At 39.9% G+C, this 226,747-nt stretch overlaps 4 protein-coding genes across 7 annotated transcripts; 1 reads left to right on the forward strand and 3 right to left on the reverse strand.

Moving 5' to 3' along the window:
* Positions 1-1,664: 1,664 nt before the first annotated feature.
* On the reverse strand, positions 1,665-8,779 carry LOC123509428. The gene is made up of 6 exons (XM_045263719.1): positions 8,718-8,779; positions 4,592-4,751; positions 4,209-4,476; positions 3,831-4,055; positions 2,192-2,360; positions 1,665-1,944 (listed from the first exon to the last, which is right to left on the reverse strand). The coding sequence occupies exons 1-6, from the start codon at positions 8,777-8,779 to the stop codon at positions 1,680-1,682; spliced, it is 1,149 nt and encodes a 382-aa protein (XP_045119654.1). The 3' UTR covers positions 1,665-1,679.
* A 4,846-nt stretch (positions 8,780-13,625) lies between these two features.
* LOC123509550 lies at positions 13,626-116,965 on the reverse strand. 2 transcript variants are annotated; one of them, XM_045263919.1, is made up of 39 exons: positions 116,709-116,965; positions 113,856-114,830; positions 113,248-113,289; positions 112,355-112,515; positions 110,964-111,037; positions 89,987-90,122; positions 89,575-89,741; positions 89,157-89,338; positions 88,735-88,826; positions 88,410-88,567; positions 87,751-87,922; positions 87,367-87,476; positions 87,024-87,174; positions 86,794-86,880; positions 86,313-86,445; positions 83,557-83,726; positions 82,966-83,427; positions 81,774-82,743; positions 81,384-81,616; positions 80,899-80,991; positions 80,539-80,658; positions 80,134-80,328; positions 79,460-79,636; positions 77,819-77,929; positions 77,490-77,549; positions 77,071-77,171; positions 48,509-48,698; positions 48,178-48,381; positions 35,573-46,020; positions 35,031-35,180; positions 25,810-25,962; positions 25,179-25,269; positions 24,546-24,669; positions 23,922-24,040; positions 23,421-23,579; positions 23,195-23,313; positions 22,710-22,821; positions 14,471-14,594; positions 13,626-14,015 (listed from the first exon to the last, which is right to left on the reverse strand). In XM_045263919.1, the coding sequence occupies exons 1-39, from the start codon at positions 116,758-116,760 to the stop codon at positions 13,651-13,653; spliced, it is 17,742 nt and encodes a 5,913-aa protein (XP_045119854.1). In that variant the 5' UTR covers positions 116,761-116,965; the 3' UTR covers positions 13,626-13,650. The 2 variants fall into 2 exon arrangements, with proteins under 2 accessions (XP_045119854.1, XP_045119855.1); XM_045263920.1 differs by lacking the exon at positions 113,856-114,830.
* A 37,245-nt stretch (positions 116,966-154,210) lies between these two features.
* LOC123509576 (zinc finger protein 652-A-like) lies at positions 154,211-225,772 on the reverse strand. Of its 3 annotated transcripts, none has more exons than XM_045263945.1 (15): positions 224,249-225,772; positions 211,377-211,532; positions 191,784-191,973; positions 190,394-190,806; positions 188,940-189,122; positions 180,350-181,237; positions 179,861-180,049; positions 178,940-179,059; positions 175,533-175,654; positions 174,458-174,569; positions 171,604-171,791; positions 161,713-161,824; positions 161,410-161,593; positions 161,077-161,207; positions 154,211-156,022 (listed from the first exon to the last, which is right to left on the reverse strand). In XM_045263945.1, exons 2-15 carry the CDS (start codon positions 211,530-211,532, stop codon positions 155,867-155,869), a joined length of 3,144 nt encoding a protein of 1,047 aa, XP_045119880.1. In that variant the 5' UTR covers positions 224,249-225,772; the 3' UTR covers positions 154,211-155,866. The 3 variants fall into 3 exon arrangements, with proteins under 3 accessions (XP_045119880.1, XP_045119882.1, XP_045119881.1); XM_045263947.1 differs by having other exon boundaries at positions 161,077-161,204; positions 224,249-225,769; XM_045263946.1 differs by lacking the exon at positions 224,249-225,772 and adding an exon at positions 224,072-224,219.
* LOC123509430 (tigger transposable element-derived protein 1-like) lies at positions 214,478-215,731 on the forward strand. Its single transcript, XM_045263720.1, has one exon. It carries the CDS (start codon positions 214,478-214,480, stop codon positions 215,729-215,731), a length of 1,254 nt encoding a protein of 417 aa, XP_045119655.1.
* Positions 225,773-226,747: the final 975 nt, after the last annotated feature.

A 226,747-nucleotide genomic window follows, 5' to 3' on the forward strand; every position in this document is an offset into this window, starting at 1 on the left:
AGCGTTACTAAGAAGACCAGGAAGTCTCTTACTCTTTAAGTGAAGCTGGATATTATTCAAAGACACAAGAGAGGCAAGAAAAACTAATAGCATTGCTCGTTACCATGGCTTGACTCCATCTACTACTGTCTCTACTATTTTCGAGTCAGCAGACTCTATTAAGAAGGCTGGTGAGACCGTATCTTCCTTGGAAGCTAAAAGAACTACCCAAACTCGTGACTCTGCAATGGATAAAATGGAAAGCCTTGTGGAAATGTGGTTCATAAGTTTTGTATGCGGTACAATAATGCGCCTTTTGTTTACATTCCACAGGTTGCCGGCTAGCGTTTTTCCCGTTCCAGGGTCCCTCCCTTTATAAATTTAAGGTCATCAACATTATAAAAGTTACTTACATACATACATACATTAGTGTATATTATAATGGTCTTAAATTGAACTGCCTAAATGTTTAACTATATAATATTTACTTTCATTAAACCTTTCACTCTCACTTTGTTTACTCTCAGTGGAAGTTCAGTCAGGGGTCAAACTTGTTATAATTGGTTCGCTTTACGAAAATTCATGCAACAAACGTTTTTTTATGAACTTAACTCATTCGTTAAGTCCTGATATACAAAGGAGGAAAAAAGAGCGAGCTCCTAAATTATAGACCAGTGTCACTAACTAGTATTGTGGGAGAGATGTGTGAAATTATTATTAAAGAAAAATAGTCAGAATATCTGGAGGAAAATGAAATAATAAATAACTCCCAATATAGATTCAGAAAAGGAAGATCATACATAACAAATTTAATAAGCTTTTAAACAAGAGTAATAGATGAAATATAAGGGAGAGATGGATGGGTTGACACAGTGTACTTAGATATTAAAAGGTTTTTGACAGAGTACCACATAGAAGACTTCTATAGGAAATTGAACACATTGGAGGAATACAAGGAAATATCTTAAACTGAATGACAGACTACTTAACAGATAGAGAATTGAGAACTAAGATAAGAAACACATCATCAAGCTGGAGCACAGTTACCAATAGCATACCACAGGGTTCAGTGCTGACACCAATTATATTCCAAGTATATGCATATTAACGATATACAAGAGGATTTGAGTAGCTACAAAAATTTACTTGCAGACAATGCAAAACTTTTGAGAGTAATAAGGAACAATGAGGACTGTACGGAATTGCATCAAGATATTGACAAGATATGGGAATGGAGCCAGTTGGATAAAAGTAGATATGGAGACAGGTCACTATGAGCCTCACTCAAACCCTGTAATATACAACTAGGTAAATACATAGAGCACTAATCCTACTCTTCCTACAAATGACTGATAATCATATTGTTTTAAAATCTTGATACTGACTGTGTTCACTGACAGAAGGAAAGATTTTAATGGTAGTATTGAAAGCTCTTCCCCTGTGTCTTTTTACTCTTACCATGAATAATAAAGGACCAAAGAGGGTCTTTATGGGAAATTATATATACTGGTAACAAATGTCTTTTTGTATACTTTGAATAGGGTTTTGAAAACACTCAGTATTCTGTAAATAAATGTAAAGTTTATAAGAGAGGGAGTGAAAGAATAACTCATCCAAAACATCCAAGAAATACTAGGTTGACAAACTATGGTAACCCAGCTGGCATTTATTCTTATCATAAACTAGAGTTATTTAAAAAATCAGAGGCACAAAGATAAAAAATTTACACCTTTGAACAATGAAATCTTACCTCTGACAGTGTAGCCAAATTTGCTATCAAATCCTAGCAGTTTTCTGGCCATGATCTCGCTCCTCTTAGCATCCGGCCCAGCCATAGTGACTTTGTGCTTTGTGACAAGGTGGAAGGTAATATCATTTTCTTGTAGGGCCTGGTGCACTACCTCCCCTGCATCACACGGCCGACATGACAGTTGGACAATGGTGCGGGACACTCCAGGACGCCACCTGTGTGGGACACCACTCCCCTGAACTGTGATCTCATTTGCCTCATTCATGTATCCATGAACCGTGTTTATAAAGTGCCACTGTTGCTGCTGTAGAATTGATTTGAAATTTTGGAAAATTTCAGACATTAGCTAACTGAGGTTATACACTAGTTTTGAAGATTACTAAATGTTCTTAAAAGATTAAAAGGGACCAGTTCCTAGTCGGAACTTGCAGATATTACTGATTCACTGATTTCACAACTCACTTGAGACTTTTGGCAGCTGAAATAATAGCAGCTGCTCCTCCCTGGTCATCCTTGGGTCCCTGAAGATCCAGAGTGTTGAGATGACCCACCATGTCTTCCTCCTTCATAAAGGGTGTTGGTTGGCCCATGCTGCCTTCCTTCACCATCAGGAGGGCATAGCGCACATCCTCTGCACGTCACAATTATTCATCATCATAATCATAGCCCTCACCATTCCAGGGTTTTGAAGGAAATGGGGGAAAACGGATGGATGGGAATTATTTGTATGAGATTCATACGATATAACAGATCACAAAAGGAAGTTGAATAAGGTCATAGGCATAAAGGAAAGGGATACAAAACATGACTACATACAAAAGTATTGAAATACAAAACCTAAATACAGTAAAAGTCCTGAAATCCAGAAGTCATGGGGTTCAGGCATTCCGGATTCTAGGATTTTCCAGATTGTAAGATAGTAAGGCTGAAAGTAAGATTAAAATCTTGAGGGTACTATGTAAACCCCACTAAACTAACCCCAACTTGCTGTATCTCTTTGTGGTACTGTCATAACATCTTACAGGGATTGCTACTACCACCAGTCCACTGTGTACTTCCTCACCACACCACACGAAGATTTATGTAGGCTTTTTTTTTTTTCTTGAAGATTTGCCAGACTATGGGGGGAGTGGCATGGGCCTTTCCAGCCATTATTTGATGATTACTCTTTTCCTACTTGTCAACTTGTATTTGTGTAGGTGATTTCACTATTTTACGTAGGCTATTCCACCATCCACATATACTGAGAAGTTTGAGTGATTGTACTGTACTGTACCCAACATAATATTGTATGTATACAGTCCACAATGCTTATGTCACACTTTACAAAATAATTCTAAATATAATGCAAAACACATTTCATAACATAAAACATTTACTGATGTATGATAAAGGGAAACAAAAAGAAAGGAAGGCCTCTAACATCATACGCCAGCCAATCATGTCACCGGCGTCGAGCGTACACCAGCTGGACCACCCACGCAGATAACAGGACTCCACAACACACACACACACACACACACACCTACAGAAACATAAACACCACTTATATAATACCTCCAAATATTATTCTCTTACGAGTTTGTGTTAAACTCAATGTCGGTGATGACATGATCAGTTTGGCTATTATTATTATATATTTATTACTATTATTTCTTACTTTTTACATATTTAACTCAGCCTTTCAAATTTTCCGGATTATAAGGTTCCGGATTTAAGGATTTTTACTGTACACTAGTCCATGTAAGAAATTTTGAGTAATTTAAGGTCAATCTGGACTATAGTAGGTATAGAGACAAGTTTTTATCATATATTACACAGAATATCCCTACAGTCATGTTTGGGAACTAAAAAATGTTATAAAGTAACACTCCTATCAGAACCATTATTAAAACAAGCAGGAGTGTGAAGTGAGTAAATACTTCAGGAAGACCAATACAGTAAAGTAGAACATAATGTAAGATATAAATTCCATCGCCCTTATGAAATTTCTAAGTGAGATGTTTTCCATTTTGGCTTTATTCCTATTGCCTATTGCTCCTCTAGTCAATAAAAATTACAAGACAAATAAAAATAAATCAGCACAGAGGGCATTACTTACCACTGCCTGCCTTTCTTGTATAGACCTTAAGGAGCTGAAGGAACTGCCGTAGGTTCTTGCCCTTGTTGCAATTGGCCAATTCAATGATGAAGGCAATGTCTGCTGAGCCTTGTGTTTCTCCCTGGAATGTCTTGGACCACTGGCTGGGAACAGGCTTTCCCTCAGGCACTTCACATGATCCACTCAATACTGGGACTGTAGGGCCTGGACTGCTCTTCTCCTTGCCTTAATGGAAAGATAAGCGCCAACACTTTTATAGGCTACACAGTTCAGAGTCTTTAGAAATGTGACAATGAGTTTATAAAGTCACACTGACAGAAAAAGCTGAATGAATTAACTTGTATAAAAAAGCTGAAAAGAAATAATGTATGAACTCACCTCTCTTACACTTGTTTGGATATGGAAGTGAAAGTCCCTGTGTAAGACACTGTGTGACATAAGCTGTCACTGCACCACACACATCATGGCCTGGCTTCCCTCCTGTGCTTGTGTCCTTGTCAGTAATGCAGTGTGTGAAGTATGGCAGAGGGCTCACAGAGTAGAAGCATCTGTTGAAGGGACTATTGCCTTTCAGGAAGAGAGCTGAGCACTCATCCACACTCTTCACATCTGCTGACTTAACCTCCACCTGCAGTGCTTGGTTGGCCTGTGCAATAAAGATCACACCAAAAATGGATAGCACTTTGGAAACAAATATAAGAAAAAATAAAAAAAAATTCAAAGGCAGAGAAATGCAGAAGTAGATGTGGATCTTTCCTTACCTGGTAGCACGGCTCAGCCCCAACAGCCCACCTGGTAGCCAACTGTGCTGGGCAGCTTACTGCTTGGCCATCTGGACCCTGGCTGTCATCGGAAGGCTCATGATTGTAATTCCCAAGTAGACCTGCCAGTCTGCCAAGATTGGGAGCAACATTACAAATACTGATAATGTAAAAGTTAAGTTGTTGGAAGGATGTACTGTTTATTCTATTCATTATGTTTTCCCTCTCCAATTCATTACCTTTTTTCTTATTTTATCTGCTACTAAACCACCTGGAGAGAGAGAGAGAGAGAGAGAGAGAATTTCTGAAATTCCCAAAATTCCTTCAGATTTCTGTATCAAAATATATCTATCTCAGTGTCACTTCTGGAAAAATACTCTACTGTGTCAGGTTCCTACATTTCACTTACATACAACTCTAGCAAAACATGTTTGTTTTTAGTTAAGCCCTTAGAATTTTCAACATTTATGCTTCTGTTTCAGTATTGAGTTCTGTGCTCCAATAAAGTGTGGGAAATGGAAGAGAGAGGAAGTGACTATATTTATTTAATTAGTATCAATCTCTGAGACAAAATGAAAAGTACATGTAGCTAAGCTCTCTCCAAGGTGAAGGCTTAACAGTCACTTAAAACTCATTGTTCTACAAACTACTCACCCCTTTCACTGATAATTTTAGAATGTTCTACTTGTATCAATTTAAGAAAAAAGTATTAGGATGTCCCTGTACCATAGTTATCTAAGCTTCTAGAATCCCTCCAGATGGGAACCGCCTTGTCGTGGTGGGGGGGCTTGCGTGCCCGTGACCTGGCGAGCTAGGCTAGAGGGGCTTAGGCCCTGCTCTGCCCTTTCGAGGGGAGAGGGCTACCCATGCTAGTAAGGTCGCCAGTGAGGGGCCAGACTAAATGGTTCCTACGTAGGCTGCCAGTGGACCAGCGGAGCCACCCGCTGGAGGGATCGCCCAATAGGGGCCGTCCTGTGCTGGATGGTTGGGTGTCCAGGCTGGGATGCTTTGGGAGGGGGGTCTCAGCTCTGTCGTGGACAAACATTCGTATCATGTGGGGCCTTTTTAAAACGACTGGTCCGCATGGGGACGAGGTACCCGTCCACGGCAGCCAGCGCTCCCTCCCATTGTAGTCCCAGTAGGTGGTTTCCTTGCCCTGGAGCCAATTTTTGTGTAACTTTATATATGGTGAAACACAAAAACTGTCAGGTTCTCGTGAGGTGGCTGACCTGGCCCGCGAGACGTCATCTTCAGGTCTGAGTGGGAAGGAGGATTCCCTCCACAAGAGCCTCCCGCAGCAGTCTCCTGTTCTGGGAGTTCTTCTGAGGGACGTATTTCTGCTGCATATGACTCCTTGTGATGGTAAATGTTAACCCATCATTTTCTTATCACGCCTTGCACTCACTTCTCAAGGTGTATGGCACGGTTCTTCGCATTCGACTTGTTTACGATAAGGACTTTCCGTCTAATCGCTGCTATGTAACGTTTCTGTCATGCGATGAAGCCCGTTTGGCAGTAGAACATGTAGCATCACTGCCCCTTGCTGGCTCTGGCTTTAAGACAGAACTTCTCCACTCTCGCAATATTTCGGACAGTGACACGGACTACATCCCAAATCTTTTTGACAACCATTCAGAGAATTCAGTTCCTGAAGTCCGCCAGATCCCGCCTCCACGTTGGTTTGTGGCCTACTACAGAAATGGGCGGAATTTCATCCATGCCTCCCGGTACTTGTCCAAAGAGATCGGCACGATTCCTGAGGGAAACCTCAAGAAATACGGGAAGGGGGTGCTCGTGCGAGCAAAAGACTTCACGCAGGCAAGGATGTTGCAACATCTCCCCTGCCCTAATGACAGCATGTTTGAGACTATTAAGGCACATCCCACCTTTAATTACAGTAAAGGTTGTGTGTACAGTCAGGATCTCTATGAATTTCCTGAGGAGGAAATACTGGCTATGTGTCCTAACTCAGTCCAGAAGGTCACTAAGATGAGGAACTCCTCCAACATGGTCCTTCTCACCTTTTTTGGTTCCACCCTCCCTGACCGTGTTAATATCGGACCTATTAATCTTAGGGTGGGCATTTTGTTTCTCGTCCTCTTCAGTGCTTCTCATGCTATGGGTACGGTCACGGCAAAAGTACGTGTAAGGAAGCTTCTCGTTGTGGTAATTGCTCTGCACTAGACTCACATACTGAGGAGCATTGCAATGCTGCAGCTTATTGTTTCCATTGCCGTGATGCTCACCAGGTACGTTCCAGGCAATGCCCTAGGTATCGCCTGGAGCAGGACATTCTACAGCTTGCTAACACTCAGTTCATCAGCCTCGGTAGCGCCCGCCGTGAACTCCTGTACCGCCAGAAGGCGGTACTGGTGCGACATCCTATGCTTCATTGGCTGCACGCACTTCAGTTGAGTCTGCCGGTCCAAAGACAACCCTTCTGCTACCTCTCGCTCTGTTGGGGCGGGTGGTCCTGTTCACTTGGCCAATAGGTTTGCCCTTTTGACTGATGACTCAGTTGAGTCACCTGCAAGAAGCGACGAGAATAATACGGACTTGACCAAACTAACCCATGTAGTGGATGTCCATTTGCCTCCTGCATCGCCTAAGCCTTTGAAGAGCATGACCAAACGGCACCGCGGCTCTGCGGAGTCGTTAGATTTAGCTCAGCCTAAGCAGTCTAAGGTTTCTCCCTGTGCACATAATCGTGAGTCCTCCAGGGACCGCTCTGCTAGGGTAGCTCCAGTAGTTTCTGTTCAGCCTCCTGTGACACCCTCTGTCTCAGATCGGGCTTCTTGTGATGAGGACGGTCTTTGCATGGAGACGTCCGATGATATTGTCACAGCCGTCCCTCGTGGACCCACTGTATCAGTCCAGTCCTGACCTCGTCCTCCGATGACCGGTAGGAGTGATGATGGTTCGCATCACTCACCGGTAGGCCGAAAGGCTGCGGTCCAACGACCCGGTACATCTCAACTCCCGGTGTCTTCTCGTCGGTTGATTATTTCTAGTCAGGTGAGTCACGGGCAGCCCATTCAAAAGGCTCGCCCGTCCACTGCACCTAAATAGTCATCTTCAAGCTTCTACAGTGGAACTGTAGAGGCCTTCGCGCCTCGTGGGGAACTCCGAGCTTTATTGTCGGAGTTCTCTCCAGCCTGTGTAGCTCTACAAGAGACTATGCTAGGTGATAGTACTTATTCTAGTCCTCCTGGCTATCGTGCCTTTTTTAGCACTCCTTTCCCTGACCAGGGCCACCACGGTGGCACAGCTATTCTAGTCCGTCAAGACATACCTGTTGTCCCTTGCAACTCAACTCTCCCTTCAGGTGGTTGCTGTTAAGGTTTTATGGGACGATCCTACACTATTTGCAGTTTATATCTCCTCCTCGGCTTCCTGTCTCCAGGGGTGAGCTTGACGGCCTGGTGCGTCAGCTGACTCCGCCTTTCTCTTGTTGGGAGATTTTAACGGCCGTCACCCATTGTGGGATGAAGGTGCTAGTAATCCTCGTGGGGTTTTAATCGGTTCTTTTATTGAGGATGAGGGATTGGAGATTTTAAATTCTGGGGATGTTACACATTTCCACAGTCCTACTGGGACTTTTACAGCTATCGATCTTTCTCTGTGTACATCTAATTCTTTCCTTGATTTTAATTGGCCACTTTCCGATTTTATTGGAATCTGTGAACTCGGAGCCACAGTCCCGGCCCCTAGGCTGGGTTTTAGACAAGGCAGATTGGCCTCGATTCACAGATCTTAGCTCTTTTATCCGTCCGTTGGCTGACTTTTCTACTTGTGCTGAGGCTGTTGATTATTTTACCGATTTTCAGACAATCCCTAGGACGTCAGGTCGCTTTACTAAGCTTCCTGTTCCTTGGTGGAACGCAACATGCACTGAAGCGGTGAAAGAGAAACGGGCAGCTTTCTCGTCTCCGGCGACATCGTGGGGACCCGCAGTGTTTGGACGCTTTTCGGCGCTGCTGAGCTCGAGCCCGCCGCGTTTTGAAAGAGGCACAAAGAGCCTCTTGGAAAGCTTATGTCTTCCATTAACGCCCGCACTCCTATTACGGATGTCTTTAACCCTTCACTATGGTCGCCTATGTGTCTGAAGTAGTGTTCTGCCTCTCACTCATATTTTTTTTCTGAGCTCTTCAGCAGATCCCTATAGTGTGTTGGTCCAACACACGCCATGCTGTCCTAATCCAGTGCTCCCACCATCCTTGTCTCACCAATCACTGAAAGTGGTCCTGCTTGTGCTTCCCTGGCATGATGTTATCTTTCTTCTTTTTTTTTTTTTTTTTTTTTCTTTTTTATTTTTTTTTTTATCTTCTTGAAGATGTTACAGATCTCCTTTGTAATATTCTGCCACACCCCTCCCCTCTACCAACTTTTCTATCTTTTTTTTTTTTCTTTTTTTTCTTTTTTTTTCTTTCTTTCTTTTTTCCTTTTTCTTTTTTTTTTTTTTGCTCTGAGAAGTCTTGTGCTTGGTGTCATACTTTTTTCTTTTTTTTTTTTTTTTTTTAGAGAGAAGTTTTTTTTTGAGAGGAGTGTCTCTTGCAGGCTTGTGCTTCTATATTTTGACGAAGTATTCAGTTTCCAGTCCTCCATTCATATCAGTCTTTTTAACATGGCGCAAAGTCTATCATGCTAAGTATTCTGCTCCTTCCCACCAGTTTTGTTGTCTTCTGGGACGGTGGCAGACCCAGGATGTCGCATCTTGCAGCACTTTGGCAGTGTTTCCCGGAGGCATCCTGCAGCCGAGAGTCACCGCCAGAGAATGGAATCTCTTAACTTTTTCTTCCACAGGAAGTCTTATAATGTCCCTTCTCTGCCTCCGAGTTGCGGACTGTTTTGTCCCAGTGTCATGACTCTTCCGATCTTTCCATTTGTACATCTAATTCTTTCCTTGATTTTAATTGGCGGGTCCTACTGGATTTACACGGTAGTGACCACTTTCCTATTTTACTGGAATCTGTGAACTCTGAGCCACAGTCCTGGCCCCCACGCTGGGTTTTAGACAAGGCAGATTGGCCTCGATTCACAGACCTTAGCTCTTTTATCCGTCCGTTGGCTGACTTTTCTACTTGTGCTGAGGCTGTTGATTATTTTGCTGATTTTATACGTTCAGTAGCACTTCAGACAATCCCTAGGACGTCCAGCCGCTTTACTAAGCATCCTGTTCCTTGGTGGAACGCAGCATGCACTGAAGCAGTGGCCAGCTTTTCTCGTCTCCGGCGACATCGTGGGGACCCGCAGTGTCTGGACGCTTTCGCGCTGCCGAGCTCAGCCCGCGTTTTGAAAGAGGCACAAAGAGCCTCTTGGAAAGCTTATGTCTCTTCCATTCGCCCGCACTCCTCTTACGGATGTCTTTAACCCTTCACTGGTGACGCCTATGTCTCATGAAGCCCCAGTAGCTCAGTGACGCCTCGTGACGTCTTATTTTTTTCTGAGCTTTCTTCAGTTCAGTTATCCCATATGTGTGATACCAACCACACACCATGCTGTCCTTGAAATCTAGTGCTCCTACCATCCTTGTCTCCACCAATCACTGAAGATAAGCTACATGCGTCCTGCCTTGTGTCTAAAATTCAATGGCATAGACTGTTCATCTCTCTCTCTCTCTCTCTCTCTCTCTCTCTCTCTCTCTCTCTTTCTCTCTCTTTTCTCTCTCTCTTTTTCCTTTTTTTCCTTATCTTCTCTTTGAAAGATAAGTTACATGCGTCCCACCTTGTAATATTCATGAAAACACACACACACACACACACTCACAAATACTCTCCAACAAATTTTCTAATCTCTCTCTCTCTCTCTCTCTTCTTCTTTCTTCTTCTTTTTTTTTTTTGAAAGATAAGCTAGATGTCGTCCCGCTTGTGTCTAAAATATTAGCAAATGTCACTCTCTCTCTCTCTCTCTCTCTCTCTCTCTCTCTCTCTCTCTCTCTCTCTCTTGAAGAGAGAAGTGTCCACTTTCCTCTTCGAAGGCAATATAGTGACTAAAAATGCAGCTTAATACACGACAAGTATGACAAGCTTGCACGAGTTTGCGCTCGGGGCACCACCACCCGTATATCATACAGGTGGGCTTTTTTAACATCCGGCGCGAAGGGGTTAACAAAGTCTGCCAAATTGCTGGGAAGTATTCTGCTCCTTCCCCACCAGTTTTGTTGTCTTCTGGGCGAGCGGTGGCAGACCCTAGGACTGTCGCCGACCTCTTCGCAGAGCACTTTGGCAGTGTTTCCCGGAGGCATCCTGCAGCCCCGGGCGCACGTCACCGCCAGAGAATGGAATCTCTTGGCATAACATTTTTCTTCCACAGGAGGAGTCTTATAATGTCCCTTCTCTGCCTCCGAGTTGCGGACTGTTTTGTCCCAGTGTCATGACTCTTCTCCTGGCCCAGATGATATTCCTTATGCCTTCTTGCGCCACATGTCTGACAGTGCTTTTAACTTTTTATTAAATCTTTATAATATGATTTGGCATACCGGTGACTTTCCATCTTCTTGGGCTGTGGCAGTGGTTCTCCCATTTCCGAAGCCTGGGAAAGATAATCTTCAGGCTACGAACTATCGTCCTATATCGTTGACGTCCTGCATTTGTAAAGTAATAGAAAAGATGGTAAATGTAAGACTCATGTGGTACTTGGAGAGAGGGAAGTACCTGTCATTGGTACAGTATGGCTTCCGAAAGATGAGGTCTACTACTGATGCTCTTTTATCCCTAGAGTCTTCCATTTGTAAGGCCTTCGCTAATCACCACCATCAAGTAACAGTGTTTTTGACCTGGAGAAGGCCTACGACACGGCTTGGTGTCATGGCATTTTACAGTCTTTGTTTAATTTTGGCCTTCGTGGCCACCTTTCTCTTTTTATTCAGCAGTTTTTATCCAGACGTTTTTTCACGGGTTCGAGTGGGAGTGTTCTCTGAGGCTACTGCTCTAAATGATGGTGTCCCACAGGGAAGTATTCTTAGTGTTACACTATTCGCAGTCGCCATTAATGGTGTTATTGATACTCTCCCAGATGGCATTCACAGCTCCTTATATGTTGATGATTTATGTATTTCATTTGCTGCTGCTAGGATGTCACTGATTGAGCGCAAGCTCCAACTGGCGATCAATAGGGTGTCCAGTTGGGCCAACATGAACGGTTTTCGATTCTCCACCTCCAAGACCGTAGCCATGCATTTTTGTCGCAACCGTGGTGTCCATCCAGACCCGGATTTATACCTCGCCAATAGACGCCTCTCATGCGTGGAGGCGACTCGATATCTTGGCCTTTTATTTGACAACCGTCTCACCTGGGTTCCCCATTTCCGTTCTCTTAAGGCGTCTTGTCGGCAGGCATTATCCCTTCTTCGGGTTTTAAGTCACACCTCTTGGGGTGCGGACAGGGACACGTTGCTGCTGCTTCACCGTACACTCATACTTCCCAAGCTGGAATACGGCTGTGAGATCTACTCATCCGCAACGGATGCATGACTACGCACGTCTGACTCCGTGCATCATGCTGGGATCCGCTTGGCTACAGGTGCATTTCGGACATCTCCAATACCTAGCCTTCTAGTGGATGCTGGTTTCTGGCCGCTCGACCTCCGGCGCCAGTCTTCGATGTTCCGGTGTTGGTTTCGCACCCACCGTCTTCCCGATTCTGTCCCTTGTCTGTCATTGTTGCGGGACTCACATTCGCAGGCAAATGTCACTAAACCTTTTGGCCTTAGAGTTGCAAATCTCACGGCGGAGTTATCTATCGACCCCACTCCTGTGTACTTTTTCCGGCTCCCACGAGTCGGTTATTGGCAGCTTCCTGTTATCTCATTATGCCCTGCCATGGGTGGCAAGAAGGATTTTCTGCCAGCTCTGTCCCACACACGGTTTTTAGAACACTTTTTTATGCATTCTGATGATATCCCTGTTTTTACTGATGGCTCCAAATCCGACGCACGCGTTGGATTTAGTGTGGGTTTCCCCTCTTTTATCGGTCTGGCAGCCTTCCTTCAGTGACATCGTCTTTACTGCGGAGCTGTCTGCCATAGTCCTAGCTTTACAAATAATTTTTACTCTACCGGTTTCGCCTTTTACAATTTTTAGTGACTGTCGCAGTGCTCTTACTTCTCTCTCTTGTACTATATCTTTTAATCCTTTGGTTTTATCAGCCCTGGAGTTGCTATACCTTCTTACACAACGAGGATATCGTGTTGGGTTCTGTTGGGTCCCTGGTCACGTTGGTGTTCCAGGGAATGAACACGCAGATCGCCTCGCTAAAGAGGCAGCAAGTCGCGCTCCATCTCCTGCCTCTGTTCCGTTTCGAGATGTCTTTCCTCTAATTCGTGAGGCAGTTGCAGCAATTTGGCAGAGGAGATGGCTAACGGGGATCGCAACCTCGAAAATGGGAGAGATCACTACTTCCTCTATCCCTCACTGGACATACACCCATGTTCGGGATCGACGTTTACAGACTTTATTGGCGTGACTGCGTATAGGTTACACGTACCTTACACAAAGGTAGCTGTTGACCAGGGACCCTCAACCTTACTGTGGTGACTGCCTGGTGCCGCTTACCGTGCAGCACCTATTGGTAGAGTGCCCTAGTTTGATAGAGTTACGACACCGCTACCTCTACCGCTGTCGCGGTAGAGATAGCGGTGTCTATTATATCTCAAAGGTCGTTAGACCAGAGTGCCTGGCCCAAGGCCATGACGTTTTTAGATTTTTGGGAGAAGCTGGCCTTCTCCCAAAGCTATGAATTTAATTCTTATTTTATTGTGTATTTTAATATTTTATTTAGTTTTTTTGTCCTTTTTTAGTTTTTAAACTACTGTATTGTTTTTAATCGTTTTTAGAAATTTTAAATTTTTGAAGCGGCGCCATATGACCTTGGCTGTTGCGGGCGCCTTGTTTTGATAAGAGTAAAATACTGTAGTTGTCAGTAGTCTTGTTTATGGACAATTTTTTCATAATTAGGTTAAAATCTGTTAATCATTTAATTACAAGTGGATTTATTTAGTGAGGCTTCTATTATGATACATTCAATGGGTGTTTATTATTTTGTTATTATTGAACAATCTTTTAAGCTTTACTGAGGAAAGCAACATGACATGTTTCATAAATTTTAGGTACAATTTGTGAATCATCCATCTCCCAGTGACAGAATATTGCTTTAAAGATAATTCCTTCATATACACAACAGTGACGGATGCCAGCCAAGGTTACCTCGTGTTGTGACTGTGATGTGTCAACCGAACCATTCACACCCAAGACAAAAGTTCCAGAGGGTGTGTGGACTTCAACAGAGGCAAGGCCCACTACCCCTGCCTCTGCCTGGTACACACCAACCACTGAGAAGTCCCCACCAACAAAGTCTTGGGTCAGAAGGTAAGAGCATGGACCCAGAAATTGGTAGTGGTGCAGGTCAAAGGTTGTGATGTGCTGGCCTGAGGAAAAAGAAATATTCAAGAGTCCTTAGCTTGTTATAATCTTTGTCCAGTAACTGATAAGCAAAGACTTGTGTGTCTCACAATATTATTTGACTGACCTGACTCCTGCTTAAATAAAAAAAGCAAGTTTATTGAGTTTGCTATTAAGGAATAATACTTTCAATAATATTTGATATTTCCCATACATTCAAAGAGGCACCAGTGATATGAGCACAGGAACCTAGAACAATAGGAGAGTTGATGAATAATAACTCATAAGAAGTAAATATTAGATACAAAATAATGCTGCTATGCAAATTTTTTTTATCAATTCTCATTTGTATTTTGTTGTTAAAGCATTTTCTTTTCAAGTATATTGACATTTCAATATTTAACTGTAAATCTAATTACAAATTGACAAAGCTTCAGATTTCAGTATAAATGTTTTCTTAAAAGCAAGTGACTCAGCGCACCTATGATTGAAGCAGTTGCAGTGAATGGAGGGAGCAGAGAACCAGGCAGCCACCGTGTTGCCCAAGAGCTGGATGTCATGTCCACACCTTCTTGTAGTATTCTCTGAGCTTCACTCACACCACTCTGAGGTGAAATTACATTTTCATAGCTAAAATGTATTTTTTCACTTACATGTTCCTTCTACTATAGGCAGTGACTAAAAAATCAACCCCTCTGTGCACAAGTTGATGCACTGTTTTCCTAGTCCTCCCTGCAGTAGCCATCTTCACACCCCACCTCTCTATGACAATGAGAAAAAAAAAAAAACTCAGAAGACAAGCATTGTGTGGGGAGGAAGGATAGGAGTGTGTGTAGAAGGAACAGGTAATTGAAAAAAATACATTTTAGTTATAAAAATGTAATTTATTTCACATAAGACCTGTTCCTTCTACTATAGGTAGATTCCCACATGTAGGTGGTGGAACAGTGCCAAGTAGGGGGTTGACCATGGGTGAAAATGTCCACAAGTATTTGTAACTCTTACCAGGCATGTGTGGAAGTCACGCAGGGAAGAACACTGGGTAGTGCTGTCGTAGCATCTCCCATTAGATCCATGCCATGATCTTCAAACTGGTTGGAGTGTAGGAGGATGTGGCAGAAAGCAGCAGACATTAAGGGATGACGTTGCCAGCCGCCACAACAGGTCCCAGGAAGAAGATCCTGTCCTGGACCCTGTGGACTGCCTTAAGGTAGTGAGTGGCGAAAACAGACTGCATTCGCCGGCAGGCTACTGCCATTACATCAGCCACTGCCTTGTTAGTGGACCAACAGTAGCAACGTTGCCACACTCCACACGTCGTGTGCTTTTACCCAGAGTGTAAGTCCCAGATGATCAGGGAAATCCTCATGAGCAGCCCTTATCAACTACCAGAGGAAGTAAGAGATGGCCATCTTGGAGAGAGGGCAAGTGGGGTCCCAGACCAAGAGGAAAAGGTGCCTAGGCTTAGATGGGGACCATGTCCTGTGAAGGTAGCACCGCAGAGCACGAACAGGACAGAGGAGCCATTCGTCGTCATTGGAGCAGAGAGCCTCTGAAAGACTTGTCAGAACAAACTCCCGGGGAAATGGATTAGATGGAATCTCCGTCTTGGCCACAAAATCAGGAAGATAAGACAGCACCACGTCATGACCCTCAACTGCAACCTGAGCAAGAGAGCCTGAATTTCCCCAACTCTCTTGGCTGTTGCCAGAGCCAGGAAAAAGAGAGTCTTAGGTCAAGAACTGGAGAGAGGACTAGTCTAACGGCTCAAAGGGAGCGCCACCAAGGTGCCATAAGACGACATCCACATTCCAAGGGATCACTGTGGGCATTGGCTTGCGTACCCTCTGCCCACAAGCGGGAATGAACTCCCGTAAGACAGGTTGAGAAGAAAGGTCAAAACCTTTCAGATGGAAGATACTGTTAAACCATAGCCTTGTATCCTTTCACTGCCAATAGTGAAAGGTGACAGTCCTGGTGCAAGTGGAGAAGGAAGTCAGCAAATTTTTGACTGGAAGGTGTCGAAGCAGTGTGTTCCTCCTGGTGACTTCACCAATGGTAACGGTTCCACTTATATTGGTAGTTCACAACGGTTGAACGCCACTGAGATCCTGCCAGGAACTTCACAACTCTTTGGGAATAGCCTTGATAATGGAGGAGTCACTGGATACTTTCCACGCAGTCAGCCATAGCACTTGGAGACCGGCATGGAAGTGAGGCTGCTGCTGCAGAAGGTCCGTCCATGTCGGGAAGAGATGGGGAGCATCGATGGTCGCCTGTAGCAGATCTGGGAACCATTCCTTGCATGGCCAGAATGGTGCAATGAGGATGATGGATGTACCCTGTGACAACTGAGCTTGGACAGAAGTTGCCTGATTGCTGGAAATGGTGGAAAGGTGTATAGATCCATGTGGTCCCAAGGGAAGAGAAAAGCATCTGTGGTGATGGCTATGGGGTCTGGGAATGGCGAGACAAATGCAAGGAGCCTAAAGTTCTGGCTGGTGGCAAAGAGATCCATGAGAGGCATCCCCCAAAGTCGCCACAAGAGAGTCCACTCTGTGGAAATGACCTGCGACTTCCAGCTGAGGGAATCTGCCACCACGTTACGAGATCCATGGATGAATTATTGAGGCCTGAGAACAATAGCTTTGTCCTCTGCCAAACACAACATCTGCTGCTCCTTACTGTTGAGTGTCGACGAATGAGTGCCCCCATGGTGAGAGAGAGATACGCCATAGCTCTGATATTGTCTGCAAACACTCCCACGGTCTTGCCCTGGAGGATGCGTTGGAAGTGTAGTAGAGTGAGCTGAACTGCTTGAAGTTCCAGAACATTGATGTGAAGAGCTGCTTCATCTTTGGACCACATTCCGCCTGCGATGTAATGAAGGAGAGAGCAGCCCCAACCATGTGTGGAGGCATTGGTGTACAGTAGAAAATCTGGCACCAGGTCCTGGAGGTCCCTGCCGGCAAGAAGATTGCATTCCATCGTCCACCACTGTAAGGCCACAAGATTGTTGGGAGTCCAGCTGATCCGGATTGAGTTGTCTTGCGTTGAGCTGGACCACTGAGAGTGAAGGCGAAACTGTTGTCTCTGCATACGCAACTGAGCCCCTGGAACCAGGTAAATGAGGGGAGCCATGTGACCCAGTAGCATTAACCACTCTTTTGGCAGTAGGGAGTCATGAATCCATGAAAGCTTGTAGATGAGAGAGAAGATTGTCCACCCAGGACTGTGTCGGGAAAGCCTTCAAAAGAGGAGTCCGAATGTTGACACCCAAGTATACAATCTCCTGAGCTGGCCGTAAGCAAGATTTGTCATAATTGATGCGGATCCCTAGGCGTGCACAAAGCTGAAGCAGGACTTGGGTCGAGTTGAGAGCCTGTTGGTAAGATGACACCAGGAGAACCCAGTCATCCAGATACTGTAGAATACGGATTCCCGACCTGTGTAACTACGCAGAAACAGGTTCCATAATCTTGGTGAATATCTGGGGAGCTGTAGACAGGCCGAAGCACAGTACTCAGAACCATAGTGTATTTCCGCCCCAACAGAAACTAAGGAACCTTCTGTTCCGGGGATGGACAGGAACTTGTAGGTAAGCGTCCTTCAGGTCGACGGACACCATCCAGTTTTGTCAGTGGACAGCAGCCAGTACCGTGCGGACGGTTTCCATCTTGAACTTCGTTGTGGTAATATGTTGATTGAGGAAGGAGAAGTTGATGATCAGATGAAATCCTCTCGTCATCTTGGGAACCACGAACAGCTGACTGTAGAACCCGGGTGTAGGAGGAGCTTCTTCCATTGCGCCCTTGTTGAGGAGAGCTATTACTTCTTCCGTCAGAGCCCTGCCTCACTTGGAATCTGTCGAGTAGGAGCCCAAGTGTTGAAGCACCCAAGACACCAGAGAAAAGGAGTGGAAAGGGATCTTGTACCCTCGCAAAGAACCTGTATAACCCACTCTTCTGCCCTTATGTCCTCCCAGGCGGGCAGATGTCGGGCAAGTCAACCTCCAATTGAAGAAGTTGGAGAAGGGGAATCATTTCCAAAATGTCTGGATCTTCGACTATCTCAAAGAGGGACATCCAGAATCATGAGAAGTGCGAGGGTGGAAGCACGGTTTGGAGAACCATTGCTGGGTTGGACCAGGACGAGGGCAAGAGTCAGCAGAGGTGGAAGAGCATGGCTGTTTCTCCACAAGTGGTGTTCCCGGTCTTGGCTTCACTTTGATGAGAACCTTAGCTGCCGCCTCAATGAGCGAAACCAAAGCCGCCTGCTGTGCTTGACCAATGGCCTTCTCCACACTAGCCAAGTCGAACAGCAGATCCGAGTCCACATCTGAGTGATGTAGCTGGGCCTTAGAAGCCAAACTGAACTAGTGCGGAAGATGTGAGAGATAGGACTCCCTCCTCGTCGCCGTTGTGTTGGGCCAGAGCAAAGGCCGTGATCCTGGCTTGGTCCACCATAGCACATCAAATGCTGTGTGTAAGTTGGCTTAGCATGGGCCCATGAAGACGGGCCCTCACCTGACAACATGAGGGAAAAAGAAGGTGCCCATTAACCATAACAGGAAGTTCTGTGTGTCCCTAGTAGTGAGAAGAGCCTCCTCGAGGCACATCATCTCCTCTTGAGAAAGCGAGAACCGCAGGTCACCACGCATAGTCAGGTGCTGAACCAAATCAGGGTTCACCTTTGCAGGAAGGCTTTTACCTTCATCAAAGCTAATCCTGTAACTTCTGTAGTACTGTCTGGCAGGATACTTGGCAAAGGAAGACTTAGAGGACTCGTTTACACATGTCAATGCCTTTGAGGCTTGAGACATCATGAAATCTATGGGATATGCACACCTTAAGCAAGGAATGGCAGCAGGAACCTCACTCCTCTGCATGCCCAGGAGAAGGGGGGCGGAGTCCTGTATCACTGGACCACGGGCTTCTGGAAACTTCTCACAGACGATGTCTATCATGGCTGTGAAGGTAGGGGGAAACTCCAGAAGATGGTCTTACCTGAGGAATCGTCCTTCTTTTCCTTACCGACTGATTCCCAATACCCACCCAGCAACATACAAAGGAATACAAAGGAAAGACCAAGCAACAACAGACCCTGGGGTCCTTACTAGGCTGCTTGGTCCGCTGTTTTCATGCTGTCTGCTCTTCTGAACTTGCTAACTGCATGCCTTCCCCCCTCCTGTGGCCTCGCTGCACAAGACTCTCTACTTCTTCTCATCCCTATTCTGTCCATCTTCCTAATGCAAGAGTTAACCAGTATCTTCACTCCTTCATTCCCTACACTGGTAAACTCTGGAACTCTCTACCTGTGTCTGTATTTCCACCTGCCTATGACTTAAACTCTTTCAAAAGAGGAGTGTCAAGACACCTCTTACGTTAACTGGACCCTCCTTTAGATTTTTTGTTTTTTCTTTCTCCTACTTTCCTCTTAACAGGGCCTGGCAACCAGCGGGATTTTTTTTTTCCAACACTTTGTTTTCCTTGGCCAGTGCCCTTGTAATGTAAAAAAAAAAAAAAAAAAAATATGTATGTATATATATATATATATATATATATATATATATATATATATATATATATATATATATATATATATATATATATATATATATATATATATATGTATATATATATATATATATATATATATATATATATATATATATATATATATATATATATATATATATATATATATATATATGTATGTATATATATATATATATATATATATATATATATATATATATATATATATATATATATATATATATATGTATGTATGTATATATATATATATATATATATATATATATATATATATATATATATATATATATATATATATATATATATATATATATATGTATATATATATATATATATATATATATATATATATATATATATATATATATATATATATATATATATATATATATATATATATATATATATATATATATATATATATATATATATATATATATATATATATATATATATATATATATATATATATATATATATATATTGTTACGTACATGCCACAGCTGTGGTTAACTGCTACAGCACACTAGAGTGTTATTCTGTTAAAATTGCCAATTTTTTACGGTCAGTACAATGGGGAATATAAAACACTCCACAGAGTCCCCACTACTATAACTCACAGCCGCCGTATCCTTCAGGTTCTTTCAAGGTCGCCAACAGTGTATAATTTCCCCCACTGTAAGGGAATCTCCTTAGCAACTCCTTCTCCTCCTGTACCCAACCAAGTAGAATTTATAAATGGTAGATGCTATGTGTAACAGGGCGAGGCCTTAATACCCCCTAGAGAAACCGCCCACAAGGACAATTCCACCCACTTCTCTATGAAGTATTAATGCCTCTCTGCACGCCTTGTCCACAGACTGTGATACTCACAAACTGGGACAAAACGCGCAGGGTATATATTACTATACTATCTTACTACGACAAGTGCTTCCTAACACCTGTCAGACTGACACCCCTAGCCTACTACTACTAGGATATATGAGGTGTACAGCACATCCGGTGATGTACACACAAGCCCAGACACCACCTACGGGTGACAACAGCTATACACGGAGTCCAGATACTCGTCACAGACAAGTCTGTCGGACGACAACTACGCACCACTGGCCAGCATGAAGCCTCTCAGCATTCAATAGTGTGCGTGGCTACTACCACTACAATACAGTATACTACTGAAACTATACAAACGATGGTGGGGGCACACAGCCGCCCACCAAACCCCACTGGTGACTACAACCACCAACAGCAAAATCAGGACGAAACAATAACGTCCCCTCCGCCGCCACACCCGAGTGGACGAACGCACAACAGGAAATGTAGCCCCCAACCGGCTACACTTTCCTCAGGACAACAAGCCCGTTGTCCTACACAGCCACGGTCTACCGAGTAACAAGCTAGCTACTCAAGGGAGGGTACAACTCCCAGACCGACGACTAATGAGTACTTCTAAAGCACAGTCCAGCCACACGTGTCTCTTACTGTGCCGAGATCGTACGTGTTAACTCCGCTGAAGACTGGCCGGTACTATAAACAGTATACTACTGAAACTACACAACAGATGGTGGGGGCACACAGCCGCCCATCAAACCACACTGGTGACCACGGCTACCAACAAAACAAACAGGACGAGACAAAGCGTGTCTCTCCGTGTCGCCACACCCGAGTGGACGAACGCACGAGAAGTGTAGCCAAACTTGCCACGCTTCTCTAAGAACAACAAGCCTGTTGTTCTACAGCCACGGTCTACCGAGTAACAAGCCAACTACTCAAAGGGAGGGCATAACTCCCGGACCAATGACTAATGAGCAACAAGAGAAGTCCAGCAACACGAATCTCCCTACCCTGTGCCAGACCAACGAGAGTGCGTGTCTATCTCCGCTGAAGGCTACCTTGAGACTGATGCGAGGCTCGCAGGCACACAAAATGGTGGAGAGAGGGAGGCGGGTTATCTGCTCAACAGAACAGCCCAAGGGGCCCGCGCTGAGTGGCCATAGGCTACGCATATAATATAATTAAATGAAGCGGAAATAATGCGGTGCCCCTCACAATATATATTATGACTTGGATAGTGGAATTAGTAGTGATATAGTAAATTTGCAGATGACACAAAGATAGCTGGATTAATTAGGTCAGATTTGGATGCCATTGCTTTGCAGGCAGATTTAGAGAGGATGAGCAAATGGACAGACAAATGGCAAATGCAGTTCAACATTAATAAGTGCAGGGTACTTAGCATAGGTAGAGATAATCCACATGAGGTTCAAAGTGTGACAAAGATTTAGGAGTCATAGTCCCAATCTTGGTCAAAGGAGGCAATGCAAAGAGGCTAAAAATAAGGCAAATAGGGAACTAGGATTATTTTTAGGAGTGTTAAAAGCATGTCCCAAAATAATACTAAAATTATACTTGGCGCTGGTCAGACCACATCTTAAATATGTAGTGCAATTCTGGTCCCCACATTACAGGAAAGATATAGGCAGGGCCTTTTCTAGCTTTATGGTGGCCCTAGGCAAGATGCTGTTTGGGGGGGCCCTAGATTTCAATTTTTCATCGGAGCCCCTGGGTGACTTAGGAAATTTAAATTTTCCAAGCTACCCAGGGAGCCCCCTGGTGGCTTGGGGGCCCTAGGCAATCGCCTTGTCCGCCTATAGCTAGAAACGGCCCTGGATATAGGTCTATTGGATTCAGTGCAAAAGAGGATGTCTGAAAAGATACAGGGAATAAGGGATATTCCCTATGAAGCAAGACTGAATAAGCTTAATTTGCATTCCTTAGAGAGAAGTAAGTTAAGAGAACATATACTAGAAGTATTTAAGTGGTATAGGGGGTTATAGCAAAGGGGACATAATGAAAGTTCTGAGGATCAGTAGCAGGGACAGAACCACAAATAATGGGTTTAAGCTTGAGAAATTCAGGTTTAGGAGGGAAATATGAAGAAACTGGTTTTCAGAGTGGTTGATGAGTGGAATGGACTCAGTGGTGATGTTGTTAGTACAGTCAATAGAAAACTTTAAAAAACATTAGATAAATTTATGGATGGAGATGATAGATGGAATTAGGTAGCTTTTCTCATACAGGGACTACCTCATATAGGCCTGACAGTTTCTTGCAGATTCCCTCTTTTCTTATGTTCATAGTAAATTGTTCTCAGAACCTCACCTGGCCTGTCAGGGAATGCCAGTGTGGGGTGTGCAGGAAGGAAGGCCACATCATAGGCAGGTGCTGGTTGTAAATAACACGGCCTCTCGTCTCCGGCTCAAAGACATATGATCTTGAGAGGTCAAGTAATAGAATAGAGAAGCATAATTATTATTTGAATCAACTGCAATGTAAGAACTTCTGCTTAGGTAATGTGATGAGGCAGTCATCAAAATTAACAATACATTGGGAAAAGTAATCTGAGAACCATACTGGTGAAATTTTAAATAATATATATTAACTATAAACTGGAACAGAACAGAAACTGATATTCCATGGTACCTGCCAAAAACAAATAATGTATTTTGAACTCATTTTGATGTATTCTTATATTATATAATATGCAAATAAAGTTTTTCAGAAAACAAGCAACCATCTATTCCTTTTAGTATGTACACTGAGCCATACATCACCAGAATAATCCTGCTCATTAACTATGAACTCACTCCATGAAGATGTCGCTGTCAAGACTCAACACTTTCTTCATGATCTCTATAAGTGATTTTGCAGTTACTGAGTCCAGAGCAAGATCATTTTCTTTCCATCTCTGCCATGCAAGCAATACCTGGAGAGAAACAAACATGACATAAAGATAGAGGTTATGTAACACCAAACTATGAGACTGACTATGATGAGATATAGTATTAGCAGTTGTTATGAATGCATGAATACCTTGTCAGACAGGTTTACAGAGAGTTCAGTCATGTAGCTGTAGAGGATGCCATCTCTGGAGTATGCTTGCATGTCATCAATTCTATCTTCAATGAAATTCATTCCCCTGTCCACCAGTGAAGTTATGTGAGGCACCATGACTGACACTCCATTCTCCACCTGAAGCAAAGTACTATTTCTGTCACCTATACACACAATTACTATTAGAGAAAAAAATAGATAAATAAAAAAGAAACTCAGTATATGTGTAAGAAAAAAAAAACTGCTGAATTATCTTGACAGCATAGAAAAATTATAATTAATCCTCAGGTTAAAAAATAAATTAATGGATAAAATGAAAAAAATAAATAAATAACCTACCCTCACACACAATTTTGTATTTTCATCACTTGATCAGGGTTTGAGTTTTCTTAAACCCTGTAAACATCATTACACACATGCCATATATACAAACAATCTATATAATAGTTTTAATCATCAGCTGGTGAAATTAAGACTTACTAGGTTACGAAGCACAGGTAATGAATGCACCAGCAAGTCTTCAACATTCTGGTACAACTGAGATATGAGACTCAAGTGAAGAGTGTCTGGCAAAGATTCCCTAAACTGGTACAGATCATCTAGAGCAGGAAAAGAGCGGGTAATGTAAGTAAACATGATAAATAATAATAATGGAGGAGGAGGTGAAGAGAAATACAGGTGTAGGAAGGTGAGTTTATTCCAAACTAGTTTCTTTAGCGAAACTAGTCAGGAATAAACTCACCTCTCTACACCTGTGTTTCTCTTCACCTCTTACTCCATCTTGTCTGAATGTCTGAACAATAATAATAATAATATATGAGAGAGAGAGTATAAAGCTGTATTGTGAATAAAGTGAAGAACATTAAGGCTAGAGATCTTAATGCTATTGTTCATGTCTAAAAAGCAAACTTATATATACTGGTCTGTCAAATACAACATCATACCACAAAAATAACCTCTGAGACACAACTATTGGCAGAATAATTGTTAAACAAGAAAATATCTAAACTGCCCAGTAAATATTAAAAGCCAAACGTCTGTGGTATGCTGAACATACAGATATTTGTACAGCTTAGAGAGACGTGAGTTTGTTGGCATGCTCACCCTGGATGATAGTGAGGGCTTGTTGTGTCTGGAATGTGATGTAGTGGTAAGCCTGAGTTAACATAGGAATAGTTGTCTCCAGCTGCAGGAACTCTCTAAGGATGGCCCAGCTACTATCAATGACCTGCATAACACAAAAAATCATCATTCCCACAACGGACATCTATCGTTCAACTTAGTACAAAGCCTAATAAAGCAAACAGATTTTCCAGTTATTTTGACAATAATCAAACAATGATAAATCATTCTGAGCAGTATATGAATCAATTTCACAGTATCTGCACTCTGCACAATGTTCTCAGAAAAATGTCTTCTACCTTTTTTGCAATTCTGATAATATAATACATTTCCATGCAGTATAAGGACAAGACTTGAGCACTGACTCTGCAGCCAGAATGGAAGAATATCATCAGCATAATAGCTGTCTAGTATAAACATTACTTACAGGGGATGGGACAAATAAATTTTAGATATTTAAAAGGAATTTCAACTTGATACAGAGAAAGATGATATACTAGTCTGTACTCCAACCTTTAACAACCACCTTAGGATATCATAAGTTTACAAGATGCTAAAGATCTATATTATCTGTACAGTGTTGAGAGTAACACATTTCCAATGCTGCTTTCTCACCTGCCCAAGGGAGTGGTGCAGCTGGTCTGCCACACGCTGCACTGGCTGCCAGCACTCAGACACAAATGCATTGCTCAACTCGTGACTGTATCTGAAGAGAACCATGCAATGATACTTCTATCAGCATCAGCAACATATCAGTCTCCCACATTCCTCTGCTCAATATTATCTCAGAGGAATCTAGGTGCCTTCTCACATCTGTCCATTCATATTAAACAAATTAATCTGAAGAGGAATTATTCCCTGGAGTCAACAAAGGTATTTTTCCCATCAAGCAGCAAGGCTGAGACACACTTGTTGTTTCCAAGCAGAAGATATGACAAAGTTATCAAGTATACAAGTGATGTAATATAGTTCAATAAGACATCAAGAAAATATGAAAAAAATATAATAAAATAAATACCTTACAAATTCGAACATTTCAATGAAGAAATATCTAACTCACTGATAATGAAAACCACCCAGAAAAGACTGGAACTGACATCTCACCTTTCTGAAAAGCTTGCTCTTTAGTTACATTAAACTCTGTCCCAGTAAAGAAAATGAATGCAAAACTCTGAAAGTAAAAGGAAAAGAAAACCCAGCTATACTGAAGAAAAGAAACCAATGACAGAAGAGAACCCATACTCACCTATTTGTTACCCAGCTGAGTGTATGCAGGAGGGGCTGGAAAGTGTTGCTGAGGGCTGAAACCCAACCCTGGATGGCAATCATGGTTCGGTTGATGTAGAAAGCAACCCAGTACATAGTGTCATGGAGATAAGACTCCATTTCAGCTTCCATCCTGGGAAAGTATCATTCTTTCATAAAATTCTCTCTCTCTCTCTCTCTCTCTATTATATATATATATATATATATATATATATATATATATATATATATATATATATATATATATATATATATATTGTTGCAAAGGTGTATTGCAGCAGCCTCCCAGATATGTACGTGTGCCTGTGTGAGTGTGGAGCAGCATCATAAGAGAGTACATATGGGTAGTACATATGTGCAGACTTTAGCTAAAGGGTGAGTGAGGTGTTGGTTGCTCGTGTTTATGAAACTGTCACACCTTAATGGAAGGGACGCTGAGCTAGGCCTCCATGATGGAGGAGATGTGACCCCGGAGGTCACGGGGAGATAAGTGTGTGTGTGTGTGTGTGTGTAATTTTTTTCACTGTTTGATCTGCTGCAGTCTCTGACGAGACAGCCAGACGTTACCCTACGGAACGACGTCATAGCTCATTGTTTCCGATCTTCGGATAGGCCTGAGACCAGGCACACACCACACACCAGGACAACAAGGTCACAACTCCTCGATTTACATCCCGTACCAACTCACTGCTAGGTGAACAGGGGCTACACGTGAAAGGAGACACACCCAAATATCTCCACCCGGCCGGGGAATCGTACCCCGGTCATCTGGCTTGTGAAGCCAGCGCTCTAACCATTGAGCTACCGGGCCGTGTGTGTGTGTGTGTATGGGTGAGGGCACTGGCCAGCCCTAGGGTAATTGTCATACGGTACCGTGTAAATAAAGGCATGCATGTGTGAATTGCTTGTAGCCAGCATTATTAGGGATATATTGGTAATTAGCGGTTAAGGTAGATAGCGTTACCTAATAAGCTGAAATAGACTCGTAAGGACATTGCCTGGCAGGTGCGACGGCACATGAGGCGTGGTTTGTGGGGGCACTGTGTGAACCGATGAGGACAGAGGACTAAGGAGTGTAGCAAGAGACCTCGAAGGAACAAGTCGTACTTTGGGGAGCAGTCAGAGAGTGAACGAGAGACAGTGAAGTGCCTGACGAACTAACAAAGCGTTACCCGTACTTTGTTGCCGCCCCCTTCCCTGTCCTGTGTGCCGCCGCCACCTGTTCCCGGTGACTCGTGTACAGTTGCTGTAATATAGAGAAATAAGAAAGAAGTGTTTCCTTCTCCCCACTCTGTGTGACTGAGCTGAGTAAGAGTGGGTGCTATAGCGGCAGACAGCCAGGCCTGAGAGAGCGATCTGCCCACCGCTCCACCCAGGTAAAGTCCTTCTCCCCGACACACATGCCCCAAATCCTGAGAAGATTGTGAGGTGTCCCCTCCCTGAAGAGGCTGAAAGAGGGATGCAGCACTTGGTGTCAGGAGTGGGATCCTAAGGGCGTCTTGTGTGTTGTGGCGGAAGGCAAAGTACTACCTGACGTTGGTACAATGGCTGACGGCGAGCAGATCGTGAAGAAGGAAGTTGTGGGTGAGGAGCTGCCCTCAATGGCTGAATTCATGTGTATGTTGGTGGCGATCCAGCAGGAATTGACTACCGTCAGGCACGAAGTGACTACTGTCGGGCAGGGATTGATTATCGTCAAGGACGAGGAGAAACGTTACAACAGCTGGCACAAGATTTGGAGCATCTGATGAGGGATCAGTTCATTGATGCGCTGGAGGGACGCGCAATCGCAGATTTACGTGAAGCAGGCACATGTTGCAAATCTGCAAGAGGCCCTTGCCTGGGCACTGGAGTTCGAGTCCTTCGTTAAGACTAGCGCCGGGAGGTCCAAGACAGACTCCAAAAGAAACCAACGCTACCGACGGAGCCGGGCGAAGGACAGGCCCGGGAGAAGAAGAGCAAGGTCGTTCAGAGAGGCATGTTGGAACTGTAAGGAGACAGGACATAGGAAGCAAGATTGTTGCCGGTCCCCAGCCCCCGCTCGGTCTCATTCCACCGAGCAGGTGGGGCAGTACGTGTACCAGCCCTGCTGCTGGGGTTGTGTGGGCCACCTCTCTCGGTCCTGCCCCAAGAAGACGCAGGCGGGCAGGAGAACACGGGCGGGAAACACCGCCTGGCTGGGGAGCAGGGCCGCACACCAGCCGTCATCACCCAGGCCCCACTCCCACTAACTGGCCGCAGCTCTGTCGCCACTGCAGCTGCTGCTGCCCTCACCTCCCAGGTTGAAGGCGTGATCGATGGATGACCATGTTGCCTTACCGTGGATACTGAAGCGGACAGGAAGGGCGTCATTGCAGCAAGGAACCTCCCCTTGCTCCACAGAAGATATGTGGAGTGACGGGGCACTGCAGCGCAATGCGGGGACCAGTGGAGGCGCAGATAGAGGTGGGAGGCGAGGAGATGCAGCTACCTGTGTACGTGGCTGACCTGGAGGAACCCTGCCTCCTGGGTATTGACTACCTGATGAAGGGCTGGGCTTGTATCGACTTCGGGAAAGGAACGCTGATGGTACATGATACGGAAGTGCCTTTACTCCCCGAGGACGCCTGTCCTCAGTTAGCAAGCGCCCGGTCTGCTGGCCTGGCCTCAGGGAGCAGGACAAGGGGCGAGCAACAACGGCGCCGGGAGGCGAGCGGGCGCGGTGGACAAGTGGAGCCAGCAGGTGAGGTGCAGCAGCTGCCAGCCAGGCGGGCAGCGGGGTGCATGGCAACACCGGCCGCCACCAGCGGGCGGAGAGCGAGGAGCGCGATACAGCCTGCTGAAAGGGACGGTGACGGAAGACGTGTGCCGGAGCACCTACGGGAGATGCTGCAGAAGAGTACGGAGCGTCTGAGCACTGAGCAAGCAGTACAGTTGCGGAGGATGCTGTGCGTGTATGCTGATGTCTTCTCGAAGGGAGACACGGACCTGGGCTGCACGAATCTGGTTCAACATCGCATCGATACCAGTGGCAGCCACCCAATCAAGCACGCACCACGAAGAATACCTCCCGCTCGACGTCAGGAGATGGAGAAAGCGGTGAGAGACTTACAGGCGCAAGGTGTGATCGAGAAATCGAACAGCCCGTGGTCTTCTGCAGTAGTTTTGGTGAAGAAGAAAGATGGGTCGACGCGTCTCTGTGTAGACTACAGAGCCCTGAACGACGTCACGGTGAAGGATTCCTATCCACTACCCAGGATTGACGACACGCTGGATGCACTGACAGGTGCCCGCTGGTTCTCCACTCTGGATCTGAAGTCTGGCTATCATCAGGTGGAGGTGGCGGACGAGGATAAAGAGAAGACAGCATTCTCCTTTGGGCAGGGACTATGGCAGTTCCGCGTCATGCCCTTCGGATTATGCAATGCACCAGCGACCTTTGAAAGGCTGATGGAGCGGGTACTGGAGGGCCTGCAGTGGAAGACTGCCCTCGTCTACCTGGACGATGTGGTTGTTTTCGGACGCACCTTCGAGGAGGAGCTGCAGAGGCTGGAGGACGTCCTTCTGCGGTTGAGGAGAGCTAATCTGAAGCTTAGCCCGAAGAAGTGTCTGTTGTTCCAGCAGGAGGTGCCCTTCCTCGGGCATGTCGTCAGCGAGGACGGGTGCGCACCGATCCACTGAAGGTGCGAGCTGTGGCAGAGTGGCCTGTCCCGACCAATGTGGGCGAAGTGAGGAGCTTCGTGGGCCTGTGCACGTACTATCGTAGGTTCGTGAAGGACTTCGCCAGCATAGCGGCGCCCCTGCACCACCTGACAAGAAAAGGGGCCCGATTTTGCTGGGATGCTGGGTGTCAGACAGCCTTTGAGCGGCTGAAGGAGGCGCTGGTGAACGCTCCTGTGCTGCCATACCCGGACCCCGCTTGCCCGTACGTCGTGGATTGTGACGCTAGTGCTGAGGGCGTGGGAGCGGTGCTGTCGCAGCTGAAGGACGGACGCGAGCATGTGGTGGCGTACTACAGTAACAAGTTCAGTCACGCGGAGAGAAATTACTGTGTCACGCGGAAGGAACTTCTGGCGGTGGTGAAGAGTCTAGAAAACTTTCACCCGTACCTGTATGGGGCAAAGTTTACTGTGAGGACGGACCACACAGCCCTGCGGTGGTTGAAGACGATGAAGAATCCTGAGCGGCAGTTGGCGAGGTGGATCGGCAGGCTGGAGCAGTACGATTACTGCATCGAGCACCGCCCTGGGAGAGTCCACAACAACGTTGACAGCCTCAGCAGACGTCCATGTGAGCCTGAGTGTCACCATTGCAGCAGGAAGGAGCCAGAAGAAGTCTGCAGGCTGACATGAGTCCATGGTGCGGAGGGTGACGGAGACACGCTTCTGCAGGAGGCGCAGAGGAAGGACCCGGATCTCCACCCAGTACTAAAGTGGCTGGAGGAAGGTCAAGGTCGCCCTGGCGAGCAAGAAGTGGCAGCCCTGAGCCCAGCTACGAGATTCTACTGGAGGCAGTGGGACACGCTGAAATTGAGTAGAGGAGTACTAGTGAAGAAGTGGCTGACACTTGACGTGATATGAAAGCTAGCCTGATGCGAGAGATGCATGAGGGCGTCGCCAGTGGGCATCTAGGAGTGAAGAAGACACTCAGTCGTCTACGACAGTGGTTCTACTGGCTGGGGATGCGCAAGGATGTACAAGAATGGTGCCGAGTGTGCGACACCTGTAACGACAAGAAGGGACCAGCATGGAAGGGTAGAGCGCCGCTACAGCTGTATCAGGTGGGAACCCCGATGAAGCGAGTAGCAGCAGCTGGCAATCGTTACATCTGTATTGTCATGGACTACTTCACGAAATGGCCCGAGGCGTACGCACTGCCGAACCATGAAGCAGTGACTGTAGCAGAGGTACTGGTGGAGCAGTTCTTCACCAGGTTTGGTGTACCTGGCGAGCTGCATTCTGATCAAGGCCGCGAGTTTGAGTCAGAGGTATTCAGCGAGTGTTGCCAGCTAATGGGCCTGCGGAAGACGAGGACGACACCAATGAGGCCGCAGTCTGACGGGATGGTAGACCGCTTCAACAGGACACTGGCTCAGGAACTGGCCAAATACTGTACAGAGGGACAGACAGAGTGGGACCGGAAGCTTCCCACTCTGCTCATGGCATATAGGTCTGCCGCGCACAAGGCCACCACCTACACGCCGGCCCGGCTTATGATGGGCCAGGAGCTTCGCCTGCCGGTGGACTTGACAACAGGACGCCCTCCAGATGAAGAACTGCCTACTGTGGCCACGGACTATGCCATAGCACTGCAGGAGCGGCTAGTGGAGGCTCATCATCACGTGCGAGGACGATTTAAGCTGACGGGCGAGGCCATGAGGCACCGCTATGACCGGGAAGTCGCGCGGCTGAGTTTGCAGTTGGCGACAAGGTGTGGCTTTACAACCCCGCCGGCGGAAAGGTCTCTCACCGAAGCTGCAGAGCCCCTGGGAGGGCCATACACTGTCATCGAGAAGGTGTCGGAGGTAACCTTCCGTATTCGTCGAGGACAACGCGGGAAGCCCAAGATAATTCATGCTGACCGACTGTGGAGATACCACGGGCCGGGGAAGTTCACCTGGGGCCAAGCCCCGTGTGACAGCAACAGTGAGGAGGAGGAAGCTGCCCTTGACATAGTAGCAGAGGATGTAACGGGTCCTGAAGCCAGCCTCGTGGGCAACGAGGACGGTGGAGCGGGGATGAGTGGGGATGAAGAAGCTGAGTCAGGAGTGGGTGACTCACCGCCAGCCGCCATCCACCCCGCCAGCGCCGAACACCATGGAGATTGCAGGACTATATTCTAGATGAGGAAACAGATTTGAGTAGCTAGGATGTAAAATGTGGAGGACAAGACTAGGGAAATAGTCGAGACGACTATTTATGTGGGAGGGGGCAGTGTTGCGAAGGTGTATTGCAGCAGCCTCCCAGATATGTACGTGTGCCTGTGTGAGTGTGGAGCAGTGTCATAAGAGAGTACATATGGGTAGTACATATGAGTACATAAGTGCAGACTTTAGCTAAAGGATGAGCGAAGTGTTGGTTGCTCATGTATATGAAACTGTCACACCTTAACCTGTACAGCATCAAAGACGTATGAGATACGTCGGCTACTCTGAGCGAACCGGGCGTCAGAGAAGTATGAGATACGTCGGCGAGCTTCCTCGTGTTTTCGGAGGTATTGCGTCCTCAAAACCTACCATTATACTGCCATCATGCACTGTAGACTTTGCTCATGCTGCCTCCTCGTCCCTGTTAACATGAATGCTTCCTGTATTTATTTATTACATATCTGAACTTTAGCAGTTTCTGCTGCCTTCAGCTCAGTGTAGCGGGAAACTGACGCCTCAACTCCGCTAATATGAACGCAGCGTAATTTCCATTACTTACTCTCACCATTTCAGATGTTTTTGGTAACTGTTATATTGTGGTAGTGAAAACTTTGTATGACATAAATAAGAATTTTCCAATCGCTTTGTTTTAAGGAAAAAACAAGTACATATTACTCAGAAAATATTTGCACCGCGAAAGGCAACACTCCCTCGCAATATCTCGTGTCTATTTTTAGCCACAAACACTCCCAAACAGCAAAACATAACATGTTGTTCATGTTGTTTTTCTTTCAACTCAGGAACGATATCATGCATGTGTCCAACTCGGGGATCGACTGGTAAGAAACGAGGAAGCGAATAAACTAGTCACATAAGGCTTTGCTAAGTCCTTAGTGCAAAACATCTCGCACCAATTAATACCACTTCCAGTCAGTTCTGGGAGGAATGACTGTCATTTTCATTTGTTTCACATCATTTAAAACTGGTTTAGCAAAAAAAAAAATCCATGATGTGGCCAGCACTGGCGAAATCACAAAGTCTCAGATCTGCTGACGCTGTACTGGTTAATGGAAGGGACACTGAGCTAGGCCTCCATGACGGAGGAGATATGACCTCAGAGGTCATGGGGAGATAAGTGTGTGTATTTACCTAATTGTATTTACCTAATTGTAACATACGGGAAAGGAGCTATGCTCGTACTGTCCCGTCTCCATATCTACTAATGTCCAGCTTTTTCTTAAAATCATGAATATTCCTTGCGTTGACCACTTCCACGTCTAAACTATTCCATGCTTCCACCCTTCTATGATTTCACATCTCTCCTATAAGTGGCCATTTTTAGTTTTTTCCCATGCCCTCTCGACACTCTTTCATTCCACATACACAGATCTTCCCTATCCATTTTTTCCATGCCAATCATCACTCTGTATATTGCTATCAGGTCTCCCCTTTCTCTTCTGTTTTCCAGGGTCGGAAGTTGCATTCTGTTCAGTCTGTCTTCATAAGTCAAATCTCTTAAGTCAGGCACCATTTTTGTTGCAGCCCTCTGTACTTTCTCTAGTTTCCTTATGTGTTTCTTTAAGTTCGGAGCCCACTGTATTGTTGCATATTCAAGGCTTGGTCTTATCATTGCAGTAATTATTTTCTTCATCATTTCTTCATCTAAATATACGAACGCCACTCTTATGTTCCTCAATAAGTTCAATACTTCTCCAATTATTTTGTTTATATGTCTCTCTGGCGATAGGTCATTGGTAATTGTCACCCCAAGGTCTGTGTGTGTGTATGGGTGAGGGCACTGGCCAGCCCTGGGATAATTGTCATACGGTACCATGTAAATAAAGGCATGCATGTGTGAATTGCTTGTAGCCAGCATTATTAGGGATATATTGGTAATTAGCGGTTAAGGTAAATAGCGTTACCTAATAAGCTGAAATAGACTCATAAGGACATTGCCTGGCAGGTGTGACGGCACAGGAGGCGTGATTTGTGGGGGCACTGTGTGGCACCGATGAGGACAGAGGACTAAGGAATGTAGCAAGAGGCCTCGAAGGAACAAGTCGTACTCTGGGGAGCAGTCAGAGAGTGAACGAGAGACAGAGAGACAGTGAAGTGCCTGACGAACTAACAAAGCGTTACCCGTACTTTGTTGCCGCCCCCTGCCCCGTCCTGTGTGCCGCCGCCACCTGTTCCCGGTGACTCGTGTACAGTTGCTGTAATATAGAGAAGTAAGAAAGAAGTGTTTCCTTCTCCCCACTCTGTGTGACTGAGCTGAGTGAGAGTGGGTGCTATAGCAGCAGACAGCCAGGCCTGAGAGAGCGATCTGCCCGCCGCTCCACCCTAGCCACGCCGTGCCACCCAGGTAAAGTCCTTCTCCCCAACACACATGCCCCGAATCCCGAGAAGATTGTGAGGCATCCCCTCCCTGAAGAAGAGGCTGAAGGAGGGTCGCAGCAATATATATATATATATATATATATATATATATATATATATATATATATATATATATATATATATATATATATATACACACACACACACACACACACACACCTAGCCCGCCGTTATCACGCACTTATGAAAATCTGCAAAATTCAGTTTTAGCGCATCTGGAAAGTCGTCATCGTGCACCCGTTATAGTAGCAGTAGAAGTAGTAGTACTACCCATATCCCAACTACACACCAATGAATGTTTAGATGGGGGAGGAGGAGGAGGAGGGGGAGAAAGATGATGATCATGAGGAGGAGCCAGCAGCCAATCATCGCTGTGTATTCACATCACGTGATTTGAATAAGGGAGCTGATTGTTTCTGGTCACTCTGCTCACCACCACCACCACCACCACCACCCCTCAGTCTCCCACATGGTATTCTGTTTTTTACGAAAATTTTTGAGTTGAGGCACCAATTTATTTATTTCTTATTTATTCTTCACTTTCATTATCGCATTTTCCGCTATCATGCGGTTTTTTAGGCACCAATTTCAAGTGATAATGGAGGGTTAGGTGTGTGTGTGTATATATATATATATATATATATATATATATATATATATATATATATATATATATATATATATATATATATATATATAAGGATATGGTTACAACACAAAAAGTCTCCTTATTGTATCTATTCATGTATCATCCATCCAGTTTTTTACCACCCACAAATAACATTCTTTCAGTCCTTTCTGACATCTTTATCACATTCTTCTTCTGCTCAGTATTACCTCATCAGTATCCAAAGCTCCTTCTTATATTTATCTGTTCATATTATAATTTTATTTCTCTGTCTAATCTTATCTGTTATGGGAAGCACAATATAATCCAACACATCAATGCAAAAGCTCACCTGGCCCACCAGACTCTCATGCGGTGGTGAAAAGAGGCAAGATGATAGGACACAACTTGCCACCTCCACTCCAGATGAGCAGTCCAGTGGTGCAGCAGCAGGGAAAGATGATGGCCACTTTGGTACAGGCTGCTTTGTGTCCACTTTAGGCTGAGGAAAATATGTTTCTTCATTCCCAATCTTTTAAATGCAGCAAAGTACATATAAATCTTCATTCCTAATACAAATCTTTAAGGGCCTCTATAATTCCACTTTAGGACAAAAGTATCTGCTATCCTTCCTCATGTGTCTGTTGGCTGCCTTTCTACTTGAGATTCAGTTAAAATTTTTAACTCATCTCTTCCCTACTTCTTCCTATCCTACCTTCTTTTAGGTTACAACAGTATTAGAAAATAAAAAGATGATCCTTAACATAATTTTTATTTCATGTTTGACCTTTATAGATTTAAGGTATGCTAGATATGGACCTAACATATTACTCAGAGAGCTACAACATTATTCCCAAGGCTTATTTTAATGTAGAAAAAGAAATTTTAACTTACATGTTGCTGATATATGTGAAGCCTTCTTGAATTCCTGGAATCACCACCTCTCTCCAGAAAGATGAAGTTTGACCAGAGACTTGTGAAACGACTCTCTCGGCTTCAGTGAGGAAATCAAGGAAGCTGTTCACCTCACTCTTCCACACAGTTTGCAGGACCTGTTTGTTGACGAAAACTTGAGAGAGTGTTGGAGCTTCCGAGATGATCCACTGACTGACATCCAACACAGTGGAAGTGACATCATTTTTCCAGCTGTGTAGGACCTTGTGCACTGGTGATATCAACCTGGTGACAAAAGCTTCATCCTTATAGTCCAGGGAAGGATCAAATTCGAGGAAGGCCTGCAAGACATGTGGTGATGTGAGTCTGAGGCCGAGTGCTGCATCTTGGTGCCATTCACTAAACCTGAGATGGTCCAGTACTGCCCCAGCCTCCACTGGACTGTGCAGGCCAAGCCTCACTCTACCCTCTTCATACACTTCCTCTTCATTACCAACACTCAGGTGCATGACTAGCTCTGGCATGTGTCTCTTGATAACAGAGTTCAACTTCCAAGTGTCTCCCTGCTCCAGAGAGCTTCCCTCCAAGCTGAGGGAGGCCTCTTCTTGCCTGCTATCAAGTACCCCTCTCCATGTGTGGCCCCATTTTTTCTCTGGAGCCACCACAGCCACTGTAAAGGCACGTTCACTGCCTTGTGATTCCAGGGAGGCTGAGAGGTTGACCCGGTGCCAAGTCTGTGAGGTGAGGCTGTAATAACTAAGTTTGCAGAGAGTCTCAATAAATGGGTCCTGTCTGAGCTGGGCATCCATAAGCATGGTGAAGTTGGAGGCTGGTTGGGAGAACCTGAGGTTCATAGTCTGCCTCCTGTCATAACTTAATGGTTCAACTTCCATTGTTGCCACCATCTTCATCTCAGGAGAGTTTCCATCCACAAGTTGTGCCGAGCCAAAAAGTGATGAGTTGTGGGTGCGAGTAATGTTTGCTTCTAAAGTGATGTCCTTCATGTCTGGATGACTCAACACTGCACTCAAATATTGTCTACCCTTATTGAAAATTGAATAATCATCATATTTCATCTTTAAGTTTAGAGGCTGTCTCAATGAGTTATTCTTGCCCCATGTAAGCTTCGATGAAAAATCTATCGCTCTGATGGCTGATATTACAGAAGTATTGAAATAAACACTATGAACTGGCAGCATTAAGGCCATTCCTCCAGTGTAGGTGCTGGTAAACATCCCAGGGTGTTTCTGGAGACACATGTTGTATCCCACATGTTTCTCATTGACTTTAATGGTCAAACTTTCATTCAACAGTTTTGAAGTCATGTGATGTGTTCCTTGCAGATAGAAACTTGTTTGTGCTGCCAATCCAAACACAGAAATGTGGTGGCCAGCCTCCAGTTGTCTGTGCTGGACATGGAAGCCGTAAGGAAGCCCTGAGCCTCCTAGTAAGGGGGAAAGACTTGTCTCCACCTGACAGTCCTGCACTATAGGACCCAGCTCAAGATGGAACACCAAATGTCCAGGGGCTATCCTTGGTGTTGTCAAGGAAAAGATTTTAGCCTCACCCCAAGACCAGTGGCCTTTCAAAAGGTCCTTAGAATCACTTTTGGCAATGAAATAAAATTCTTCATATTTATCATACCTTAACTGTGTTGAAAAGAACTGTATGCCGAGTATGTCTTTTGGTACAAAATTAATGTATAGTTTTGTTCTGAAATTTTCTTTCCTACTGATGAATCCCCAATTAGCCTTGATGCTCCATTCATTAAGTCTGACTAAGAATTCATAATTATAAAAATGATTCATGGATAGATCAATCATGGAGACAGAGATTCCCACCGTCCCAACACGCATCTCTGCAGCATAGCAGCCCTTGCCACTCACCAGAGAGTCATTATTAACTAGCTTTAGAGAGATGATTTCATATTTCTCAAATGGCAAGTACAGACTAATCTGTATATTAGAATTCCATATATCATCTGTTAATCTGTTGGTCAGTATACTGCCCACCTTGCCACCAGGGTATTCTACAAGTGCACGGAAAATGTGGTCTTGGTAGTTGAACTGAGGAGTCATGAGCTGGAACTTCTCAAACCCAGACATGGGTGTTAAGATGGCTACCCACATGCTCCACTTCATGACAGGATCTGGATAACAGTGAATGTCCACCCTGCTCTGTTGGTCATCCTTGCCTCTTAGGTGTATCTTGAGCAGCTGTGTATTTTCATCTGATGGGAGCTGCATCTTGACACTAAGGTCCTGCAACATATCCCATGAAGTACCAATGTCAGCTTCTAAACTATATTCTTTTGAGAGATCATAGCGAGTACTTCCATGGAACTTAAGACTGAAATATTTCATTTCCAAACCAAGATGTCCATATTTTTTACTTATTTCTGAAGTGAGCACAAATCTGCATTCTGAGGAGGTGAATTTTATTTCCTGTGTTTTCCTCCAGTTTTTGTTATTTTCAATATGTATGTAAGTATCTGGAATAAAGAAGTTTGAAATTTCTACTGACAAATATCTTCTTTCATTATTATTTTCTAGATGTAATATAAACATTGTTGTCAGCCTGGGGTCAACACTTTCTATCTTAAATTTGATCTTCAGAGATTTTTTCCTCAGAGTGACATGAGCAGACACCTGGTGAAGCTGGCGAGTTCCATGTCTAATGGTAAGGTTGGCAATAAAGACATTGGGATCATCTTCACTCACTGAAGCTTCAATAAGGAGACTCTTGCCTTCTGTGAATCCTACCAGCTCACCTTCTACTTTAATATTAAAGATGCTTACATCGCTATTCATTTTTCCTTTTATAGTACAGTTCCCATATGGAAGCCATGAAGAATCACACTTCAGTTCTAAAGTATAGTTTGTGACATTTATAACCAAACTACAGGTATGTTCTTCATCTGCAATTCCAACCTGAATGTTTGTTTTGATGTTTCTCAACCACTGGACATTTACTGCCACCCAGTAATTGTCAATCCAGTTTGATTGGACTTTTCCCTCAAATTGCAGTTCATGGAGTTTTTTCACATAATGTAGAGTTCCAGAAGCTGCAATGAAGTGATGGCCATATGATGCTGTTGAATTAAAGGAAAAGGACAATTTTCTTCTAACCTCAAGACTCCCATTGATGGCCACTCCTTCCCAGGGCAGGTAAGGGGAATGCAACTCCAACTGGGCAGCAAATTTTTCTAGACTGAGCTGAGGCCACTTGATAGAAAGGGTGTGCCTGGTGGCCAAGTCTGGGAAGGAGACAGATAAATTGAAGGACTCCTCCTTTAGGATTAACTCAGCAGCACAAGACCACTCAGGGATGCTTATGGTCAATTGATGATGGGGATAAACTTCATCTCCATTTGTTGTTTCATATGTAACTTTATGAGTTTCTTCATGAATGAAAGCAAGTTCAAAAGCCCCTTCTTTTATGAAAAAGTTGAACAACGGGATTTTGCATGTTAACTTAACAGGATGTTCAAAGTAACTGCCTTCCAACTTTACCTCCATAGACAGATGCTTCTTGTTAATGTTACATGTTAGACTACTATTCAAATCAGTTAGTTCCTTGCCATGAGGCTTCCACTCTGTAGACGATGAAGCTTCAAGTGAAGTACCATCGTACGTCACAACAAAGTTCAAGTTGAAGGATTCCACCCATGTGTGTGCAAACTCAGACTGAACATTGATGTTTGCTTTTCTGTCATCAGGAGAGATGAGGTAGCTGAGAGAGACCTTCAAGGGAGCAAATATCTCACTCAAAGAAATGGAAGCTTCAGTATCAAGTTCTTGCCACATTTTCTTAGCTTCTAATGTCCATGTGAACTTGTTTAGTATAGGAAGAAGAACTTTTATCTTTCCTTGCTTTTTGGAAAACATTAGCTCAAGTGTGTGTTCAACATTGTTTGTTATGAAATTAATCGTGTAATCATGATTTTTTGGTTTCATACTGAATTCCATTTCAGCAGATTTAAAGCTACTGAAAGGAGTTCTAATCTGTGCAGCAACTTTGTATTTCCTTGAACTGAGATCACACTCAAACAAAACATATCCAATTTCAGTAGAGTCCTCTTTATATTCAGAAATTATTTTCAATTGCAGTGGTGAATAAACTGTTTTCATCACCATAGTGAAGTGGTTCCAGTGTGCAGTGACTGTGTACATGAGAGCTTCACTTTCCGTTCTCAGCGACATTTTGAGAGAGGCTTCAGATAACAGGCTCCATGGAGTCTGAACCTTTATGTCAAGATCCCAAAGCTCTGCCTCCACTTGAACCCTAATAGTGTTGGTCCATGTAATTTCTGCCTCTGCTGCAAGCCGGCCACCTTGTAAGGATCCAGATGCAATGAGGATGAAGGTCCTGTAGCCCTCCAGTGGAGTGTTGACAGATATTTCCAGAGAAAATGGATAAAGTTTATATTCACAAGTCATTTTCCACTTGTCTTTGTTCATAGTTACTGTAGCTTCAATATGGCTAGAGTTGAATTTTAATGAGACATTACACATTTCCAGGTCTGAATAAGAGCTTGTCAGACCAACAAAAGAGTCCACATTTCCATTTACTAATTTGAAAATGCCATTGAGTGTGATCCTCTGAGACCATTCCACAAAGGTGGTGCACATCACCTCAATGTTAGATCTGGCTAGTGAAAACTTGGCATCATATCCAAAGGTAAGCATAGGAAGTGATCTGAATGGGGTGAATAGTTCAAATTTCATCTTGGACTGATCTCTGGTTTGCATTCCTTGCACAAGAAGGTGAATTTTTTCTCCCCACTCAAAAGTCAGGGATGCCAGATCCATCATGGAAGTCATCCTTCCACGCAAATATTCTCTGATGTTGTATTCTGCATTGAAAATAATAGGTGAGTATGGGCTCTCAGATGAATAAAGGTACAACTGAAGACTTGAACTCTTCTTACTGACATAACCTTTAACACTGGCATTGTATTGCTTTTCTCCAACAGAGAGGGAGGCTGTGGCTTCTTGACCATCTCTGTGTAAGTATCTAGATTTGAGCATCATTGGCAGAGTCTCTGAGCTCTCAAGAGTAAGGTGAAGCTCATAACCATCATTGTGAGGTGTAAGGGAGCCACTCATATTAAGGTAGGTTTCCTTATTCCAGAAGAATTCAATTTCCACTTGATATAATGTAAGTTTAGCATTCAAATAGCTGTGCATATCATATTTCATGTCAAAGTTAATCATTCTAGGATTCACGGTGAGATATACAGTAAGCATTTCAGTTCCACCATATGTTATTGATGAATTTCCAGTGTACTGGTTGCCTATGTTTTCATAAATTAACTCCAACTTTCCATCTGTCCCAAGAACATTTCCTAATCCCATGAATTCTAGTCTGGTTACTTTATTATTGAGCTTAAGCTTTGACTCAGCACTCAAAGTGTAGTTATTAACAGAAAATTCAGAAGTAAGAAAGATGTGACCTGCCTGGTTAGTGTTGTATTTTGCAGTGAAGAAACTCTTGTGGAAAGATTGAAATGGCAGGTTCAGTTGAAGTTCTGTTAGCTTAGAATTTCCATATGGATTTACTTTGATCTTCAGTTCTCCTACATGATCACCATAAGTCACACTGGACTCCACAAGCCATGGCAACTCTTTGAAGGTCCACAATAGGGATCCTCTCATCGGTCGGAATAAAGGAGAGGTTAGGGAAGCTTTGAGTGAGCTCCAGCTTCTCCTGGGCTCTAGCTCCACACTAAAAATCAAGTTAGTTTGTTCAACTGAAGCAGTTAGACTTGTAGTGTAAACCTCCTTGAATTTATAATTGAAATCCAAGTTGAAGGTTGACAAGCCTCTAATGGGTATATTGCCTGTCATTGTAAAAGTCCCCACTTTCCGTTTTAGTTTAGGTACCAGCTTGAAATGAAAGTTATCAAAACCACACTTATACCAGGATGATAGAGTCCATGTGTTGACTTCATACTCAACATGCAGGTGATGAGTCAGAGTGAAGGATGATTCAAAAAGCACATCCAGCTCCAGTCTACTCCATGGTGATGGTACTCCCTGTGGCTGACTGTTCAATTGAGCAACAAGGGACAACATTGTTTGTTCACTTGTGTTGACTTTGGTTTCAAAAAAATATGACTGATCTTTTCTGCCAATATTCCAAGATCCATTTATGACTTTATATTTATTGATGTTTGTCTGAACTTTGAAAACTCCTGAGAGAGGCATTATATATTTTTTGAACTTCAAGACAGCATTTGCCTCTATTTCTTTATATTGTCCTTCAAGATTGAGTAAGTTTTTCCTAGGATAAAAATCATAACCAAAACTATACATTGTCTTGTTCACAGCCCAGTGAGGGTTATTCAGGTCAAGAATCAGCTTTGCAAAGTTGAAATTTCTTCCTCCTGTTATCTGGCATGAATAGTTTACATGTGCCTGGCTGTATTCAAACTGAATTAGTCCATTTGTTGATGTTGTGTATGGAATGTTACAAAGAAGGACATATTTTCCCAACCCAAAGTGTGATAGATCAAAACTGACATTGAAAGTTAAGTAATTTCTAAAGACTAGCCAGACTGCTTTCAAACTTATATCTCCCTCAGAAGAACTGAAGTGCATGGTAGCATGACTGGATACATCATATGCTGCACTTAAAGAAAAGTTGCCAAAACCTTCATGAGGAGTGAATACAATCATTGTTGTATTTTGCATGTTCCAGTTATTATTATGATCATGTGTGAAAGTAAATCCATAAAAATCTCCACTGGTGATTCCATTGATGTCAAATGTATATAAATTTCCAGGGGAATTTGAGTGAGGGAATCCCAGGGACACATGAAGAGTCTCAAGATGCTTGAAAGTTGTTTTAATTCTGAAGGAAGTTGAGAAACCTTCTATTTTGGCAAGGAATGAAGCCTCCATTTCCAGCTCCACCTCATCCTGAATGCTCTGTACAGAGAAGTGGTGATTATTTCCTTCAGTCTTGTGAGTAAGCTTGACATAGTAGTGCCTGAAGGAATGAAGGCTTGAAGTCATGTTGAAAGAGACAGATCTTTTGTCTGAGGATTCCTGGAGGACAATGCTGCCTTCAGCATTACCAATGGTGCTCATTATCTTGAAAGTTCCTTCCTTATTGTCTTCTAATTTATAAACAGTCTGAAGATCAGCTTGAGAAAATTTTGGTGATGAAGTAGAAAGTCCCAGATTTAGTTCTCCTCTTTTTTCTTCCATTTTTCCATTTGCTGTTAGTGTTGCAGTGAATGGAAGATAAGAAATTGAATGGCTATACGTAGCATTTAAGTCAAATTTACCATTTTGGAAGTCATGATAAGTTTTAAGGGACAGTAATGCCCTTTCATTGACTTCTATACTTATATCACTTTGATTAAACATTGCTGAATGTTGGTACAAGAAATGTGTCCAATTAGAAACAGGATTATAAGCATGGATCATAACTGAAGAGTCATTTCTTCCAGTCACTGATGACAGCTGCAATCCAAGAGAAAGCAGTGTATATACTTGTGCTTCACCTTTGAGATCAATATTAAAAAGTCTGGTAGATTCAGCCATTAATTCATACCTATATATATCACCATATTTTTCCAAACGACAGTGACTGGATGCATTAAAAGAATTCTTATCAATTTCATAACTGAAATGAAAGTCAAATAATTCATTTACATGGTTGTAAAGGACTTTGCTGGAGACAAGGACAAACTTGAATTCAGGATCCACTTTTCCTTCAATAGTGACATTATGGTTTTGCAGCAGCATCTCAATATTTACTCCATAGAATTGTTCCATTGATATTTTGAGGGACATGGTAGAATTTTCAAAGTCTTTGAAAGGCAACTTCAATGTTGAATAATATACAGAGTCATCCAAACTTGCTTTGGTATCAGATACAAGCCAATTCTTGTGTTCATTTAAGTCGATAGCCAGATAAGATTCTAGTTTGCGAGATGACACAGAGTATGTGAGGTTGAGGTTCGCCTTGAACGGTATGAAGACTTTGTTGTCCACTTCAAAGTTTACACGTGCTGGGGCGCGGGGACGTGGTGGGATGTAGGTCACATTGCCATTGAACTCAACCTCGTTAACTATGACTTTTGCATTAACTCCCACTCTTCTTCTACGCTGAATACCAATGACTCCTTTGATGTTCTGAATCATACTGAAGTCAGAGTTTAGATCAATCCTAATTAATTGCCCTCGTCGTCTAAAGATCCAGCTTATATCCCCTGTGATCAATTTGAATGATGGTGCATCTTCACTGACAACCTGACTGTCAATCTTAAACACATTGGCATCAACATGAGCCATAATTTGGTATTTCTTTCTGTTTCCTGGGATAATATGTGCCTTGAACTCTTTACTCTGGTGATTGTAGGTCATAAAAGCACCCCACTGAGGAGCTTGAAGGCCAGTAAGAGCGGTTACATTGCCATAAAACAAATTCTCATTTACAAGGATGTACAAAATAATTTCCTTTTTACCTAATATCTGTTGATGATGCATCAAAATATACTCATTCTTGTAACTGAGGCTAAAGTTATCATACAGCTCTAGCAATGCCTCTAAGTTTGTTCTGTATTGCCAGTCACCAATATATAATGTTCCTGAAAGGTTGCCATTAATAATACCTTTCTTCTGGCTGACATATGTATCCAACTCAGCCCAGTATTTTTCAAATCCTTCAAAATTAGTGTTTAGTTTTACACTTCCCAAGAAGGCATAGTCCTTGATCCTTGACATGTCTGCTACTATATGCAGCTGTCCATGCTTTACTAAGTCTATATTCCCAAATCTTACACTGAAAGTGAATAAGCCATCAAGTTTTGGATAGATCTCAGTAAATTTACTTCCAAAAGTGAAGATGTCAATGCCATCCTTTGTCACATTGAGGCGGAGGTTTGGCAGGGAAGAGGGTCCAGGGTCACGGGTGAGTGATGCCTTCCATTCCTCCAGTGGGCCTTGGATCACACAGCTGAGCAGCTCTCCAGCATTGTGCAGGGAGGTCACATACACCAGATAATCACCAGTCTCCACTTCAAACTCTCCACTCAGATTTGAATTGAAGAGCAGATTTGTTTCAAAATCAAAATCATTACTTGGAATGTTCACCATGAAAACAAAGTGAAACTGTTCAAAATCCTGTGTCAATTCACTTCTACTGAGCATTAGTTTTTGTTCTCCCTTTAGATAGAATTCACCATCAACAAATATCTCTGCAGTTACAATATTTTCATTGCCAAATTTGTGCCTCCAGTGCACATCAATGGCACTGAAATATGAGGAGGAAATATTTAGGGAAATATTAGATTGGTACCAGTTGAAAGGTTCAGGAGTTTTCAGACTTAGTTCAGCCAGTGATGAGTCACCATAAGCTACAATAAACTCTGTCTCTCGCAATGTACTAACTGTTACCGAAGAAAATTCTGATTTTATTTCCTTAGTCCATGGCGATTTAATTGAAAATTTCCACTTCATAGGAGAAAGAGAAGGCATGACATTCAGTGATATCTTGCTTTCTATAACATCCTCCCTATTTGGAAAGACAATGCTTAGCTCACTCTGCCAGTCAGTGAAGTGGTGTGCCTGCAGCTGGTGCTCCACCCTCAGCAGGCTTGTGCTGTGAGATGCAATCAACTGAGTGTGATAGTCACTGATGCCTTTGATGAAAGAAAAACTGAAGTCTATGGGATTTTCAAGCTTACTTATGACAGAAATATGTCCTGTGGCACTCTGGGGAACAAAGTTCTCATCCCATGTACTTATGATCTTACAAGTAACCCTTACCACATTGGCAGAGAATTCCAGCTCATTTCTGAGTTCACCCTTTGTGAGCCTGTGGCCAAGATCCATTGCCACTTGAAGGTATTCATGATCTAGTCGAAAATTAGCATTCAGATCAGAACTGTTCACAAAAATAACACCCAAGTCTGCACTGACTGTGTTCACTGGATGCCATGCTGAATGGAAATCAAGGGTCATGTTGAGTCCGTGGTTCCCGTGAAGGTGTGACACATTCATGAATAATGGAGAAGTCCAGGGAGTCTGAAGATCAAGTGTTCCTCCATAAATCTTAGTATTGTCTTCAAGAGCATTCTTGCCAGACACTGTAAGAGATGCTTGGTTTTCCATTCCTCCTATAAGTTTCAAATCAAAGTGCGTTTCTGAACTGCTATAGTTTGCAAGAAAATGAAAAGGTGATGACAACAATGGAGAGGTGAATTCTATATCCAGTGATTTCTTGGCATGAGTGTTGCCTAAGACAGTGACAACCTGCAGGTCCCATGGGTCATGTTCTTGTGTGAGCTTGACAGCAGCACCTGTAAGATATTTCTCATGGACATACTTGTGGTACAGGTGAATGTGAGAGTCACAGTTGCCATGTCCAGCTTCATACTGCAGCTTCACATCAAAGAGCTTTACAGAGTCTCCCAGCTGAGCTTCCCCACGAACCTGTCATGTAGGAGGGCATTGCTCTTAGTACCGTATTTTATTTTGAAAATTTTTCTTTAAACAATTAGCAATTTAAATATGCACATACACACACACATACACACACTAATGAGGGATACAGAAGATTAAAGGAAATATATCTTAATTTTGGTGATAAAAAAAAATCCAAACAAGTTCGTCAGAGAGAGAGAAGAGAGAGAATTGGCCAAAACTATTATCAAACAGATCCAGGACAGCACACAGGAGTTAGACCAGGAAGTGGAGGAAGTGATTAGGTTGGGGAGATTTAGTGAAGGGAGTAAGAGACCAATGAAAGTGAGAATGAGAAAGCAGGTAGCGGTGGAGGAAATTATGACAAGGAAAGGGAAGCTGGTTGATGATACTGAATTTAAGAATACAGGCAAACCCGCAACGAGTATTTACACAATGAATTTTCGCCACAACAAATGCTTTGTTTTATTACCCTGAAATCACATAATGAACACCAAGTTTGAAAACACAGCCGAATCACCACCATCACCATCCATTGCTGCGTCCAAATTTGACGTGTTCAAATTTTTTATTTTATTATATATATATATATATATATATATATATATATATATATATATATATATATATATATATATATATATATTTGGATTTAAAAAAGGCTTTTGACAAGGTACCTCACATGAGACTGCTATGGAAATTAGAGATTTATGGAGGACTGAAGGGAAAAGTGTTAAAGTGGATGGAAAACCACTTGAGATGGAGGGAGATGAGAACGGTAATAAGGGATGCAAAGTTGGACTGGTTGGTGATTGAGAGTGGAGTCCCACAAGGTTCAGTGCTGGCACCAATACTTTTCCTTGTCTATATTAATGATATGCCAGAGGGAGTAAACAGTTATATTAATTTGTTTGCGGATGATGCTAAGTTGTGTAGGTGTGTGAAGAGTGAAGAAGATTGTGAAATTTTACAGGCAGATCTGGATAGGATTTGGGAGTGGAGCAAGAGGTGGGAGATGGAATTTAATCTGAGCAAAAGTCATGTGATGGAGATGGGGAAGAGTGGAAGACGGCCAAGAGGGTCATATAAGATGGGTGAAGGAGTAGTGTTGAAAAAGGTGGAAAAGGAAAAGGATTTGGGAGTGATAATACAAGACCATGGGCAGTTTGAGGCTCATATTGACAAGATGTTTGGAGAAACATATAATTTGATTAGAAATATTGGATTAGCCTTTCATTATATGGATAAAGATATGATGAAGAAATTAATTAGTACGGTAATTAGACCAAGATTGGAATATGCTGGGGTGGTTTGGTCCCCTTATAAAAAGAAGCATATAAGGAAGTTGGAGAGATTGCAGAGAATGGCAACAAAAATGGTTCTGGAATTGGCAGAAATGACCTATGAGGAGAGATTAAAAGAAATGAATTTGCTTACCTTGGAACAAAGAAGAGAAAGAGGAGATTTAATACAGGTTTATAAACTGTTGAACGGTCTGGATGAAGTGGATAATGAGCAAATGATGTTGAGAGAGGAAAATTTAAATAGAACTACGAGATCGCATAGTAAAAAGATAGCCAAAGGAATATGCTTGAAGGATGTAAAGAAATATAGTTTTCCACAAGGATGTGTGGAGGTGTGGAATAGTTTGAGTGAGGAGGTGGTGTCAGCGAGGAGTGTGCATAGTTTTAAAGGAAAGTTGGATGTGTGTAGATATGGAGACGGGGCCACACGAGTATGATACCCAGGCCCTGTAAAATTACAACTAGGTGAATACACACACACACACACACACACACAAGGAAGACAAGAGGGCATGGTATAAAGCTAAAAAAGGACAAAAACAGAGGGGATTTCAAAAGGAACAGCTTCCCACACAGAGTGGTGGATACAATGAATAGACTGGACAGAGAGGTGGTGTGTGCTGAGATGATTCGCATCTTAAGAGTAAACTGGATAATATGAGATACAGAGACGGGACCCTAAAAGCATAGCTCCCTTACATATGTATGGTTTGCAATTCACAAAAAAGGTAAATAAATCCAATCTAGTGAAAAATAACAAAACTAAGCAACTAATACATAAATGCAAGATATAAAATAGTATTACAAAACTAAAAGTACACTTTTCACAACAAAGATCTGCAGATACAAAAATAAGATCTACCTTAATCTCCTCAACTTCAAACTGAATAAAGCTGAGTTGTGATGAATCACTGTGAGTCTCTACAACAAGTGCTGCAGAGTGTAGTCCAGCAAGAGGTGTAGTGAGATTGACAATGAGGCTGACTGAATCATTGGAGAACCAGCCATCATACTGCTTCAACTTGAAGTTTCCCTCATATTTGTGTCCATTGGAGATGGTGGAAACCTGTATCATATGATAAGAAAAAAGAGTTCATTATGAAGGTTCAGCTGAGTGTTACTGAAGGAGAGAAAATAGTTAATAGTCACACTGAGTCCATATTAATCACATTCACAACTGCAGCTCAACTGACATTGAGTTCTCTGGTGATTCCGTCATATGCATGTGTGAGTGTGAAGTCTGTGGTGAAGGACCTGGTGGAGGGGAGGATGATGGTGACTCGTGCTGAGCCTTCCACGTGATGTTGGTGTGGACGACTGAGAGAACCAGACAACTTCACCTCGCTCTTCAGTAGTCTGAGGCTGCCACTAAAACTTTCATTCCTGTAGATCAAAATGTTTTACTTGAAGTATACAGGAGTTACCAACTTTATAGCCATCATACAGTAATGAGGCATCTCAAAAACTTCCAAACAGTAAAGACTAATTGGATTCTTCAGTGGTGTTTCAGCAATTTTACACTAACAGTGTGTGTGTGTGTGTGTGTGTGTAATTCACTGTAATTCACTGTTTGATCTGCTGCAGTCTCTGACGAGACAGCCAGACGTTACCCTACGGAACGAGCTCAGAGCTCATTGTTTCCGATCTTCGGATAGGCCTGAGACCAGGCACACACCACACACCGGGACAACAAGGTCACAACTCCTCGATTTACATCCCGTACCTACTCACTGCTAGGTGAACAGGGGCTACATGTGAAAGGAGACACACCCAAATATCTACACCCGGCCGGGGAATCAAACCCCGGTCATCTGGCTTGTGAAGCCAGCGCTCTAACCACTGAGCTACCGGACCGTGTGTGTGTGTGTAATTCACTGTTTGATCTGCTGCAGTCTCTGACGAGACAGCCAGACGTTACCCTACGGAACGAGCTCAGAGCTCATTATTTCCGATCTTGGGATAGGTCTGAGACCAGGCACACACCACACACCGGGACAACAAGGTCACAACTCCTCGATTTACATCCCGTACCTACTCACTGCTAGGTGAACAGGGCTACACGTGAAAGGAGACACACCCAAATATCTCCACCCGGCCGGGGAATCGAACCCGGTCATCTGGCTTGTGAAGCCAGCGCTCTAACCACTGAGCTACCGGGCCATGTGTGTGTGTGTGTGTGTGTGTGTGTGTGTGTGTGTGTGTGTGTGTGTGTGTATTTACCTAATTGTATTTACCTAATTGTAACATACGGAAAAGAGCTATGCTCGTGTTGTCCCGTCTCCATATCTATTAATGTCCAGCTTTTCTTAAAATCATGAATATTCCTTGCGTTGACCACTTCCACGTCTAAACTATTCCATGCTTCCACCCTTCTATGAGGAAGCTATATTTTTCACATCTCTCCTATAAGTGGCCATTTTAGTTTTTCCCATGCCCTCTCGACATTCTTCCATTCCACATACACAGATCTTCCCTATCCATTTTTTCCATGCCAATCATCACTCTGTATATTGCTATCAGGTCTCCCTTTCTCTTCTGTTTTCCAGGGTTGGAAGTTGCATTCTTTTCAGTCTGTCTTCATAAGTCAAATCTCTTAAGTCAGGCACCATTTTCGTTGCAGCCCTCTGTACTTTCTCTAGTTTCCTTATGTGTTTCTTTAAGTTCGAGCCCACTGTATTGTTGCATATTCAAGCCTCGGTCTTATCATTGCAGTAATTATTTTCTTCATCATTTCTTCATCTAGATATACGAACGCCACTCTTATGTTCCTCAATAAGTTCAATACTTCTCCAATTATTTTGTTTATATGTCTCTCTGGCGATAGGTCATTGGTAATTGTCACCCCAAGGTCTTTTCTTCATGACTGGTTTTATGTCTTCATTTCCTATCTTGTACATACTCCTGATTCTTCTTTCACTCTTGCCAAACTCTATTTTCTTGCATTTTGTCGTGTTGAACTCCATTTGCCATGTACAGCTCCATTTCCATATTCTGTCCAAGTCTTCCTGGAGTAGTTCGCAATCTTTGTCACATCTCACTTTTCGTAACAATTTTGCATCGTCTGCAAATAGGCTCACATAACTGGACACCCCATCCACCATGTCATTTATGTAGACTGCGAACATTACTGGTGCCAACACTGATCCCTGTGGAACTCCACTCTCCACCAATCCCCATTCTGATGGTCTGTCCTTAATTATTGTTCTCATTTCTCTTCCTACCAAAAAGTCTTCCATCCATTTTTAGTGTGTGTGTGTGTGTGTGTGTGTATTTACCTAGTTGTAGTTTACGGGAGGGAAGCAAGTTCATATTGACCCGTCTTTATACTTTGTTTCGTCCAGCTTAGCTTTGAAACTGTAAACACTGACTGCATTTACTATGTCTATATCTAATCCATTCCAGGTGTCCACAGCTCTATGAGGGAAACTGTACTTCTTAATGTCTCTTATACAATGCACCTTCTTCAATTTCTTCCCAGGTCCCCTTGTAGTCCTTGTTTCCAGGTTTAAAAAGTCACCATCCACTTTATCCAGGTTATTAACCATTCTATAAATACCTATCAAGTCTCCCCTTTCTCTCCTACTTCCAAGTGTTGGAATTTCCAGTTTTCTCAACCACTCCTCGTAAGCCAAATCCTTCAGTTCCGGTACTAACTTGGTGGCTGCCCTTTGCACCCTCTCCAATTTTCTAATATTCTTCTTAGTGTGAGGGGACCACACAATCGCCGCATACTCCAGTCTTGGTCTTATCATAGATTTAATTAACTTTTTCATCATATCAGCATCCAAATATGAGAAGGCCATTTTAATTCTCCTTAACAGATTTGTTACTTCTCCCATGATTTTATTTATATGGCTATCTCTGTAATTGTCACCCCTAAATCCACTTCCTCTTTAGACCTTTCCAAACTAAAATTTTCCATTTTGTAATTGCCATGTACTCTCCATTTACTTTTTCCAAATTTCATGACTACACTTATTCAGATTGAATTCAATTTTAGAGATGTACCGATGCATCGGTATCGGTATTGGAATCGGCGGTATCGGCCCATTTTTTGTGTATCGGTATCGGTATCGGCTTATTTTATGCCGATACTTACGATACCTAAAAGAAATTTACTACTTAGTGATATATTCGATATAAGATATTGATGATACCAAATTAATATAATACGGCGTATTAAGTTTCCGTGGTGATTACCGTATGTCATAGAATACTGTTTTCTGTGGTAATAAGCCACAACCTCTAAATTGGACGTGTATGAAACGCGTATAGGCTGAACTCCGGCACCCTGTCACACTGTCGGTCATGTCATGAGTCACCACGCATTCTCACTGTCTCTCAGTCAGATGCTGCTCCTCCACCCACACAAAGTTCACACAGGTGAAAAGCTTATGTTTATGAACTATAATGTCAAACTTCAGATATTGAGAATCCAACAAAATGATTTGGTATGTGTATATATATATATATATATATATATATATATATATATATATATATATATATATATATATATATATATATATATATATATATATATATATATATATATATATATATATATATTCAAACATTTTACATTAGTGTAAATAACAGCATATTCTTATTTTATTTACAATTAACAGTGCTAGTGCTAGCCTTTTCCAAGATATCATACTGGAATAGGTGGAAGCTCGAATTATATATGTGTATTAATTTCAATGCAAGTTTAATTTTTGAGTTACTTGTGTTAACCTAAGGATGTAAAAATTCCATAACTACGAAAGTAACGATTATGTTTTGTAATCATGTGCATTATGTATAATTTGTTGCATATTAATTATTTAAGATCATAGCAATACACTAGAAATTTAGAATAAACTAAACTTTTTTCTATTTAATTGAAAAGATTAGGTGAAAGTTGATTTTTCTGAATTGGTCTACTAATGTCAAAGGATGTCAGATTTAATTAAAGAGAAACATACACAACAAAATGAGTTACTTTTGCTAATATTTTGTGTCTGTTTTACAATTTTAATAATTTTAAAAATATTTTTGATCGCCAAAATATCATGAATAAAATTAATAATGAAAATGCACAAGACCAAATGGTCGCTAAAGGAGTAAGAAGTAAGAATTTAAAATAATTGACAAGAATCAGAAGACTGAGAAGATATTCACTCCAATTACTGAGTAATATACCTTTGCAAATGGCTTCAAAAAGCTTCTAGAATTGCTCCTATTTCACAAACATTCTCAGAAGGACTTACAGCATCCCCTAAAACAAAGCCTCCCATCTGATAACGCTCGCCGTCCACCAACTCATCCTGGTGTCCAGTGCAGTAATCACTATAAGAAGTAGTATCAGTATCGGTATCGGTGGTATCGGTGTTGGTAGTAGTATCGGTATCAACCCAATTAGGTGGTATCGGTATCGGTATCAGAATCGGCCAAAATTTTGGTATTGGTACATCTCTATTCCATTTGCCAAGTTCTGCTCCATCTACCAATTTTATCACGGTCCTCTTGCAGTTTTATACAGTCATTTATATTTTTCACTCTCCTCATTATCTCGGCATCATTCGCAGACAAATTGATATGACTCTCAATTCCTTCAGGCAAGTCATTCACATACAAGCCAAACATGACTGGTCCCAACACCGATCCTTGAGGTACTCCACTAGTGACCTTTAGCCAGGAAGAACTACTATTTCTTATCACTGCTCTCATTTCCCTTTCACTAAGGTAATCCTTCATCCATTCCAATAATTGTCCTCCAAATTCCCCATTGTTCTTAATTAATCTTCCATAGTAGCCTTTTGTGTGGTACCTTGTCAAAAGCTTTTTTTAAATCTAGGTAGACACTGTCTATCCAACCATCCCTTTCCTGTACAGCATCTATTACTTTTGAATAAAACAACAACAAATTTGAGGAGCATGACCTTCCTCTTCTGAAACCAAACTGACAGTTTGTCAACACATTGCTGCTTTCTAGGTGTTCCATTCAGGCGTCTTTAATAATTTTCTCACATAGCTTCCCCACAACACTCGTCAGCAATACTGGTTTATAATTTAAAGGGTCTTCCCTACTACCACTTTTATACAATATAGGTACAATGTTTGCTCTTTTCCAGTCCTTCGGTACTTTCCCTTGCAACAACGATGTCTTCACCAGGCTATGAATCTTTTCTGCCAACTTTCCCTACATTCTTTCAGTGTCCAATTTGAAATTCCATCTGGACCAGGTGCCTTATTTACATCTAGATTTTCCATCAGTCTCATAACATCCTCCTGATTTACCTCTACTCCAATTAGTTTATATCAATCCAATTCATTATCTGTTAAGTCAAAGTCTCCTTCAGTAAAGACTGTTTGAAACCTTTCATTCATCACCTCAGCCATTTCTTGTACTTCTTCATATAGTTTTCCATCAACCCTCAGGCCAGTTATACCCTCTTGTTTCTTCATTTTTCCATTTATATGTCTATATAACAGTTTTGGGTTACTTTTACATTTGTCCATTATATCCTTCTCATAGTTTTGTGTGTGTGTGTGTGTGTATTTACCTAGCTGTATTGTACAGGGTTCGAGCAGGACTCTTAGTGTCCTGTCTCCATGTCTCCATTTATCCAATTTTCCCTTAAAGTTATGCACATTATGTGCTGTAACAACTTCATTATTCAATGCATTCCACTTCTCCACAGTTCTGTGTGGAAAACTATATTTTCCAATATCCTTCACACACTGCCTCATCCTTCATGTATCTTATCTCCCATCTCATATTACCTCTTTCCTCTCTAAATCCAGAAAAATCCTTGAACGTATTATCATCACTCAGTCTCTTCAGGCCAACTGGTGTTTTGACAAACTTTTGGTTTTCAAAACAAGGCATTTATTTTGGTCCCATACGTCTGGCAGCGCCACCTAGTTTCGCCTCTCCTTGCTCATTCCGTTCTATACAGTATCCAAATCTTGTTTATTTTGGAGACAAGAGAACCCCATGGCCCCCTCTTCCCCCTGTACATACATCTAGTTCAGGCTGCAACGCCTGCTGAAGTGTTTCCCCTGGGGGCTGTTTTTGTAAGTCTTGTTGGTACGGCTTCTTGACAGTGTGTGTGTATTTACCTAGTTGTATTGTACAGGGTTTGAGCGAGGCTCATAGTGTCCTGTCTCCATATCTTCACTTATTTAATTTTTCCTTAAAGTTATGCACATTATGTGCTGTAACAACTTCATTATCCAATGCATTCCATTTTTACACTGTTCTGTGTGGAAAACTGTATTTTCCAATATCCTTCACACTGCCTCATCCTGATCTTTTCATGTCCTCTTGTCCTTCCATCTTCTGCCAACAGCACCAGGTCTTCTTTGTCTATCTTTTCAATGCCCTTGACTATCTTGTACATTGTTATTAGTCCCCATGTTCTCTCCTATCTTGTAAGGTTGGCAGTCCCATTTCCTTCAGTCGTTCTTCATATATTAGGTCCTTTAATTCCGGCACCATCTTTGTAGCAATCTTCTGTATCCTTTCCAATTTTCTTATATCCTTTTTAGACCTCAGAGACCATACCACTGCTGCATATTCCAGCCTTGGACGTATCATGCTTGTGATGATTTTTTCATCATATCTTTGTCCATGTATTGAAATGCCACTCTTATATTAGTCAACATTTTATATGATAGTCCAAATATCTTGCTTATGTGTTTTTTGGGGCTCAGATTTTCCTGTATGATCACTCCCAGAACTTTTTCCTATTTAGTCTTCATTATTTGTTCCTCTCCTATCAAATAGTTCCATACTGGTCTTCTCTTACTCTTTCCTAGTTCCATTATGTGACATTTCTTGGCATTAAACTCCAATTTCCACTTCCTGGTCCACTCATAGATCTTGTTTATATCTTCCTGCAACAGCAGACAGTCCTGTCTCATTTTGATAACTCTTAATAGCTTTGCATCATCAGCAAATAAATTTATATAACTGTTTACCCCAATGTGAATGTCATTTACATAAATCTGAAACATAATTGGGGCTAATATTGAGCCTTGTGGTACTCCACTAGTTACTTTACCCCAAGATGAGTACAGTAAGTCCTTGTTTTACACTAGAAATGCGTTCCTCAAAAAGCTATTGTAAACCGAAATTAGTGTAAACCGAACCCGTTTTAACATGTATTAGATAGGAATACATTCCAGCTCAGTATGAAAGTCAATCGAAAAAAAGTAAACAAACATCCATCTCAACCTTCAAGGTTTCAATAATAGACAGGGCCTTTTCTGAAATGAGGCTCAACGAGAGTGGGGCATGCTGGCGTGTTTGGCTGTCTATCCAAATTTTATGTAAACCCTCCATCCGATCCATAATGGGTTCCCGATGTTTTGTCAGCAATTTTACCTGCAAGCTTGAAGCATTAGCTGCTGCCTCCTTAACACTTGAAGCATTCCTCAAAACAGTAGCAACTGTTGACTGTGGTAAATTCAGGGAATGGCTTATGGCTGACAAGCCTTCCCCAAGTTCTTTTCTCTTGACTATATCAAGCTTCATTTCCAACGTTAAACTTTTCCTGGCTCGTTTAACCTTACTCACTTCTTCAACAAGGTCCAAATTACGTTTCGGTGACATTTTGTACAAGAATTGGTCTTAAATGTAGAGAATAATGTAAGTAAATCACTGAGCACAGTCTCACTGTTATTCGTCGTGGTGGTGCGAAAGTGACTGGTTTGTTGTTGGTCTGACTTGGTCCCAGTGCAGCGCCACAATCACAGGCGGTGGAAATTTAAAATATCCTAAGTGCAATTTTTTTATCATAAATTGAAAAAATGGTAGTAATTGTCAATTATCGTATCTGCGAATTTATCGTATACTAAACTAGTATAAAACGAGGACTTACTGTATGTATCTCTGATCACAGTTCTCATTTCCCTGTCCTTCAAATAATCTCGTGTCCATTGTAGCAAAGTTCCTCGCAGGCCTCCTTTGTTCTCTAGTTTCCAAAGTAGTCTTCCATGAGGGACTTTATCAAAAGCCTTTTTAATATCCAGCTATAATGTGTCCACCCATCCATCTCTGTTTTAAGTCCTGCAATAACTCTCAAGTAGAAGCTTAATAAGTTTGATACACATGATTGCTCTGTCCTGAACCCAAATTGTCTGTTCAATATGACTTGCTCCTCTTCTGGAAATTTAACCCATTTTTCTTTGATAATTATCTCACACAACTTCCCCAAGACACTTGTAAGTGATACTGGTCTGTAGTTTAGTGGTTCAGTTGCCTTTACTAATCTAAATATTGGTATTATGTTGGCCCTCTTCCATTTTAGTGGAACTTTCCCTTCATTTACTGAATTTGTAATTATTTCCCAAATTGGATGCAGTAGTTGCTCTTTACATTCTTTTAACACCCAGCCTGATACACCATCTGGCCCCATTGCTTTACTGACATCCAACTTATTCAATAATCTTCCAATATCCTCTTTGTGCACTGCGATCTCCTGTAATCCTTGGCAATGCCATGTCCTATTAGGTTCTGTGAAATCTTTTGCAGTGAACACCGTTTTGAATCTCTCATTCATTATTTCACACATTTCCTTCTCTGTTTGGTATATCTTCCCTTCTTGAATGATTTTTTTCAATTGTTTCCTTGTTCTTTGTTTTGCCGTTTATAAACTTGTAGAAAACTTTGGGTTCGTCATTGCTTTTGTTCACCACATCTTTCTCAAAGTTGCTTTTTTCCTCTCTCCTTACTCTAATACATTCATTTCTCGCATCTTTGTACTGCCGTCTGTTATAGTCATTTCTCTGTTTTATGAGTTTTTCCCACACTTTATCTTTTGCCTTTTTAAAAGCTTGTATGCATCTAGCATTGTACCAAGCATGTATTATTTTCTTCACTCTATAAACAGGTACAATTTTACGTCAGCAAATCACACCTCTGCTAGACGTCGCTTTGCCCATGAGATACACTTTGTTGCTACACACCACCAGTTGCTGAGTTGACTTCATGCTGACCAGACGTCCTACACCTACGAGTTTGGCAGCCTTCTTCCTGTGATCCTTCTGGAGCGGAAAGGCTTTGCCACAGCCTGTGACCCATTTTGGGGCTGGCTGCAACACCACCATTTAGGAGTGGGAGTTCATGACTCTCACTGTGTCGATACCAGTCGTCACCGCCATCTTGCTGCCGTCGCCATGTCGGATGTACCAGGCGGCAAACAGCTTTCGAGCATGGAGGACAATTCTGACCATGGAAGGCATGTGAGGAAAGGTTCTTCGCATGGAAAAGGCTCCAGGTGTGACTCTTCCCAACAGGAAGCTACTAAGGGTGTACATAAACATCCCCGGGGTTACGCCTCTGGTAACAGTGACGAATCTGCTACCCAACACTCTCCCTTGCCTTCTAACTCATGGGATGAGGCAAATACAGTAAAGTCCCGGGTTACGTCGGTCTCGAGTTACGTCAAACTCGTAGTTACGTCAGTCCACTATAAGGCAATTTAAGATTAAAAAAATTGAAAATTTATAAATCATAAAACACGGGATTTATTGTTATTGTTGGTGGTTGCCCGTCACACCGCCCGCCTCACGCTTGAATACAATAACACCCTGCCTCAGTTCCACCACACCGTCGCCCCTGGCAAGAGTGTTATCCTACTTCTGTGTTTACTGACTCAAGTTCTTAGTATCTTGCTTAATGGCACCAAAGAGAAAACTCCTTAGTGACAGCAGTGATGCTAAGAAAAGGAAAACCATTACACTACAAGAAAAAGAGGATGTAATTAAAGACATGAGAAGGGAGGCAGCAGCTGTGTGTGAGGGAGTGAAGAAGAAAATGGGAAGCCCGTTACCATGACAACGGGAAGGTTGACGATCTTGAGGGTTCGCGCACCCATCACAACAATAACAACTCCGGAGCCTCGCCTGGGCCACACGACACTCGCAGCTCACTTGCACCATCTGCGCCTGTCTGCTGATCCCTATTGCCCTTTCCTATTGCATTTTCTGTCCCGCTGCCCACGCTTCTACTCCCACCGCACTGCACTACGCTCCCAGCTGTCTGCCCTGGGCGTCACAACATTCGACCTGCCCAGCCTCCTGGCGGCCTCAGGGCCACCCCTCTCGGCAACCTGCAGTCCTTCGCGTTCATGGCCTAATCAACAACAAAAACAAACTTGTGTTTCATATTCCTAAATAGTTGTAAATAATATAACAATATAACCTTTAACTTACCTGAATGATGACCATAAACAATGATTGGTTGAAAACTCGATAATATGCTTTGAAATGTACGGAAACTCGAGTTACGTACAAAATCGACTTACGTCACATTTCAGGAACGTAACTCTGACGTAAACCGAGACCTTACTATACTCTGCCCTGGTCCATGGTGATGGAAGCTTTGGCTGCATTACATAGTGATATGGACAAATTAAAGGAAGAGAGGAGATTGGGCCCCAGCTGTGGTGCTGATGACACCAAAGCTTCAGATGGTGTAAACATTAGGCGAGCTGGCCAGGAAGTGCCTCCTTCGAACTCACCCACTGGGTTTTCTGGTTTTACTCCAGCCATGCATTGTCTTTCTTCTGGTGATAGTGACACTCAGGACGACGTGCAGCCTGATAGTGTCCTCCTGCAGTGCGCCAGGGCTTACGGTCCTGTGGACGAGGTGTCTGCTGGCATTGACAAGCATGTCGCCGATATGGTTAACCATGTGTTTGACAACGGCTTGCGAGAGGAAAAGTACATAGAGATTTTGGATGACGTTGCAACCAAGAAAGCCGACTTCCGTATGAAAGACGTCAGTAAAGACATTATCAAGGCTGCCACAATTTTGACGAAGTCCCTGATGGTGCTAGACAAGATTGCCCAGACTGGACAGCCAGATGTAGCCAATGAAGTGGGCATGCTTAATGGTGCTCTGGCACTACTGGGTAATGCTAATCATAAAAACAACTTGGCACACCGGTTCATCATCAAGCACGAAATCAACCAGAAGGATGCTTTCCTGTGTTCAGACAAGGTGCCCATGACTCGTCTTGTGTTTGGTGACGATGTCTCGCAATCTGCCAAGCACACTGAGGAGTCCGAGAAGTTAAGGAGTAAGATTGGGACAAGGAAACCACTCCCTACGTGGATGTTCGGTGCTAGCAAGTTTAGAGGCTCTTCTGGAAAAATGCCATAGAGAGGTTTTATGTCCAGGTTCCACCCATATGGTCAATGGACATTTGGACACCGGAGTGAGCACTGGCAAACCTCACAGCAAGGTTGAGACGCAAAAAACTCCCGAAGCCGGGGTCACAATCCCCGGCAATAACTGAGGTGAGTCATCAATTCCAAGCTGGCAAACTTCACAATTTTGTGCATGAGTGGCATAACATTACCAGTGATCCAAATGTTTTAGATATTGTTGAAAATTGCCATCTTGACATTAATGTTGCTAACATTGGTCCCTTATTTGCTGAGGAAATTGAGTATGTATTCTGTGAAGAGGAAAAGAGATTTGTTTGCCAGGAAATTGTATAGCTGTTAGATCTTAAGGTTATCAAGGAAACATGGAGACAGGAGGGACAAATTCTTTCTCCTATTTTCTTAACGAGGAAAAAGGATGGTGGCTTTAAGATGATCCTTAACCTAGCAAAACTTAATGAATACATCGATTACAAACACTTCAAAATGTAAAACTTTGAACAGGCGATTCGACTCGTTAACAGAGGTGTTTACATGGCCTCTGTTGATCTACGACATGTCTACTATTCTTTCAAAATAGCTGAAGAGCAACAACAGTTTCTGTGCTTTAAATGGCAAAGGAAAATTTATCAGTTCACTTGTCTCCCTAATGGAGTTGCAGAAGGTCCCTGTCTGTTCACTAAATTAATAAAGCCAGTTTTTGCTGTACTAAGAAAGAAGGGACATATCATCACGAGTTTCATTGATGATACTCTTATTTGCCACAGTACTTTGATGGATGTTGTGAGAGTGTGCAGGCCACTGTTGACTTGCTCAGCAAATTAGGTTTCTGTATTAATGATGACAAATCGGTCTTGGTACCCACAACATGCTTGGAGTATTTGGGGAACATTATAGATTCAGAGACCATGACAGTGACATTACCTGAGCGGAGGAAACTCAAAATAGTGCAAAACTGTGATGAATTGTTTCATGGTGACAGAGCAAAAATCCAGAAGGTGGCCAGAGTCATTGGGCTTTTAGTTGCAGCTATTCCAGCAGCAGAGATGGGGAAACTGCATTATAGGAAGTTGGAATCTGCTAAGATTATAGCTTTAAGGGGACTGTCTGGTGGCCATGGTATCGAAAAATCTGAAAAATATAAAAAATCCCCAAAACACCACCAGAGTACCTCACAACATAGTGATGGAGTATTTTGGGGAAATATGCTAAAATACATGGGGTATTTAAACTTTAAAGGGCCCCTGCTATGCCCACCGCAGCACGAGGTTTCTCCCCCCCACCCTCTGTAACATAAATGATGATAATAAGCACGGAAAAAGCCATGAAAAGTGTTTTTTTTTGGTAAGGAAAGGTGGGCGCTGGCAACTTAGTACTATGGCGTACACAGGAACACACCCTCTCCCCTTCCATTTCAGTGTCCATGTGACTGTGATGGGAGGAGGATGTATTGAGTATCTCGCCCGTTGTTTCACACCTTGCAAGCCACAATCCAGCCTATTTTACCTGCTTTTTTTGCCTTACAGTGTCTAAACAAACGGTGCAAGGAGAAATTACAAGTTGTACCGACCATGCACGGATGGGAGACACCCTCGCCTTCGAGCGACTAATACCTACAGTCATTGTAGGGGCAGCCAGGTGCCATATGAGTCTTACAGAATATTCTAAATATGCCTAAAAAACATATATGATGCACATGGTGGTGTATGAGCACAAAATATCCAACCCAAATAAATGTACAGGGTCATAGAGGACGAAAATGACATTTCTGGGATTTTTTGCCTTTTTCTCAGTTTCCACTTTTTTATCATTCAAATTGTATCTTCTCCCACATTTCTCAACAGATTTTCAATTTTGAGATATCATTTTGAAGCTCAATGAAGGTGCTACATTTCCATCTCATAGAATTTGGAAAAAATTATTTTGTGCCGCAATGGAATTTTATAAAAAAATAAAAAATTAAAATAAATAAAAAAAAATCATAATGGCCTTCAAAACCAAAAATTCAAAATTCTATGAGATGGAGAGTTTTGTTACACCACATATTTCATATATGTACCGGCAGAGTTGAAATCTGCCCTCCAGTGACAAAGTTTATAGGAAAAATTTTTTCAAAAAATTGATTTTTTTTTTCATGTAGTTATTTATGCTTCGATTCTCTTGTAACTATTAAACTAACATCGTGTAATAGTCATCTATCAGTCCAAAAAATATTACCCACGTACCTATTTATTTTCTATTTTTTTTTAAACCTAACCGGACGGTCCCCTTAACCCTTATGTTCCGGCAATCGTATATGAACGATTGCATCAGTGCGTCCATATCGACGGCGATCGTTCCCGTAATCAAGAATTTTCGCGCCTCATGTTTGAGCTCTACGCACGGTTTCTCGAGTCAGATGGCAAGTGGAAGTATCTGGCTTCTTTTTCCACCCGTAGTGTTGCCACTAGCTCTATATTTAGGGGTAATGAAACTATTCTCCCATTCTGAGGGCGACAATTGGCAACCCCAGCGATCCGCCGTGTCGAAAACACCCTGATAAGAGCGAAGGGACATCTCGGTTCATAACTCACTATGGAACAAGACAGATCATTTTTATTTAGCAGTGCTTCTGAGCCTGACTACAGTGACAGTGATTATGAGGAAGAAACTGAAGAAAGCAAAGACAACAGTAGTGAAGACTCAGAAAATGATTCAGAGGATCCACCTGTTTTCTCAAAACAGAGAGAAGACAGAGATAGTGGTGATGGAGAACAGACTCCAAACATCGTATTGAGAACCCAGAGTGGCTCACGGAGAAGCAGGCGTGCCTCTCGTGTTCTGGGAAGACGATCAAGTGTGTATTTACCTAATTGTATTTACCTAATTGTAACATACGGGAAAAGAGCTATGCTCGTGTTGTCCCGTCTCCATATCTATTAATGTCCAGCTTTTTCTTAAAATCATGAATATTCCTTGCGTTGACCACTTCCACGTCTAAACTATTCCATGCTTCCACCCTTCTATGAGGAAGCTATATTTTTCACATCTCTCCTATAAGTGGCCATTTTAGTTTTTCCCATGCCCTCTCGACATTCTTCCATTCCACATACACAGATCTTCCCTATCCATTTTTCCATGCCAATCATCACTCTGTATATTGCTATCAGGTCTCCCCTTTCTCTTCTGTTTTCCAGGGTTGGAAGTTGCATTCTTTTCAGTCTGTCTTCATAAGTCAAATCTCTTAAGTCAGGCACCATTTTCGTTGCAGCCCTCTGTACTTTCTCTAGTTTCCTTATGTGTTTCTTTAAGTTCGGAGCCCACTGTATTGTTGCATATTCAAGCCTCGGTCTTATCATTGCAGTAATTATTTTCTTCATCATTTCTTCATCTAGATATCTGAACGCCACTCTTATGTTCCTCAATAAGTTCAATACTTCTCCAATTATTTTGTTTATATGTCTCTCTGGCGATAGGTCATTGGTAATTGTCACCCCAAGGTCTTTTCTTCATGACTGGTTTTATGTCTTCATTTCCTATCTTGTACATACTCCTGATTCTTCTTTCACTCTTGCCAAACTCTATTTTCTTGCATTTTGTCGTGTTGAACTCCATTTGCCATGTACAGCTCCATTTCCATATTCTGTCCAAGTCTTCCTGGAGTAGTTCGCAATCTTTGTCACATCTCACTTTTCTTAACAATTTTGCATCGTCTGCAAATAGGCTCACATAACTGGACACCCCATCCACCATGTCATTTATGTAGACTGCGAACATTACTGGTGCCAACACTGATCCCTGTGGAACTCCACTCTCCACCAATCCCCATTCTGATGGTCTGTCCTTAATTATTGTTCTCATTTCTCTTCCTACCAAAAGTCTTCCATCCATTTTAGTAAACTGCCATGCACTCCTCCTACCATTTCAAGTTTCCAGATCAGTCTCTGGTGTGGTACCTTATCAAAGGCCTTTTTTAAATCCAGATATATTCCATCAGCCCAACCATCTCTTTCCTGTATTACATCTATCACCCTCGAATAGTAACATATCAGGTTTGTCGTGCATGAACGCCCTTTCCTAAAACCAAATTGACACTCACAAAGTATGTCATTTTCTCCAAGAAGTCTGTCCATCTAGTCTTCACCACCCTCTCACACATCTTAGCTACCACACTTGTAAGTGACACTGGTCTATAGTTCAATGGGTCTCTCTTGTTACCTGATTTATAGATTGGGACAATGTTAGCTCTTTTCCAGTCTTGGGGCACTACACCTTCCCTTAATGAGGCATCAATTACTTCACAAACTTTTTCTGCCAATTGCTCCTGCATTCTCTTAAAATCCATCCTGATACCCCATCAGGTCCCACAGCTTTTCTCACTTCTAAACTCCCCATCATGTTCTTGATCTCCTCCACCGTTACTTGAAACTCCTTCATAATCCCTTTCTGTTCCATTACCAGTGGTTTGTCAAAAGCAGTCTCCTTTGTGAATACCTTCCGAAAGCATCCATTCATAGCCTCTGCCATTTCCTGGGATCTTCACTGCATACTCCATTTACTTCTAAACTTTCAATACTTTCTCTATTTTTGATGTTGTTGTTCACATGTCTGTAAAAAAGCCTTGGTTGGTCTTTACATTTATCAATTATATCCTTTTCTTGTTTCTTTCTTTCTTCTCTTCTAATCAACACATATTCATTTCTTGCTCTTTTGTAACTTTCCCACTGCTTAATCCGTCTTTTCCTTCTCCACCTCTTCCATGCATCCTCTTTTCTTGTTCTAGCCTTTTCACATCTATCGTTAAACCAGTCCTGCTTTCCAACTTCTCTATGTTGTCTTATTGGTACAAATTTTTCTCACCTTCTTTGTATATTTTTATAAATTCCTTCCACTTTTCATTTGCTCCTTAGCACTCTTGAATTTCATCCAATTTGTCTCTTGAAAGAATTTCTTTAGGTTTCCAAAATCTGTCTTGGCATAATTCCATCTTCCCACTTTATATTCTTCATTTCTTCTAGATTTCTCTTCGTCTATCACCTTGAACTCCAAAACTGCATGATCACTCTTTGCTAAAGGGCACTCCACCCTCATCTCCTCAATGACCATTGGCTCTGTACTAAAGACCAAGTCCAGTCTTGACGATGCTCCCTCTCCTCCAAACCTAGTATCTTCTTTGACCCACTGAGTTAACACATTTTCCATTGCCAGTGTCAATAGTGTATTTCCCCATGTTGTCTCTGATCCTTCCATTGACCAGTCCTCCCAACACACCTCTTTACAATTAAAATCTCCCATCATTATAGTTCGTTCACAGCCACCCAACATTTCTTCCAGACATGTTCCTGTATCACTTATCATTTCTTCATATTCCTGTACTGACCATGCATTTGTCTTAGGTGGTACGTACACCACTATGTAGTGCCTCTTTTTTCCTTCATTAGTTTCTGCTCTGATCTTTAGCACTTCTGCCTTTCCCATACCTTTTTCACTTGATCCACCTTTATATCTTTTTTAACCAGCAACATCACTCCTCCTCCCATCTTACCTACTCTATTTCTTTTCCAAACGTTATATTTCCCTTCTCCAACCTTCATCAGGTCTTCTCCCTCTCTCAGTTTTGTTTCAGTAAGACCCACAATATCTGGGTTCTTGTCCCTCAAGTAATCGTTGAGTTCTAAAATCCCCGATATCACTCCATTTATGTTGGAATACATTACATTTCGCTCATATGTAAGTTTCTTTAGTCCTTTCTTGCTGTACTTTTCTGGGTTATGAACCACTTCCTCAGTCTCATATCCAAGATTCTCCAGAAAAACTCTTTCTTCTCTCTTCTGTCCTCTCTTCATTTTTTTCAAAGCCTCCTTTCTCAACTCATTTAACATTTCTCTTTCCTTTTCACCGAGATCTCTTCTCAACCAAATCTTCCTTGTTGTTTCCTGCTGGGCTAGCCTCCATGACTTCTCCACCAATTCATCTACATCCTTTTGTGACTTAAGTTTGATTCTTATTGGCCTCATACCTTCTCTTGTGAACTTTCCAATTCTATGGAAGTCCTCTATTTCTTGTACTAGGTCTTTTCCTCCTCTTGCACCACATTAATGATATTATTTATCACCTTTTTATGTTTTCTCTCTCTCCATTTTACTCGGTGTCTTATCCTCCTCCACACCAAATATCACCACACATCTCTTTTTGTCTACAGTTTCCCTCACCAATGTCTCATTTGACTTAATAACCTTCACCACTTTCTCAGCTATCTTCTCTTCTATGATCTGTTGATCTATAATTTCAACAAGGCCCAAAGTTTTCTCCCCTGACTCTTTGATTTCCTTTTCCAGACTTGCAACTTTGTAATTTACCTCCTTTCTTTCCACTTCCTGACTTTTTTTCCATTCAGCCTGCTTCTCCATCACTTTTCCTAGAGATTCTCCACATTTTCGCAATTCACTTTAATTAGCTTAACTTCCTCTTTCAGTGCTGCATTTTCCTTCTTCATATCGGCACAGTCTCTCTTTACATTGTCATAACTCGTTTCCAGGCCCTCATACTTTTCAAACAGTTTTCAATTTTACCTTCTAACTCCAGAATTTTCTTCACATAAGTGCTCTTCTCCATTATTCCTTGAAACCCTGTGAAGTCTGATTCCTCTTTCGAGTTCACGGCCGCCATGTTGCGCAGCGTAAACAAACCAGCTGATGGCTCAAACGCAGGCTACAGTTTATATTTACCTTCACTGGACATTATTTTGCTAATCAACAGTTAACATGACTATATGGAGACGGGACAAACATTACCAGCTCCTTTCCCACCTTGGTTACTCTTAGGTAACTGTAGAATTATAGATGATTGCTCTGGAGCTCAGCGACCACCTCCGCCATCGGCGATGTCCCGTGTGTGTGTGTGTGTGTGTGTGTGTGTGTGTGTGTGTGTGTGTGTGTGTAAGAGGTGCTCTCTCCTCACTGGAGATTATTATGGATGGCTGCAGAGTGGGAAACCATCCTTTTGTCAACAGGTTCTTGAGGTTTTTTTTTTAACTTGAGGCCGTCGTCACCAAGGTATGCGGAAACTTGGGACGTCCAGCAGGTGCTCCAGCGTCTGCATGCCATGGAACCTTTGTGCTCCCTCTCCCTAAAGGACCTAACGCTAAAGCTTTTGATGTTAATGGCACTCACACAAGCTGCCAGAGTACAAACCCTACACTGCTTATTGCTGAGGGATATTTGTATCAGACAGGATTCTGTTTGTGTTTGGTTAGGGGAAAACAATAAACAATGTCAGCCAAAATTCAATGTGCGGTTTGTGACCTTTCAATCATACTCTACAGACAAAAGATTGTGTGTGCGAAACTTTGAAACTGTACATTGCTAGAACAAAAGAGTTCAGAAGTGTTGAGAATCAGGAGAATGGGAAATTACTCCTCAGCTTTATTAAGCCACACAAACATGTGACGAAAGACACTATTGCGAGATGGATTAGGACAGTGCTTAATATGTCAGGCGTGGACACTGACAAGTATTCGGCTAGCAGTGTTTGGCCTGCAGCAGTATCAAAAGCCAAGGCCGTGGCTGTACCGATTAAGCACATCATGGCGAAGGCTGAGTGGTCCAGGGAAGCCACCTTTACCAAGTATTACAACAAGATCATTCCGGTCCATGACCCTTTCCAAGCTGCTGTTCTGCACTAGTCTGTAAGTCTTGTTTGGGCTGGAAGTGTTATATTTATTGTAAACTGTTACATGGCTATGTAATTTTGTTACCATATTGGGGTTTGGTTCCTGGTTGTCTTATTTCTCCATTCTTCCATCTGTACTTAATTCCCATTGGCCTCAAAACCTCATGGGCAAAGCAACCTCTAGCTGAGGTGTGATTTGCTGACATAAAATTAATGAAGTACATGAAACTTACTGCAGGTCAGTTGAAATGTGCTTCAAATTTTATGAAACAAATCACCTCTGCTAGAAGGAAGCTTTCACATGCCCACCTCTCCCACCCTACGCTATGCAGCATCTCGTGGTTTAAGTAATTCCAGCCATATGAAATGTCTCCTTACTTCTCATATGGATAGTCGTACTCTTTAAAGTCTGGTGGTGCAAAGCAGCAAAGCATATCTCATGTGAAAGCTCCCTTCTGGCAGAGGTGATTTGCTTCATAAAATTCGAAGCACATTTCAACTGACCTGCGGTAAGTCTCGTGTACTTCATTAATTTTTTTTTTACTCCTTCATTATATTTCTGTAAGAATGTCATGTATTTCCCTTGTACTGTCTTTCTGTACATAATATTTCTCCAATCAATATCAGCAAAATAGATCCTTAATTTTTTAAAATCTGCTCTTGCATAATTTAATCTCTCTCCTTTATAGTCATCTCTGCAACTTATCCCATCTTCCTCCTGAATTTGCATCTCTAATGTCAAATGATCATTTCTTCCCATTGCACTAAGGTATTGTATGATTGGAGGGGGCTCTGGCTTCTTTGTGAAAACTAAGTCAAGTAACGATGGTTCTTCTTCCTCCCTGTACCTTGTTGACTGCTCCATTGCATTAACCATAATCAATTGTAACACTTCTTGCTCCACTGCCCAGCATTATTCATTTCTTCCATCTCTTTCCAGTTTACTTTTTTGCAGTTAAAGTCTCCAGTTAAAAGTATTCTTCTATGTCTTCTTATCATGTTATCTAGGCTCTTTATCACCTCTCTTTGCATATCTTTATGTTCTTCTGTTCCCCATGCATTGGTCTTTGGTGGAACATACATAACTATAATTTTTTTCTTCTTTAATTCCTCTGTTTTGATTGTTACTCACATTACTTCCATTTTGTCCTCTCCACATTGCACATCTTCCACACATATTATCACGAAACATTATTAGCACTCCTTCTCCTTTATCCTTCCTGTCTCTCCTCCAGGTATTATATCCCTCCTCTTTAAAGTTAACATGTATCTTTTCTCTTAGTTTTGCTTCACTGATGCACATTACATCCAGCTTTTTCTCTTTCAAATAATCCCTAACCTCCAACATGCTTGATAACAAACCATCTACATTAGTATGTCATTCATAATTTCTTGCCTCCTCCACAACCTCCTCTTTCTTCCATAGGTACCACTTCTTTAGTCTCATATCCAGAACCCTCCAGTGTGTAATTCACCTCCTCGGTCGCCTGCTGGTCACCCAGCCAGTCTTCCCCATTACGGAGCGAGCTCAGAACTCATAGACTGATCTTCGGGTAGAACTGAGACCACATCACACCCAACACACACCGGGAAAGCGAGGCCACAACCCCTCGAGTTACACCCCGTACCTATTTACTGCTAGGTGAACAAGGGCTACACATTAAGAGGCTTGCCCATTTGCCTCGCCGCTTTCGGGACGGGCCTCTCAATGTTCATGCTAACCACTCACTATGTGTGTGTGTGTGTGTGTGTGTGTGTGTATTTACCTAATTGTATTTACCTAATTGTAACATACGGAAAAGAGCTATGCTCGTGTTGTCCCGTCTCCATATCTATTAATGTCCAGCTTTTCTTAAAATCATGAATATTCCTTGCGTTGACCACTTCCACGTCTAAACTATTCCATGCTTCCACCCTTCTATGAGGGAAGCTATATTTTTCACATCTCTCCTATAAGTGGCCATTTTAGTTTTTCCCATGCCCTCTCGACATTCTTCCATTCCACATACACAGATCTTCCCTATCCATTTTTCCATGCCAATCATCACTCTGTATATTGCTATCAGGTCTCCCTTTCTCTTCTGTTTTCCAGGGTTGGAAGTTGCATTCTTTTCAGTCTGTCTTCATAAGTCAAATCTCTTAAGTCAGGCACCATTTTCGTTGCAGCCCTCTGTACTTTCTCTAGTTTCCTTATGTGTTTCTTTAAGTTCGGAGCCCACTGTATTGTTGCATATTCAAGCCTCGGTCTTATCATTGCAGTAATTATTTTCTTCATCATTTCTTCATCTAGATATCGAACGCCACTCTTATGTTCCTCAATAAGTTCAATACTTCTCCAATTATTTTGTTTATATGTCTCTCTGGCGATAGGTCATTGGTAATTGTCACCCCAAGGTCTTTTCTTCATGACTGGTTTTATGTCTTCATTTCCTATCTTGTACATACTCCTGATTCTTCTTTCACTCTTGCCAAACTCTATTTTCTTGCATTTTGTCGTGTTGAACTCCATTTGCCATGTACAGCTCCATTTCCATATTCTGTCCAAGTCTTCCTGGAGTAGTTCGCAATCTTTGTCACATCTCACTTTTCGTAACAATTTTGCATCGTCTGCAAATAGGCTCACATAACTGGACACCCCATCCACCATGTCATTTATGTAGACTGCGAACATTACTGGTGCCAACACTGATCCCTGTGGAACTCCACTCTCCACCAATCCCCATTCTGATGGTCTGTCCTTAATTATTGTTCTCATTTCTCTTCCTACCAAAAGTCTTCCATCCATTTTAGTAAACTGCCATGCACTCCTCCTACCATTTCAAGTTTCCAGATCAGTCTCTGGTGTGGTACCTTATCAAAGGCCTTTTTTAAATCCAGATATATTCCATCAGCCCAACCATCTCTTTCCTGTATTACATCTATCACCCTCGAATAGTAACATATCAGGTTTGTCGTGCATGAACGCCCTTTCCTAAAACCAAATTGACACTCACAAAGTATGTCATTTTCTCCAAGAAGTCTGTCCATCTAGTCTTCACCACCCTCTCACACATCTTAGCTACCACACTTGTAAGTGACACTGGTCTATAGTTCAATGGGTCTCTCTTGTTACCTGATTTATAGATTGGGACAATGTTAGCTCTTTTCCAGTCTTGGGGCACTACGCCTTCCCTTAATGAGGCATCAATTACTTCACAAACTTTTTCTGCCAATTGCTCCTGCATTCTCTTAAAATCCATCCTGATACCCCATCAGGTCCCACAGCTTTTCTCACTTCTAAACTCCCCATCATGTTCTTGATCTCCTCCACCGTTACTTGAAACTCCTTCATAATCCCTTTCTGTTCCATTACCAGTGGTTTGTCAAAAGCAGTCTCCTTTGTGAATACCTTCCGAAAGCATCCATTCATAGCCTCTGCCATTTCCTGGGATCTTCACTGCATACTCCATTTACTTCTAAACTTTCAATACTTTCTCTATTTTTGATGTTGTTGTTCACATGTCTGTAAAAAGCCTTGGTTGGTCTTTACATTTATCAATTATATCCTTTTCTTGTTTCTTTCTTTCTTCTCTTCTAATCAACACATATTCATTTCTTGCTCTTTTGTAACTTTCCACTGCTTAATCCGTCTTTTCCTTCTCCACCTCTTCCATGCATCCTCTTTTCTTGTTCTAGCCTTTTCACATCTATCGTTAAACCAGTCCTGCTTTCCAACTTCTCTATGTTGTCTTATTGGTACAAATTTTTCTCACCTTCTTTGTATATTTTATAAATTCCTTCCACTTTTCATTTGCTCCTTAGCACTCTTGAATTTCATCAATTTGTCTCTTGAAAGAATTTCTTTAGGTTTCCAAAATCTGTCTTGGCATAATTCCATCTTCCCACTTTATATTCTTCATTTCTTCTAGATTTCTCTTCGTCTATCACCTTGAACTCCAAAACTGCATGATCACTCTTTGCTAAAGGGCACTCCACCCTCATCTCCTCAATGACCATTGGCTCTGTACTAAAGACCAAGTCCAGTCTTGACGATGCTCCTCTCCTCCAAACCTAGTATCTTCTTTGACCCACTGAGTTAACACATTTTCCATTGCCAGTGTCAATAGTGTATTTCCCATGTTGTCTCTGATCCTTCCATTGACCAGTCCTCCCAACACACCTCTTTACAATTAAAATCTCCCATCATTATAGTTCGTTCACAGCCACCCAACATTTCTTCCAGACATGTTCCTGTATCACTTATCATTTCTTCATATTCCTGTACTGACCATGCATTTGTCTTAGGTGGTACGTACACCACTATGTAGTGCCTCTTTTTCCTTCATTAGTTTCTGCTCTGATCTTTAGCACTTCTGCCTTTCCCATACCTTTTTCACTTGATCCACCTTTATATCTTTTTCAACATCACTCCTCCTCCCATCTTACCTACTATTTCTTTTCCAAACGTTATATTTCCCTTCTCCAACCTTCATCAGGTCTTCTCCCTCTCTCAGTTTTGCAGACACAATATCTTCTTCATCTAAACTGTTCCAGTCTCAATACATCTCTAAACTGTTCCAGTCTCAATACATCTCTCAGAAACTATATTTTTAATATCTCTCAGACATCTTCCTTTCTCAGCTTTTTACTATGCGATCTTGTGCTTATGTCATATTCTTCTCAGGATCAGTTTCTCATTATCCACTTTCCATTCCGTTGATCAATTTATAGACTTGTATCAGGTCTCCTCTCTCTTCTTTGTTCCAAGGTTGGTAGATCCATAGCCTTTAGTCTCTCCTCATATGTCATCCTTCAAGTTCTGGGACCATTCTTGTAGCCATTTTTGTAGCCTCTCCAATTTTCTTATGTGTTTCTTTTTATGATCCACACTACTCCTGCATATTCCAATCTGGGTCTTATTATTGTATTTATCAATTTCTTCATCTTTTCTTTGTCCATGTAGTGAAATGCTACTCCAATATTCCTTAGCAAATTATATGTTTCTCTAAAATTCTATCAATATGGCTTACTGGTTGATTGTTTTCTTCCATCGTCACTCCTAAGTTCTTTTCCTTTTTTGACTTTCTCCAGTTCTACTCCATCTCCCATCTTATAGATTCCCACAGGTTGTCTTTCACTCTTTCCCATTTCCATGACATGGCTTTTGTTCACATTGAATTCCATTTCCACTTCTTACTCCATTCCCAGATCTTATTTAGGTCTTCTTGCAGTATTTCACAATCCTCCTTTTGCTTTATAACTCTGCACAGTTTTGTATCATCCGCAAACAAATTTATGTAGCTGTTCACTCCTTCTGGCATGTCATTAATATAAATGAGGAAAAGTATTGGTGCCAATACTGACCCCTGTCACTCCGCTTTCTACTGCTCTCCACTTGGACTTCATATCTTTAATTACCGTCCTTATTTCTCTCCCCCTCAAATAATTTTCTATCCATCTCAATGTGCTTCCTTTTAAGCCACCCTTCTCCTCTAACTTCCACAGTAATCTTCATGTGGCACTTTGTCAAACTCCTTTTTAAATCCAAATAGATGCAGTCAACCCATCCTCTCTCTCTTGTACTCTATCAACTATTCTAGAATAGAAACTCAATAAATTAGTTACACAAGACCGTCCTTTTCTAAAACCAAATTGGCTATTTGATATTAATTTGTTGTCTTCAAGGAACTCGATCCATTGTTTCTTTATTATTCTTTCACACATCTTGCATATTACACTAGTTAGTGATACCGGTCTGTAATTTAAAGATTCTTCTTTCCTTCCGCTCTTATATATGGGAACCACCTCAGCTCTTTTCCATTCTACTGGCACTGTTCCATTTTCTATTGAGCATTTTATGATGTTGTATATAGGACTTGCTAGTTCTTCCCTACATTCTTTCAGTGTGTGTTTGTTTGTTTGTTTGTATTTACCTAATTGTATTTACCTAATTGTAACATACGGGAAAAGAGCTATGCTCGTGTTGTCCCGTCTCCATATCTATTAATGTCCAGCTTTTTCTTAAAATCATGAATATTCCTTGCGTTGACCACTTCCACGTCTAAACTATTCCATGCTTCCACCCTTCTATGAGGGAAGCTATATTTTTTCACATCTCTCCTATAAGTGGCCATTTTAGTTTTTCCCATGCCCTCTCGACATTCTTTCATTCCACATACACAGATCTTCCCTATCCATTTTTCCATGCCAATCATCACTCTGTATATTGCTATCAGGTCTCCCCTTTCTCTTCTGTTTTCCAGGGTCGGAAGTTGCATTCTTTTCAGTCTGTCTTCATAAGTCAAATCTCTTAAGTCAGGCACCATTTTCGTTGCAGCCCTCTGTACTTTCTCTAGTTTCCTTATGTGTTTCTTTAAGTTCGGAGCCCACTGTATTGTTGCATATTCAAGCCTCGGTCTTATCATTGCAGTAATTATTTTCTTCATCATTTCTTCATCTAAATATACGAACGCCACTCTTATGTTCCTCAATAAGTTCAATACTTCTCCAATTATTTTGTTTATATGTCTCTCTGGCGATAGGTCATTGGTAATTGTCACCCCAAGGTCTTTTTCTTCATGACTGGTTTTATGTCTTCATTTCCTATCTTGTACATACTCCTGATTCTTCTTTCACTCTTGCCAAACTCTATTTTCTTGCATTTTGTCGTGTTGAACTCCATTTGCCATGTACAGCTCCATTTCCATATTCTGTCCAAGTCTTCCTGGAGTAGTTCGCAATCTTTGTCACATCTCACTTTTCTTAACAATTTTGCATCGTCTGCAAATAGGCTCACATAACTGGACACCCCATCCACCATGTCATTTATGTAGACCGCGAACATTACTGGTGCCAACACTGATCCCTGTGGAACTCCACTCTCCACCAATCCCCATTCTGATGGTCTGTCCTTAATTATTGTTCTCATTTCTCTTCCTACCAAAAGTCTTCCATCCATTTTAGTAAACTGCCATGCACTCCTCCTACCATTTCAAGTTTCCAGATCAGTCTCCGGTGTGGTACCTTATCAAAGGCCTTTTTTAAATCCAGATATATTCCATCAGCCCAACCATCTCTTTCCTGTATTACATCTATCACCCTCGAATAGTAACATATCAGGTTTGTCGTGCATGAACGCCCTTTTCTAAAACCAAATTGACACTCACAAAGTATGTCATTTTCTCCAAGAAGTCTGTCCATCTATTCTTCACCACCCTCTCACACATCTTAGCTACCACACTTGTAAGTGACACTGGTCTATAGTTCAATGGGTCTCTCTTGTTACCTGATTTATAGATTGGGACAATGTTAGCTCTTTTCCAGTCTTGGGGCACTACACCTTCCCTTAATGAGGCATCAATTACTTCACAAACTTTTTCTGCCAGTTGCTCCCTGCATTCTCTTAAAATCCATCCTGATACCCCATCAGGTCCCACAGCTTTTCTCACTTCTAAACTCCCCATCATGTTCTTGATCTCCTCCACAGTTACTTGAAACTCCTTCATAATCCCTTTCTGTTCCATTACCAGTGGTTTGTCAAAAGCAGTCTCCTTTGTGAATACCTTCCGAAAGCATCCATTCATAGCCTCTGCCATTTCCTGGGATCTTCACTGCATACTCCATTTACTTCTAAACTTTCAATACTTTCTCTATTTTTGATGTTGTTGTTCACATGTCTGTAAAAAAGCCTTGGTTGGTCTTTACATTTATCAATTATATCCTTTTCTTGTTTCTTTCTTTCTTCTCTTCTAATCAACACATATTCATTTCTTGCTCTTTTGTAACTTTCCACTGCTTAATCCGTCTTTTCCTTCTCCACCTCTTCCATGCATCCTCTTTTCTTGTTCTAGCCTTTTCACATCTATCGTTAAACCAGTCCTGCTTTCCAACTTCTCTATGTTGTCTTATTGGTACAAATTTTTCTCACCTTCTTTGTATATTTTTATAAATTCCTTCCACTTTTCATTTGCTCCTTAGCACTCTTGAATTTCATCCAATTTGTCTCTTGAAAGAATTTCTTTAGGTTTCCAAAATCTGTCTTGGCATAATTCCATCTTCCCACTTTATATTCTTCATTTCTTCTAGATTTCTCTTCGTCTATCACCTTGAACTCCAAAACTGCATGATCACTCTTTGCTAAAGGGCACTCCACCCTCATCTCCTCAATGACCATTGGCTCTGTACTAAAGACCAAGTCCAGTCTTGACGATGCTCCCTCTCCTCCAAACCTAGTATCTTCTTTGACCCACTGAGTTAACACATTTTCCATTGCCAGTGTCAATAGTGTATTTCCCCATGTTGTCTCTGATCCTTCCATTGACCAGTCCTCCCAACACACCTCTTTACAATTAAAATCTCCCATCATTATAGTTCGTTCACAGCCACCCAACATTTCTTCCAGACATGTTCCTGTATCACTTATCATTTCTTCATATTCCTGTACTGACCATGCATTTGTCTTAGGTGGTACGTACACCACTATGTAGTGCCTCTTTTTCCTTCATTAGTTTCTGCTCTGATCTTTAGCACTTCTGCCTTTCCCATACCTTCTTTCACTTGATCCACCTTTATATCTTTTTAACCAGCAACATCACTCCTCCTCCCATCTTACCTACTCTATTTCTTTTCCAAACATTATATTTCCTTCTCCAACCATCATCAGGTCTTCTCCCTCTCTCAGTTTTGTTTCAGTAAGACCCACAATATCTGGGTTCTTGTCCCTCAAGTAATCGTTGAGTTCTAAAATCCCGATATCACTCCATTTATGTTGGAATACATTACATTCGCTCATATGTAAGTTTCTTTAGTCCTTTCTTGCTGTACTTTTCTGGGTTATGAACCACTTCCTCAGTCTCATATCCAAGATTCTCCAGAAAAACTCTTTCTTCTCCTCTTCTGTCCTCTCTTCATTTTTTTCAAAGCCTCCTTTCTCAACTCATTTAACATTTCTCTTTCCTTTTCACCGAGATCTCTTCTCAACCAAATCTTCCTTGTTGTTTCCTGCTGGGCTAGCCTCCATGACTTCTCCACCAATTCATCTACATCCTTTTGTGACTTAAGTTTGATTCTTATTGGCCTCATACCTTCTCTTGTGAACTTTCCAATTCTATGGAAGTCCTCTATTTCTTGTACTAGGTCTTTTCCTCCTCCTGCACCACATTAATGATATTATTTATCACCTTTTTATGTTTTTCTCTCTCCATTTTACTCGGTGTCTTATCCTCCTCCACACCAAATATCACCACACATCTCTTTTTGTCTACAGTTTCCCTCACCAATGTCTCATTTGATTTAATAACCTTCACCACTTTCTCAGCAATCTTCTCTTCTATGATCTGTTGATCTATAATTTCAGCAAGGCCCAAAGTTTTCTCCCCAGACTCTTTGATTTCCTTTTCCAGACTTGCAACTTTGTAATTTACCTCCTTTCTTTCCACTTCCTGACTTTTTTTCCATTCAGCCTGCTTCTCCATCACTTTTCCTAGAGATTCTCCACATTTTTCGCAATTCACTTTAATTAGCTTAACTTCCTCTTTCAGTGCTTCATTTTCCTTCTTCATATCGGCACAGTCTTTCTTTACATTGTCATAACTCGTTTCCAGGCCCCATACTTTTCAAACAGTTTTCAATTTTACCTTCCAACTCCAGAATTTTCTTCACATAAGCGCTCTTCTCCATTATTCCTTGAAATCCTGTGAAGTCTGATTCATCTTTCGAGTTCACGGCCGCCATGTTGCTCAGATGTAAACAAACCAGCTGATGGCTCAAATGCAGGCTACAGTTTATATTTACCTTCCCTGGACATTATTTTGCTAATCAACAGTTAACATGACTATATGGAGACGGGACAAACATTAATTGTGTGTGTGTGTGTGTGTGTGTGTGTGTGTGTGTGTGTGTGTGTGTGTGTGTGTGTGTGTGTGTGTGCGTGTGTGTTTATTGGGACTATACATAGCAACTTTACTTGTTCCATGTGGCACCAATGTACAGAGGCTGATCAGCACCCTGCATGACATAGGCTTGATAGGTCTTGCTTTGTGGATTTTCAGTCTTCTCAACAACTACCTGAGGGAATCATAATAGATTAATAGTCTTCCTAGTACCTAATATTTTTCCATTATTTCTCATACAAACCATGCAGTTTTTCAACTGGATATTTAAAAACTTTGATTTCAAGGTACATTATAGTTTAAACATTATACTACACAGTTACAAATATTCTCACCTTCCCAGAGTATTTTTATCACTTCACGGCTAGGTTCTGAAACTTGCTGATCAAAGAAAGGATAAAATACAAGGAAAGTATAATAATGATTCACAAGAAAATAAGGATAGAGTTCTAAAAGGACATAGGTAAGAGTAAGATTGTGAATTCTGACTTACCTGAAGTGTTGGATAAGTGCTTGATTTCACCACCAGTGATACATGAGGAGTCAGGGATGACTGGAACACATAGAGACATTATTAGTATGGAGGAAACTATCATCAGTGCTGATAAGATGATCCACATCTACCTAGATCAAAATGAATGAATGTGAGAGCAAAGGTGCATGAGAACAGTGAAATGTAAGATTCAATTAACGCCTCAACTCTGGTACATATCTTTATGAATGTTAAGAAAGATAAGAGAAAAGGTTGTAAAATATATGAAATGTACATAATACACATATTTGAATATCTGAATATCCAAAAATAATCATTAAAATTCATACCTCATACATGAGTTGGAAAGTGTTTTGGTTGTGAGAGAAAGTGATTCCTCTCCTGCCATCACTCCACAAAGCTTCATATCTCATCACATAAAATTGCTCAAACCACGTCAGCTGAGAAGTAAATAATGATTATGATAATTATCTTCATGTCTGAATTGTCAGTTACATCAACAGAAAAAAAAAATTGACGAGATGTAAGAAAATGAAACCACATAAAAAGGCAGTAGATGAATCCTCAATAATGTACCTTGTATTTTGAAACAAACCCATAGCCATGGAAGTGAATGTAAGTGCATCGCAAGTGCATCACAAAATGCACATTTATTAGCAGGGTGATGTAGGGGTGTATCATACTATTAGGGAAAAATATTACTAAAAAATCAAATTTAAATCTTGAAGATAATATCCTTTAAGGAATGGGCTACCTACAACACACAGCAAAATTTATCAGAACAAAATTAGTGATCTTTTTATGGCCATTTAACAAAAAATTCCCATTTTGTATGAATCACTCTCATAGCAGTTTTTTTTTTTTTTTTTTTTTTTTGCTGTTAAGCTTCCACCCATTAGTGGCGCAGGCAATTTTATTTATAGTGGTACCCATATTACGGCACATATCACCACCCAAGCACATCTTTAGTGTAACCACCTAGAACCTGGTTATCATGGTAACATGTAGGTAACTTTAAACCACTCGACAAATGACAAAGTTTCAAGACCGTACTTGGTGGGATTCGAACCTATGTGTGGACATCTGCCCAATCCCATGCTCACCATGTTATCCACTAGCCCACTGCCTCCCTATTCATACATACTATGGGGTGTTTTGAGCATGCTATTTTCACCCCCAAAAAATTCATTACAAATTATAATAAATGAGATATTACTCTCTAGAATTAAATAAACACATTATTTAAGGTGTTCTATTAATGAATGAACAACAGAGAAGGAGTATCTTTTAGGGCATTATTGCCTTATCTCGGCAATCAGTGTTACATGTCTATTTCATCCCTGCAATACCAATAAGAAGTATTATAAATGATATTTTGCTGTGTGAAGTAAAACAAATGGACATTCGATATAATTTTTCTTATGAAAACAGTGGAAAATAAAGTTTGTTTTATAACTTTTAGCTATCACTTCCTCATTTCACGTTAAATTTTTGTACACTACACTGCCTCACAACTTGTATGCTACACCCCCTCCAAGCCATACTGCCTTCGAACCAGTATCACTGCAAAAATGTTGGATAAAACCTAAATTTATCTTCAAATATCACATACATCTGCCTAATATTCATATTCAATACCTTACTAGCATGATCACACTACATTGAAGGTTATAGAACAATAAAATATGAATGTCTGAAGTTACATAATTTGCCACAAAAGATCTTAAATTCTTCTCTTGATTCACTGGCATCATGTCCACTCTCAGTGTTGTCAATACAGCTCTCCTATAAATTCTCTAATTATAACAAAGTTTGTACAGTCCACCCATTTGTACCATGATCCCCCACATTACCCTACACCAAAAATTTTGGTGAAATGATATCTATGGGAATTTTGACATGCAGAATATGTATCTTATTTTGTATGAGACTGAACACTATTCTAGTGATCTACTGATGACTGCACTCACCTCCATAGAGCCATTGAAGGACTGCCATGCATCATCGGAGGTAGTGTGTAGTATGACACCAACTTGCTTCTCATTGTAGCCACCAAACACCTTCACCAGTCCTTGGAAGGGTTGCGTGTTGGTATGTTGGGCCTCCATGTGAAACACTGCACTGGCGCCTCCCACTGCACCACTCACCTGGGGCATGAACAACTCCAGTCATGTCATCTCTGCACACAGCAGCAAATTTTCAAATGAGAATTCATCATTAACATTTTCATTAATCAAACTTGCTGTAATGATACATATATCTTTTTCCTGGGTAATATCTATGCTGTGGCCTTCTCCATTTCTTCTTCCTCCTCCTCCTCCTCCTCCTCCTCCTCCTCCTCCTCCTCCTCTTCCTCTTCCTCCTCCTCCTCTTATTGTACTGTAAATCTGGCTAAACACATAGGTAATGTTATAACAAATACTCATATTTTTTCATAGATGTAAGGGAAAGTGAAGTAAAGTATAAATGAATATATATGAGGCTTCTATATTCAGATAATCTATTTCTCATAGCACCTTCTCTTCCCAATACAGAGTGTGTTACACTGTCCTCTCCTTTCACTGCTAATTCTACCCATCCCTCAGGCCAGAATGCATTTCCATTCTTCATACTGTCTACTTTGAGTCTGAGGGGCAACATTCACCATTATCTCAGTCTGGTCTGGTCGACTCAGGTCCACATTGTAGCCAGCCTGCAGAAGATGGTCATTGAACTGCAGGTGAAGGCCAGCAAGGGCATGGAAAGGATGGCACTGCAGCAGATGGCTCACTGATATCTTTGTGTAGCCCAGAGTGCCCAGCCTCACCTCTGCCTCAGCTTGGAAGTCACCATCTGATACCTGACATAAAAGCCAGTTGAAGTCATTGAGATTAATTGATATACTTGTACTGTCTAGTTCCATGTTACATCAATGCTTGGCAGCATGACCAAAGACAATAATCAAACTTTTTTTTTAAAGAATGTTGATACTCAAAAATTCAGAAACAAATGAAAACCAGAGTACCATGTATAAGAAATATTCAAAATTATTAAGTCTTGCTCTGCTCACCTTGTATAGGGTGCGGCCCAAGTAATTGAGAGCCAGTTGGGGACTATACAAACTAAATGCCATTTCAAAATCTCTCTTTCCTTCTTCACCGATGTTTTTGGCAACAAATGTTGAATTTATCTGAGAAAAAAATATTGAATGTTGTGAACAATGCATGAAAAGTTTCTCTATCTTTTTGAGGCCAACATATTACCCAACCATATATGAGAATGATGATAACAACTATGATGATGATGTTGATGATGATGATGATGACCACAAAAAATTATGGGCCTGTCCATAATATATCAAGATCAAACCTAAAAGCTGTGAAAGCATATAATGTCAGTCTTAGCATTTGACCTGTGAATAAAACTTTACCTCTGCATTGGGATGAGAGATGCTGGCATTGACAGCTGTGTGTGCTGGCTGATGTCTCACATCCAAGTTGACACTTGCTTCTGCTTGACTTGACTTGGAAAGAGTATGGATAGTTTAATTAGCATATATAGCATTAAGCAATCACCAATCACAACAGTAGTTTGAGGCACAAATATTTCAAGTGCCTGTGAATCACAACTAAGCAATACTTTACTGTATGACCTTCATTCTCACCCTATCAGAGTCTTGGTGTACTTCATATTATGTGTTCATGAAAGTTTGCAAGTGACATACTATTAGACACATTGTTCAGATACAACTCACACTAAATTTACATCTCAGCATTTCCTTAACGAATCTTCAATCACATGCTATGAATTTGTCATGTTTTTATCTTTATCCTCTTCCGCTTTCAGTCTACCATCCTGAACCTTCAATGTTCAAATAATTACATGTTTGACAGGAGAAAGCTATTTTCAACTTACTTGTATGGATATGTGGCCTTGTAATGATTTGTCTTTGTTTTCCAATTTCTCAGTGAAGTGAGCACTGAATGACAGCATGTTGGGCTGTGCTGAGTCAGTGCCATACTCACTCTTTGCCTCTACCACTGTTATGGCTGACTCTCTGAGGACACTTCCTGAGATGGAGGCATAGTATTGCTCCACATTTACTCTGGCTGATGCCTGGTGCTGGTCACCCACCACTTTCCAGTGTCCTAAAGAGGCCAATACATGTGATAACCAACACAATGTAAGCATTTTCTGACTCATGCACGAATATGTTACATGTAATTAAAAAAGCATACTCAAAGTGAAATAAATGCCTGGTGATTAGGATGATGGTGATGATGAAAAAGCAAAGTAATGAAATACCTTGTGAGACAGCTGGTTGACTTTGAAGGCTTGACATGACGGTTCCATTCCATCCAATGCTTTGAGGTCCCAGGAGAAGTGAACCATTGGCTCTCACCTCCAGCAGGCCTGGCCATGACAATACAATGTGAGGTGTGTGTCTCATATTGGCTCCTTCCTTCACTACTTGCAGATTAACATCCAACTCTCCATGCACCTCAGAGTCTTGGTAATACTTAAGTGTCACTTTCTTAAGTGTTGGAGACCACTCATACTCTCCTTCTACTTTTCTTCTGGGCACCACAATGGTACTGTCCATACCATTACCATGGCTGTTCACCACAACACTCACCCTTCTGTCTACAGAGGAACCTGGAGTATCTATGATGGCTTCAAAAGCATTCTTGGCTTGTCGAAGAGAGAACACAAATTTGTCAAAGTTGTCAGTTTTTGATATTACAATTTTCTTTTCATAAGGTTCACTACTGGCTACATCTGTGTCAATGATTTTTGTTGATCTCTCCACATGGCAGACCTGCAGGCCAATGATATCACTCAGTGCCTTGGAGGAGCATCCCTCAGACTCCCCAGGGTCACTGTGAGCAGCCAGGTCACTCCATCCTTGATCTGTGTTGGAATACAGTGCAATCTTCACAGAGGAATATATTTTCACTACTTCTGTTTTGGGAAGATCAAGCTGGACATCAATCACACGCCCATCTTGGATATTAATCTTTCCACCAAAGTGCGAGTGGGCATGATGTGTGGTACTCCTCTTGATGCCACTGTGGAAACCATAGCCATCCAGTAACAGTGTTTCATCTGAGGTGACAGCAACTGTGGGTGACAGTTTGCCCTCCAGTAACAGCTGGCCTGGACTAACTGGCTGGACTCTCCCTTCTTTATCAAGTGACAGGGATCCTGTAACATTATACTTCAGTCTCAGAGGGAAACCCAGAAGTGTTGGTGTCACAAACTCCTGATTCATAACCTGAAATAAAGTAAAAAATAAGTGTTCATTATCATCATAATCATAACCATTATTATCTCCTCCATTTCTACATGAAAAAAGCAGAAAAGAAAGGTCAAAAAAGGATTACTAAAACAGATACCATAAGTAGTAATCACAAACTATCAAGTAATGATTATATTGATGCTATTCAAGCTATGCAACTGAAGGGTAGAAGCATCCATTACTTGAAAACACACACACCTGGAAGGCCCTGGGTGAGGAGAGGTGCTGCAGAGTCTCCTGCAACATTTTCAGAGGATCAGACTTGAGAACATTTTCTGAATTAAGCATTTCATTACCAAAGACACGTAAGTACATAGAAGCCTTTGGTTCCTCATTTCTTCCCTCAATGGCTCCCTTCTTGATCTTTGCTTCATTGTACATTGTCTGGTATTGTTCAAGTTTACCCGTGGATACTTCTCTCTTTGGCCGAAGATTCTTCAGGAGGTTTTTCAAATCCTCATTTTCAAAGTAGCTTCCCTTCTCAAAGAACCTTTCAATCCCTGAAACATAATCTTCCATCCTCTTGAAATTGCCTCCAATCTCAAACACATTCACAGACTTGCCAAGGAGCTGCAGAGTGAGATTGAGGGCAGCAGTCTGGGGAAGGTAAGACTCAGGGCTGAAGACAACGTTTCCGTCCACTATTCCTCCGAAGCCCATCTGTTAAAATATGAAGGCTTAGGGCATAACAAGGCACTTACATCATTCTAGGGTTTTTTTTTTCCCCCAGCAGATTTGGTCTCAAATTCTGTCAGCAATTACTATTCCAACATACACGTAGACACTCACTGCTTCGCTGAATTGTGCCAGACGGTAATTCCTTGATGCTTGGAAGGGATTGGTGTTGAACTTATTGTTGAGGGTGAGCTGAGCTGCTAGGCGAGCCAGATCCTGCCCCTCCTGGCTGGCTGCGGGCTGCTCAGCCAAGTTATGGACATGAGTCCAAATGAATGATCCAACTGTAGGCAAATATCTTCATGTTTTAATTGAACAAGTTATATTTCACTTTGTGTCTCACAACTCAAGGGGATAGTCACAGCCTGCCCTCTAAAGACAACTCCCCTCTTTCTCACTTACTACACAGACTCCTTTCACTCAAAATTAACAAATGGCAACTCCTAATCCAGCTTCAGAGCCTTCTTCTGGGGAGAGGACCTTAAATGTCTCCAGGTCAGACTGCTCTTCCATTGGCAACCCAAAATGTCTTGACAGCTCCCTTAACTTTTTTCTACATAAACTTCTGCAACATTCACAGTCTTCGATGTAATTTTCAAGCTGTAGAACACCACCTATCCTCTACTAAACCTCATTTTCTTTTCCTCACCAAAACACAGCTGTCTTAGGCAACTGACAGTAGCCCCTTTTCTGTTCTCTCCTACTTTCTCATTCTCATTTTTTTCCAAAATTGGATGTTGCATCTATGTGTGCAACGACTTACCGGTTACTTGCTGTCTTGCTCAAGTTCTTGAATCTTCCAAGTTTTCCATCATATGGCTTTGACTCAACAGTCACTCTCTAACTAAATTTATCTATGCTGTCTATTTCTCCACTAACTCTTCTGATTATAGTAAATTCTTTGACTATTTAACTTCCAAAGTAGAGCACATTCTGTCCCTCTATCCTTTTGCAGAGATCTCCATCCTTGGAGATTTCAATGTTCATCACCAGCTTTGGCTTTCTTCTCCCATCACTGACCATCCTGGTGAACTAGCCTTCAACTTTGCTATCCTTCATGACCTAAAGCAACTGGTGCAGCACCCTACTCGCATTCCTGACCGTCTTGGAGATATGCCCAACATTCTTTGACCTTTTTCCTTACCTCTAATTCTTGTGCTTAAGCTGTTACCCTATCTTCTCCGTTGGGCTCCTCCGATCATAATCTCATATCTGTGTCTTGCCCTATTTCTCCAATCCCTCCTTAGAATCCCACAAAGCAAAGATGCCTCTAGTGTTTTACCTCTGCCAGTTGGGGGATCTGAGAAGGTATTATACTGATTTTTCCTGGAATGATGACTGTTTCTGTATCAGAGACCCATCTCTGTGTGGTGAATGCATAACAGAAGTGACAGTGTCTGGTAAGGTGTACATTCCTCATTCTTTCTCTCAACCTAAATCTTCTAAACCTTGGTTTAACACAGCCTGTTCTCATACTATACATATACAGCCAGGGGTGCATTCCATGGGATGTTACCTCCCGCATCCTGGCCTCCCCCCTCTCCCCTTCACTTGAGACAGTCAATCAGTTGTTGCACTCCAGAGGATACAAAAATAGCTAGCAACAGGAGACAGGTTGCTCTCTTCATAGTTGTACAGCTTGCTGACAACCCTGTACTAGACTCCATAGACATTATTCATGAGAAATAAAGTTTCAAGTAGAAAAGAGGAGAGAGGAGAAGAGAGCACATAGAGTCCTGTGAGAGGTTTGTTTATCAACATTGTCCCCCCATGGAGAGGGATGGATACACATATCACCAATTGTGAGCTTTTGTAAGCATGAGTGACATTACAACCCCACTATAGTGTACCCTGAAGGGCATACTAACCTTATGGAAGCTTCTAGAGCATGTCTTGGGATGCAACCTACTTCCAATCATAACAAACAGACATTTAACTAATGCTGTTTGATCTTGGTCAGCCGCCGTCAGCCAGTCAAGGTCTGGTTTTTGGTCAACCTTTGGTGACATAATTTACTGAATTTTTTGGTCAAGTCCAAAATGTACAAGGTTTGAGGAATTTGAAGTCTGGGAGTTACTGTACTTGTATCTCATAGGCAATCAGCCTGTTCTCGTACTATACATATACAGCCAGGGGTGCATTCCATGGGATGTTACCTCCCGCATCCTGGCCTCCCTCCTCTCCCCTTCACTTGAGACAGTCAATCAGTTGTTGCACTCCAGAGGATACAAAAATAGCTAGCAACAGGAGACAGGTTGCTCTCTTCATAGTTGTACAGCTTGCTGACAACCCTGTACTAGACTCCATAGACATTATTCATGAGAAATAAAGTTTCAAGTAAAGAGGAGAGAGGAGAAGAGAGCACATAGAGTCCTGTGAGAGGTTTGTTTATCAACATTGTCCCCCCATGGGGAGGGATGGATACACATATCACCAATTGTGAGCTTTTGTAAGCATGAGTGACATCACAACCCCACTATAGTGTACCCTGAAGGACATACTAACCTTATGGAAGCTTCTAGAGCATTTCTTGGGATGCAACCTACTTCCAATCATAACAAACAGACATTTAACTAATGCTGTTTGATCTTGGTCAGCCGCCGTCAGCCAGTCAAGGTCTGGTTTTTGGTCAACCTTTGGTGACATAATTTACTGAATTTTTTGGTCAAGTCCAAAATGTATAAGGTTTGAGGAATTTGAAGTCTGGGAGTTACTGTACTTGTATCTCATAGGCAATCATTTTTATCTGCTTTAATAAAATTAAGATATACTACATAGGTACTTAATCAATTATACCTGCATGTAGATTTGGTACCATCAAAATAAATTTACATGCTTATGGCAATACAACAAAATAAATCATGCCTTACCCTGATTGACCTGTTCCTCCTCAAGCATTTTTTGAAGACGGGGAAAGAATTGAGGAGTGACGGTGGCACAGGGCTGGAGAGCCAGGTAGGCTGCCACTCGCACCTCCACCCCATCACTTTCATCCTCCAAAATCTATAGTAAAGAATAGAGGGGTAAATAACAGCCTTGTTGATATTATTCAGACATGTCAGTCTATCAAACACTTTTCATAATTTTGCTTAATCCTTTCAGGCCATTTTCTCTTAAGACTGGCATCTTCACTTGGATTTTAATTTTTGCCTGAAGATTACACAATCAAGAAAATAAAAAAATTTTGTCATTATCTACAAGAAAACTTCTGCATTCCTTATGAACAAATTTCAAGATACAAAGAGGAGGCCAGTGGTACATTTTGGATGTATAGGTAAATACTGTAACATGAAGTGGTTCCTCAGTAACACATAACTAACTGTACTGAAGCTTCATCAATTAATAACTCACCTTCCATGGAGCCTCTGAACCCGAACAGCCGCTGCGCCTCAGAGTCTGCAGTGCTGCCACTCGAAGCTCTGTTGGCAGCATCTTGTTCTACAGGATCAGAAAAAAACATGCAATTACTTCATCACTGAAAAATACTTTTGTTGCATATCAAAGAGAGAGAGAGAGAGAGAGAGAGAGAGAGAGAGAGAGAGTAATCACAGGAAACTGCTCATAATACAAGTCCCACTCACTTTGTAGCACTTCTCAGGAAAGTTGTCTTGAGGCACCACACCAGCATTACCAAGTGCCCGGAGAGCAAACTTGACTCTGTGCTGCTGCTGGCTGGTCTGATTCCACCCACACCCCTCACCCACTTCCTCCTTCACATAATTCAGGAATGTTCTATTGAAGGAAAAGTAAATTAGTCTAACAGGTGACATGAGTACTGTTGAAGAAGTGTAAATTACTCAACAGCTGTCTCCATAAAAATTTTAATTTTAAGTAAATTTACTGACCACAAGATACATATAACATACATCTGATTCAAAACTTTGGGAATAAACAAAAAAAAACTGAATTCTTGGTGACACTCACTGTGAATGAGTGTGACAAGCAGTGTTGTTCTTTTGGCACAACCTGAACACAACACTTGAGGCTGCCATCACAGCTGCCTCCTCACTCTCAGGTCTACTCTTCACCAAACTCTGAAAAAAAAAAAAAAAAAAAAAATACAACTTAGTGCCTATAAACTTTGCTTTGTACTACATCCTTCAAAACTGTTAGATTAGTATAGAAATTATGTTGTAACAGAAAATCAATATTCATGAAACCAATACAATGTACAGTTGTGCCTTGTCTTCAATACTACTTCAGATTCTGTTGTTTAGGTCTCAGGAAGACTAACATTATGTTTAAGGCACGTTAGAATTTAAGGTTGCAGGGTACTCAACTCATAAGCATGAATACTCAGTGACACACCATGATGTGAGGAATGGATGAAGGATTGGCATGAGTGTGGAGGTGAAGGCCAGCCAGCCACAGGGAAAGAGTGGGGGAGGAGATGTGAGAGGGTGTCTCACTGGCCAAACGTGTAACCAGACCAATGCAAGGACCAGAGTCACATGCCAGGAGGCCATCCAGCACAATACTCCTGCAGGTGGTAGAAAGAAATGAGAAATTAAGTCACAATAGCCGAAAATAATTATATTGATTATAAAATTACAATATTAAAAATAATACATGATGAAAGTACAGAAGGCAGAAATAAGGGTTGAATAAGACCAAGGGAGGTGTATGGCAGAGCAATGCTGCAGAATAGAAGTCATGTGAATCAAAAGTGGTGCAAAGCAAATAACACAGATAGGCACTGCTGTTATTATCAGTTACACTTTTATCATCAATACTAAAGGAGAAAACAATGTCAAATTCATTGTCATTGCTGTTATGGTTGATATGTTAATTATATTTCTTCTGGAAGTCTTCATTACAATTCTTCATCAGAATTTCTACCTAAAGTATTCACTGCCAAGCCTCTAAATGTGCAACTTATGATCACCCATTCTCTGAAACAGAAGAGAAACGAAAATATGTTGCATATTTGTTCAACATAAGCCAACACAGCAAGAAAAGTGTCTCACTTGTAATTGTCCTGGTCAATGTAGTCATCCCAGATCTCCTCTAAATCTTGTTCATGTTGCACAAGACCCATCAGGTTCACCAGGTGACTGAACATACGTGGCCACTCTACCTCCTTTCTGCCTTCCTCCATGGCCAGCACCTCCATTGTGTCAGCAACCTTGTAGATACAATAAAACATGAGGCATTCATCAAAAAGAAGCAGGGATGGTGCATGACCAGTCAGGATACATAAAATTGGCATGACAAAGAAATTAGCATAAATTCCAGAAACAGGTAGCTCATGAAAAAGGAAGCAGTGGGTGGGGAACACTGCTGGCTGTTTACCTGTGCCAAAATGTGGGAAGCCTCCTGTGCTTGGCCACCCATTACTACCTCCTCAAGTTTCATCCTCAAAGACTCCCTCCTTAATATGTGGTCTGAAATAAACATCTTATTTCAGTGAATTTAATTACGCACACATAAATATAGGTTGGGATATAACTAGAAAATAACATGTATATAAATACTGTACATCTCTGACTTTGCTACTTGTTTATGAATAGGATCATAATGGATACAGATTAGGCTGCAGTCAAGGTTTATATAAAAAGGATGGTCCAAGTTTGGTAATTTTAATATATTTTGGATACCTTAAAAACCATTATGTTCCTTTTTTCAATGTAATAAATTCTAAGATATCCAAAATATATTGTTTCAATAGTTGTATAACAACATGACTACTTGCAGCAAGGCAGTGCATGGATTACCTTGGTGGAATGCTTGCTGGTTCCCATCAGACCTGCTAGTCTCCAGAACCAGACTGGAGGACATGGACAAGGTGACAGAATCCTTGGTGGGTGCCAAAGGGCCATCCACCTCCACCTCTTGCTGGCATTCCACATTCTGCCACACTCCTCCCTGACTCTCCATCCGGCACTCTTGATTGCTCCTGTCAGTATAACGTCACTTAATATTATGGGGACACTCACTGTAAGTCTGCCTCAAGGATGCTGCAGACTCTACATTCCTTAGTCCACCTTCAAATCTTCATCAAACACTCTAACAACTGTATTGTGGGATCTTCATGATAAATAGAAGCTGCATGGTCACTCAAACCTGGCATTCATCCTACATACTGTGTACCTTCTGAACAGCTATACAAAATACATACATAGTCTTTCCTACCTGAAGTGGGGCATTACAGTCATGGTGGGGGATGAGGAGTGGGAGTGAAGGAGGTGTGGGAGGTGCACATTGGAGAGGCAGTTATGTTTGGTCTTGTTCAGCACCACCTTGTCATTCTCACTGTTCAGGCGATGATAGTGCGTCTCACACTCACCAGCCACGTCACTCTGAGAATGTGACACTGGCATGTTAGAGCTTATGATGCAGTGAAGAAAATAATATCAATATTGCAATACATCAATCTCATGAGGTATTCTAATGGTATGTAAAGTAGCAGAAGCATCAACATTAGCAGTAGCAGCAGCGTTAGTAAATGTCATAATAACACCAGGAGGAGGAGGAGGAGGAGGACAACAACAATGACAAGGAGGAGAGAAAACAGTAACAAGTTTTAGTGAAGAAATTTACAAACCTCATGCACAATAACTTTGGTTTGCAGGTTAGTGATGCTTGTGTGCAGCATGGATAACACTGCTCGCTTGAAATTGGTGGCAGCAACATGCTCCTCTTGATGTGGGCACACTTCCTCTATCCTGCCATTCTGATAGCTGGTTGGACATAGAGAGTGATGACTGGTACAGATAGCAATGGTGCATTATCTATACATATATAATAACTTGAAGGAAAGCTGTCAGGATTCAGACTACCTGCTCTCTTTTAGTAATCCTTGCTTCTTTCCTACAACTACATAATCTCATAGATAAATGGGGGTCACTTTAACTAATATAGATTTCTTAGTTTAACCCCTTCAATACGGTGACGCCTATGTAGGCATCATGAAGCCCCAGTAGCAAATACGGTGACGCCTACGTAGGCGTCATATTTCTTTTCTGAGCTTTCTTCAGTTCAGTTGTCCCGTATAGTGTGTTGGATACCAACTACACACGCCGTATGCTGTCCTTGAAATCCTAGTGCTCCTCCCACCATCCTTGTCTCCACCAATCACTAAAGATAAGCTACATGCGTCCCGCCTTGTGTCTAAAATTACCCAATGGCATAGACTGTTCCCATCTCTCTCTCTCTCTCTCTCTCTCTCTCTCTCTCTCTCATTCCCTCCCTCCCCATCTCCCTTTCCTCCCTCCTCATCTCCCTTCCCTTCCTCCTCCTCTCCCTCTCGAAAGATAAGCTACATGCGTCCCGCCTTGTAACATTCGTGAAAACACACACACACACACACACACACACACTGGGTGACCAGCAGGCGACTGAGGTGAAAACACACACACACACACACACACACACACACACACACACACACACAAATACAAAAACAAAAAATTTTCTAATCTCTCTCTCTCTCTCTCTCTCTCTCTCTCTCTCTCCTTCCTTCGTTTCCCTCTCCCTTCCCTCCCTCCCCATCTTCCTCTTGAAAGATAAGCTACATGCGTCCCACTTGTGTCTAAAATATTAGCAAGTCTCTCTCTCTCTCTCTCTCTCTCTCTCTCTCTCTCTCTTTCTCCGAAGAGAGAAGCGTCCACTTTCCTCTTCGAAGGCAATATAGTGACTAAAAAATAGCAGCATAATACACAAAGACAAGTATGACAAGCTTGCACGAGTTTCCCGCGCTTGGGCGCGCGGCACTACCACACGTATATCATACAGGCAGGCTTTTTTAACATCCGGCACGAAGGGGTTAAATACTAGTTTATATGCCTTCACAAGAAAAAGAAGGAAAAAAAACATATATATATATATATATATATATATATATATATATATATATATATATATATATATATATATATATACAAGCAACCCCTGTTTAACGAAGGGGGTATGTTCCTAAAAAACACTTCGTTAAGCGAAACTTCGTTAAGCGAACCAATTATAACAAGTTTAACCCCTGATTTGAAAGCGAGAGTGCATCATAGTACGGTGAAAGGTTTAATGAAAGTAAAAATTATGAAGTATAACATTTTGGCAGTTAAATTTAATTTAAGTCATTATAATGTACACTAATGTATGTATGTACGTAACTTTATAATGTTGATTATCTTAAATTTACAAAGGGAGGGAGAGTGAAACGGGAAAGACACTAACCGGCAACCTGTGGAATGTAAACAAAGGGCGCATCATTGTACTGCATACAAAACTTATGTACCACATTTCCACAAGGCTTTCCATTTTATCCATTGTAGAGTCACGAGTTCAGGTTGTTCTTTTAGCTTGCAAGGAAGATACAGTCTCATCAGCCTTCTTAATAGTCTGCTGACTTGAAAATAGTAGAGACAGTAGATGGAGTCAAGATGGTGGCTAGCAATGCTATAGTTTTCTCGCCTCTCTCGTGTCTGTGAATAATATCCAGCTTCACTTCGAGAGTAACAGACTTCCTGGTCTTCTTAGGAATGCTAGGCCACATTGCAAGGAGTTTTGGTGGTAAGTTGAGCAAGTGAAGACGAGCTGCTGCTGACGCTGTTATGGGAGTGAGTGGTGTGTGTTGTCCACAAGAGGCTTGATCTTGATCTTGACCTTGATGCTACAGGTGTCTCCTGAGGCAGGCCTTAGATTTGCGGCTGCTAGTGTATTCAAAAGCTTGTCGGCTTGCATGATACGGCGGGGCTTTCAAACTTGGAAAAAATTATCTGGATAAAACTTTGTTAAAGCGAGTTTGGTATTTCTTAAATGAGCAGATGGTAGTAAAATGAAACCTTCGTTGTAGCAAAATTTCGTTGTGAACCTTCGTTATATATATATATATATATATATATATATATATATATATATATATTATATATATATATATATATATATATATATATATATATATATATATATATATAGGCAACCCCCGTTTAACGAAGGTTCACACAACGAAATTTCGCTATAACGAAGGTTTCATTTACTACCATCTGCTCGTTTAATGAACACCAAACTCGCTTTAACGAAGTTTTATCCAGGTAATTTTTTTTCCAAATTTGAAAGTCCAACGGTATCATGCAAGCTGACAGACTTTTGAATACATCAGGAGCTGCTGGTACTAAGGCCTGCCTCAGGAGAAATCCTGAGACACCTGTAGAATAAAGATCAAGATCAAGCCTCTCGTGGACAACACAGGCTCTGCCGATACAAAGGCCTGACTCAGAAGAAATTCTGTGTCACCTTTAGCATCAAGATCAAGATCACATGCACCACTCACTGCCCAGTCAAAACATAACAGCATCACCAGCAGCTCATCTTCCTTAGTTCAACTTACCACCAAAACCCCCTGCAATGTGGCCTAACGTTCCTAAGAAGACCAGGAAGTGTCTTACTCTCGAAGTGAAGCTGGGTATTATTCACAGACAAGAGAAGGGCCAGAAAACTAATAACATTGCTTCCCACCATGGCTCGACTCCATCTACTGTCTACTATTTTCAAGTCAAGAAACTATTAAGAATGCTAGTGAGACCTCATCTTCCTTGCAAGCTAAAAGAACCACCAGAACTCGTGACTCTATAATGGATAAAATGGAAAGCCTTGTGGAAATATGGTACATAAGTTTTGTATGCAGTACCATGATGCGCACTTTGTTTACATTCCACAGGTTGCCGGTTAGTGTATTTCCCATTTCACTCTCTCTCCCTTCATAAAGTTAAGATCATCAACATTATAAAGTTACGTACATACATACATTAGTGTACATTATAATGACAAACTAAACTACCTAAATGTTTAACTTCATAATTTTTACTTTCATTAAACCTTTTACTGTACTATGATGCACTCTCACTTTGCTTACTCTCAATGGAAGTTCAAATCAGGGGTTAAACTTGTTATAATCGGTTCACTTAACGAAGTTTCGCTTAACGAAGTGTTTTTTTAGGAACGTAACCCCTTCGTTAAACGGGGGTTGCCTGTATATATATATATATATATATATATATATATATATATATATATATATATATATATATATATATATATATATATATATATATATATATACGCTGGAGACTCAATACTTGAATGTCTAAATAGTCGAACTTTTCAATACTCGAACACAAAAGTTCTATTTAATACTCAAAAAAATACCTGATAGTCGAACGCCCACACACGTGCTTGTAAATAAAAGCTACCTGGCCTCTCCCTCCCTTCCCTCCACCAGTTGTGCTGCCACGTTCATCAGAATAATATTCTTGTGTACAGGCAACCCACGCTTAACGAAGGGGTTACTTTCCTAAAAAAACTTTCGTTATGCGAATGTTGCGAACCAATTATAACAAGTTTGACCCATGACTTGAACTTCCATTGAGAGTAAACAAAGCAAGAGTGCATCATAGTACAGTAAAGGTTTAATAAAAGTAAAAATTATGAAGTTAAATATTTAAGCAGTTTAATTTAAGACTAAGTCATTTTATAATATACACTAATGTATGTATGTAACTTTATAATGTTGATGATTTTAAATTTATGAAGGGAGGGAGAGTGGAACAGGAAAGATGCTAGCTGGCAACCTGTGGAATGTAAACAAAAGGTGCATCATTGTACCGTTTACAAAACTTATGTACATTTCCACAAGGCTTTCCATTTTATTCATTGCAGAGTCACGAGTTCAGGTGGTTCTTTTAGCTTGCAAGGAAGATACGGTCTCACCAGCCTTCTTAATAGAGTCTGCTGACTTGAAAATAGTAGAGACACTAGATGGACTCAAGCCATGGTGGCAAGCAGTGCTATTAGTTTTCTCGCCTCTCATGTCTGTGTCTGAATAATATTCAGCTTCATTTCGAGAGCAAGAGACTTCCTTTTCTTCTAAGCAATGCTAGGCAACATTGCAGGGCTGGTTGCAGGGCATTTTGGTGGCTTGTTGAGCATGAGATGACGAGCTGGTGCTGGACTGTGTTTTTGTTTTGAACTAAGAGCGGGGAAGGGTAGAGGAGTGAGTGGTGGATGTGTTGTCCACGAGAGGTGCTGGAGTATTCAAAGCCTGTTGGCTTGCGTGATATGACAGGCTTTCAAACTTGGAAAAAATTACCTGAATAAAATTTTGTTAAAGCGAGTTTGGTGTTCATTATACAAGCATATGGTAGTAAAAGGAAACGTTTGTTGTAGCGAAATTTCATTGTGTGAACGTTCGTTAAGTGGGGGTTGCATGTATTCTGTCTGTAGTTTTTCATTTATAAACTTACATTAACGCCAAAGGCTTATTAGTGGTGAAAACATCTGGTAATCAAACAGCCGCACATTTGGTCATATACAAAGTTCGTGTGTCCTCTCCCTTCTCGCAGCCACCTCTGTCCTGTTCTGATACTGCATTACTGGTAATACCAGTAATCCAGTATACCGGATGCCGTTGTGCATCTCTAGTCCTGCCGTAGGCTTGAAAAACAACATTCTTCAGAGTGTTGTCAGTAACTTTTCATTTAGAAACTTACAATGGCATCAAACAGGCTTATTAGTGATGAAAATAAAGAATCTGATGAGAGTGCAAGTGTTTGTGAGCCACATCTCTCTACTAGTGGATTTACAGGAATCACACCAGAAGAGTTACAAAGACGTTTTAATGGATGGTGACTCCTCGTCCAACGACTTCCCTCCTCCTCCCCACCATTCTCCCCTTTTCTTCTAAGTTATCCATCACCAGCCTTCACTTACATTATGTTCAAATAAAAATGATGAAAAAAAATACATTGAAATTTTTATAAACACTTTTATAAACATGAGGTTTTGCAAATATTACAACAAATTATCTAATTGATAGGTATCAATAGTCGAGCTTTTTAATATTCGAACAACCCTTTGGAACAAATTAAGTTTGAGTATTGAGTCTCCACTATATATATATATATATATATATATATATATATATATATATATATATATATATATATATATATATATATATATATATATATATATATATATATATATATATATATATATATATATATATATATATATATATATATATATATATATATATATATATATATATATATATATATATATATATATATATATATATATATATATATATATATATATATATATATATATATATATATATATATATATATATATATATATATATATATATATATATATATATATATATATATATATATATATATATATATATATATATATATATATATATATATATATATATATATACAGCCATATATATATACACGGTCTACCCAGTAGCAAGCCAGCTACTCAAGGGAGGGCACAAATCCCAGACCGATGACTAATGAGCAACAAGAGAAGCCCAGCAACACGAATCTCCCTAACACTGTGCCAGACCGACAAGAGTGCGTGTCTATCTCCGCTGAAGGCTACCTTGAGACTGAGTCCCGCTCGCAACGAGAAGCGAGAAGAGGGAGGTGGGTTGTCTACTCAGCAGAACAGCCGAGGGCCCGCTGAAATAATAATTTGGCCATAGGCCTTAAAAGAAAAAATTTTGGAAACAAAACATTTACAAAATTTCTTTTAAAAAGGCATGGAACTGATTAAAGAGAATGGCCCCGGGACAGACAATCAGCCACAACGTTGTCTGTTCCTTTTATATGTCTGACAATGATATTGTACTCCTGGAGTAGAAGACTCCAGCGAGTTAAAACGCTGATTTTTAAATTTAAACTTTTCTAAGAACTGAAGGGGACTATGATCTGAATAGATGACTACTTGGGGCCCATAAGCGGGGATGTAAATTTCAAAATGCTGCAAGGCTAGCAAAATGGCAAGCATTTCTTGCTCAATGACTGAATAGTTCTTCTGGGCGGGAGTAAACTTTTTCGAAAAATAACACACACGGTGGTTAACACCCTGGTCATCAGACTGCAATAAAACTGCGCCTACTCCCACCTGACTGGCATCTACTGCGAGAGCAAAACTTTTTCTGAAGTCAGGGGCCTGGAGCACTGGCATCTCGCATAAAATGGTCTTAACTCGGTGGAAGGTGCTCTCACAGTCTTCACTACAGGCCCACTTCTTACCCTTTTGCAAGAGATCTGTTAGAGGTGCCAGGAGGGTTGAATACCCCGTTACAAAACGACGGTAGTAACCTACCACTCCTAAGAATCTCTGCAAGGCACGGCAACAGGTCGGTGCGGGGAACCGCCTGATTGCTTCTACTTTGGCTTCAGGAGGAGTGATGTAGCCATGGCCCACTCGGTAACCCAGGTATTGCACCCGAGCTTGTACAAATTCACACTTCTCCAAGTTGACAACTAATCCCGCTTCCTGGAATCGTGCAAAGAGGGCTTCTACATTAGTCAGATGCTCAGCCCATGTTGTGTCATAGATGACCACGTCATCAATGTATACTACACAGTGAGTCAGACCATCAGTAACTCGGTCCATGAGACGCTGAAATGTGGCTGGGGCATTTTGCAGCCCATAAGGCATCACTTGACACTGATAGACAGGGCCGTTGGCCACAAAGCTAGCTATCTCCTTAGCCCGCTCCATCAATGGGACCTGCCAGTACCCCTTGACAAGGTCCACTTTGGTGATAAAAGTAGCTGACCCAATTCGGTCCACAGAGTCATCTACACGGGGCAAGGGATAAGTGTCTACTTTGGTTAGAGCATTCACCCGCCTGAAGTCAATACAAAACCTGACCTTGCCGTCAGGCTTAGGCTGCAGGGTGACTGGGGAACTCCATTGACTGTAAGTCCGAGTAATGAGCCCATGCTCAAGCATGTACTCCAACTCCTTCTCCACCATTGCTTGCTTCATAGGATTTACTCGGTAGGGGCAGTTTGACAGGCTCTGCATCCCCAACATCAATATCGTGTTCTATCAACTGGGTCCTGCCCAGGACACTGCTAAACACAGAGGAGTACTTCCTCAGCCACCGAAGCAACTCATCTTGCTGATCCCCTAGGTGTTCAACCTTTTCCCTCAAGAGATGGAGGCTATTCCGTTCCCACTGCCCTGTAGGAACAACAGGTTCAGGCCCAATAACTTCTGGAGCCTCTCCCTCCCGGCAGAAAAGTAAAACTGAAGATGTCTCTTGCACAGCAGAACTAAAAGACCCCTTCTGGCTAGTAGAACGAAAATAGGGCTTCAGCATGTTAACGTGACACAACTGAGCCCTCTTGCGCCGGTCAGGAGTGACCACCAGGTAGTCGAGGTCACGTACCTTCTTCTCTATAACATAGGAAGGTCGTTGACTTTTCTGAGTGTATGGTGTGTAGGCTCAAGAGCGAGAATTTAGTTCTTTCTCTTGAGCACCGAGAATTACGAGAGGAAATCAGAAAGCTAAGTGAGGGGAAAAGTGCGAACGAAGTTCTCATCTTTGAGTTGAAGGAGGAGGTTAAGAGGCTTGGGGAGGCAGTGGAAAAAATTACGCAGGAGATCAGTGTTAGGCCGAAGGTTGGACCTTCTGAGGGCGACAGGGTGGCTTGGCCTCTGTCGGGAAGAGCAGAGTGGGGAAGAGGGAGCAGGCGAGCCAGACTGGGAAAGATAGTAGTCAGGATGGGCAGAGATGGCAGGTTGCGAGGGAAGGAAAGCGGAGGCAGTTAGGGAGGATAGGACTAAACCTGTTGAGTGTGAAAATAGGTTCGGTTTGTTGGAGGGAGGGAGAGTGAAAGTGAGTGGAGTGAATGAAGTGGTTGTGGTGAGTGAAAGGAGAAAGAAGGAGGTAGAGGAGAGGAGGAGGATGGTTGTGCGTAGCACACCTCAGGTGTGTGTGGTGGGTGACTCTCAGGTTAGGTATTTAGATAGCACTTTCTGTGGGAAAGACAGGGATAGGAGGACGAACGTGTGTATGCCTGGTGCAGGTGTGAAGGCAGTGAGTGAGGAGGTGCAGAAGAGGGTTGGGGGGATGGAGAGGGAGGGTGTAGTAGTTTTGCACGTAGGTGGGAACGATGTCAGAGCAGGTGGGTCGGAGGAGTTAGTGGCAAGATTTCGGGAAATGTTAGGCAAGATAAGGGAGAGTGGTAGGAGGTGTGTAGTGTCAGGAATCTTGCCTCGTGTGTATGTTAGCAGGGAATGGTTGTCTAGAGCCATTGGTGTGAATGATCAGGTAAAAGGGATGTGTAAGGATGTGGGTGTCAGCTTTGTGGATGTATGGGATAGGTTCTATGGGCGAAGGGATTTGTATGCTAGGGATGGTGTGCATCTGAGTAGGAAGGGTGTGGATGTGCTGAGTGGATGTCTGGAGGGGGAGTTGGGATGGAGTGTAGGGGGTGAGGTAGCAAATGCATTCCAGAAGAAAGATGCTAGACATAAATTAGATAGGATAAACAGAGATAGTGAAAAGATTAGGAAAGATTTCCAGGTGCAAATAGGAGAGAATAAGATTAGGATTCCAAATAAGGAGACAGCATCTAGGAAGGTAGCAGGACTTAAATGTTTTTATGTAAATGCCAGGAGTCTTAGGAACAAGAAGGACGAGTTATCTAGTTATATAGTTGAGGAGGACTTAGATGTTGTATGTGTCACAGAGGCATGGGTAAATGAGGAAAAGTTTAGGAAAATAGGAAAGAATATGAAGTAGATGGATACATTATGTATTTACACCAGAGAATTGGTAGGATAGGTGGAGGAGTAGTTATTTATGTAAAAAATCCTTCATTTCCAGTCAGGTTAATGGTATTAAGGTAGATAACAGAGTAGAGTCCTTATGGCTGGATGTTAGAGTAAACAAAAGTAAGGTTATTAGAGTAGGAGCTTTTATAGACCACCTAACCAGTCAGCAGATGTAGACAACCTTATGGTAGATGAGATAAATAGGGGTGTACTAGTCAGACAATTATCTTAGGGATTTTAATCTTAAGTCAGTAAACTGGGAGAGGATGGTAGGAGATGCTAGTGAAAATAAGTTTATGGAAAGTTTTCAGGATAACTATTTAGTGCAGATGGTAGATAAACCTACTAGGGGGAGGAAGGTTTTAGACATAGTACTAACAAATATTGAGCATTGTTTAAAGGAAGTTGAGGTAGGAGAGACTTTAGCAAACAGTGACCATCATATAATTAGATTTATCATTAATTCCAGTAGGGATAATATAGTGAATAAGACTAGAGTCCCAAACTATCAGAAAGGCAATTATGGTAGGTTACGTCAGTTATTAGGAGAGGTAAACTGGGAAGATAGTTTTGGAAATAAAACTGCACAGGAGATGTGGGATATTTTTAAGGTTGTAGTAAAGGGTATAGTGATGCAGTGTATCCCTTACAAAGATATAAGGCAGAGAAACAGGAAGCCATTATGGTGGACTCATGAGATAGGTAGCCAGATCAGAGAGAAGAAGAGGGCATACAGAGAGTTGCAGAAAAGTGGGAAGATGTAGATTTGATTAGGTACAGACAGGTCAGAGATGATTTGAGTAAGGTTATAAAAAAGTAAAAGGCAGGCAGAGATAAAACTAGCTAGAGCTGGGAGTAAAGATCCCAAAAATTATATAGTTATTACAAGGTCAGTGATAAAAGAAATAAGGATAGGATTGGACCACTCAGAAAAGATGGTGTAGTAGTGGATCAAAATGAAGACATAGTAGAATTATTGAATGAACAATTTTCTTCAGTATTTACTAGGAAAGAATAGGAAATCCTGTTACAAACAGTGCGACGAGTAGTTTAAGAGCTTTAGAAAATATTGATATAAAACCGGGAATTATTAGGAAATTTATTCTTGAACTAGACGATAGGAAAGCTAGTGGTCCTGATGAGCTACATGCCAGAGTACTTAGGGAGGGTGTAGACAGTATTTCTGAAGCACTTAAGTTAATCTTTGAAAGATCACTTAGGTTTGCTGAGATACCTCAGGACTGGAAGTTAGCTAATGTTACTCCAATATTTAAAAAGGTAGGAAGGATGATGCGAATAATTATAGACCGATCAGTTTAACTAGTATAGTATGTAAGATACTAGAGAAAATCATTAAGGGTAGTATTTGGGAGCATTTAAATGAGAATAGATTAATTAGAGATACCCAACATGGCTTTAGATCAGGGAGGTCCTGTCTTACAAATTTGCTCGATATCTTAGAATATATTACCAAGGAGTTAGATGATGGAAATAGCATAGATGTTATATATCTAGATTTTAGCAAGGCGTTTGATAAGGTACCGCATAGGAGGCTAGTGTACAAATTGAGACTACATGGGATAGGGGTAGGTTAGTTGATTGGATTAGTGAATGGCTTTCTGATAGGAAACAGAGAGTAGTATTAAATGGGGCAATGTCTGAGTGGAAGGAAGTGGTTAGTGGGGTACCCCAAGGATCAGTGCTAGGACCTCTTCTTTTCTTGGTGTACATTAACGATTTAGATATAGGAATTAGTAGCAAAGTATCAAAGTTTGCAGATGATACTAAGATAGCATGTGCAGTACAGGGTGAAAAGGACAATTACAGAATACAACGAGACCTGGACAGGCTGATAGCATGGGCAGACAGGTGGCAGATGGAGTTTAATTCTAAAAAGTGTCAGGTTATGCATTTAGGTAAAGACAACACAAACTTTAACTATGAGATGGAGGGATGTTGGCTAGAGGCAGTAGAGGAAGGAAAGGATTTAGGAGTAGTGATAGACAGGACTATGAAATTTTCAAAGCAATGTTTAGAAGCAAGAAATAGGGCAAATAGGATCCTGGGTTTTATAAATAGAAATGTTAGTTATAAAAGTAAGGAAGTGGTGCGTAGCTTATATAATTCCTATGTTAGGCCCCATTTAGAGTATTGCATACAGGCCTGGTCACCCCACTATAGGCAGGATATCAACATGTTAGAAGCAGTTCAGAGAAGAGCAACTAGGATGATACCAGCATTAAAGCGCCTGGAGTATAGAGATAGATTAAAGGAATTAAACATGTTTTCATTTGAGAGGAGATGTATAAGAGGGGATATGATAGAGTTATTTAAAATGTTCTCAGATACAAACTACATAGATGTGAGATCTTTCTTTACCTTAGAGGAGGAAGTAGGACTAGAAATCATGGCAGGAAGATTAGAAAGCAAGGCTGCAGGTTAGATATAAGAAAATATTTCTTTAGTCATAGGGTGGTAGACTTCTGGAATGCATTGCCAGAGACGGTTGTAAATAGCACTAGTTTGACAATGTTTAAAAACAGATTAGATAAGCACTTAAATTTATTAGATTTATAATTATGTATAGCGCTGCATGATAGTTTTTATAAGAAATTTACTATAGTTAAACAAGACATGATCCCCATGTATGGGGATTACAGATTGTAGAGGAATTGCTGCAGGACTTAGCCCTGTTAATGGGCCAAATATTTAGAATTAGTATATAATGTATTGTGTACTTGTAAGTGTATCTTTAAGTACTGATGACGAGGTCGCTGTGCGACTGATACAGGATAACCTAGATGGGCCCTGGTGGCCCTTTGTTATCCTATTATTTATGTTATGTTATAGGGGCCACTATAGCGGGCAGCAAGCGGCTGGCCCTGAAGTGGTAACAGCACGAGCACTTCATCTCCAGGGGCAAAACTCCGATACTCGGCCCTTCGGTCATAATACCCCTTCATACTCTGCTGGGCCTTACAAAGGTGGGCCTGCGTCACCTCTAATGCCTTGGCCAATCTCTCTCGACTGCTCATGAGGCTCTTAAGCAGTGAGACAGGGCGTTCAGGCGACGGCTGACACCAAGCCTCCCGAACTACGTCGAGCGGTCCACGTACTCGGTGTCAAACACTAGCTGATTGGGTGAGAAACCCAAGGACTCAGTGGGCGCTTCTCTCACCGCAAATAAGACAAAGGGGACACCCTCGTCCCAATCCTTATCTCTCTCCATGTAGAAACTCTTGAGCATGGTTTTGAGAGTTTGATGATGTCTCTCCAGGGCTCCCTGAGACTGCGGATGATAAGCACTGGACACAATATGCTTGATTCCCCACGCAGTCATCGTATCCTTAAACAACTTTGAAGTAAAGTTGGTCCCCTGATCGGACTGCAGCTCTGCTGGCAATCCAAAGTGTGTAAAGACGGTTAACAAAGCCTTCAGCACCACCTTAGAGTGAGTGCTTCTCAGGGGAATTGCTTCAGGGTACTGCGTGGTAACATCCATTATGGTCAACAAATACTTGTGACCAGCCCTGGTAGTAGGCAGAGGACCTACTATATCAATCAAAACCCTCGTGAAGGGAGGATCAACAGCAGGGATGGGGTGGAGTGGCGCCACAGGGGGTGTCTGATTAGGCTTGCCCACCACTTGACAAGTGTGGCAGCACTTAAGAATCGTGGCTACTTCTCCAGACATGCTGGGCCACCAAAAATTGCGACACAGGTGAGCGATGGTCTATCGGATGCCTAGGTGTCCAGCCATAGGCCCCTCATGTGCCAACAGCACAAGTGCCTCACGCAGCTTATGCAGCACAACTACTTGCAGTAGGTCACCACCGTCACTCTCCTGCCATCTACGACACAACACCCCTTGATGCAAGACAAACTCCTCCTTGCCCTCCAACTCCTCACTTCCCTCACCCACTCGAGCAAAGAAGGAGGCCAACGCCGGGTCCTCCTGCTGCCTATGAATGAGCTCTGCAGGCTCTAGCTGGGTAAGAGAAAGGGGCACTATAGGGTCATGGGGTTGAGGCAACGCTGCAACCCTACGTCCCACACGGCATCGAGGATGGAGAGCTGGCCCAGGCTGCTCCGCTCCTGCCATTGTGATCTGGTGAGTCCTCAGAAGGATCATCACCACCAGCCAGGCAGTCACCAGGCAAGGGAACAGCTCGCTCCCTGCCTCCACGATGCTCCACAGGGGGAGAAACTTCCCACCCCCCCGCAGAACTGGAAGTCTCCCCACCCTGGGCGCCAACTTCCAACAAACTGCCTGATTTATCATGCCGGGACTTGTGCTGAACATCAGAGCCCTCAGCCTCCACACCAGGAAGCAACTCAGCACGAGTGCTCCCTCCATAGTGCTCTGCGGAGTGAGAATAACCATCAAACAACTCAGCTACACCCAACACTCCGTCCTCACTCTCAGGAACAACTCCCAAAGTCAAGTCCGGTGCATTAATGAGTGACTCCACACCGTCACCGTCAGCCTCCACACCAGAACTCAATGGTGAGCCCAACACTGGCTCCACCACATCAGCACTGCTACTCCCATCTGTAGTTAATCCCACCTGGCTGCTAGCAGCCTCCTGGGTAGTAACAGGCTCTCTCTCAGCCCGGTGGGCCTGAGAGCGGGTAACAACATTTACAGAGTCTTGCACCACTGGCCCAGACTCTTCAGCAACCTCATCCTCATCAGAGGTTGGGATCCATACACGACCACCAGCCAAATCATTCCCAAGCAGGAAGTCCACTCCTGCGACTGGCAGTTCATCTGCCACTGCTACCTGAGCCGTAGCAGTGACAAGAGGACATGACAGCGTCACCTCAGCCGTCACGAACTCCTCCACAGTGTTAAGTCCACGACACAACACTGCCTTGCTAGATGTCACCTTCTTCCCAGTGACATTTCGGCACACTGACTGCTGTGCTCCCGTATCACGCAGTATGGTGACGGGATACTTTGTGCCATCAATCTCGACAGTGCCTCCACACAGGAAAGGACGGCACCAGTCGAGCTCACTATCTTTAGGTACGGGCGAGGCAACAAGGGGAGGAACAGGTGGGCCAACCTGCTCTCTCTCCTCCAAACACAACTCAGGCACACGCCGTGCCTTCTCATCACTTCTAAAGCCTGAAGGAGCAGTCAACTCATCACCACAAACTTGGTCTGGCCACACCAAGGCAACTTGTTTCTGCGAGGACTTGGGAGTTTCAGCTGTTACTAACTTTGGGCAATTGAACTTAAAATGCCCTTTTCCTCGGCAGTGATAGCACGTGGGCTGGTAATCATACTTGGGAGTTTTAGGGACCGCCTTCTGCAGCCTCGCTGCACAAGGCTTTCTTCTTCCTCTCATCCCTATTCTGTCCAACTCTCTACTGCAAGAGTTACCCAGTACTCTCAATCATTCATCCCTTTCACTGGTAAACTCTGAAACCCCCTCCCTGCATCTGTATTTCCGAATTCCTACGACTTGCCTTCTTTTAAAAGGGAGGTATCGAGGCATTTGCTCCCCAATTTTGGGTGACGCTTTTTTACTTTTTAGAGAGCCAGCACTCAAGTGGGCCTTTTTTTTATCTTTTCTTTTTTTTTTTGCCCTTGGTCGGTCCTCTTCCCTATATAAAAAAATATATATATATATATATATATATATATATATATATATATATATATATATATATATATATATATACAGTAAGGTCCCGGGTTACGTCGGTATCGAGTTACGTCAAACTCGCACTTACGTCAGTCCACTATAAGGCAATTTAAGATTTAAAAAATAGAAAATTTATAAATCGTAAAGCGCGGGGTTTATTGTTATTGTTGGCTACCAGGCGTCACTATAGTCCGACTCAAATATGAAGGCCGCTGAGGGGGGAGACCTAACGGGGATTCCCCGGCTGTGGCGTCGCCAAGCATCGTAGCACACGTTTCAATTTCATTATTTACTTACATCTTAATGAACCGTCATAAAAGTGTATTCCTCTAAATTTCTAATAAGGATGTATAGAGAGCTTTGAATATTGTTTTAGTATAATGAATACAATGATTTTGTATAGATACCACAAAATGTAGCACCACTGCTCTCCAGCATTGCTACTTTTCAAAGTTGGACATGAGTGAGGTCAACCTCCCTGACCGCTGATAATCCCCAGGTCAAATCAAGTCACTCCTCCCCTCCCTGTCGCTCAGGATGGAAGGTGAATATCTCGTCCGCGCTACTCACCATCGCAACCTTCACAGTCAAGAGAAATTAATTATTTACAGCGTCAACAAGTTCTGCTTAGAGGATTCTTTTATTATTAATGTGGAGGACACTTCTGACGAAGAACTGTCTGATTAAATAGCTGAGAGCAGATTATGCTTACAGGGTAAAACCTCTATAAAAAAAAAAAACGCACCTTAACTCTGGGTGTGGTGTGGAAAAAGAATAAAATAAAACAACAAAAAAGATGTATGTCTACTTGTCTATTTTAGAGAGAGAGAGAGAGAGTGTGTGTGTGTATGCCGCGTCACAGGAGAACCAATACGTAAACTGTTGAAAGACTCGCACAAGCAGGATTACACACACACATGCATGAGAGAACTATATAGTAATAAGAAACAGGAGAAAGTAGTAGAGAGAGAGAGAGAGAGAGAGAGAGAGAGAGAGAGAGAGAGAGAGAGAGAGAGAGAGAGAGAGAGAGAGAGAGAGAGAGAGAGAGAGAGAGAGAGAGAGAGGAGAGATGGGCGTTTCTCCACACTTCAGTGTTAATCCTATAATTGGGGCTGCGACGTTTGGCGACGCTGCAACCCGGGAATTCCCGATAGGTCTCCCCCCTCAGCGGCCTTCATATTTGTGTCGGACTATAGTGGTTATCCGCCACACCGCCCACCTCACGCTTGAATACAATAACACTCTACGTACCTCAGTTCCACCACACCGTCGCCCCTGGCAAGAGTGTTCCTACATCTGCGTTTGCTGACTATCTTAGTATCTTGCTCAATGGCACCAAAAAGAAAACTCCTGAGTGATCGCAGTGATGCTAAGAAAAGGAAAACCATTACGCTACAAGAAAAAGTGGACATAATTAAAAGACATGAGAAGGGAGGCAGCAGCTGTGTGTGAGGGAGTGAAGAAGAAAATGGGAAGCCCGTTACCATGACAACGGGTAGGTTGACGACCTTGAGGGCTCGCGCACCCATCACAACAATAACAACTCCGGAGCCTTCATCTGGGCCACACGACACTTGCAGCTCACTTGCACCGTCTGCGTCTGTCTGCTAATCCCTATTGCCCTTTCCTATTGCATTTCCTGCTCCGCTGCCCACGCTTCTACTCCCACCGCACTGCACTACGCTCCCAGCTGTCCACTCTGGGCGTCACAACATTCGACCTGCCTACCCTCCTGGCGGCCTCAGGCGTCCACCCCTCTGGCAACATGCAGTCCTTCGCGTTCGCGGCCCTAATCAACAACAAAAACAAGCTTGTGTTTCATATTCCTACATAGTTGTAAATAATATACCAATATAACAATATAACCTTTTACTTACCTGAACAACCATAAAAAATTATTGGTTGAAAACTCGATAATATGCTTTGAAAGTACAAAAACTCGAGTTACGTACAAAATCGACTTACGTCATGTTTCAGGAACGTAACTCTGACGTAACTCGGGACCTTACTGTATATATATATATATATATATATATATATATATATATATATATATATATATATATATATATATATATATATATATAAACCCTTTATAAAATCAGATATGTTTAAGTCAGATATTAAATAAACCGGATTCTATATAACCAATGGATTATTTTCATTTAAATCAAACAGCAGTGATATATATGGCAAACATCCGGTGTGGGAAATTTTGGAAGGTTAGGAGTGTTCCACAATGCACTATATCAGGTTTATGACGTCACTCATGGCTTATGGAAGCTCACAGGTGATTGTAAACACCAACACTACCCCTTTGTCCTTTCATTCCAAAATTGTGCTCCAGAAAATTCCATGAGGTTATGGAGTGTTCTGCAGTGCACTACAAGTATAGCGGAAATATTACGTTACTATAGTGTGACCACTCTTAAAACCATTTTTATGTGGCGTCAGCGAGGGTATTCCCTTTCCTGCAGTGTTGCCATACCCCTCTGCCCTGATTGGTGAATGATGACCTGATATCGTTAGGCCTGGTATGGAAAAGGAGAAGTGGATACATGTGCACACTTATGAACATCACAAGGTTATAAATGATGTAATGAGTGATAGAATTGCATTGTACAGTAAATTATGATTTTGTTTCCACACCGCTGAAGAGGTAAAAGTCAAGCACGGGACCTAACCCAGGTCACAGTCATACAGGTGACACACAACTCGTGAGGCCTGGTTGTGCAGGCCTAAATGTTCCCACTCGCCCAGGTTTTAATATACATTTTTTAACAAGAAAATAACACACAATCTGCTGATATTCCCTCCAGCTGCATTAAAAAAAAAATCATTATTTCACTACTTAACCATCTTAGAACTACAGAGAAAGTCAGCATAAGCCATTCTATTTATTTAAGGAAGACTGTAAAGTAACTATGCCAAGTTTCATTGTTGTTGTATGAGTACTTCACAGACATTGAGTTTGGTTTCTTGGCTATAATAGAATATTTATTTTGAGTTATAGCATTAGTTTATATTTACCTATCTGTGACGTCTTTCATATACAGTGGAGACTCAATACTAAAACGTCTAAATAGTAGAACTTTACAATACTCAAACACAAAAGTTTGATTTAATACTCAAAAAAATCCCTGATTGTCGAATGCCACACATGTAGTTGTAAACAAAGGTTCCCTGGCCTCTCCCTCTCCTCCCTCCGCTAGTTGTGCTGCCGCGGTCAACAGAATAACATTCTTGTACAGTGGTACTTCGACATACAAATTTAATTCATTCCGTGACGATCATTGTATATAAAAAAAATCGTATATCAATAAATTTTTCGCATAGAAATTAATGGAAATAGAATTAATTCCTTCTTGTGATATGAATTTACCCCCCAAAAAAATTAACATGCTTTAAATACCAACCAAATATAGACTCAATATAAGATAAATACAATGTTTATTGTATGCATGATATAAATCAACTATATTGCCCAAAATAACAACTTAACCCGCAAAACTCAGGACACATCGATAGACGTTCATCACACAAGACTTGGGGCATGTCAATAGACGTTTAGGCTTTTTACGTCTATATTTTGGCTATTTTCTTCCCGTTTTCTTTGCTTATGAGCTGGCAACACTCATCAGGAGTAAACATATGCTCTACGTCACTGTGTCACCAACGATGGATGGTGGGAGAGACAGTGATTTCACTGTGTCTGATTCCGCCACCTCTCCCGCATGCCTTACTTCTATACCTCAGGTCTCTCGCCATGTTACTGGGAGACAACTTTTGAATGAGAGTGGCTCGGCCCGTTTCCTATCGCTCTAGCCAAAGCTAATGAACCCGATCGGATGCAGAGCCACGTAAACCAATGATACCACCTCATTCAACCTGTGATATTTTAGTAACCATGACATCTAGAGACTTATGGTGTTTTGCATTGCAAAGAGGAAGAGTTGTTTGTGGGCAGAACACCATTTGTACTCACTCGTTTATTGAATTTCTAAGTGTAATCAGTATGTGAATACCAGCTATTTTGTGTGTTTCTCGCCAAACTTTTACTTTTGGGACTCATGATTTTGAGTTCACAAAACTTAAGAAAAAATACACACTGCTGAGGAGCACAGACACATACATGCACAAAGGATGAACAACAATACACAACGTGGACTGAATGTTCTGGTGGACGGGTAGCCGAGCGATTGCTGCGCTACCTACCGATGGCTATTCGTATTTTAAAAATATCTTCGTATTTCAATGGGTAAATTATGAAATTTTTTGTCGTATATAAAAAAAAATTGTATGTTGGGGCGATCATATCGAGGTATTACTGTACATTGTTTGTAGTTTTTCATTTATGAACTTACATTAACACCGAAGGCTTATTAATGGTGAAAATATCTGGTAATCAAACGGCTGCACATTTGTTCGTATACAAAGCTCTGTCCTCTCCCTTCTCGCAACCGTCACTGTCCTGTTTTGATACCAGTAATACTGGTAATACTGGTAATACCAATTTACTGGATGACAGTGCACATCCCTAGTCCTGCATAGTGAATTACTAATGAAATACCGTGGTATTTCATTAGTAATTCACTATCATTCACTGCCATGGAATCCAGATTATCCTCATGGCATGAGCGTATATGAATACTAAGATATGATATCCATTATAGCAGGCAATAGAGGAGTGGAAACAAATTTAATATCATGGTGAAAGACAACACGCCATGCTAAAAAAGGTCACAAGAAGAAGAAGAAGCGGCCAAGTCGCCGGAGTCTCAGCAGTCTGTGGCCGATCTCATCATCTCTGCTTTATTTGTTGGAATTTCATGTAAGATTTCACTTTATGCATTACAAAAACAATCCTTTCTTGGGGACAAGGCTTGTAAAAAGGTAATAGAAATATATATATATATATATATATATATATATATATATATATATATATATATATATATATATATATATATATATATATATATATATATATATATATATATATATATATATATATATATATATATATATATATATATATATATATATATATATATATATATATATATATATATATATATATATATATATATATATATATATATATATATATATATATATATATATATATATATATATATATATATATATATATATATATATATATATATATATATATATATATATATATATATATATATATATATATATATATATTTTTTTTTTTTTTTTTAAATCCATGTGGTATGTTGAGGACCAGCCCAGAACGCATCCCCCTATTTCCATTATTTCCTATGGGAAAATTATGTCCGCTTAATGAATTTCCACTCTATGAACAGCTTTGACACCCCCTATCCTGTTTGTTAAGTGGAGTATTACTGTACTAGTACTGCAGTTAAATAAAATGTGTGTTTGGTACTTCATTTATTGTTTTATTTTTGTCTTTTTGGTAAAAAAGTGTTTTTTTGAGAGGATCTGGGAACCTAACCCCTATTTTCCCATAGGGCCTATTACTCGCCCAACAGGAATCTCACCGTGCACGACGAGCTCAGGAACCTAACTGTCATGTTGGGCGAGGTATGACAGTAAACATGGGGTTTTGCTAGGATGAGAACGAATTACCTGATTTATAGGTATCAATAATCAAACTTTTTAATACTCGAACAGCCATTTGGAATTAATTAAGTTTGAGCATTGAGTCTCTACTGTATATCACAGCAATCACACGTCACTAATTTAAGAAGTATATCACCGCCACAGGCAAGGGAATACTCTCGCTGACCCCATCACATACCTGGTTTCAGACTGCTAGCACTATAATGACTTATGGAAGCTCACAGGTGATTTCACACACTCTACACTACTCATATGTTCCTCCATTCCCAAATTGTGTTCCAGAAAATTCTGAAAAGGTTACAGAATGTTCCATAGTGCACTATAATGGGATTATGATACTACTCATGGCTTACAGAAGCTCACAGGTGATATGTAACCATTGATAAACACCTCTCACAGGGCTCTGTGGCTTCTTTCCTCCTCTTGTCTTTGTTTTGAATGCATAAATATGTGTTCTGTTTTAATAATTCTAATAAATCAATATCTTTTCAGAATATCACTAAAACTTTAGATAAATCAGATCCTTGGATATTTTGACAAAGTGTTCTCAAAAATTAATCTAATTTATAGAGTTTACTGTATCAAGGAATATGACAAGTCTGACACATGTACATGCTTGACAGAGTAGTGACATGATGAACATACATGGAGATGAAAGTCACCCACCTGAAGTATAAGTCATGGGTCTGGACTGCCTCCTTGAACCAAGTTGAGTCGCCCTCCACCTCAAGGCTGGGAACCTGACAGACACAAGCAACACCCAATTCTCACTCTCTCAGCTACACCAAGCTGGATGGATGCACAGAGCATCATATACACTTGACCCTTGTTTATCCGGACCTTATTTATCTGGATTTTGATTTATCTGGACAGTGTCCAGATAATGATTTAATAATTTGAGTCTGGACGGCCAACAAATTAATTCAAACAACTCGTGCCTTGCACACTTCCAGAAACGGTCAAAAGATGGCAGCATCTCTACAGCAGATGGTTGTAAACAAGTCCGGCCGATGCTACAGAACACTATGTATTGTCCAGTATCAGTAAGGAAGTTTGTGCATCTTTCAGTACCTCAGAACTCTTAATTATGTCTCCAAAGGTTGTTAGACTTAAGTGAGTGGCCCTAGCCGTGACTTCAGAACTGGAATTAATAAGAAAATTAAAGAAAGAAGCAAGAGTTACGAGTGTTTGTAAGGAGAATGGTATGGCCACGCAAACTGTGTCAGACATGACTAAATCAAAATATAAGCTGGTAGAATACTCTGCCAAATACTGTGTGGATGCATCATCAAGTAAAAGTGGTAAAGCTGTACCAAGGAAAAGTGTAAGGAGTGGAAAAGATGTTTCATTAGATGGGCTGCCATCATGAAGTGGTATGTGCAGCAGCTAAGAAGCTGGCAAAGAAATTGATATAGAGAATTTCAAGGGGAACAATGGGTGGCTGTGGCGATTCCACAATCGACAGGCATTTCAATAATATTGTGCAGGATGAAGCTAGCAATGCGGATACAGCCAGCATCGCATGACACAGCTGCATGTTGTGGTAGTATACTTAGTGTACTTAACATCTATGAAAATTTTTTTCACATACTAGTTAGGTTAATTTTAGTGTTAGGTTAACTTAGATTAAGTTTGTTTTGGTTTAGTTAATCCAGGAAACCAAAATAAACTTTGCAGTTTTCCAAAAGTCTAAGGAGGCAGACGATCATATTTAGCAAACAAAGAACCCATTTGTGTTTTTCATTATCCAGAACATTATCTAGCACCATTTACTCCTGAAAAATGAGGGTCGAATGTGCACAGCCTGCTTGCACCTGGTACTATTATTTCTCAAATTGAATTATGCAGGACCTATAAGCTATTCATTATAATATGGTAGCCTATATCCTTTCATGAATTATTATAATGGTAACTCAGAAAAAAATCAAATACATGAAATATTATGTATGCACCACTGTGAGTAGAATATCAGATCATCTGCAACATTAACTAAGTGATATATGATAGTCTACAAATTGAATATATACATGCAATGATTCTTGACCCCTTGCTCTCACCTGCAGCCTTAGGTCACAAGGGGAGGTGCCAACAGTGACAATGACCCTTGCTGCCACATTGATGGAGGACTCCTGGTGGTTCCCTGCAGTGGTAGTGGCCGCCTCGCCCCGGTACAGGTACACATACTGCTGCCCTGTTTGATATGTAGTCTGCCTCTCACCTGCAGACACAATTTTTTTTTAGCAATACTCTTCAAGAAAAATTAAAGTCTTTAGCTTCCTTGGCATTCTTAATTAATTTCATTGATCAACTTAATAGAATTTGACAAAACAGTAAAGGTAATGCAAAAAAGTCTGTATACTGTAACATCATTGCAAGGAAGACGGGTAATGGAGAAGCAGGTGATGGTGGAAGGGGAGAAGGGGAAGGAGGGAGAAGAGAGGCATCAGGGGAGGTAATACTAAAACTACACCACACTCATAACATTCTCTTAGCCTTGGCACATCACTGCATTAGTATGGCACTCTTGTCCATCCTACTTTTGGTCTTCATTACCATACTGTCTTCGGTGTTTATAATGAAGGCTGGGATCAATGAATGCATGTAAGTATACACATTTTTGTACACATAGAATGCAGTGGTGATGGAAACAATGGTATAGGAAAAAGCTTTAAAGGATAACTAATCAGGAACAAATTTGTTCCTTTGCTCTTCTTTCCCTCTCTCTATTGTATTCCATATTATAATAATAGCAATGATGATGATGATGATGATGATAATAATAATAATAATAATAATAATAATAATAATAATAATAATAATAACAACAACAATAACAATAATAATAATAATAATAATATGTACGTATATATGTATGTGATGGCATATCAACAATCTAGCTGTGATTTTTCTTCACCTCACTGAGAGGATGAGAACACAAAGCTCCACTCACCTGACGAGCTGCATGTCTTTGCACACATCGTCTCGGAGCCGCCTGGAAGAAAAAAACAAATAAGCTAACTATAGCGACTGACCATACTGAATCTGATGTTAATGAAATGAGAGTTAAAGTGTGATCATCCGATGAATATACAATAATAATAATAATAATAATAATAATAATAATAATAATAATAATAATAATGATGATAATAATAATAATAATAATAATAATAATAATAATAATAATAATAATAATAATAATAATAATAATAAAATAAAAAGAGGAATTAGAGAAGTTAACTTAGATGCAAGTCTACGGATGAAGTGATAACATAAGTGTGATATCATGGAGAAATTAAGAAGCTGACAAAGCTAAGAATCGAGTCAATAACTTGTGAAAGTAAATGAGAGTTAAGGTGTGAAAATGAGTAGGTATAGATGCAATGAAACCATTGAGAAAGGTAGTGAAAGTTTGGATAAAAACGAAAGTCAACGTGTGTTAGAAATTTAAAAATACATAACTGGTGCTAATATTTAGGCTTGGGTGAACACTACACAAACAGGAGAGAGTTTGCACCTTTCCTTTCCTGACTGCCTTTACATCCTTTCCTTACACACCTGTGGAGAACGCCTCCTCCATTCTTCGGCCGCTGACGCTTCCCGCTGAAACTTCCTCTCTGTAACCAGCGCCATCTTGAACATTAAGCCAAGAACGACTATATCCCGGCCGTTCATTGGGTGCAGTGCGGTCATATCCCGGCCGTTCATTGGGTGCAGTGCGGTCATATCCCAGCCGTTCATTGGGTGCAGTGCGGTCATATCCCGGCCGTTCATTGGGTGCAGTGCGGTCATATCCCGGTCGTTCATTGGCTACAGAGCGATCGTATCCCGGCCGTTCATTGACTACAGAGCGATCGTATCCCGGCCGTTCATTGGTTACAGTTCGGTCGTATCCCGGCCGTTCATTGGCTACAGTGCGGTCATATCCCTGCCGTTCATAAGCTACAGTACGGTCATATCCCGGCCGTTCATTGGCTGCAGTGCGGTCATACCACGGGCGTTCATTGGTTGGCCGTCTGACATGGCCGCTGCGATCGTATCCGGGCCGTTCGTTGGAAACTGTGCGATTGTAACCTGGCCGTCTACCGTAACTCCTAGAATCATAGCTAGGCCGTGCAATGGAAGTTGTGCGATAGTCAGGTCGTTCATTGGCAGGTGAACGATCATAGCTTGGTCGTTCATATTGCGGCCGTTCATTAGCCGGAGTGCGATCATATCCCGGGCGTTCATTAGCTGCGATGCGATCATAATTAGATCGTTGATAGCCCGGCCGTTCAATAGGTGCGGTGCGATCGTATCCCGGGTGTTCATATCCTGGTTGTGCACGGTATCTTGAGCGGTCTGCTGCCTGACCGTACAGGCTAAAGCGAGGATCAGCAGGCCTCACGGAACGCACTGGGGGGCGATGTTCCGCAATGGTGTGACCCAGTTGGGGAGCAAGAAGGCCATCTTGCAGCTGCTGGGACCCAGCCAAGGCTGAGCTCGCAGAATCATCCGAGGCTGGTTCGGTATCATCATCAATCAGGGTCGTCGCTGGGAACATATACATACACACACAAAGAAAAAAAAATAAATAAAACTAAATATGATAACTTGAAATAAATGTACTTACGCATATGTATATTTATGTTTGCATATCTCAGAAACAATACCATACACATCAATATTCAAGTTGCTAACATATCCTCCAAGACAAGGGCAAACACGCAGGACCAAGCTACCACATTACCGCTAAACAGAGAGCACAAACACCCACCCAAGGAAGTGTTGCAAGGCTGCAATAAACATGCGTTGCCACTGTTCCCTATACTAATGTAGGGGAAAGGCGCGGGCCCAAATTGAAGTATAGTCCAGTTTGAATATGACTACTAGCCGGTCCTTTCTGAAACCATCAAGCACATCCACCTAGTTTTCATTTGATTTTGTTTATGTAAGATGGCCTCTAGCTTGAGGGATAAAAAAGTGAGAAAGAAAGAACCCCCTGTAGATGGCAGTTCCAAATGAGGACAGTCCAACATAATCCACAATTACAAGAAGTATTCTGAAGTCTTGAAAGAGTTAAAGTCATGCACGTAAACACGGGAGGAAACAGAAGCAGAATTCCAGAGTTCACTAGTAAAAGGGATAAGTGACTGGGAAAACTGCGGTTAACTTGAATAAATTTGAAGATGCATAAAAAAATTAGCAGTACTTTCCACAATAATCTTACATATCAGGGAGCTTCACCGTGAGGCCATAACGACTAGCCTACACACAACTTTGAATGTCATGCACGGAAATACATGCTGCTACACTCGTTTTCATTTAAATAAAAAGCTATTTTTTTCGGCCTATGATCTCTTATATCTCGTGTCCTATTTGAAAGACCCAGCTAACCCTGTAGATTTTCTTAAAGTCATATTCACGCAAGACGCCGCCTTTCTTTTACGTAAAAGCGATGCCATTACATTGAGCCAGAGCGCAGAGCGCAGAGTTTCACATGGACAAGGGTTATGACGAACAAGCGATTCAACAGCAGTGTTAGTGTCAAGTATTTCCCCCGACATGATGCGCACACACACTACATACACGTAACACGACAAACATAAACAAAGCATCTGATGACAATGATATGCACATTTTAACACACACACACACACACACACTTGAATACTGGCTTCGTAAAGATTATTTTCATATCAAACAAAATTAAATCAGAATCTGACCATTTCATCAACGAAAAAAAAGTTCCCTGTCAAGCGTTTATGTAAGCTTAGGATGTTTGTGAGGTGGGGGGAAGGTAGCTGACGTGAGGCAATACAGGATAGTAGGACTTGACTGAATTCATGCATTATCGAAACTGAAAAGTGACGCGTATATTAATCTTAGCTCAGTGTAACAGTTCTTGAGGCTCTCCTGACTAATACTTTATTTTAGCACTCAATGAAACCATCACAACTTTGTCAGCTACACTAACCCTTTAAGTAAATGGTTACACGTTTGATATTTGTTTGCAACTGGTACAACGATGTGTGAATGTCACATTTCTTCATAAGCGTCTCTTTCCTGAATTATAGAATACTAGAGAAAAAAAAAAAAAAAATATATATATATATATATATATATATATATATATATATATATATATATATATATATATATATATATATATATATATATATATATATATCACTAGTTTATTGTGTATATTGCAGCAAATCACGAGCCAACGTCCTCCATATACCAAGAACTTTTATGAAAAAAAATACAAAGCAAATAATATTTCGACTATAAATCAGATAGTTTTCAATGAAACAGCAATACAGGGATCAGCCAGCCAGTTACTGAATGTGGTCAAATCAACCCCCCCTTTACCCTACACGCTGGACGGCGCAGCTTAAGCGTGGCCGTGTAAAAGTAGGAGAGACTGACCTGCGCTGACCTGTGCTGCCAGCAGGACGGCGGTCACCACCAGCAGTCTCATGTTGGCCCGTTGACCACTGCTGGGCCACACCCTCGCCTCAGCAGCCCGTCTTACCTGGCCTGTCACCAAGTGTTACAGGTGACTCGCCAGGTACCAGGTATATATAACAATGTTTTGTTGCGAGCACTCTAAACTTCACCAAGTGACTCAGTAGGTGCACATAACACACATGTACAGACAAGGCATGGCAATACAAGCACCAGCAGCGCGCCTCTGACCACTGCGGAGCGGGCCACCTTGGATGCCTTATATACCCTTCGTGGGGGAAAGGCTCACCGCCGGCCGTGGTCCTCGTCCCGTCCACACTCGTACAATAACCCAGGCGCTGGTTGGGGCCAATATATTCGCGGTGTCTGCGAGATTGAACTTATACTGAAATCACTGTACAACGATCATGCTGAAAGAAAATTTCAATAAATATAATTTGAGAGGTACTTAGAAACCCCTTTTCAATTATCTTTGCCGAAGGAAAGAGGAAATTACGTAATGGGTACACGGAGTACGCAGCGTGCTAGTACCGCCAGGGGGCGACTCATTATTATTGCCAGGAGGGATTGACGCCGCCAGGCAGGCCCCAGGTACCTGTTGACCCGCCTGGCGCCCTCCCCGTGGCTGGGGTGGGCAGGATGCGGGCATTTGACCGGGACCGTGGTTGACACCGGTGACAGAGAATGAAGGTCAGTGTCACGGCGATTCTACCATTGCCAACCGTAGCAACAAGACTCACCTCGCTGAACGCCGGACACAAAGTTGTGGTACCGAGGCACTGTGTGCCAGACGCAAAGTTGTGACATTACTTAAATAACGACTAATGCCAAGTTGCGGCGTTGAACCACGACGTTGCAACGCTAATCTTTTGAGGCGGCGGCGAAGCAGCGACACTGAAACCATCATAACCATGTGACGCCGGCAGCCAGGCTACGAGCGACAATGAACAAACGTGTGGACGACGCACTTGTATGCCTAGTGCCAATTCTGCACAGTTCGGCTTGGCCTCAGATGACCACGGCTCCAGAAGATGACACGCCTCGTTTTGGTTGGAATAAACCTACAGGGAAGGAGGATATCCTTGCTACCTTTCTTCTTCGTTCCTCTCAGTTGCTGTTTTGCAATGCGTGGATATATACGGTGGTACCTAGATATCATTCTTCTAGCTTTACCGCATATAATAATAATAATAATAATAATAATAGTAATAACTAAATGGATCGAACTTGAGAATAGATAACTTATCGAATTGTGGTTCAACAAAGACGTACTTGGTCACTGCATCAGCAAGGCCTCGAGCACTCACTCGTAGTCTCGCGCGGCGCTGCCTGAAACACTCCACTGTAATGTGTGTGTGTGTGTGTGTGTGTGTAGAGAGAGAGAGCGGGAATAGGATCTTTGTGAGGCAGGTATATGCAGTATATAAGTGAGGAAAGGAAGAGACGTACAGTACAAGAATGAAGGAGAGGAAAGAGAGAGAGGAGAATGCAATGATCACTCGGGGTGGGGGGGGATTAAGTACTGCTGACGGACAAAGTTGTACATACATGCGTAAATGAGGATGTTTGTATGTACTTGTGAGCACTTGACGGACAATACTGTTTAAGAAAAACGCATCAACGCACGCTGAACAAAACACACACACACACAAAAAAAAAGTAAAAAGGACTGGCAACATCTGGTAAGGATGCACAAAGCTAAAGCTACCATTCCACAATCAGGGTAAGAAAAAAAAAATGTGAGTTCAAGCTTGATAAAGTTAGATAAAAAAAACAAATAAAAGACGGAAAAACAAGTTATCAAATAGAGGGAAAGATGAAGGGAATAAACTCCGTAAACAGGTTGCTAGTGAAGTCAGTGGGTAGTTTTAAAAGATCTGATTAACTTTTAAATGAGGTGAAAAAAAAAAATAAAAAAATAAAAAAAATATATATATATATATATATATATATATATATATATATATATATATATATATATATATATATATATAGGGTTGTTTTATATACTGTAGGGACTACCACGTGTAGGCCTGTCACCTTGCATTTTCCTTGTGTTATAAATCACCTACCATATGATAAATATTCATACTCTCCTGCCACAAGCCTCACTAACCCAGGATAACACCTTTCTCTTTATCACATACAGAGGTGTTCCTTACACTCAGGCAAACCAAATACTCGTATTTCCTTGGGATCCCAACTTGCCCAAGAAAGAAAGAGGTACACAAATTCCAATCGATTTGACACAATCAGTCACTACACACAGCTGTGCTGTGACAAGGTATAGACCTCATGAATTTGGCTGTCTGAAATATCATGAAATGGTCGTTAATGAATGATGAGTCTGATGAATAGTATTTGTTTACATATCGCATGTCTTGAGGGCCCCATACTTTTTTTTTTTTTTTTCTTGGGTTCCTGGGGAACCTTGGAACGCCACTGGTCTCACACTGCAACAGTTCTATAGTTCATGTCTGCCTCTATCATCATCTGTTGCGGGTCGATATCCCTTGTGAATCATTCACGCTAATACATTAAGTCACGGACAGGACCACAGCAGTGAGAGGCCGCTGGATAACTAGCAGGCAGAGCATATCCTGGCGGCAGCTTGGTGACCTGTATATTATCAATGACTCCAAGCCACTAATACCGCCGCCGCCACCGTCGCCTTCATGGCCGTTACCGACAGAGACGCGCAGTGTGAGGCCAAGTATTGCGATAAGTTTTATCAGTAGTGTCATTCGCAGACTGTATGTAGGTACGACCCATGATATCAGTGTGGCACATACACACAAACACACACACACACTCTCTCTCTCTCTCTCTCTCTCTCTCATACACACAACCGAGAAGGCCCGGGTTCGGGTGCCGGGCGCGGTAAGGTACATAAACAAATCTCTTATTGTGTATCCCCTGTTCACCTAGTAACAGGTAGGTACAGGGTGTAATTCGAGGGATTGTGGCCTCCCAGTGTGTGGGGTGTGGTGTGGTCTCAGTCCTACCGGAAGCTAAATCAGTCTAGGAGCTCTGAGCTCGTTCCGTAATGGAGAAGGTTGGCTGGGTGACCAACAGGCGACCGTGAACACACACACACACACACACGGAATAATGGAGATAGGACAAGAATAAAATGTAGGCAATCTCTCTCTCTCTCTCTCTCTCTCTCTCTCTGATACCGGAAATAATCCTATAAAGTCCCCATGAAGCCGTTGCGAGTGTTTCCCCCTAGTTACATGAATTGTCATGACACTAAAAGCCTTGACGGAGAACAGATTACCACATATCTATTTTGGCTGAGCGAGATTGAGGTAACAACGTAACATCCTTCATCTCGCGGAGTACGTGTGCAAGAGTGTAGTGGCGATTAATTTGTACTCAAAATATGAAATAATAATGAGTCAATTTGGAAGACATCGATTGGGGTCAAGATGGAACACAAGATTAGGGATGGGGAGGAGCCACCTTGTTATATCTCCCGCCATCTCTCTCCCACTGAGCCCTGCACGTGACCAGAGAGACATGAGGGAGTAGGTAGAGGTGAGGCATGGGTGAAGGTGAGCCGTGGGTGTGCAGGCCAGAAACTGCATTACCATCCACCACTTGACTCATTGCCGCCAACAACTTATTTCCTCCGCCGGTGAGATACACTGCTCCCCGTTCTCCACTCTCTCTCTCTCTCTCTCTCTCTCTCTCTCTCTCTCTGGCCCCATAGCCACCAAACATTTTCACCGCCAATCCCACCATCACAAAATTTATGCATCCGCCCAGACTATACCCCTCTTACATCGTACAGTCTGCGAGGGCCCAGCGGGAATGATAACCACATAGCGCTGCTCCGATCTCTTTTCAAACTTTTTTTTTCTATTTTCCTGATGATGTCTTGCGTATGACCATATTTTTAAAAACTTCTGCAAGCCCCAAAACAACTTTTAAAAGTGTTTAGTTGAAATGACAAGAGTTTCAATCGTGTTTCATACAGTTCTACTGGCAGTTTAATAATATTTCTATGTAATAGAACTTGGGTGGCTTTTGAAAATGGTCGTGGTAAGAGAGCAAAGCATTTCGGGATACAAACTTATGATGTATTAAATAACGCTTTGTTCTTACGTCTACGTTCCAAGGTCTCAGAGATTATAGGTTGGGTTTTCAAGGATGGTTTTGCCACTCATGAAGCTGGATATTTGTTAGCATACATGAAAACACTCCTAGAAATCTCAAATAACACCCCCTACAGCACATTTAAAAGTAGTTGAAAAGAGTGAAGTGCTTGAGCTAGATTTACAGGTCTATACTGAAGGTTTACACTGCGACGCAAATGTATACAGGCAGTAGTGAAACAACCTGATGGGAACAGCGACTTGGATGCGAGTGTTAAATTAGAATGGTACGAATGGTGCGTGTAGCTGTACAAACCTGGGAATCATTACCATCATGAAATAGTAAACTGGATATAGCGTAATGCAAGAGAGAGAGAGAGAGAGAGAGAGAGAGAGAGAGAGAGAGAGAGAGAGAGAGAGAGAGAGAGAGAGAGAGAGAGATTGGGATTAATTTTCTTCTTGTACTAAATAATAATAAATGATAATTATAATAACAATGATGATGATAATATTAATAATAATGATGATGATGCTGCTAATAGTAATAGCAATAGTAATAACAATAACAAAATAATAATAATAATAATAATAATAATAATGAGTAATAGTAATGATACAACTTGTATTCATACAATTCAGTAAATAATAATGATAATAATAAAATTAATAATAATAATAATAATAATAATAATAGTAGTAGTAGTAGTAGTAGTAGTAGTAGTAGTAGTAGTAGTAGTAGTAGTAGTAGTAGTAGTAGTAGTAGTAGTAGTAGTAGTAGTAGTAGTAGTAGTAGTAGTAGTAGTAGTAATAGAATCTGTCACAGCATTACTCAAAGAAAACTATGATTGACTCTAACAGGTGACTTGAACTCAATTATACTTTCACCTTCTAATGTTTTTCAGCTCTGTTATCAAGTGTGTATCAGTAAGACACCAACAGGGGCAGCCAGGGGTAATGGGGTTCAGTCTGGCTGCCTAGTGGCTGTGTGTGTGTACTTAAGGGGCTCCTGTATATGTGTCTGTATGTTCTTGAGTCTGTCTGTCCACTTCACTATGGTCCAGATAAGGTAATAGGTACAGGTCATAAGTCACAACAAAAAGATAATGTTCTACACATACACACACACACACACACACACACACACACACACACACACACACACACACACACACACACACACACACACACACACATTGTTGAGAAATATATTGGAGTTCCTTCTCATGACAAAAATTAAATGAGAGAAGTGATTACTATAATGACAAACTTAGAAGTGGAAAATGCTGCTCCCTGTTCAGATTGAAGGGTACAGAGAATGGAAAATAAACAAACAAAAGGACCACTGAAGATGCTACCTTAAAAAGTAGTCAAATTCCAAAATTATGAAGAGAAGTGTCTTGAAGCCACCACCATAAAAGAGTTCAAGTTATAGGTAGGAAGAATAGGAAGAAATACAGAAGTAGGCAAAGCTTCAGTTTTACCAATTGGGGAAGGATGAGAAAAAATAAACATGCCATAATACTAGTACAAAGTACTTTGACTTGCTCCTTTTCATTATATTGAAAGGAAGAATGGCTGTAAAAGACTTACTTAATATGATTTGACTTACTTGTTTCTTTTCAAGAGCTTCTCCCTTCCCTCACATATGTCAGCTTCTGAGGCAGCATGGTGTGAGAGGCTCCTGCTATCTTTCATGGGAAAGAGGCAAGGATGGTGAGACATGTTTTCCACTGGTTTAAAATGAATGTGTTAAAAACAGTATACTAAGTATAGATTCTATCATACAAGGACACAAATAAAGACCATGTGACAAGAGGTATAAAAATCACATTCAGCATTTGTACCTGCTGGAAAAAAAAAAATCCAACATTGAACATAGAAGTCTTGTTAAGTTGCGATAAAGGTGACACTTCCAAAGGAAAGCCCTGCACTACTACTGTTTCTACTACATGTTCAACTATATACATACAAAAATATGCAAAATATAGGGGGAGGAGAGATTGGGAAAGTATATCAATTTGCTGTTCAAAAATATTAAATAGATAAGCATAAAGGGAAAATTTCCAAAATTTTAGTTCATATCCCAATACTACTACTACTACTACTACTACTACTACTACTACTACTACTACTACTACTACCACCACTACTACATACTACTACTACTACTACTACTACTACTACTACTATTACTACTACTACTACTATTACATATGGTATTATTACTGTTATTGCTACTGCTATTACATAGTGCTACCTCACATCTTGCTGAGTAGATTAGGACTTGAATTGATTTCTAAATCCAGGCAAAGTTTTGAAACTAGAATAACATTTCTGAAACGTACACTTCTGAAATTTCAAATACAGGAACCCACGTGACTGATGGATGTCCATTCTTGAGTGAACCAGTTAACCCACACTTTCCTCAGGTGAATCAAGTGGCCACTTAAGTGTGCTATCTTGAGTCAATAGATAACACCACTTGAAAGGGTGCTAGGGCTCAGCTTTACTGCTAAAAGATTACTGAGTAACATTATGTACTTGACCTTGAAAAATCAACAATTATGAATGTATATTTTCCAATTTTTATTAAGTACAAGGAATCAACCAAGTATACAAGTTCACATCCCGTATATAAGAGCGGAAGAAAGGAAGAACCTTTAAATTACAGACCGGTATCACTAACTAGTGTAATATGCAAGATGTGTGAAAAAGTAATAAAGAAGCAATAGATTGAGTTTCTTGAAGACAACAAATTATTATCAAATAGCCAATTTGGTTTTAGAAAAGGTCGGTCATGTGTAACAAATTTATTGAGTTTCTACTCTAGAATAGTTGATAAAGTACAAGAGAGAGAGGGATGGATTGACTGTATTTATTTAGATTTCAAAAAAGGCGTTTGATAAAGTGCCACATGAAAGATTACTATGGAAGTTAGAGGAGAAGGGTGGCTTAAAAGGAAGCACACTAAAATGGATGAAAAATTACTTGAGGGGGAGAGAAATAAGGACAATAGTTAAAGATATGAAATCCAAGTGAACAGTAGACAGCGAAGTGCCACAGGGGTCAGTATTGGTGCCAATACTTTTTCTCGTATATATAAACGACATGCCAGAGGGAGTGAACAGCTACTTAAATCTGTTTGCGGACGATGCGAAAATGTGCAGAGTCATTAAACAAAAAGAGGATTGTGAAATACTACAGGAAGACTTAAACAAGATCTGGAAATGGAGTAAAATGGGAGATGGAATTCAACGTGGACAAAAGCCATATCATGGAAATGGGAAAAAGTGAAAGACGACCAGTGGGAATCTATAAGATGGGAGATGGAGTAGAACTAGAAAAAATAAAAAAGAAAAAGGACTTGGGAGTGACAATGGAAGAAAACAATCAGCTGGTAAGCCATATTGATAGAATTTTCAGAGAGACGTATAATTTGCTAAGAAATATTGGATTAGCATTTCACTATATGAAAAAAGAAATGATGAAGAAATTGATAAGTACTAAAATAAGACCTAGATTGGAATATGCAGGAGTTGTGTGGACCCCCCATAAAAAGAAACACATAAGGAAATTGGAGAGACTACAAAAAATGGCTACAAGAATGGTTCCAGAATTTAAAGGGATGACATACGAGGACAAACTAAAAGCTATGGATCTACAAACCATGGAACAGAGAAGAGAGAGAGGGGATCTGATACAAGTTTATAAATTGATTAACGGAATGGATCTAGTGGATAATGAGAAACTAATCCTTAGAGAAGAATATGGCATTAGAAGCACAAGATCGCATAGTAAGAAAGATGTCTGAGAGATGTTAAAAAATTTAGTTTCCCGCAAAGATGTGTTGAGACTTGGAACAGTTAGAGTGAGGAAGTGGTGTCAGCAAAGAGTGTACATAGTTTTAAAGAAAAATTGGATAAGTGTAAATATGGAGACGGGGCCACACGAGCATAAAGCCCAGGCCCTGTAAAACTACAACTAGGTAAATACAACTAGGTAAATACACACACACACAAAGGGAAGAACTAGCAAGTCCTATATACAACATCATAAAATGCTCAATAGAAAATGGAACTGTACCAGTAGAATAGAAAAGAGCTGAGGTGGTTCCCATATATAAGAGCGGAAGGAAGGAAGAACCTTTAAATTACAGACCGGTATCACTAACTAGTGTAATATGCAAGATGTGTGAAAGAATAATAAAGAAACAATGGAGCGAGTTCCTTGAAGACAACAAATTGATATCAAATAGCCAATTTGGTTTTAGAAAAGGACAGTCTTGTGTAACTAATTTATTGAGTTTCTATTCTAGAATAGTTGATAGAGTACAAGAGAGAGAGGGATGGGTTGACTGCATTTATTTGGATTTAAAAAGGCGTTTGACAAAGTGCCACATGCAAGATTACTGTGGAAGTTAGAGGAGAAGGGTGGCTTAAAAGGAAGTCAAAGTGGAGAGCAGTAGAAAGCGGAATGCCACAGGGGTCAGTATTGGCACCAATAATTTTCCTCATTTATGTTAACGACATGCCAGAAGGAGTGAACAGCTACATAAATTTTTTTGCGGATGATACGAAACTGTGCAGAGTTATAAAGCAAAAGGAGGATTGTGAAATACTGCAAGAAGACCTAAATAAGATCTGGGAATGGAGTAAGAAGTGGGAAATGGAATTCAATGTGAACAAAAGCCATGTCATGGAAATGGGAAAGAGTGAAAGACGACCCGTGGGAATCTATAAAATGGGAGATGGAGTAGAACTGAAGAAAGTCAAAAAGGAAAAGGACTTAGGAGTGACGATGGAAGAAAACAATCAACCAGTAAGCCATATTGATAGAATTTTTAAAGAAACATATAATTTGCTAAGGAATATTAGAGTAGCATTTCACTACATGGACAAAGAAATGATGAAGAAATTGATAAGTACTATAATAAGACCCAGATTGGAATATGCAGGAGTAGTGTCGACCCCTCATAAAATGAAACACATAAGGAAATTGGAGAGGCTACAAAGAATAGCTACAAGAATGGTTCCAGAATTTGAAGGGATGACATATGAGGAGAGACTAAAGGCTATGGATCTACCAACCCTGGAACAAAGAAGGGAGAGAGGAGACCTGATACAAGTTTATAAATTGATCAACGGAATGGACCAAGTGGATAATGAGAAACTGATCCTGAGAGAAGAATATGATATCCGAAGCACAAGATTGCATAGTAAAAAGCTGAGGAAAGGAAGATGTCCGAGAGATATTAAAAAATATCGTTTCCTGCAGAGATGTATTGAGACGTGGAACAGTTTAGATGAAGAAGTAGTGTCTGCAACGAGTGTGCACACTTTTAAATTAAGATTGGATAAGTGTAGATATGGAGACGGGCCCACACGAGCATAAAGCCCAGGCCCTGTAAAACTACAACTAGGTAAATACATACACAGACACACACACACACACACACACACACACACACACACACACACACACACACACACACACACACACACACACACACACACAGTGGGAAAGTTACAAAAGAGCAAGAAATGAATATGTGTTGATTAGAAGAGAAGAAAGAAAGAAACAAGAAAAGGATATAATTGATAAATGTAAAGACCAACCAAGGCTTTTTTACAGACATGTGAACAACATTAAAAATAGAGAAAGTATTGAAAGTTTAGAAGTAAATGGAGTATGCAGTGAGGATCCCAGGAAATGGCAGAGGCTATGAATGGATGCTTTGGAAGGTATTCACAAAGGAGACTGCTTTTGACAAACCACTGGTAATGGAACAGAAAGGGATTATGAAGGAGTTTCAAGTAACTGTGGAGGAGATCAAGAATATGATGGGGAGTTTAGAAGTGAGAAAAGCTGTGGGACCTGATGGGGTATCAGGATGGATTTTAAGAGAATGCAGGGAGCAACTGGCAGAAAAAGTTTGTGAAGTAATTGATGCCTCATTAAGGGAAGGTGTAGTGCCCCAAGACTGGAAAAGAGCTAACATTGCCCCAATTTACAAATCAGGTAACAAGAGAGACCCATTGAACTATAGACCAGTGTCACTTACAAGTGTGGTAGCTAAGATGTGTGAGAGGGTGGTGAAGAATAGATGGACAGACTTCTTGGAGAAAAATGACATACTTTGTGAGTGTCAATTTGGTTTTAGAAAAGGGCGTTCATGCACGACAAACCTGATATGTTACTATTCAAGGGTGATAGATGTAATACAGGAAAGAGATGGTTGGGCTGATGGCATATATCTGGATTTAAAAAAGGCCTTTGATAAGGTACCACACGGAGACTGATCTGGAAACTTGAAATGGTAGGAGGAGTGCATGGCAGTTTACTAAAATGGATGGAAGACTTTTTGGTAGGAAGAGAAATGAGAACAATAATTAAGGACAGACCATCAGAATGGGGCTTGGTGGAGAGTGGAGTTCCACAGGGATCAGTGTTGGCACCAGTAATGTTCGCGGTCTACATAAATGACATGGTGGATGGGGTGTCCAGTTATGTGAGCCTATTTGCAGACGATGCAAAATTGTTAAGAAAAGTGAGATGTGACAAAGATTGCGAACTACTCCAGGAAGACTTGGACAGAATATGGAAATGGAGCTGTACATGGCAAATGGAGTTCAACACGACAAAATGCAAGAAATTAGAGTTTGGCAAGAGTGAAAGAAGAATCAGGAGTATGTACAAGATAGGAAATGAAGACATAAAACCAGTCATGAAGAAAAAGACCTTGGGGTGACAATTACCAATGACCTATCGCCAGAGAGACATATAAACAAAATAATTGGAGAAGTATTGAACTTATTGAGGAACATAAGAGTGGCGTTCGTATATTTAGATGAAGAAATGATGAAGAAAATAATTACTGCAATGATAAGACCGAGGCTTGAATATGCAACAATACAGTGGGCTCCGAACTTAAAGAAACACATAAGGAAACTAGAGAAAGTACAGAGGGCTGCAACAAAAATGGTGCCTGACTTAAGAGATTTGACTTATGAAGACAGACTGAAAAGAATGCAACTTCCGACCCTGGAAAACAGAAGAGAAAGGGAGACCTGATAGCAATATACAGAGTGATGATTGGCATGGAAAAAATGGATAGGGAAGATCTGTGTATGTGGAATGAAAGAATGTCGAGAGGGCATGGGAAAAAACTAAAAATGGCCACTTATAGGAGAGATGTGAAAAAATATAGCTTCCCTCATAGAAGGGTGGAAGCATGGAATAGTTTAGACGTGGAAGTGGTCAATGCAAGGAATATTCATGATTTTAAGAAAAAGCTGGACATTAATAGATATGGAGACGGGACAGCACTAGCATAGCTCTTTTCCCGTATGTTACAATTAGGTAAATACAATTAGGTAAATACACACACTCGAGAGACACGGTTGAGGGCGGACGCACTGGCGCAGTTCCGACGATCAGCTGATCTTCACTACACCTGTTGTATAGTATTTACAGTGGCCTGGGCAGGTAGTGTGGACTCATTTTTTTCTTTTTTTTCTCTCTTCATGAAATCAATTATTAAAGAATAATGAGTGAAAAAGATATTCCATCCAAATGCAGACATGAGAATAGAGAAGGGAGTGAAGATGACTATGTCGGTGAGGGAGAACGCGTATTCGAAGGGTTCGATACGACGACAACTTCACTACTTAAGAGAGTGTCAAATATTGAATGTAAACTAGATAAACTGATAAAGGAGAAGATGGAAATGAAAGAGAATAAAGAACAGGAAATGGAGTTTATAAGACTGAGAGAAAGGATAAGAAAAGTGGAAGAAAATGAAGCTAGGCTAAGAGCGGAAAACGAAGAACTAAAAAGGAAGTAGCTAACTACAAAAGCAGATGGAAGAAGGACTCGGTAAAGCCGAGAAAGAAAAGGAGAAGCTGAAAGATCTAGTAAACAAGGAAGAGGAAAGAGTACAGAACGTGATTAAAAAGAAGTACAAGCATGGAGAGTCCAAGATAAGAAAGATAAGGCCGATTTTCAGGAGGTGATTTAAGAACAACTTAAAGAAAAGAAGAAAATATGACAAACAAAATGATAGGAGTCCTCAAGACAAAAGAAAATCTAGTTAGAGAAATTGAAGAAAAAAAGAAGAGTGTAGTCGTATTTGGAATAAAAGAAAAAATATAAAATATAGACCAAAAGAGAAAAGAAGAAATGAAATCAGTCAAAGACCTACTGAAGAATCTTAATGATGAAGATAGGCAGAACTTGGAAGAGGAAGTAGAAGAAATAAACAGAATGGGACCATATCAAGAAGGAAAAACGAGACCAATTAAAATATTACTAAAATCACAAGCAGCAACAGAAGAAATATTATATAGAACAACAAAACTTAGAGAAACAGAAGGCTGCAAGGATATCTATATAAAGAAAAATAGAAATGAGGAAGAAAGGAAGAGATACAATGAACTGGCAGCAGCAGTAAGGGAAAAGAATAATGAAAGGTCAGAAAAGGAGAAGAAGGCATTTTTTTGGAGAATTCTAGGAGACAGGATAAGGAAATGGTATATAAACGAGAAGGAAGAGAAAAAAGTGGAACAAGTTTAACTAAAAATTATAAAGGCAAAAGACTAAAAATGATGTATACGAACATAAACGGGGTTTTATCAAGTAAATTAGAATTAAGAAATTACATAAGGAAAGAAAATCCAGATATTGTATGCCTGGCTGAAACAAAACTAAATGAAGAAATCAAAATAGTCTTGGATAATAGGTATAATGTATGGAGAAGAGACAGAGTGGGTAAAGGAGGAGGAGGAGTTATGATAATGTTAAGGAAGGAGATAGTGGTCAATCAAGTGGAATGTGGGAAGGAAAAGCAGAAGTATTGTATATTAAGATGCATATTAATAAAAAGAGTTAACAATCATTGTAACATATGTGCCACCAAAACAAATTCATGGACCAATCAAGAATATAAAGACATGATAGATGACACAATAAAGTCTAATGAGAATCGTTAAAGAAAGGAGAAAAGTGATATTAGTAGGAGATTTCAACTGTAAAGAAGTGGACTGGGAAAATTATGAAAGTGGTATGGGGGAAGAAGCCTGGGAGAAAGATTCTTAAACCTAATGATAGACAATATGATGGACCAGAGAGTAAAGGAATGCACAAGATTCAGAGGAAACGACGAGCCGGCGAGATTGGACCTAGTTTTTACAAGGGGTATACAAATGAATGACGATATAAGATATAAGTGCCCATTGGGAAAGAGTGACCATGTAATATTAGAAATAGATATAGAAGAAGGAAAGGAAGATAGAGACGATTCATACAAAGGAGACCGATTAAATTACAGAAAGGCTGATATTGAGAATCTCAAGAACTATTTTAAAAACGTAGACTGGGAGGAGATGGAAAACTCAGAGACAATGCAAGACAAATATAACTTATTTTTGGAAATATACAAAACAGGAGTCAGGGAATATGTCCCAAAATATAGACCAAAAGAAGAAGGAAAGAAAGATTGGTTTAATGCAAGGTGTGCTAGGGCAAAGGAGAAAAGAGATGGAGCATGGAAAAGGTGGAGGAGAAATAGGAATCCAACAAACAAGGAAAACTTCAAGGCAGCGAGAAATGAATATGTTAAGGTGAGGAAGGAAGAGGAAAAGAACTTCAAAAAAGATATTGTCGAAAAATGTAAGGAGCAACCAAAATTGTTCTATAGATTCATAAATGGAAAAATTAGGCAAAAAGAAACAATAGAAAGGTTAAAAGGAGAGAATGGGATGGTGGAAGACCCAAAAAGTATGGCAGAACTATTAAATAAAAAATTCCAGGAGGTCTTTACTAAAGAATCCAAATTTGAGAGGCCACAGGGTAATAGAGAGACAATCTATATGAAAGAGATTAAAGTAACCAAGCTTGAAATAAAAGAGTTAATGAAGGAACTGGATGAAGAGAAGGCAATGGGACCGGATGAAGTCTCAGGCAGAATACTGAAAGAATGTAGGGAAGAACTAGCAAGTCCTATATACATCATAAAATGCTCAATAGAAAATGGAACAGTGCCAGTAGAATGGAAAAGAGCTGAGGTGGTTCCCATATATAAGAGTGGAAGGAAAGAAGAACCTTTAAATTACAGACCGGTATCACTAACTAGTGTAATATGCAAGATGTGTGAAAGAATAATAAAGAAACAATGGATCGAGTTCCTTGAAGACAACAAATTAATATCAAATAGCCAATTTGGTTTTAGAAAAGGACGGTCTTGTGTAACTAATTTATTGAGTTTCTATTCTAGAATAGTTGATAGAGTACAAGAGAGAGAGGATGGGTTGACTGCATCTACTTGGATTTAAAAAAGGCGTTTGACAAAGTGCCACATGCAAGATTACTGTGGAAGTTAGAGGAGAAGGGTGGCTTAAAAGGAAGCACATTGAGATGGATAGAAAATTATTTGAGGGGGAGAGAAATAAGGACGGTAGTTAAAGATATGAAGTCCAAGTGGAGAGCAGTAGAAAGCGGAGTGCCACAGGGGTCAGTATTGGCACCAATACTTTTCCTCATTTATATTAACGACATGCCAGAAGGAGTGAACAGCTACATAAATTTGTTTGCGGATGATACGAAACTGTGCAGAGTTATAAAGCAAAAGGAGGATTGTGAAATACTGCAAGAAGACCTAAATAAGATCTGGGAATGGAGTAAGAAGTGGGAAATGGAATTCAATGTGAACAAAAGCCATGTCATGGAAATGGGAAAGAGTGAAAGACGACCTGTGGGAATCTATAAGATGGGAGATGGTGTAGAACTGGAGAAAGTCAAAAAGGAAAAGGACTTAGGAGTGACAATGGAGATACGTCGGCTACTCTGAGCGAACCGGGCGTCAGAGAAGTATGAGATACGTCGGCGAGCTTCCTCGTGTTTTCGGAGGTATTGCGTCCTCAAAACCTACCATTATACTGCCATCATGCACTGTAGACATTGCTCATGCTGCCTCCTCGTCCCTGCTGACATGAATGCTTCCTGTATTTATTTATTACAATTCTGAACTTTAGCAGTTTCTGCTGCCTTCAGCTAGGTGTAGCGGGAAACTGACGCCTCAACTCCGCTAATATGAACAAAGCGTAATTTCCATTACTTACTCTTACCATTTCAGTTGTTTTTGGTAACTGTTATATTGTGGTAGTGAAAACTTTGTATGACATAAATAAGAATTTTCCAATCGCTTTGTTATAAGGAAAAACAAGTACATATTACTCGGAAAATATTTGCACTGTGAAAGGCAGCACTCCCTCGCGATATCTCGTGTCTATTCTTATCCACAAGCACACAGCAAAACATGACATGTTGTTTTTCTTTCAACTCAGGAACGATATTATGCATGTGTCCAACTCGGGGATCGACTGGTGAGAAACGAGGAAGCGAATAAACTAGTCACATAAGGCTTTGCTAAGTCGCTAACCTTAGCGCAAAATATCTCGCACCAATTAATACCACTTCCAATCAGTTTTGGGAGGAATGACTGTCATTTTCATTTGTTTCACATCATTTAAGACTGGTTTAGCAAAAAAAAAAAAAAAAAAAATCCATGATGTGGCCAGCACTGGCGAAATCACAAAGTCTCAGATCTGCTGACGCTGTATGGGTTAATGCTTTGTAATACAGCTTGAATGATTTCTTAACCCTTTCCTTCCGGCGCTTAAACTATTTTCCCGTTTGCTATGACGGCTAAAAATGGTAAACCTAGAAATTGTCAGAAAACTGTTTGAATACTAATAATTATTTTCTCTTTGTTATTCTGAATACAATGATGTACTTTGTAGCTCGATGTGACCTCTGAAAGTTCAGTTTATGCCTTATCAAGGATTCTTCCTCCTCCTGCTGTGTGATCCGTCTTCCAGAAACAGCCCGGAGAGCAATGACACCGTGCGCACATGCACACACACACACACACACACTCTCTCTCTCTCTCTCATCTTGGATGGGAAATTGTACACTTCCAATGAGAGAGAGAGAGAGAGAGAGAGAGAGAGAGAGAGAGAGAGAGAGAGAGAGAGAGAGAGAGAATTTCATCCCTTTTCATATCAAGTTTCAGGCGAATAACATTATCTCTCTCTCTCTCTCTCTCTCACACACACACACACACAAACACACACGCACACGCACACGTAATGGGGAAGACTGGCTGGGTGACCAGCAGGCGACCGAGGCAAATAACATTATCTCTCTCTCTCTCTCTCTCTCTCTCTCTCTCTCTCTCTCTCTCTCTCACACACCCACACACAAGTTAAGAAAAGTGAGATATGACAAAGATTGCGAACTACTCCAGGAAGACTTGGACAGAATATGGAAATGGAGCTGTACATGGCAAATGGAGTTCAACACGACAAAATGCAAGAAATTAGAGTTTGGCAAGAGTGAAAGAAGAATCAGGAGTATGTACAAGATAGGAAATGAAGACATAAAACCAGTCATGAAGAAAAGACCTTGGGGTGACAATTACCAATGACCTATCGCCAGAGAGACATATAAACAAAATAATTGGAGAAGTATTGAACTTATTGAGGAACATAAGAGTGGCGTTCGTATATTTAGATGAAGAAATGATGAAGAAAATAATTACTGCAATGATAAGACCAAGGCTTGAATATGCAACAATACAGTGGGCTCGAACTTAAAGAAACACATAAGGAAACTAGAGAAAGTACAGAGGGCTGCAACAAAAATGGTGCCTGACTTAAGAGATTTGACTTATGAAGACAGACTGAACAGAATGCAACTTCCAACCCTGGAAAACAGAAGAGAAAGGGAGACCTGATAGCAATATACAGAGTGATGATTGGCATGGAAAAATGGATAGGAAGATCTGTGTATGTGGAATGAAAGAAGTGTCGAGAGGGCATGGAAAAACTAAAATGGCTACTTATAGGAGAGATGTGAAAAAATATAGCTTCCCTCATAGAAGGGTGGAAGCATGGAATAGTTTAAATGTGGAAATGGTCAACGCAAGGAATATTCATGATTTTAAGAAAAAGCTGGACATTAGTAGATATGGAGACGGGACAGTACGAGCATAGCTCCTTTCCCGTATGTTACAATTAGGTAAATACAATTAGGTAAATACACACAAACATACATGCACACGCACACGTAATGGGGAAGACTGGCTGGGTGACCAGCAGATAACCGAGGTGAATTACACACGTTTTCATGCGCCAGTCTGTTAGTTGATCTTTCTCTCTCTCTCTCTCTCTCTCTGACAAGTTACCTTCTACCATTTTATTATAAAATCGAAGATAATGAAAAAATTAACAGGAAAGAATGATAGGTAATATTTTTTTTCACTTTCCGAGTCCTCACTAATGACTTCGCTTTCTTCAGTTTCTTCTAAATATTCACTGTCACTGTCTTCAAACTCAGAAGCACTGCTAAATACATATGTTCTGTCCTGCTCCATGTTATGATCTGAGATCCTTCGCTCTTATCAGGATGTCTCTTCGCACTTATTATGGTGCTTTTCACCCAGCGGGTTGCTGGGGTTGCCAAGTGTCGCCCGGAGAAAGGGAAAATAGCTTAGTTACCGCTAAATTTCCAGAGCTATAGTGACAATACTACATGTGGAAACATGCCAGACACTTCCACTCACCATCTGACTCAAGAAACCGCGCTTGGAGCTCAAAATTGAGGCGCGAAAATTCTTGATTACGGGTATGATAGCCGTCGCTACGGACGCATTGATGCAATCGTATATATACGATTGCCAGAAGGAAAGGGTTAATGATTACACAGTATTTTACGTATATTTTATACAGTTTTTTACGTACTTTTGCAAAAAACTGACTTTTGCAATCTACAGACAAGGCCGTGCACATTTTGTCCGTTGTTTCAAGGGTCGAGTGTACATGGTTTCTGATTAACACTTTTATAATAAAATAAATTTTCTTGTTAATTGGAATGATACTATATTTTCAAATCAATAGAATCTTGATAAGTAGATGTAAATATATTTGTATATACAGTGGTACCTTGAGATATGAAAGCTTCTGTATATGAAAATTTCATTTTACGAAATCATATGCAAAGATTTTTTTGCTTCATATTACGAAAAATTACTCAGTATACTAAAGATACGAAACAAAACTTGAAATTCCCGCTTGCAGAAAATCCTTCCCATCATGCTCAGTACTGTGATCCTGCTCTCATATTGGCGATGTCCTATTCGGACATTGCTTCACTCGAAAGGTAAGGTTCCACATTTTCGTATCATTTTGTATTATTATTTTTCATTTATTATAGCATTATGTTCTATTATCTACTTCATTTACAGCAGTGGTTCTTAACCTTTTTCAGTTCCCGCACCCCTTGATATCTCAGAAAGATTTCTTGTACCCCCTCCAATATGAATACTATACAAACATGAAAAAAATAGTGATAGTGTTTACAGCACTAACTTAAAAAAAATAGACAATTACAGTAAGAGGAAAATTAAGAAAATATATGTTTTGCTTTCTCATGGTAAATATACGGTACCATTGCACAGGCTACCATGTCTCGTACCCCTGAGTTTAAGGTTTCGTACCCCTTGGGGGTACAGGTACCCCAGGTTAAGAACCACTGATTTACAGGTATTAAAGGTTAGGTTAGGTATATTGAATAATTCAAATACATTTGGCTCTTATTTCATTCTGGTTTTACCCTTATGATAAAATTTAATGTGGTGTTTTCTTAGGGCTTGGAATGAATTAGGCGATTTACATGTAAGATGCGACTCATTATACGAAAAAAATCATGATACGAAAGCCACTCCAGAACTAATTAATTTTGTATCTCAAAGTACCACTGTACAGGTAACTCGATTTACGCGATAGATGCGTTCCAAGAGGCATTATGTATATCAAAATTAGCATTAAACAAACATGTAATTTTCATAAGAAACAATAGATAATAGGGGGGGATGCGGGATGTGGTCCAAAAAAATTCACACAAAATACAGTAAATCCTCATTATACAGTAGTTCTTTATCTGGTAAATTCACAGTTACAGTATTTAGAAATTACTACCCTCGATTCGATATATGGTAAGAAAATTCACAGATATGGTATCCGCTCATGTCATCCGAGAGGGCCCAGTGCGGGGGAGTAGGGTGATGACGTCATCCACGCCACACCTCCCCGCCACTCACAGTACTGACTTTAACTTGACCACCCTTGGAGCCTATTATCTCTTCCTCTTCCTCCCCTTTTTAACTGCATTATACATTACTTACATGCATTACTAATTAGAAGAATAAATGGAATATTGAAGCACAAATATATTAAAAATAATTATGACAAACATTTAAAGCCTACTACCAGCAGCGAACCATGCAGCAACTGATAAAGGGCACAGTTGGGCCTGGCAAGCCCACTATCAGAAAATGGTGGAAGTCGTATAAGATCAAGCACACCTTAGATAACATCTTCATCTTGGGACAAAGTGAAGACGTCTACCATGAACTTGGCGTGGAATAAAGTATGGCCAGAATGCGCGCATGACTTCCCAGGCTTCGCTGAAGACAACATTGGTGCGATCAGAAATCACATAGTAAATCTGTGCCATAGGGCTGGCTTCGATGAAGTTGATGATAATGATGTTCAAGATCTTTTGGAAAGCCATGCTGAACCTCTCTCAAATGATGAACTTATAGAGCTAGACAAGGTATCACAGGAGGCAGAAAAAAAGGGAGACGAGGAAGAAGAACCTGTGCATGGCCTGGACATCAAAACTCTTAAAGAATGTCTCGGTGGTATCGAAAAAGCTCTGCAAACCCTGAAGAAACGTGACCCAAATCCTGCCAGGAGTAGTAAAGTGGCTCATGACGTAGAGAAAAGTGTCAAGATTTATCAAGAAATCTATGATGAAAAAACAAGAAAAACCATACAGTCCTCCATCTACTCATTCTTCAAACCAGTCAGACATGCTGACCCTACTACAGCTGGCCCTTCCACATCCGCTGCTGACGGTTCTACAGCTGGCCCTTCCTCCATATCCTCTTTCTTCAAACCAGTGAAATGTGCCCACCGTGCTACAGCTGGCCCTTCCACATCTGCTTCCGACAGTACAGATGACGACGTCTTATCCTCGTCTGCCCACTAGCGGAAGATAAGTAAGGGCTGAAATCCCTGCTGTCCCTTAGCCTCTGGAGGGACATCATCTGATAGAATATTTACATGGCAAGTGAAAGGTAAATAAAAACATTTTGTTTATTTCTTTTGCGCAGTACTTTACATTTTTTTTTTTTTATGACTATTTTCATGTATTTTCATTTCTGTAAGGGTGACTTTTGACGAGCTGGAATGCATTCCCTATTATTACATGTTATAATGGGTTCGGTATACGGTAATTTCGATTTGCGGCAAGGTTTCCAGGAACGCATATGTATCGTATAACGAGGACTGACTGTACTCTATTTATTTGGCTAAATTAACATGTTTCCATTATTTACCATTCTAAATACTAGAAGTGTATTTAAAGTAAAGGGAAAAGCAAGAAATAATAAGAGTAAGCAAAAAATAATAAGAGAAAACAACAAAACAAAGAATACGTAAACACAACACTCACTGCATCACTGCCTTCATCACTCACACCACAATCAGTCACCATCTTCCTCCGAGCTTTACCACTTTATCAAAAATCCACTTAGCAAAAATAACCCCACATGCAGAAGATAAAGGACATTTTGGTGCTATCTTGGTGAATTATAGGCAGATTGAAGAGATTCCGTGTGTACTCAGTGCTGTTTAAAAATTGCGTCTGGGGCTCAGTTTGAAAATGCAGTTGGGCCAAATTGCGTATAAGCAAACCGATCGCACAAATTAAATTAATTATAATATTTTTTCGGTCGCATTGTAACAAAAACACGTAAATCAAACACGCGTACGAGTTACCTGTATATATTTTTTGTCCTAGCCGAACAGTGAAAAGTAGTTCAGTTGTTTGTTTACATTTCTCTGGGACTGCGACGTTCCAAGGCAGAACTTCCAAGGAACAACTGGCCAAAATGAACAACTCTGTTGTTTATGAGTGGACAAAGCTGTCTGAAGAGTTTCTCATAGGGAGCATTAAAGGCCAAAAATAGCAATGAAAAAATAGCAACGGCTTGCTGGGGGTGAAGGGACCACCATGTTTGTTTACAGTTGACAAATGCGACAAAGGCGGAAGCGAGCTTGTGTGTGACGACCAGCGTCTACAAAAGTTGACAGTCTTAAGAAAATTGACAGAAAAAGTTGACGGAAAAGTGTTAGTGTGACGCCGCCTTAGCCACACACAGGGTAGCATCGGTTTACACTTCCTCCTGGCGGGTTTGCGGCGAATTTGGGTGGCGGCGGATTTGACCGGGTGGGTAGCGCGCGAGATATGAATGTCAAATTGGCGAGTCAGTCGGTCGAACCTTGAGGATTGTGTATTAATTAACTGAGTTTCAATTGGCAATAATTTGAACTGCTAACAGTCAAATCACGAGGATCCCCTGTACACTGGATTAGTGGGTGGAAGAGTCAACAAGGTACAGGGGGAAGAAGAATCAGCATTGTTTGACCTAGTATTCACAAAGAAGCCAAAGTCCCCTCCCACCATACAATACCTTAGTCCAATGGGAAGAAGTGATCATGTGACATTAGAGATAGAAATGCAGGAGGAGGATGGGATAAGATACAGAGATGAATACAAAAAACATTAAATTATGCAAGATCAGATTTTGAAAAATTAAGAAAATATTTTGCTGATATTGAATGAAGGAACATTATGAACGGAAGGACAATACAGGGGAAATATGTAATATTCCTACAGAAATAATAAGAAAGAGTAAAGAAATACGTATCTATCTATAGAGGTAAGAAAAGTATATATGTGTGTGGAAATATGAAATATTCCTACAGAAATAATAAGAAAGAGTAAAGAAATACGTATCTATCTATAGAGGTAAGAAAAGTATATATGTGTGGTACAATACCAGATGTACAGAAGCTAAAAAGGCAAAAGATAAAGCTTGGAAAAAACTTAAAAAGCAGAGAAATGACAATAACAGACAGCAGTATAACAATGCAAAAAATGAATATATTGAGTAAGGAGAGAGAAAGAAAGAAATTTTGAGAAAGATCTGGTGCATAAAAGCAAAGATGAACTCAAGCTTTTCTACAAATTTATAAATGGTAAGATGAAGAATAAGGAAACAATAGAAAAAGTAATTAAAGGAGGGAAGACATACCAAGCAGCAAGGGAAATGAGTGAAATAATGAATGAGTTTCAAAACTGTATTCACTGAAGAAAAGGACTTAGCAGAACCAAATAGGACATTGCATTGCTAAGGATTGTGAGAAAATTATAGTGAATAAAGAGGATATTAGAAGATTATTAGATAATTTGGATGTCAGAAAAGCAATGGGGCCAGATGGTGTATCAGGCTGGGTGCTAAAAGAATGTAAAGAGCAGCTGTTAGATCCAATTTGGGAAATGATTTACAAGTTCATTAAATGAAGAGAGAGTACCACAAGAATGGAAGCAAGCCAACGTAATACCGATATTTAAAGGAGGAAAGGCAACTGAGCCATTAAATTACAGACTGGTGTCATTTACAAGTGTTGTAGGGAAGTTCTGCGAAATAGTTAGACATCTGAAGAAACAAATGATATTGAACAAACAATTTGGGTTCAAGACAGGATGATATATATCAAACTTATTACGTTTCAACTCAAGAGTAATAGAAGAACTGGAGAGCGGAGATGGATGGGTGGACACAGTATACCTAGACATAAAAAAAGGCTTTTGATAAAGTCCCTCACGACAGACCACTTTGGAAACTAGAGAACATAGGCGGACTGCGTGGAATCTTGTTAGATTGGATAAGGGATTACATATTTGAAAAACAGGGAGATGAGAACTGTAATCAGAGATATATACTTCTCTTGTGGTAAAGTAACAAGTGGAGTGCCACAAGGGTCAGTGTTAGCCCCCATTATGTTCTAGATATATGTACACGACATTCACAATGGGGTAAACAGTTATATTAATTTGTTTGCTGATGATGCAAAGCTGCTAAGAGTAATCAAGACCCAAGAGGACTGTTTTCTGTTGCAGGAAGATATAAACAAAATCTACAAGTGGAGTAAGAAGTGGAAATTAAAGTAAATTAAATTAAAGTAAAGTAAATTTTTCTAATGATGGGAGAGGAACAAATAATGAAGACTAAAGAGGAAAAAGATCTGGGAGTGATTATACAGGAAAATCTGAACCCCGAAAAACACATAAGTAAGATATTTCAACTAACATAATTATAAAATGTTGACTAATATGAGTAGCATTTTAATTCATGACAAAGATATGATGAAAGAAATTATCACAAGCATGATACACCCTAAGCTGGAATATGCAACAGTGTTGTGATCACCGAGCTCTAAAAAAGGATCTAAGAAGATTAGAACGGATCCAGAAAATAGCTACAAAGATGGTGCCGGAACTAAAGGACCTAACTTATGAAGAAAGGCTGAAGGAAGTGGGACTGCCAACCTTACAAGATATAAGAGAATGAGGAGACCTAATAACAATGTATAAAATAGTAAATGGCATTGAAAAGATACACAGAGAAGACCTGGTGTTGGTGACAGAAGAAGCTAGAAGGACAGGAGGACAATGTAAAAAAGATTAGGATGAAGCAGTGTGTGAAGGCTATTGGAAAATACAGTTTTCCACATAGAACGGTGAAAAGTGGAATGCATTGAGTGATGAAGTTGTTACAACACATAATGTGTATAACTTTAAAGAAAAATTGGATAAATGGAGACATGGAGCAAAGACACTATGAGCCCCACTTGAACCCTGTACAATACAACTACGTAAATACACACACACACACAGACACACACCCAGAATTTGAAGGGATGACATATGAGGAGAGACTAAAGGCTATGGATCTACCAACCCTGGAACAAAGCAGGGAGAGAGGAGACCTGATACAAGTTTATAAATTGATCAACGGAATGGACCAAGTGGATAACGAGAAACTGATCCTGAGAGAAGAATATGACATCCAAAGCACAAGATCGCATAGTAAAAAGCTGAGAAAAGGAAGATGTCTGAGAGATGTTAAAAAATATAGTTTCCCGCAAAGATGTATTGAGACGTGGAACAGTTTCAATGAAGAAGTAGTGTCTGCAACGAGTGTGCATACTTTTAAAGTAAGATTGGATAAGTGTAGATATGGAGACGGGGCCACACGAGCATAAAGCCCAGGCCCTGTAAAACTACAACTAGGTAAATACACAAACACACTCACACATGATTGTTTTTGCCGTAATCAGCTGACAATAACAAACATGGCGTCTAGACAAGCCAGAGACTTTGAAGGTTTTATAACTACGCCAAAAGGACTGGAGAAATTATATATAGATGCAAGAATCCTGGCACTGGAAAGTAAGTTCCTAAACATTTTGTCCATAGAAGAAAAACTGGATAGAGTTCTAGTCGAGAATGATTCGTTCAAAAAAGAGATCTATTTGTTAACGTTAGCGAATAAAGAGCTATTGAAGGAAAAAGTAGAGATGGAGAAAGAAAACCAACAACTAAGGAAACAATGTGAAGAGATGAAGGCTAAACTCATGGAAATGGAGATGAAAATATCCGAAGGGGACTTGAGGAAGGAGGAATGCCTTAATCTAATTGATACCAGGATGAAAGAAGTGAACCATGAACATCAGGAGGTACAAAGGTCATTTAGGAGATAGTAAAAACAGGAAGAGGAAAATAAAGGGATTACACAGAGGAAATGGTAAAGGCACTAAAGGAAAATGAGTATGTGGTGAGAGATATTGCTGAAAAGAAAAATGTGTGATCATAATAGGATTGAGGGAAGAAACTAACAGGAACTGGCAGGACAGAAGGGATAAGGAAAATGATAGGATTAAGTCTTTACTGAACAAGATCTCTGTGGAAGAAGAGGACCTATATGCTGAGGTAGAAGAAAGTGTGAGATTGGGAGCTTTTGAGGAAGGCAAGAATAGACCATTAAAATTGAAATTAAAGTCTCAGGTGGCAGCAGAGGCCTTGTTGAGGAGGGCTTGGAAACTTAAGGACTCTGAGGAAACCAAAACAATTTACATAAGAAGAAATATGTCACAGGATGAGCGAATGAAAATGAAGGAGCTTGTAACTGAAGTGAAGGAGAGGAATGACAAAAGAACAGAGGAGGAAAAGACCAAGTTTTTTTGGAGGATGAGAAATGAGAGGCTAAAGAAGTGGTGGATAAAACAGACGGAATAGACATTACATGGAAGAATGAGCCTAGCAATGGAATAAAAGTGACTTACACAAACATAGATGGATTTCTGTCTAAGAGGCTAGAATGTATGGATTACCTAAGAAATAACGAACCGGACATAATGTGTGTAGTGGAAACAAAGCTAAGGACCGAAATAAAGCTAGACTGGTTTGTTGTAAAACACTACAAAGTATGGAGAAATGATAGAAAAAATAAAGGAGGTGGTGGTATAATGGTTCTTACTAAGGAAGATCTGATAGTGAAGGAGGTGAACTATAGTAAGAGAAATGAGGAAGTGATAAGTATGCTTATAACAGATGGCAAGAGGGACATTAATATTATAACAGTATACATACCACCCAGAACCAGTGCTTGGGAATATGAACAGTACCAAATGGTGATGAGAAATACTCTAGACAGAATGAAGCAAGAACTCATCAGAAAGGATAGAGTGATGATATTTGGAGACTTTAATTGCAAAGAAATAGTGTGGGAAGACTACAAAGTGGTGAACGGTGGTGAGTGGGCAGAAGAATTGTTAAAGGTAGCAACAAATAACTTGATGACACAGTGGGTGAGATCACCAACAAGGTGCAGGGGACAAGATGTTGCAGCAAGGTTGGATTTGGTATTTACCAGGGGCATCTCTCTAAAAGAGGAAATTGAACATGAATGTCCCTTGGGGAAAAGTGATCATGATGTCCTAAGCTTTGAGCTGGATACGGAATTAAGCACGAATAAGATTGTGGAACGAGGGAGGAAAAATTAAATTATACTAGGGCAAATTATAACCATATAAGGGAGTTCTTTAATGAAATTGACTGGTCCGTGGTATACCAGGAAAGGGATATGCAATTGAAATACGATAAATTTATGGATTTGTATAACTCTGCTGTGAAAAGTTTGTGCCATATCACAGAAAGAGGACTTTAAATAATAAACAGTGGTTTAATAGAAATTGTGAAGAAGCAAAAAAGAACAAAGAAAAGGCATGGAAGAAACTTAAGAAAAACAGTAATGTATTATCAAGAGAAGTCTACAAAACAGCAAGGAATAGATATGTTGAAGTAAGGAGAACAGCACAGAAGGAATATGAACAGCGGGTGGTGGAAAACTGTGATAGTGACCCAAAAATGTTTTACAAATTCATAAATGGAAAACTAAATAAAAGGGAGGCAATAGAAAAGGTAAAACATGGGGAAGAAGTAGGCTATATGAGGATGCTGGAGATATAGCTGAAATTTTGAACGACAACTTTTGCAAAGTGTTTACAAAGGAGGAACATTTTATGGGAGGAAGGCCTACGGAAATAAAGCAAATGCAGGACATCATGGTTACTAAGGAAGATGTAAGGAAAATTATAAACAATCTGGATATTAATAATTCAATGGGGCCTGATGGCATATCTGGGAGGTTGCTAAATGAACGTAAGGATCAATTGTTGAACCCCGTATTTGATATTGTGGAAACCTCCATACGAACAGGATTAGTCCCGAAAGAGTGGAAAAAAGCTGACATTGTGCCTATATATAAGAATGGTAGTAGAATGGAACCGCTGAATTATAGACCAGTATCATTGACTAGTATATTGTGCAAGGTATGTGAAGAAGTAATTAAAGCTAAGTGGAGTGAGTATCTAGAAAGTGAAAACATTCTGAGTGAAAGACAGTTTGGTTTCAGAAAAGGAAGATCGTGTATCCAATTTATTATGTTTTTATTCAAGAGTGACTGACATACTACAACATAGAGAGGGATGGGTGGATGCTATCTACCTGGACTTAAGAAAGGCCTTTGATAAAGTACCACACAATAGACTGATGTGGAAACTAAAGATGATTGGAGGAGTAAATGATAAACTAGCAAAATGGATGGAAAATTACTTAATGGGAAGAGAAATGAGAACAGTGGTGAGAGGAAGGAAGTCCAAGTGGAAGAAGGTAACCAGTGGATTGAATGGGAAGAGAAATGAGAACAGTGGTGAGAGGAAGGAAGTCTGAGTGGAAGAAGGTAACCAGTGGAGTTCCACAAGGGTCAGTGCTGGGTCCCATCATGTTTTTTATTTATGTTAATGATATGCCAGTAGGAATTGACAATTACATGAACATGTTTGCGGACGATACTAAAATTATGAGGAGAGTAAAGAATGTGGAAGATTGTAACAAGTTACAGGAAGATCTTGATAAAATATATGAGTGGAGTAAGGAGTGGCAGATGGAATTTAATATAGACAAGACCCATGTTATGAAAATGGGAAGAAGTAGATACAGACCAAACAGGGATTACAGGCTGGGTGATGAGAAAATTAAAGAGACCAATGAGGAGAAAGACTTAGGAGTAACCGTGCAAAACATCTTGTCACCGGAGAAACACATTAACAAGATTTTTTGGAAAACATACAACATGCTTCAAAATATTGGCCTTGCATTCCACTACCTAGATGAAGGAATGATGAAGAAGATATTATGTACCTTAATAAGACCCCAGTTAGAATATGCAGCATGTGTCTGGTCACCGCATATGAAGAAAAATGTGAAGAAGGTGGAAAGGGTACAGAGGCTGGCAACAAGGATGGTACCAGGACTCAGGGAATTAGACTATGAGGAAAGACTGAGGAAGCTGGGGCTGACCACATTAGAAGAGAGAAGAACAAGAGGAGACATGATAACTATGTATAAATTGGTGAACAAGATTGACATACTGGACAGGGAGTTGATAAAGGTGACCACAAGTAATCATATCCGAGGACATGGAAGAAAGCTAATAAAAGACATCTGTCTAAATGACGTGAGAAAATACAGTTTCCCTCATCGTAGCATTGATAAGTGGAATAAACTGAGCAGTGATGTCGTTGATGTGGTGTGTGTCAATCAGATGAAAGAGAGATATGACAGGAATGGACAAGGAGACAGGTCACAGAGAGCTTAGCTCAGGCCCTGTAATACACAAACAGGTAAATCTAGGTAAATACACACACACACACACACACACACACACACACACCAACAAGGTGCAGGGGACAAGATGTTGCAGCAAGGTTGGATTTGGTATTTACCAGGGGAATCTCTCTAAAAGAGGAAATTGAACATGAAAATCCCTTGGGGAAAAGCGATCATGATGTCCTAAGCTTTGAGCTGGATACAGAATTAAGCACGAATAAGATTGTGGAACGCAAGGAGGAAAAATTAAATTATACTAAGGCAAATTATAACCATATAAGGGAGTTCTTTAATGAAATTGACTGGTCTGTGGTATACCAGGAAAGAGATATGCAATTGAAGTACAATAAATTTATGGATTTGTATAACTCTGCTGTGAAAAAGTTTGTGCCATATTACAGAAAGGGGACTTTAAATAATAAACAGTGGTTTAATAGAAATTGTGAAGAAGCAAAAAAGAACAAAGAAAAGGCATGGAAGAAACTTAAGAAAAACAATGATATATTATCAAGGGAAGGCTACAAAACAGCAAGGAATAGATATGTTGAAGTAAGGAGAACCGCACAGAAGGAATATGAACAGAGGGTGGTGGAAAACTGTGATAGTGACCCAAAAATGTTTTACAAATTCATAAATGGAAAACTAAATAAAAGGGAGGCAATAGTAAAGGTAAAAAACGGGGAAGAAGTATATGAAGATGCTGGAGGGATAGCTGAAATTTTGAACGACAACTTTTGCAAAGTGCTTACAAAGGAGGAGCATTTTATGGGAGGAAGGCCTACGGAAATAAAGCAAATGCAGGACATCATGGTTACTAAGGAAGATGTAAGGAAAATTATAAGCAATCTGGATATTAATAAATCAATGGGGCCTGATGGCATATCTGGGAGGTTGCTAAAAGAATGTAAGGATCAATTGTTGAACCCCATATTTGATATTGTAGAAACCTCCATACGAACAGGATTAGTCCCGAAAGAATGGAAAAGAGCTGACATTGTGCCTATATATAAGAATGGTAGTAGAATGGAACCGCTAAATTATAGACCAGTATCGTTGACTAGTATATTGTGCAAGGTATGTGAAGAAGTAATTAAAGCTAAGTGGAGTGAGTATCTACAAAGTGAAAACATTCTGAGAGAAAGGCAGTTTGGTTTCAGAAAAGGAATATCGTGTGTATCCAATTTATTATGTTTTTATTCAAGAGTGACTGACATACTACAACATAGAGAGGGATGGGTGGATGCTATCTACCTGGACTTGAGAAAGGCCTTTGATAAAGTACCACACAATAGACTGATGTGGAAACTAAAGATGACTGGAGGAGTAAATGATAAACTAGCAAAATGGATGGAAAATTACTTAATGGGAAGAGAAATGAGAACAGTGGTGAGAGGAAGGAAGTCCGAGTGGAAGAAGGTAACCAGTGGAGTTCCACAAGGGTCAGTGCTGGGTCCCATCATGTTTTTGATTTATGTTAATGATATGCCAGTAGGAATTGACAGTTATATGAACATGTTTGTGGACGATACTAAAATTATGAGGAGAGTAAAGAATGTGGAAGATTGTAACAAGTTACAGGAAGATCTTGATAAAATATATGAGTGGAGTAAAGAGTGGCAGATGGAATTTAATATAGACAAGACCCATGTTATGAAAATGGGAAGAAGTAGATACAGACCAAACTGGGATTACAGATTGGGTGATGAGAAAATTAAAGAGACCAATGAGGAGAAAGACTTAGGAGTAACTGTGCAAAACACTTTGTCACCAGAGAAACACATTAACAAGATTTTTTGGAAAACATACAATATGCTTCAAAATATTGGCCTTGCATTCCACTACCTAGATGAAGGAATGATGAAGAAGATATTATGTACCTTAATAAGACCCCAGCTAGAATATGCAGCATGTGTCTGGTCACCGCATATGAAGAAAAATGTGAAGAAGGTAGAAAGGGTACAAAGGCTGGCAACAAGGATGGTACCAGGACTCAGGGAGTTAGACTATGAGGAAAGACTGAGGAAGCTGGGGCTGACCACATTAGAAGAGAGAAGAACAAGAGGAGATATGATAACTATGTATAAATTGGTGAACAAGATTGACATACTGAATAGAGTTGATAAAGGTGACCACAAGTAATCATCTCCGAGGACATGGAAAAAAGCTAATAAAGGACATCTGTCTAAATGACGTGAGAAAATACAGTTTCCAGCATCATAGCATTGATAAGTGGAATAAACTGAGCAGTCATGTCGTTGATGCGGTGTGTGTCAATCAGATGAAAGAGAGATATGACAGGAATGGACAAGGAGACAGGACACAGAGAGCTTAGCTCGGGCCCTGTAATACACAAATAGGTAAATACACACACACACACACAAAACACACACACACATAATATATCAAAGTATTAAATGCCTTGATGGCTGTCCTACATGTACACCCAAGGAATACTGCACATCTGGACAACTCACTCTAAAAAGCTGTGGCAACAACAACAATACCTGAGAGCTGAATGAAGTTTCAACAAAATCACCACAACGTGTCTTCATACTGAGGATAAACAAACACTAAGAAGAGTAAAATTTTCAAATACTTATTATTACAATAAACAATATGGAATAAAGGAATTCATGGGGAAGGGTATAACTTCTCTATACATTCTCCCTTTTGTTGGCACTGGAATACACCTTAAAAAAATACTGGACTGATGAAGAAGGCAGGAAGTTTTCCCAGCCCTGTGTTTACTACAAGGAATACCAACTTCTTTGCCTCTTTATTTTTCCTATACCAAGGCTGGCTGGAGAAGGGAGTGATTCTTATGCATAACATTTACACCACTTAGTGTGGGAGGTAGTTTGGGAATTATGATCAGACCAGCCAGCCACAGACAGACAGAGACCAAATGGCACCATTATGGCAGATTGGTGATTTTCTCTCGCCTCAAGAGACCTGCATCACGGGAGATGGTTGACCATCCTCACTGATGCCTCAATTCACACATGACAACAGGAAGAAAAACACTTTTCATGGTACAGTCCACTCAGTGGACAATCAGAATTTGACTGCCATGAGACAGCTGGTCCATCAAACAGCAGCTGATGAATACCTTGCACAGAAGACCAATACAGAACATAAACAGTCACAAATATTGTAACCCAACTCAAGATACATTTCATAAGTATTATGAGTATTGTAATTGTGATAAGTAGTAGCCTAGTTCTATTAAAAAGTAATACTACCATTTGTCTCCTCTAATATTTTGAAGCATTTAAGTCCTAGTTTCTACTTTGATTTTTTTTCAAAAGTAATGTTTACAATGTATAATTAGTTAAGAATGAAGACTGCAACTTTCTGATTGGAAGATGGCAAAAATATTGTACACAAACACACACACACACGAAACTGTGCAGAGTTATAAAGCAAAAAAAGGATTGTGAAATACTGCAGGAAGACCTAAATAAGATCTGGGAATGTAGTAAAAAGTGGGAAATGGAATTCAATGTGGACAAAAGCCATGTCATGGAAATGGGAAAGAGTGAAAGACAACCCATGGGAATCTATAAGATGGGAGATGGAGTAGAACTGGAGAAAGTAAAAAAGAAAAAGGACTTAGGAGTGACGATGGAAGAAAATAATCAACTGGTAAGCCATATTGATAGAATTTTCAGAGACATATAATTTGCTAAGGAATATTGGAGTAGCATTTCACTATATGGACAAAGAAATGATGAAGAAATTGATAAGTACTATAATAAGACCCAGATTGGAATATGCATGAGTAATGTGGACCCCTCATAAAAAGAAACACATAAGGAAGTTGGAGAGACTACAAAAAATGGCTACAAGAATGGTTCCAGAATTTGAAGGGATGACATATGAGGAGAGACTAAAGGCTATGGATCTACCAACCCTGGAAAAAAGAAGGGAGAGAGGGGATCTGATACAAGTTTATAAATTGATCAATGGAATGGACCAAGTGGATAATGAGAAACTGATCCTGAGAGAAGAATATGACATTCGAAGCACAAGATCGCATAGTAAAAAGTTGAGAAAGGGAAGATGTCTGAGAGATGTTAAAAAATATAGTTTCCCACAAAGATGTGTTGAGACGTGGAACAGTTTGAGTGAAGAAGTGGTGTCAGCAACAAGTGTGCATAGTTTTAAAGAAAAATTGGATAAGTGTCGATATGGAGACGGGGCCACACGAGCATAAAGCCCAGGCCCTGTAAAACTACAACTAGTAAATACAACTAGGTAAATACACACACACACACACACAGAACCATATCCCCAAACTTGAGTATTCTTGTTTCACAAGGAGTACACTTACTCAAGTCTGAATTAGTTTTATTTCTTCAGAAACAAGGCCATATCATGAGGATTTACCTGAGAACACTTGACAAGGAGACTACAAGTCATCACAACCCATTGCTATACTATTGGTTGCTGTGGCTGTCCACTGCTAGACTAAACAGGAACACTCACTTCCATGTACATCTCTCAGTGTTACAGGTGGAATGTAAATATCAGAAACTTCCAAAATAATAGTGTTGATGAAAGCTTTTGATGTATGGTAGCTGGACGGCAGCACAGGAGGAGGTGTGTTGTTGAGTTCCTTAGAAATTGATACTAAACACCTATGCCAATTTTCATGAAACACAGGTCTATTCCGTTAAAATAAACTCAAAACTGTATCCCAGACTTTGACTCCAAAAACGAGCCAGAAGGAAATTAATATACACCAAACTATTTCCTTCAGAGGGAAACTGACCAAAACTAAGCATCTACACAAACATGCTTGCACTCCTTCAAATGAGTATTTACCTCCAAATCTATTGGAAGAGGTCATACATTCTGTGCACATCTAAAACACACCCTTCCTTTTTGCTAAAATAAATCCCATATGCCATATGTATAGTGATTAGTGATGCAATAATAATGTTCAATATCAATGATACAAGAAGAAATGCAATAAAATTGAGACTCCAGAAAAACTTAGTACAGGTATTTCTCGATTTATGCGTGTTTAGATTATGTGATTTTGAAATAACGTGAAGAAAAAAACCTAGTTATTTTCTCAAATTACAGGCAACCCCTGCTTAACAAAGGTTCACACACGAAATTTCGCTACAACGAAGGTTTCCTTTTACTACCATCTGCTTGTTTAACGAACACCAAACTCACTTTAACAAAATCTTATCCAGGTAATTTTTTCCAAGTTTGAAAGCCCCACCGTATCATGCAAGCCGACAGACTTTTGAGTACACCAGCGCCTCTCGTGGACAAAACGCGCACCACTCACTCCCCTAGTTCAAAACAATAACAGCGTCAGCAGCAGCTCGTCTTCCCTCACTCTACATGCCACCAAAACGCCCTGCAATGTCGCCTAGCATTGCTAAGAAGACCAGGAAGTCTCTTACTCTCGAAGTGAAGCTGGATATTATTCACAGACACGAGAGGCGAGAAAACTAATAGCATTGCTTCCCACCATGGCTTTACTCCATCTACTGTCTACCATTTTCAAGTCAGCAGACTCTATTAAAAAGGCTGGTGAGATCATATCTTCCTTGCAAGCTAAAAGAACCACCTGAACTCATGACTACAATGGATAAAATGGAAAGCCTTGTGGAAATGTGGTACATAAGTTTTGTATGTGATACAATGATGCGTCCTTTGTTTACCTTCCACAGGTTGCCAGCTAGCGTATTTCCCGCTCCACTCTCCCTCCCTCCATAAATTTAAGATCATCAACATTATAAAGTTACTTACATACATACATTAGTGTACATTATAATGACTTAGTCTTAAATTAAACTGCTTAGATGTTTAACTTCACAGTTTTTTATTTCTTTAAACCTTTCACTGTACTATGATGCACTCTCGCTTTGTTTACTCTCAATGAAAGTTCAGTCAGGGGTCAAACTTGTTATAATTGGTTCGCTTAACGAAGTTTCACTTAACGAAGGGTTTTTTAGGAACGTAACCCCTTCGTTGAGCGGGGGTTGCCTGTATGTAGATAATTTAGAATAACATGATGTCAAGAAAATCAAGTTGGGTGGCTGGTTAAGTTTGGTGATGTAGCCACCAGGTGTAACAAGGTGTTCCCTCAGCAAACGTGCTGTCCCTTTGGGCAGTGCCCCAAAAAAGCTTCGTTTTAAATGAGTTCCCTAAAATATTAATGATTATTTTGCTATTACTATTTACATCTATTTGGTATAAGAAAAATGTTTTAAATGTTTCATCGTTGCCTGCGTGCCGCTAGTGTTGATTTCTCTTTTCGCTCTCCTCTGTCAATGCCTACCCAGCATACTGTACATATTCCACAACTCACATCCTTCAACTTCACACATGTGTTCACATGTCAATATGCAGGTGGCAATGCTACCCACTTGAGGTATTGGGTAGATTTTTGTGCCTAACAGGTGGAGCTGCTACCAGCAAAACAAGACTGACACATTGGTCTCGCTCAGCGGCTAGTGGCTTTGTTTACATTGTTACATCACAAAAGAAGGTTTGAACATGTGGTGTCCAGAGGCAGATAAGAATGTCAGCTGAATGTAATGTTCCAGACTTGGTATGTACTGTACAGTTTGGTTCAGTAATCATGTTCACTTTATGCAATTTTTACATTATGCGATCTCTTCAGGAACATATCCCTCGCATAAATCAAGAAATACACTCAACCCTTATTTATACAGATCTTGTTTATCTAGATTTCAGTTTATCCAAACAGTGTCCAGATGATAATTTAATAATTTGAGCCCAGACAACCAAAAAAATTCATTCACACAATGTGTGCTTCACACACTTCCAGAAATGGCCAATAAATGGTGGCACTGCTATAGTAGGCAACTGTAAATGCTAATGAACATTGTGTAATGTCCAGTATCAGTAAACAAGTTTGTGCATTTTTCAGTACCTTAGAACTCTTAATTACTTCCCCCATGGGTGTTAGGAGTGAGTGAGTGACCCTAGCTGTGACTTAAAAGCTGGAATTAATAAGAAAATTAGAGAAAGGAGCTAGTTTTATAACTGTTTGTGAGGAGTATGACGTGATGAAGCAAACTGCATCAGACATTAGTAAATCAAAAGATAAGCTGGTAGCATATTCTGCCAAATACTGTGTGGATGCATCAAGTAAAAGCAGTAAAGGTGGTGAGCATGGGATTGGGCAGACATCCACACATAGATTTGAATCCCACCATGTATCACCTTGATACTTTGCCACTTGTGGAGTGGTTTAAAGTTACCTACATGTCATCATGATACCAAGGTTCTAGGTGGTTACACCAAAGATGCCCTTGGGTGGTGTTGTGGGCCTTAATATGGGTACCACTATAAATAAAATTGCCTGTGCCACTAATGGATGGAAGCTTAACAGCGCTTCTAATACTCTTCAAGTTACCTACAGGCACTATAGATCAGGGGAAAAAAAAGCAATCAGTGATGATCAATGTCCATAGAATTGCAATCCTTGCAGCAACTAGGCAGCTGGCACAGAAATTGATAGAGAATTTCAGGGGGGATGATGGGTGGCTGTGGCAATTCCACAATCGACACTCACTTTTTAATGCTACTGTGCAGGGTGAAGCTGGTGATGCGAACACAGCCAGTATTGCACAACATGGATGCATGTTGTGGTAGTAGTCTATACTCACTGTGCTTCACATCAATGAAATTTACTTCACATGCTGAGCTATTACCTTTATGTTAGGTTAATTAGATTAGGTTAAATTTGATTGTGTTTTGGTTTAGTTGGTCAGGGAAACCAAAATCGAAAAAATTTTGCAGTTACTCAAAACTCTAGGGAGATTAACAACCATGTTTGGCAAATGAAGGACCCATTTGTGTCATCTGGACTTTTTCATCATCTGGATCAGTGACTACACCATCTTGTTAGGAAAAATGAGGGTTAAGTGTAACTGTAGCTGTAAATAATTTGAACAAGACAGCACAATAATATGAAGTCATGTGCTAATGTGACAGCAAAGTGCTCACCATTATATCACAAGAGAATACATTAAAGTCCCGGGTTACGTTGGTCTCGAGTTACGTCAAACTCGTAGTTACGTCAGTCCACTATAAGGCAATTTAAGATTAAAAAAATTGAAAATTTATAAATCGTAAGGTGCGGGATTTATTGTTATTGTTGGTGGTTGCCCGCCACACCGCTCGCCTCACGCTTGAATACAATAACACCCTGCCTCACTTCCACCACACCGTCGCCCCTGGCAAGAGTGTTATCCTACTTCTGCGTTTACTGACTCAAGTTCTTAGTATCTTGCTCAATGGCACCAAAGAGAAAACTTCTTAGTGACAGCAGTGATGTTAAGAAAAGGAAACCCATTACGCTACAAGAAAAGAGGACATAATTAAAAGACATGAGAAGGGAGGCAGCAGCTGTGTGTGAGGGAGGGAAGAAGAAAATGGGAAGCCCGTTACCATGACAACGGGGAGGTTGACGACCTTGAGGGCTCGCACACCCATCACAACAATAACAACTCTGGAGCCTTCGCCTGAGCCACACGACACTCGCAGCTGACTTGCACCGTCTGCGCCTGTCTGCTGATCTCTATTGCCCTTTCCTATTGCATTTCCTGCCCCACTGCCCACGCTTCTACTCCCACCGCACTGCACTATGCTCCCAGCTGTCCACCCTGGGCGTCACAACATTCGACCTGCCCACCCTTCTGGCGGCCTCAGGCGTCCACCCCTCTCTGCAACCTGCAGTCCTTCGCGTTCGTGGCCCTAATCAACAACAAAAACAAGCTTGTGTTTCATATTCCTACATACTTGTAAATAATATAACAATATAACCTTTAACTTACCTGAATGACCATAAACAATGATTGGTTGAAAACTCCATAATATGCTTTGAAATGTACGGAAACTCGAGTTACGTACAAAATCGACTTACGTCATGTTTCAGGAACGTAACTCTGACGTAAACCGAGACCTTACTGTACAGTCAACTCTTGATGAATGTGATGATTACGCTCCTGGAGATGTCACATTATTCAAAATCACACTATTCAAACACAATTTTCCCAAAGAAAACAATGGTAAGAGAGGTACTGGGAAAGTCTGCCTATTTTGGGGATTTTGTTACTCAAACTTGAAAAATATTATCAGTGCATCACTAGGTCACAGAAACAATAAAAATGCACATTCTCGCATTTGCATCTTTCTTGTACAGGAAACTACACAATTATTAATTCAATGTGATTTGTCATATGAATTTATATGCCATGAATATTATCCCATACTCATATGTTTATTCTTATATAATGCATTTAACAACATAAACCATAGGTATAATTTGGTGGTGGTTGATAACAGTGTGTGTTTACCATCACATCAGCTGACTGAGCCATACAGTCCAGACCACGCTGTCTCACTCTTCCACTACCGGCAACATGGAAAATTTTACGAAGAGAACCAGCCCTATTACTGGTGAAGAGTGTGATTTATTAATAGATTTGGTGAGTGAGGAAAACTGCTTCCAAATAAAAGCACAGATGGCCATATAGTGGCCGTAACACAGGGGAGAATCGCCACCTCCTTCAACTGTGCAGGTGATGAGAAGAGGACAGTCCACCAACTATCTATATAAATGGGTACTTATCAAGTGATAAAGACAAAACTGATCATAAGCTAAGTAGAATTCTGATAGAAAACTTGGGAGATGGAGACATGATGATTGAAGCTTGGCAGCAGTGATGTTGTTGTTCCTCAGACCTGTTTGTTCAATAAGGTTTTGTTATTATCGACGTGCTACCAACAAGTTTTGAGGATTCCACACGTGGATTTGATTCCAATCACAATTTTTGTAAAGTAAGCCTATTTCAATGATAGCTTATATATTTAGATGTTTCTAAAGTTAATTACTTCACAAAAAAAAAATAATAATAGGTATTTAGGCAAACTTGATATGAAGGTAATGATGATGATGGGTCTTGGTTCATCTTTGCAGCAAAGGTAAATCCTGTCTGATCATTGCCTTCCCAAGCTGTGGGAATGCACTCTAAAGAATACCAATTTCTCCTGGACGGTATCTTTCAACAAACAAATATGGAAGGTATTTTTTGAGAATCTGGCCGAAAGCTTCTCAGTGTGGTTCTCCTCCAGAAGCAGTGTGAGTGTGCATGACGTCACTGGGTCAAGTTAATTCGCTTTAAATAAAATAAATTATGTTATTTAATCGCATCTCCTTAAATATCAAGTTGCGTTAAATAAAAAATTGCAGTATTTAAACTCACGTTAATCGAGTTAACTGTAGTTCATTCAAATATGATATGATGGCTCACTCATCTATCTAAATATCATTAGATTGTTATTCTACAGCATCACAATTTGGAAAATAAAAGAGTAGTTCAAATACGTTTCAAAAAGGAAACAAAATTCTACATTACATTGAGGTCTTTTTAAATGAGCTCATTACAATTCCATTCCATAATTCTTAATGAATAGCTTTGATCAATAGTGCCTCAGAGATTCAACACACCAAATGTAAGTCAAGCTTTTGACAAATACAAATACAAATACAAATCTGCTTTTAAGACTAATTTCTTAGAGTAAGAGAACAAAACCACATGTATGTACATATATTTCATTGGATCAATGTCACCTCAATCTAGTTCTCAGTATAAAAATAATATTTTTGGAAATAAATAAGTAAAGAAAGAAGTGAATGTACAATAATATCTAATATACAAAACAACACACCATCATCCTTTTAATACTGATCTACAGGCCAACAGTATCCTACAGGATGCACCTCCAGTTTTGGAGGTTGGTATACATAAGGCCTACTTAAGATTAGTTAAAGTTTGCTGTTAGGTATAACAGGGTGGAGTTACCATGGTCTGCATTGATATAATTTGTTGTGTCATCGCCCACCACCGCTGAGCCTTGGCTCCCATCATAGTGCTCCGATGAGAGGATTAAATCTCCTGAGCTTGTAGATAAGGTGTTCTGACAGACAAAAACATGATAGTTTCAATCATAATATCATAAAAAATTAATACAGTGGTACCTCAAAATAATGGACTTTGCAATAATGGATTTCACTCAATAAGACTGGTCAGATACTAGCCAAATTTTTATTATGATAATAAGAGTTTTTTTCCCACGAATCCATAGTTCCCACATGGATGAATACACATACAACACAATAAACAAGCCAAAAAAAGACCTGTGTTCATCTACTCCTGCATGCTAGATACCATTGTAACTTGTTTTGTTTGTCTAAGATTTACAAAACTTGTAATAAGGTGGAGACCAGTGACTGCTTGCCGGTGGGGGTCACCAGAATGACATTCCTTAGCTGGTTGGACCCAGGGCCTGCTGGTGCAAATTGCTATTTATCTATTTCTGCTTGAATGTTGTTGGGCAAGCAAGATAATGTCACTGCTACACTGGAGAGAGAGAGAGAGAGAGAGAGAGAGAGAGAGAGAGAGAGAGAGAGAGAGAGAGAGAGAGAGAGAGAGAGAGAGAGAGAGAGAGAGAGAGAGAGAGAGAGAGAGAGAGAGAGTGTGTCTAGGTTGATGAAAGTGTAGACAAAAACACGCTAATTTGACAATGCCCCAACGGCACACCTCTAGTGAGCACTACTTGCTGTAATGTCTATAAACTATAAGGTATAACTGTTGACATGTTTTCTCTTTAGCTCCTTTTCAGTTTTTCTCTACACTTCCATAATTCTCATAACTTTTCTTTCTTATCTTCTAAGTTTTCTTTCCTAAACAAAAACTCCCCAATCACTTAATTTTTGTCTTCATTTACCATTCTTAGAAGACCTACAATTTCATTTCTTTCTTCCTTTAAATGAGGGTAATTTAGTATGAAAAGCACTAAGTTTTCTACTTGATGACATGAGTAACTTATGTCTTTAGCACGGTGGCAAGAAGTAACAACAACACAGCTGCTTCTCCAAATCAATCAATCTCTCTCTCTCTCTCTCTCTCTCTCTCTCTCTCTCTCTCTCTCTCTCTCTCTCTCTCTCTCTCTCTCTCTCTCTCTCTCTCTCTCTCTCTCTCTCTCAAGTATTTCTTCCAAGAAGTACTTGTTCACAGTGCAGATTACTGCCTTAGGTTGGCTGTTAGAATGGCCATATAGCAAGCTTGCAGCAGGACAATAGTCCATAGTGAGACTGCACATGCAAGGTGTATTAGGTCAGGTAGAAGTATTGGCACTCAGAAGGGTCACACTTTCCTGCTCATGTTTAAGATTGGGAAAACTTTTCTATAGAGAACAGGCCTTGATTTTTACCTCAATGGCAACGAGGAACAAAAGTTAGGAGGATTTTGGAAGTAATTTTAGAAACACACCAATTTATATAGAAACAGAGGGGGAGAAAGAAAGACAGAGAAGAGGGTAAGGAGTTGGAGTATGCTTAGAGAAAGAAGGCAAGCTCGTGATCTATTGGAGATGTGGCAATAGTGTGGAGGTAGTCCACTCTGAGCCTGACAATCCCTTTTATTCTTCCTCTCCTTTGTCACCTCAGCAAGGTCTTTCAGGCAGTTATTAAATGCTTGTTAAGGATGCTACTAGACCACATGGAAATTGGCCATTACACCAAATGGGAAGCTGTATTTCTTATTCATCTACTCTTGGTAAGACAAATTTTTATTACTGTACACTTCTTTAATAATAATGAACTCTTTTATATCAGCACTGAGTGTAGAATAAGGTGGTTTAAATGTTCAAAATGTTTTTTTGCACTGTTGAAAGAGAATAAATTATCGAAATAGGGAAAGAGGAGGAGGGTTTAAGATTCTTGCAAACAACAGCTCTCAGTAAAAGACAATTCGCAGTAATGGACACGCCCTCATCCCTGCAGTGTCTGTTATCAAGGGGTACCACTGTATTCTAATCCATATATATTTCTAAAAAAAAAAAAAAAAAAGTGTGTAACAAGACTAGGTTCATGTATCATGCTTTATGTTACTAAGCTTTATGAGAAAAGCTTATCTATAACAACTCTATCAAATAAAAATAAGTATAGCGTAACTCTAATGTGTGTAAGGAAACTACGAAGATGATGTGATAAAAAATTATATATATATATATATATATATATATATATATATATATATATATATATATATATATATATATATATATATATATATATATATATATATATATATATATATATATATATATATATATATATATATATATATATATATATATATATATATATATATATATATATATATATATATATATATATATATATATATATATATATATATATATATATATATATATATATATATATATATATATATATATATATATATATATATATATATATATATATATATATATATATATATATATATATATATATATATATATATATATATATATATATATATATATATATATTTTTTTTTTTTTTTTTACATTACAAGGGCACTGGCCAAGGGCAAACAAAGTGTTGGAAAAAAAAATCCGCTGGTTGCCAGGCCCTGTTAAGATGAAAGTAGAAAGAAAAAACAAAAAATCTAAAAGGAGGGTCCAGTTAACGTAAGAGGTGTCTTGACACTCCTCTTTTGAAAGAGTTTAAGTCATAGGCAGGTGGAAATACAGACACAGGTAGAGAGTTCCAGAGTTTACCAGTGTAGGGAATGAAGGAGTGAAGATACTGGTTAACTCTTGCATTAGGAAGATGGACAGAATAGGGATGAGAAGAAGTAGAGAGTCTTGTGCAGCGAGGCCGCAGGAGGGGGGAAGGCATGCAGTTAGCAAGTTCAGAAGAGCAGACAGCATGAAAACAGCGGTAGAAGACAGATAAAGATGCAACATTGCGGCGGTGACTTAAAGAATCAAGACAGTCAGTTAGAGGAGAAGAGTTGATAAGACGAAAAGCTTTAGATTCCACCTTGTTTAGTAAAGCTGTGTGTGGATCCCCCAGACATGAGAGCCATACTCCATACACGGGCGGATAAGGCCCTTGTACAGAGCAAGCAGCTGGGAGGGAGAGAAAAATGGACGAAGACGCCATAGGACACCTAACTTCTTGGAAGCTGATTTAGCAAGAGTAGAGATGTGAAATTTCCAGTTTAGATTTTTAGTGAAGGATAGACCGAGTGTGTTTAATGTAGAGGAGAGGGGAAGTTGAGTGTTATTGAAGAAGAGAGGATAGTTGTCTGGAAGGTTATGTCGAGTAGATAGTTGTAGAAATTGAGTTTTTGAGGCATTGAACAAAACCAGGTTTCTCTGCCCCAATCAGAAACAAGTGAAAGATCAGAAGTTAGGCGTCCTATAGCATCTCGCCTTGAGTCATTTAATTGTTGTTGGGTTGGGCGTCTGTTGAACGCTGTTGAATAATGCAGGGTGGTATCATCAGCATAGGAGTGGATAGGGCATTGAGTCAGATTTAGGAGATCATTGATGAATAATAGAAAGAGAGTGGGTGATAGGACAGAACCCTGTGGAACACCACTGTTGATAGTTTTAGGGAAGAACAGTGACCGTCTACTACAGCAGCAATAGAACGATCGGAAAGGAAACTGGAGATGAAGGTACAGAGAGAAGGATAGAATCCGTAGGAGGGTAGTTTAGAAATTAAAGATTTGTGCCAGACTCTATCGAAGGCTTTCGATATGTCAAGGCCGACAGCAAAGGTTTCACCGAAGTCCCTAAAAGAGGATGACCAAGATTCAGTTAGGAAAGTAAGAAGATCACCAGTAGATCTGCCTTTACGGAAACCATACTGGCAATCAGAGAGAAGGTTGTGAGCTGATAGATGCCTCATTATCTTCCTATTAAGGATAGACTCAAAGGCTTTAGAAAGGCAGGAAATCAAAGCTATAGGGCGGTAGTTAGAAGGATTGGAGTGGTCACCTTTTTTAGGGACAGGTTGAATGTGAGCAAACTTCCAGCAAGAAGGATAAATAGAAGTAGAGAGACACAGATGAAAGAGTTTGACCAGGCAGTGAGCGAGTTCGGAAGCACAGTTTTTGAGAACAACAGGAGGGACTCCATCCGGACCGTAAGCCTTCCGAGAATCAAGGCCAGAGAGGGCCAGGAAAACGTCTTTATAAAGAATTTTAATTTTAGGGATGAAGTAGTCAGAGGGTGGAGGAGTAGGAGGAATATGCCCAGAATCATCCAAAGTTGAGTTGGTAGCAAAGGTTTGAGCGAAGAGTTCAGCTTTAGAAAAGAAGAGACAGCTGTAGAGCCATCTGGATGAAGTAAAGGAGGGAAAGACGAAGAAGTAAAGTTGTTAGAGATATTATTGGCTAGATGCCAGAAATCTCGAGAGGAGTTAGAATTGGAAAGACTTTGACATTTTCTATTGATGAAAGAGTTTTTAGTAAGTTGGAGAATAGATTTGGCATGATTACGGGCAGAAATATATAGGGCATGAGTTTCAGCAGTTGGATGGCTACGGAACCGTTTGTGAGCCGCCTCTATCATTGACAGCACGAGAACAAGCAGAGTTAAACCAAGGCTTTTTAGCTTTAGGGTTAGAGAAAGTATGAGGAATGTATAGCTCCATGCCAGAGATAATCACCTCTGTTATGCGCTCGGCACAAAGAGAAGGATCTCTGACATGAAAACAATAATCATCCCAAGGGAAATCAGAATAGTACTGCCTTAGTTCCTTCCACTTAGCAGAGTTAAAATGCCAGAAGCACCTCCGCTTAGGCGGGTCCTGAGGCTGCACTGGAGTGATAGAACTGGTAACGGAAATTAGATTGTGGTCGGAGGAGCCCAACGGAGAGGAAAGTTTAACAGAGTAAGCAGAAGGGTTGGAGGTTAGGAAAAGATCAAGAATATATATATATATATATATATATATATATATATATATATATATATATATATATATATATATATATATATATATATATATATATATATATATATATATATATATATATATATATATATATATATATATATATATATATATATATATATATATATATATATATATATATATATATATATATATATATATATATATATATATATATATATATATATATATATATATATATATAACTAACCTGGTTCAGTATGTGGACAGTGGCAGGGACAACAGGCATAGACACAGTTGCCCCAGCCTGAGTATTTCCAAGGGCTGCCAGCTCAGCTCCACTACTTCCTTCACCTCCTACCAGAGACGTCCCACTGCCTACTTGCACCAACACATCACATGAAGATACAAGGAGTTAAGCACACATAATCTTAAATTGTATACAGTTTTGTCCTTAATTCTGATAAATTTCTATTGGGTCATCCTTATTAACTCAAATGTAATGTGCATAAAATTGTTAAAAAAAATTAGTTTTTTCATATAAACCACTGCACTTGAAACTATTTACTAGATGCTGCCTCACCTTTACTGATGCAAGCTTCACCGCTCTCAAGTGCTGCATGCTGGGAATCAAGATGGGGCACTAGGAAAGGTGGCTGGCCATCAATGGTGATCTGGCAGGCTGATGAAGGATGTTGAGGGGGTGACTCAGGTGCAGAGGGTAGAGATGATCGACTTCGTCCAGGAAGGTGAACCATACTTGTAGACTAAAAAATAAGATATAAAAGTTCTACTTGCTCTCACAACATTCTGTTCTTATCAATTACAGGAACTAAGCAGTGTATTCACTCTTCCACACCCACCCTCAGGAGTCACATCCACTCACCCCCTGGGGCAGCAGAGAAGAGGCAGCTGGCTGCAGCTCACAAAGCCGCCCAACACTGCTGTTCACTCTGGAGTTTCTGGCAAGGTCTTGCAGTTCTTCTATGTCTTGGATGCTGCAAAAGGAACACAAGTTTTCATTACATTATCTATCAGCCAATACAAAGCATGTTCACACACACACACACAAATTGGAATTCAATGCCAAGAAATGTCACGTAATGGAACTAGGAAAGAACAAAAGAAGACCGGTATAGAACTATTTGATGGGAGAGGAACAATTAATAAAGACTAAAGAGGAAAAAGATCTGGGAGTGATTATACAGGAAAATCTGAACCCAAAAAACATAAGCAAGATATTTGGAATATCATATAAAATGTTGACTAATATAAGTGTGGCATTTTAATTCATGGACAAAGATATGATGAAAAAATTCATCACAAGCATGATACGTCTAAAGCTGGAATATGCAGCAGTGGTATGGTCTCTGAGCTCTAAAAAAGATATAAGAAGATTAGAATGGATACAGAAGATTGTTACAAAGATGGTGCCGGAACTAAAAAGGACCTGACACATGAAGAATGGCTGAAGGAAATGGGACTATCAACCTTACATGATTGAAGAGAACAAGGAGACCTAATAAGAAAGTATAAGATAGTCAATGGCATTGAAAAGATAGACAAGGAAGACCTAGTGCTGGTGAAAGAAGATGATGGAAGGACAAGAGGTCATGTAAAGATCAGGTTGAGGCAGTGTGTGAAGGCTATTGGGAAATACAGTTTTCCACACAGAATGGTGAAGTGGAATGCATTGAATAATAAAGTTGTTACAGCACATAATGTGCATAACTTTAAGAAAAAATTGGATAAATGGAGACATGGTGATAGGATACTATGGCCCCTGCTCAAACCCTGTACAATACAACTAGGTAAATACAACTAAATAAATACACACACACACACACACACACACACAAATTGGAGTTCAATGCCAAGAAATGTCACATAATGGAACTAGGAAAGAGCAAAAGAAGATCGGTATGAAACTATTTGATGGGAGAGGAACGAATAATGAAGACTAAAGAGGAAAAAGATCTGGGAATGATTTTACAAGAAAATTTAAACCCTGAAAAACACATAAGCAAGATATTTGGAATATCATATAAAATGTTGAGTAATATAAGAGTGGCATTTCAATACATGGACAAAGATATGACGAAAAAAATCATCACAAGCATGATACGTCCAAGGCTGGAATGGTCTCCAAGCTCTAAAAAGGATACAAGAAAATTGGAAAGGATACAGAAGATTGCTACAAAAATGGTGCCAGAATTAAAGGATCTAATATATGAAGAACGACTGAAGAAAATGGGATTGCCAACCTTACAAGATAGAAGAGAATGTGGGGGCCTAATAACAATGTACAAGATAGTCAAGGACATTGAAAAAATAGACAAAAAAGACTTGGTACTGCTGACAGATGAAGATGGAAGGACAAGAGGATATGAAAAAAAGATCAGGATGAGGCAGTGTGTGAAGGATATTGGAAAATACAGTTTTCCAAACAGAACGGTGGAAAAGTGGAATGCATTGGATAATGAAGTTCTTACAGCACATAATGTGCATAACTTGAAGGAAAAATTTGATAAATGGAGACAGGACACTATGAGCCCTGCTTGAACCCTGTACAATACAACTAGGTAAATACACACACATAGGGTTTTGATTACTTTTAGCAGCAAAACTGCTAAGAGTAATAAAAATCCAGGAGGACTGCTGTTACAGGAAGATATAAACAAAATCTATGAGTGGAGTAAAAAGTGGAAATTGGAGTTCAATGCCAAGAAATGTCACGTAATAGAACTAGGAAAGAGTAAGAGAAGACCGGTATGGAATTATCTGATAGGAGAGAAACAAATAATGAAGACTCTTTAGTCATTCATCTGGGAGTGATTATACAGGAAAATTTGAACCCCAAAAAACACAAAAGTAAGATATTTGGATTATCATATAAAATGTTGACTAATATAAGAGTCGCATTTTAATTCATGGACAAAGATATGATGAAAAAAATTATCACAAGCATGATACATCCAAAGCTGGAACATGCAGCAGTGGTGTGGTCTCTGAGCTTTAAAAAAGATATAAGAAGATTAGAATGGATTCAGAAAATTGCTACAAAGATGGTGCCAGAACTAAAGGACCTAACATATGAAGAAAGGCTGAAGGAAATGGGACTGCCAACCTTACAAGATAGAAGAGAACAAGGAGACCTAATAACAATGTACAAGATAGTCAATGACATTAAAAATATAGACAAGGAAGACCTGGTGCTGGTGACAGAAGAAGATAGAAGGACAAGAGGACATGTAAAGAAGATTAGGATGAGGCAGTGTGTGAAGGCTATTGGAAAATACAGTTTTCCACATAGAACTGTGGAAAAGTGGAATGCATTAAGTGATGAAATTGTTACAGCAATAATGTGCATAACTTTAAAGAAAAATAGGATAAATGGAGACAAGGAGACAGGACACTATAGGCCCCGCTCAAACCCTGTACAATACAACTAGGTAAATACACACCAGCAACATCACAGAGAGCAAACGTATAAACGTGCTCCCATTGCTGTACACTACTGCCACCTCCAAACCAAGAGACCTGGTGATGTATATGCATTAGTATCAAACTATTTTGTGTAAAAAAAAAAAAAAGGAAGAGAATAAAGAGTCCATGTGGCGCTGTCGGCTATGTAAACATTGGTGCCTAGCCTCGGACTGTGAACCCTATAGAAACACCAATGGGACTAAGGCATTTAGGTGAATGGAACTCCATGAGGGACTTCTCAGGATTCAAGGACAAAAGAACCAACATGAGAAAAATAATATCACAGGCGAAGCCTAGGTGTATGAGGGAAGCTATTGCCATGATACTACACAAACAAGATCAGCTGTTTGAGGAAAATAGGGAACTCAAAGCGAAATGTTGTGAATTAGAGGAAACAGTGAAGGTCAACAATGAAATGAGGTCCACACTAGAAGGAATAAAAAAGAACTAAGCTCTAAAGGAGAAGTGTAAAAACTATGAAGCAGCATTGGAAGGCCTTAAGAAGAAGGTTGAGGCAGGGGAGGGAGGAATGAGTGAAAAAAAATTGGATGAGTGGAAAAAGGCTTGGAAAAAAGATCGAGAAGATAAAAAAGTTAACTTTGCAGAAGTGGTTAAACAATAAATATGAGAAAAATGAGACACAGTGATACAGATGATTAAGGAAAAGGAAGAACTATCTACACAGTACATAAAAAGAAATGTGTAGTTGTATATGGACTATAAGAGAAGAAAACCCTGCAAATTTTGTGAGAAAAGGAGGAAAAAGAAATGGTAAAAAAGATTATTTCAAAGGTTCAGATGAAGAACAGGGACTAATGAAATAAACTAAAGAAATATATAGACTTGGGAAATACAGTGAGGAATCCATATGGCCATTAAAAGTTAAACTGAGGTCCCAAGTAGAGGTCGAAGAAATACTGGCAAGGACAGAAAAACTGGCTGCAGATACAGAATACAACATCTGGATAAAGAGATATATAAACCAGGAAGAAAGGGAAAATGATAAAAAACTGAGAAATGAAAATAAGGAAAAAAAAATGAGAGGACAGAGAACAAGAAGAAATTTTACTGGAGAGTGCTAAACATAAGACTGAGGAAATGGTATGTCATAAATGGGTATACACCAGGAATGTTGGAAGTGAGAGATTACATGTTAGGAAAGGGCTGAAGGTGGTATGTATAACAGAAACAAAGTTAAATGAAGACATTCAAGTAAATTCTAAAGAACAAAGATATAATGTTTGGTGGAGTGACAGAAGAGGAAAAGCAGGAGGAAGAGTACTGATAATGGTTCGAGAGGATACATACAGGCAACCCCGCTTAACGAACGTTTACACAACGAAATTTCACTACAACGAACATTTCCTTTTACTACCATCTGCTCGTATAACGAACACCAAACTCGCTTTAACAAAATTTTATCCAGGTAATTTTTTCCAAATTTGAAAGCCCTGCTGTATCATGCAAGCCAACAGGTTTTTTAATACACCAGCGCCTCTCGTGGACAAAACGCATACCACTCACTCCCCTACCCTTTCCCGCTCTTAGTTCAAAGCAATAACAGAGTCCAGCAGCAGCTTGTTATCTCACGCTCAACATGCCACCAAAACGCCCTGCAACCAGCCCTACAATGTCGTTTAGCATTGCTAAGAAGAACAGGAAGTCTCTTACTCTCAAAGTGAAGCTGGATATTATTCACAGACACGAGAAAACTAGTAGCATTGCTCGCCACCATGGCTTGACTCCATCTACTGTCTCTCCTATTTTCAAGTCAGCAGACTCTATTAAGAAGGCTGGTGAGACCGTATCTTCCTTACAAGCTAAAAGAACCACCCGAACTCATGACTCTGCAATGGATAAAATGTGGAAATGTACATAAGTTTTGGATGCGGTACAATGATGCATCCTTTGTTTACATTCCACATGTTGCCAGCTAGCGTCTTTCCTGCTCTACTCCCTCCCTGCACATGGAAGAAATACAATATGGACTGGCAGAGGTTAAAGTATAAAAAATTAGGACCACTAAGAGGAAAAGGAGATCATAGTTACATATGTGCCACCAAAGACTAATACATGGAAACTTGAGATACACAAGAAAATGCAAAATGAAGTGTTGAACTGCTTGGACAATATGCTAAGAATAGACAGAAAAGTACTACTTGTGGGCGATCTAAATTGCAACCATGTTCATTGGGAGGAAATTAAATTAAATAATTATGCTGGATGATGGAGAGAAGAAGTGTTATAACTGGCAATGGTAAACACAATGAACCAATGGGTGAAGGAATATACAAGGTATAGAGGGGAAGAAGAACTATCAATGTTGGATTTGATATTCATGAAAAAAAAACAGAGCCTTGTCCAACCATCAAACAACATAGCCTAATAGGAAAAAAGTGATCATGTAGTCCTAGAAGTTGAATTGGAGGACCAGGAAATTTTGAGAGGGGATGATGGACACAAACAAGGAAGATTCAATCACACAAAGATGAATTTTGAAGGATTAAGTAAGTATTTGGTAGTATAAATTGGAAAGACAGTTCAAGAGAAGTATGAAATCTTTCTAGACAAGTATAATGAGGAGTTAAGGAGGTACGCTTCAATATACAAAGTTAAAGACAGCAAAGACATGTGGTATAACACTACATGCACGAAAGCTAAGAAGAGAAAGGATGCTGTTTGGAAGAAATTAAGGAAGCAGAAAAATAAAGAAAATAGTAAACAATATAATGAGGCATGAAACAAACATATTAGAATAAAGAGGAGGAGGAGAGAAAGTTTGAAAGGAATGTAGTAAAAAGATGTGGAGAGGAACCCAAGCTATTCTACAAGTATATAAATGGAAAAATAACAAACTGAGACACCATCACTAAGTTAATTAACGGAAACAGGGTATAAGAAACAATAGAAGAAATTAGTGAACTAATAAATGAGAGCTTTAGGTAAGTATCTAATGTAGAAAGAGATTTCATAGAGCCAAATGATGAAGTGACACAGAATGGGTTACAAAATGTTATGGTGCATAAACAGGAAATTTGCAAATTTTTAGAAAAGAGGAGCAATGAGGCCAGATGGAGAGTCAGGATGGACACTGAGAGAATGTAGAGAACAATTGGTAGACCCAATTTAGGATGTGATCAACAGCTCATCAATGAAAGGGAAAGTACCAAAGGAATGGAAAAGAGCAAATACAGTCCCAATATGTAAAGGTGGCAAAAGAACTGAGTCCTCAAATTATAGACCTGTGTCACTGACTAGTGTTGTTGAAAAGCTCTATGAAATTGTGATTAAAGAAAAATGGTTGGATTATCTGGGGGCAAATGAAATCATAAATAACTCCCAATTTGGATTTAGAAAAGGAAGATCATGTGTAACAAAACTACTAAGTTTCTATACACAGGTAACAAATGAGGTACAAGGGAGAAATGGAAGGGGGACACAGTGTATTTAGATATTAAAAAGGCTTTTGACAGAGTATCACATTGAAGAATCCTATGCAAAATAGAACATATAGGAGTACAGGAAGTATCTGCATAATTTTTTTTTGCTGATGATGCAAAACTCTTAAGAGTAATAAGGAACAATGAGGATTGTATGGAATCACTGAGATATCAATAAGATCTGGGAATGGAACCAGAAGTGGAAATTAGAATTTAAGGGCAAAAAATGTCATGTGATAGAAATGTGAGTACAAAATGGAAGAAGAGAAAATAATGAAAAAGAAGGAAGAGAAGGACCTGGGAGTGATTATATAAGATACCCTGACCCAAGAAAGGCATATAAATGGGTTATTTGCTTCAACATATGACACTAACAAACATCAGGTCACAAACATCATGTCACGAAAGCATGATGAAAAAGATCAAAACCATGATGGTAAGGCCTAGACTTAAATGTGCAGCAGTGGTGTGGTCACTGCATATGCAAAAGTATATCAGGAAACTAAAAAGAATCCAAAGGATAGCCATAAAGATGGTGCCAGAAATAAAGGACCTTCCGAAGGATAGATGGGAGAGAGGAGATCTAATAACGATGTACAAGACAGTGAACAGTATGGAAAAGATAGATATACAAGACCTGGTATCAGTAATTGAAAATGAAGATAGATGGACAAGAAGGCATTCTAAGATCAGGAAAAGTCAATGTTTGAGAAATATCAAAAAGTTTAGTTTTCCACACAGGACGGTGGACATCTGGAACAGTTTGAAAGATGAGATTGTAATAGCAAAGTTTGCACAAATTTAAGGAAAATTTGGATAAAATTAGATATGGAGACAGGTCACTATAAGCCCTGCTCGAACCCTGTAATATATAACTAGGTAAATACACACACACACACACACACACACACACACACACACACACACACACACACACACACACTCCAGGAACTTAAAGATGATAAAGCGATGGGACCAGATGAAGTTTCAGGCAAATTATTGAAGGAATGTAGAGAAGAATTGATAGATCCATTATATGATATTATAAGGTGCTCATTAGAAACAGGGGAAGTACCGGTAGAGTGGAAAAGAGCTGAAGTAGTGCCCATTTATAAGGAAGGCAGTACGGAAGAGCCTCTTAACTATAGACCTGTGTCTTTAACAAGTGTGGTCGATAAGATTTGTGAGAGGGTGATAAAGAAATATTGGATACGGTTCCTGGAGGATCATAAGTTATTATCGGATCATCAATTTGGCTTTAGGAAAGGGAGGTCATGTGTAACAAATCTACTGAGCTTTTATTCAAGAGTGGTTGACAAAATACAAGAGAGAGACGGATGGATGGACTGTGTATATTTGGATTTAAAAAAAGCTTTTGACAAGGTACCACACATGAGACTGCTATGGAAATTAGAGATTTATGGAGGACTGAAGGGAAAAGTGTTAAAGTGGATGGAAAACTACTTGAGATGGAGGGAGATGAGAACGGTAATAAGGGATGCAAAGTCGGACTGGTTGGTGGTGGAGAGTGGAGTCCCACAAGGTTCAGTGCTGGCACCAATACTTTTCCTTGTCTATATTAATGATATGCCAGAGGAGTAAACAGTTATATTAATTTGTTTATGGATGATGCGAAGTTGTGTAGGTGTGTGAAGAGTGAAGAAGATTGTGAAATTTTACAGGCAGATCTGGATAGGATTTGGGAGTGGAGCAAGAGGTGGGAGATGGAATTTAATCTGAGCAAAAGTCATGTGATGGAGATGGGGAAGAGTGGAAGACAGCCAAGAGGGTCATATAAGATGGGTGAAGGAGTAGTGTTGAAAAAGGTGGAAAAGGAAAAGGATTTGGGAGTGATAATACAAGACCATGGGCAGTTTGAGGCTCATATTGACAAGATGTTTGGAGAAACATATAATTTGATTAGAAATATTGGATTAGCCTTTCATTATATGGATAAAGATATGATGAAGAAATTAATTAGTACGGTAATTAGACCAAGATTGGAATATGCTGGGGTGGTTTGGTCCCCTTATAAAAAGAAGCATATAAGGAAGTTGGAGAGATTGCAGAGAATGGCAACAAAAATGGTTCCGGAATTGGCAGAAATGACCTATGAGGAGAGATTAAAAGAAATTAATTTGCTTACCTTGGAACAAAGAAGAGAAAGAGGAGATTTAATACAGGTTTATAAACTGTTGAACGGTCTGGATGAAGTGGATAATGAGCAAATGATGTTGAGAGAGGAAAATTTAAATAGAACTACGAGATCGCATAGTAAAAAGATAGCCAAGGGAATATGCTTGAAGGATGTGAAGAAATATAGTTTCCCACAAAGATGTGTGGAGGTGTGGAATAGTTTGAGTGAGGAGGTGGTGTCAGCGAGGAGTGTGCATAGTTTTAAAGGAAGGTTGGATGTGTGTAGATATGGAGACGGGGCCACATGAGTATGATACCCAGGCCCTGTAAAATTACAACTAGGTGAATACAACTAGGTGAACACACACACACACACACACACACACACACACACACACACACACACACACACACATTCTCAAATACTATTCATACTACCAGAGGTGGGCAAGTATGTTCCTTTAGTGTGCTCCTGCATTCGTGCATATATGTATACACATTGCCTTTTCAGGAACGCAAGAATGTAAGAACGCAAAGTTTTTTCAAAGGAACGCAAGTAAGAGGAACGCACCACCCAAAATTTTAAAGCATTCCTGAGTTCCGAAACATTTTTTTTTTCCAAAAGTTTTCAAATGTTATTGTTGGAAACAAAGACAACATTCACTAAGCGGCAACATTCTGTTGCTTATATTCAGGCAGGAAGCTCTTCCACTGGTTAGCAGCAAAGACAACTAAACCTTTAGTTGTTTATGTTTAGGCGGAAGATCTCCCAGTGGTCAGCTGCTAAGACTAACTAACAAACATTTTATGTGCCATTACAGCAGTATGTACAGATCACTCATTATGTGAACCTGTCTATACTTGTCTAACCAATGAACGTTGTAATTTTTTTCATTTCTTTATTACCTTGTATTTTGTTTTATTTGGGACTCAAGGAATAGTTCTTTTGATGTACACAGTAGTGTTTTTTGAGGAACATACTGTTTTTTTTTTTTTTTCTCTCTCTCTCTCCCCCGAAGAACACACTACTTTTTATGAGGGACACTTTAATAATTTGGGAGCGCTAATGCAGGAATGCAAGAACGCAGGAACGCACTGAGCAAAAACATTTGAGGAACACTCTAACCATAGCCGGAGGAACACAGGAATGCTAACGCACTACCCAAAATCAAGAAATGCGTTCAGCTCTGCATAGCATACTACAAGTTTTTTGGATCAACTTGACTTTTCACTGAGTTTATTTCAAATATATCTATCATTATCATCATCATCATCATCATTATTATTATTATTATTATTATTGTCATCATTATCCATTTATTCTTTACTTATTTATTCAATCATTTATTCATTTATTAATTTTGTTGTTTTTCAGTCTAGTTTCCTTAGTATACCAGGGATAAGACAATGCCTCCATATAAAGAACTTTGGATTTGGCATTTGGAAACATTATCTTAGGTGGATACCTTTCTAACCTCAGATCATGGCCAGGACTCAAACTTGTGCACATGATCATTCCTTAGTCCCCAAGGCCTACACAGTAACATTACCATAGTGAGGGCAGATATCTCTATTAATTACATATTAATATTGATAGATGTAAAAGGTTATCTAAGATGGATATGAAAGGCCAAAATGTTTATCTTACCTTAGAATAAGTTCAATGAGTGTAAGATCAAAGTCTTAAGAGTGAGCACTAGTTAGATTGACCTCACCTGCTGCCGTGCTGTTTCATGTGGCGGCGCAGAGCAAACTTGGTGTTGAACTTTTTGTCACATGTGACACAGGTGAAGGCTCTTGGTCGGCGGTGGATGGTCTGCACGTGGTTCCTCTGCACTGAGCGAGTCTTAAAGGAAGCACCGCACACTTCACACAGGAAGGACCGCTCCTCAGAATGTGTTGCCTGTAGTGTCACCATTATACTAATTAGCATCATATAAACCTAATGATAGGCTTGTATGGGATACTTGATAAGATGATGTGGACTCTCATCCTACAGAATATATCACATCTATGACTCCACAGTTGCTTTTTATTCAGTCCCATGATAATCCATTACTCTTCTTCCTTGCTCTTTTAATTCTAACACATCTCTCACACTATTCATCCATTCCACTTATGGGTTTCCTCATTAGTTCTATATATCCAACCCAGTTTTCTGCGTTGCCAAACACTCTTCATTTACATTCTCTACACACCCAAGCCAATGTAACACTCCCTGCTCTGTTTAGTTTCTCAACACTGATAAAATGATGTTTCTCATCAGCAATATCAATTGTCCACATATGCATGTTTTATTATCATCACCCCAGAGCCTGGGTCTTTTGGACCTTGGAACCAGGAGTCAGTACAGGCAACCCCCACTTAATGAAGGAGTTACGTTCCTAAAAAAAAAAAAAACTTCATTAAGAGAATTTTCGTTAAGCGAACCAATTATAACAAGTTTAACCCCTGACTTGAGCTTCCATTGAGAGTAAACAAAGTGGGAGTGCATCATAGTACAGTGAAAGGTTTAATGAAAGTAAAAATTATGAAGTTAAACATTTAAGCAGTTTAATTTAAGACTAAGTCATTATAATGTACACTAATATATGTATGTAAGTAACTTTATAATGTTGATGATCTTAAATTTATGAAGGGAGGGAGAGTGGAGTGGGAAATATGCTAGTTGGCAACCTGTGGAATGTAAACAAAGGGCGCATCATTGTACCGCATACAAAACTTATGTACCACATTTCCACAAGGCTTTCCATTTTATACATTGCAGTCACAAGTTCAGGTGGTTCTTTTAGCTTGCAAGGAAGATATGATCTCACCAGCCTTCTTAATAGTCTGCTGACTTCAAAATAGTAGACAGTAGATGGAGTCAAGCCATGGTGGGAAGCAATGCTATTAGTTTTTTCACCTCTCTCAAGTCTGTGAATAATATCCAGCTTCACTTCGAGAGTAAGAGACTTCCTGGTCTTCTTAGCAACACTACGCAACATTGCAGGGCGTTTTGGTGGCCTGTAGAGCGAGGGAAGACGAGCTGCTGCTGACGCTGTTATTGTTTTGAACTAGGGAGAGTGAGTGGTGCGCCTTTTATCCACGAGAGGCGCTGGTGTATTCAAAAGCCTGTCAGCTTGCATGATACGGTGGGGCTTTCAAACTCGGAAAAAATTACCTTGATAAAATTTTGTTAAAGTGAGTTTGGTGTTCATTAAACGAGCAGATGGTAGTAAAAGGAAACTTTCATTGTAGCGAAATTTTGTTGTGTGAACCTTCGTTAAGTGGGGGTTGCCTGTACTGTATTCTCTAAGAGTTCCAGAACTGTTACACCCTGATAAACACCAAGCAGTGTGCTGGCAGTCTGAGACTTTGGTATTCATCAGCTGCACTCTACCGATTCCCTGCAGAACCGGTTCCAGAACCAGTTCTGTGTGCTGGTGAATACCTGTTTTAGAACTGCCAATGTGCATGGTAACTGTCAAGCAGCACACTGCCAGTTCCAAGACTCCGGTATTCAACAGCCGTGCTCTATTGACACACCATGGAACTGGTTCCAACGGTTCTGCCGGCCCAAAGGAGTTCCTTGAATACTTGAGTTATTGGTTTCTGTCCCCCACTTCTGGGTTGGTCAAAGGTAGAGGAGTGTTGATAGATGAGCTGGACACAACTTTAATTTTTTTCATGTGCAACTTTGACTTTGTGACTTTGCTGTCAGATCTGGTGTGACTTGTGATTATTTTTTCCCAGTGCGACTCTAGTTAAATTTACAAAGTAAATTTCAGCGTGATAACAGAAATATGCTTTTAAAGGCAGAGAAAAAGATCTATTATAATTTTTTTTTTCTTTTTGTTTGTTAAAATATGGCCTAAACTAATATCTGCAGGTCATCTTTCTCCTCATTCTTATCCTCCTGGCTCATCTTCTTCTCCAGCAACGGCAATTTCTTTCAAAAGAGTCGTCTTTGTTCCTGTTCCATGTCCTGACAAAATCAAGAAAATTGGCGGTGTAACTCTACTTAGTCCAACTTTTTCAAAACATTTACATTTCTCGACTATGCAAATTCGAAATTCATGGTATGGCAAAGTCACAAAGTCGCAACTCAGCACTGCAACACCCACCTCCGGTTGGCAGTAGTGTCTACTTCCATTCCTTGCCACTAGGGTACTTCTAGCACCTGGTTTGAATTTGTACAAGGACCAAATTTTGGCTATAAATAAATTTTTTAATCCACCTTAAAATTCAGACTATTAGAAAATTCAAATTATAGATGTTCAAATTAATGGACTTTTACTGTAATAACAACAACAACAATAATAATAATAATAATAATAATAATGATGATGATAATAATAATAATAATAATAATAATAATAATAATAATAATAATAATAATAACAACAATAATAATAATAATAATAATAATAATAATAATAATAATAATAATAATAATAATAATAATAATAAAACACATGAATAAATACAGTATATATAAATCAGGAAAATCATCTGTAAATGTGACAATACAAGACTAACTCTTTTATAATCAAGTCAATTCAAGCTACTAGTTCTCCTGATACTCACCATGTGTTCCTTGAGATAAGCCGCTGACCTGCAAACCTTCTGGCAGATGTGACACACAAAACCATATGGCCCTACCTGTGCCAGATTCTGATAGTGAGACACGTGGTGCTGCCTGGTGATAAAGACAAAAAAGACATTACTAATAACTACAGAATACAAGAAAGTAAGGGAAGCTGCAAAAAGCTGTCAGGTCTACACATGGCAATCCCTACATGAAACATGATCAACTGTGTTCATGTATGTCTAATCTTCTTTTAAAATTCCCTAATGACTTGGTGCTAACAATTTGATTACCGAGTTTATTACATTCATCTACCACTCTATTTGACAACAAATTCCTTCCTATCTCCTTTTTCTTTAACCTAACTTTATCAAATTTGACTCCAGTTTTTTGTTCTATTCTATTTATTACCCAAGATATACTGTAGCATTCTCCTAACCCCACACGTCAAAACTTATCTTGCCTTTGCTTAAAGCTAAGTAGAACTTATCAATTTTTAAGATTCACTAATATCACAGTTGCTTGTCAAATCAATACCAAGTCTAGGTATGTTACACACCATCCAATAAAACTTCAAGAGATCTCTTAACCCTAAACTAATGAGAATAACTCCCATAGTCTACAATCCAATTATGCCTACTTAATATCCAGACCTGTGACACTTAATCATGAGTGTTGTTGGCATAGGGCAGGTAGCACCATCCTTAGCCTACAGAGGAAGGAATGCCAGTTTTTTTTTTCTGTTACTTTAACATTCCCAGTCTTAGCTGACCTTTGTACCTTAGTATCCATTCTAAGCCTGGGTGAACTTAGAGTGATCAGTCACTTAATCATGAGTGTTGGCATAGGGCAGGTAGCACCATCCTTAGCCTACAGAGGAAGGAATGCCAGTTTTTTTTTTGTTACTTTAACATTCCCAGTCTTAGCTGACCTTTGTACCTTAGTATCCATTCTAAGCCTGGGTGAACTTAGAGTGATCAGTCATCCCAATAAAGATTTTCTCTACACAGTGTCATAAAGCAACAATTCTTCCACTTCATAGAGCAACAACTCTTCCACTTTGGTTTAACTTACTTGAGAGCATCCTGCCTCTTGAATGCCTTGCCGCATATGTCACACAGGAAAGGCCGATAGTTCTGGTGCACATTCTTTATGTGCCGCAAAAAATGTTCTCGTCGCACGGTCTTGTAGTGACACTGTGAACGTGAGGTTAACAAATTATCAACATTTCCTCATGGAGTATTACACAAGTAATACTGCAGAACCTATCATTTCCTGAGAGAGAGAGAGAGAGAGAGAGAGAGAGAGAGAGAGAGAGAGAGAGAGAGAGAGAGAGAGAGAGAGAGAGAGAGAGAGAGAGAGAGAGAGAGAGGAGTGGGGGGGGAAGCAGTTTGTAACTCAGTAACCAAGAAGAAATGAAATACATAAGGAAAAAGGTAACAAGAATGAAGAAATGAAGAAGGAAGTAAGAAAAAGAAGAATAAATGAAGGAAGAAAATGAGACTCATGAAAGCAGCTACCAAGATTATAAGACAATATCACTATAGTAAAACTAAATTGTACTGACCCGTAGGGTGTTGTTTACCATTCTGCCAGATTTCCAACCAAAACATTCAGTCTATACTACTCATGGTTCTTTAATCACAGTATTATCAACAAACGGCATTCTAAGAATATTCTGACTATTTAATTAAATAGCAGGTGATGCAAATAAGTGTTATATACCAAGTCAAACAAAGGTATTTCATGGACATGTATGACGATGTGGCATGTTAGGACAGGCGACATTGCCAGTCGACCCAAGGCGGATTTCCCCTGGGGGTAGGGGGAGAAGTCAGGTCACCACGCAGGCAGGTGCATATTGACTCACTTCTCATTTGGTCGCCACGATGGAAGGATACACTGACACTTCCTCGCCTGTGTGTTGTACAGCCAAACCAAGAAGTTTGTCTACAGAATTAATAGATTTTTAAAAACTTGCAAGGGCCACTTTTACCAATAAATCAAGCGAGGAAGAGGACAGCAGGTGCAGCTGGTATATCTGAAGGCACAGTGAAGAGGATTTGTCCCAGTGCAAACAAGATATACACCACAGCATCACAACCTTATCAGCATTTCTTTTCCCCACTCATAATATTACACTGGGTATCTCGAGAGGACGTAATAGTAAATATTTGGTAAATTATCAGCCTCATTTTCACTTTTATAACCAGTACCTTTACTATATTTAATTTATCTATGGCATCTTCATGTCTTGTCCATCACTTATATATTTTTTAGCGAAGTCATGCATTAAAATGAATAAAGAACAATTATTCCGTTTTCCTTGAAGTAATGAGAGATATGGCAGCGTTGCACGGATTATAGGCCTAGCCCTACGGGTCGGTACAATTTAGTTTTACTATAACCTAATAGATAAAGAGAACCCCATGACCACTGAGGGGAACAACAAGAGGCTAACAGAGCCAGAGAGTAGCAGCAGATTACAAGAAGAAATACCTAGGTGGATATCACTAAAGTAGATACAAGGTAAGCAGAGATTGCCGGAAGCAAATGATATGGATGAGGCGGATAGTGACAAGCCATAGGGAACACAGCTTTGTTCCTGATTAGAAGATGCAAATACTAAAGTTGCATGAGAAAGAACATTATTAAAAGTTAAAGGAAAATGAAAGGCATGATCAAAGTATGCAAGATAAATATAGTTACTGGAAAATTAACCTTATTGAAATTTATACGAAACATTAATCTTATGATTAGGTATTGGAAAATAAATTTCATAGCACTGGAAGCTTTGTTGGGGCAAAAAGTCACTCATCGTGTGTATATTATGGGGTAAAAGAGACAGAAATGAGAGAGGGCAAGGATAAGGTGAGAGACAGACAGACCAGAGAGGGTCAAGATGGGCAAACCACCTATCACAGTACCAGTGTAGAGCCAGACACTTGTAATGTAGTTGGAGTAAAATGTTGGTGTTATATTTTGACAGGGCTATATGTAGAAGTGGGATTTTTTTTATTTTGAAAGTTGATTGCAGGTTATATAGTATAGGTTATGTTACTCATTGAAATATAGTTGCAGGGTCTATATAGGTTGTATTTTACCAGTGAGTGGAAATTGTGTGTTGTGATTTGAATAATGTGAATAATGTGAAATAAACTGAGATATTTGAAGAAATTTAAGTAAAGAGATAGTTGTTTTATCACCGAGTGTTAATTGTGTCGTGTAATTTAAGTCCAATGTGACATAATCTAAGATATTGCTGGTGCAACTTGAGTGATGAGAGAGTGATCAAATTTTCTTGGTTTTTCATTGTTGTTGGAGGATCGTATGACGTAAATATATGTAAATAATATACTTAAGTAAAATTTATAAAAAAAATCAAATATGTTCCCTTCAACCCATGAAGGCAGTTTTGAAGATTAGGAATGCAACAAGACTGCAACTTGCAAGTACGAGAATAGGATGTATATAAAACACTTTCACATTGCTGTGCTCACTGGTCTGTTTATACTAATAACAATCTATTTCAGAAGTAATGTAGTTACTGATGATGTGCACCTAACTCTCTTACTGTTAAATGGCATATCTTTCCTTAACCCCTCTTTACCAATGGTATACCAGAGCACTTTAAATAAAGTTTTGGCTGCTGAACCAACGAGGTACCTGCATATGTCACTGCATTGATTTTTATGACGAAGTGACAAATTTACACATTTAGACACTTTGATAAGTTGGCAACTTTTGTTTATAAGAGTTTGGGGTACTTTACCATAGTACTTCATATAAAACATAATTTACAGAACCAATGAAGTACCTGCATATGTCATCACTTATTGACAATGCACAGGACTCAATTTCTTTTATATTTTTACGATAACTAGGACTTATTGACAATGAACTAATTGGCATCTTATGTTTCAAGGATAATGGCAGCACAGGCCTTGGGCTGTGATGATGTAAAGTGCAGGGTAGTGTGTGATTGACACAGGTTACGTCATGGCATCTTTCCTCCTTCAGATAGTGATTCTGAGTGTGATATGACCCTTGAAAGTGAAGTACAAGGGTTAGATGATAATGATACTCAATAAGGAGGGTTTACAAGTGACTAAATAAGGGTTTAAGGATGAATGTAAATTACCCTTAGGAAATAAGAAGTGCACAAAAACTTGGTGCAAGAGAGGGGGATTGTGGAGTGAGTAATGAAAGATTTAATCAGCAACCACTTTAAGACATATTTTCTTTTTCTATAGCTGCCTCCAAACATTGTACAGGTTAGATTTTGCCAATTCTATATTTTTCATCTCCTTTCTTAAACATGCTATAAACATACCATACATTGTTTTTTAGTCCTGTAAATTGTTGAATACCACAATGACAGGATAAAATTCTCAAAAAAGTGCCACATATACAGACATACATTCTTCTCTACATAAGCAAGCTATGGTAAATGTGGCAACAAACCATGCTGTATCACTAACCTGTGGACAAGAATGCATGACCACCACCTTGGAGGACGTGTGGGTACGCTGATGCTTTTGAAATGCATAGTGCCAGCTGGTCTTGTACTCACACTCCTCACATTCAAACATGTTGTCAGACTGCAAAAAGTAGGGAGAGATATAAAAAATAACTGTTCTTTCATTTGTCTTCAATGTTTACAAAGTTACTTTCCCAATAGAGGGGATCACATATTTGACAAACTCCTACTTACTAATTTCATCTTCCTCCCTTGAACTCCTATGTTCTAAAACTCCCTGCTAAATTAACAAACCTTCTGGTAACTAAGTAAATCACAAACTCTTTATTTGACCTGAGTCCAATATTGCAAGATGTCTCTTCATTTGTAATCTTCCAGAATTATGTGGTGATAACCAGAAGAGCTGTAGAGCTTCTAATGTAGACAAAATGAAGCAGAAGCAATGAGATGCTTTAAAGGTCAGTAGCAGATGCACTCACACTGCCAGCTTTGTAATTACTGGGAGTGTGAGTGCCTATCATGAGTAGTAAGTTGGGTGGTTGCCTTGGGCACAATGATTCGCTCTCACCAACAAGGTATGATATGCAAATTGAATTTGATGTATGTCTTCATTTATGTGCATTTCCTTATATTTTGTTAGTATGAATATGTATACACATTAAAAAAAGAGAGTCAAGTAAAACAGGATGAACAAAGAATGTTTGGTAAAGAAAATACCTTAACTAGATATCAAGAGGTGCAAGATGAAAAACAGATGGATGTACAGTTTAAAAGGAGTGTTGGATCTAAGGACTTTTATGGAGCATGGAAGAGTGGTTACACAAAATAAGGCCAAACAGAGAGGAGTTATGAATGTGTGAATGTGATCTAGCCTCCACTAACTGATCACCTCCATGGCCAGACTGATCTATTACACACTCACAGGGCTGGGTTGCTTTGGGGTGTGGTGCTTGACCCTGACGTGCTTAGTCAGGAGCTTCTGGTCATCGCACGTGTAAGCACACAAGTGGCAGTGGAGCACTTGCAGAGCATGGGACATTTTGTGGCGCCGAAGGTGGCTGGCTCGTATGGACACAAAATTGCACTCGCTGCACCGGTACAGTGCCAGACCCTGCCCACATACACACAGACATGTGGAGATCATAAACATTTTAAACAAATATAACCACACTTTAAGCTTTGCCATTTTAAACAAATATATCCACACTTTAAGCTTTGCCAATCAATACAATTCAAACTTATTTGGTGAGTGCCATAACTGTAAAGCAAAACTACATCATAAACATAAGGCAATAAAACTATTTTGTAACCATTGCAAAGAGACATAATGCTATGACTTACATACACACGCAAACACACACACACAAACACGCACAAAATATATGTGTCAAGTAATAATCACAAAACACACCTTTTCATGGAGCTGCATATGTTTGATGAAGTGATTTTCTCTAGTACTCTTGTAAGAACAAATCTTGCATGAGAACTTGAATTTGACCTGATTTGAGTTCTGTGGGTCTTGGAGTTCTTCTGTTTCTTTGAAGGTTTCTTGCTGGTCAAACACTTCATCCTTCATGGTCATGTCCACCTCATCTACTTGCTGCCTTGATTTGTTTACATTACAGCAGTCATTATTAATATTTTCTAAACAACTATCAGCCTTATTAAGTTCTGTATGAACAGTCCTCTCTGGAGGTTTGGTCCCATCCCCTTCCCTCACTGCTGACACAGCAAGACTGCTCCCATCTTGACTCATCCCTAGAGCCTTCAAGTCACTACTATCTTCATTTTTCACCCTTTCACTCTCTGCAGAACTTTGATTGCTTATACTTATGGTCTGAACAGCACATGGTTCAGTCTTGACACCTGACATGCTCAGACTATTATGAGGATCTTCCTCTTGAGAATTTTGATGAATGCATTCTGAGAATATACCATTTTTATTCTTGGGTTTTATTCCACACTCAACATTCTTAAGATTTTGGTTCTGTGCATGCTTCTTGGTCACCCTTTCAGGAAAGTCTTTCATCAGGCGCCTCTTGTCAGTGTTCCTTGCACTGGAGTGGCCCACTAACTGCTTCTTGGATCTCCTGCGCAGTGGACTTGGCTCTGGTGAGAGTGGACGGGAGAGGACGGAATGGTAGCGCCTGGCAGAGCGATCTAGGCCCAGGGTGGAGGCATGACGAGTAGTGACAGGTGAGGGAATCAACTCACACATGACACCAACATCACGAGTAGTAGGTGATGTCCCATTCTCTGATAGACCTCTTAGTTTTCTTATTTCCTCCAGAATGATGTCCTGCACAATCCAATGGTTCCATCAATACCAAACAGTACTTTCACAGAATTATCACGGTAGTTTCTGCTCATAATACACAAGTCAAGTTTAGGTAAAAAATATACATAAATCAATAAATGAATGAGTAAAAATAACTGAATAAATATATGCATATACTAAGAATACTTTTATATCTGATTTCTAGTCCTTCAAATAAATATCTTTGGTTTATCTACCTACCTTTATACCAGGCTGACATTTCCATCAAAGGGCAAAACAAGATAAGGCATCTCAATGCTTGCATTCACAAGCATTTCACAGCTCATCCTCTACACTTCTATTCTTTGCTCTTAAGGCCGGTTGCACACGACACATTTTTTTGTGGTCAGTGGCCATCACAAAGAAATGTTCAAAGTTGAACACATACATTTCTATGGATGCATACACACAGGCCACTTTTTTGTGGCTACCAAAAATTAGTGGTGAGTAATGACGGGCGGGTCCATTTTTCTGACCATACAACAGTGGGTGGCCACAATGGCCAGTGATAGAAACTATTATTTCCAATAGCAACATGCACACAAACCACTTTTAGTTGCCACCACTTTGTCACCCAGGACAAAGAGTTAACTATTCCTTATGGAAGTGAAGAGGATGGAAGACATATTTAAGTTGCTTGACTGTGAAACATTGATTGCACAGGTTGAGAAAAGACCACAACTTTATGATTTCCAGCTGAAGGGATACAGTGATAAGAATACTAAAGAAAAATTATGGACAGAGGATATGAGGTTGTGGTCACCAACTGGAGTAATCTTTGACCTGAAGAAAGAAATGAGAACGGTAACATGATATACTTTATAAAAAGAAAAACATTGTTCTTCAGTAAATTTTATGTTACACCTGACTGCTTGTCTGTGCGTTTGTCAGTCTGTCTGTCTCATTGTATGTTAGTACATATGCATGTATATATGTATGTGTGTTTGTATCTATGCGTGTATATGTTAACGTGTGTGTTTGTATATAATATGAAAGTGTGTGTATGTGTGTATTTACCTAGTTGTTGTAGTTTTACAGGGCCTGGGCTTTATGCTCGTGTGGCCCCGTATCCATATCTACACTTATCCAACTTTTCTTTAAAATTATGCAGTCTTTGCTGACACCACTTCCTCACTCAAAAAGTTCCATGTCTCAACACATCTTTGCGGGAAACTATATTTTTTAACATCTCTCAGACATCTTCCCTTCCTCAGTTTTTTACAATGTGATCTTGTGCTTTGAATGTCATATTCTTCTCTCAGGATCAATTTCTCATTATCCACTTGATCCATTCCGTTAATCAATTTATAAACTTGTAACAGATCCCCTCTCTCCCTTCTCTGTTCCAAGGTTGGTAGATCCATAGCCTTTAGTCTCTCCTTATATGTCATTCCTTCAAATTCTGGAACCATTCTTGTAGCCATATTTTGTAGTCTCTCCAACTTCCTTATGTGTTTCTTTTTATGAAGGGTCCACACTACTCCTGCATATTCCAATCTGGGTCTTATTATAGTACTTATCAATTTCTTCATCATTTCTTTGTCTATGTAGTGAAATGCTACTCCAATATTCCTTACCAAATTATATGTCTCTCTGAAAATTCTATCAATATGGCTTACCAGTTGATTGTTTTCTTCCATCGTTACTCCTAAGTCCTTTTCCTTTTTTATTTTCTCCAGTTCTATTCCATTTCCCATCTTATAGATTCCCACGGGTAGTCTTTCACTCTTTCCCCATTTCCATGACATGGCTTTTGTCCACATTGAATTCCATTTCCCACTTTTTACTCCATTCCCAGATCTTATTTAGGTCTTCCTGCAGTATTTCACAATCCTCTTTTTGCTTTATAACTCTGCATAGTTCCGTATCGTCCGCAAACAGATTTATGTAGCTGTTCACTACTTCTGGCATGTCGTTTATATATATGAGGAAAAGTATTGGTGCTAATACTGACCCCCTGCGGCACTCCGCTTTCTACTGCTCTCCACTTGGACTTCATATCTTTAACTACAGTCCTTATTTCTCTCCCCCTCAAATAATTTTCCATCCATCTCAATGTGCTTCCTTTTAAGACACCCTTCTCCTCTAACTTCCACAATAATCTTGCATGTGGCACTTTATCATTTATTTAATAGTTCTGCCATACTTTTTTGTTCTTCCACCATCCCATTCTCTTCTTTTAACCTTTCTATTGTTTCTTTTTGCCTATTTTTTCCATTTATGAATCTGTAGAACAATTTCAGTTGCTCCTTACATTTTTCGACAATGTCCTTTTCATAGTTTCTTTCCTCATCTTTCCTCACCTTAACATATTCATTTCTCGCTGCCTTGAAGTTTTCCTTATTTACTGGATTTCTATTTCCCCTCCACCTTTTCCATGCTCCATCTCTTTTCTCCTTTGCCCTAGCACACCTTGCATTAAACCAATCTTTCTTTCCTTCTTCTTTAGGTCTTTATTTCGGGACATATTCCCTGATTCCTGTTTTGTATATTTCCAAAAATAAGTTATACTTCTCTTGCACTGTCTCTGAGTTTTCCATCTCCTCCCAGTTAACGTATTTGAAGTAGTTCTTGAGATTTTCAATATCAGCCTTTCTGCAAATTAATCGGTCTCCTTTGTATGTATCATCTCTATCTTCCTTTCCCTCTTCTATATCCATTTCTAATATTACATGGTCACTCTTTCCCAATGGGCACTTATATCTTATATCATCGTTCATTTGTATACCCCTTGTAAAAACTAGGTCCAATCTCGCCAGCTTGCCGTTTCCTCTGAATCTTGTGTTTTCCTTTACTCTTTGGTCCATCATATTATCTATCATTAGGTTCAGGAATCTTTCTCCTCAGGCTTTTTCCCCCATACCACTTTCATAATTTTCCCAGTCCACTTCTTTACAGTTGAAATCTCCTACTAATATAACTTTTCTCCTTTCTTTAATGATTCTCATTAGACTCCTTATTGTGTCATCTATCATGTCTTTATATTCTTGACTGGTCCATGAATTTCTTTTTGGTGGCACATATGTTACAATGATTGTTAACTCTTTTTTTATTAATATGCATCTTAACATACAGTACTTCTGCTTTTCCTTCCCCACATTCCACTTGGTTTATCACCATCTCCTTCCTTAACATTATCATGACTACTTCTCCTCTTTACCCCCTCTGTCTCTCCTCCATACATTATACCTATTATCCAAGTCTATTTTGATTGCCTCATTTAGTTTTGTTTCAGCCAGGCATACAATATCTAGTTCTTCTTTCTTTATGTAATCTCTTAATTCTAATTTACTTGATAAAACTCCGTCTACGTTCATATACATCATTTTTAGTCTCTTTAGTCTCTTGTGTGTGTGTGTGTGTGTGTGTGTGTGTGTGTGTGTGTGTGTGTGTGTGTGTGTGTGTGTGTGTGTGTGTGTGTGTGTGTTATTCACCATGGTCGTCTACTGGTCACCCAGCCAGTCTTTCTCCTACGGAAAGAGCTCAGAGCTCATAGTGACTGATCATCAGGTAGGACTGAGACCAAACCACACACTGGGAAAGTGAGGCCACAACCCCTCGAGTTACATCCCGTGTGTGTGTGTGTGTGTGTGTGTGTGTGTGTGTGTGTGTGTATTTACCTAGTTGTAGTTTTACAGGGCCTGGGCTTTATGCTCGTGTGGTCCTGTCTCCATATCTACACTTATCCAATTTTTCTTTAAAACTATGTACACTCTTTGCTGATACCACTTCCTCACTCAAACTGTTCCAAGTCTCAACACATCTTTGGAAACTAAATTTTTAACATCTCTCAGACATCGTCCCTTCCTTAGTTTCTTACTATGCGATCTTGTGCTTCTAAAGTCATATTCTTCTCTCAGGATCAGTTTCTCATTATCCACTTCATCCATTCCGTTAATCAATTTATAAACTTGTATCAGATCCTCTCTCTCTTCTCTGCTCCAAGGTTGGTAGATCCATTGCCTTTAGTCTCTCCTCATATGCCATCCCTTTAAATTCTGGAACCATTCTTGTAGCCATTTTTGTAGTCTCTCTAATTTTCTTATGTGTTTCTTTTATGGGAGTCCACACAACTCCTGCATATTCCAATCTAGGTCTTATTTTAGTACTTATCAATTTCTTCATCATTTCCTTGTCCATATAGTGAAATGCTACTCCAATATTCCTTAGCAAATTATACGTCTCTCTGAAAATTCTATCAATATGGCTAACCGGTTGATTATTTTCTTCCATTGTCACTCCCAAGTCCTTTTCCTTTTTTAGTTTTTCTAGTTCTACTCCATCTCCCATCTTATAGATTCCCACTGGTCGTCTTTCACTTTTTCCCATTTCCATGACATGGCTTTTGTCCACATTGAATTCCATCTTGACATGGCTTTTGTCCACATTGAATTCCATCTCCCATTTTTTGCTCCATTTCCAGATCTTGTTGAAGTCTTCCTGTAGTATTTCACAATCCTCTTTTTGTTTAATGACTCTGCACAGTTTCGCATCGTCCGCAAACAGATTTATGTAGCTGTTCACTCCCTCTGGCATGTCATTTATATATATGAGAAAAAGTATTGGTGCCAATACTGACCCCTGTGGCACTCCGCTGTCTACTGTTCTCCACTTGGACTTCATATCTTTAACTATCGTCCTTATTTCTCTCCCCCTTAAGTAATTCTTCATCCATCTCAATGTGCTTCCTTTTAAGCCACCCTTCTCCTCTAACTTCCATAGTAATCTTTCATGTGGCACTTTATCAAAAGCCTTTTTTAGATCTAAATAAATACAGTCAACCCATCCTCTCTCTCTTGTACTTTATCAACTATTCTAGAGTAGAAACTCAATAAATTTGTCACACATGACCGACCTTTTCTAAAACCAAATTGGCTATTTGATAATATTTTGCTGTCTTCAAGAAACTCGATCCATTGCTTCTTTATTACTTTTTCACACATCTTGCATATTACACTAGTTAGTGATACCGGTCTGTAATTTAAAGGTTCCTCCTTCCTTCCGCTCTTATATATGGGAACCACCTCAGCTCTTTTCCACTCCACTGGCACTGTTCCATTTTCTATTGAGCATTTTATGCTAGTTCTTCCTTACATTCTTTCAGTATTCTGCCTGAGACTTCATCCGGTCCCATTGCCTTTTCCTCATCCAATTCCGTCATCAACTTTTTTATTTCAAGCTTGGTTACTTTAATCTCTTTCATATAGATAGTCTCTCTATTACCCTGTGGTCTTTCAAATTTGGATTCCTTAGTAAAGACCTCATGAAATTTACTATTTAACAGTTTTGCCATACTTTTGGGTCTTCCACCATTCCGTTTCTCCTTTTAACCTTTCTATTGTTTCTTTTTGTCTTATTTTTCCATTTATGAATCTGTAGAACAATTTTGGTTGTTCCTTACATTTTCGACAATGTCCTTTTCATAGTTCTTTTCTTCTTCCTTTCTCACCTTAGCATATTCATTTCTTGCTGTTTTGAAGTTTTCCTTATTTTCTGGATTTCTGTTTCTTCTCCACCTTTTCCATGCTCCATCTCGTTTCTCCTTTGCCCTAGCACATCTTGCATTAAACCAATCTTTCTTTCCTTCTTCTTTAGGTCTATATTTCGGAACATATTCCTGACCCCAGTTTTGTATATTTCCAAAAATAAGTTATATTTCTCTTGAACCGTTAATGAGTTTTCCATCTCCTCCCAGTTTACGTTTTAAAATAGTTCTTGAGATTCTCAATATCAGCCTTTCTGTAATTTAATCGGTCTCCTTTGTATGATTCATCTCTATCTTCCTTTCCTTCTTCTATATCCATCTCTAATATTACATGGTCACTCTTTCCCAATGGGCACTTGTATCTTATATCATCGTTAATTGGTATATCCCTTGTAAAAACTAGGTCTAATCTTGCCGGCTCATCATCGTTTCCTCTGAATCTTGTGTTTTCCTTTACTCTTTGGACCATCAAATTATCTATCATTAGGTTCAGGAATCTATCTCCCAGGCATCTTCCCCATACCACTTTCATAATTTTCCCAGTCTACCTCCTTACAGTTGAAATCTCCTACCAATATCACTTTTCTCCTTTCCTTAATGATTCTTGTAAGACTCCTTATTGTGTCATCTATCATGTCTCTATATTCTTGGTTAGTCCATGAGTTTGTTTTGGTGGCACATATGTTCCAATGATTGTTAACTCCTTTTGTTAATATGCATCTTAACATACAGTATTTCTGATTTTCCTTCCCAAACTCCACTTGATTTACCACTATCTCCTTCCTTAACATCATCATGACTCCTCCTCCTCCTTTACCCACTCTGTCTCTCCTCCATATATTATACCTTTTATCTATGTCTATCTCCTTCCTTTTTATTGCCTCATTTAACTTTGTTTCCACCAGGCATACAATATCTGGTTCTTCTTTCTTTATGTAATCTCTTAATTCTAATTTACTAGATAAAATCCCATCTATGTTTGTATACATCATTTTTAATCTCTTGTTCTTATCATTTTTAGTTAAACTTGCTCCATTCTTTTCTCTTCTTTCTCTTTATATACCATTTCCTTATCCTGTCTCCTATAATTCTCCAAAAAAATGCCTTCTTCTCCTCCTCTGACCTTTCATTATTTTTTTCTCTTGCTTCTGCCACCAGTTCATTGTGTCTCTTCCTTTCCTCCTCGTTTCTATTTTTCTTTATATATATATATCTTTGCAACCTTCTGTTTCTCTGAGTTTCGTTTTTCTATATAGTACTTCTGCTGCTGCTTGTGATTTTAGTAATATCTTAATTGGTCTCACTGTTCCTTCTTGATATGGTCCCATTCTATGGATTTCTTCTACTTCCTCTTCTAAGTTCTGTCTATCCTCGTCATTCAGATGTTTTAGTAGGTCTTTTACTGATTTCATTTCGTCTTTTTCCCTTCTTGGTCTATATTTAACATTTTTTTCTTTCAGTCCAAAAATAATTACACTCTTCTTTTTTTCCAATTTCTCTTACTAAATTTTCTTTTTCTTGAGGACTCCTATCATTTTGCTTGTCATATTTTCATCTCTTTCTTTTAACTGTTCTTGAAATACTTCTTGAAATGATTCCTTGTCTTTCTTATCTTGGATTCTCCATGCTTGTACTTCTTTTTAATCACGTCTTGTACTCTTTCTTCTTCTTTGTTAACTAGATCTTTTAGCTTTTCTTTTCTTTCTCGGCTTTACCAAGTCCTTCTTCCATCAATTTCTTATAGTTCGCTATTTGGACTTTTAATTCTTCATTTTCGGTTCTTAGCCTAGTTTCGTTTTCTTCCACTCTTTTTATCCTTTCTTTCAATTTCTGGAGCTCTTTATCCTGTTCTTCATTCTCTTTCATTCCCATACTCTCCTTTATCAATGTGTGTGTGTGTGTGTGTGTGTGTGTGTGTGTGTGTGTGTGTGTGTGTGTGTGTGTGTGTGTGTGTGTGTGTGTGTGTGTGTGTGTGTGCTTTATATATTATATAATATTTCTTTTGTATAGTATGATGACACCTCATAAGTGGCCACTACTGAATGGCTTGTGTGCCAGGTGCACCTACTCACCACTTTTCATGGAGAACATTTTATGTGGCAGCTACTTTTTGTTGCAGCCACTGATCACAAAAAGGTATCTAGTGGGCACCTGGCCTAAAGGAAAGAAGTGGTATAAACTGAAGGCCAGCATACTGACCCTGGAGGCAAGAAGCTCCATGAGAGACCCAGACACCACAATGTGGCCCGGACTGGTCTCAGTCACTCTCACTCCTCGAGCCATGCCCTGCTGTTGGAGACTGATGAAGATGTTCCTGCTGGAAGCCAGGCCCAGCTCTGCAGTAATATCCCTGTGCAGTGTGGCCTCAAGCCTCTCAAATGGCTGCAATGAAGGACAAATTATTATAAACTCCATTCATATGCATGATCACTTCATGAAACTTGTTCAAACAAAATACAGTGGTACCTTGAGATAAAAGTTTAATTTGTTCCGTGAAGGAGCTCGTATCTCAAATAGCTCATATTTCAAAAGATTTTCTCCCATTGAAATGCTCTGAAATGCCATTAATTTGTTCCAGCTTGCCCAAAAAGAGCACCCCTAATTTTTTTTTTTTTTTTTATATGTTTTCAGGTAAGAAAAGATACTTATAAATAATATCTATTGCACAAAAACTTAATAAAACATAACAAAAGATAATATAAATAGATAAACTACTCTTGTAAAGTATATTTATCTAAGAGGATGTATTCCACAGGATGTTACCCTACCACATTCCCAACCCTCCCTTGGGATTGTCGATCAGCTAGTGTACAAATATAGCCACCCACAGAAGACTGGATGCTCTAATAATCACAGAACAACTCTTTGATGATCCTGTAAACATTATTCCTTGAGTAAATTAAGTTTGAGGTAGGAGAGAGAGAGAGAGAGAGAGAGAGAGAGAGAGAGAGAGAGAGAGAGAGAGAGAGAGAGAGAGAGAGAGAGAGAGAGAGAGAGAGAGAGAGAGAGAGAGAGAGAGAGAGAGAGACCGCAACACCATAGCCGTAGAGGAGGTTTGTGTACATTGTTCTCCCCCCTCCGTGAAAAGCATCGGTGGAGGAGGTAGGTAGAGATAGAAGAAATTTATTTTGTCTTTTCAGTTACATCAACATGCATACTTTATCAATGCATGAACATATATAAAGTAACAGCAAAAATCTATTTAGTGTTCTTACCTTGGAGACACATGTTTTTGGTTAATGGTGGTAAATGGTGGAGAAGGAGGAGGAGGGAGGGAGGAAAGAATTCAGGCACCATTCCCACGTAAACATTAAACATATACCAAAACTGCACTTTCTTTAGGGTAAAAAGGTCAGTAAGTGGTGTGAAAATAATGAAAGAACAATCGCAGTGCATGAGATTCACGGGAAACACGTAGATACTAGCTCAGCTGAGGCTGAACCGATGCACTGAACCGCTGACTATAGCGGCAAAATCCCCAAGTATGACTCGCATCTCAAAACTTTGCTTGTATCTCAAAATAAAAAAAATTACCAAATCATACCTCATATCTCAAAAAATTCCCATCTCAGGCAGCTTGTATCTCAAGGTACCACTGTACAATAAAAATCTTTTAAGCCTTTCCTCATCTTAATATTATACAAATGTCTCACCTCAACAAGCTCATTTGAACAAGCCAATTTCTGGGTCCACAAATCAACCTTGCTGCAAAAGTCTTCTTTCCTTTGCTGCTTGGTGAAGTCTCTCCCTAATCTAAACTTGACACCGAGATTTTTCAACTTTTCCTTTCGTTCTTTCTCTTTCCAATGTTTTGTAGGCTGTCTAGAATCTTCATAGACAGGAGTGAAGGCTGGTGTATCTGCTCCATGCCCTATTGAGCTTAACCTCTGAGATCCTGAGGATATGATAGCAGGAGCAGCAGTGGCAGCAGCAATGGGTGGCTCCAAAGACTGAATCTCACATGGAGCTGGGACTGAATCCTCAGTGGCAGCTTTTTCAGGAATGGCTTGAGTCACCTCACTCGCAGCCAGAACACTGATGTGGATGTTATCCAGTGTGTCAGGACCTAAGTCATACACATAATTAAATAAATCATTAAGTATATACATATAAAATGCACCTAGAGAAAAAATCATTGTATCATAAAGGAATTCAGAATGTTTTAACTGCAAAACAGATATGAAATATATATATATATATATATATATATATATATATATATATATATATATATATATATATATATATATATATATATATATATATATATATATATATATATATATATATATATATATATATATATATATACATCTCACCTTCCATTATCATGTGAAATTGGTGCCTAAAAAAATGCGCGATAGCGGAAAACGCAATAACGGAAGTGAAGAATAAATAGGAAATAAATAAATTGGTGCCTCAACCCAAACATTTTCATAAAAAAAAACAGCTCTTAACAACAGAATACCACGTGCGAGGCTGAGGGGTGGTGGTGGTGGTGGTGAGCAGAGTGACCAGAAACAATCAGCTCCCTTATTCAAATCACGTGATGTGAATACACAGCGATGATTGGCTGCTAGCTCCTTATGTTCTTATGATTATCATCTTTCTTCCCCTCCACCTCTTCCTCCTCCTCCTTCTCCTCCATCTAAACATTTGTTGGTGTGTGGTTGGGATATGGGTAGTACTTCTACTACTACTACTACAACGGGTGCACGATAATGACTTTCCAGGTGCGCTAAAACTGAATTTTGCAATTTTCATAAGTGCGCCATAAAGCCTAAATGTGATAACGGAAGGGCACGATAACGGAGGGTTAGGTGTGTGTGTGTGTGTGTGTGTGTGTGTGTGTGTGTGTGTGTGTGTGTGTGTATATATATATATATATATATATATATATATATATATATATATATATATATATATATATATATATATATATATATATATATATATATATATATATATATATATATCACAGTTGAGAAAAAAAATTAGATATGAAATTACATATTACAGTTGAAAGAAAAAACTGACACTTACCAATATCTGGGAGGTGGTGAGAGGTGTCAGCAATAGTGATACTAAGTGGGTCAACAACTCCCTCTTCCTGTCCTGCTGACACTGTGATGAAGTCAGCCACATGCTCAGCTTCTCCCTCACTCACTGGATCATTCTGTGAGATGGCTTGAGAAGAGCTAAGTTCTAGCCCTGAGTTGTCCACAAGTACATCCTGAAAGTTATGGATGCTTGCTCAAGATATTCTGAACTCTGGAATTACTTGATAATGAAAGATAATGATAGCCAAACCCAATAATGAACATTAAATCTCCACGTATGGAGATTTCAATGTTCAATGATGGTCTTACTCTGAGAATCAGATACTCAAAGATTTTACATACTCAGAAAATATAAATATATCTATTAAGAGTGACACTAAAGACTCAACCAGATGGTGGAAAGTTCATAAGATTTAAGAGAATACACAAGGGAGCAAGTCACACTATTCTGTACCACATATACACAACAGCCAGTTTTGGCTTTATGGTTTCTTGAAGTTAATATGTCTTGAGTGTATCTGGTAACACAAACAACCAGATTTAGCTTTGTTATTGGTGTACAATTTTATTTGAAAATTCTATACAAAATATTGATTACGTGAATAAATTATAACGTTAATATGAAAGAATATTTACAATGGCAAGTAACATTGAGTATTATCAAACTGTACTATATATATATATATATATATATATATATATATATATATATATATATATATATATATATATATATATATATTTTTTTTCTTTTTTTTTCCCCCGTCCGATTTCCCTATAATATTGGGACTAGGACGGTGCCTCCTGACAGAGGAGTCAGGACTTTGGTTTTGGCATTTGGAAACTGTTATCCCAAGTGGATGCCCTTCCTAACCTCGGACCATGGCCAGGATTCAAACCCATGCGCTGAGAACCCGAGGGCCCACAAAGCGCACACGGTCCCACTGCACCACGGCAGCCCCCCCTATATATATATATATATATATATATATATATATATATATATATATATATATATATATATATATATATATATACAGTGGTACTTCGACATACGAAATTAATTTGTTCCGTGGCGATCATTGTATATAAAAAAAAATCATATATCAAATAAATTATTCACATAGAAATTAATGGAAACAATTAATTTATTCTAGTGATATGAATTTACCCACCCCCCAAAAAAAATTAACATGTTTTAAATACCACCTAAATATAGATCTAATATAAGATAAATACAATGTTTATTGTATGCATGATATAAATGTACTATATTGCCCAAAATAACAACTTAACCCGGAAAACTCCAGACATGTTGATAGACGTTCATCACGCAAGACTTTGGGCATGTTGATAGACATTTAGGTGTTTTTGGGCTATATTTTGGCTATTTTCTTCCCGTTTAATTAGCTTGTGAGCTGGCAACATTCATCAGGAGTAAACACATGCTATACATCATTGTGTCATTAACTCCCACAATGGATGGTGGGAGCGACAGAGATTTCACGCTGTCTGATTCCACCACCTCTTCCGCGCACATTCTACACTTCGGCCCTCTTGCCATGTTGCAGGGAGACAACTTTTGAATGAGAGTGGTATCAGAACAGGCAACGAGAGAGAGAGAGAGAGAGAGAGAGAGAGAGAGAGAGAGAGAGAGAGAGAGAGAGAGAGAGAGAGAGAGAGAGAGAGAGAGAGAGAGAGAGAGAGAAAAGGGGCCCGTTTTCTATCGCTCTAGCCAAGGCCGTTAAACCCGATCGGACGCAAGGCCACGTAACCCGATGATACCACCTCATTCAACCTGTGATATTTTGGTAGCCATAGCATCTAGAGACTTCTGGTTTTTTGCATTGCAAAGATGAAGAGTTGTTTGTGGGCAGAACACCATTTGTACTCACTCGTTTATTGAATTTCCAAGTGTAATCAGTATGTGAATACAGGCTATTTTGTGTGCTTCTCACCAAACCTGCCTAGTTAGCGTGAGTAAAATGCATATTAAACATGCATTCGTGCTTACCGACACTGTGACAGAACTTCGTATATGTAGTAGGGAGGAGGAATTGGCGAGTTACCCATCCCTTACTATTGGCACACCACATGAACTGGAGTTTCTCTTTAAACACCTTATGTGCTTTAAAGGCTCTGGGGTTCTCAGAATGACACACCAACAATGATTTGACTTTACAGTTACTACTAGCATTAGCGCACAGGGCCAAGTCACAGATATGCACATTACGTTCATATTTTGCAATTATCTTGCGTTTCATATCCATTACAAGACTCTTCTTAAGTTTCTTCTTTACAGCCTCCTTATTTTTACTTTAGGGACCCATGATCACGAGGTCTTGAGTTCACAAAACTTAATAAAAAATACACACTGCCAAGGAGCACAGACACATAGATGCATAAAGGATGAACAACAATACACAACACGAACTGAATGTTCAGGTGGACGCGCGTAGCCGAACGATCGCTGTGCCACCTACTGATGGCTATTCGTATCTTAGAAATATCTTTGTATTTCGAGGCGTAAAAGTATATTAAATTTTTCGTCGTATATAAAAAATTGTATGTTGGAGCGTTCGTATCTCAAAGTATTACTATATATATATATATATATATATATATATATATATATATATATATATATATATATATATATACAGTAGGTCCTCGTTATACGGTAGTTCTTTATACGGTAAATTCATAGTTACAGTATTTGGAAATTACTACCCTCGATTCAATATACGGTAAGAAAAATTCACAGATATGGTATCCGCTCATGTCATCTGACAGGGCCCAGCGTGGGGGACCAGGGGTGATGACCTCCCCGCCACTCACAGTACTGACTTTAACTTGACCACCCTTGGAACCTATTATCTCTTCCCGTCCCTCCCCTTTTTTTAACTGCATTACATATTACTTACATGCACTACTAATTAGATGAATAAATGGAATATTAAAGGGTCTAATGTAAGCCCAAATATATTTATAATAATCATGGCAAACACTAAAAGACTATTACCAGCGGCGAACCATACAGCAACTAATAAAGGGCACAGATGGGCCTGGCAAGCCCACTATCAGTGAATGGTGGAAGTCATATAACATCAAGCACGCCTTAGATAACATCAAGTCATCTTGGGATGAAGTGAAGACGTCTACCATGAACTTGGCATGCCACTCACAGTACTGACTTTAACTTGACCACCCTTGGAGCCTATTATTTCTCCCACTCCCCCCTCTATTTTTTTTAACTGCATTACATATTACTTACATACATTACTAATAAAATGAATAAATGGAATAAAACCTACTACAAGCGGCGAACCATGCAGCAACTGATAAAGGGCACAGATGGGCCTGGCAAGCCCACTATCAGTGAATGTGGAAATCGTATAACATTAAGCACATCGTAGATAACATCAAGTCATCTTGGGACGAAGTGAAGACGTCTACCATGAACTTGGCATGGAATAAAGTATGGCAAGAATGCGCGCATGACTTCCCAGTAAATCTGTGTCATAGGGCTGGCTTCGATGAAGTTGATGATGATGATATTCAAGATCTTTTGGAAAGCCATGCTGAATCTCTCTCAAATGCTGAAGTTATAGAGCTAGACAAGGCATCACAGGAGGCAGAAGAGGGAGACGAGGAAGAAGAACCTGTGCGTGGTCTGGACATCAAAATTCTTAGAGAATGTCTCGGTGGTATCGAAAAAGCTCTGGAAACTCTGAAGGAACGTGATCCAAATCCTGCCAGGAGTAGCAAAGTGGCTCATGACGTAGAGAAAAATGTCAAGATTTATCAAGAAATCTATGATGAAAAAACAAGAAAAACTAAAGTCCTCCATCTACTCGTTCTTCAAGCCAGTCAGACATGCCGTCCCTGTCACACCGGCCGACCCTGCTACAGCTGGCCCTTCCTCAATATCCTCTTTCTTCAAACCACTGAAACGTGCCGACCCTGCTACAGCTGGCCCTTCTACATCTGCTTCCCACAGTGCAGACGATGACGTCTTATCCTTGTCTGCCCACTCGGCAGAAGATGAGTAAGGGCTGAAATCCCTACTGTCCCTTTGCCTCGGGAAGGACATCATCTGATAGAATACATGGCGATTGAAAGGTAAATAAAAACATTTACTGTTTACTTCTTTTACGCAGTACTTTACTTTTTTTTTTTATGATTATTTTCATGTATTTTCATTCCGTATGGGTGACTTTTGACGTGCTGGAATGCATTCCCTATTATTACATGTTATAATGGGCTCGGTATATGGTAAATTCGATATGCAGTAAGGTTTTCAGGAACACAAATGTACCGTATAACGAGGACCTACTGTATATATATATATATATATATATATATATATATATATATATATATATATATATATATATATATATGGGGGGTGTCAAAGCTGTTCGTAGAGCGAAAATTCGTTAAGCGGACGTAATTTTTCCATAGGAAATAATGGAAATAGGGGGGAAGCGTTCTGGGCTGGTCCCCAACATACCACGTGGGTTAAAAAAAAAAAAAATTATATATACGTTTGGCAGCATATTGGGCCACCGGTTTACCACTACTTTTATATGTCATATGAGTCATTGGAAGTTAGAGGAGCTACGTACAAATTCTCTCACATTCTCGCATTTATGTTCACAAAACAACATTTCTATTAGCTTTTTACAAACCTTGCCTCCAAGAAAGGATTGTTTTGTAATGCATAGAGTGAAATCTTACATGGAATACCAAAAAATAAAGCAGAGATGAGATGAGCCACAGACGAAGTGGGAGACTCGCAGCGACTCGGCCGCTTCTTCTTCTTCTTGTGACCCTTTTAGCCTGCATGTTGTCTTTCCCCATGATATTTGTTTCCACTCCTCTATTGCCTGCTATAATGGATATCATATCTTAGTATTCATATACGCTCATGCCATGACGATAACCTCGACTCCGTGGCACTGAGTGACAGTGAATTATTAATTAAATACCGCAGTACTTCATTAGTAATTCACTCTCACTCAGTGCCACGGAGTCAAGGTTATCCTCGTGGCATGAGCATATATGAATACATAGATATGATATCCATTATAGCAGGCAAGAGAGGAGTGAAAACATAAACATCATGATGAAAGACAACACGCAAGCAAAAGGGTCACAAGAAGAAGAAGCAGCAGCCGAGTGGCCGCGAGTCTCCCGCTTCGTCTGTGGCTCATCTAATCTCTGCTTTATTTTTTGGTATTCCATGTAAGATTTCACTTTATGCATTACAAAACAATCCTTTCTTGGAGGCAAGGTTTGTAAAAAGCTAATAGAAATGTTGTTTTGTGAACATAAGTGCATATATAAGAGAGTAACACCATCTGGAGAAGTGGTGTTCCCAGCAACCTCAGAGCAACCTGAAAGCAACCTTGTCAACGTCCCTCCAAGCATTCATGGATGCCATTTCGCTGCAAGAGGTTGCTCTGACGTTGTTAAAGAATCTTGGATCCAGCTCCAGGAGCCAGCCAATTATAATGAAACAACCACGTCCCTCACCCTGCAAATTCAATCCCAGAAAATTTGCTAAAACGGATGTGGTTGTACGTTATGCGGATTTTTGGTCTAACTTTATATAGTATGTTAAACCGTAAATTCGTTAAATGAACGTTCGCTAAGCGGAGTATTACTGTATATGTGTGTGTGTGTGTGTGTGTGTGTGTGTGTGTGTGTGTGTGTGTGTGTGTATATACAGTAAGGTCCCGAGTTACGTCAGAGTTACGTTCCTGAAACATGACGTAAGTCGATTTTGTACGTAACTCGAGTTTTTGTACTTTCAAAGCATATTATCGAGTTTTCAACCAATCATTTTTTATGGTTATTCAGGTAAGTAAAAGGTTATATTGTTATATTGGTATATTTACAACTATGTAGGAATATATTGATTAGGGCCGCGAACGCGAAGGACTGCAGGTTGCAGAGAGGGGTGGACGCCTGAGGCTGCCAGGAGGGTGGGCAGGTTGAATGTTGTGAGTCTTGTGACGTCCAGAGTGGACAGCAGGGAGCTTTGTGGAGTGCGGTGGGAATAGAAGCATTATATAAGTAAAAGGTTATATTGTTATATTATTTACAACTATGTAGGAATATGAAACACAAGCTTGTTTTTGTTGTTGATTAGGGCCATGACATAAAGGACTGCATGTTGCCAGAGGGGTGGACACCTGAGGCCGCCAGGAGGGTAGGCAGGTAGAATGTTGTGACGCCTGGGGCGGACAGCTGGGAGCGTAGTGCAGTGCGGTGGGAGTAGAAGCGTGGGCAGCGGAGCAGGAAATGCAATAGGGATCAGCAGACAGGCGCAGACGGTGCAAGTGAGCTGCGAGTGTCGTGTGGCCCAGGCGAAGGCTCTGGAGTTGTTATTGTTGTGATGGTGGGTGCGCAACCGCTCAAGGTCGTCTACCTCCCCGTTGTCATGGTAACAGGCTTCCCATTTTCGTTTTCTCTCCCTCACACACAGCTGCTGCCTCACTCGCTCACTCATTCTGCCAAAAAATATTGTAACCTAACATTAACATACACAAGCAACTTGTAGTTTTTTTTTATTATCATACGAGAATGTTTGAATTCACATAAAATTTATTTCTGTTTCATCATCTGACTTAAGAAAGCTGAAAGCCAAGTTAATGGAACATACCTGTTTCTGAGGTGATGTTAAAGTAAGAAGTTCTTCATCAGGGGAGTCTGGGGATGAACATCGGCTTGAGGTTGATGCTCTGGATGGAGTTGACAGTCGGGATGGAGTTGAGGCTGGAGATGAGGTTGAGGAATGAGAAGCTTGCTTGAAGAAATGAAGAATTGATGACTGTTTAGCAGCATATCTCTTCTCATCATAGATTTCTCTGTAGCAAGTCACTGCATCTTCCATTGCCCTGTGAACTCTGGCAAAGCGTTCTGCATTTGGGTCTTGCTCTTCAAAGAACACCATTGCTTTTTCCAGGGCTTGAAAAGCGCTTGCCATGTTTTTTATTGTAAACTGCCGTAACACTACGTCGTCATTTTCATCAGCCTCTGTTTGTTTCCCCAGCTCCATCAGATCTTGCGTTTAATTCTGAGTCGTGAGAATCGAGGACCTCAATTATGTCACTCTCCTCTATGTCCAGACTTAACTCATTCCCAAGCTTTACACAGTTGCTCTTGGTCTCCTCTACACTATCACTATCAAAGCCTATAAAGTTATTCACTAGGCTAGGACACACGCTTTTCCACACACCATTCATGTTTGACTGTGTAACCTCAGCCCAACTTTCTCCAATGTTTTTCACGGCACTGTAAATGTTAAAACCTTTCCAGAACTCTTTCAGGCTTTTATCACCTTTTTCTGTTGCATGGATGGCCTGTTTGAAGGTTCTTCTCAGGTAATAGGCCTTGAAGGATCTGATCACCCCTTGATCCATTGGCTGAATCAATGACATTGTGTTTGGTGGCATAAATACAACTTTAACATTTGGGTTGAGTTCACGTAGGCTTGCAAAATGACCAGGAGCATTGTCAAGAATCAGCAGTGCTTTAAATGGTAGATTCTTCTGTGCACAGTAGCACTCAACGTCAGGCACAAAACAACTGGAGAACCACTCAATGAACATTGCCCCTGTCACCCAAGCCTTGGCGTTACTTTTCCAATAAACTGGGAGACTAGCTTTAACCCGTAAAGTCCGACAGGCCTTAAATAGGGCTGCATTGCACACTTCCGACAGTCCTTAAATGGGGCAGCTACTTTGAGCGCTAATAAAAACCGCGCTAGCACTGGTAGCGCTGCTATATTTGGTCATGACGTAGGCCTATGGTAGTACTGTCGGCTCCCAGGAAGCACACCGCTCTAGCCAGCTTTTTTTTTTTTTTTTTTTTTTTTTTAAAGGGGGGTGAAGAGAGGAGGTAGCTAGCTGAAGAGAAAGTGGGTGGGAAGAGAAGGGGTGAAGGAAAGTAAGAGAGAGATAGATGGTGGGCTTGACCACCTTGCTAATTTTAGGCTCTAGCCAGCTAGTCTCCCGCAAATTTCTGTGAGGTGCGTGAGCGTCTTGTCGCGGTGATAATTATTTACGTATTTACGTATTTACTTATTTAAGGAACTATTATTTACAACTATGGCTACTGGTGCTAAGAGGAAGCTAAAGTTTAGTGATAAAAGTGATAGACAAGGCGGGACAAGACGGAAAGTGCACAGGTTGGAGGTAGATCCCGACCCGCTATTGTGACAACATCGTCACCCACGCTTGATAAAACATACGTAACTATAATCAGCCAATATGAGTGAAAACACGAAAACATGTGAAAACACATAAAACATGAGCAGTGCCTTACATTATGTAAGAATACACATAAAAGCACCTCCCGAGTTGCCGCTACCACAATCTTCTCCAATTATCGGTTATTATTCTGAGACAACCATAGTGAGTAGAGCAATAAAAACTTGTAGGATGATGCATTGTCATGTCTACTAACAGCAGATTTTTTTCCAGAGTAATTTATAAAAGTTGATTTTTTTATGATAATTGCGGTAATGGGAGGGTGCGAATTTTGCGGCCATCGGTCTTAGCGGGTTAAGAATACCCTTCATAGCTCTAGGATTTTCTGAGTGGTAAACTAGCAGCGGTTTCAGTTTAAAATCGCCGGCACAGTTACCCCCTAAGAGCAGTGTGAGTCGTTCCTTAGAGGCTTTGTGTCCTGGCATGCTTTTCTCCTCCTTTGCAATGTATGTCCTGCTGGGCATGCGCTTCCAGTTCAGTCCCGTCTCATCCACATTGAATATAAGCTGTGGAATGTAGCCCTCTTCTTTGATAATTTTTTCTAAGGTTTCAATGAACACTTTTGCTGCTCCGTCATCAGCACTGGCAGCTTCTCCACATATTTTTCTGTTTGTTAGATTTCCTCTAACTTTGAAACGTGTAAACCAGCCCTTGGAAGCCACAAACGTTTCAATTGTTTCTCCATCCTGGTTACTTTTTTTTTCAAGGCCTCATAGAGTGTGCGGGCTTTCTCACAAATTATTTGCTAACTCAGCGGCATGCTCTTCTGATTATTGTCCTCAATCCACAGCAAAAGCAGTCTTTCCATCTCTGTCAACACACCTGTTCTTTGCTTCGTTATCACTGTAGAGTTCATGGGAGTAGTGCCCTTCACATTAGCCAAAATACGGTCCTTGTCCTTGAGAATGGTAGCAACAGTCGTCCGACTCATCCCTAATGCATGGCCGATCGCTGATGCTTTTTCTCCCTTCTCATGTCTTTTAATTATGTCCACTTTTTCTTGTAGGGTAATGGTTTTCCTGTTCTTAGCATTACTGCTATCACTCAGGAGTTTTCTTTTTGGTGTCATTGAGGAAGATACTAAGATAGTCAGCAAACGCAGATGTAGGAACACTCTTGCCAGGGGCGACGGTGTGGTGGAACTAAGGTACGTGCACGCATTTGTCCGTTGTTTCGAGGGTCGAGTGTGTGTGTGTGTGTATATATATATATATATATATATATATATATATATATATATATATATATATATATATATATATATATATATATATATATATATATATATATATATATATATATATATATATATATATATATATATATATATATATATATATATATATATATATATATATATATATATATATATATATATATATATATATATATATATATATATATATATATATATATATATATATATATATATATATATATATATATATATATATATATATATATATATATATATATATATATATATATATATATATATATATATATATATATATATATATATATATATATATATATATATATATATATATATATATATATATACACACACACACATATATATATATATATATATATATATATATATATATATATATATATATATATATATATATATATATATATATATATATATATATATATATATATATATATATATATATATATATATATATATATATATATATATATATATATATATATATATATATATATATATATATATATATATATATATATATATATATATACAAGAGGGAAACTGGCCAAAGGCAACAAAAGATAAAAAAAAAAAAGGCCCACTTAAAATACAAGTTTCCTAAAAGATTGGTAAAAAATTTGCCAAAAGATGTGGACAAATGTCTTGAAACCTCCCTCTTAAAAGAAGTTAAGTCATAGGGAACACGGAAATACAGAAGCAGGCAGGAAGTTCACGAGATTACCAGAGAAAGGTATGAATGACTGAGAATACTGGTTAATTCTTATATTAGAGACTTGGACAGAATAGGGATGAGAGGAAGAAGAAAGTCTTGTGCAGCGAGGCCACAGGAGGAAAGGAGGCATGCAGTTAGCAAGATCAGTAGGGTAGTTACCATGAAAATAGCGATAAAAGATAGAAAGAGATGTAACATTTCAGCGGTGAGAAAGAGGCTGAAGACAGTTAGTGAGAGGAGGGGAGTTCATGAGACAAAAAGCTTTTGATTTCACCCTATCTAATAAAATTGTGTGAGTGGAACCCCCCCAAACATGCGGAGAGTACTCCATACAAGGACAGAAAAGGTCCTTGTACAGAGTTAGCAGTTGGAGGGGTGAGAAAACTGATGAAGATGCCTCAGAACACCTAACTTCATAGAAGCTGTTTAGCAAGAGATGAGATGTGAAGTTTCCAGTTAAGATTATGAGTAAAGGGCAGACCGAGAATATTTAGTGTGGAAGAGGGAGAGAGTTAAATGTCATTGAAGAAGAGGGGATAGTTGTCTGGAAGGTTGTGTCGAGTTGATAGATGGAGGAAATGAGTTTTTGAGGCATTGAACACTACTAAGTTTTCTCTGCCCCAATCAGAAATCTTAGAATGATCAAAAGTCAGATGTTCTGTGGCATCCCTGCGTGATCTCTTGACTTCCTGAAGGGTTGGTCGTCTCTGAAAGGAAGTGGAAAGATGTAGGGTGATATCATCAGCATAGAAGTGCATAGGAGAGGATAGGGCAAGAAGTTTGGCTTAGAAAATCATTAATGAATAATACAAAGGGAGTGATTGACAGGACAGAACCCTGAGGAACACCATTATTAATAGATTTAGGAGAAGTGGCCATCTACTATGGCTGTAACAGAATGGTTGGAAAGGAAACTCGAGATAAAGTTGAAGAGAAGGATAGAAACCGTGCCAGACTCTATCAAAAGCTTTTAATATGTCTAATGCAACAGAAAAAGTTTCACCAAAATCTCTAAAAGAAGATAACCAAAACTCAATAAGGAAAGCCAGATCACCAGTAATGCAACCTTGATGGAAGCCATACTGATGATCAGATAGAAGGTTGTGAGTGACAGATGTTTGAGAATCTTTCTATTGAGGATAGACTAAAAAACTACACAAGAATGAGGTTAAAGCTATAGGACGGTAGTTTGAGGGATTAAAATGGTCACCCTTTTAAGGAACAGGTAGAATGTAGGCAAACTTCCAGCAAGAAGGAAAGGTAGAAGTCGAAAGACATATTCGAAAGAGTTTGGCCAGGCAAGGTGCAAGCACGGAAGCACAGTTTTTGAGAACAATAGGAGGGACCCCATAAGGTCCATAAGCCTTCCAACGGTTTAGGCCAGTGAGGGCATGGAAAACATCATTATGAAGAACTTTGATTGAAGGCATGAAATAGTCAGAGGGAGGAGAAGAGGGAAGGACAAGCCAAGGATCATTTATGTGTTGTTAGCAAAGGTTTGAAAGAAGAGTTTAGTTTTAAGAGACAAAAGAGATGGCAGTGGTGCCATGATTGGTTTTCAACCAATCATTGTTTATGGTCATTCAGGTAAGTTAAAGATTATATTGTTATATCATTTACAACTATATAGGAATATGAAACACAAGTTTGTTTTTGTTGTTGATTAGTGCCACGAACGCGAAGAACTGCAGGTTGCCGAGAGGGGTGGCCCTGAGGCCGACAGGAGGGTGGGCAGGTTGAATGATTTTTTTTGTACGTAACTCGAGTTTCCGTACATTTCAAAGCATATTATGGAGTTTTCAACCAATCATTGTTTATGGTCATTCACAGGTAAGTTAAAGGTTATATTGTTATATTATTTACAATTATGTAGGAATATGAAACACAAGCTTGTTTTTGTTGTTGATTAGGGCCACGAAAGCGAAGGACTGCAGGTTGCAGAGAGGGGTGAACGCCTGAGGCCACCAGAAGGGTAGGCAGGTCGAATGTTGTGACGCCCAGGGTGGACAGCTGGGAGCGTAGTGCAGTGCGGTGGGAGTAGAAGCGTGGGCAGCAGGGCAGGAAATGCAATAGGAAAGGGCAATAGGGATCAACAGACAGGCACAGACGGTGCAAGTCAGCTGCGAGTGTCGTGTGGCCCAGGCGAGGCTCCGGAGTTGTTATTGTTGTGATGGGTGCGCGAACCCTCAAGGTCGTCAATCTCCCCGTTGTCATGGTAATGGGCTTCCCATTTTCTTCTTCACTCTCTCACACACAGCTGCTGCCTCCCTTCTCATGTCTTTAATTACGTCCTCTTTTTCTTGTAGCGTAATGGTTTTCCTTTTCTTAGCATCACTGCTGTCACTAAGGAGTTTTCTATTTGGTGCCATTGAGCAAGATACTAAGAACTTGAGTCAGTAAACGCAGAAGTAGGATAACACTCTTGCCAGGGGCGATGGTGTGGTGGAATTGAGGCAGGGTGTTATTGTATTCAAGCGTGAAGTGGGCGGTGTGACGGGTAACCACCAACAATAACAATAAATCCCGCGCTTTACGATTTATAGATTTTCAATTTTTTTAATCTTAAATTGCCTTATAGTAGACTGACGTAACTACGAGTTTGACGTAACTCGAGACCGACGTAACCCGGGACTTTACTGTATGTATATATATATATATATATATATATATATATATATATATATATATATATATATATAAAGGATGATTCTCATACCATCCTTGGAGTCCCCTTCTAATGTTTTCTGTTCAGCTTGTATGGGGGACTGGGTGGGTCTTTTCTTAACACTTTTTGCTCTTGGCCAGTCTTCCTCATATATATATATATATATATATATATATATATATATATATATATATATATATATATATATATATATATATATTGGGTGGTGGAAAGAAACTCAGGAGTAGCAGGAGTATTTTATTTCTCCAACGTTTTGCCCATAGGGCTTCTTCAGAAGAATGACAGGCCTGTAGGCAAAGCAGTATATATACAATACAGGTGGATCACGCCGCGCGCGCTGGAATTGGAGGCGCTGATTGGTCTCTTCCTGGTGGCCTCAGTAGCTGAGATGGTGAGCTGCGCTGCTGGATAGGCAGACAAATCCTCTCTGTGGTTCGTGGTTTTCCTCCACGAACCACAGAGAGGATTTGTCTGCCTATCCAGCAGCGCGCAGCTCACCATCTCAGCTACTGAGGCCACCTGGAAGAGACCAATCAGCACGCGATGTGATCCACCTGTATTATATATACTGCTTTGCCTACAGGCCTGTCATTCTCTCTGAAGAAGCCCTATAAACGTTGGAGAAATAAAATACTCCTGCTACTCCTGAGTTTCTTTCCACCACCCACCAACCCAACTGTTCTACATTGTTACATATATATATATATATATATATATATATATATATATATATATATATATATATATATATATATATATATATATATATATATACAGTAAAGTCCCGGTTACGTCGGTCTCGAGTTACGTCAAACTCGTAGTTACGTCAGTCCACTATAAGGCAATTTAAGATTAAAAAATTGAAAATTTATAAATCGTAAAGTGCGGATTTATTGTTATTGTTGGTGGTTGCCCGTCACACCGCCCGCCTCACGCTTGAATACATAACACCCTGCCTCACTTCCACCACACCGTCGCCCCTGGCAAGAGTGTTATCCTACTTCTGCGTTTACTGACTCAAGTTCTTAGTATCTTGCTCAATGGCACCAAAGAGAAAACTTCTTAGTGACAGCAGTGATGCTAAGAAAAGGAAAACCATTACGCTACAAGAAAAAAGAGGACATAATTAAAAGACATGAGAAGGAGGCAGCAGCTGTGTGTGAGGGAGGGAAGAAGAAAATGGGAAGCCCGTTACCATGACAATGGGGAGGTTGACGACCTTGAGGGCTCGCACACCCATCACAACAATAACAACTCCAGAGCCTTCGCCTGGGCCACACGACACTCGCAGCTGACTTGCACCGTCTGCGCCTGTCTGCTGATCCCTATTGCCCTTTCCTATTGCATTTCCTGCCCCGCTGCCCACGCTTCTACTCCCACCGCACTGCACTACGCTCCCAGCTGTCCACCCTGGGCATCACAACATTCGACCTGCCTACCCTTCTGGTGGCCTTAGGCGTCCACCCCTCTCTGCAACCTGCAGTCCTTCGCTTTCGTGGCCCTAATCAACAACAAAAACAAGCTTGTGTTTCATATTCCTACATAATTGTAAATAATATGGCAATATAACCTTTAACTTACCTGTGAATGACCATAAACAATGATTGGTTGAAAACTCCATAATATGCTTTGAAATGTACGGAAACTCGAGTTACGTACAAAATCGACTTACGTCATGTTCCAGGAACGTAACTCTGACGTAAACCGAGACCTTAATGTATATATATATATATTGTTACGTACGCCACTCTAGCTGTGACTATCTGCTGCTGCTCACTGAGGACTGTGTTGGTCTGGCATGATCGCCAGTTTATTACTGTACAGTTAGTGGGGATATAACACTCCACAGGCCCCCACCACTATAAATCACAGCAGCCGCAACACTCAGGTTCTTTAAAGGTCGCCAACAGTGTACAACTTCCCCCACTGTAAGGGAATCTCCTTAGCAACTCCTCCTCCTGTACCCAACCAAGTAGAATTTATAAATGGTAGATGTTATGTGTAACAGGGCCAGGCCTTAATACCCCCTAGAGAAACCGCCCCACAAGGACAATTCCACCCACTTCTCTATGAGATATTAATGCCTCTCCACACGCCTTGCCCACAGACTGTGATGAATCACAGACTGGGACAACACGCACAGTGTATATATTACTATACTATCTATTACTACGACAAGTGCTTCCTAACACCTGTCAGACTGACTCCCCTAGCCTGCGACTACTACAACATATGATGTGTACGCCACATCTGGTGGTGTACACACGAGTCCAGACACCACCTACGGGTGACAACAGCCATACAAGGAGTCCAGATACTCGTCACAGACAAGTCTGACGGACAAGAACTACGCACACCTGGCCGACAGCATGAAACTTCTCATATTTCACTAGCGTGCGTGGCTACAACCACTACAACACAGTATACTACTGGGGCTATACAAAAGATGATGGGGGCACACAGCCACCCACCAAAACACACTGGTGACCACAGCCACCACAACGACAAACAGGACGAGACAATGCCGCGTCTCTCCCACGCGTTGCCGCCACAAGACAGGACGGACGCAAAACAGAAGTGCAGCCATACCAACTACGCTTCTCCTAGAGCAACAAGCCCGTTGCTCTAACAGTCACGGTCTACCAGTAGCATGCCAGCTACTCAAGGAGGGCACAACTCCCAAACCAATGACTACTTGAGTACCTCTAACACACAGTCCAGCACACGTATCTCTATCTTGTGCCCAGAGCGTACGTGTTACCTCAGCTGAAGACTGGCAGGTACTATAAACAGTATACTACTGATACTACACAACAGATGATGGGGGCACACAGTCGCCCACCAAACCCCACTGGTGACCACGGCCACATACAACAATCAAGACGAGACACTAACGCGTCTCTCCGCGCCGCCATCACGAGTGAACAAACGCAACACCCGAGAAGTGTAGCCAAACCAACTACGCTTCTCCTAGAACAACAAGCCCGTTGCTCTACCGCCACGGTTTACAAGTAACATGCCAGCTACTCAAACAGGATGGCACAACTCCCAGACCGATTACTAGTGAGCACCTAGAGAAGCCCAGCAACACGTAGCTCTACCATGTGCCAGACCCACGAGCGTCCGTGTCCACCTCAGCTGAAGACTACCTTGGTACTGACTCCTGCTTGCAACGAGAAGCGAGAAGAGGGAGGTGGGTTGTCTGCTCAGCAGAACAGCCCGAGGGGCTCGCACTGGGTGGCTGCCATACAATAGGCACATAATGAAATAATAAATTAAAGGAGATTAAGACGGTTCCCCTCACAATATATATATATATATATATATATATATATATATATATATATATATATATATATATATATATATATATATATATATATATATATATATATATATATATATATATATATATATATATATATATATATATATATATATATATATATATATATATATATATATATATATATATATATACAGTAAGGTCTCGGTTTACGTCAGTGTTACGTTCCTGAAACATGACGTAAGTTGATTTTGTACGTAACTCGAGTTTCCGTACATTTCAAAGCATATTATCGAGTTTTCAACCAATCATTGTTTATGGTCATTCAGGTAAGTAAAAGGTTATATTGTTATATTATTTACAACTATGTAAGAATATGAAACACAAGCTTGTTTTTGTTGTTGATTAGGGCCACGAACGCGAAGGACTGTAGGTTGCCAAGAGGGGTGGACGCCTGAGGATGCCAGGTGGGTGGGTAGGTCGAATGTTGAGACGCCCAGGGCGGACAGCTGGGAGTGTAGTGCAGTGCGGTGGGAGTAGAAGCGTGGGCAGCGGAGCAGGAAATGCAATAGGAAAGGGCAATAGGGATCAGCAGACAGGCGCAGACGGTGTAAGTGAGCTGCGAGTGTCGTGTGGCCCAGGTGAAGGCTCCGGAGTTGTTATTGTTGTGATGGTGGGTGCGCGAGCCCTCAAGGTCGTCAACCTCCCCGTTGTCATGGTAACGGGCTTCCCATTTTCTTCTTCCCTTCCTCACACACAGCTGCTGCCTCCCTTCTCATATCTTTTAATTATGTCCACTTTTTCTTGTAGCGTAAAGGTTTTCCTTTTCTTAGCATCACTGCTGTCACTAAGGAGTTTTCTCTTTGGTGCCATTGAGCAAGATACTAAGAACTTGAGTCAGTAAACACTCTTGCCAGGGGCGATGGTGTATGGAACTGAGGCAGGGTGTTATTGTATTCAAGCGTGAGGCGGGCAGTGTGGCGGGTAACCACTAGTGACGCCTGGCAGGCAACAATAACAATAGATCCCGCGCTTTACGATTTATAAATTTTATATTTTCTTAATCTTAAATTGCCTTATAGTGGACTGATGTAACTACGAGTTTGACATAACTCAAGACCGACGTAACAAGGGACCTTACTGTATATGTGTGTGTGTGTATATATATATATATATATATATATATATATATATATATATATATATATATATATATATATATATATTATATACACTCACACACACACATATATATATATTATATATATATACACTCGACCCTCGAAACAATGCACAAATGCTTGCACGACCCTGTCCATTCTTTGCAAAAGTACAAAAAAAAACTGTACAAAATGTAATTAAAATACATAAAATTTTCTAATTTTTGTATTAGTTCAAGCTTAGCAGCCACTGGAAGAGCCTTTCGATTACACTTCACTGATTTACTAGGTTTAGGAGGCATTTTGGATAGGTTAAGCACTCGTGGGAAGGGTAGAAATGCATAAAAATGCCGTAAGCACTGGACAATGTTCGCTGTTGGTTGAAAACACACGGACTGAAGATTAAACATGGCGGCCAACAGCTCATGACGCGACCGATCCGCCACCTACCGGACAATAATTTGCCAGGAACGGACAATCGCACGCATTTTAATATTCGTCCGTAGATTAAACCGGACTCAGAATTTGTCCGTGGTTTCAAATCCGTTGATGGGAGGTCCATTGTTTGTTTCGAGTGTGTGTATATATATATATATATATATATATATATATATATATATATATATATATATATATATATATATATATATATATATATATATATATATATATATATATATATATATATATATATATATATATATATATATATATATATATATATATATATATATATATATATATATATATATATATATATATATATATATATATATATATATATATATATATATATATATATATATATATATATATATATATATATATATATATATATATATATATATATATATATATATATATATATATATATATATATATATATATATATATATATATATATATATATATATATATATATATATATATATATATATATATATATATATATATATATATATATATATATATATATATATATATATATATATATATATATATATATATATATATATATATATATATATATATATATATATATATATATATATATATATATATATATATATATATATATATATATATATATATATATATATATATATATATATATATATATATATATATATATATATATATATATATATATATATATATATATATATATATATATATATATATATATATATATATATATATATATATATATATATATATATATATATATATATATATATATATATATATATATATATATATATATATATATATATATATATTTTTTTTTTTTTTTTTTACATTACAAGGGCACTGGCCAAGGGCAAACAAAGTGTTGAAAAAAAAAAAACCCGCTGGTTGCCAGGCCCTGTTAAGAGGAAAGTAGAAAGAGAAAAACAAAAAATCTAAAAGGAGGGTCCAGTTAACGAAGAGGTGTCTTGACACTCCTCTTTTGAAAGAGTTTAAGTCATAGGCAGGTGGAAATACAGACACAGGTAGAGAGTTCCAGAGTTTACCAGTGTAGGGAATGAAGGAGTGAAGATACTGGTTAACTCTTGCATTAGGAAGATGGACAGAATAGGGATGAGAAGAAGTAGAGAGTCTTGTGCAGCGAGGCCGCAGGAGGGGGAAGGCATGCAGTTAGCAAGTTCAGAAGAGCAGACAGCATGAAAACAGCGGTAGAAGACAGATAAAGATGCAACATTGCGGCGGTGACTTAAAGAATCAAGACAGTCAGTTAGAGGAGAAGAGTTGATAAGATAAAAGCTTTAGATTCCACCTTGTTTAGTAAGTAAGTACTATATATATATATATATATATAGTACACTTTGATAATATCAAAATTATATATATATATATATATATATATATATATATATATATATATATATATATATATATATATATATATATATAGTACACTTTGATAATACTATATATATATATATATATATATATATATATATATATATATATATATATATATATATATATATATATATATATATATATATATATATATATATATATATATATATATATATATATATATATATATATATATATATATATATATATATATATATATGTCAGTGATCTGTTCTCTACAATGACATACAAAAGTCTGAAAAAAGTGTCTCTCTACAAACAGATCTATTAGATACCTTCAAAAGATCCTTTAAGATTAGGAAGAGAACATTGACCTCAAGACATACTTGTTCATGAGTCTGAAGAACAATGATGGTAGAATTCTTGTCTCCAATGGCAGCCTCATCCTGCTGCAGTGCTGACACCTCTGCTAGGGGCACTACGCTGGTTTCTCCATCATTTCTGATCACCAATGTCCACTGGGGGCTCACTGCGTCTTCCATCTGTAATAGTCATTTCCTCCTACACTCAAATGTCTGGGTTTTTTTTTTTTTTTTTTAATGCCCACCCAACATGCCTTACCTGTCTAGCAATGATTGTCTGTTTTGATGTCAATCATGTTCTATATTAATTTAATTTAATTTTGTATTTCCTGAGAATGAAGGAAGTTGGCTAAGTAAAAAAAGAGGAAATAGCTGAATCTGCAAAGAGCCAGTCATTATTCCAGAAAAGCAGTGTCTTAAGTCTTGGTGCTGTGAAACACAAGCTTAACACAGTTGAGGTGATGCATCACAAGCAGCTGTCCCAAACATTCATAGACAAACATATTATCTTGATAAATACAGTACTTGATTCTGCTACGAAATAGAGGCAATATTAAATATTTGTATGATATATATATATATATATATATATATATATATATATATATATATATATATATATATATATATATATATATATATATATATATATATATATATATATATATATATATATATATATATATATATATATATATATATATATATATATATATATATATATATATATATATATATATATATATATATATATATATATATATATATATATATATATATATATATATATATATATACTGCAACAAAAGTGGGTTGATTTTTTAACAAGTTTGTCTCATACAACAACAAAACTCATATCTAATATTGCAATTTATGGCCTTGCCATAATGGTAAAAATCTATTTGGCAGTGGGTAATATGGGCATAATACTTCCAAGAGGTTTTGCAATTCTTCTAAGTCCAGTCAGCTCTTCACCATTTAAGAGTTGATACAGAAATAACTTTCTAATGTTCTTAGTAGTACATACTATGTAATTTAGAAGATAACCATAATATACATTTAGTACCTACTGTTGTTTTTTATTACCTTTATGGATACTAAGACAATTACTTTACTGAAGCTTTTGTCATGAATTAATAGTTTCCATGATATATGGAATTTGGTTTAATCTTAATAATACAGCCACATTAGATACAAGCATGAAACTCACATATCATGTAGAGGTGTCAGTGACCTTGCCATAAACATAGAGAAATTGTGTGGATACATGTAATAGGTCTGTAATAGCACTCGGGAGTGTTGCAGAAATTTGGGATTTTCCTTGTCCAACAGTGTAATTTTGTAGGTGTTTAGTTAGGTTAGGTTACGTTTTTTTTTAACATAACATAACATAACATAAATAATAGGATAACAAAGGGCCACCAGGGCCCATCTAGGTTATCCTGTATCAGTCGCACAGCGACCTCGTCATCAGTACTTAAAGATACACTTACAAGTACACAATACATTATATACTAATTCTTAAATATTTGGCCCATTAACAGGGCTAAGTCCTGCAGCGAATTCCTCTACAATCTGTGATCCCCATACATGGGGATCATGTCTTGTTTAACTATAGTAAATTTCTTATAAAACTATCATGCAGCACTATACATAATTATAAATCTAATAAATTTAAGTGCTTATCTAATCTGTTTTAAACATTGTCAAACTAGTGCTATTTACAACCTCTCTGGCAATGCATTCCAGAAGTCTACCACCCTATGACTAAAGAAATATTTTCTTATATCTAACCTGCAGCCTTGCTTTCTAATCTTCCTGCCATGATTTCTAGTCCTACTTCCTCCTCTAAGGTAAAGAAAGATCTCACATCTATGTAGTTTGTATCTGAGAACATTTTAAATAACTCTATCATATCCCTCTTATACATCTCCTCTCAAATGAAAACATGTTTAATTCCTTTAATCTATCTCTATACTCCAGGCGCTTTAATGCTGGTATCATTCTAGTTGCTCTTCTCTGAACTGCTTCTAACATGTTGATATCCTGCCTATAGTGGGGTGACCAGGCCTGTATGCAATACTCTAAATGGGGCCTAACATAGGAATTATATAAGCTACGCACCACTTCCTTACTTTTATAACTAACATTTTTATTTATAAAACCCAGGATCCTATTTGCCCTATTACTTGCTTCTAAACATTGCTTTGAAAATTTCATAGTCCTAAATCCTTTCCTCCTCTACTGCCTCTAGCCAACATCCCTCCATCTCATAGCTAAAATTTGTGTTGTCTTTACCTAAATGCATAACCTGACACTTTTTAGAATTAAACTCCATCTGCCACCTGTCTGCCCATGCTATCAGCCTGTCCAGGTCTCGTTGTATTCTGTAATTGTCCTTTTCACCCTGTACTGCACATGCTATCTTAGTATCATCTGCAAACTTTGATACTTTGCTACTAATTCCTATATCTAAATCGTTAATGTACACCAAGAAAAGAAGAGGTCCTAGCACTGATCCTTGGGGTACCCCACTAACCACTTCCTTCCACTCAGACATTGCCCCATTTAATACTACTCTCTGTTTCCTATCAGAAAGCCATTCACTAATCCAATCAACTAACCTACCCCCTATCCCATGTAGTCTCAATTTGTACACTAGCCTCCTATGCAGTACCTTATCAAACGCCTTGCTAAAATCTAGATATATAACATCTATGCTATTTCCATCATATAACTCCTTGGTAATATATTCTAAGATATCGAGCAAATTTGTAAGACAGGACCTCCCTGATCTAAAGCCATGTTGGGTATCTCTAATTAATCTACAGTAAAACCTCGGTTGACTCTCGAAGGATAACAACGACAAAAATTTGTCAATATATTGACTCAGGGGATGAACGATATTTCAGGGGACGAACGCAGTTAAATGGCTCGCCGGCAGGCGGCAACTGCTCACCCACGCTGATGCTGTCCTTCACTCTCAGTTGCAGTTGAGCGCTCACTACAAACTGATGTGCGGCAGTTTGTTCGTCACTGCTAACTGTTCACAGTGTTTTTTTTCCTGTTTAAAGTGCTTTTTTTTTCATTTTTTCTCTGTGTATTGACCTTCTAAGTGGTTCAAGATGCCACCCAAGAAAGTTTTAAAGAAAATTACCATCGATGAGAAGAAAGAAATTATTGAAAAGCATGAGCATGGTGTTCGAGTCTCTAATCTCTCCGCTCAGTACAAGATGGCTAAGTCGACTATCTCGATAATATTAAAGAATAAGGAAGCCATCAAAGCAGCCAATGTGTCTAAGGGGGTTACCTGTCTCTCTAAGCAACGAACACAAGTGATTGAGGAGGTGAAAAAGCTGTTTTTAGTATGGCTTAATGAAAAGCAGCTTGCTGGTAATAGTGTGAGTGAGGGCTTGATCTGCAAGAAGGCTAGGCACCTTCATGACGATCTCAGCAAGACCATACCAGGAACCAGCGAAGCTCAAGAGTTCAAGGCTAGCAAGGATTGGTTCGAGAAATTTAAGAGACGAACTGGCCTACATAATGTTGTTCGTCATGGGGAAGCTGCTAGTTCCGATTCTGCTGCAGCCGAGGCTTACAAGGCTACATTTGCTAGTTTCATTGAGAAGAAAGGATATGTGCCACATCAAGTTTTTAATTGTGATGAAACCAGACTCTTCTGGAAAAAAATGCCAAGAAGGACATTCATCACCCAGGAAGAGATAAAGCTACCAGGACATAAGCCCATGAAAGATCGCCTCACCCTTCTGCTGTGCTCCAATGCAAGTGGAGACTTCAAAGTGAAGCCGCTTCTTGTTTATCATTCTGAAAACCCTAGGATATTCAAGAAGAATCATGTGGTCAAGACTAGGCTACCAGTATTGTGGAAGTCGAACTCCAAGGCATGGGTGACCAGAATTATTTTTAAGGAGTGGCTATATGAGGTATTTGCCCCCAGCGTTAAGGCTTATCTACAGGAGAAGGGCCTCCCTGTGAGGTGCTTTCTTCTGATGGATAATACTCCTACCCACCCTCCAAGTTTGGTTGATAACATGGATGAGGATATGAACTTTATTCAAGTAAAGTTCCTACCACCCAATACCACCCCGCTTATACAGCCTATGGACCAGCAAGTGATTGCCAACTTCAAGAGGCTCTACACCAAGGCACTGTTCAGTAGGTGCTTTCAGGTGACCAACGACACTGACCTCACCCTTAGGGATTTTTGGAAGAACCATTTCAACATCTTCCACTGCATTAACCTCTTTGATAAAGCATGGAATGATGTCACTTATAGGACCCTTAAGGCATCTTGGAGGAAGTTGTGGCCTGAATGTGTCCCAGAGCGAGACTTTGATTTAGAAGAGACTAGCACCTGAGGTCGAAGAGATCGTGTCCATAGGGAAGACATTGGGCCTAAAGTGAACGAGGAGGACATTGAGGAGCTGCTTGCTGACCACAAGGAGGATTTAAACACCGATGAGCTGCATGAGCTGCAGAATGAACAGCAGAAGACCCTAGCTGAAGAGCATTCTTCACATTCAGAGGATGAGGAAAAGGAGGAGGTTGTTCCCAGTGAAGTGATCTGTGAGGTCTTGGCAAAGTGGAATGATGTGCAAGGTTTATTGAAAAGCACCATTCAAACAAAACAGTGGCCATAAGAACAGTGAATTTGATGAATGACAATGTCATGTCTCAATTCAGAAAAGTTTTGCAGAACAGAAAAAGGCAAACTGTTCTTGATCGTTTTTTAGTGAAGAGTGCTCAACAAGGAGAAGAGAAAGCAGAAGAACCAGCAGCCAAGAGGGCAAGAAGAGAGCTAACACCAGAGGTAAAGTTGCCTGCAGTCCTTAAGGAAGGCGACTCTCCCTCAAAGCAATAACCTCCTTCCTCCCCATCCTCCTCTCCTCCATTCCATCATGCCATCAACGTCCAGTCTCTCAGGTAAATAACCTTTTCTTTTTTATTCATTCTATTATCATTTTGATAGCATTTAGGTAAGTAAAACAATTTAAGCTTTTTATAATTATTTCGTTCATGTCATGCATACATTAAAGGTCTATTTTGAATGAGTTTTATGGACAAAAGTATGATTTTTGTCTAACATTAATGGTATTTCAATACATTTTTATGGAAAAAATTTATTCAGGGGACGAACAGGATTTAGGAACGAATTATGGTCGTGAGCTGAGGTCTTACTGTACTCTCATTTAAATGCTCTCAAATACTACCCTTAATGATTTTCTCTAGTATCTTACATACTATACTAGTTAAACTGATCAGTCTAATAATAATAATGTTTGGTGTAACATTAGCTAACTTCCAGTCCTGAGGTATCTCAGCAAACCTAAGTGATCTTTCAAAGATTAACTTAAGTGATTCAGAAATACTCTGGCATGTAGCTCATCAGGACCACTAGCTTTCCTATCGTCTAGTTCAAGAATAAATTTCCTAATAATTCCCGGTTTTATATCAATATTTTCTAAAGCTCTTAAACTACTCGTCACACTGTTTGTAACAGGATTTCCTATTCTTCCCCTAGTAAATACTGAAGGAAATTGTTCATTCAATAATTCTACTATGTCTTCATTTTGATCCACTACTACATCATCTTTTCTGAGTGGTCCAATCCTATCCTTATTTCTTTTATCACTGACCTTGTAATAGCTATATAAGTTTTTTGTATCTTTACTCCCAGCTCTAGCTAGTTTTATCTCTGCCTGCCTTTTACTTTTTTTTATAACCTTACTCACATCATCCCTGACCTGTCTGTACCTAATCAAATCTACATCTTCCCCCACTTTTCTGCAACTCTCTATATGCCCTCTTCTTCTCTCTGATCTGTCTACCTATCTCGTGAGTCCACCATAATGGCTTCCTGTTTCTCTGCCTTATATCTTTGTAAGGGAAACACTGTATCACTATACCCTTTTACTACAATCTTAAAAATATCCCACATCTCCTGTGCAGTTTTATTTCCAAAACTATCTTCCCAGTTTACCTCTCCTAATAACTGACGTAACCTACCATAGTTGCCTTTCTGAAAGTTTGGGACTCTAGTCTTATTCACTATATTATTAATGATAAATCTAATTATATGATGGTCACTGTTTGCTAAAGTCTCTCCTACCTCAACTTCCTTTAAACAATGCTCAATATTTGTTAGTACTATGTCTAAAACCTTCCTCCCCCTAATAGGTTTATCTACCATCTGCACTAAATAGTTATCCTGAAAACTTTCCATAAACTTATTTTCACTAGCATCTCCTACCATCCTCTCCCAGTTTACTGACTTAAGATTAAACTCCCTATGTCTAACTAGTACACCCCCTATTTATCTCATCTACCATAAGGTTGTCTACATCTGCTGACTGGTTAGGTGATCTATATAAAGCTCCTACTCTAATAACCTTACTTTTGTTTACTCTAACATCCAACCATAAGGACTCTACTCTGTTATCTACCTTAATACCATTAACCTAACTGGAAATGAAGGATTTTTTTACATAAATAACTACTCCTCCACCTATCCTAGCAATTCTCTCTTGTAAATACATAATGTATCCATCTACTTCATATTCTTTCCTATTTTCCCTAAACTTTTCCTCATTTACCCATGCCTCTGTGACACATACAACATCTAAGTCCTCCTCAACTATATAACTAGATAACTCGTCCTTCTTGTTCCTAAGACTCCTGGCATTTACATAAAAACATTTAAGTCCTGCTACCTTCCTAGATGCTGTCTCCTTATTTGGAATCCTAATCTTATTCTCTCCTATTTGCACCTGGAAATCTTTCCTAATCTTTTCACTATCTCTGTTTATCCTATCTAATTTATGTCTAACATCTTTCTTCTGGAATGCATTTGCTACCTCACCCCTACACTCCATCCCAACTGCCCCCTCCAGACATCCACTCAGCACATCCACACCCTTCCTACTCAGATGCACACCATCCCTAGCATACAAATCCCTTCGCCCATAAAACCTATCCCATACATCCACAAAGCTGACACCCACATCCTTAAACATCCCTTTTACCTGATCATTCACACCAATGGCCCTAGACATCCATTCCCTGCTAACATACACACGAGGCAAGATTCCTGACACTACACACCTCCTACCACTCTCCCTTATCTTGCCTAACATTTCCCGAAATCTTGCCACTAACTCCTCCGACCCACCTGCTCTGACATCATTCCCACCTACGTGCAAAACTACTACACCCTCTACATCCCCCCAACTCTCCTCTGCACCTCCTCACTCACTGCCTTCACACCTGCACTAGGCATACACACGTTCGTCCTCCTATCCCTGTCTTTCCCACAGAAAGTGCTATCTAAGTACCTAACCTGAGAGTCACCCACCACACACACCTGAGGTGTGCTAGGCACAACCCTCCTCCTCCTCTTCTCTACCCCCTTCTCTCTCCTTTCACTCACCACAACCACCTCATTCACTCCACTCTCACTCTCCCTCTCCCCCTCCAACAAACCGAACCTATTTTCACACTCAACAAGTTTAGTCCTATCTTCCCTAACTGCCTCCGCTTTCCTTCCCCTCGCAACCTGCCATCTCTGCCCATCATGACTACTATCTTTCCCAGTCTGGCTCGCCTGCTCCCTCTTCCCCACTCTGCTCTTCCCGACAGAGGGCCAAGACACCCTGTCGCCCTCAGAAGGTCCAACCTTCGGCCTAACACTGATCTGCCTAATTTTTTCCACTGCCTCCCCAAGCCTCTTAACCTCCTCCTTCAACTCGAAGATGAGAACTTGTTCGCACTTTTCCCCTCACTTAGCTTTCTCATTTCCTCTCAATTCTCGGTGCTCAAGAGAAAGAACTAAATTCTCGCTCTTGAGCCTACACCATACACTCAGAAAAGTCAACGACCTTCCTGTCATGCCCACACATCTCACACACAACAAACTCGCTCAATTCCACCTCAACACACTCTTTCACGCACTCAATCACACTCTGATATACCTCAGTAGCTACCACCATACTAATTTACAATCTGTTAACTCACAAGAACACTATACGTAGCTAACAAACAAATAAAAATACTTGGTGACGGGTGGGGAACCGGTGGTGGGGGGCCTAAGTGAGGTCAACTAATCCTCTTTCAAGATCAACTTGACGGTTACAAGCCTAGTCTCCTCGCTCTACCCAAATACTTTTAACTCACAAACACTGATTCTAACCACTATTTCACTCTAATCTAACACTTGCAGTACACACTTTCACTTCACTAACACTCAAAAGCACCACACACAGACACCAAGCACAAACACCACTCGCTAACTATAAAAACAACAGCCAAAAACGGAGTGCACACACAACACGTCCACTCGCCACCGCAGCTACGTGGTGGGTTAAGTTAATGTCCTCGTGGGAAGTCTTGGGTGTCACAACCTAGGCTGGATTATTTTAAATTTGGAATAATAAGGCGTAGGTGGTGGGAATGTGGATGTATTATAAATAATTAAATAATTACTGTTATTTATCACCATCAATACTAGATGAGTAATTTATGAGGGAAAGTGTGTAAAAGAAAAGTGTATTAAAAAGATGTCTAGTTTCCAGTTGTACACTCCTTTTTTGTTTGCTTTCTCCAGTAATACCAGGATGCTAAGATGCACACTACAGTATGGCATGGATTGAGATACATAGATGTCCTAACAGATAAGTGGCTTCAATCCAATTGTTGATAAAATTATTTTTCTCACATCCAGCCAGGCTCTGGATTAGATGGAGAGCTAGCCTACAGGTTCTCTTACCCAGTGGGCTTCTCAACCCGACACATCAGGTAGAAGATAGCAATGGGAAGCTGCACTCTTAACATAACATAACATAACATAACATAAATAATAGGATAACAAAGGGCCACCAGGGCCCATCTAGGTTATCCTGTATCTGTCGCACAGCGACCTCGTCATCAGTACTTAAAGATACACTTACAAGTACACAATACATTATATACTAATTCTAAATATTTGGCCCATTAACAGGGGTAAGTCCTGCAGCGAAATCCTCTACAATTTGTGGTCCCCATACATGGGGATCATGTCTTATTTAACTAAAGTAAATTTCTTATAAAACTATCATGCAGTGCTATACATAATTATAAATCTAATAAATTTAAGTGCTTATCTAATCTGTTTTTAAACATTGTCAAACTAGTGCTATTTACAACCGTCTCTGGCAATGCATTCCAGAAGTCTACCACTCTATGACTAAAGAAATATTTTCTTATATCTAACCTGCAGCCTTGCTTTCTAATCTTCCTGCCATGATTTCTAGTCCTATTTCCTCCTCTAAGGTAAAGAAAGATCTCACATCTATGTAGTTTGTATCTGAGAACATTTTAAATAACTCTATCATATCCCTCTTATACATCTCCTCTCAAATGAAAACATGTTTAATTCCTTTAATCTATCTCTATACTCCAGGCACTTTAATGCTGGTATCATCCTAGTTGCTCTTCTCTGAACTGCTTCTAACATGTTGATATCCTGCCTATAGTGGGGTGACCAGGCCTGTATGCAATACTCTAAATGGGGCCTAACATAGGAATTATATAAGCTACGCACCACTTCCTTACTTTTATAACTAACATTTCTATTTATAAAACCCAGGATCCTATTTGCCCTATTTCTTGCTTCTAAACATTGCTTTGAAAATTTCATAGTCCTGTCTATCACTACTCCTAAATCCTTTCCTTCCTCTACTGCCTCTAGCCAACATCCCTCCATCTCATAGCTAAAGTTTGTGTTGTCTTTACCTAAATGCATAACCTGACACTTTTAGAATTAAACTCCATCTGCCACCTGTCTGCCCATGCTATCAGCCTGTCCAGGTCTCGTTGTATTCTGTAATTGTCCTTTTCACCCTGTACTGCACATGCTATCTTAGTATCATCTGCAAACTTTGATACTTTGCTACTAATTCCTATATCTAAATCGTTAATGTACACCAAGAAAAGAAGAGGTCCTAGCACTGATCCTTGGGGTACCCCACTAACCACTTCCTTCCACTCAGACATTGCCCCATTTAATACTACTCTCTGTTTCCTATCAGAAAGCCATTCACTAATCCAATCAACTAACCTACCCCTATCCCATGTAGTCTCAATTTGTACACTAGCCTCCTATGCGGTACCTTATCAAACGCCTTGCTAAAATCTAGATATATAACATCTATGCTATTTCCATCATCTAACTCCTTGGTAATATATTCTAAGATATCGAGCAAATTTGTAAGACAGGACCTCCTGATCTAAAGCCATGTTGGGTATCTCTAATTAATCTATTCTCATTTAAATGCTCCCAAATACTACCCTTAATGATTTTCTCTAGTATCTTACATACTATACTAGTTAAACTGATCGGTCTATAATTATTCGCATCATCCTTCCTACCTTTTTAAATATTGGAGTAACATTAGCTAACTTCCAGTCCTGAGGTATCTCAGCAAACCTAAGTGATCTTTCAAAGATTAACTTAAGTGCTTCAGAAATACTGTCTACACCCTCCCTAAGTACTCTGGCATGTAGCTCATCAGGACCACTAGCTTTCCTATCGTCTAGTTCAAGAATAAATTTCCTAATAATTCCCGGTTTTATATCAATATTTTCTAAAGCTCTTAAACTACTCGTCGCACTGTTTGTAACAGGATTTCCTATTCTTTCCTAGTAAATACTGAAGAAAATTGTTCATTCAATAATTCTACTATGTCTTCATTTTGATCCACTACTACACCATCTTTTCTGAGTGGTCCAATCCTATCCTTATTTCTTTTATCACTGACCTTGTAATAACTATATAATTTTTGGGATCTTTACTCCCAGCTCTAGCTAGTTTTATCTCTGCCTGCCTTTTACTTTTTTTATAACCTTACTCAAATCATCCCTGACCTGTCTGTACCTAATCAAATCTACATCTTCCCACTTTTCTGCAACTCTCTGTATGCCCTCTTCTTCTCTCTGATCTGGCTACCTATCTCATGAGTCCACCATAATGGCTTCCTGTTTCTCTGCCTTATATCTTTGTAAGGGATACACTGCATCACTATACCCTTTACTACAACCTTAAAAATATCCCACATCTCCTGTGCAGTTTTATTTCCAAAACTATCTTCCCAGTTTACCTCTCCTAATAACTGACGTAACCTACCATAATTGCCTTTCTGATAGTTTGGGACTCTAGTCTTATTCACTATATTATCCCTACTGGAATTAATGATAAATCTAATTATATGATGGTCACTGTTTGCTAAAGTCTCTCCTACCTCAACTTCCTTTAAACAATGCTCAATATTTGTTAGTACTATGTCTAAAACCTTCCTCCCCCTAGTAGGTTTATCTACCATCTGCACTAAATAGTTATCCTGAAAACTTTCCATAAACTTATTTTCACTAGCATCTCCTACCATCCTCTCCCAGTTTACTGACTTAAGATTAAAATCCCTAAGATAATTGTCTGACTAGTACACCCCTATTTATCTCATCTACCATAAGGTTGTCTACATCTGCTGACTGGTTAGGTGGCCTATAAAAGCTCCTACTCTAATAACCTTACTTTTGTTTACTCTAACATCCAGCCATAAGGACTCTACTCTGTTATCTACCTTAATACCATTAACCTGACTGGAAATGAAGGATTTTTTTACATAAATAACTACTCCTCTGCCTATCCTACCAATTCTCTGGTGTAAATACATAATGTATCCATCTACTTCATATTCTTTCCTATTTTCCCTAAACTTTTCCTCATTTACCCATGCCTCTGTGACACATACAACATCTAAGTCCTCCTCAACTATATAACTAGATAACTCGTCCTTCTTGTTCCTAAGACTCCTGGCATTTACATAAAAACATTTAAGTCCTGCTACCTTCCTAGATGCTGTCTCCTTATTTGGAATCCTAATCTTATTCTCTCCTATTTGCACCTGGAAATCTTTCCTAATCTTTTCACTATCTCTGTTTATCCTATCTAATTTATGTCTAGCATCTTTCTTCTGGAATGCATTTGCTACCTCACCCCCCTACACTCCATCCCAACTCCCCCCTCCAGACATCCACTCAGCACATCCACACCCTTCCTACTCAGATGCACACCATCCCTAGCATACAAATCCCTTCGCCCATAGAACCTATCCCATACATCCACAAAGCTGACACCCACATCCTTACACATCCATTTTACCCGATCATTCACACCAATGGCTCTAGACATTTTCATGGGTAATAAAAGCTAACAAGAACTGGCTGGAGAGTGCATCATAAATAGCTATATATAACTGTCTGGCAGAACCAAACAAACTAACTGTTACTCAAGCATAATGAAAGAGCAAGTCTCTAAGATGAAAGGCAAGGCCATGTTCACATGTTTCAATATTTTCACACTGAACAAGTGCAGCAGGAAATGCATTCTACAAGTCAACACACCTCAAACTACAGAATCTTTTCTAAATCGAGATTCTCACCTGGTTGGCTATCCCTTATCGCTGTGGTTAGCTAGACATATAGCAACATATAAAAGAAAAAATAAAAGGAATAGTCCAGTTCTGCGGGTACGCCAGTCTTTGAGAGAAGAAATTACTGGAGCAGATGTATTTCAGGAAAAAAAAAACTGTCTTATGTACCCTTGGTAGATCAGTTGTTAGTCACTATAATATTGTTTAAAAGTAATATTAACAAATAAAAATAATTACATGGGTTAACGGCAAAGGGTGTGTGGAAGATCACTCAGTGAAGCGATACAGGGCAGGAATCTCTAGAAATTTATAAGTGACCAGAGCGCGCTTGCAGTAAGCTGTTTACTCAAACAATGTCATAGGGATAGGTCTCTCGCCTCACTGAGAAGGAAACAGCAGTGGGTGTGGGTTTACCTCACTGCTGTGCCCCGCGTGAAGTGCCTCGTCCTGCTGCTGCGTGGCCGTGCAGTGCCCGCCTGCCGCCTCACCTCAGGATGTAAACAACAGCTGATGCTGACGCTGCTGCTGGCCTCGCCTCGCCTCGCCTCGCGCTTTCCTCGCGTCTCTGCAATAGAGCCTGGCTACGCTTTATTTAAACACGCCTCGAAATCTGTCACTATAATTATAGCGACACTCCCACCTACTGTGATGCTAAACATTATTAAATTACTATATAAATCGTGAAATATTCCTTGATTAATTGTCATCAATAGCAGCAGCTCTTTCTCTTGACCGAATTTTTTTTTTTTTTTCTCATTTGCCTTCATTAACTTTTGGTGGATGTATTCTCTACATTCTATAACCTGATATTACCTCACACATGCTATTTTTGTCATAAGCCGCTACTAATTATATGGTTGCATACAAGCCTCAGTATTCCCACACATCGCTTCACTATCCATTACCTTGTTGATAGTGATAAAAAAAAAAAAAAGACGGCTTAGTCTATAAGGGACTTTTCAATTACATACTGCCCATAATCATATTGTCTTCATCTACCACAAAGGCCCACAATCCATCCACTTTATTCTCTTTTTCTTCAGTTTTCTTTATACATACACACATATGCAGATACATACATATGCACTTTACATACAAAGACCACACATGTGTGTTCTCCCTTTAAATAACCAGACAAATTTGTAACATACTGATCTTTTTTTTTTTTTTTTAATCATACGTATTGTTACATAAAGGGTGTTTTAGTTATCCCTTCCCTCTTTGGTGATAGAACCTATAAGTAAGAGAATGGAGATGTGGAAGGATATTTCTCTCCCTCGCAAACAGAATTATTAATTTATGTTTATGCCAGCTAGTTCTTTTGACTCATTGTGTTGTGCAAATGTATTACCAATAAATACATTTCTGGCTGGGTGCCGTAGGTATAACTAATGTTCAGGAGAGTGAGGATGTGTAGGTTGGCACTGTTACATGTTAGGATGAGTTATGGGTGTTTAGTCTTACCAATCTTGTACCGAATTGTGTTTGCAATTAATAGACTTGTAGAAGGCTTGGTTTTCCCTTATCCACACTGCCTCTAGGGTAGCAATAAGGGACTAGCTACCGCTCAGGACTCGAGTTAAGCAAATGACCAAAACAGGGAGGATAACCAAAATAGCCTCTGGTCTTGTCACCCGAGTTAGAAAGACACGAGCAGCTAAGGGGAGCTTTATACTGCTGGAGTTTGATACTCTAGTCCGCGCTGACTACTAGCTTGGGGAGTCGCCAGAGACGAGACTGCACACTGCCTGTTCCACCCCCGCCGTGAGAATACAGTAAAGCGAGGGGGCACGGCACGCCATCAAGGAGTTACGACGGGAGCGCTTCCTCGCTGGCAGTCTACAGGAGAACCCGGGATAAAATGCTGTGTCGAGCCTCTTTGTGGCTCACACAGATGGAGTGTTGTCTGTGCTCTCCCCGGTCTCCCCTGCCTTGTCATGTGTGTGGGGGACAGCAGTGAAGAGGGGTGGTGGTGTAATATTATGAATAGGTCTACAGTAACATGATGCAAATTTTTTTCCTCTTTTATATACAGTGGAGACTCAATACTCATACTTAATTAATTCCAAATGGCTGTTCGAGTATTAAAAAAGTTTGATTTTTGATACCTATAAATCAGAGGTTATTCGTTCTAATCTTAGCATCTCTCAAATTATATATATATATATATATATATATATATATATATATATATATATATATATATATATATATATATATATATATATATATATATATATATATATATATATATATATATATATATATATATATATATATATATATATATATATATATATATATATATATATATATATATATATATATATATATATATATATATATATATATATATATATATATATATATATATATATATATATGTATATATATATATATATATATATATATATATATATATATATATATATATATATATATATATATATATATATATATATATATATATATATATATATATATATATATATATATATATATATATATATATATATATATATATATATATATATATATATATATATATATATATATATATATATATATATATATATATATATATATATATATATATATATATATATATATATATATATATATATATATATATATATATATATATATATATATATATATATATATATATATTATATATATATATATATATATATATATATATATATATATATATATATATATATATATATATAATATATATATATATATATATATATATATATATATATATATATATATATATATATATATATATATATATATATATATATATATATATATATATATATATATACAATTTTATTTGTATACCTATACCGTAAGTGAAGGCTGGTGATGGATAACTTAGAAGGAGGAAAAGGGTGGTGAGGAGGA

The sequence above is a fragment of the Portunus trituberculatus genome, chromosome 27 (assembly GCF_017591435.1).
Source record: "Portunus trituberculatus isolate SZX2019 chromosome 27, ASM1759143v1, whole genome shotgun sequence".
Taxonomy (NCBI): domain Eukaryota; kingdom Metazoa; phylum Arthropoda; class Malacostraca; order Decapoda; family Portunidae; genus Portunus; species Portunus trituberculatus.

Coding starts and splice junctions, on each gene's coding strand:
- LOC123509428 (XM_045263719.1), bottom strand. CDS start 8,779: ATGGCGTGTGTTGGACCAACACACTATAGGGATCTGCTGAAGAGCTCA. Junction 4,752..8,717: donor AGCTCAGAAAAAAAATATGA/GTGAGAGGCAGA, acceptor TTACATTATCAG/TATTTGTAATGTTGCTCCCA. Junction 1,945..2,191: donor TCAGCTGCCAAAAGTCTCAA/GTGAGTTGTGAA, acceptor TGTCCCACACAG/GTGGCGTCCTGGAGTGTCCC.
- LOC123509550 (XM_045263919.1), bottom strand. CDS start 116,760: ATGAGACTGCTGGTGGTGACCGCCGTCCTGCTGGCAGCACAGGTCAGC. Junction 88,568..88,734: donor CTTCCCACATTTTGGCACAG/GTAAACAGCCAG, acceptor TGTATCTACAAG/GTTGCTGACACAATGGAGGT. Junction 77,930..79,459: donor CCTTCAATGGCTCTATGGAG/GTGAGTGCAGTC, acceptor TTTACTTCTCAG/CTGACGTGGTTTGAGCAATT.
- LOC123509430 (XM_045263720.1), top strand. CDS start 214,478: ATGCCACCCAAGAAAGTTTTAAAGAAAATTACCATCGATGAGAAGAAA.
- LOC123509576 (XM_045263945.1), bottom strand. CDS start 211,532: ATGGAAGACGCAGTGAGCCCCCAGTGGACATTGGTGATCAGAAATGAT. Junction 181,238..188,939: donor TGGAGCTTCTTGCCTCCAGG/GTCAGTATGCTG, acceptor TGGATTGTGCAG/GACATCATTCTGGAGGAAAT. Junction 180,050..180,349: donor ATATGCAGCTCCATGAAAAG/GTGTGTTTTGTG, acceptor GTATGTGGGCAG/GGTCTGGCACTGTACCGGTG.